Source organism: Monodelphis domestica, chromosome 4 (genome assembly GCF_027887165.1).
Source record: "Monodelphis domestica isolate mMonDom1 chromosome 4, mMonDom1.pri, whole genome shotgun sequence".
NCBI lineage: Eukaryota > Metazoa > Chordata > Mammalia > Didelphimorphia > Didelphidae > Monodelphis > Monodelphis domestica.
The window spans coordinates 416,925,757-417,196,699 of NC_077230.1; the positions used below are offsets into that span (position 1 = coordinate 416,925,757).

At 44.5% G+C, this 270,943-nt stretch overlaps 12 protein-coding genes across 29 annotated transcripts; 5 read left to right on the forward strand and 7 right to left on the reverse strand.

Annotated features, from left to right (window-relative positions):
• Positions 1–9,545: 9,545 nt before the first annotated feature.
• Positions 9,546–14,298, reverse strand: LOC100013297 (cytochrome c oxidase subunit 6B1). Of its 4 annotated transcripts, none has more exons than XM_007491848.3 (4): positions 14,133–14,298; positions 10,737–10,855; positions 10,126–10,226; positions 9,546–9,740 (listed from the first exon to the last, which is right to left on the reverse strand). In XM_007491848.3, the coding sequence occupies exons 2-4, from the start codon at positions 10,840–10,842 to the stop codon at positions 9,687–9,689; spliced, it is 261 nt and encodes an 86-aa protein (XP_007491910.1). In that variant the 5' UTR covers positions 10,843–10,855; positions 14,133–14,298; the 3' UTR covers positions 9,546–9,686. The 4 variants fall into 4 exon arrangements, with proteins under 4 accessions (XP_007491910.1, XP_007491912.1, XP_007491911.1 ...); XM_007491850.3 differs by having other exon boundaries at positions 14,149–14,288; XM_007491849.3 differs by having other exon boundaries at positions 10,737–10,850; positions 14,133–14,285.
• Positions 14,299–22,726: 8,428 nt separating this feature from the next.
• Positions 22,727–26,474, reverse strand: ETV2 (ETS variant transcription factor 2). Of its 2 annotated transcripts, none has more exons than XM_007491846.3 (7): positions 25,702–26,473; positions 25,235–25,350; positions 25,028–25,120; positions 24,566–24,628; positions 23,921–24,295; positions 23,512–23,624; positions 22,727–22,959 (listed from the first exon to the last, which is right to left on the reverse strand). In XM_007491846.3, exons 2-7 carry the CDS (start codon positions 25,314–25,316, stop codon positions 22,801–22,803), a joined length of 885 nt encoding a protein of 294 aa, XP_007491908.2. In that variant the 5' UTR covers positions 25,317–25,350; positions 25,702–26,473; the 3' UTR covers positions 22,727–22,800. The 2 variants fall into 2 exon arrangements, with proteins under 2 accessions (XP_007491908.2, XP_007491909.2); XM_007491847.2 differs by having other exon boundaries at positions 22,900–23,024; positions 25,702–26,474.
• An 839-nt stretch (positions 26,475–27,313) lies between these two features.
• RBM42 (RNA binding motif protein 42) lies at positions 27,314–31,126 on the reverse strand. 6 transcript variants are annotated; one of them, XM_016422633.2, is made up of 10 exons: positions 30,995–31,126; positions 30,211–30,325; positions 29,961–30,048; positions 29,795–29,872; positions 29,235–29,297; positions 28,966–29,117; positions 28,227–28,562; positions 27,890–28,007; positions 27,594–27,788; positions 27,314–27,508 (listed from the first exon to the last, which is right to left on the reverse strand). In XM_016422633.2, the coding sequence occupies exons 1-10, from the start codon at positions 31,120–31,122 to the stop codon at positions 27,396–27,398; spliced, it is 1,386 nt and encodes a 461-aa protein (XP_016278119.1). In that variant the 5' UTR covers positions 31,123–31,126; the 3' UTR covers positions 27,314–27,395. The 6 variants fall into 6 exon arrangements, with proteins under 6 accessions (XP_016278119.1, XP_016278118.1, XP_007491906.1 ...); XM_016422632.2 differs by having other exon boundaries at positions 28,966–29,120; XM_007491844.3 differs by having other exon boundaries at positions 29,235–29,300.
• A 2,995-nt stretch (positions 31,127–34,121) lies between these two features.
• On the reverse strand, positions 34,122–49,860 carry HAUS5 (HAUS augmin like complex subunit 5). Its single transcript, XM_056825299.1, has 19 exons — positions 49,706–49,860; positions 46,249–46,311; positions 46,113–46,145; positions 45,516–45,540; positions 45,015–45,120; positions 44,761–44,920; positions 44,572–44,641; positions 44,408–44,487; positions 44,243–44,300; positions 44,029–44,144; positions 43,894–43,954; positions 43,663–43,796; positions 43,396–43,558; positions 43,243–43,323; positions 42,900–43,045; positions 42,652–42,763; positions 42,426–42,558; positions 34,539–34,671; positions 34,122–34,357 (listed from the first exon to the last, which is right to left on the reverse strand). The coding sequence occupies exons 1-19, from the start codon at positions 49,801–49,803 to the stop codon at positions 34,246–34,248; spliced, it is 1,884 nt and encodes a 627-aa protein (XP_056681277.1). The 5' UTR covers positions 49,804–49,860; the 3' UTR covers positions 34,122–34,245.
• A 7,762-nt stretch (positions 49,861–57,622) lies between these two features.
• Positions 57,623–107,923, forward strand: ATP4A (ATPase H+/K+ transporting subunit alpha). The gene is made up of 28 exons (XM_056826209.1): positions 57,623–57,668; positions 58,273–58,491; positions 59,100–59,215; positions 59,435–59,518; positions 59,642–59,738; positions 60,110–60,271; positions 92,119–92,159; positions 94,315–94,458; positions 94,552–94,611; positions 96,179–96,382; positions 96,578–96,691; positions 98,762–99,014; positions 99,117–99,385; positions 99,626–99,824; positions 101,300–101,409; positions 101,520–101,654; positions 102,401–102,593; positions 102,830–103,005; positions 103,486–103,622; positions 104,113–104,263; positions 105,045–105,213; positions 105,303–105,457; positions 105,541–105,664; positions 106,169–106,314; positions 106,403–106,536; positions 107,362–107,463; positions 107,553–107,644; positions 107,780–107,923. Exons 1-28 carry the CDS (start codon positions 57,623–57,625, stop codon positions 107,806–107,808), a joined length of 3,861 nt encoding a protein of 1,286 aa, XP_056682187.1. The 3' UTR covers positions 107,809–107,923.
• A 6,726-nt stretch (positions 107,924–114,649) lies between these two features.
• Positions 114,650–117,733, reverse strand: TMEM147 (transmembrane protein 147). Of its 5 annotated transcripts, none has more exons than XM_056825334.1 (8): positions 117,370–117,733; positions 116,107–116,212; positions 115,954–116,023; positions 115,796–115,861; positions 115,369–115,505; positions 115,171–115,255; positions 114,956–115,077; positions 114,650–114,863 (listed from the first exon to the last, which is right to left on the reverse strand). In XM_056825334.1, exons 2-8 carry the CDS (start codon positions 116,181–116,183, stop codon positions 114,743–114,745), a joined length of 678 nt encoding a protein of 225 aa, XP_056681312.1. In that variant the 5' UTR covers positions 116,184–116,212; positions 117,370–117,733; the 3' UTR covers positions 114,650–114,742. The 5 variants fall into 5 exon arrangements, with proteins under 5 accessions (XP_056681312.1, XP_001363540.1, XP_007491904.1 ...); XM_001363503.4 differs by lacking the exon at positions 117,370–117,733 and adding an exon at positions 117,234–117,346; XM_007491842.3 differs by lacking the exon at positions 117,370–117,733 and adding an exon at positions 117,234–117,339 and having other exon boundaries at positions 116,107–116,217.
• Positions 117,734–118,055: 322 nt separating this feature from the next.
• On the reverse strand, positions 118,056–127,901 carry GAPDHS (glyceraldehyde-3-phosphate dehydrogenase, spermatogenic). The gene is made up of 11 exons (XM_007491841.3): positions 127,735–127,901; positions 123,747–123,915; positions 123,304–123,400; positions 123,050–123,156; positions 121,055–121,145; positions 120,837–120,955; positions 119,664–119,745; positions 119,329–119,480; positions 118,970–119,132; positions 118,673–118,770; positions 118,056–118,534 (listed from the first exon to the last, which is right to left on the reverse strand). The coding sequence occupies exons 1-11, from the start codon at positions 127,790–127,792 to the stop codon at positions 118,459–118,461; spliced, it is 1,212 nt and encodes a 403-aa protein (XP_007491903.1). The 5' UTR covers positions 127,793–127,901; the 3' UTR covers positions 118,056–118,458.
• A 22,427-nt stretch (positions 127,902–150,328) lies between these two features.
• Positions 150,329–155,358, forward strand: SBSN (suprabasin). Its single transcript, XM_056825305.1, is given in 5 exon segments — positions 150,329–150,589; positions 150,592–152,054; positions 153,592–153,675; positions 153,857–153,901; positions 154,918–155,358. Coding segments are annotated over 5 exon segments (1,839 nt in total). The 5' UTR covers positions 150,329–150,366; the 3' UTR covers positions 154,942–155,358.
• An 11,262-nt stretch (positions 155,359–166,620) lies between these two features.
• On the forward strand, positions 166,621–185,439 carry DMKN (dermokine). 5 transcript variants are annotated; one of them, XM_056825309.1, is made up of 23 exons: positions 166,621–167,191; positions 167,458–167,643; positions 167,777–167,833; positions 168,129–168,173; positions 168,342–168,389; positions 169,451–169,492; positions 169,880–169,942; positions 170,210–170,236; positions 171,055–171,117; positions 171,281–171,343; positions 171,507–171,566; positions 171,730–171,789; positions 173,189–173,248; positions 177,097–177,165; positions 177,407–177,454; positions 177,651–177,701; positions 179,876–179,932; positions 180,297–180,344; positions 181,858–181,905; positions 182,336–182,389; positions 184,359–184,391; positions 184,506–184,553; positions 185,088–185,439. In XM_056825309.1, the coding sequence occupies exons 1-22, from the start codon at positions 166,823–166,825 to the stop codon at positions 184,551–184,553; spliced, it is 1,599 nt and encodes a 532-aa protein (XP_056681287.1). In that variant the 5' UTR covers positions 166,621–166,822; the 3' UTR covers positions 185,088–185,439. The 5 variants fall into 5 exon arrangements, with proteins under 5 accessions (XP_056681287.1, XP_056681286.1, XP_056681288.1 ...); XM_056825308.1 differs by lacking the exon at positions 171,730–171,789 and adding an exon at positions 172,176–172,235; XM_056825310.1 differs by lacking the exon at positions 171,730–171,789.
• Positions 185,440–208,908: 23,469 nt separating this feature from the next.
• KRTDAP (keratinocyte differentiation associated protein) lies at positions 208,909–212,117 on the forward strand. Its single transcript, XM_007491840.3, has 6 exons — positions 208,909–209,042; positions 210,320–210,358; positions 210,444–210,485; positions 210,736–210,780; positions 211,574–211,621; positions 211,922–212,117. Exons 1-6 carry the CDS (start codon positions 208,956–208,958, stop codon positions 211,958–211,960), a joined length of 300 nt encoding a protein of 99 aa, XP_007491902.2. The 5' UTR covers positions 208,909–208,955; the 3' UTR covers positions 211,961–212,117.
• Positions 212,118–221,270: 9,153 nt separating this feature from the next.
• LOC100013044 (60S ribosomal protein L10-like) lies at positions 221,271–222,015 on the forward strand. Its single transcript, XM_016422638.2, has one exon. It carries the CDS (start codon positions 221,292–221,294, stop codon positions 221,934–221,936), a length of 645 nt encoding a protein of 214 aa, XP_016278124.2. The 5' UTR covers positions 221,271–221,291; the 3' UTR covers positions 221,937–222,015.
• Positions 222,016–264,452: 42,437 nt separating this feature from the next.
• FFAR2 (free fatty acid receptor 2) lies at positions 264,453–266,673 on the reverse strand. Its single transcript, XM_056825322.1, has one exon. The coding sequence runs from the start codon at positions 266,662–266,664 to the stop codon at positions 265,678–265,680; it is 987 nt and encodes a 328-aa protein (XP_056681300.1). The 5' UTR covers positions 266,665–266,673; the 3' UTR covers positions 264,453–265,677.
• Positions 266,674–270,943: the final 4,270 nt, after the last annotated feature.

Sequence of the window (270,943 nt, forward strand, 5' to 3'; positions counted from 1 at the left end):
GGGGAGGGTCAAAGGCAATATAATATATGTTATTGGGCTGTGCAAACTGTTGTTTGATCCAATTTTTCATTTTACAGATGGGGAAACTGAGGCCCTCAGAGTCTCCGGCTTTAGAGTCAGAGGATTTCAGTTCAAATCCTGATTCTGCCACCATCTCTGAGACTCTGAGAGCTATTTTGCACTCCGAGGCCTCCATGTCCCTCTACGTAAAACGATGGAATCAGACTCCCAAAGGACTCCCTTCCTGCTCTAAGTCTGTGGTCCCAGACATCTTCCTTGAGGACTCTTTCTGTCTTCTGGAGCCCACGGAAGCCCAGCTCTCCCCAGAAGACGCCGGGTCTCTCGGGCCCCTTTCCATGGCTGGCTGCTCCTTCTCTCAACAGAGGAGGAGGAGAAGGCTGTAAATATTTCTCCTTTCCGCCCTTCCTCTTGTCTCTGTCTCTCTGTCACTCGGTGGCCCAGGCTCCTCCTTAAAGTTTATTCTGCCCTGGCCAGATCCTCTGTGGCCCTCATTCTCCCTCCTCCACAATGAAGGAATGAAGGCAAAAGCATTTTATTCTTGTTTAGTCGTGTCAGACGTGACCCCATTTTAGGTTTTCTTGGCAGATACTAGAGTGGTTTTCCATTTCCTTCCTTCATTTTACAGGTAAGGAAACTGAGGCCAACAGAGTGAAACAATTTGTCCAAGATCACACATCTACGAAGTGTCTGAGGCTGGCTTTGAACTCAGGTCCTCGTGACTCCAGGATCTACTTCACCATCTAATTGGCCCTTCTTAAACATTTACCAAGAGCTTATCGGAAGCCAAACATGGAGCTAAGCACTGAGGATAGGAACACAAAAGTGCAGGAAGTTCTTACCCTGAAAAAGCTTAGATTCTAAAGAAGTAGACCACCCCCACGGGGCAGTTAGGGGGCCCAGTCAGGAAGACCTGAGATGAAATCTAGCCTCAGACACCAGCTGTGTGACCCTGGGAAAGTCAATTAACTGTGTGCCTCAGTTTCCCCATCTGTAAGATGAGCTGGAGAAAGAAATGGCAAACCAGTCTAGTATCTCTGCCAGGAAAACCTCAAATGGGGTCATGAAGAGTTGGATACAACTGAATGACATCAACAAAGACCATCCCTCAAGCTTGGGAGATATGGAAGTTGGGAAAGGGGTAATTTAGATCTAGCTCTTGCTTTCCAAGGCCTTGCTTCCTTCAAATGCCTTTGGCCGCCACGAACTGTTTTCAGGCTACCTCAACCACCCTTAAACATGGAGAGAAAGCCTCCCTCCACCTGGGACCCTTTGTTTCATTTTTTAAAAATCTCTTCCCTTTCCTACCCAATGGGGTGACTTTATCAGAAGGTGACGTAGGCCTAGGAGGAGAGGAGTTCATCTGGTGGAAGCCCCCACAGGGACCGGTAAGAGTCAAGTAAGCCCCAGAGAGCAAAGGAGCTCCTTTCAGGGGTGACACGCCAGCCAGCCCTAGTAGATAGAGTGGGGGAATTCTGAAGTTAGTGTGTGATCTGGCCCAAGTCAGTAGGCCTACCTTGGCCTCATATTCCTCATCTATAAAGTGGTGGGACTGGATTAGACTGTCCGAGGTCTCTTCCAGCTCTAAATCTGGGATCCCCATTCTAAATCCCTCCCCACCAAGTCTGGAGGTGAAAAGAGTGGACGTTCCCAATAGCTTTTCATCAAGGAGAGGTTGTAGGAAAGGCTGGGACGGTGTGGGGAGTTCTCAGAACCAGGGAAGAAAGAATGGCACCTGGCTTTAGAGTCAGAAGATTTGGGTTCAAATCCTATCTCTGATGCTTGGCAATTTGCCTCTGGTCAAGCCCTAGTGTAAGGTTAAAATTAATATCCAATAACTCCAAGTATTATGTTTTATAAGACGTATTCATAATCACTTAAAGTAGAAGAAATAAAAGAACAAAAGTAAAAGCCTGAGTAGAGACGTTTTCCCAACTGTGTTAGCAGAAGAGAGAGCGAGAGGTGGAGCTACAGAAACTTTATTTCCATAAGGTAAGGATGGAATGTGAGGACGAAAGTGGGATTCTGGGAAATAGAGTCCTGGGGTACAAAATTCTAATTACACAGGAGCGATAGGATCCCATAAACATAGGTTGGGAAGGCAGCATGTATAAGAGTAGAAGCATTATATCTTTAAAGATGGGAAGGTAGGTGGCTCAGTGCATGGACAGAATGCTGAGTCTGGAGTCAGGGAGATCTGAGTTCAAATCCAGCCCTAGACATCTACTAGTAGTATGACTTTCTGAGGTACATTACTTAGCCCTGTTTGCCTCAGTGTCCTCATCTGTCAAATGAGCTGGAGAAGGAAAGGGCAAACCACTCCAGTATTTTCACCAAGAAAAGTGCCGACGGAGTCACAAAAAATCAGGCACAACTGAAACTACTGAACAACAAAGATGAGAAGGATCCAATGGTGGATGGGGCAGGGAGTGACAAGATTTCAATATGAAAGGTTGGAGCAAGGATGTACCTTCCCTCCAGTCCGTGATGCAAAGTCTCCCTGGGAGAGCTTGAGCCTTCCCAGACTTCCACCCCTGGCATGGCTAGGATCTCCAGAGGTAGATGTGCCCTCTTACCCTCTCCAGACAGACCTGGATATTACACCTGGGGAGGAGGGAGGGCTGGCTCGGGGTTCTCTGTCCCTTTTTCCATGTCTGGTGTTGTTACTTTCAAGGAGGGGGTGTAGCTGCAGCCCTGGCTAACTGCCCATCCAGGCTTTTCCTCCATGTGCCCAATGGATTCCTACCCCCAGAACCAGGAAGTCACAGGATTACAGGAAGTCCAAAATGAGGCCCAGCCAGATTTTGCATCTATTCTATTAAATCAACAAGCAACCTCCAGGACACCCAAATGAAGAAGGGCAGGATTAGGACAGACCAATCCATCAAGCCACAAAAATGCTTTTCTGTTCCCCAGATGAAGCCCTGGAGCAGAGACAGGAAGATGTTTATTCATGCACAGGTGTGTTTTGGGGGAGTTCCCCAGGTGTTCTCAGAACCACCATTTCCATAATGTATTGGAAGCAGGGTTGAAAGGAAATGGAATGCAGGAGATTTATATATATTTTTATTTAAATTTTATTTAATTAATTTAGAATATTTTCCCATGGTTACATGATTCAGGTTCTTTCCCTCCCTTCCTCCCATCCCCCTTCCTTCCGTAGTCAATGAGCAATTCCACTGGGTTTTACATGTGTCATTGACCAAGAACTATTTCCATATTATTGATATTTGCACCAGGGTGATCGCTTACAGTCTGCATCCCCAATCCTATCCCCCTGACCCATGTGATCAAGCAGTTGTTTTTCTTCTGTGTTTCCGCTCCCACAGTTCTTTCTCTGAATGTGGATAGTGTTCTTTCTCATAAGTCCCTCAGAATTGTCCTGGATCATTGCATTGCTGTTAGTAGAGAAGTCCATTACATTCGATTGTGCCATAATGTATCTACCTCTGTATAAGGTTCTCCAATGCAGATTTATTGATGATCAAAGATGCACAGCCCTTTAGAGACTGGAGGCAGTATAACAAGTAGTGGACAGTGTTTTGGAGTACCAAGACCTGTGTTCAAATCATCTATCTTGGCTGTGCAACCAAGGCTGAACCACTCTGAGTCACCAGTTTCTCACCTATAAAACGCCCAGGGTATTTACCTCATGTGTTGCCTGTGGGGCCCAGATAAGAACATGCTTTACAAAAGGGAAAAAGACCTCTTTGTACAAAAACATTTATAGTAGCTCTTTTTGTGGTGGCAAAGAATTGGAAACTGAGATGATGTCCACCAACTAGGGAATGGCTGAACCAATTGTGGTTCACGTTGGTGATGAAATACTATCGTGCTGTGTAAGGAAGGATGAACAGGATGATTTCAGAAAGAGCTGGAAAGACCTCCATGAACTGATGCAGAGTGACATAAGCAGATCCTGAGACTGTTGCCCCTAAGGTTAGAGCTCAAACAGTCTCGGGATCTGTTTCATGATCAGTGCTAGGCAGGATAATAACATGGTGGGAAATGGACAAATCCACTGAGGGGAAGTGGGTCAGGTTAGCGTAGATGTGTGTGCAGAGGTTAAACCGCTTTGTCTAGCAATAGCCCAAGAGCGGCGGAGATGGGGAAGGGAAGGAGACTGGCGCAGGGAGGAGCACACCCAAATGATCCAGAATTCTGAGGCTCCCCAGCCCCAACAAGCCCCTGCTCATCTCTGCCCTCTCCATCCATGCGCCTAGCTTTAGTTATCATTCACTGATTACCATATACCCCCTAGTGGCAAAAGAGGGGTAATCTCAGGCTAGTCGGGCGGCTCCCTTTCAGCTAGACGCCTGGGAAAGTTCCCAACAAGCATGGATTGATTAAGGACCTACTATGCGCAGGGCACTGCTAGATGCTGGGATTCCCAGGACAAAATAAAAATAGTGTCTGGTGTCCTCCTCCTTACAATGTAAGTGTGCTGAGGGAAGGGGCTGCTTAGTTTTGCCTTCAGAACCCCAACAAGGAGCACGGTGTCGGAATCAATCCACAAGCGTTTAATGTTACGCCAGGCATGGGGGAATCAAAGGCAAAGAATGAAATAATCCCTACTCAAAAGGAAATGAATTCTAACAGGGAGATATGTATTTACCTAAGTATACACCGTATAAATTAAAAGAAAATAAATAGAAATTAGCCAAATGTAAGAGATTTAGGAAGGGAGATTGGGAAAGGCTTCATGTAGAAGGGGAAGATTTGAGGTAGCTAAGTGGGTAGAGAGCCAGGCCTAGAGATGGGAGGTCCTGGGTTCAAATCTGTTCTCAGACACTTCCTTGCTGTATGAGCCTGGGCAAGTCACTTCACCCCCATTGCCTAGCCCATACCACTCTTCTTCCTTGGAGCCAATACACAGTATTGACTCTAAGATGGAAGGTGAGGGTTTAAAAAAAAAAAAAAGAATAAATCATGGGGTTAGCTGGGTGACTCAGTGGATTGAGAGCCAGGTCTAGAAATGGAAGGTCCTGGGTTCAAATTTGACCTCAGATAACTTCCTAGCTGTATGACCTTGGACAAGCCACTTAACCCCCACTGTCTAGCCTTTACTGCTCTTTTGCCTTAGAAAAGGTACTTAGTATTGATTCTAAGATGGAAAGTAAGGGTTTTAAAAGAGAAAAAAAAACAACCCTTTTTTGTGGCTTCAAACAATTCCCAGCTGTGTGACCCTGGGCAAGTCACTTAGCCCCCATTGCCTAGCCCTTACCACTCTTCTGCCTTGGAGCCAATACACAGTATTGACTCCAAAATGGAAGATAAGGGTTTAAAAAAAAAAGTGAAATAGTTTAGTTTCCTCATCTATAAAATGAGATGATTGAACTTAGTAGACTCTAACGTTCTTTCCAATAATAAATTTGAAAACCCAGTGGAACTGCTCATTGGCTACAGGAGGAGGTTGGGAGGAGGGGAGAGAAAGACATGAATCATGGAACCATGGAAAAATGTTCTAAATTAACTAATTGAATAAAAAATTTCAAATAAAAAAAATAAATTTGTAACTGAGCTTATCCCAGGAACGACAGGGAGTCACTGATTTTTACTGAGTGGGAGAATAACGGTCAGGGCTATATAGAAGGAAAATCATTTTTGGCAATTATTTGGAGGATGGATTGGAGAGAAGAGTCTTGAATCAGGAAGACCAGTTAGGAAGCTATTGCAATAGTCTAGCCAACCTAGAGAGAGGAGGTCCTGGGTTCAAATGTGACCTCAGACACTTCTCAGCTGTATGACCTTGGACAAGTTACTTAACCGCAATTGCTAAGTGCTTGCTGCTCTTTTGTGTTAGAACTAAAATATAGTTTAGATTCTAAGAGGGAAGGTAAAGGTTAAAAAGAAAAGAAAAATAATAATACAGCCAGGAAAGATGTGATGAAGACCTAAGATGGTACCTGTGTGAGTACAGAGAAGGGCTCAGATGGTAGAAATGTAGTGGTACAAAATAGCTAATGTAGAAATATATTTTACATGATTTCATATTTATAGCGGGTATCATAGTTCTTGCTTAAACCCTCACCTTCTGTCTTGGAGTCAATACTGTGTATTGGTTCCTAGGCAGAAGAGTGGTAAGGGCTAGGCAATGGGGGTGAAGTGACTTGCCCAGGGTCACACAGCTGGGAAGTGGCTGAGGCCAAATTTGAATCTAGGACTTCCCGTCTCCGGGCCTGACTCTCAATCCACTGTGCCACCCAGCTGCCCCCAGTTCTTGCCTTTTCAATGGGAGTGAGAGAGAATTAGGAACTGAAAATAAAAATTTAAATTAAAAAGTCACTTTCAATTGCTAAAAAAATAAATAAAAAATAAAAACGAGTGGTAAAAATGCCAAGATTTGGCAATTAGTTGGATGTGCAATATTTAATAAAGGCTTGTTGATCAAAGGAGACAGTTGTAAAGCACTCAGCACAGTGCCTGGCATACAGTAAGTGCTATGTAATTGTTGGTTTTTATTAAACTGTGCATGCCCTTTGACTCAAGGATACCACTACTTGGCTCCTAAAGAGATCACAGGAAGAGGAAAAGATCTTCTCTATACAAAAATATTTCTAGCAGCTGTTTAAGATGGCAAAGAATTGGAAACGGAGGGAATGTCCATCAGTTGGGGAATGCCTGGACAAGTTATGTCCAGTGAATATGATGGAACATATGGTGCTGTCAGAAAACAAGAAGTTTCAGCGACCCTGGTAAGAGGAACTGAAGCAGAGTGAAGGGATGCTGTAAAAACAGTCTGAAAGACTTAAAAACTTTGATCAGTATTAAATGGGAAGGAGTCGTGAGCTGGGGAGAGACGGAGGATTACAGAGGTTTTTGTTGTCGTCATTTCACTCGTGACTGGTTCTTCATTTGGGGTTTTCGTGGCAAAGACTGGTTTGTCATCTCTGCCTCTAGCTCATTTGACAAATGAGGAAACCAAGGCAAACAGGGTTAAGTGACTTGCCCAGCGTGACACACCTAGAGTCTGAGGTTGGATTTGAACTCGGGTCTTCCTTCCTGACTTCAGGCCCACCACTCTATGTACTATGGCCATAATTGACTATTCTTGGGAAAGCTGAAACTGATGCTGAAATGAAGTACTGTGTATTCTGGTGCCACCTAAAGGCCGTTGGGAGTTTTAGGATTTACAGAACCTTCCATGTCATTTGTTTCTCACAACCACTCTTAAAAGTAGGTGATATTGTTCCCACTTTACAGATGAGGAAACGGAGGCTAAGAAGGTGAAATGGCTTGCTAAGAGCACACAGCTAGTAAGTGCCTGAGGGAAGATTTGAACTCAGGTCTTCCTGATTCCAAATCTATCACTTTTTTTCTTTTTTCCTTATCTGTTCTAACAACATGGCCAAGCCTCCTAAACCAGATCCGTTCTAGAGCTCAATCTAACCATCCACACAGACTAAAACAGAATCACTTCCTTTTGAATTGTCTTGGGAAGATCCTGAAGGTACAGGCAAGATAGGCACCAGACACTGAGGTCTTTTCTTAGCCTGAACTGCCAGGCTTCACTCTCCTGCAGCGGACCCAACTTGGACGGGCTGGCCATGTTGTCTGAATGCCAACTGTTCGTTTGCCCAAAAGGCTATTTGATAGAGAGCTCACACAAGGCAAGTGCACAGAGGTCAGAAGAGCTACAAGGACCCTCTCAAGGTGTCTCTGAAGAACTTTGGGGTCGATTGACATGGGAGACACTGGCACAGGACCGATGAGCTCTGTAAACCTTAAAATTTATTAGACTTCTAAATGTTGGAAATTTCACCATTGGGAAATTTCATACCTGAAAAATTTCTTACTGATAGTCTATTGGAATGTGAACCCCATTGGCATGGGAGGTTCCTTCTCTTCCCTACTTAAGATTACTTTAGGACAGAAACCTTTTGCTGAACAATGGAAAGGGCTTTGACCTATGCTTAAGCATAGAACAGGAAGTTCTTTGAGTCATGATTGATTTTAGAATTGATACAATAGAGATACTTGGAATGACAGAACCAGGTCTTCCAATCTCCACCCTGCTCAGGGTAACAGGATTTAGGAAGGGCTGCAGCAAGGGATCAAGATTTAATTATTTGAGAATATGACCTTCAACAGACATGTGCAAAGCCACAGACCTCTGGGGGGTCCTGGGTTAAGCTAGAGCCACCATTGACACAGGGAAGACATGGACAGTGATTGGTAGATGTGAGAACTGAGGGGAGGGAACTTGGATGGTTTCCTTAAAGATAGCAGGGTCTGAAGACTGAGGGGTGGTTGGAGAGGTTTTGCTCTGAGAAGTGGTGCTCTGAGAAGGCTGACTCTGAAGGAAGCTGGAGGTGGAGGCCCCTGAGACTGTTTCTCCATTTTGGTCACGTGAGTGATAGGGACTGATCTCTTTCCTTTGCCTCAGCTATCTAAGGGCTTGGGCCTTTTGGCCCAGCCTAGACAGAGGGGGTATTTAAGCCCTATTCCCTTCTCTCTCTCTCTCTCACATACTTTTCTTCCTCCTGTTTGTAATTAAACTCCATAAAAGGTTGACTGCTGACTTGAGTTTTCATTAAGGAATTACATAGCTGAATTCCTTGGCGACCTTAAATTAATATATATCAGTCTTTTAAAAGTGATTTCCTTGTCACAGCACGGAGGGCCCACCTCAAAGGGGATAGCCGTGCTCTATGAGCAAAGCAGAACTGCAGTAGCTCAGAAGTGAGATGCACAAATTCTCCATCCCAAACGTTCACAGGCTCTTTGTGCCTGGCTGGTGTGAGAGCCATCCCAGCTCATACTGGTTTGATCGGCCCTAGTCAGAGTCACTGTACATTGACCCTAAGACAGTGAGGCCCTTTTGGTCCTCCTCCAGTACCAAGGGCCAAGCACTGGCTTAAATGATTGGTAAAACACTTCATGCTAAATGAGCCATCTTATCTGATTTTCTAACATCTTGAACTCAACTCCAAACTAACCTTGTTCCCACACAAAAAACACTTTATCTGCGTGGCTAAGTTTCCACTATAGCCAGAACAATCCTGTGCATAATGGCAGGAAAGGCTGGTATAGGAAGTCCAACTTGGTCATTTTACAGTTTTAGGTTTTGATTTGGAATTAAAATAAACATGGACCAATGCACGAAAGGCACAAGCCTTCATCTCCCAGAAAATCTAACCCGATAAGACACTCAACAAAGAGCCGGTGGGGTGAGGGATTGGCCCATCCCATCCTTGTCTCCCCAGGGCAAAACACAGGGTCCCCTGCAGAGGAGAGGCCTAGTCCTTGATGGTGAACACTCTCCAATCCCCCCAAACCCATTTCAGTCTCCAGAGTGACGAAAACTCTGCCCACTGGTCAGCTCACAGTGGTACCTGAGACATGCTGTTCTGGAGACGTGCTCTGAGATCTTGGCGATGCCCATCTGGGAAGGGGCCCATGAGACACCTACGAGCAAAGAGAGCTAACTCCAGGTTCATGAGTGCCAGAAGTCTAGGTTTTAAAAAGAGGTCAGGTGGGTAATGTTTCCCCTCTCCTTCCCTCCCACAAGGACACTCAACACTTGCTTGATTCCAACAGTTTATTTTAACATGATTCAGGCCCCTCAGGGCAGGGGTAGCCACAGATCACATTCCCCCCACGCTGAGGGAAGAAGGGATCCAGCCCCAGACATTGGGGTCGGGGAGAAGGGAGGAAAAGGAAGTCGCTCAGATCTTTCCAGGGAAGGTTTCTTCTGCTCTGCGATCATCCCAATTACTGACCTACAGATGATAGAAAAATACCAACCTCCTTCAGGCCTTATTCTATGTATTTCATGTGACCCACATCATTCCTTTATCTCAGCACTCCCACCCCAAAAGCTTATTCCTTCCTCCTCAGAGAGGAGGTCACACACAGGTCAAGGCTAGTGCCCAGGCTTCCTGGCTCTAGGACACAATTAGCTCCTGCACTGTGGGGAGCTAACCCTAAGCAGGGGCAAAAGGCAGGCAAGTTTCAGGACAGAAAAGGCAGGTCCTGTAAGCTGAAGAGAGCCTGGCCCTCTTGGTCAGGAGAGTCACTAAAGGCAGGCAGATAGAAATGGAAGGATGGACCCAGTTCTCCCCCGCTCCCTTCCCAACAAAAACAAAGGCTCCCACAGCCACATACCCAGGACAAGGGACAGAGGGACTTGTAGACACGTTTGTACCACTGGCAGACAGACACATCACCGCCTCTCTCAGTCATGGCCTTCTCACAACGGTGAAAGTCTAGGAGGTAAAAGTTGATGGCTTTAGTAGCTGGCCTGGAGGGGATGGGAGAAGGCCCTGGGGTCTGGGGGAATGAAACTGAATCTCAAGTCTGCGATCCCAAGGAGGGCCAGACACCTGCGAATCAACAGGCATTTCTTGTCTACTCTGTGCTAGGCACAGTACTAGAGACACAAAGACAGTCTCTTCCCTCCATGGGCTGACATCCTTTTGAATTGGAGAAGTACTTTTGGAGTCGGGGAGGAAGGATTCCTATAACAGGACAGGGATTCTGAACCTTCCCTCTGGAAGTCTGGGAATCTTGTGGGCTTTTTCTCAGAATATTTTAAATGCACAGAAATAAAACAGAGGATTATGAAGACCAATCATATGGAAATAGTTTGTTTTGTATCGTTTGTGTTGGATTTGTATTGTTGTCTAGTTAAAGCAACCCCCACCACAACCACCCACGGTCAGACTCATGCTGGGAGGAGAGGCTGAAAGCATGTCCTGGGAGGGCCCTCTGCATACCCAGGTAGTTCTGCCAGCAGTTGCGGGTCTGGTTCTGATTGGGGAAGCGGCTGTCAAAGGGCGCAGTGCGGTAGTTTCGGATCTTGGCCTTGATATCATCAGACATGGTGGCTCCTGGACTGGAGAGACAGCAGAGGGTCACTCAGGGACCCTGAGACCAATGGAATGCCCCTCCGCACCCCACTATGGTCTGCTCCATCCAGGCAGGCAGGGCCAAAGGAGCAGCAGGCAGAGACAGAGGATTCTGGGGCCCAGGCCTGCTCAGTGTGGAAGAATGAGGGAGGGGGTGGTATCTGGCAGGGCTACAGGCCGTATATATCAGGCTGGTCTATGTGGAGGTGGAGACAGATGGGCTGCTATGTGATATATCCAGGCACAACCACGGGGCTGGGGGCTAAAGGAGAGTGCTTGGTGTGGGGGGGATTGGGGACAAGGGAATCTGGAAGATCTAGAAGGCCGGGGTGAGTGGAGGGCAGGGACCTGGCACACGGTCCTGTGCAGAAGGCCAGGTAAACGGTACTTAAACAAGTAGAAACGGACAGCTATGTGGCTCAGTGCACAGAGCCCAGTCTAGAGATGGGAGGTCCTGGGTTCTAATGTGCCTTCAGATACTTCTTAGCTGTGTGACCCTGGGCAAGTCACTTAACCCCCACTGCCCAGCCCTACCTTGGAACCAATATTCTAAAACAGAAGGGAAGGGTTTAAATAAAATAAAATAAACAAGTGGAGAGAGTAGGGTATGGAGCAGTATGTGTGAGTGGATGAGGGGGTGCACTGTCTATAGGCAGGTGTAGAGGGTGAGATACTCTACATGTGTATATATTCTAGAGGTAGGGGGCGTGGTACTGTTACAAGGGAATCACTTTAAAAGACTGATATATATTAATTTAAGGTTGCCAAGGAATTCAGCTATGTAATTCCTAAATGAAAACTTAAGTCAGCCGTTAATCTTTTATGGAGTTTAATTACAATAGGAGGAAGTAATTAGAGATAGAGAGAGAGAAAAGGGAGAGAAGGAAATAGGGCTTAAATACCCCCTCTGTTTAGGCTGGGCCAAAAGGCCCAAGCCCTTAGATAGCTGGGGCAAAGAAAAGAGATCAGTCCCTTTCACTCACGTGACCAAAATGGAGAAACAGTCTCAGAGGCCCCCACCTTCAGCTTCCTTCAGAGCAAGCCTTCTCAGAGCCCACACGAACCACACCGACCAACTACTCAACCCTCCTCTGGAGTCTTCAGATCCCCTATCTTTAAGGAAACCCTCCAAGTTGCCTCCCCTCAGTCCTCACATCTACCAATCCCTGTCCATCAATTTCCCTGTGCCAATGGAGGCTCTCGCTTAACCCAGGACCGCCCAGAGGCTTTGCACATGTCTGTTGAAGGTCATATTTTCAAATGATTAAATCTTTGCTCCTTTGCTACAGCCCTTTCTAAATCCTGTTAACCTGAGTAGGGTAGAGATTGGAATAATTAAATTTTGATCTAGGCTGATTGATTCCAAGTATCTCCATTGTATCAATTCTAAAATCAATCATGATTCAAAGAAATTCCTGTTCTATGCTCAAGCATAGGTCAAAGTCCTTTCCATTGTTCAGCAAAAGGTTTCTGTCCTAAAGTAATCTTAAGAAGGGAAGAGAAGGAACCTCCCATGCCAATGGGGTTCCCATTCCAATAGACTATCAGTAAGAAATTTTCCAAGTATGAAATATCCCAATGGTGAAATTTCCAACATTTATAAGTCTAAGGAAATTTGAGGTTTACAGTACATACAGGGGTACATTGTTAATAGGTAGAAGTAGAGGTTGGGGGTACTGAGGCAAATATGGAGATATTAGGGTGGGGGTCCCTGAGGAGGGGATGGGAAGCCAAAAGGTGAGGTGTCTGCTCTATAACAGGGTGCTAAAGCTGTAGAATGTAGAGTGTGTGCAGCACTCAGATCAGTGCAGAAGGTGGGGTGCAGGAATACAGGGGAGTGCCAGGGGTTGTAATTAATGGCATAGACAAGTGTAGGAGGCAGGTCTGTGGTATATATGAAGGCGTGCAGAATGTGGGCTACAGATGAGGGATGCAAAGCATATAGCTGTGATGGTGGGGTGCAGATTATCTATTAACCACAATTAGTATAAAGGTGAGAATACAAGATGGGCTGCCCAGGATCTATGGAAGTGCAGGGGCTGAGCTACAGGGGGAGAAGGGGGGACTGTAGAAGGGAGGGTGCAGAATACAGACAAGTATCAGAGGTGGAAATGGAGGGCATGGGGGTGCCAGGACTGTAACAGATGGGAGGGGCTGCACAGCCAGTGTGGAAAATGGGGTAAGAAAGGGTTCAGAGTATGTATAAGACCTCTGTTTGGGAAGGGTGCATAGCATAGAGAATACAGAAGGTGGGGTGCACAGTGCATGAGGATACTGGTTATGATATATACATTCAGGGGAGTGTAGAAGATGGGGCGCAGGGCAAATATGGGGAGCACAGGGTTCAGAAGGTGGGGTACAGGGTATGTATCGGGGGATACTGAAGGTGGGGTACATTAAAAAGAGGTTGCAGCTGTGATATATAGGAGGGATATGCAGCATTTGGGTAATGTATCAGGTGGAGTATATGGTACAAACTGGGGTGCAATGGGCTGTGATACATGGGAAGGGTGCAAGGCATACAGGCAGGGTGGGGTGCAAGGTGTATATGGGGTGGAAGATGAGGTACATAGCAGATATCGGGGTGCAGAGGGCTCTGATACACAGGAGGAGAGCACAGCCTTCAGGCAGTGAAGATGAGGTACATATAGTGGTGCAGAGGGCTGTGATATATGGGAAGAGTGCAAAGCATACAGGCCGAGTGCAGAGAGTGGGGTGCAGGGTGTATATCTGGGTGCAGAGTGCTACAATTTATAAGAAGGGTGCACAGCCTTTCATTAGTGCAGAAGGTGGGGTGGAGGGTATACATCGGGGTACAAAAGCTAGAATATTTAGGAAGGATGCACAGCCTTCTGACAGATGAGGTACAAAGTATATATCGGGGTGCGGGGAGAGCAACGTTCAGGCAGTGCAGAAGATGGGGTGCAGGACATGTATGGGGGTGCAAAGGCTACGATGAGGGAAGTTCGGCTTTCAATCAGTGTAGAAAATGAGATGCAGGGCATATATTGGGGTACAGGGGGTGCGCAGGCCCCTGGCAGTGCAGGTGAGGTAGTTCGTATATATCGGGGTGCAAGAGTGCGCAGCCGTCAGGTAGTGCAGAAGATGGGGTGTATGGCATATATCGGTGTACAGAGGGGTGCGTAGCCCACAGGCAGGGCGGAGGCCCGGGAGCGCAGCAAAGGACAAGTGCAGAAAGAGGGATAAGGGGTATTCAAGGGGCTGGGGGGGGGGGTCCCGCACACCCGGGAAGGGGGAGGTCACCTGAGGCCGCTCCTACCGCTGTCACTGTAGTTGTCTCCGCTGCTAATCCCGCGGGCACCGCAGATTCAATGTGACCCTCAGCACTAAGGGTCCGAGACCGGAAGCGGAAGCGTAGGCCTGGAACGCAGAGCTAGCAGGAAGGGGGCGAGGCTAAGACTTCCGGAAGAAGCTAGAGCGGCTGCGGATGGGAGAGCGCTGCGCACCCCTATTGGGCCATATGGCAGCCCGTTACATCCCGAAGAGCCAATCCGCACCAAGACCGCCGCCCACCCCCCCTTGTTCCTCCTCCCCCCGTAAATTTATTTATTTATTTTTTTATTTTAATACCAGATTTCTACATAAGTTTTCCAAAGTTATATTATCCATGTTGGCTCCCTCCTTTCTTCCTCCCCCGCTTCAGGACTCCCGCGACCTCTTCCAAGAGCCCCAATTTTTTCCTTTTTAAAAGCATTAATAATTCTTTTTTTTTAGTCTCAAATTCTCTCTTTCCCTTCTGCCCAACTTCCCATTGAGAAGATACGCAGCATATCTATTATACATGTAAATCATGCCAAACATTTCCATATTATCCATGCTGCAAAAGATAAACAAATGGACAAAGACACAAAACAAGATAGAGAAAGTGCAGTCTTTGTTAATGTGCACCCGTGGGTTCTCTCTCTGGAGGCGAATGGCATGTTTCATCATGGGTCCTTCAGAATTGTTTGGGATCACTGTATTGCTGAGAACAGTGAAGACATTCATAAAGTGTTCATGGAATGACACTGATCCGTTCTGTTCACTTCACTCTGCTTTGGTTCATAGAAATCTTCCCAGGATTTTCTGAAATTGTCCTACTCGTCATTTCTTATAACACAGTAGTTTTCCATTACAGTCATTTGCCACAGTTTGTTCAGCCATTCCCCAACTGATGCTCATCTCCTCAATTTCCAATTCTTTGCCCACAGCAAAAAGAGTTGCTAAAAATATTCTGGTACCAACAAGTCCTTTTCCCTACAACAACAACAACAACAACAACACTCTTTGGAGGTACAGACCTAGTGGTGGTATTGCTGGGTCAAAGGGAATGCAGTTTTATAGCCCTTTGGGCTTAGTTGCAAATTGTTCTCTAAAATGGTAAGACCAATTCTCAACTTCACCAACAATGCATGAGTATCCCTGCTTTTCCACATCCTCTCCAATATATTTCATTTTCCTTTTCTGTCATGTTAACCTACTATCTGCCTGCACTGTGCTAAGTTCTAGAGCAAAGAAAGGTAAAAGACAGATACTGACCTACTGCAACTCAGTCCAGTTGGAGGGACAACATACAAATACATTCAAACAAGCTAGATACAGAATAAACAGGAAGTAATTAACAGAGGGAACACTAGAATTAAGGAGATCAGGAAAGGCTTCCAGTAGAAGTGGGGTTTTAGCTGGGACTTGAAGGAGACAGGAGAGAAAGCAGGAAGTGGAGATGAGGTTCAGCATTCCAGGTATGAGGGAGAAATGCCTGAAGTTAGATCTCTCATATATATATTTCTATTTATATATAAATTACATTATATTTTATTTTATTATATTTATATTTGTTTGTGCATAGATATTAACATGTTTTCTCTCCCATTAAATTGTGAGATCCTTGAGGACAGGCACTATTTCTAGTCTTCCATGTGTAAACCTCAAAATTTCTTAGACTTATAAATGTTGGAAATTTCACCATTGGGAAATTTCATACTTGAAAAATTTCCTATTGATAGTGGGTCTTGACTATTGGAATGTGAACCCCATTGGCATGGGAGGTTCCTTCTCTTCCCTTCTTAAGATTACTTTAGGACAGAAACCTTTTGCTGAACAATGGAAAGGACTTTGACCTATGCTTAAGCATAGAACAGGAATTTCTTTGAATCATGATTGATTTTAGAATTGATACAATGGAGATACTTGGAATCAATCTCCACCCTATTCAGTCCTAACAGGATTGAGTAAGGGCTGCAGCCTAGATCAAAATTTAATTATTCCAATCTCTACCCTACTCAGGTTAACAGGATTTAGAAAGGGCTGTAGCAAAGGATCAAAGATTTAATTATTTGAAAATATGACCTTCAACAGACATGTGCAAAAGCCAGAGACCTCTGGGCGGTCCTGGGTTAAGCTAGAGCCTCCATTGGCACAGGGAAATTGATGGACAGGTGATTGGTAGATGTGAGGACTGAGGGGAGGCAACTTGGATGGTTTCCTTAAGGATAGGGGGTCTGAAGACTCGGGGTGGTGGTTGAGAAGCTGGTCGGAGTGGTTGCGTTGTGCTCTGAGAAGCTTGTTCTGAAGGAAGCTGAAGGTGGGGGCCTCTGAGACTGTTTCTCCATTTTGGTCACGTGAGTAATAGGGACTGATCTCTTCTTTGCCCCAGCTATCTAAGGGCTTGGGCCTTTTGGCCCAGCCTAAACAGAAGGGGTATTTAAGCCCTATTCCCTTCTCTCCCTTTTTCTCTCTCTCTATCTCTAATTCCTTTCTTCCTCCCATTGTAATTAAACTCTATAAAAGGTTGACGGCTGACTTGAGTTTTCATTTAGGAATTACATAGCTGAATTCCTTGGCGACCTTAAATTAATATATATCAGTCTTTTAAAGTGATTTCCTTGTCACACATGAAACCCTAGGGTTTAGCATGGTGCTTCCGGACTTAGCTACCTCACACCTCTCACACAGCTTGGGTGGACACTTACTTATTCTTACTCTTTGAGTCAGATCCATTGCTCCATCCCACCCTGACATTGCCAAGTCTAGATTCACAGAGGAGGGCCATTACCTTCTTACTATGGGCTTACACTCGTATTTATTCAAGATTCTAGGAATAAACAGCTTTATTGTGAAGAAGTCCACACCCCCTTTCAACACACCTGGAGCTTTTGAGCCGCTAGGTGGCACCATAGTGCATAGAATTGCAAGTCTGGAGGCAGGGAGACTTCCTCCTGAGTTCAAATTTGTCCTTAGACATGTACTAGCTGTGTGACCCTGGGCAAGTCACTTACCCCCCATTGCCTAGCCCTCACCACTCTTCTGCTTTGGAATCAATACACAGTATTGATTCTAAGATGGAAGATAAGGGTTTAAAAAAAAAAAGAGGGGGTAGCTGGGTAGCTCAGTGAATTGAGAGTCAGACCTAGAGATGGGAGGTCCTGGGTTCAAATGTGACCTCAGACACTTCCTAGCTGTGTGACCTTGGGCAAGTCACTTAAACCCCCATTACCTAGCCCTTACCACTCTTCTGGAAGGCAAGCAAGCAAGCAAGCAAGCAAGAAAATATCATCTTGAGCACTCCAGATGGGCTCAACCTGAAAGTGAAGGGAGTCATCTGAAATCTAGATCCTCTTCAGTCTGTACCATTGAGAGGGGGTATACAGTCTGGCAAAATAGACACATGACAACAATTGGTTCCAAGGTGACTGAAGCAGGTGCTGGGGAGCTCTGGGAGCTTGGTCAAAGAAGACACCAGGGTCATCCACTCCATCCCCCGTCATTGCCAGTCAAGTCAGCTTGACTTTTGTCCTGCCACTGGACTTTGATGACTCTGGAAGAGAGAGTGAGGCCATGCAGGGGGCAGCATGAAGTCTCTGTTGCTGAAGTATTAGGCAGATTAAGGAGCTAATTATGGATTCAGTTGTGTTTCCTCATCTGAATTGATTACTGGAGCACAGTATTAACTTCTTCATTTGTTCTAATCAGATAGTCTACATCACTGATAGGAAAACTCTCTTTTTAAACCCTCACCTTCTGTCTTGGAATTAATACTAAGTATTGATTCCAAGGCAGAAAAGTGGTAAGGGCTGGGCAAGGTAAGCCATTTCCCAATTGACACACGGTCAAAGGATATGAAAAAAACAATTTTCAGATAAAATAATCAAAGCTATCAATAATCATATAAAAATGTTCTAAATCACTCATGATTAGGATGTGTCAGGGGCAGAACTTGCATTGTTCTGACATCTCTCTATTCACTATGACATGTTGCCTTTAAAATTTTGCCAGTGACTTCTCTACTAGCAACAATGCAATAAGCCAGGACAATTCTGAGGGACTTGTGAGAAAGATGCTCTCCACATCCAGAGGAAGAACCGTGGGAGCGGAAACACAGCAGAAAAACAACTGCTTGAATACATGGGTCGATGGGGATATGATTGGGGATGCAGACTCTAAACAATCACCCTAAAAATATTAATAATATGGAAATAGGTCTTGATCAATGACACATGTAAAACCCAGTGGAATTGGAAGGGGGATGGGAGGAGAGGAGGGAGAGAACAGTAATCATAGAACCATGGGAAAATATTCTAAATTAATTAAATAAAATTTTCCAAATTAAAATAAAATTGCCCATGTATCAGATTCTGATGCTTGTCAAGAAAAATACTTGCAAATGTTCATGTATTCCTCTAGTGACTCTATAGGCATCATAATCTTTTTGCTTTATTATCTTGGTCTTTCTGGATTTACAAAGGATCTGGGAGAGGACAGAAGAGAGGAAAGCAAGGCAAGGTAGATTCTGGGGGCATTTCTACTGGGAAGGATTGGTTAATGTTGCTAATCCTTCCTATGAAGGATGATATTGTAAAAGGCAGAAATTGTGATTTAGGAAGGGGATTTCCAGAAGAGTTGAAAGAGCAATTATTGAGAACCAGAAGAGGAGGTGATGACAGTCCCCACTTCAGCTGAACCCACCCTTAAGTTTAAAATGTCTATTGCTAGAAGCAGCTAGGTGGCTAAGATTGAGATTGAGGAGCCTGAGAGCTAGATTTAGAGACCTGAGGACCCCAGTTCAAATTTGGCCTCAGATACTTCCTGCCTAGGTGACCCTGGGTGAGTCACTTAACTCCCATGGCTTAGACTTTACTGGGCTTCTACCTTGGAACCAACACACAGTATTGATTCTAAGATGGAAAAAAGTCTATTGGTGTCCAGATCTAAGAATCAGTAATGGATGTGATGTGTCCTGCCTAGCTATTGGCTAGGATTAGAATCAATGAGTCATGAGAGTCTTGAGTTCCTTTGCTTGTCAGCCCTCATTGTCCTTTCAGGGTATTGATCCTTTCATGAACAGAGGAAGTTAAATAGAAGTCACCATCACCATTCACCATCATGGAAGGAGGGGAAAGGACTGGAAGTCAGAAGATGCCTGGGCAATTATAGACAACTCCATTTGTTGGCCAGCAGGGATACTAGAGTCTCTGCATACCCAGAGAGAAGGAGACAAGGTCTTTGGGCTTATATTTCAAATAGAACTAGACCTGGTGAGCCACTCAGCGATCGCACTGTCTTGTATTATTAAAATAATGCCATGATGCTTTCTAGTAGACTAAAGCAATCAGTGCTGGACTGGAAACAAGAGTCTTAAGTGTGACATATGAATTATCTTATTTGATTCCTTTCCCAACACTTTCAACTGAGGCCCTTGCTTCATATTTTACTGAAAAACAATTGAAGTGATTTGTTGAGAATTCCATCTTTTCCCAATCTCCTGGGCTTACCCTCCCCAATTTGATAACCTCCATATTCATTTTTCATCCTTTCCTCATTTATTCTGCTCTATTGAAGAGTTTACCTTCTTTATTTTTATTTTAAACTTATTATTAAATTTCAAGAGTTTGCTTTCTTATTTAGTTATTATTATTAATGTTAAGAGTTCACCTTCTTGCTTATTTATTATTAGTTAGTATTATTTTAAGAGTTCTTCTTATTTATTATTAGTTATTATTATTATTTTAAGAGTTCCTCTTCTTGCTTATTTATTAATTGTTAGTATTATTTTAAGAGTTCACCTTCTTGTTTATTTATTATTATTAATTATTATTATTATTTTAAGAGTTCACTAAGTACACCCTTGATTCCACCTCCTCTCTCCTCCAGCAGCTTGCTCCCAGCATCATCTCCTTTATCTAATCACCCAATCCCTTCCAATCTTTTTTCCCCTACTGAATATAAACAACACATAATCCCATTATCCAGATAGCTATTGTTCCACTATACCTCCTTTTTTGAGTTTTAACTCTTGAAAAAAGCTACCTCCAGTCAGTACCTCAATTTCTTTCTCTCTTTTATTTATTCATTCTCTGAAATCTGGATTCTGATCTCATCACTTGCTTTTTTCCAAGTTACTGGAGACCTCTCTTCTCAGTCCTCTTCCTTCTCTTCCTCTCCTCTAGTTGACATGGTCAGTTACCCTTTCTCCAATACTCCAATACTCTTCTCTCCTCCTCTTTGGGTCTGGCTGACCTTCCTACTCCATCTCCTTTGCTGATCCATCATTAGTGCCCCCTAAAGTTCTGTCCTGGGCCTTTCCCCCTTTTTTTCTCTACTTTCTCTTTTCATAACCTCATCAGCTTACATGATTTTCAATGATCTTCATGTAGATAATTCCCAGATCTATGCAGCCCTAGTTTCTCTCTTAGGACAGCTGGGTGGCTCAATAGATAGAGCTGATAGACCTAGAGTCAGAAAGATCTGAGTTCAAATACAGCCTCAGCTTTTTACTAGTTGTATGCCTCCCCCCTACCTCAGTTTCCTCATCTGTAAAAACGAGCTGGTGGAAAGGAAATGGCACGTCACTCCAGTATCTTTGTTAAGAACCCCAAATGGGGTCATGAAGAGTCATCAGACGTAACAACAACAACAAAAATTTCTCTTGTGCTTTTTAGCTTATCACCAACTGCCTGTTGGACTTTTTAAAGTAAACATCCTGTAGCATCTCCAACTCAACACGTCCAAAAGAGAACTCTTATCTCTCCCCCCATTTCTTTTTCCAAACTTCCTTAGTTCTGAAGGTACCAAGAGTATTCCAGTCCCCCAGGTTCAAAACCTGTCATCTGTCATCATTCAAAAAGTGTCATCCAGCAACTCCTCCCTCCTACTGCACAGAGTTGCTAAATCTTCTCTGTTGTTTCAGAGGTAGATTGAGGGACCAGTCAGAGTGCTGGAGTTGGAGTCAGAAAAGCCTGAGTTCGAATCCTGCCTTTTATACAGCCTGTGCCCTCATCTATAAAATGGGGATAATAGTATCTACTTTCCAGGGTGCTGTGAAGCTAAAGAAGGATGTTTATTTTTTTAACCCTCACCTTCCATCTTGGAATTAATATTGGTTCCAAGGCAGAAGAGCAGTAAGGGCTAGACAATGGGGGTGAAGTGACTTGCCCAGGGTCACACAGCTGGGAAGTGTCTGAATCCAGATTTGAACCTAGGACCTCTCCTCTCTAGGTCTGACTCTCAGACAACTGAGCTACTCAGCTGCCCCTTAAAGAGGGATATTTATAAAAGTGCTTTGCAAACCTTGGTGCTATCCAAATGTCATCTAATATTAATCTCTTCCTAAACCCACCCTTAGGCATGTTGCACCTCATTGACTTGTACCTGTCTTACTAAAGTAGCCCATTTGGTCTCTCTGTCTCCTCTCTTCCCCCTCTCCAGTCTTCTCTCTTCAGAACCACCTCTGATTTTCCCAAGAGGCTGATGGATGTCACTGCTCTGCCCAACAAACTCGAGTGGCTCCCTCTTGACTCCAGGATCACATAGAAACTCCTTTGTTTTGGCTCTCTCTCTCTCTCTCTCTCTCTCTCTCCCTCTCTCTCTGTCTTTCATGCTTTCTTTCTGCCTTCCTACAGGGTATTCGCATCTCCTTTCCCTCAGTCTCTTTATAATCCCTGTCCTTTTTCTTTTCCTTTTTTACACAAACCCCCACCTTCCATCTTGGAATCCATACCGTGTATTGGCTCCAAGGCAGAAGAGTGGTCAGGGCTAGGCAATGGGGGTGAAGTGACTTGCCAAGGGTCACACAACTGGGAAGTATCTGAGGTCACATTTGAACCCAGAACCTCCCATCTCCGAGCTTGGCTCTCTATCCACCAAGCCTCCTGGGTGCCCACAATCCCTGGTTTCCTTCAAGACTCATCTCAAGCCCGACCTGCAAGAAAGATCCTTCTCCCGGCTAGGACACTCCCCCTAAGGAATTCTAGAAAGAGGCTCCTGGGCAGGCCAGTCCCCCGTTACTCCTGTCTTTTTTATTAGAAGGCTGCTCGAGAACAGAAGGGGGAATTTTGCTTTTGTCTTTGCTCCCCCGTTTGGTGCAAAGGAAGCCATTGCTTAAGGAATGCTTGTCAATTGATGGAGAAAGGCGCTAGTGCCAGGGTTCCTGTCGTTTGCACGGAGGGAAGCCGAGGCGGAGGGGTTTAGAGCCTGATTCCTAGGGAGGATGCTGAAGCCCCAGTGCCTCCAGGAGCTCCCAGACTGGCTGGCTTTGCAAAGGCAGCCGAGGGCATCGCTTTTCTTGCCTTTGCACATCTCGCTCCTAATTTCAGCTCTCCACCCTGGCGAACACCCGGTATTCAGAGCTGAACAGGATCTCGGGAGGTGGGCCAGTCTCCCCCACCCCTCGCCCATGGGGTGCAGTCACACCAGTGGGCCAGCCCTGGAGGGAGGGAGGGCTCCGATTTCTCAGTGCCTAGAGCTGGCAGGAGGAGGGGAGGTCCAGAAGGCTAGGGTTAAAGGCGCGGAGGCTGGACGTAGGGGGAGCCTTGGGGTCCGGCTCGCTTCCCTTGGGACAGAAAAACTCGTAGAATCGCGCGTGGAGTCCGAGATTTTTATTCCGCCCAAGCACCAGCACCCCCAGCCCCTCCGCACATAGTTCTCTCCCGCAGGGTCAGGGCAGGTCGGGGACGCGGCCCCCAAAGCGGTAAGTGTACTTTCGGCCGCCGCTCTTGTGAACGATGTCCCGGCGGTAATAGTAACGCAGCCCTCGACTCAGTTTCTCGTAGTTCATCCCCGGCTTCTTTTTGCGCTCCCCCCACAGACGGGCCACCTGCGCCGAGGGAAGGCAGACCGGGGACTGAGCGCCGGGTCCGCCGCACCGGAGGCTCAGGGGAGCTGGGAGGGAGGAGGAGCAGGGAAAGGGGGAAGTTTGGGGAGGAGAAGAAGGGGCGGGGAGCTCGGAAAAGGAACTAATGATTTCCGATACGGTTCCGAAGAATCCGATGTGCTTTGCCCTCTCTTTTGAGCGCCGAGCTGAGCTTCAGCTGCATAGCAGCCACTGTCGCTAGGATGCCCCACAAGCATCTCGAATCCCGTTCCAAACTGAACGCTATTACCTCCCCGCACCTTTTTTCTACCGCCCCCCCCCCATCTTCTTCTCCTCTCCCTTCTCTCCACTAGCATCACTATTCCCTGTGGGACCCCACAGGACTTCCTTTGCCTCTTCCTTCCCTCTCCTGGATTTCCTGTATCTCCAATCTTGGGGGATTCTCTTGCTAACGTCCCTCGCATGTACCTTCTCTATTCCTATTAGCCACCCTTTGCCGCACATGCTTGGAAACTTTCAATAGCCTTAAAACTAGGGGCCAGAAGGGCGCCCTACCTCCTTCGGGTCACATAGCTGGAACTCGCGGCTATTCCCGGTCCAACGGATGCAGCCCTGGCCGGCTCGGTCCCGGAGGAGTTCCAGTAGGAATTGCCACAACTGGATGGGACCTGAGGAGTGGCGCAGCAGGTGAGAACACCGGCGTACTTACCTGCTCCCAGCTCCTCCGCCCGCCCCTTTTCCTCAAAGCCGCCTCATCTCTCCTCTCCCCCCACCCAAGGGTCCCCAGTAGAGGTGCCGCCTTCATACAACCGGAGAACTTCCCCTTGGGGATCTTGGTATTCCATTTCCCCCTTCATCGAGGACCCAGGCACCCTAGCCCTCGCCCTCTTACTCAAGGACTACAGAGTTCCATTTCTCCAGAGCTGATCCCCGCCCCCCCCCCCCTTATTGGGGACTCACTCACCACGGTGTCCAGTCCTGGGGCCGCGGACGGCGATGGTACGGTCCGAGCGTGGTGTTGAGTCCGACGAGACTGGGCACCCGCTGGAGGGAGCTGAACATCCCGAAGGCTGGCTGAACTCCCAGGAGGTGGGATATTCCATGCCGGTGGCGCTGCCACCCTCCCAGCAAGGACGGTTGGGGCAGTCCCAGAGGGTGGGACCGCTGGGCACGGGGGTGGTAGTCCATGAGGTGAAGCTTGCCTGGCTGGTGGTAAGATCCGCGATTCCCGTGCTTTCAGAGTAGGTAAAAGGGGTAGGACAGTAGGGTTGGGAGACTGGGTTGAACCATGTAGAGTCCGTCCAGTCGCCGGAACATGGGAGATTCAAGGAGGACGAGTCTAGGAAGAGACACCCATTGCGGGTGGGAGGTGTCAGGAGCTCTGTCTCCTTCCCCATCCCAGCTGCGGGCACCCAGGTGCACTGGACTCCCTCCTCCCTCACTCCAGGACCGTAGGCTTTCTCCTGTCAGTCCCCTCGAACACTGGAATTCGAATCCCCCATCCAGGTCTAGAATTCACTTTGGAGACCTTTGGGATGACCCCCGCGCTTCCCAGAAACCCTGGCTCTTCCCTCATCTTGGGATCTAAAAGCAGGTCTCCAGTACTCACCAGTAGTCCCCCAGGGAAATTCAGGAAACGGGAAATCCGAGCCGCATTCGTTAGCTGGGAGCCCTGGAAGGTGTCAAAGGGATGCTGAGTTTGGGGAGGAGGGAGTGAGTAACCACTGCTACCTCCCAGGACTTCTGGGTATCTGGCCTCTAGCACCCCCAGCCCTCTTCTCCGTTCCGGGCTGTCTCCTCCGTAAATCCCATCTGCACTCTCGGTCCCACCTTCCCCTCAACACTCCTCCCTCCCATTAGGGCTTTCGGGCCTCCACCAGCTACTAATGGTGCCCTCTAAAAATTACCCCGTCCCGACCGAATAACTTCGCGTTTCTCTCTATAGACTGTAAGCTCTTGGAGGGCGCAACAGTAGTCGCCAGCTTAGAAACACTGACTTCATCAGGACCCAGGCGTCCGGCACCTGCTCTCTCAGGGCCCTCCCTCCCCGCAGCTCTGGTCCTCTCGTTACCTTTCCACCCGACTCCAGGGGTCCGGGGGTCCAAGCCTCTGGGGTCGGACAGGGTGGAAGCCTTTGAGCTGTAAAAATCTGCTTCTCCTGAGGCTGGAAAGGGGGAGACAAGGGACTGGGGTCAGGGCATCCCGAGAGAGCTCGGGGCCACGAACCCCCTTCTCCAGCAGTAGCGCCCTCCTCTCCCCCGGCCCAATAGCTTCGTACCCAGGCCAGGGTGCTCCAAGACGGATCCCAGGGGCACTTCCTGCAGCGCCAGCTCATCCCAGCAAAGCCAGTTCAGGTCCATGGTCTTTCCCGATGTTCTTGGCAACTGCAAGATGCTAGGAGAGGAAAGACGTTCGTTTGACGGGGTCCTCGAGGGACGGGACCCCGGCGTCCCGGCGCAGCCCTTAGAGACTCGGCCTCCCGGGCTCGAAGACCGAAAGTAGTCCCGAGTCTGGGGCACCCACCCTGCCCCGTCTCCTCTGAAACACCCAGGGGTTTTGGTCCATTCTTCTCCCTCCCTAGGCATGTGGCTCCCCAAACTAGCGAGGCTGGAAAGACCCTTAGGCGCAAAACTTCGCGGACCCAATCCGTCTGGTGCCCCCCAACCTCGGGGGCTGCGGGCTCTCTGCCCCCGTCCCCTCCAGCCCCCGCTCCCTCCAGGAGTCCCAAAGGCCCGTGGCGCTCACCTCTCGGTGTTGCCTCTGTTCCTCACCCCAGGGCCCTCAGCCCCATTTTCATACAGACCCCTCCTCTCTGCGGAGTCTGGGGAGGGGGGATATTTTCCGACACGTCAGAGTCTTTTGGAATACGAAAGGGGTCAGGTTGCAATCGAAGTAGGGGGCGGGGTTGGACCGGACATCGACTCTGAGCAGGGGGCTCATCATCTCGAAAGCTAGCCCTCTCTTGAGGCGGCCCGGGGCGCCCCCCTTCTTGTTGCTTTCCCTAGAGTAATCGACCCCAAGTTTGGACCGGATTTTAATGGAAGCAGAAACAGGGTGTGGGGGCGGGGTGGAGGTCCGATCCCCCCAGCACCAGCCCGTCACTCTCGGGGGCCAGGAGTCGGGATGGGAGGGGGGTGCGTTTTTGGGGAGTGGTGGGATCAACCGAGCTAGCGACCCCCAGCCCCTGGCTACCCCCAGCCCCGCCCTCAGGGACTTGGGAGCCTGGGACTGTCGCAGTAGCTGGGCGAATCCCGCGGCACGAGGGATTTGCGGTGGGTGGCTCTGGAAGGTTTTGGGGACAGGAGGTAGGGTGTGACGGGGGCCACTGGAGCTTCTCTCGGTGCCTTTGGTAGGCTTGAGCTTGGGAAATGGGACTCCGCGCCAGGTCGGTTAGACATGGGGACCTGGGGTCTCTGGACAGGGTTAAAGGTCTCTGCGCGGGGAGGGGGTTGCGGGCCGACGGTCTGGCGGCGACTGCTGCGAGGAGGGCTCGAACTCTTATCTCCGGAAGTGGAAGATTTCCGGCTGGACCCCCCAGGGACTGACGTCACAATCGGCGAGTGTGACGCTTGGGGAGGGGTGCTGGGGCCCGCGCAGGCCGCCTAGGATCCGTATCCCTGCCATTGCCCTTTGGGGTTCCGTTCCCCAGCTCCCAGTGAAGGTGAGGGAGACGCGCCTTGGGGCTCGCGCCCTGGGTTGTCTCCCAGCTCCCCTGCCGGCCATCCTGCAGATGACTCAGTAAGCACCGGATCCGGTGACTACAAACACTGCCGCTTTCCTCCTGGCTCTGCCACCCCACCTCCAAGGGGCCCTCTCCCTCTCCCCACTCCGTATGCCTCTGGGACTCAGTTTCCTCGTCTGTAACATCAGGTCGGTAGGTCCAAGACTGTAAATCTAAGACCTTGCCAAAGAACGGGCAGCTCCAGTTGTTTCCGAAGCCCTCCTGGGCTGAATCTCTATCTCTTTTTCCATCTGACTCTTCCTGTTTCTGGTCCCATCACTCATGTGTGTTTACAATGATCAGAGTTGGGCTCCAACCCCGCCCCCCCCTGAATTGGGGCTGGGGGTGGTTGAGCCCAGGAGAGGAGGGGGCCCCCCAGGTTGTTTCCTGTGGGAGGATGGGCCCCATCCTGACCCCAGGACTCCCTACAGCATAACGGAAAATATGACATCAGAGAACCCAAGGGAGGAAAGGCACACTCAGACCCCTCCCCTCGGCAGCTCTCCTCTGCTATTCTCTTCCACAATGGGGGGATCTCTCGGGAAGGGGCTCTGCATCTCATCTTCCCAAACCTCAGCCCCCACACCACTCCTGAAGCTGGTAGGCCTGGATGACAAAATGCTCCATAGAGTCGGGTGGAAAGAATTCAAATTTATTCTGAGTGGGGCCAGGGACAAGGTCAACATAGGGGTTAAGGGGGAATCTTGGGGGTTCTGGGCTATCTAAGGCCCAGCTTCTTCTTCTCCTTCTGCTTCTTCCGTACCACATCCAGGTTCCGGTCCTTCCACATGCTCTTTCGTAGCTTGATAGGCCGTGAGCCCACATACTTCCCTGGGGGGAGAGAGCCAGGTAAGTGGGGCAGCTGGGCTCCAGGCTGGGGTGACTCAGGCCTCAGGGGACTCCGGATCTGACTTACCGTTCATCTCCCTCATGGCCCGCACATAGTCACTGGGGTCCTTGAAACTGACAAAACCATAGCCCTTGGTCTTGCCCGTGCGCTTATCCCGGATGACTTTGGCCTTGAGGAAGGAGGGGAATCTGCTGAAGGCTCGGGCCAAGATGTCATCATTCACTTCATTGCCCAGGTCCCCACAGAAGATCCGGAAGTCATCTAGGCCATGAAGGGAGAGGGAGAAGATGGTCTCTTTACAGCCCAACCTTCCCATCTCGACTTTTCCCCTGGGATCAAGAGCCCCTAAAGAGGGCCCTTACCTGCATCCCACTCCAGGAGGCTGGGGTCTTCCCAACTGCTCCCCGCCGCTGTTCGGATGCAACGTTTTAGTTTCTCTGGCTTCCCTTTCTTCTTGTCCTCACCCAATGGCTCTGGGACCTGGGGAAGGAGGCTGGGGTGAGGACTGGAGTCTTTGGGGAACAGGAGTGTCCTCAGACCTCTGCCCCTCCCCAGCCAACTTTCTCTAATTCAAATCAGAAAGTACTTACTAAATGCCTACTGTTGGGAAAGATTCCCCTGATATCCTCCAAATCATCCTTAACCTCCCTAGACCCACCCCCATGCCATTCTTTAACTGAGGGCCTGGCCCATACTGACCTCCAGGGCCATGAGTCCTGGGGGCGGCTGGGGCTCAGGCCGGGGCCGGGGCCTGGGGCGGAGGGACAGGAGCTCAGGGATTCGTAGGGGTGGGAGCAGGCCCCGAACGACTTCCAGGGGTAGAGGCAGGGGCTCAGGCTCAGGCAAGGGCATGGCCAAAGGCAGGGGGAGGCTGGGCCCAATGACTGCAGCAGCTCCTGGGCCCCCCACAGCTGCACCCGCTTCTTCCAGCCCTGCAGCTGCAGCAGCTGCCACAGCCACAGCAGCAGCCTCCTCTTTCTCTTTCAGCCCCAGGCCCAGGCCCAGACCTAGTTCCCGAGGGGCTGGAGGCTCCTCCTGCCAGAAACACAAGGAGATGAGGTGTCAAGATAAACAGTTGGGAACAAGGGGCCCTGGAGCCAGGGCTGGGGAAGTCACGGACATTGGCCATGTGATGTCCAGAGCAAGCCCATTACCCCTACCTCCAAGACTAGGCACTTATAGCTTAGAATATATAGTACTTGAGTGTGTTCAGAGCTTGAGTGGAAGGAGGCAGAGGAAAAAAAGACAGATACAGACCATGCAGAATGAGAAAGGAAAACAGAGAAGGATGCAGAGAAACCAGAGACATAAACATCTAAGAGAATCCCCAAACAGACACAGATGACACCCTCAAAGTTAGGGGCATGAATTCTGGGGTTTATAATAGGGATGTATGTATCCCTGACACATTCCCTTCTCACATGCCCCACAAACTCACTGGGGGAGGCCTCAGGGTTGCCATTGTGCCAAGTGGGGGTCCTGGTGCCCGGGCCATAGGTGGTAACATCATGGGGGGTCCAGGGGGACCAGGAAGGGGAGGCCCAACCAGGGCTTGATGTGGTGGCCGAAGAGCCATGGGCCGTGGGCCACCTGCTAAAGAGAATGAAAAAGTGTGTAGTGAAGAAGGTCCTAGGGTCTCTGAAGTGCCGGGGACGCCAAAGAGGGGATGGGGCCGGGCCAGGAAGAATCCCTGAGCCCTTCTCTCACCCGCTCTCTGCAGCACATGGGGGACGAAGGCTGGGCGCAGGATTGGGGGACGCTGCGGGGGCACTGCTGAGAGACAGAGATGGAGACAGCGTGAAGGGCCATGCCTCACGGTCTTTGAAGGAAGTCCCCGAGGGTCCAAGGGTTCTGAGCTCGCCCTAGGATCACTTCAGACATTTCTCATGAGGTGTTTGGGTCACTGCTGGCACCTCTGAGTCAGCCTGAATCTTAGGGAATCCTGGAAACATTGGGATGGCTACATGTGGGAGGAGGGAATGGATATCTAGGGGTTAGATGATTTGGGGATGGTTTTGATAATATCTCTGGGGGTTCCTTGAAGTTAGAGGGCTCTGAAGAGGTACTGGGCTTGGGAGAATTGTCTCTGAGGAGGTAGTGTGCAATTTTTTGGGAATTCTAAGGGCTTGGGAAAAATTCTGGGGGAGCTTTGGAAATTGGTGATTGTCATAGAAGAGATTTCCTAGGTAAGTTATTTATTGGGGAACGAGTGGGGAGGGTTCAGGGTCAGTGTGTTGGATCCTAGGCTTTTGGTCCTGGGCACTGACCCGCCCGGCGAAGGAACATGGCATCTCGGGCCTCAGGGCTGTCAAGACGACCTCTGTCTCCTCCAGGGCCGAAGCCAACTGTGGGGGTAAGAAATTTACATTGGTGGGGGGGACCTTCTGGAATCCTCCTTCTTGACCCTCCCCTTATAGCTCTTCCCCAACTCACCAGGACCCACAAAGGGGCCAGGGGGACCTACAATAGGAGCAATTACTGTGGCTGCTGCTGCTGCCCGGGCTTCCAGGCTCTGCTGGACCTGACAGGGGGGAGGACAAGAGAAGGTGATCAGTGAGAGTGTTCAGATTCCCTTTTTCTTAGGAGCCTGAGCTGAGACAAGTGGGATAAAGAATAAAAGCAAGTTTGGAATTAATAAACTAGTTGAAAGGTATAGTCTCCAAGGCACACCACACCCTCCTACCTGCTGGTAGGTGTTGGTGGCAATGATTGGGCGGATCACAGGGGCAGGCTCCACAGCTGGTACAACTGGGGTTGGAATCCCAGATATTGGAGCCCCCAAGACTTCCTGCTCAAACCTGTAAGGCAGAAATAGGAAATGATTCATATACAGAAAAGTAGCACTGGGTTTGATATCAGAGAGACCATCTGGATCTACCCTATCTCTTTGCAAATTCGGAGAAAGAGAAAAATAAAGACAAAGGGCACCTTGATGCCAAGACAACTGAGGAGAGACAGAAGCTCAGAGACGAAAGGAGGAGTTTAAGAGACACAGAGAAAGATGGAAATAATGGGACAAAGACACGAATGGAGAGAAAATAGCTGGCATGGGGATAATTTCAGACAAAGACCAGAACTTGGGCAGGGGGAGAAGACAAGGAGATAAAGAATGCTCCGAGCCCTAGACCCTACACTAGAGAGCCTGGAGACTAAACTATCAGGAAGAGGCAGAGACATGCAGAAAGACGTGTGGAGACAAAACAACACCCTGCAGGGGCAGAGACATTCCGAGACAGACACCTCGACAGGAGGATAAGAGATTTTCGGAGACAGACCCAGGGTGGAGGAGGGAAACCCGGGGTCGGACACAATAGGGTGGGTGGGAGACTGGCAGCTCCCCTTTCCTATCCCGCCCTCGCGGGGGCGCCCTTCCCCGCTCCCCGCTCCCCAGCTTCTCGGCACGGAGGCAGGGGGACGGCCGCCCTGGCCTCTGCGCGGCGGGCGGGGAGAGGAAGGGAGGGGCTCACAGCGCCATCTCCGCCTCCATCTCTTTCAGTCGCTCCTCGCCGCTCTTCCCGGGGACGCCAGGACCCGGGCCCGAGGGCACGGCCCCTGCCGCGCCAGGGAGTCCCGGGGGCGGCCCAGTCCCAGCCATCGTCGTCGCCACAGCTGCTTCCGCCGCGGCCACCGTCAGGCCGTCTATGAGGCGCACGTCGATGACGCAAGACGCACGTGTGCAACGAGAGCCAACCAGCCTCCCTTCGTGAGGGCCCGGTGGACGCGCAGGCGCAGATAACACCTCGTCTCTGGAGCCAATGAAAACTCGATGAATCAAGGCCACGCCCCCAGCCCGAAACTTTTGTTTCCTTCTTGCTACACACTGGTGGAGTTCGCCTGTGACTTCCCTGCACAACCTCAAATTTCACCCTCTGACTTTTCCATTTGGAAAATGCAGACTACGGTCTGGGAGCCCTGGAAGCCTGCGGAGAGCGGAGGCTAAGGGTCACACCCCCCAGTAGGGGGGCAGTAAGGAAAAGGAGACAATTTTAAAAGATCCAGGTCTGGAGGCCGGAGGTCCTAGGTTCAAACTTGACCTCTGACATGTCCTAGCTGTGTGACCCTGGGCAAGTCATTGGCCTTTGCCTAGCCCTTGCCACTCTTCAGCCTTGGAACCAATACTTTTCGATTCTAAAGCAAGAAAAAAAGTTTAAAAAACGTAGGTTGAATGAAGATTGGGGAGATTCAAAATGTGGGCAGATGGGAAAAGGGCCAAGGAGCAGGAGTAATACTTATCATAAAATCTGCCTTGGTTCCCCCAAATGTAAAATAAATATACCTGCCTCCCGGGATTCTTGAGGATCACATGAGATATGTGTAATGTGTTTTCTAAACTTTAAAGAGAGAAGACGCTATTATAATTGAAAACAGAAGGACTAATGGGGATGGGTTGGAGGTCACCATTATGGAGTAAGGGAGGGGTACCCCTTTTCTGGGAGGAAAATTCCCCTTTCCAAGAGACTATCCAACCAGAAGCCAAGATGAATGAGCCTTTTCTATGGGGGTAAGGGAAGACGTTGACCATACAGATAATAGAAAGAGGCAATTGCTGAGGTTGGAGAGGTCTCAGAAAACTTTCCCTGATCCTTGGATGATGAGGGCTGACCTAACTCCCTGACTTTTCCCTAGACTGGGCTGTGTACAACTGACCTGCTTTTACTTGGGTGTAGTGGAGTGGGAAAGGGAGAAGAGAGGATATACAGGCTTATTGGTTCTATATAACTAGACTTTTCTTTTTTAAACCTAGGACAAATAACATGAACGATACTCTCTCTTTGGGAAAGGGAGGCAGCTCACCAGGCATTTGAGGAAGATAGTCTTTCCCCTTCCCCAGGAGAACCTGCTAACAGGTTGCAAACTCTTCCAATAGAATAAATACAGACACTGTATTTAGTTAGGCCTTGTATTTCTAGGACCTCAGAGTAAGCACTTAAGAAAAGGCTCCTTTTAAGCTCTTAAGAACTGGCTTCTTTATACTTGAAACAGAAGAGTCCTGATGGCTGAGGGGAGATAAAGAGGTTGGAAGAAAGCTTGAAGCCAGCCTCTGCTTCCACCTCCCCATAACCCTCCAAATTTAAGGAAGCACTACCAGAGATCTTCACGGATCATCTTGCAAAGTCCCTATCCATGGATTTTTGAGGCCCCAGAAGGGAGGTGATTTGTTTAAGGCCACATTCAACTAATATTAATATGAACTGAAGAAATGACCAGAGCCTGAATCTCAGACTCAGAAGGTTAAAGGGACCTTGCAGACACCTTGTCCTGCCTTAGAAAGAAAATCACCATTGCCTCAGATCTGGTGTCATACCTGAAATGGGAGTCAGAACTAGATTCCCATCCCTGATTTTTCAGCCAGGTTGTTGGAATTCATGTTTCTTTGGAGATTAGGGAAACCAAACCTTCCACAGCAGAGGTTCCTGGCCATATGACTGGGGGCCTGGGGGGTTGGCAGCCCTTTAGTGTTTCCAGCTGCATCCTATCCCTAAGCTTGGATCGATGGGGAAGTTTTAATTAGTTTAGGAGGGCAAAGCCTTGACAGATGGCAAAAAGCTGCAGTTGGAGGGGTAGCAGTGTCATCTCCTAGAAGGTCTGCAGGATCTGGCTTCTATCCCTGCCGTATCTCTACTCCTTTCTTCCCACTCCCCATTAAATACATTGCTACTCTCCTAGGAAAGATCTTAAGAAAATGGTGGTTGAGTGGCCCAAGGACTGGGGAAGCATTTCCCTCTTTCTGGGGAAGTCTGACCTTGGTAGGGATCCTGGATGACTGAAGTGCCCCTCCCATGATGTGTTTAACATGTCACACACCTTTAAGCTGGAAACATTTGAGAAGCTTGGAAGGGGACAGCTGGGTGACTCAGTGGATTGAGAACCAGACCCAGAGATGGGAGGTCCTGGGTTCAAACTTGACCTTAGATACTTCCTAGCAATATGACCCAGGGCAAGTCATTTAACCCCCATTACCCAGCCCGTACTGGTTTTATGCCTTGGAACTAGTACACAATAGGGTTAAAAAAAAAAAAGGCTTGGAAGGCTCTGAGAAAGATGGTCCCAAGAAAGATATGGACCCCCACCAGGCACAGATACTACTGTATCCTCTCTAGTGAAGGGCACCTCACTTCTCTCTAGCCAAACCAAGGTAGGGTGAGGTGTCCTTCCCAGTCTGCCCTCTTCCCATGTGTAACATTATCAGGAAGGAGCCAAGGGCACACTGAGGGTGACATTGTGGAGAATGGCTCTTGGATCTGGGTCAATTTGCTTTTAGGCCTGATCCTGGGCCCTTAGGCCAGCCCTGAGCTCAGGTTTTACCACCTCTACAGTGGGAGCTCATTTCCAGTCCTGCCACAGATTTGTCCTCCCCCTTACACACCTCTTCTTCCTTAGAATCATACCTTCATCCTTTAATTTTTTATCCTTAGAGAAATATCCCCTCAGGGGGGAACAATATCCCCTAGAGAAAGTCCTGGTTGTTCTCTAGTTCTGGCTGAGGGGTATGTGGAATTGGGGGCTTTAGGAACAGGCCCTATAGGTCAAGGGCAGTGAAGGATTAGAGAAGTTGGAGCATCAGGGGTTAAAGGCACAGAGGAGTAGCCCTGATCCCCAAATCTTCAGGCACTTTACTGAGAGGAGTTTGCCATTTTATCACTGAGAGGATTTATCCAATTCTATTCATGTCCACATTTACGTCTGGCTAGGTGCTTCCATGTCCAAGCCCCAACATTCAGGCTCTTCTCCCCTGGGCCCGGGCCCAGCGAAGCTTCCATTGCTGTAGGGAGAGGCCCTCCTGGTCCTGAAGCTCTTCAGGGAGTGCATTCTGGCCTGGCTGGTCCCACCTAGAGGGCAAAACAGGGTGAATGGCAGTAGAGAGGGCCTGGGTCACCTGTGGTTCCTGGATTTTCCTTACAGCCTAGACCGTGGTATACCCCTTCTCAGTTCTCTATGCTAGATCCTTTTCTCAGTCCTTCCTCAGTTCCCAGCCAAGGTCCCTCCAGCCCTAGGGATGGCCCCCCTCACCAGTCCCCCACAGCCTGCAAAAGCTGGGGGATGCGATTCAGTCCCTGATCCATCAGCTCCTCCAAGCGGTGCAGGATCGGGCCCAGGTGCTCTCGTTGTTTCTTCTCCTCAGACTTCTGGATCTGAAGCAATTCTGGGATTGGAGGGGAAACAATTTATTGTGATTTAATGAGTATTCCTTAAACACAGAGTAGGACCATGAGTTTGGTGAGGGGATTTTAAACATGATCCCTGTCCTCAAGGATTTCTCTTTTTCTTTTAACTCTTACCTTCTATCTTAGAATTGATCTAAGTATCAGTTCCAAGGTATAAGGGCAGTAAGGACTAGGCAAATAGGATTAAGTGACTTGCTTAGGATCACATAGCTAGGAAGTATCTGAGATCAGAGTTCATGTACAGAAACACATATGATGATAAAGGAGAGTGAGAAGGGCAGAAAACAATAAGATGCGATGTTTTAGGGAAGTCTGAGGTAGAAGCCAACTTTCATCTTGGGAAAACAAGGTTTGACAAGAGAGATGAAAGGGAGCTGAGCTTTGGAAAAGAGACAGATTTTACAATGCAAAGATGAAGAGGGCCAGTCTTCTCTCCAGGCAGATGGGCACAAGAGAGAGTAAGATGAGGCTAAGAGAAGAAAGGTGAGTAAGGCTGGTTGGCCAATATCCTCAAATGAAACCTTCCATTGAGCTCTAGCCCTGAGGAAGGCTGGGAAGTCCAACAGGTCTTCTGGGGGCTGGCATTTTCCAGTTCACCGTTTCCAGGGTAAATACTGTCTAGGGCCCATGTAGAGGGGACTGAACAGGCCATTTTCCCCATAAGCCTTTAGGCTTTCTTTGACTCCTCTCTTCATTTCACATGCCCCTCCTGTGGAGTTGGCCTCTATACATGCATTCTGCTGGCATGGGTGAAATTGGGATTTCGGGCTAAGATGGCTGTTGGCTTGGAGGCCACCCAACTCCCTGACACCTATTCCAGCAAAAAACTGAAATCCATACCAGATTTAATCATGACCAAGAAATCAATTGAGAAACTATGATAAAAGTGACTTCTACTCTAGAAATACACAAAAAATCATCAGGCCACAGGAAATCGGACACCAGCAAAGCAGCCAGACCTATCCAGCATAACCAGAAAAGGGCCAGGGATAAGAGTAGTTTGTAGGGGCAGCAAGAATGAAGAGACCCCCTTAAAAATCCTAGGGGAGGTATAAACTCCAGATAGCAAGGACTCTGACTAGAGTGAGTGGTTCAGACCAAGGCACCACCCCAGGCTCTGAGGTCCCTAGCATCCTGTCTTGACTTGAAGATCCAGAACTCTGGACCTTGGAAGAAAGAGGTTCAAGGGGAGCCAGAAGCACAAAGGAAAACTAGGTAGGCCCAAACACCTTGCCCAAAAGAGCAAAGTTGCCAGGGGGAGTATCTTGGTCACCCCAGAACCTCAATTCAGGAGCTAAAGCTGGAGAGATGAGAAAAAGAAAACATTAACTAATGACATAAATTACTACAAACCTAGAGATTCATACAGAAGAAAGAGATAATCACTCTGTTAACAAATACAGGTGGTAGAGGCAGCTACTTGTGGCTCCTAGTAGCTGCTAGCATGTGGCAGCGGCCACACCCCGGGCAACGGCTTCGACAAGCCAGCTAAACCTTGTGAGGGTAGCCATCGGGTCGTCATTGACCCCTGGTGAATTAGGGCTTTGCTCACCCAGCATGTGAAGACTGTTTCGGCGGAACAGTCGGAAGAAACCAACAAGAAGGTTCAACGGCTGAGATGGCGATACAGCAAGGCACTGTGGAGTGCTTAGGGCGTGTTGGAGCACAAAAGACAACACGGCCATCCAATGCAGCTGAGGAAGTTTCCAGGTATAATGACTTTTCATGCCACTGGACCCAGGCTTCCAACTCCGAGAGAGTGGGACTGTCTCTGTGCATCGACTTTTCCACTTAAATCTTCATGCACAAGTGTCTTTGTGCACAAAAACACACAAAGATTGAGAGTCAGATCTAGAGGTTGGAGGTCCTGGGTTCAAGACTGGTCCCAGACACTTCCCAGCTGTGCGACCCTGGCAAGTCACAACCCCCATTGCTTAGCCCTTGGAAAAAATACACAATATTGATTTTAGATGGAAGGTAAGGGTTTAAAAACAACAATAAAAAACTGCAGGTAGAGACAAAGGGAAACTGGATTTCCTACAAGGACTATTTGAATAACTAAGAAAAATGACAAAAAATAAAAAGGACTAGAAATTGAATAGCTTAGAAGAGAAAGTAGTAAAACTTCCCTGAAGATGACAAGAGTTCAAACAAATTAATGACTCCATGAGGCAGTGAGAAGTATCAGAATAAAAATTTTAAAAATAAAAAATTAGAATATAAGGGCAGCTAGATAGCTGTAAATCTTGAAATCTCTCAGACTTGTGAATGTTAAAAATTTCCCCATCAGGAAATTCTTAACTGGAACAAATTCCCTACTGAGAAACATTCCCCATTTTGATGTGAGAACTCGCCAGGATCAGAAATGGGAGGACCTCTACTCCACCCATACTTAAGACTGCTTTGGGGGAGAAAACTCCTTGCTAAACAAAAGAAAGTACTTGGATCCATGCTTAAGGAGTTCTTTGAGCCAGGCCTGTTTTTAGAATTGATACAATGAGATGCTAGGTACCTAAAAAGGTCGGGCAAGTTTTGTCTTAATATTAGTTGACTCGGCTGTGTTTTCTCTCCTTCAGACTTACTGAGGATCTTGGTCGATTTAGCAGGAATTTAGATGGGCAGTCCTTTGGAAAGCGTCTACAGTGATTGGTAGATGTAGGGACTTAGGGGAGGTGACATGGGAGGAAAAACCCCTATATAAGAAAAAGCAGAATCTCTTGAGGAGAGATCCTTTTGGAGGAATTCCTTTTGGAGGATCTCTGATGAGGACCGCTTGGGAAGAATCTCTTGAGAGAGGCTCTGGAGAAGGGAAACTCTTGGAGGACAATCTTTAAGGAGGTCTCCCTGGAGCTCTTCTAAGGGGACTCTGTACCTCTGGAGGCTCTGGAGAGAGGCCCTTTGGAACAGTCTCTGGCTGGAAGGCTCTCTGGTGAAGTCAGCTGATATGGAACTGGCCTGGTGTTACTAGAATCCTTGTTTAGTCAGACCTTGTGGTGAGTGTTAAAAAACTGACTGATTTCTCTCTTAAGACTCAGGTCTAGGCCATATTGGCTTGAGGCCTTTCATACTTATTCCTTTCTTTCTCTCTCTTTCTTTGATTACTCATTGTATTGTTAATTAAAAATCTCTATAAAACCCAGTTGACTTGGGTTTTTGAATAATTGGGAATATTTCCCTGGCGACCACCTTATATTTGATTTAAAACCAAGACACTGTAGTGAAACATATTTCTGTGGTCAAATTTACTCACCCTCTCTTATATCTATCACAATTTATATCTTCCACTATTTTAATCACTACAGTTTAAGACCTCAACCATTTTAAATCTCACATAGCACAGTGGACAGAAAAACAGACCTGCAGTCAGGAGGACCTGGGTTTGAATTTGACCTCAGATACTTCCTATCTCAGTGACCCTGGAAAAGTCACTTAACCCTCATTGCCTAGTCATTCCTCTGCCTTAGAAAGTTTAAAATATATAGCTATATAATATCAGATGTCAAAAATAACTGACTTGAAGAACAACAGATCAAGACACTTTAAGCATCATTATAATCCCTTAAACACCTTAAAGAGAGATTAAAAAAAAAAAAGAGAGATGAGGATGAACCAGATCTGCTCTGAAGAGAAAGTGAAGGAAGAGTACAAGGAAGAAGACACTAGTCTAGACAGTATGAGAAAAGAGTGGGGCCTGCTGCTTCTCATAATGGGGGTAGATGAAAAGTTTGTAAATATGGTGGAAGGGTTGGACCTCACTCTTACCAGCAGTGGCAGAGGAGGGATGAACAGGCCCAGGATTTGGTATAGAAAAACATCAGATCAAAAAGGGAACATATGGGGATGGGGGAAGGGGGAATGGGATAAGAGGGAGCATGATGGGGGAAGGAAGTTCTCCCACCTCTGAAGGAGAACAACAAACAGGGAGAAAGAAAGGTAATGAAGAGGAGGCCCACTCACTGGTGCACAGCTTGACAGACTGTGGCATGTCAATATAAGGAGAGATTATTGTGCTGGAAGGGAGGATCAAAGGGAATACTGGGCACTATGACCTGGGCATAATCAGAGAACAATTTACCTGAGGTTTGTCAAAGCAACAACTGGCTAACTTGTGGGGTGTGTGTGTGTGTGTGTGTGAGGTTACTGTCAAGATATAATAAAAACAACAGGGATAAAAAGGTTAAAAAAAAACCCCAAAACAAAGGGAGTTGTGAAAAGCTCAACAGACTGAAAGGGAAAGATGAGGTTCTCAATCTTTGAGAGCTTGGAAGAAGCTGCTGTGGCCCATACTGTGCCTGCAGCATTTGTACTTTTGAAAGGGGCAAGTTCTAGGTTCCAACTGCAGGCTGATCTATCTCTCTTCTAGAATTACAGAAAGGGAAGGTGAAAGTCAAGGAATTCCTCTAGCTCTCACTTCTTGATAAGGGTTTGGCAAACTGGCCAAACTGTCATACTGCCTCTATTTCTGGAAGGCTCTGGAGTGCCAAGAACTAGGTTATACTTGTAAATAAAGTTTGATTGTATTTTCAAATGGAAGAACCTGTTCTTGGCTACAGGTAGGGTAGCTGGCCAGCTCCTGCTCTAGGTCATTAGGAAGACTGCATGTCCTAAACAGCCAATCCTAATGTTCTTGGCTGTGGACATGATGGGCCATTTTCTTTTTTCTTCTTCTTTCATAGTCTTGGTACTCAATCAGTTTCCATGAACAGAGACTGAGACTTAATCTAGCCAGTCCCAGTCTTTCCCTGAAATTTCAATCTCACATCATCTCAAACTGGACCTTCTGGAGGCACCTCAAACTTAATGAGTCCAAAACAGAATTCATCTCTTTCTTCACTAACCTACCCCTCTTCCAAAATTCCCTGTTTCTGTCAATGGCACATTATTCTCCTAGTCTATGATGTCTGCATTATTCTCTTCCTTCCTATAGCCTAGAAGCTGTCAAACCCTGCCCTTTCTACTTCCACAACAACTTTTGCATTCATCCCTTCTCACATGAAATCACCATAATCCAGATCATCACCATCTCTCACCTCCAGTCTCCCCACTCCAACTCTCTCTCACAAAGTAATTTCCCTTTGCCACCTAAGAGCAGATCTGATTATGTTGCTTTCCTTCTCAAATATCAGTGGTTCCCAAATGCCTCCAGGATCAAATAAAAAAACCCTAGAAGATCTTGTACAAACAAAACCAATGTAGCCAAAATTAGAAGAAAAGCAGAAACCTGGGGGGGAAATTAAAACAAGTTTCTCTGATAAAACAGATTTCTCAAAAACATAGGGAACTGGCCAAATTTCTAAAATAAGAGTAATTTTGTAATTGATAATGGTCAAAGGATATGACAGGCAGTTTTCAGAAGAAATCAAAGCTATAGTTACAAGAAAAAAGTTCTAAACCACTATTAGAGAAATCTAATCAAAAGGGCTTTAAACTGAAAAGCAAAGAAGAAAACTCTTTTGTACTCATTGAGCTGATGTCAGAGAGGGTAGCTATGATAAAGAGTAGCAACTGAAACAGTGAGAAGCCCCCTGGGGATGAAACTCCAGAAAGGAGCCATGAGTAGAAATCCCAGTTCTGACACCTAGACACAAACATGCAAAATCTAGGCAGTGATCCAGACATGGCAGATTCCTTGCCACAGGTCATTCTGATGCCTGACATGATTGCCCAAGGCATGTTCTCAGGTCATGGTAACTGTAACAATTAAAGAGTCTGTTGCCTTAAATTGTGACTGCGGAAATATGGTTTCAAGATATTGTCTTGAGTTAAATCAAATATAAAGTGGTTGCCAGGGAAAAATTTCCAAATATGAAATATAACCAAATCAGCTGGGTTTTATGGAGATTTTAATTAATACAAATGAAGGAATTAAAGAAAAGGAGAGAATAAGAGGAAACAATGAAAAAAGGGCTAGGCCAGCCCAGGCCAGACTAGGCCCAAGCCCTAAGAGAGAGATCAGTCAGTCTTTTATCAACTCACCACAAGATTTGTCCAAGCAAGATTCTAGTGTTCAGAGACACCAGTTCAGCTTTGGCCAGCTCAATCTTATTCAGCCTCTTTCTCTCACAGTCCTCCTTTTAAAGAGAATTTTCTCCTATGTCACCTCCCCTAAGTTCTCACATCTACCAATCACAGTAGACGTTTTCCAAAGAACAGACCATTCTTAATTCACACCTGAATAGACTAAACATTTGAGTAATTCACACTTGAGTAGATTAAAACCTCTGAGTAAGTTCTCACCTCTTTGCCACTTGCAAATTTACAAGTTGCCTGACCTTTATAGGTACTTAGTACCCTTTTGTATTAGATCTAAAAATAGGCAGAGCTTAAGAGCTTTTGCCTTACTATAAGTATGGGTTAAGTATTTTTCATTGTTCAGCAAGGAGTTTACAACTTTATCTTCCCCTAAGGCATGCTTAAGTATGGGTGAAGTAGAGTTCCCACATTCCTGATCAAGTACCTTCATTGTTTAAATGGGGAGTGGTCTTAACCAAATCTTATGTAGGGTCTGAGAATTTTTGAGATTCACATAATTGGATTTGGGCCCAGTCTTTGGTCGTCTTCTCAGCTCAAGACTCACCAATGGAAGTCCGAGCATGGAGGACTTTGAGCAACAGGTTGGGAGCTTCTGTGGCATCCTGACCATGCGGAAGTTGCCTCTCCCTTAGCATGTTGCCTAGGGTTGATTCTATCTCCATACTCTCTTGGTACTATCCTTCCTTTCCTCTCTTCTCTTCTCCATCCCTATAAGTGCAATTCAGGCTCTTACCCCTTTCACCCATTCTGTGAATAATTTCTGCACTGGCCTGGCTTGGTTCTGCATCTGGTTTCTCCCCACTCTGCTGGATGTCATCCTCCTAATGCCACTGGGGGGCCACATCCTTTCTTCCTTCACTCTCAGGACACTTCTCTGGCATTCATTCCCAGCTTGTTTTCTGATTCTACCCCCTCCCATGGCTTTATTTCACATTGGATTTTCTATAGCAGAATGAATGTAATGTCACAACAAACAGCATCAATAACAAGTTTAAAAACACTATCTGATTTCCATTTGAACATGACTCAGAATCATAGACCATCTGCAGGGGAACTTAGCGGTCTAGTGCCAACCTTACATTTTATGTAAGAAGAAATTAAGACTGGCAGCTAGTACCTGGTGGAGCCAGTCCACCCCCAAGGGCTCCTTTGGCTCTCTCCCTGCTCTAGGCTTTCACCCATCCTATTCTTTCATCCACATTACTCCTAACACTTCTCCATTGCTGCTTTCAAGGCCTAACTCCAGTGTGGCCTCCATGAGGCTTCCTTTGACCTCCCACCCCCTGCCCATGTCTCCTGGCTTCTCCTCTGCCTATGCATCCTTGTTATCTCTATCATGCTCTTTGGACCCATTAACAGGAAGCTTCTTGAGAGCAGAATCCATGCTCTATCTAGCCTTCATGCCTAATGTGCCTTATGCATAAAGGGGACTCGATGAATGTTTACTGAATGGATTGAATTACTGTGGTTTCTGAGCAGGGGAAGGGCCAGGCAAGAACTGTGCCCTTGGACAATAAGTAGAAGATGGACTGGAGAAGGGTGGAGCTCTGATCAGGCAGACATGGTTGTCCAAGTGGAAAGGAAAGTGACTCAAGGACTGAGCTCTGCTTTTCCTTCACCCTTGACCTGTGCCCTGGCTACAGGAATTCTTCATAATGCTCAATGACTAGCAGCCATCCCCAGTGCTGGGGCCTCTCACCTTGGGTTGATGGTCCCAGGGGCAGATCCCCCTGTAGCCGCATCAGTATCCCACGTCTGTGACTCAGCTGGTCCTGGAGAAACAGCCATTCCTGACGAAGGGAGGCTGCCTGGTGGAGAAGGAATTCTGGGGCCTGGGGAGGAGAGAGCTCAGTGAGGTTGGGAGGGTACCAGGGGGAATATGGGCAGTCACCAGATGGGGGGAAGGGGAGTAGAGTCAGTCTCACTTTGCTTGAGGGCAGTCCCAGGTCCTGGCTCAGATGGATGAGGTTCTGGGATCCAGGACATGCTGGATGCAGAGCGTGGACAGATGGGAGGATGGCTGGAAGAGGCTGTGGCCTGGAGGATGGAAAGGGTGGGATGGTTTACAGAGGTAAGGTCACAGGCAATGGGGAAGGGAGGGGTCTCTGATCTCAGGGAGTAGCAATTGGGAGGGAAGAAGAAAAGAAGGAAATCTTCCAAGACATGTTCTTACCCTCCAGGATGGCGCCGAAGCAGGGGATTGAGCTCCAGTGCCAGGAGCCATTGGGACTCGTCATCTAGTTTTTCTAGTAGATTCTGGGCCTGTAGCCCCACTGCTCCTGTAGCTGGAACTACCTTCCTTTGGACTAAGGTCTGTATCTAGAGAAGTAGAGGATAAAGCATTAGAAAGGCACCCTCCCCTCTCACCAGGGATTCTTCAATCCCCAAGGACCATAAGCCCAGTCCTTCATCACCTGCCTCCTTCAGACCCTCAAGTTCTAGAGGCTGCCCTTCCACCATGCCACCATCCTAGCCTTTCTATTAGATTCCAAGGCCCAGGTCTGAAGGCCCCTCACCTCTCCTGGGCTTTTCTGAAGGTGACTCTTGCTGACAGAATTCCCTTTGATCAGAACCCGGATCCGCTCCTGTGTCTCCTCCTGGGAATACAACCAGACTTAGGGTAGAGTGGGTAGGCCCTGCCACTGCCCAGGCTGGTGGCAGCTACTCACCACTTGTTGTCGCCAGCTCAGGATTCGCTGCCGTTTGGCCTGGAGTTCCCAAAGCTCTTGCTGCCTCCGCTCGGTCCCCTCCTTCAGGCTCTGGCCCTGAGCTCTCAGAGAGTTACGGGTGGCCCGGAGTGCAGCCACCTGGAGCCCCAAGGACAAGGCTTGGCTGAAAGAGGGAGGGAGGGAGCACATAGGATTAGTGGCATACACTTGAGAGCAAGAACTGAGACAGACACACACACACAGCTACACACAAGGCTGTCATCTCACCAAACCTCCTGGGGCCCTGCCACTCTCTGCTCTACTTCCTTCATTAGGCATTGGAATCTTTTAGCCAGGGCTTGACCTTGCTGCAGGAGAGGGCCTCTCTTTGAAGTCAAGGCCCCTACAGCCTGCCAACCCTCCTAGAGATAGAGAGAAAGGAAGAAAATATAGCAGTTATGGAAGTCCTGGGGCCTCCACTAGAAGGATGGGGGCAGGGGAACAAAGCCTCCCCTTTACCTGGATGAGGTGGGTCAGGGAGGGCAGGCCTGGGGACTCTGACACACCTTCCAATTGTAACCTATCAAGGAAACAGGAGGATGAGAGATCCTGATGGAAACCTTGACCCTTCCCCTCTCCCCCAGTGCCTCTTACCTATGTGCCTCCTCATCCCACTGATCGGTGAGCATCTGCAGTTCAGCCGTCTGCCTTGAAGCCAGGTGCTCCAGAGCCCCCAGGATGTGGGCAGGAGGATAGGAAGTCATCAGGGCCTGGTGGGAGGAGGGAGTCTGAGACCTGATACTTCCCTGGGTCAGCTGGGAACACTCCCAAGGCTTGGCTCCTCAGGTCCTCCCAAGGCCTTACTCACCTCAGTTTCACTGAACCATTGCCTGTGGGTTGTGGCAAACAAGTCTTCCTGGGTGGTCCTGATGGGGAAATGGTGTTTAGAGGAAGGGGGGGATGAGGCCTCACAAAGACCATCCCTAGCACCTGGGAGGCAGTGGTTGTGGGGGAAAGGTAGGGGCTAACTCACAAAGTCCTTGGGTCAGAATGAGAGCTCAGCAGGGCCTGCAGGAAGTGGGAGCACAGGGTACAGACCCTCGTGACCTCTTGCTGGAAAGAGAGAGCAGGAGTAAGAGGAAGCTATTGCTTGGTAGCTTAGGCCACTGATCCTCAGGGGGTGTCCTGGACACTCACCAGGACATCTGGCTCCAGGCCCAAAGGCATGGGTGTTGGAGGCCCAAAGGCTACATCTGCTTTGGCCTTCCTGGGGAAGAAAGGTTTCTGTTACTTCGTTTTGTTTTGTGGAAGCAAGGAAGATTTGGGGCTTTAGACCCCTGGATCCCTAGGGTTGGAGGGACAGGGATCATTCATACCAGGGCCTACCTTTCTATCTCCTGCAGATGGCTGAGCTGGCCTCGGAGCCGCTGGGTCTGGTCCCTGAGGCCTCGGTGCTGCCGTCGAGCAGCTGCTGCTCGTGCCCGGAGGAGCAGAGCCTTGCCCTGAGCATCCCGGATCTGCTTCAGCATGAGCTCCTGGGCCATGTCTGTAGGAAGAAATGGGACCCAAGGCAGTGTTCAGAAATCTGAAAGACCCTCTTCTATTCCCAGGCCTTCCCTAGTTGCCAGATGGTCACTCACCCTGAGCTACAGCCTCTCGTTCAGTCAGCTCCAGGCTCAGGTCAATTTCTTTAATCTCGGCCTGAACCCTCCCCAGAGCCGTCTCCAGCTCTCGCCTCCTGACAGCCTACCAAGCAACAGAGATCAGATGCTGCCCCCTCTCCCTTGGGGTCCTCCCCACAATGCCCCTGCCCTCAATGAGCTAACTCTCCCCAGCCTCCTGTGTGAACTTCCCACTCTGGTCCTCAGTTTTCTCCAGGGTCAGGGTGCTGCTGCTTCTAGGGAAAAGTAATGCTGTGCTATCCCCAAAGGCTTCTGTAGAGCTCTGTATAGACGCTCTTCTTATTCACTTGTGCTCACTTTGTGGGCAGGGACTTTTTTTAGTCTCTGTCTCTAGTGCCTGGCCCATGGTAGGTACTCAATCAATGCCTGAATGGTCCCTGCCAAGGAAGGGGAAGGCAGAGGACTTATTCTCTATCCCCATATTCCCCAGGGGCAACAGAGACTGGACTCTGATCTCACCTCTGGGCTTTCCTGGTGGCTGTACCTGTAAGGAATCAAAGGGTTAAGGCATTGAAAAACAGGGTCATAGAAGGATGAATTAGAAGGGCAACCACAAGGGGGCAAGCAGAGAGACACAAACGCTTTCCAGGGAAAGACCAACCCAGAGGAGCCTAATCAGAAAACTACAGGCAATTCAAAAGCTGGGAGAGGGCCCCTGCTTAGCAAGTTCATCTGGGAGAGGCAAATAGGTGACTCCGTAGATAGAGCACCAGGCCTGGAGTCTGAAGGGCCTGGATTCAAAGTTGGTCTCAGCCACTTCCTAGCTGTGTGACCCCAAGCAAATCACCTAACCCCAAATGTGCAGCCCTGGCCCTTCTGTCTTAGAGTTGTTACTAAGACAGAAAGTAAGAGTTAAAGAAAAAGAAAGAAAAAAGAGTTCATCTAAGGGACCATCTGAGGCCCACCAGCCTTGATTTTCATGCCCTTTCCCCATTCCACTGGAGAGGCTGCCCCTTGATGCTTTGACTCAAAGAGTCCCCTCTAGACTCTAGGTGTTCCAGACAGGGCTGAAAGGCAAAGAGCAGGGCCAGGTGAGAAGTCAGGGCTGGAATATACCACAAGAGGTTCCCACGAATCTTCTTTACAGTCCTGGAGGAGAGCAAAGAATATAAAGGGCAGGCTTAGCATTAGACTTTTCTCTCCCAGAGAAGGAACCCTCTCCACCCCACCATTCTACCTGTGTTTCTCTCACCTCTGGCTATGGATCCTCTGGGTCAGAAAGGTCCAGATATCAGCCATGGGGCCTATACACATCCTGAGGAAGTGGGATGAAAGAGAAGTCATAAAGTCAGAAGGGAAGAGGATCTGGGGAGGCTAAGGGGGTGATGGCAGGAGACTAAGGGGACTGTAAAAGTATGAGTGACAAGTTAAGGCCAAATAGCAATCCTAGGTTGAAGAGACAAATTCGATCTCAAGTGTATTACGGAGAAGAGATGGGGCCAGTGATTGGAATATGGCTTATTCAAAAAGATCAGATGAGAGAAAGGGCTCAGGCTGGAAATAGGATTGTATAATGCAATACACTTCTGGGAGAAAACCTAGGATCCAGAGGGGGTGGTGGGGAACAGACCATCAGAATCAAAAGTGCTATAACCACAGAAGCATCCTACAGGGCATCCAGCACTTAGCACAGAGCCTGGCACAGAGTGGGTGCTTAATAAATACTAGCTGATCTAGATAGGAAGAAGAGAAAAAGACTTTGGGAAACAGACATGAGTCTGGCACAGAACCCTGATGTAGTTAAAAGGGGCAGGTTTGCCTTCGTGACAAATTTATCCTTCAAAAAAAGTAGGGGAAGCTGCAAAGGAAACTTAATTCTGGATCTAATTATCCTTATCAAGGAAGAAATTATGGGGGGGATAAATGACTACTCTCTCTTGCATTGTGCCTGACCTTCTTCTCGATCAGAAAAAATCTAATAGACACTCGGATTTGGGGAGAACAGATTTCAGAGTGCCAAGAAATATAAGTTGTTGGGTTATGTAGCTTGGAATTCTATCAGAAAAGTACACCAGACAGAAGAAATATAAGGATGACAAGACTGTTTTTTCTTTCTTTCTTTCTCAAACATTATATTGGAGAAAGGAAGAATAAGTAGAAAGAAAGAATGGAGCCATTGTTCAGGGTGAGCGGTAATAAATGTGGGCAATAGAGAGAAGGTGGGATTCTTTTTTCTGTTTAACAGTTTATTTGCTTGTTTGTTTGTTTTTTGCTTGCCAAAGAGAAAAGACTAATAAAAAACTAACTCCTAAGATAGGCAAGGAGCCAATGAGAAAGCCTGGACTGAAACTGCCAGGTTCAGCTCCCTGCTGTTGGCAAATGGGATAGCTGAACGGGGGTGAGTGATTTGGGAAGACTGTGGAGGCCAGGAAAGGTGCTATCAGTTTGGAAAAGGGAAAATGACTTGATTTTCATAAGAGATAAGAATGAGAGGCAACTAGGTGGCTTGGAGGATAGAGAGCCAAGCCTGGAGATGGGAAGTCCTGGGTTCAAATTTGACCTCAGATACTTCCTAGCTGGGTGACCCTGGGCAAGTCATGTAACCCCCATTGCCTAGCCCTTGCCACTCTTCTGCCTTGGAACCAACACACAGTACTGATTCTAAGATGAAAGAGAAGTGTTAAAAAACAAAGGGAAGGAAATGAAGTTTGAAAATTCCAGAACATAATATTAAAAGGAAGGATTGTCAACATCAAGAATGGGAAGGCACTAGGACATATAGAAAACCAATATGGCTCTATCCAGAATAGGTAAGTCTGGAATGACTGCTTACTCTTCCTACAAGGTTACTGGGTTCTACCATCAGGAGGGTTGCAGTATATTTTACCTTGATTTCAGTAAAGTATTGAATAAAACCTCTGGTGCTGTTCTTGTAACAAGGCCAATAAATGGGGGCTGGACAACACTATTTTGGTGGATTTCAAACTAGTTGAATGAAAACTAAAGAATTATTAATGGTCTGATGCCATTTGTCTATCTGAAAGAGGAAGGGCTTGGCCTGGATGACATATAAGTTCCATTCTGATGAACTTGGAAGGAAGTCTCTTAGGAAATGCTCCTTCAAGCCTTCCTTGAGATTAGATAAATAACCTTACTTATCAAGATGACACAAAGTTGGTAGGGATAACCAACAGGTTAGATGACAAAATCAGGATCCAAAAATCCTGATCAGTTCAAAGAGGTTTATAAAATAAGAGGAGGGGAAGGGGATTAGACTAGATGGCTTCTAAGGTCCCTTGCTGCTCAATGATCTATTACTTGCCCATGTTAGAGCTTTTTTGGTTCCAAAAACCCAACAGCAAGGTTAACAAGAGATGAGCTGGCTAGAGAGCAATTTTTCTGAAAGAGTGCTGGAGGTTTTAGTGACTGCAAGTCAATGAAGCAATAATTTAACAGCAAAAAAAAAAAACAACCAATTTCAACCTTACACTGAATCAAGAAAGAGAAATGTTTCTAAGAAGGGAAGTATCCAACCCACTCTGCTCCACCCTTCCTGGTCAGACCACAAATGGAATATTATTAAGCTTCATTTTAAGGATATGGGGAAAAGGGAGTACTTCCAGAATGGTAAAGGGCTATTCATTTGTTGCTGGTGCCCCCACTCTCCACCCCAAATTATTTTGCATTTTGTATTTACTTGCACTCTCCCCTTCAACCCTCAATAGAATTCAATTCACAAAAATTTGAGAGCAGGGATCATTTTTCTTTATTGTCTTTGCACCCTATTACTGAGTATAATAATGAATCTAAACTGAATTATTCATATTTACATAGCTCTCTATTTTTTCAATCATTCAATAAATCATTTATTAAGAAGCTGCTCTATGACTGTATTAGGTATAAGGACACAGACGAAAAATTAACAGCTCCTGTCCTCAAGAAGCTTGTGTTCTGTTCGGAAGACAACAATCCATGTATTAGCAGGTATTAAGTATACATGAGGGAGGGCAGGAGAACCAGGGAGGGGAGATGGTATTTGAATCGAAGTATCAGTTAAAGGAAATAAGAATCTTAATCCCAGAGAAATAGACTCAAAGGGCACAAGACAGCTATCCTCAGCACTTAAAGGTCTGCCAGGCGGTTGAAGGATTATAGTCACTAGAATGGCTCTGAAGGGCAGGACCAGGATGGAGGGGTGGAAGCTGCAGAGACTCAGGCTTGAGATCAGATAAAATCTCCCAGACAAACAGTTTGGCCAAAGGGGGAGTGAGCTCCCCCATCAAATCAAAGTGTCCTAAATCAAGGCTACTAGTCAGGTCCGAAGTAGAAGGGGTTCCCGTCGGGGCTTAGACCCCATTAAAGGGCAGAGATTCGGCGAGGACCGCGGCAGGGGGGCGGGCTGCTGGCTGGGGGTGTGTGTGTGGGTGAACATCTGAACAGAGGGGGATGCGGGGGCCCGTTTGAAGCCCCGGGAAAGGAGGCGCGTAAGAGGGCCCACAATGCGGGGGGTGGGGTGGGTGCGGTCCAATCAGTCCAAGGGTTCAAGTAGCAGGGATGGGGTGTGTGCTGTAGTAGGGGGCAAGCTAGGGGTCAATCCAATGAGGGGTGGGATCCAGTAGGGGTGGGAAGAGGGTTAATGCCCGGGAATTGGGAGTCGTCCGGGTCGGCGCAGGGGCGGGGGCACACTGCTGGGGGAGGGGCGCTCTCACCTGCGCAAAGCAGGCTCGGGGGGCAACAGGGCAACCGGGTATCCCATCTCTTGGGACGCCCAACGCCCCACTTCCAGCGCCAGGCTCCCGAGGTCCATAGCTGCGTCGCTCCCGCTCCCGTACTCGAATCCCAGGCGCCGACGAATGACGTCACGCGGGAGGGGAGAGTCCCAGTTAGAGGTTCTCATGATTGGCCCAGACGCGTTGCTTACGTCAACGGTCGCTGGGCAGCGCTTCCTCCTGGATAGAATGTAACCAGGGGAAATCGCTGCTGTAGAGCTAGAGCGGGAAGGTTCCCGCTTGTAGTTTGATCCCCCCTTTCCCGAGAAGAGGTGGGGAAGGGGGACCAGGGAAGGAGGTTTAGAGGGGGAAGGGAAGGGGTTGAGGGTCAGGGTGGGGAGGAATAGGATTAGAGGAAGGGGAAGGGAGACGAGGGTCAGAGGGAGGAGGAGGGGGAGGAAAGGGAGAGACTGAAGAGCAGCATCTACAGAGGAGCCCCTCCCGTTTTTTCTCTTCCTCCTCCCTGCTACCTCCCAAGCAGTACTCCCCCACCCCCATTCCATCCCTTCACCCTTAAATGCCAGCCTCAATCTCCAGACCGTCCTCCCAGATAATGCGGGGACTGACGGGGTCACCCCCTATTCTGTCAGCGCCTATGGCTCCCTATTACGTTCTTTTCCAGCCCAAAAGAAAATGAGAAACAAGTATATATTAATAATAAATATCTTACAGAAAATCACAGAGGTTGTAAATGACTGTATATGTGTGTGTGTGTGTGTGTGTGTGTAAACATTATTTACTCATTTTTTTTAAACCCTCACCTTCCATCTTGGAGTCAATATTTACTCATTTTTAACCCCACCCGAAACACTATAAGACAGTCTTCCTGTCTCTAGGTTAGGCACTATCTACTTCATCACTGACTACCCACAAAAATAGTTACACTATTGACTGCCCAGACATCATCCATGTTCCACATTCACAAACTCTGAAATTATTTTATCTGATCCTAACCTGTCTTTAAGAACCCCCCTGGGGGAAGGGGAGGGGAGGAAAAGAAAACGATCTTTGTTTCCAGTGAAAATGACCAAATAAAATAATATTTTAAAAAAAAAGAACCCCCCTGGGGGGCAGCTGGGTAGCTCAGTGGATTGAGCTAGTCAGGCCAAGAGACAGGTGGTCTTAGGTTAAAATCTGGCCTCAGACACTTCCCAGCTATGTGACCCTGGACAAGTCACTTAGCCCCCATTGCCTAGCCCTTACCACTCTTCTGCCTTGGAGCCAATACACAGTATTGACTCCAAGATGGAAGGTGAGGGTTTAAAAAAAAAAAGAAAGAAACCCCCTGACAGACCCTTGTCCCAGATTGATCAATAAACTTTGAAGTCCCCCTTGATAGGATTAGTAGATAGAATAAAACCTTAAATACTTCTTTTCTCCCTTTGCATCTAGGCTGCTCCCAGGGACCCTAGTTTCTGCCTATTGCTTCTAGGCCTTTCCCTGCCATTTTAGACTGTGTCTAGGGCCTATTCCCAAGTGCATAATGGCAGGGCATATGCCCTTCCTCCTCTCCAAAAAGCTATATAAGCACATTGTACTCCGTAGTTCAGTGGAAGTCCCAGGACTGAGGTTTTGTTGGACGTCCCAGATTAATCTTCCTACCCCAATTAAAGACCCTTGTTAAAACCACTTTGGTAGATTTGTGTTTTTTTTTTTTTGTATTGACAGCATGGAATAGTAGATAGAGGTAATTCCCTTTTAAACACTGCAGTTCAGCAACGTTTGCCTGCTTTCCCTTCTTTGTGCAAGACCTCCAGCTCCTGTCTGAATACGCCCATGGTTGTTCCTCATAATTGGAACGCTTTCCCATCACAGCTTCCTTCAGGACAAACCCCTTTTTGGCAGGAATCCTCTCCCATCCCCCCAGCTGCTAGAACCTTATCCACTGCAATCACCTCCATCCATTCTAAATATCTTCTAGGTATCTAGTGTGAATGTTGTCTTTCCCCTTAGACCGTGAGCTCAATGAGGCTGGGGATTATTTTTTGCCCTTCTTTTTGATTCCAGGGCATGCAGAGAGAATGTAATAGGTGTTGGTTGACTGACTTAATCTCAGTGTTCTAGGCAACTCTAAGGCTAGAAGTCGCTGACCTGCCTTGGTGGAGGGAGTTTCCTCACCTGGGAGTGCCCAATACTATTGAGATCACAGGCATGTCTCTTTCCCTTAAAGTTTTCAGAGCCCTCCACATCCATCCATCCGTTTGTCGTGTTTGCTTTGGTTAGCTCCAATTCCTACAAATAGACAAGAAGCCACTGTTAAATAAAATTTAATCATTAGACTAAATAGTTTTTCCTTTTTCTTTTTTAAATTTAGACTATTTCCCCATGGTTACATGATTCACCCCCCCCCTCCTTCCCCCCTCCTGGAACTGACAAGCAATTCCATTGGGTTATGCATGTATCTTTGTTCAAAATCTATTTCCATGATATTCATATTTGTAACAGAGTGATCTTTTAACATCAATTAGGTTAAATATTTTTAATAAAAATAAAATGTTACTGATGTATTTGGCCTTACCTTTCCTTCTGTACCCCTCCCTATCCCCCTTCCTAAGGGAGATCTTACCAGGGAGCAACTTAGGTCCAAATCTGAGTGAGCCGCTAGGTGGCGCTGCGCCCTTCCCTTCTTTCATGGAAACGGGTTGGGTTTTTTGCCTTTTGGTGCAGTTACTTACACCCCCCCCCCCACCTCCGGGGTTCCCTAGTTAATGGACTAGGGTTGACTGTGAAAATATTAAAATGTAGAATTTTTTGCATTTATCTTGCTTCTGCCCCTATCCCTCAATTTCTCTTTTCTCTGTATTCGTTGATTCAGACACTACATATGGATTTATGCTGTTTTAACATATGTAAAATTATTGTCATTATGAAATAGATCTACTCTTCTACTTCCCCAAAGAGACAGCCATCGCCATATCTTTCTTATCTTCCCAGTGTCCGCCCTCCTTCCTTCCTCTTCTAGGCTGAGCACATCTGTCCATGATGGGTGGGGCTGGACGGAGGGATTCTCAAAACCTTCAAGGACAAAGCAAGGGTGAGGGAGGAGAGGTCTCCATGGTTCACCAGGGACCATCATTGAGAAGGATTTGCAACAGCTTGAGACCCGCAGTAGATTCTGGGAAACCCTGCTGCAGGCATGGTATCTCCACCCTCTGAGCCCTGCATGGTCCTGGTATCACCGTGTGGTCCTTCCCTCCCTCCCTCTCTTTCCCTTCCTCCCTCTCTCCTCTCCCTCCCTCCTTCCCTTCTCCCTTCCTCCCTGTCCCTTCTTCCCTCTCCTTCCCTCCTTCCCTTCTCCCTTCCTCCCTGTCCCTTCTTCCCTCTCCCTCCCTCCTTCTCCCTCTCCCCCTCCCTCCCTTCTTCCTTTCTCCCTCCCTCCCTGTCCCTCCCTCCCTTCTTCCCTCTTCCCTCCCTCCCTCTCACTCCCTCCCTCTCTTCCCTCTTCCCCCTCTCTTTGTCCCCCCCTTCTTTCTTTTAGGCAAACAGGGTTAAATGACTTGCCCAGGGTCACAAACCTAATAAGTATCTGAGGCCAGATCTGAACCCAGGAAGATGATTTTTTCCTGACTACTGGCCTGGCACTCCTATTCACTACACCACCTAGGTGCCCTCAGTGTTCTCTCAAATCCCTCTTTGAAATTCCAAAATGTGATCGTAAATTACAGCCATCTGCTTTTAAAAAATTGTTCTCTGTTGCAAAGTGAATTCATAAGATCCATAAATAGTTCCTTCATAGCAGAAAGGTGCCAGAGTCTGCTCTTACTTGCCTTCAGAATGCTGAGAAGTTTATAAAGCAAAGTCAGTGAAGCCAAATTCTCCTAGGGCTATGTCTCCTTTGAACTTCAAAAGAAACTCTATCTCCAGAAAAAGAATAGTTGGAATAGAAATGCAGAAGAAAACATATAACTTATCTCTTGTTTATATTGGTATGGGTTTGATTTGGGGTTTTGATTATTCACTTACAAAAATGAATAATATGGAAATAGGTTTTGAGTGATAATACACGTATAACTCAGTGGAATTGCTTGTCAGGTCTGGGAAGTGGGGAGGAAAGAAGGAGGGGAGACAACATGGATCATATAACTTTGGAAAACTTATGTGGAAATTTGTTATTAAAATAAAATGAAGTTAAAAATAAAAATGAATTTCACAAGAACCTACAAGTATGATTTTATAGATGAGGGAAATAAGACTCAGGGAGTAAGAAGGCTTTCCCATTGTTAAAAAGCTGGTATCAGAGGCAAGATTTGAACCCAGGTCTTTCTAACTCATCCAAGCTGCTTCTCTCTAACCTTCCATCCCCATGTTAGCCTCATCACATCCTTCTTTAATCAGATATTACATGACATGGGGAGCAGGTATTTTTTTTTGTCACTTATGTAAATATCCAATTAGAGGTTGAGTTAACCATCAGGCTGTGTTCTACCTGAGTTGTTCCCTCCTGGCCTGAACTGTGTGGGGCCACTGATTTTTTTTCAGGCCCCCAAATATATTCCCTTTGGCCTCTCTAATGTTGATCTGCTCTCTTATAATAGTCCTGATTTCTCTAAGACTCATTATGAGCTTCTCTCTAAATAAGACTTCATTATGGACTCTCTGAGGTTTAATCTGGACGATGAAACATAATATTAAAATAGAAATTGTTGCAATTATCTGGGTATGGCCCTTCTCCCCCCGAGGGTCTCCCTTTCACTTCTCTTCCTTCTGTTTGGGCATTGATTCTAATGGCAACATCATCGTCTTTGCAACTTTAATGGATGAAAAGGAACATATGATGTGCAAATTCATGTCGCCCATGAAGATCATCATTGCCAACTGTCTCTCCCTTTGATTTCCCTTTCTCCTTGACCTCCAAGGTGGACAGGAAAGTCTTTGAGTGTCCGTCTCCAAGGCTCATAAAGAATGGAGACAGAGAAGGTGTTAACTCTGGCTCTGGCTCAACAGTTTGGTCCTGTATGCCAGGATTTATGCCCGACTGGAGGTGGTCATGGCCAGGTGTTTCCTCCTCACTCAGTTCAGACTGATCCTAGTTGCACCAGCAATCCTACTCCATCATGCTACTCCAGATGGGCACTCCTTTTTTCTCTACCCCAAAAGTCCTAATCAGAGGAAGGGTGCAAACTAAGCTAGTGATTTTATCATTTGTTTTTTGACTTGGGATTAGGGACAATTTTAGGGGCAATCTCTTTCTGATAGAGGGGTCTTAGAATCTCTTCAGTTTATGCCCCCCCCCAATTATTCCAGGACTCATGGAAAAATTCACACAGGCAATGGAAAATGAAAATCCCTCCTTTGGCCATTTTCATACAGATCTACAAAAATGCAAACTAGTGCATGCATGCACCCCCTTTCCCTGTAAAGACCCATAATTATACATATAACATAAAATCCTCTACTTAGAAATTGTAGAGTTGGAGAAAGCTATAAAATTTGTTGAGATAAAATGGAAAAGTTGGGGATGGGGAGAGGAGAGGCCTCACCCACATTCTAGGTGAGTCTGGGAAGGAAGAAGAGGGTTAGGGTCAGTGACTATGCAGGAGTGAAGGGTGAGATAATTGGGAGAGGAATTCTCTACCCCCTAGCTCCAGGTAAGGCAGCAGAAGAGACTTGGGGGGATTGGCTATGATACAGGGTACCAATTTGGAGTGAAGGGACAAGGGGGAGGAGGTCAGATGTTCTTCAGCCATAACTGAGATGAGTAAACCTTCAATAAGGAGCCCTGGAAGAAGGATAAGATGGACAGATAGAGAGGGAGATGGGAGGAGAACTGGGCACTGGCTATGTCTTTTTTGCTTGTAGGAACATCTGGCCTAGGGAGAGCAGAGGCAATGTGTAAAGGGAGGCTGTGTGTTTGGGGCAGAGACCAAGCCAGGGACAGCACTTCAGTGAAGGTCCTGCCAACCTCAGAGGGAGGACTTGGGGGGTGGAGAACATGAAGGCTTACTTCGAAAAATCTGAGAATATGAGAAAGGAAAGAGAGGGGGAAGGGACTCCATCTGGAATAGAGGGTCAGGACCCTTGGGGAGGTGGGGGGGGGAAGATGGGGAGGGTCACAATTCCCTGATGTTCAAAAGGAGGGGACAGTGGTAGCATGGTGGGAAGGGCTGGGTCAAACAGTATTTCTCTTAAGGCAAAGGGGAATCATGGAGGTGAGGAACACCAGGTTTCTGGTAGGAGGAGAGTTTCTATATAGGAAAAATTATCATTATTATTTTTAAACCCTTACCTTCTATCTAGGAATCAGTACCAAGTATTGGTTCCAAGGCAGAAGAGAGATAAAGGCTAGGCATAGAGCTAGGAAATGTCTGAGGCTAGGTTTGACTTAGGAGAAGTTATAAGCAAGTTCACTGAATGCTGAAAGAATCTTAGAATGAATGAATTAAGGAAGGAATTGTAGAGGAAAATGGTCCATATATGTTTGTGGGGAACAGAGATGGGGCAGGTCAATGCTAGGAGCAAGCTAAATGAGGTTTAGGGATGAGTGGAGAGCTAGGGAGATTTAGAATGGGGAAGGAGGGAGCTAGGAGCTTTAGGAATGTTGAGTACCTACTATGTGTCAGGTACCATGTTAGTCTGGGAAACAAAACCAAACCCAAACAGACCTTCCATTCCATTGGAAGTCGGAAATTGTGATATTAGTAGAGATCGTTTAGTCCAGGGTTCTAGTAAGAAGTAGGAAGACGTAGTCTAGAGGATTTCAGATCTCTATAACTGCCTCCTCTCTTCCTCCCTAACTATAATTTCTCCCCATAACCCCTTCCAATGCTCTTTATAATCCCATCTCCTTATAATCTCTTCTCTCTTTGTAGTTTCCATCCCTTCCTCTAATTTCTTCTGTCTCTCTTCTAGCTACTCTCAGTAGCCTCCTGCATCCCTCCCTATCGAGCTCTTACTAGTCTCCCAATAACACCCATTTGGCGTCCCTATTACCAAGCCTTCCCTGGCCTCCGCTCCTACTCTCAGGCCCCGCCCTCCGACTCTTCCCCGCTTCCACCCAAAAAGCTGTCCTGACCCTCCCGGTCAGGGGCTTGGAGGTTCTCGACTTTGTCCTCGGATGGGCTACACCAATAAAACTTGCGGGGCCTAAAAGTCTTGAGCGGCCCCTAGTCTCGATTTCCAATTCTGATTGGCTACTGGAAGGAGTGGGCGGGACTTGGGGTTTCTCTCCTCTTTAGCCTTCAATCTCCTCTCACTTTTCGATTGGCTGAAAGGTCGTAGAGCGAACCCTGGTAGAGTCTCCAGTCTTTTTCACTCTCACCCGGATCTCCCCATGCCCACCCTTTTCTTCCAGCCGAAGAAAAGACCTTCCTGACCCGTCCTATTTGAATTGGGGAGGGGCAGTTAACTACCCTAACTCTGGGTCCCGCCTATTAAGCGATCCCACCTTCTGGGATGGTGCTAGTGGACAGAGCCTAGAACTATTCACGCATTCCCCCTCCCCCCCCCCCCCCAAACTAGCCTGCTGGAGTTCGTAAAGGGACTTGGGAAGCTGGGTGGGTGGGGATGTGCGTCACTAGTACCTGGATGGGGGGCGCAAGAACCCCTACTAGGTCCCGGGCAGGCCTCTCCGGGAAGTCCCCCTTGATGTCTGACCACCATCCTTCAAGCTCCAGCGTGGCCTCACATCGCTGGACGGAAATCCTGGGGCGAGGGACACAGGCGACTGCTTCTCAGGGTCTATTTTTAGTCTTAGCCTAGTGACCACCGCCCTAGGACCCCCGCACCAGGAGCCATCCTTCCGGCTAGTCTGTCAGCCCGAGGAAAGGATAAATGGATGCCCCCACCCACTCCCTGGGACCCCAGGCCTGCGCAACTGCCCCTCCAGAGAGAACCCAGGCGCCCGAAGTCCCGGTCACTATGACCCCTGCTATTGCGCGGCTTCTGTTTCTGGCTGCAGCGGCAGGTGAGTGGGGACGAGATTTTGGATTTGGATTTCCGAGGGGTCCTTGGGGGGCTGAGGCTGAGATGGCTCTTCGCTGGGTCCCCACGGGGGCTGCGGGTGTCAGAGGCTGGGAGGCCGGATGTCCGAGGGGTAGTGGTGTCTAGGTCTGGGTGGTCTGGCAACCTCAGGAACCGAGAGTGCTCAGCCCTGGGAAGCTGGGCGTCTGGTACCCTGAAGGACTGGAGATGAATGGACAGAATCAGAATCCTGCGTCCTTGAGAGCCCGGGAGCTGCTTGGGTGGTTCCACGAAGGGTCTGGGGGTGACTGCAGTTGAATGACTAAACTAACCCCCCCCCCCCCCGCTGGGCGGGTTCACGACACCCTCCTGTCTTGCAGCCACGGTTTAGGGCAGGTCACGGTTCCTGACCATCGTTCCAGCCCATGGAGACATTTACCTGGGCACGTCCTATTACTTCATTTGCAAAGGTGAGGGGAGTGGGGAGGCTCTCAGCCCTCCCAACCCATATCTCTTGAGTCTGTGCTCTCCTTCCCTGACATCCCTTACTGCCCATCTGCCTCTGCGGGGCTCCACTTCATTCTGCTGGGCTTTTTCGTTATTTGTAGTGTCTGGAGAAGTCGAGGCACGCCTTCGATGGCTGGGATCTGATGGGGAGGAGGTGACTCTTGGAGGGTCTCCCTTCTCAGCCGAGCCCATCGACGAGGCTTCAGTGGGGTTGCGAGTGACCCTGAGTGAGCCAGGTCAAGGCGGGCCCCTAAAGTGCGCCGCAGAGATGGGGGACACTGGAGAGGAGGAGACGCGTGAGATCCAACTCCGGGCCATCGGTGTGTGTTTGGGGTGTGGGGTGTGTGTGGAATGGGTGGGGGCAGGAGGAGGAACGTGGAGCACCAAAGAGGTAGAGACAGGACTTGGGAGGCCACTGGGGACCCCAAGAGAATGGGAAAGGTATAGAGCACTCCTGACTTGGGAAATGGGTAATACCTCGGGGAAGAATAAATAAGGGGAAGATGGGAAACACCAGAGATACCAGAGAAACATGGGCGGATGGAGAATGGGGAGGCTTCCTATGGAGAAGTCCAAAAGACGCCCCTCCCCCGACCTCCCACTTTTCTTGACGCCCAGACAGACCCTGTATTCTCAGCCTTAACGTCAGCCCCACGGGTGGGCAGGAGGGGTCTGTCGCCGAGCTGCAGTGCAAGGTCTCGGGGATCCCGCAGCCCAACGTTACCTGGGAGCATCAGGGCTTGATCCTGGGAGATAAGGATGAGTGAGGGGCTGTCCCTGATTCTCTAGGGGAGCAGGAGCTGACGGTCGGGATGCTTAGATAGCTGAGCTGGGAGAGGGACCGAAACCTGGACATCTAACTCCGTGAGGGGGCGGGGCCCGGAGACGGGGAATTTAGGGCCCCTCTGAATCTCTTTTGTACCCTTAGGGCGGGTGTCAGTGCAGGGTGGGATTCTGACCATCCGGGAGCTGGAGCCCTCGGACGCCGGGGTTTACACTTGCGAGGCGTCCATCGCGGAGCGCGGAGAGAGCACGAGGGAGAACGTGACTTTGAGAGTGACTTGTGAGCACAGGACTGGGATCGGGGTGGGGGGAGATCTCTGTTTCGGCTTCTTTGCCTTTTTGCCTCTACCTTTTGGGGCCCAGCTCAGCCTCTCAAGTCCTCCTTTCCTTTCCATCTCATAGCCCGCCCGAGGCTAGAGGGACCCACGGGGGACGCCTTAAGGACGTCTAACCACACTGACCCTATTGGTGCACGGGGAGCCATCCCCAGAACACAGCCTCTTTTGGAGGGGCAGCCGCCTCCAGGAAGTTCGCCCCGGGGAGCCACACGTCCGAACCTTTCAGGTGAGTGTACTGCAGGGTGAAAGAGCCCAATATCCGGGTCTCTAAAGATCCCTGAGAGTCTGGGGCTTAAGTCCAAGGTCTCAGACACTGGAAGTCCCCCTCCCATTTCTGTCCTGCTGTCAGTTCACCCCAAAGGAGAAGGCAGATTTCACACCAATGAAGCTCTTGGCCTCCAATCCCTTTGGCACCTCAGAGCTGGAGATCCAGGTGCTGGAAGAAGGTGAGCCCGAGGCCGCGGGTCCGAACCCGTAAAGGGAGAGGGGTCCGGGAGGCGGGAGCCCGAATTTCAGACACAGCTAATTTGGAGCCGGGGTCGGATCTCCTGAAACTTCGTGGCCTTTTCTTTTGACATCAGTATCAGCGACTTTAAAAGGTGTGGCTGGGAGCCCAGAAACCTGGGTGTCTGAAGGCGCTGGAGCTTTGACTACGGGGTTGGGGTGGGACCCCTCATTCGCTGAAGGTGTGGGAATCCAGGATACCGAGTCCCGGAAAGGGGTGAGGACAGGAGGTCCAGGTCAAAGAACGTCTCCCCCTGCTCCCCAAAAATGCTTAGTGCAATTTTTGCCCCTCTTTCTGTCCCCGTGCCCCCAGAACCCCCTCCCCCAACAGCGCTGGGTCCTGGGACCATTTCGGGCCTCGTCTTGGCCCTTCTCATTCTGGCGGCAGGAGAAGATGCCCTGTGCTGCTACTCCCGTCGTGTGGGGCTCTTTGCCCGGTTTTCCCGATGTGGTAAAAGAGAGCAGGAGGAGAGCTGTGAGCCAGGCTGAGAGGAGCAGGGCCAGGAAGAGGGTAGGGAATGGGGCTGGGGAAGGAGTGGCCCCAGAACTCACTCCTGTCCTTTCTCGCTTCAGCATTTTCCAAGGAGCCTTCCCAAGAGAAGCATCCCCTCTAGTGGCTCAGGGCTTGATGCCGGGATACCTGTAGTCTGGCCATTGTTGGGCAACTTGGAAGGGGCATGGTTCCAACTCAGAATAAAGTTGATTTAGTGTCTTTTCCTGGTCATTTCTGAGCCATCCTGGGAGGGAAGTGGGTGTGGAGGAAAAAAGAGAGAGAGAACCCCTGAGGCCACCCTAAAAGAGCTTCCTTTAATGCCTGGTTTGCCCAAGACAAGAATTCACCTAAGACCTCAAATGCCTGGTGGCTTGAGAGGAGTGGTGGCAGCCAGGCTTCTGGGTCTCAGAGTGGTTGGGGTGGGAAACTGGCATTAGAGGGGGAAAGGAAGAGGTTGGTGTGTTGAAGACCAGCCCCTGGCACAGTTAGGAGGGAAGTGGATAGAGCCCAGGCCTGAAATCAGGAGGCACTTACTAGCTGTGACCCTGGGCAAGTCATTTCACTCTGTTTACCTCATCTAGAAAGTAATCTGTAGAAGGAAATAGCAAACCATTCTAGTATATTTGCCAAGAAAACCCCAAATGGAGTCACAAAGAGTGGGAACCACTGAAACAACAGCCCTGTACTGGGAAGGTGTGGCCAAGGAGATGCTGGAAGTTGAAGCTGAGCATGAGATGAGAAGGGGGAGGGGGTTCAAGGGTCACATTCTGCACTAGGAGGGTATAATCAGTGAGGAACTCACCTCTGATTGATTGATTGGTTTAAGGATCTCCCTGTAAGGACATTCCCTCTTCTAATCAGCACCCGATTTGGTATAGGGTTCTTAGAGCCACTAAGAAATAAAGGGACTGGTCCTTGGTCACAGAGCCAACACAACCATTTATAAAGTGATTACTATGTGTCAAGCTCTGGGGTACAAATATAAAAGAAAAGAGTCCTTTACTTCCTGGAGCTCACATTGTAATGGCAAAGAATCAACACAGTGGCTTCAGAGGAGCACTTTGGACTAAATAAAAGATTCCAGAGATGTTGAATGGGGATTTAGAGAAATAGGTTGACACATCCCAACCATGAACAGTATTGGAATTGATTTGTTCATTCATCTCCATTACTAGAAAAAGGGAGGAAAAGAAAGGATTAAAAGGAGGTTGAGCTGGGGAGGAAATACTGTGCTGAGAGAAGTAGCTACCCATCAGAAGTGTGTCTTAGATAGTGCTTGAACTCAGGTCTTTTTGATACCAAGGTTCTATCGTCATTTCTGTCCTCCTCTGTCTCCAGGACTATTGAACCTAAATCTGAGGCAGCTGTTACTCCTCTTTGGGGTCTTCCTTATTGGTATTGTCCAGGCTCATACTGGTTGATGTCCTATCTAAAACATGGCTCCTAGAAAGGAATGGATCAAATAATTAATGATGTCAGGAGATTCTGAATTGAATTATCAGCTTTGTCATGATAGGATCTTGGGCCAGTCTTGCCCTTTCCTGTCTACACTTCTGTTTGCTCCTCTGTACAATGAGAGGGAGGGAAGGACTGTTCTTGATGCTTCTTTCTATCTCTGACAGTTTTCTTTTTTTTCTTGGTACAGAATCCATTTTTCTTTTTGAAAAATTAATTAATTTTATATTTTATGAATTACATATAATAAATTTCCACATAAGTTTTCCCAATCTCTGACAGTTCTAATGGCACATTACTGATGATTCACTCCTGATTCAGGGAAGTGGATAAGGGTAGGAAAGCAATTCCTTAAGAGAGGGGGGAGGGCATGATGAGAAAACAACAAAAACTCAGGGCAGCAAGAATGTATAGCATGAGAGGATTATAACTTTAGAAGCTAAAGAGAAATCAAGGGAGATGAGGACTAAGGGGAAAAAAACCCATGTATTTAATAGTTAAAAGATAGAGCAATTTTAGGTAAGTGATAGAAGTGTCAATGAAGGAAATAAGACTAGGATCCATTTCTTGTGGCTTGAGCACTGCCTTCCATAAGCATATAGAAAGGCAGTATGTAACTGTACTAAATATCCAGCAAGATATGCAGCATCTGAATTACCGACAAGGTGGTACTCTACTAGAGCATCCCTCACCAAAATCAAAATAAAAAATAGATGTGTTACAGATGTTTGAAGACAAACTGGGTGTGGGGAGATTTCATAGAATTTTAGATTTAGAGTTGGAAATGACCTCTAAGATCATTTAAATCTAGCCCCACCCTTCAAAACTTATAAAAGTGATAAATGACAGAGCTGAATTTGAACCCAGATCTTCCAATTCCTATATGGGAATTGCTAGGGTTAAGGATTCCAAAAATTAAGGGTGACTGGGGAGATCCCCAAAGGAATATAAAATCTACGGACTCACTTCTGGATCCTGAAATTATGGCCTTTGATGCCTACTGTTATGGGAAATGGGGAGTTCTCCCAGTCCCTCTTGATGCATGCTTCTAAGGAGACAAACTGAGGCCTAGTAAAAACAGAGTAGAATCTGAGGTCCAGGAAGAAGTAGATGGTTGAAATAACACTCTGTAGTCAAAGGATCCAAGTTTGAATTTCTGAATTTTACTCCTTTGGGCAAATCACTTCCATTATTTGGGCCTCACTTTCATTTTTGGTAAAATGAGGAGTTTGTACAGTTGACCTCTGGAGGCCCTTTGTAGTCCTGTGATTCTGTCATTCACTATCAAAGAAGCTGGCGCAGTATGCCTTGAGTGAGAAAGAACTGAGTTCAAATCTTACCTCAGACACATATTGTATCACCCTTGGCAAATCACTTTAGTTTTTCTGCTTTCTGCCTCAGTTCCTCATCATGTACAATGGGGACAATAATAATACCTCCTTCTCAGGGTTGTTTTAAGGATAAAATGAGAAAAAATTTTGTAAAGTATTTGCTATGCAAAATGTATGGTACTAAGCTAGCTGTGATTGTTATTCTCTACACCCGTAACGATATATGAATTAGTAGGTACGTATGTCCACAAATGTTTAAGGATTACATTGTGATGTTCCCATCATGATTCTTTTAATGCTAGCCTGACCACAGGCTAAGTAAGACCAGAGGCAGACAGGAATGGATCAGAGGAAAAAGAGCCAGACCCCTCATGGCTCAGGATGGGGATGAAATAGGAGACAGGAGGGGCAGAGGGGGAATAACTGAATTTCACAATGGCAAGGGGTGGTCAGTGAGGGCTGAGGACCAGAGTACGAGGTTGCTGGAGAAGACGAGGAATCCTCTGCTACTAGCACCAACACTGGCCAGTTGCCTCCCATCCTCTGGGCATTGGATGTGTTCGCCGAAGTTTTGGGTCAGTTGGAGCAAAGACACAGGGAGAAAGGGGTACAGAGAGGTGGGTGACAAGGCTGGAAGGTGGCAATCCTAAATGCTGGTCATTGTCAGGATAGGGCATAGATCTAGCTCTGAATGCAGCCGCCTCTATTCACTGAGGGGTTGGCCAGATGTCAAGAGCATCTGCCTCTATAGATGGGGGCTTGGGAGCATCTCCCCTTCCTCTGACTGGGGCTGCCTAGAAACAATAAGGTTAATTGAATGCTCTCAAGGCTCAGATATGGGGAATCATCACCTCAATTCCTTTCCACGGGATGGAGGAAAACCAAGCCTTACCATCACTGTCTCCTAAAATCCTCCAGGCTTTACCTATCACCTGCCCTGCTGGGACATCCTCAATTGTACATACCTGATCTACTGACATAATCTATGGACCGAGGACCTTGCCATCTTCCCCGCTGCTGCACCCTTAGCAGCTGAATTTTCTTTCTTATGTTATGTTCCCCAATTAAAATGTGAACTCTCTGCCTCGATTTTTCTATTTGTATAACTGCTCTTATTGGTCCATATTGTTTGCTGTTCATTCTTTTTCGGTTATATATGACTTTGTGACCCCTCCAGGATTTTCTTGGCAAAGATCTGGGAGTGGTTTGCCATTTCCTTCTCCAGCTCATTTTATAGATGAAGAATCTGAGGCAAACAGGGTTAAGTGACTTGCTCAGGGTCACACAGCTACTGTTTGAGACTGGATTTGAATTCAAATCTTCCAGACTCCAAGCTCAGTGCTCTAACCATTGCGCTACCTAGGTGTTTATACTTGGCAAACCATAAGTGCTAAAGATATGCTTTCTCATTCATTTGTTCATTAATTTATTCACTTTAAGAGTCAGAGACCATAGCTCCCTTAAATTATAGGGGTGAAGGTTCTAGTCTCAGTCAATGTTCAACTTTTTTTTTTTTTGGGTCCTACCCAGAAATACTGGTCAATCAGCAAACATTTTTTTAGCACCTATTATGTGTCAGGTTGTGCTAAGTGATGGAATTACAAAAGAGAAAAACAAAATATATCTTGCTTTCCTGGATCCTACATTCTAGTGGGGAGATAATATCTACATATATACAAAATCCATTGAGTAATTAGTAGCTCAGGAGTCAAGAAAGACCAGCTGGGAGGTCCTGGGTTCAATCTGGCTTCAGATGCTTCCCAGCTGTGTGACCCTGGGCAAGTCACTTAACCCCCCTTGCCTAGCCCTTATTGCTCTTCTGCCTTGGAACCAATACACAGTATTGACTCTAAGATGGAAAGTAAGGGTTTAAAAAAACAATTATGTAACAGCTTATAATATTCTCTTGGTTCTATTGTTCAGCCATTCCCCAATGGATGGGCATCTCCTCAATTTCCAGTCCTTTGCCACCACAAAGAGAGCTGATATACATATTTTAGAACATTCTTTATACCATTTCTTGCCTTATTTCCTCCATGAGTCTTTTCTTATGTGTGATTCATGTCTTTTTTCATGACATGAGGAATATGAAAATATGTATTGCATGATAACACTGGAATATCATCAGCTTGTTTACCATCTGGGAAGGGTAAGAGGGAGAGAATTTGGATTGCAAAAGATCAGAAAACAATTGTTAAAAAATTGTTTCTTGGCCTCAGACACTTCCTAACTGTGTGACCCTGGGCAAGTCACTTACAACCCATTGCCTAGCTCTTACTGCTCTTCTGCCTTAGAACCAGTACACAATACTGATTCTAAGATGGATGGTAAGGGTTTTAAAAAAACTGTTTCTACTTGTAATTGAAAAAAAGGAATGGAAAAAAAAAATTTTTTAAGAACATATAGATTCTTTTCCTTTTTCCTTGATCACTCTGGGAAATAGACCCAATAGTGGTTTTGCTGGGTCTAAGGGTATACACTGTTTTATAACTCTCTGGGCATAATTCCAGACTTTTCTCCAAAATGGTTGGATCAGATCCCAGTTCCACCAACAGTGTATTAGTGTCCCCATTTTTTACATTTTTTTATTGTCATGCAAAACCCACTTCCACATTGGTCGTTGTTGTAAGAGCAAACTCATACAAAACCAAAACCCCCAAAATAAAACCAAAGATACACTTATGGGAAAGACGACTCCAACAGGTCTTTCTCTGGAGGTGGATACCATTCCCGTGATGAGTCTTTCAGGACTTCCCAGATTAGTACATTGTTTCGAGGAGCCAAGTTTTCACAGATAATCATCCTCCAATATTGCTGTTATTGTGTACAATGTTCTCCCGGTTCTGCTTATTTTGCTCTGTATCATTTTCTGTAGATCTTTCCAGCTTTTTCTGAAATCATCCTACTTATCATTTCTTGTACCCATTTTTCCACATCCCCTCCAGCATTTGTCATGTTGTCCTTTGATCATTTTAGCTAATCTGATAGGTATGAAGTGATACCACAGGAATTTTTTTTTTAACCCTCCACCTTCTGTTTTGGAATCAATACTGTGTATTGGTTCCAAGGCTTAAGAGTGGTAAGGGCTAGGCAATGGGGGTCAAGAGGAATTGTTTTGATTTGCATTTCTCTAATCAGTAATTATTTAGAGCATTTTTCATATGACTACATATGGCTTTTATTTCTTTATCCAAAAACTGTGTGTTTTTATTTTTTGACCATTTATCAGTTAGGGAATGGCTCATATTCATGTAATTTCATGATGTTCTCTTTATATTTTGGATATGACCTTTTCCTTTTTTAACTCTTACCTTCCATCTTAGAATTAATACTGTGTACTGGTTCCAAGGCAGATGAGCAGGAAGGACTAGGCAATAGGGGTTAAGTGATTTGCCCAGGGTCACACAGCTGGGAAGTGTCTAAGGCCAGATTTGAACCCAGGACCTTGCATCTCTAGGCCTGACTCTCAATCTACTGAGCTAACCAGCTGCCCCCATTCTAACTTCTTAATTACTGTCAATGGCCCCACCCTTCTCCCAGTCCCCCAGGATTACAGCTTAGGTTTGTGATGGCAAATCTGGCACACAGAGACCTCTCTATGGGCACTCATACCATCACCTGCCAGAGTTAGTTACTAGAAAGGCAGAGATCTGGGCAGAGCTGCTCCATTCCCCTTCTCCATCCCCCCTCTGCCCAGCAGCCCAATGGAAGCATTTACTCCCTCCTCTGGGGTAAGGTAGGGGGTGGTGGAGGTGGCTCAGCACCCAGTCTGGGGGAGGGGGCAGAGCAGGACACACAGTGTCTAAAAGGTTCCCCATCACCGACTTCTGTGATCTCCTTTTATTCTCTCTTACTACACCTCCTTTCCCTGCAGTTGCCAAGTCTTGTCCATTCTACTTTCATAACATCTCATGATGTCATTTTGGTCCTCTTTGAGTAGGAGGGGCAACAACCAACCAAGCCCTCTTCTCTCTTCTAAGCTTGTCAATACCCAGGTGCAGACCCTTGGCATGCGATCCCTGGATTTTTGCAACAGCCTGTTGGTGGGTCTGCCTGTCTCCAGTCTCTCTCCTTTCCAGGCCATCCTCCATTCCATTGCCAAGGTAATCTTCCTTAATTACAGATCTGACCATCCAATAAAATCCAGTGACTTCTTATCACTTTCAGGGTAAAATACAGAATCAGGCTTTAAAAAAAATGAAGCTTTAGTCACATGTCACAACATCCCCAACTGATGAGCATCCCCTTGATTTCCAATTCTTGGCCACCACAAAAAAGCTACGCTTGATATTTTTGTACCTACCAATTCTTTTCCTTTTTCTTTGCTCTCTTTGGAATATGGATACGAATACTAGTGGTATTGTTGGGTCAAAGAATGTGTACAATTTTATAGTCCTTTAGGCATAGTTCCAAATTGTTCTCTAAAATGGTTGGGCCAGTTCACTACACCATCTATTAATTCATTAATTATTCATTATTTATTAATGTACTTATTTCCCCCCTCTTCCCCTCCAGCATTTGTCATTTTTGATAGGTTTAACCTCTGAATTGTTTTAATTTGCCTTTTTCTAATCAATAGTGATTTAGAACATTTTTTTTTTCATATGACCATAAGAGCTTCGATTTCATATGAAAACTGCCTATTTATATCCTTTGACCACTTGTCAGTTGGGGAATGGCTCTTCTTTTTATAAATTTGACTCAGTTCTATACTCAGTATATAGCTGAGGAATGAGGCCTTTATTAGAGAAACTTGCTATAAAGTTTTTATATTACTTCCTTGTCTATAATAGTTAGTATAAAGTCATTTCCCTGATTATCCCTTTTAATTAGTTTTTTTTTTTTTGCTTTGTGGGAGATCATGATTGGCAATCTTGTCTTTTTTTAAAGTTTGGCTAAAGCATATTAAAATTCGACTCTAGTCCTTTATTTTAACTCTATGTAAGCTTTTCTATTTCAAAGTGTCTCTTTTAAACAACACATTGTTGGATTCTGGTTTTTAATCCACTCTATCTGTTTCCATTTTATGATTGAGTTCAGTCTATTCATATTCACAGTTATGATGATTGAGTTTTCCCCCTCAATCCCATTTTTTCCTGTTTCTTATCTTTCTCTTTTTATCCTGTCCCTGCTCAAAAGTCTATTTTGTTTCTAACTACTCCCTCCTGTTATCTGTTCTCCCTTTTATCATCCTTCCCTTTTTCTTATCCCCCTCCCTTCCTATTTCCTCTTCGGTTGCATTTCTGTACACAACCCACACAGTTTATATATATAAACAATATATATTCTTTCTTCTTTGAATTATTCTAGTGGAAGTGAGGTTCAAGCCACCCTCACCATTTCCACTTTAAAAGCTCTTCTTTGTGCACCTCTTTTTTTTAATTAAAATTTTTTTCTTTTCTTTTACTTTTTTTCTTTAGAATATTTTACCATGGTTCCGTGATTCATGATCCCCCACCCCCAGGTCGACAAGCAGTTCCACTGGGTTATATTTATATATAATTGTTCAAAGCCCATTTCCATGTTATTCATGTTTGTAGTAGAGTGATCTTTTAACATAAAAACCCTAATCATATCCTTATTGAACCATATAATCTATTATATATTTTTCTTCTGTGTTTCCGCTCCCACAGTTCTTCCTCTGGATGTGGATAGCGCTCTATCTCACAAGTCCCTCAGAATTGTCCTGGATCATTGCATTGCTGCTAGTAGCAGAGTCAATCCCACAATAGTTCAGTTATCGTGTATAATGTTCTTTTGGTTCTGCTCATTTAACTCCGAATCAGTTCATGTAGGTCGTTCCAGTTCTTATAGAAATCCATCAATTCATCATTCCTTACAGCACAACAATATTCCATCACCATCATAGACCACGATTTGTTCAGCTATTCCCTAATAGAGAGACACCCCTCATTTTCCATTTTTTTTGCCACCACAAAAAGCACAGCCATGTTTTTGTACAAAAAGAACTTTTTCCATTAAAAAAAAATCTCTTTAGTATACAAACCTAGAAGCAGTATTGCTGGATCAAAGGTCATGCTTTTTTAAAAAGCCCTTTGGGCATAATTCCAAATTTGAGGTGTATCGGGAGAATTCAGCTGTATGATAGCTCCTAATGCACTACTTTGGCTCTTCCTTCTCCAAGGAAAAAAATCAAGAGATCACTTTCTTTTCTTTTTTAAAGTTTATTTAATTAATTAATTAATTTAGAATATTTTTCCGTGGTTCCATGATTCATGTTCTTTCCCTCCCTCTCTCCCTCCCCCCTCACTTAGTCAACGAGAAGTTCAACTGGGTTTTACATGTATCATTGAAGGCAATCACTTTCTAATGAGGGAGAAAAGATCTCTCCTCCCTCTGTCTTCCTCCCTCCCTCTCTCTCTCTCTCCCTCCCTCCCTCCCTCCCCCCTCTCCCTGTCTCTGTCTGTTTCTCTCTTCCTATAATGGCCTCTCAGGCTCCCTTATTGCCCTTTTACTCTAATATCTATACGCTTTTCCCTTTCTCCCATAATCTTTGCCCAGGCTTCCCTATAGCCTTCTTGCTATCCATCTGCAAATCACTCCCTTTGTCTTAAAAAAAAAAAAAACTACAAACCCCACTTTCTCTGAAGGCCCCTTTGCCCTAAGGCGCTCCCTTTCCCCCCTTAAAAACCGAGCCCTGTCTCACATGGCCCTCTTTTCTTTTGGTCTCCTCTCAGACCGTCCCAGTTTTGTTCTCTTCCCTTTCTCCTACAATGTCCTCCTTACGCACACTCTAAGCCCCTCCCTCTGCCTCCGCTGTGTCTCCTGCCCTCTCCCTTCAGTCACTCTTTCCTCTTATTGATGGCACAGAGTTCCTCTCTAGGGATGCGTCTCCTCTTTGAATGCGCACTGGAAGAGGAAAGAGATGGGGGCGATAATTGATGCCTCTGTGATTCCCGACAGTTTTAGTCTGGGCCATAAGGTGGCGCTCGTAGGTCAGGCTACCAGGACCAGGTCTCTTCCACGCTAAGGTTTCCAACCAGAATCTTTGGCTATGAGGAACCTCCCAATGGCTGCTGGAGCGCCTCTATCTAAAATTCACAGAGCCCATTAGGGTTCAGTATTTCAGAACCGACTGACCTCTGCCTCATTTCCCATTTTTTTTTTAACCCTTACCTTCCACCTTAGAATCAATACCGTGTATTGGTTCCAAGGCAGAAGATTGGTAAGGGCTAGGCAATGGGGGTTAAGTGACTTGCCCAAGGTCACACAGCTAGGAAGTGTCTGAGACCAGATTTGAACCTATAAATAAACCCCAATAAACCCAAGTTATGCCTTTGGGAAAGTCCATTCCCTTCCCCGTCACTCAAATGGCAACAAGGTGGGAGAAATCCTTTCACCAGGATCTTCAGGGAATGCCACCAGGAATCTTCCTTGATTCTCTGCTTAGCATTTTGCTGCCCTCTCTCTGACTTCTAATACTGGAAAAGCTTGGAAGATGGCCGGCTCTGAAGAAGTGTTGAGCTGCTATGAAGGAACTAATGAAGAAAACGTGAAGGAAGGAGGCCCAGCAGCACCAGATCTCCAACTGGACTCTAAGCAGCAATCATCAGAACAGTCTGGGACTGGCTAAGAAACAGAATGGTGGATCAGTGGAGTAGATTAGATATACAATATACAGGGGGCAAATGACCTTAGCAACCGAGAGTTTGATGAAACCAAAGATCCAGGTGTTCAGAATAAGAGCTCCATCTTTACCAAAAACTGCTGGGGATGGGATGGGGCAGGCAGCTGGGTGGCTCAGTGGATTAAGAGCCGGGTCTAGAGATGGTAGGACCTGGGTTCAAATCTGGCCTCAGACACTTCCTAGCTGTGTGACCCTGGGCAAGTCACCTAACCCCCATTGTCTAGCCCATACCACTCTTCTGCCCTAGAACCAATACACGTATTGATTCTAAGAGGGAAGGTGAGGGTTTAAAAAAAAAAACTGCTGGGAAAGCCAAGATAGGGTCAAAATGGATATATGATTTTGATATTAAGAGTGATGGCATAACTAAATGAGGGGGACACCAAATAGTTTGCCTGGCAGATATCTGAAGAAGGGAAGAATTTATGACCAAACAAGAGATGTAAAATAAGAAATTTTGATTATATTAAATAAAAGAGCTCTAGTACAAATAAAACTAATGTAACCAAGATTAGAAGGGAAACAATAAACTGGGAAATTTTTTTTATAACAAATATTTCTGATAAGAATCCAATTTCTCAAATGTATAGAGAACTAAGTAAAATTTATAATTTATAAGAATACATGCCATTCTTTTGACAAAAGGTCAAAGAATATAAACAGTTTTCAGATGAAAAAAATCAAAGCTACCAATAATCATATGAAAACGTATTCTAAATCCCTCTTAATTAGAGAAATGCAAATTAAAATAATCACCTCACACCTTTCAGATAGGTCAATATGGCAATAAAGGAAAGTGGTAAATGTCGTAGAGAATGTGACAAAATTGGGACACTGAGGCATTGTTGGTGGAGTTGTGAACTGATCCAACCATTCTGGAGAACAATTTGGAACTATACCCAAAGGGCTAGAAAACTGGGCATACCCTTTGATCCTGTAATGTGACTATTGGGTCTGTATACCAAAGAGATCATAAAAAATGGGAAAGGACCTACATGTACAAAGATATTTATAGCTGCTCTTTTTGTGGTAGCAAAGAATTAGAAATTGAGAGGAGTTCATCATTTGGGGAATGGCCAAATAAATTGTGGTACATGTTGGTGATGGAATACTGTTGTGCTATAAGAAATGATAAACAAGATGATTTCAGAAAAAGCTGGAAAGATCTGCAGGAACTGATGCAGAGCAAAATAAGCAGAACTGGGAGAACACTGTACACAATAACAGCAATATTGGACAATGATTATCTGGGACAACGTGGCTTCTCTCAGCAACGCAGTGATCAGGGACAATCCTGAAAGACATGACCAGGAATTCTCTCCACCTCTGGAGAAAGACCTGTTGGAGTCGTCTTTCCCATCAATGTATCTTTGGTTTCATGTTGGGGTTTTGGTTATGTATGAGTTTGCTCTTGCGACAATGACCAATATGGAAGTGGGTTTTGCATGACAATAAAAAAATAAGTGCTCATTTACTTCTCCCTCTGGAAGGAGAAGGCCTTTCTGGTGTTTTTAACATTCAGGTGACCATGACCTCTTTGGGAGTTCAGGGGCTGCTTTTCTTTACTCAACCTCCCTGGACCTCAGTTTCCTCATTTGTGAAATAAGTGGTTTGGACTCGGGGACTTTAAAGTAAGTTATTGGTCCTAAGTCACAGAACCTCCTGGGTCTTCATTTCTTCAGTTATAAAATGAGAGGATTGGACCAAGTGCCTTTTGATATGCCTTCTTTCCTCCACTAGAATGTGAGAGCCAGAGTTGTGTCATTTGTGTGTTTATAACTCCAATCAGCCAAAAACATTATGTTAGCCTACTATGTGCTGGGTTCTGTAGTAAGCTCCGGGGGCATAGAGAAACAGGGTAAAGCTGGCATTGTCTAGAATGCTCTCCCTCCTCTGTGCTGACTACTAACCACACTGGCTTCCTTGAAATCTCAATTATAACCCCATTTGACTGAAAACCTTTCACAACCTCTCTGAGTTCCAATGATTTCCCTCATTCATTATTTCTTATTTAACTGTATATAACTTGCCTTTATTATATATTTGTTTGAACGTTATCTCCTCCATCAGAATGTAAGCTCCTGGTGGGCAGGGACTGACTTTTACCTTTTTTTGGTATGCCCAGAGCTTAACACAGTGCCTGGCACATAGTAGGCACTTAATATCTATTGATTGATAACGGGGGAAATGACATACCAACAACTGTGTGCTTATAAGCTGTTGTTCAGTTGTGTTGGACTCTTCAAGACCCCATGGACCATATTTATATCATGCCAATGCTGTCCAAGGGGTTTTCTTGGCAAAGATACTAGTTTGCTATTTTCTTCTAAACAGAGTTTAGATGACTTGTCCAGGGTCACATAACTAGAAATTGCTTGAGGCTGGATTTGAACACAGGTCTTCCAGATTTCAGGTCCAGCACTCTATTCACTGAGCCATCTTGTTGCCTCCATTTATAAGCTGATTACATTTTAACCAGCACTCACAAGGGAAAGGGAAGAGATTGGGAAAGATCTCTTGCAGAAGGTAGGACTTTTTGAGTTGTCTTTTTTTAAAACCCTTACCTTCCATCTTAGAGTCAATATTGTGTAGTGGTTCCAAGGCAGAAGAGTGGTCAGGGCTAGGCAATGGAATCAAGTGACTTGCCCAGGTCACACAGCTAGGAAGTATCTGAGGCCAGATTTGAACCCAGGACCTCCCATCTCTGAGTCTGGCTCTCCATCCACTGAGCCACCCAGCTGCCTTTTGAGTTGAGTCTCTTCTTCTTCTTCTTCTTCTTCTTCTTCTTCTTCTTCTTCTTCTTCTTCTTCTTCTTCTTCTTCTTCTTCTTCTTCTTCTTCTTCTTCTTCTTCTTCTTCTTCTTCTTCTTCTTCTTCTTCTTCTTCTTCTTCTTCTTCTTCTTCTTCTTCTTCTTCTTCTTCTTCTTCTTCTTCTTCTTCTTCTTCTTCTTCCTTATTATTCTTTTTTGAGTTGAGTCTTGAAGGAAGCCATGAGGTAGAGATGAGAAGGGAGAGTCTTCCAGGAATGAGGGACAGCCAAGTAAAAAGCGTGGAAATGGGAGATGGAGGGTTGTGTTTGAGGCAGCCAGCGAGGTAGAGGGTGGATTGGAATAGAGAGACATGATGCAGGGGGACTATAACAAGATTTTCCCAGTAGTTTGGACAAGATGGACAAGGACCAAGAGTGTGGGAGTCGGGTGAGTAGAGAGAAAGGCACATAGACAAGAGATGTTGTGAAAATAGAAACCAACATATTGACTAAATGGAGGCAGTTGTGAAAGAGGAGTCTAGGAGGAGACCTAGCTTGAGAGCCTGAGAACCATTAAGCCCTCAACAGTCACAGGGTGCCTGGTTTGGGGTGGAAAGGTAATGAGTTCTGTTTGGTATGTATTGAGTTCGCTGGGGGACATTGAGGGGTCCAAAAGGCAGTTGGTGATGTGGGAACGGAGGGGAGGACAGAAACTGGGACTGTATACACACACCTGGAAATCACTTACATGGAGATAAGAGATGCAGAAAGGAAAGATCTTGCCACCAAAATCCTTGACACTCTCAAACAAATCCACACCAGGTGTCCCAGATTTGAACTTGAATGAGGAGGCAATCCCTGGAGGCAACAGGAACGCTCCTATCTCTGATCTTCAGAGCATGAGAAGCAGCTCTAGCCTGTCATCCAGTCATCAGCCTCATTCTGTGACGTACCCAAATTCAGATTAATCATGGAAGCCCAAGACACTCGCCCAGGGCTGTTGGCTCTGGGTGTGCTTCCACAAATCTGAAGGCTGCCACTTGATGGGATCAACTCCCTCTTCCTTGATTGACCGAGGGCAAGTCATTTTCAGTTAATTCAATGAAAATATACCCATTTCTCCAGCTACTGCTTTGGACAAGGCATTTTGCTAGTCATGAAGGATATAAGAATGTAACAATGCCTGCTGTTAATAGGGCATCTGTCCTCTGAGGGAATGCGATATTTAGAAATATGTGACACTTTTTAACTGCGTAACTCTGTGTGAGTATACTCTGTATCACTTGGGTTGAGGCAATCCTCGCGTTCTCTTCTGCTCTCTTCTTTGGTTCATTTGTTTCAGTCGTGTCCAACTCTTTGTGATCCCATTTGGGGTTTTCTTGGCAAAGATACTGGAGTGATTGGCCATTTCCTTCTCTGGCTTATTTTACAGATGAGGAAACTGAGGCAGGATTAGGTTTCTTGCTCACGATCACATAGCTAGGAAGTGTCTGGGGCTAGGGTTGAAGTCAGGAAGCTGAGTTTTTCTGATTCCAGGGCCAGCACTCTATTCGGTGTGCCACTTAGCTGCCCAAGCTATCTTTCTTAGATCTATAAAAAAAAAGAGGTAGCAGTATCCCTATATTAATTATCCATGTAGGGAGCAAAATAACTGAGTTGTTCCCCAAATAATGCTCACCTTATACTACTGGTCTAGTGGCCTTTTCAGTTCCTTTCTGATTTATACATGCAGCTTTCCAAGAGTGTTGTATCCTGCACAAATTCCCTTTCCCCTCCCTTCCCATAAAGTAACTCAGGGGGCAGCTGGGTAGCTCAGTGGATTGAGAGCCAGGCCTACAGATGGGAGGTCCTGGGTTCAAATCTGGACCCAGATACTTCCCAGCTGTGTGACCCTGGGCAAGTCACTTAACCCCCATTGCCTAGCCCTTACCACTCTTCTGCCTTGGAGCCAATACACAGTCTTAATTCTAAGACAGAAGGTGAGGGTTTAAAAAAAATCCCAACTAAAAGCCCACCTTCTACAGGTAGACTTCTCCAATCCCTTTTCCTTCAAGTGTATCCCCTCTGTTAATTATTTCCTATTTAAGGGGCAGCAAGGTGGCTCCATGGAAGGAGAGCTAAGTCTAGAGATGTGAGGTCCTGGGTTCAAATCTTGCCTCAGACACTTCCCAGCTGTGTGACCCTGGGCAAGTCACTTAACCCTCATTGCCTAGCCCTGACTGCTCTTCTGCCTTGGAGCCAATACACAGTATTGATTCTAAGGGAAGATAAAGAATTTAAGATAATCACTTAAGATCAATTCATTTAAAGGAAACAGTACAACATTAGGAAATCTGCTTTCTAATTGGAGGAAAGATTAGGGACTTTCCAAGTTGAGAGGAAGAGTGAACAAGTGCAAGTCCCGGCATCCCCCCACAGGTCTGCAAACCAGTGAAGGAACATGGAAACAGTAACTGGTTAATCAACCGAGGGCCAGTTTTCAGATAAGATGTATGGATCGTTGAGATGTTCTGGGGTGAGAAAAGTCATCCCATCAGCATTTGGCTGGGACTCCATTTCTGGTCAGCATCACTGAGGTCCTTGGTTAAAGGTCTCTGAACAGGTGGTTCTGTTTCCCAGCTACACAGGGCTGGGTTCAAACCACGAGCTGAGGCTTTCTCTCAGTTCCTGTAATTGAGTCAAGTTATCTCACAGGACAGGATTTTGACAAGACACATAATTGACTAGAAAGGGAACTGAGTGTGGTCCACTGAATTCCTGTATTTAACTGCTTGCTGGCCTAATCCCTCAATTCCTTCATTTTTTTTTCCTGGGCAGGAGGGAGAAGAGTAGGAAGGAATATGTCTCTGCCCCAGCTCCCATCTACACTGGCACTCGCTAATGCTTTCAGTTTGGGGTAGCTGGGATCTTTTTTTCTTCTAGTCCCTATTTTTTCTTTAGTCTCAGACACTAACTCCTTCTGTGACCCTGGGTGAGTCATTTGCCTTCTGCCTACCTCAGTTTTCTTATCTTTAAAGTGGGGATGATAACAGCAGCCCACCCCAGAGGATTATTGTGGGGGTCCATTTTGCAAACTTTATAGGATTATGTATAAATGTTAGCAGGCTATTGTGGCAGTCAGGAAATAAAAAGGGAACTCTGGACCTGTTTGATTTCACAGATGTCTCATTACTTCCCGGTCCTCCGGGAGCTTCGTACCTATTCTGAAAACACTTTCCTCAGAGGGTGCTGGTGATAGGAGAGGGGGAGGGCTAGGTTTTGATTCTCCTGATCTCTGCCCTTAGCTAAATAATAACTTGGAAGAGATAAGAGGATGTGGAATGGGCATACATCACACAAATAAGAAACATAATACAATTTGAGGAGCTATCCACTTAGAAAAGCCTTTAAAGAAACTAAGAATTCAAAGAGGCAAAGATCAGGAAGAAGTGCATTCTAGGCTTGAGGGACAGCTTTGGCAAAAGCATGGAGGTGGGAAATGGAACGCCCAGTTTGGGGAGGATCAGGTAGGACAATTTGCCAGGAAATGAAGGTGTGTGATACATGGTAAGTCTGAAAAGGTGATCCCAAGGTAGACTTTAAATCACAAGCTGAGGTGTTTGTATTTTGTTGTAGAAGCAATTGGGAACCATTGAGAATTCTTGAGCAAGATGGCCACTTCCCCCTCTCATTTCCTCTCTTATTAGTTCCCTTATTTGTAAATTTGAAAAAATGTCTTTTTACGTTCCTTTGGGTTGTTCTATGATGGCATGATGGGGAAGTATTTCCCCACCTTTCCAGTCACTGGTGTCCTTCCAAATTCCCTTACAACCGACTTATGTGCCCTTCCTCCCTAACATTAAGTCTGCTGATGGAGGGAACACGGCACTTTGACCCTAGATGAGGGAGGAATACAAGGGAAAGCAATGAAGATAGTGAGAGGTGCCGAGTCAATGCCAAATGAAGGTTAGTTGAAGAAATGGGTCATATTTAGCTGGAAAAGAGAATGTTTAGGGTTGGGATATACAATGACTTTTTTCAGATACTTGAAGGGCCGTCCATAGACGAATTAGACTTGTTCTGCTTCTCCCCAAATGACAAAACTAGGATAATGAGTGTAAGTGACACAAGGGTGAATTGGGGCTTGCCATAAGGAGAACTTGTCTGCCAGTTGGAGCTATTTCAAAGTGGAATGTGCGGGCTAAAGCAAAGCAGAGGGACTCTGTGGGGATGATGGAGAAGGAAATCCTGTTCAGGTATGACCGAGATAGTCTTAGGAGTTCTTAAGTCTATGAACTTGGATTGAAAAGTATCACTTCTAATTAAAATTAAAATATTTAAAATTAATTATAATTTTAAATGCAAAAGATTCTAAATTAAAATATTAATTTTTACAAACCTCTAATGGAAATGTAGCATTTCCTTCAATTAGGCTTTAAAAAAGCAACATGATTCTGAAAAGGCATCCATAGGCTTTACCAAACTGCTGAGGTGGATTTTAGAAGCTGGGCTGGATAACTCCTAAGGCCCCATACAGCTCTGAAATTTGGGGGCTCTGTTATTGTATTTTGGGATCTGCCTGAGGTTTTTTTTTTGCCCAATTATGTCTGACTCTTGAGACCCCATTTACCTTCCACCTTAGAATCAATACTATGTATTGGTTCTAAGACAGAAGAGTGGTAAGGGCTAGGCAATGGGGGTCAAGTGACTTGCCCAGGGTCACACAGCTGGGAAATGTCTGAGGTAAGATTTGAATCCAGGACCTCCTGTCTCTAGGCCTGGCTCTCAATCCACTGAGCCACCCAGCTTCCCCCTGGGATTTTCTTGACAAAGATACTGAAGTGGCTTGCCATGTCCTTTTCAGTTCATTTTACAGAGAGGAAACTGAAGCAGAGTTGAGTGACTTAACCTAGGGTCTCATAGCTAGTAAGTGTCTGAGGCTGGATTTGAACTTAGGTCTTCCTGATTCCAGGCCCAGCACTCTATACACTGTAGCATGAGTCTTAAATGTTGCCTTGTTTAACTAGTCAATGGGCTATAGGATGGCTGGAGAATGAGAGGAAAGGGGATAATACCAAAGTTTCTCTTCTTCCTCAATGATCATTCAGACAATCCAGAAGCAGCCTAATGGACAGAGTAGATGGTGAAGGAAGAGAAGGAGGGAAAGGAGAAAACTGACAAAATCATTCATGCTTCCTCTGGTCATCTAGTCAATAAATAATTGAAGCTGGCAGCCAAGGCCTTAGAAGAAGAGACCTGGTCTAGCCTGTTGACATCAAGAACACCAAGTTCTGCTTTTGGGTGATGATGGTTGGATTGGAAGTGAATGGAGCCCTTAGGGATTTACTGGGAAAGACACTAGGGGGAAAGCAAAGAGGAGATACTAGAGAGCTATAGGGGAGTAGTGAGCTTCTATGGGGACAGGGATAGAGTTTTAGGGAGAAGGGGAGGAGATCCTAGAGAAGATGGGTTACAGGAAGAGGCATGTAGTTTTAGTGAAGGAGAAGGAAGTATAGGAAGACAGGGAAAGAGAGATAGAGAGACAGAGGAGGCAGAGACAAAGAGGAGGTCGTGGGGAAATAGGTATGAGATGAAGGATGAAGCAGAGGTTGAAATGCAAGATGCTCCTGGGGAGTTGACCTATAGGGATCATTCAAGGAAACCTGGACCCAGAACTCCCTCTGGAAACTTCTGGGAACTCCTAGGACATGTGTGAGTCAGGCTGAAAGGAGTCAACTCTTTGGTATGATGCTCCAAAACCTGGGAGGCACCTTGGTCCTCCACCCACTGTGATAACTTTGGGGGGTTGGATGCTCTGACACTTCTAAAAGGGGAGACAGCTACCTAGCTGTCTTCTTTAACTCATTATGTGTCAAGCAGTGCCCTCAGTCAGTAACCCATCCTGGAGAAAATGGGCAAATGGGTAATGCTTTTTCTCCTACCTTGGGCATGGTAGCCACTGTCTGGATGGTTCTCTGCCCCCAAAGAGCTAGATATCCACTGAAGCCTCTTTCCCTGTCTCCAGGCAGCTCTATAGGATGTGCAGATCTTTCTAGAGATCCTAGAGGACCTCATAAGGCCACCCCCCAAGCTTGGACCTGATCAGCCATCTCAAGATGGGTGCTGGGTCACCTCCTCAGGCAAAAGAGGTAGCAACAGCCCAGGGGCAAAGTTCTGAACTTGGCTTTTCCTGTTCTACCTGCCACAAGGAAGTGGCCACTATGGGGAGACTAGTGGGACTGGGGATCGGAGAGAAGAATGCCACCTATACCACACAGGAAGTTTGAGAACAGAGAGAGCCAGTAAGAAGCTATCTTTTCAATTGATGCTGCATCCTCTCCTGCTGCTGTGGGAGGGTGGGGAAGAGGGGACAGGGTCCAGATCAAGGGACCATTCAGAGTTTGCTGTATCATGTTGTTGTTCAGTAGTTTCAGTCATGTCACTATTTTGGGATTTTCTTGGCAGAAATACTGGAATGCTTTGCCATTTCCTTCTCTAGATCATTTGATAGATGAGGAAACTGAGGCAAAGAAAGTAAATGACTTCTCCACAGTCACACAGTAAGTGTCTGAGGGCAGATTTGAATCCAGGTCTTTTGGACTCCAGGCTTGGCACTCTAACTATTGTGCTACCAAGATGTCCTTTACTATATCATGTTAGAGCCCCAACTCCATCATGTGTCTTGAAGTCCCCAGACATTTCCAGGGGAGCTCTAAACTGAAGCATCCTGGGATTGCCTCAAGGCCAATTCCACAGCTGTTGCTCAAAGTTATCCTCTGATTGAACCTTTCCTCTATCCTTATTTAATAATAATTCATAAGAATAACATCTGACATTTCTATGGCTCCTATTTTGTGGCAGGCAGCATGTTAATACTTTCTAAATATTGTCCCACATGATCCTCACAACAGCCCTATGAGGTAGAAGCCAAGATCATCCTCATTTTATTGCCTGACTGAGTTGTATTTAGTGCATTTGCTCCTATCTCTGATTGGGGAAAGTTTTCTAAGATTCCAGAGAGGCTCAGGCATTGTCTTAAGCTCCTCCCCTTCTGCCTCCCACCAAAGGGTCTCAACCAGTCCATTTAGCCCAGCTCTTAATGGTGCTCTAAATGTCATATAATGAGTCCTAGACAGTCTCAAACTAAATAATCTGTATGTGAATAATCTCCATCCGCAGCTGGTGGATCACCTGGAGATCACAATCTTCCGCCTTCCCCCACCATGCAAAGTTATGCCCAATTCAGCCAACAAGCCACATTTTACCAAGCTTCTCTGAATCTGCTGTCTAATAAATACTGTACAGTGGATAGAGCACCAGGCTTCAACTCAAAAAGATTCATCTTCATGAGTTCAAATCCAGCTTCAGACACTTACTAGCTGTGTGACTCTGGACCCTATAGGCCTCAGTTTCCTCATCTGTAAAATGGGCTGGAGAAGGAAATGGCAAACCACTCTAGTATCTCTGCCAAGAGAACCCCAGATGGGGCCATGGAGAGTCAGATATGACAGAAATGGCAGAACAACAACAACAGTACTTTAAAAGGACCTCCAGAGGAGTGACCACACAGTTAATTTCCATGTAAGTGTGTGGGATGAGATTCAGCAAGTAATTCTCAGAGTACTATTTGGCTTGTAACCCCAATTTTCAAGAGCCCTTAGTATTACTAGTCCTTAGAATAAAACTGTTCTCCACCTCATACAATTTTTAGTTTTCCTGACCTATTTTAAAAACCTTGAGGAGAGTTTATCTGGAGCCTGAGAAAGATGCCCACTCTAGGAAGAGGGACAAGATAAGCTGAAGGAGGAAAGAACGGGGTGTCCCTCTCCTTGTTCAAGACTAAAATCTGACTGTGGATAAATAATTAGGGTTCCCTTACTGGGATCTCCATGGACCAATAAAATTACTCAACACGCATTATTATATGATTATATTTCAGTCACTCAATCTCCATCAGGAATTTTTATTCATTCATTGTCATTACTTTTCCTCACATGATAGTCACATACATCCTTTTCTTCTAGCCAGGTGATGCAGTAGGGAGAGAGTTGAGCCTGGATTTAGGAAGACTTGAGTTCAAATTCATACTCAGACATTTACTAGCTGCGTATCCCAAGGCAAGTCACTTTACCTCTGTCTGCCTCATTTTTTTCATCTGCAAAATAGGGATCATGATAGCACTTATCTTCCAGGGTTGTTGTGAGAATCACGAGTAAGGCACTTAGTGGATGCCCGCTTGGTACATCTTTATTATTTTCCTTCTTCCTTCTGTCTTTTCCCCTTGCATCATTTCATAAAGATCTTTCCAGATTTACTTGTATTCATCATTCTTGGGAGGCTTAGTTACATCGTCATGTTCCATTGCACGTGACCCACAATTTATTTAATGATCACTCTATCGTTGGATAGTTAGGTTGTTTCCACTTTTGGCAAGTACTTAAAATTGTTGCTATGAACATCTTGGAACAGATGCTTTTTTGGAGGCGGAAAGCTCATTTATTTATTTAATAACCCTTACTTTCTGTGTTAGTAACACCTCTATGACAGAAGGGCAAGGGCTAGACCAACAGGGTGGTGATTTACCCAGTGACACACAGCTAGAAAGGATCTGGGTTTTTATTTTTGAAAATACTTTCAAGTATATTTCTTTTTAAAAATTATTTTGTTTTATTTTAAAAAAATTTCCATGGTTACATGATTCATGTTGTCTCCTTCCCCTCATCCTGCCCCCCTCCTGGAGTTGACAAGCAGTTCCATTGGGTTATACACGTATTATCACTCAAAACCTATTGCCATATTATTCATTTTTGTAAGAGAGCCATCTTTTAAAACCAAAACCCCAAATCACATACCCATATAAGTGACAAAGCATATGATTTTCTTCTGTGTTTCTTCTCCCACAGTTCTTTCTCTAGATATGGATAGCATTCTCTCTCTTAATTCCTTGGGATTGTCCTTTCAGGTAGATTTCTTTTTTTTTTTAAACCCTTACCTTCTGTCTTGGAATCAATATCATGTATTGGTTCCAAGGCAGAAGAGTGGTAAGGGCTTGGCAATGGGGGGTTTAAGTGACTTGTCCAGGGTCACCCAGCTAGGAAGTATCTGAGGCCAGATTTGAACCTAGGACTTTCTGTCTCTAGGCCTGGCTCTCAATCCACTAAGCTACCCGACTTCCCCCTCAGGTATATTTCTAACAATGGAATCATTGGGCCAAAGGCTATAATAAATTTTTTACTTTTATGAGGTCCCAGATTGCTGTCCAGAGAAATAATTTTGTAATCATATCAGTAGCAGCTGATCAGTAAGTATTTATTTATTTATTTTTGGAAATTTTTATTTAATTAGTTAATTTCACATTTTTTTCATGGTTACAAGATTCATGTTCTTTCCCTCTCCTCTCTCCAACCCTCTCCCATAGCTGATGTGCAATTCCACTGGGTTTTACACGTATCATGGATCAGTAAGTATTTAAAAACATTTCTTTAAATTTATTTTTTTTTCAATCCCTCCTTCTCCATACTACAGAAGGCACCATCCAACAATACAAAATGTCTTTTGTGTTCCCACTTCTCAATTCATTCTCTGAAGGTGAACATTCATAAGTTATTCTTCAATTATCAAATCTGTAATTGTATATAATATTCTCTTGGTTCTATTTGTTTTACTCTTCACTATCTCATGTAGTGCTTGCCAAAATTTAAACAAATTAATCTGCTCATTGTTTCTTAAGCTTAAGTTTCTTAAGTTTCTTTAATTTCTTAAATTAAGTATTAAGTATTTTAAGTATTTAAGTATTAAGTATATAGTATTAAGCAATAAGTATTTATTGAATGCCTACTATGTACCAGGCAACAGGGATAAAAGTTTATCTGTGCCTGTTTCTCCACAACCCTGCCAGCATTGGCTAAAAGAAATTGCATTAGCTCCTTCTTCCAAAGGATAGGATATCTGTTGCCAGGAAGTCCTTTTTTAGGGCCACCTGCTTGGTCTCCTAAGTTCTCACATTATGATGATTACCTGGCATTCTCTGCTTTCTCTCGAGGATATTTTTTCTCTTGGAGCTACTCTTGCCTTCTCTCAGGAAAAGAGGGCTTCTTGGGAGGAACATAAGAGTTTCTCTGGCCAACCCCACTTTAGTCTCCAATGCAGGGCCTTTCACTCCATACTACCTCAGTTCTCTGTCTACTACTGGCTGCTCTTTGTGCACATCAAAGTGACACAAAACCAAATATATGGAAGGAAGAGAGGAAGGAGAGAATGTGAAGCGTGTAACCATGGAAAAATATTTAAAAATTAATAAATTAGATAAAAAACCCAAATATACAGAATACGGAAATGAGATAGAACCTGCCTCAGATGCCTCCCACTTGAATTCATGATCATATTGTAGGGGAATCAGAAATAAAGAATTATAGAACTTCAGAGCTGGAAGGGGTCTTAGTGGTCCCTTAGTTCAACCTGAGAAAGAATTCACTAAAACAGCTGAAAAGTGGCAGTCATGTCTTTGCATCCTACCTTGGACAGTTCTAATGTTTTGGAACCTTTTCTTAACTGCTTCCTTCTTCATAGCATCAGCCCACTGTTCCTAGATCTATCTGCTGAGACCAAGAAAAAGTAGGCTCATTGGGAATCCAAATCACAAGCCCTTCAGAAGCTTGAAGACAGCTATCATGTCCCTCTGAAGTCTTTTCTTCTTGGGACTAAACATCTCCAGGCCCTTCAAGAATTGTCGTACAGAATGAACTTGAGACCCCTTAATGTCCTAGCTGACTTCTGTGGCCATTTTTCAGTTTATCAGTGTCTTTCTGGGTGGTATCTAGATATAAAGATATAATACTCCTGACATGGTCTTCAGGGCAGAGGACAGAGGAATTATCATTCCTGGACAAGAGCCTTTTCTGAATCTAGCCCAAGATCAGATTGGCTTTCTTGACTGATCAAATCAAGTAGGTAGCATTAGTGAAGCTCCTTCCTAACCGGAAAGAACTCTATCAATGCTAACTATTATCATTATTCTGTATGCTAACTATTATGATCATTATCATATTATTATATATTATTATCATTATATATAATCAGATTTCATTGTTGGTTTATGCAGATACCCAAAGCCTATAAAGCCTTCTCAGACATTATTTAACCAAGCCTTTCCTCCTCCATCTTGTATTTGGGCAATTGTTTTTTTAACCCAAAGGTAAAACTTTACATTAAGTTTTATTTTTATCAGCTATGGCCCAATGTATGGTGCAGTCAGTCAAATCTTTTCGTATTTACCTCTCCTCCAGGGTGTTAGCTACTCCTCCCTGCAGTGGACTTTGTGAATCCCATTAGAGATTGCACTGATGATGAAATAATTAATGATGATTCTTTGGGTCTGGCCATTCAACCAGTTCTGAATCCATTGAATTGTGCTGACCTCACTATCTTTTCCAGAAACATAGTCAATTGCTTTGCTAAAATCTGTTTAGCAATTCTGCCCAAAATGGAAATAAAGTTAGCCTAGCATGACCCATTCTTAAGGAAATCATACTGGTTTTTTATGAGCGTTTTTCTTTTCTACGTGTTTCTAAGCCATCCATTTAACAGAATGTTCTAAAATGTAGTCTTCTCTGCTTTTACTCTGAACCTTTTGACATCTATTTCCCCCAGATCTATGTGTCAGAACATCATATACTCAGTTCTTTAGTGTTTGTTTCTATCTTATTTCCCTACTATTATTCCCTCTGATGTGGTAGATGAATGGAGAAATACATCTGCCAGTGAATTTAGGTATCTCCTCTTTCTTCTCAGCCCCAATCTTAGTCCTAAAGTTTTTCTTCAGGGTGCTGTAAGCCCTGAGCACTGACCACCTTCCCCTGTGAGACACAGGATTCTGCTTCTCTCACTCTTAATTTGAACACCTCCCTTCTCTTTTCTTTTCCTCCCTTTCTTTCCGGATGCCCACAATTCCAAGGCAATGACTTCTTGAAGAAATCCCCCTAGGCTTTTGACCCAATAAATCTGGGGTGTGTGCATGCACGTGGGTGGTTTCCAGTTTTAGAACTAAGGATTTTGTGGGGGTGTTTGGGTGCTCGTGTTTGTGTATGTGTATGAGGAGAGACTTCCTCTCTTGGCAATAGCGATCATTCTGTATGAAGGGTTGGTATGAGGGAGATGCAAAACAAAACCTCAGAATGGGTAAAGGCATTTATTCCTTCCCAGCCTTGTGGTCCCATCTTCTTCTCTGAATTATATTCTGTTCACTTACCTCAGTTTAAAGCCTACCCTAGCTACTTCTAATTTGTGTGACTTTGCCTTCTCTCCTTGGTGGGTCTCAGTTTCTTCATCTGGAAAATATGGGGGTGGGATTCAGTGAGGTATTTGAAAGCACATATTAATGGGAACAAAGGTAAATGGGGGAGCAGGAAGAATTTTCTATAGGAATCACAGAAAGTTAGAGAAGAAATAGCTAGATGAGGTAGGGGCTGCAGGGGCTAGGTATGGGTGGAAGAAATTTGTGTTCTGTGCCAGCCTTGCCATTGGCTATATGACTTTGAGAAAATAAAAAAAAAATTGGGGCAGCCAGGTGGCTCAGTGGTTTGACAGGCAGGTCTAGAGACAGGAAATCTTTGGTTCAAATCTGGCCTCACCTAGCTGGGTGACCCTGGGCAAGTCACTTAACCCCTACTGCCTAGCTCTTATCATTCTTCTGCCTTGGAACCAATACACAGTATTAATTCCAAGACAGAAGGATTAAAAAAAAAGAAAATCAAGAAATGATGGAATGCCAGAAAAAGAAGGGAACTTGGGGGGGGGGTGTCAAACCTATCATTTACCTGTAAGTTTTTTTTTTTATGTTACTTCAATTTCCAAAGATATCCCCCCTCCCTTCTCCTATTCCTGCCCATAACTCACTTAGGGATCTCCCCCATCACAAAAAGAAGAAAAAGGAATTCAGAAAAACTGACTAAAACCACAGAAGAATTTTCAGTATATGGGACACTTCACACTTATGACCCTCTTTCTTTGTAAAAAAAAGGAGGAAGATATATTTTGCCATGTTTCATCTCTTCCTTGAAAAAGGAGATCTTTTCTCCTTTCATTCAACCCTTTGCAATCCAGCTTCCAACTTTAACAAATAAGTGAAACCTCTCCCTCCAAAGTCCTTACAATATCTCAATGGTCAAATAGGATAGTCTTTCCCTCTTAGCTTTCATCCTTGATAACCTGTCTCCCTCTCTTCCCAGATACTCTCTCATTGCAGGGTTTTTGTCATGCCACTCACTCTCTCTTGGTTCTCTGGCTACCTGTCTGATCATTTTCTCTGCTATCTTTTCACCCACTCCTCCCTGTGGGAGTTCCTCCAGATTCTGTCCTGGGCCCTCTTTCCTTCTTTCTCCACATTCTCTTCTCAGGAAACTCATTCAATACCATGGATAGAATTAAAATTCCCATGCTGATGACTCACAGATCTATAGATCATACTCGAAAGCTCTACTCTAATGCTACCAATTACCTCTTGGACATCTCAAACTGGATGGCCTGGAGACATCTTAAATTCAACATATCCGAAGACTGAATTCATGATTTCTCCCCTCAAATCCTCCTCTCTTCCAGATTTTTCTATTCTTCTTGAGAATACCACCAATCTCCTAATCCTCTAAGTTCACAGCCTAGGTACCACTCTAGCATTCCCAGCCTTTCTCACCTCACATATCCATGCCAATCTGCCATTTTTTTTAAACTCTTACCTTCTGTTTTAGAATCAATACTGTGTTGGTTTTAAGGCAGAAGAGTGGTAAGGACTAGGCAAAGGAGGTTAAGTGACTTGCCCAGGGTCACACAGATAGGGAAGTGTAGGCCACATTTGAACTCAGGACTTCCTGTGTCTATGGCTGGCTCTCTATCCACTGAACCACCTATCTGCCCCGAATCATCTCCTTCTACAGGAAACCTTTCCCAGACTCTGGTCTTCCCTTCCTAAATCCCTTGCATTTGGTTAATTTCTATTTATTTTCTTTTAATTTATACTGTATATACTTATATATGTGTACCACCTAGCTGCCCCGAAATTTGACATTTCTACCCCCACAACATGGTTCCTCTCTGACACTTCTCCATTCACACAGTTACCACTTGAGTTCATTACACTATAACATCAGCCTTAGATCTCCTGCCTCAAGTGTCTCCCCTTTCAAATTCATCCTCCATGTGGCTGTCAAAATGATTTTCCTAAAGAGTTGATCTGACCATGTGAGTTCTCTACTCAGGAACATTTGTTGGCTCTCTACTATTTCTAGGATTAAATATAAGCTCCTCTTATTAGTTTGTAAAATCCCTCACAATCTGACCTCAAGCTATCTTTCCAGCCTTTTTTGGACATTACTTCTCTTTCAGCACTCTGCAATCCAGTCCAACTGGCCTTTTTCATGTTCCTTAAACAATGTGCTCCATTCCTGGTCTTTGCACTGGACATCCTCCACACATTTTCTCTTTATCTCTGTTTCTCTTTCTTTAAGATGTAGTTAGTCATTATCTCCCCATGAAGTTTTTCCTGATCCTATCACCTGCCTGTGCCCTCTCTCTGAGTCTACCTTATATTTAACTTATATTTATTATTTATACCCTTATACATGTACTCATTGCCTTCCCCATTACAACGTAAGATACTTGAGAGTAGAATTGTATCATTCTTTGCTCTTGTATCAGCTCCAGGATCCATAACAATACCTGATCTTGTCCCATAAATGCTTGTTGATTGATTGATAATTTCTTTTCTAGAATAAAATTAGGTTATTAGAATTATATGACAGTTTCCCAACTACCTTATTTAACAGAGGAAGAAACTGAAGTTGAAGGTGACATGCCTATAGTCACATTGAGCCACTGAAAGTAGAAAATGTTTTTAAACCCTTACCTTCTGTCTTAGAATCAGTACTATGCCAGATGTGAACCTAGGCCCTCCCATCTCTAGGCCTGGCTCTCGATCCATTGAACTACCCAGCTGCTCCCAGAAAAATTTAAAGGTAAAATCTCATAAGGAGTTAGAGCTGAAAAGGGCCTGAAAATAGATAAACTGGAGACCAGGAAGAGGCAAGGACCTCCCCAAGTTTACAGATGGCATAAGCAGAAGAGTGAAGAAGTCCCTTGCCTTCTCTGGCTCTATTTTTCTATTTGTATAGTGGACCTGATGGGCATCTAAGGTCCTGCCTCACTCTGGCTTTTTGTGTGGTATGGTGAAAAGACTACTGGGCCTGAAGTCAGGAGGACCTGAATTCAGATCTGTCTTCAGACATTACCTGTGTGACTCTGGGAAAGTCATTTAACCCCTATTTACCTCAGTTTCCTCATCTGTAAAATGAGCGGGAGATGGAAATGGCAAACCAGTCTAGTATCTTTGCCAAGAAAACCCCAAAAGGGTTCAAAGAGTCAGACAAGTCTGAAAATGACTAAACAACATGATTTCTTTTCCTGGTTCTAAAGTACCTGTTCACGGCTGGGACTTAATTATAGTGGATGATAAAGTCTCTGAGTCCTGACTATCTCTCCTGAGATTCTTTCCTACATCTACCTCCGCCCACCCCCCATCTTCCCTTTCTGATTTCTAGGATAGAGGAGAGAAACTGGGGACGGGAGGTCAGTTCTGGCTCTTTCCCCTAATTTTTCCCATTTCATTTCTTTTCCTTTCACTCACCCAGAGCACAGAAAACAGGGATCATGGGATATGGAGCTGGAAGGGACGTTAGAGGTCACCCATTCATCTCCTTGCCTTACCGACAGGGAAAACTAGCCCTGGAGAGGCTGTGACTTCCCTAAGGTCACACAGTGATGGAGGAGGGACCCAGGACTCTGGCTTCTACACATTTCCCCACCCTGAGCCCCACAAGGGCAGGAATGTACAGCGTTGACCTTGTTTGGGTTGGGGGGAGGAGAGGAGGGTGACACTTCCAAGCAGAGAAAGGCATTACGGGAAGGTTATCTTATCAGAGAGAGAGAAGCAAACAAGGAGACCCAGTCCCAGTGTGTGACACACACAGTCTCAGACTCTCACACTCGTCATCATGACACACGCAGGCTGGCATATGGTTCCACCCTTGCAGGTCACACATGTTACACTGACAAGCATGATGTCTCATCTCATCCCTCACCTGTGGCATAATCCTCTCTCCAACTCTGCCCCACACCTTCTTTCCATTCAGCTTCAGCTTTCTTCTCCAAGGGGAGATAACCCTCTGGCCTCCCTGGGAAAGGAGGAGGCAGGCCCCAGTGGAGGTGCCTCTGTGTCTGGGGTACAGGCAGCCTTGATAATAGACCTCTGGGGGCCTCCCTCTGCCTGAAGGGCACATACCCTGCCATCACCTTTGGTCCACCAGGCTTCACAGGTGGGAGGGACTGCCAGCTTCTGCTTCCTCCCTCAGGAGGGCCTTTGGGGGCAGACACAGGGGCAGAACCTGGAGACTCCTAAAGAGGAAATTTGGGGAAGTTCCTTCAAGCTTCTCTCTTCAACCCATCCTTCACTCAAGTGCTGAAGGGATTTTCCTGAAGCTCAGGCCAGCCCACCAACGACACATGAATCATTCAATTCCAGAGTCTCCCTCCTGCCTCTGGGCCCAAAGACAGCCCTCAGTCTCCACGCCTTTGCCCAGAGCATTCACCATGTCAGAAGTGCTCTCCCTCTTTCCTTCTCTCTCTTAGACCCTCTAGTTTCTTCCAAAGCTCCCATCAATTTGTTAGCTAACCCCAGTTCTGAGACAATGTCCTCTTCTACGGGAGCTTTTTCTTCTTCCCACTCTTGAGCTTATTGATATTTTTCTTACACACTTTGCTTGAGCTTATTTATATTTTTCTTACACACTTTTCTTGAACTTATTTATATTTTCCTTACATACTTTTCTTGAACTTATTTATATTTTCTTTACACTTTTCTTGAACTTATTTATATTTTCCTTACACACTTTGCTTGGGCTTATTTATACTTTCCTTACACACTTTGCTTGGGCTTATTTATATTGTCCTCACACACTTTGCTTGAGCTTATTTATATTTTCTTTACACACTTTGCTTGGGCTTATTCATATTTTCTTACACACTTTGCTTGAGCTTATTTATATTTTCCTTACACACTTTGCTTGAGCTTATTTATATTTTCCTTACACACTTTGCTTGAGCTTATTTATATTTTCCTTACACACTTTGCTTGAGCTTATTTATATTTTCCTTACACACTTTGCTTGGGCTTATTTATATTTTCTTACACACTTTGCTTGGGCTTATTTATATTGTCCTCACACACTTTGCTTGAGCTTATTTATATTTTCTTTACACACTTTGCTTGGGCTTATTCATATTTTCTTACACACTTTGCTTGAGCTTATTTATATTTTCCTTACACACTTTGCTTGAGCTTATTTATATTTTCCTTACACACTTTGCTTGAGCTTATTTATATTTTCCTTACACACTTTGCTTGAGCTTATTTATATTTTCCTTACACACTTTGCTTGGGCTTATTTATATTTTCTTACACACTTTGCTTGAGCTTATTTATATTTTCTTTACACACTTTGCTTGAGCTTATTTATATTTTCTTACACACTTTGCTTGAGCTTATTTATATTTTCCTTACACACTTTGCTTGAGCCTATTTATATTTTCCTCACACACTTTGCTTGAGCTTATTTATCTTTTCCTTACACACTTTGCTTGAGCCTATTTATATTTTCCTCACACACTTTGCTTGAGCTTATTTATCTTTTCCTTACACACTTTGCTTGAGCTTATTTATATTTTCCTTACATACTTTGCTTGAGCTTATTTATATTTTCTTTACACACTTTGTTTGAGCTTATTTATATTTTCCTTACATACTTTGCTTGAGCTTATTTATATTTTCTTTACACACTTTGCTTGAGCTTATTTATATTTTTCTTACATACTTTGCTTGAGCTTATTTATATTTTCTTTACACACTTTGCTTGAGCTTATTTATATTTTCCTTACATACTTTGCTTGAGCTTATTTATATTTTTCGTACACACTTTGCAGATACTTCTATATCTTCTTAGAAGATAGTTTCCTGAGTACAAAAGTGATTTCTCTTTGGCCTACGTTCCTTACCACTTAAATACAGAAGGGGCAAGAGAAAGGAACAAGCCTGGTGATTCCCATGTGCCAGGCACTGTGCTATGTAAGCACTTCTCCAACTATCATCTCATCTGAGCATGTAGTCAGCCCAGTAGGTGACTGGGGTGATTGATGTCTCCCAAGTAGGATTGAGTGGATAAGAGGACATAGTGGTTGGCCATTTCTTCATTAGCAATTCCAAGAAATGAGTTTTCTAGGCAGTGGGTGATGCTCTCTGCTGGGTCCCTCATCCACTGAGTTTTCTTGAGAACCACAGAATCTCAGACCCGGAAGGGACCATAGTAAGGTCTCATGTTTCAAGTCATCCTTGAATTGCATTCGGTCTTTGCTTGAAGACATTAAGGACCTACTACCTCCCAAGGACGTCAAGTCCACTTTTGGACAATCCCCAGTGTTAGGAAGTTGGTTCTTCCCTCTGAAACTTCTCCCCACTGCTCCTAGCTCCGCTCTCTGGAGCCGATCAGGACAAGTCTAATCTTTCGTTCCACACACCATCTCTTCAAGTACTCCACCGCAACTACCATCCCCTGCTCTCCTTGCCCCAGTCTTCTCGGTTTTCAACCTCCATATCTGGTCATGTCTCCAGGTATGTTTTTTTTTTTTAATCTGCCTTGTTGTTCTTCAAGCATGGCACCCAGAAATGGGTACAGGACTCTCGATGTGGTCTGAGGGCAGGTAATGAGGAATATCACCTCTTTGTTAGAAACTGTAGCTCTCCTAATGCAGCCCAAGAATGATGATAATATCTAGTATTTACGTAGCATGCTAAGTTTGCCAACCACCTCGTAAATGTTATCTCACTGGATGTGAGCTAGAGAGAGATGATCTAAATTGGAGATGACCAGCATTAAGAAGAATTGAGAAGATGCAGAAGGGAAAAGGAAGCATTTATACAGCGTCTACTGTGTGTCAGGCATGTGCTAAGTTTACAAATATTATCTCATCTGATTCTCATAACAACCCTGGGAGGGAGGTGCTATTATTATCCTCATTTTATAAGGGAGGAAACTGAGTCACCAAGAGGTTAAATGGCTTGCTCAGAGTCACACAGTTAGTTAAGGATCTGAATCCAGATTTGAACTCAGGTCTTTCTAAGTCCAGATCAGATGCTTTGTATCATTTAGCTGCTACATACGAGCTGCCAGATGACATTAGGAGATATTTTGGCCTTTTGTTTGCTTTGGTTGTGATACAATAAATACTCTTGATACTGGGTTGCACTGCACTATGTGCTGTGTGTTCTCACTTTGTGAACCATTGGTCCATTTATTGGTGGTCCCACTTGCTAAGTTAGTATCTTGCATGTTGATGGTGCCAGGCACTGTGTCCTGTGCGCTGGGGACCTATCTGCTGGCTGCCCCATGGGCTAAGCATCCCAGATGGTGGTGGTGCCATCCCCCGGATGCCCTGTGTGATGGCTGCCCTTGGCACTGGGAGCCCGCTGAATCTATCTTAGGGTCAGAGCTGATGACTCTGCCATTCCTGTGCTTCTGTGAGTGTCAGCACATTTCTTTGAACTTGCCTTGGTTTAAAAGAGAATCCCTTTTACAGAACTTCTGGGCGGTCTCAGCTTAGCTCAAAGAGAAAAGACTCGGCCCAAAGGGGGCTGCAGAGAATAGATGTCAGGGCATGGTAAAGGTCAGGGGGGTGGCAACAACTGCCCCAGTTCTGGTGATCAGAGGAAGTGGGGACATCGTGGGGGGCTGGATGAAGAGGAGGATGGTGGGAGAGGGGAAGAGAGTCACAGTGTGATCCTGCACCCTCCCTCTCTGTGGCTGTCCTGGCTTCCTCTCCTCTAAGCCTATAGCAGCTCCTGGCTGTTGTCCAAGGGGCCTGCAGTCAGCGTCAGTTCTTAGGTCCTTATCTCCAGGATCTGTAGGGGCTGGTCTTGTTCTCCAAGAACCCTCCCCACCCCACCTATATCAGGAGCTGCCAAGGTCGAAGGTACATTTGTCTGCCTAGTTCAGCCCCCAAAAGAACATCCAGGAGTAGCCATGGGGAAATCGGTGAGAGCTGGGTGTGGAAAACCTTGGAACTGGAGTTCCCACTGGCTATACAAGGAAGCAAGACAGGGGCTCTTGTCCTGGGTCCAGGGGCCAGGGTGGCTGAGGGTCCCATTTTGGGTCCTAGGGAAAGAAGGGGAAATCCAAGGTTTTGTTCTAGACCCAGAAGAAGCTGTGTTTCTATTCTGGTTCTGAGAGCATAGAGGAGGGGGCAGCTAGGTGGCTCAGCAACTCAGGAGGTCCTGGGTTCAAATGTTGCCTCACACACTCCCTACCTATGTGACTCTGGGCAAGTCACTTAACCCCATTGCCTAGCCTTTACTGCTCTTTTGCTTTGGAACCAATATACAATATGGTTGATTCTAAGGCAGAAAGTAAGGGTTGTTTTGTTTTGAGAGAAAGAGAGAAAAAGACTGGAGGTCTTATTCCAGTTCTAGGGGAAGGGCTAGCTGATATCTTGTCACTGTTCAGGGTGGGAAGGACAACACTGGGGATCTTGTTTTAGGTCCAGGATAGGGAGTAGCTGAGGGTCCCATCCTGGCTCCAGGGAAGGGAGGAGGAGCCAGGGAGCCTTGTTTTGGGCCCCAGGAAGAGGTAGGCAAGTCCTGGGTCAAGGGGGAGACAGCAAGTAAGGCCCTATTGGGGATCCAAGGGGTTCTGTGGCCATGTTCTGGATCTTGACTGGGGATGAGGGGAGGCTTCTGATCCCTCTCTTCTCTATTGTTTTCCTTCTACCAGGACAATTATGAAATGTACTCAGTGGAACTGGACCGAAAGGGTCCTGGGGGGGACATGGAGGCCAAGCTGCAGAAGAAGAAGAAGAAAGGTGGCGGTGGGGGGAAGAAGGAGCGGCTGGAGAACATGAAGAAGGAGATAGAGATTGTGAGCTGGAGATGGGAAGCGGGAGGGCAGGAAGGTGTAGCTGGGGTTGGCGGGGATGGTTGGGGTTCACCAAGCTCTTCTCTTTGGTTACAGAATGATCACCAGCTGTCAGTGGAAGAACTGGAGAAGAAATACCAGACAAACGCAAGCAAGGTGAGGGGAAGAGACACGAGGAAAGACAGGGAGAGACAAGAGACAGAGACACAGGGAGATAGACTGAAGAGGGAGAGATAAAAACAAAGAGACAGACAGAGAAAGAGAAAGACTGAATGAAAGATAGAAGAGAAAGAGATAAAGACAGAGAAGCAGAGAAAGAGACATAGAGGGACACAGAGACAGACAGACAGAGAGAGAGAGAGAGAGAGAGAGAGAGAGAGAGAGAGAGAGAAAGAGAAAGACTGAATGAAAGATAGAGGAGAAAGAGATAAAGACAGAGAAGCAGAGAAAGAGACAGAGGGACACAGAGACAGACAGAGAGAGAGAGAGAGAGAGAGAGAGAGAGAGAGAGAGAGAGAGAGAGAGAGAGAGAGAGAGAGAGAGAGAGAGAAAGAGACAGAGAAAGAGAGAGAGAGAGAAAGAGACAGAGAAAGAGAAAGAGAAAGACTGAATGAAAGATAGAGGAGAAAGAGATAAAGACAGAGAAGCAGAGAAAGAGACATAGAGGGACAGAGAGAGAGAGAGAGAGAGAGAGAGAGAGAGAGAGAGAGAGAGAGAGAGAGAGAGAGAGGAAGAAGAAGGAGGAGAGGGAGAGAGCAGATGGACATACAAGGAAGAAAGAGGCAGAAAGAGAGAGCTATCCAGAGACAGAGAGACACAGAAGAGAGGTACAAAGACCAGGGAGACAAGGAGAGAGACAATTCATACAACAGACAGTGAAAGTGAGAGTGTAAATGAGCCACAGAGACAGAGACAGAGTGGCAAAAGAGATACAAAGACTAGAGAGGCAGAAGAAAGTAGCCATACAAAAGACAGACAGAGAGACAGAGAGATGGAGAGAGACAGAGATGAGAGAGACATGAACACAGAATCTCAGAACATTAGCCCTGGAAGAGTCTCTCACTACTGTTTAATCCCACCCTTCCCAAGCACAAATCTCTCTTTTAGCATCCTTCCCCAACAAGGCACTGTCCAGCCTCTGTTTGAAGATCTAGGCCAGGTTGCTCACTACCTTCAGAAGTGCCCCCCCTGCCCCCCCCCATTGCCCTTCAGGACAGCTCCTTCATTGTTGGGATACTTTTTTCTCCTGACAATCATCAGCCTAGTTAATTTGTCTTTTTGAAACTCCTCCTTGTTGCTCCTGGTTCTTCCCTCTGGGACCAAACTGAACAAGGCTAACCTTCCTCATGTCAGCCTTTAGATCCTCGAAAACAGAGCTCATGCTCCCTTGCGTCTTCTCTTTTCCTTCAACCAGTCCCCCTGTGGCATGAAATTGAGGCCCTCACTCATCTGGGCTGGTCAATGCCCTTTCTAAAATGGGGGACCCTTTTGGAACTGACCATAGCAAGCAAGACATGATCCAAGGAGGAGAAAGAGGCAGGGAGAGCCAGAGCCAGACCCACAAGAGACAAGCTTTAGATAAGGGCCAGGGAACTAGAAAACAAAGGGAGACCTGGGAACCTGGGGACAGAGACTGTGACAGTCCCCCTTCAAGAGCTACTTTGGGAGGAGGTTCTGGGCGAGGTTGTCCAGCTTTGACCCTTCTCTCCTTGCTTTCCCCCAGGGTCTGTCCACCCGATTGGCAGCCGAGATTCTGCTCCGAGATGGGCCGAATGCCTTGCGCCCACCCAAAGGCACCCCTGAGTATGTGAAGTTTGCCAGGCAGTTGGCAGGGGGGCTACAGTGCCTCATGTGGGTGGCCGCAGCCATCTGCCTCATCGCCTTTGGTATCCAGGCTGGAGAGGGGGACCTCACCACTGATGATAATGTGAGCCCACTCAGGAATTTCCAAGCAATGGATGTCCAGGAAGGGACGGGGAGGCTAGAACATCATATGTCCAGCATGGTCTAGACTGGAATGTGTTCTGAGCAGGGGAGGAGGTGCTAGTGGTCTGCGTTCCCTTTTCCTCTAAAGTCCTCCTCCTCCCTCTAAATGCAATTACCCCCTCTCTGTCCTCCACAGCTCTACCTAGCCCTTGCCCTCATTGCTGTTGTTGTGGTTACTGGCTGTTTTGGTTACTACCAGGAGTTTAAAAGCACGAACATCATCGCCAGCTTCAAAAACCTTGTGCCACAGGTCTGAGATGCCCCAAGATGGGATGGGATTGGAGGTGGGAAGGATATAGTAGGCAAGAGGGCAAGAGTCCTGGACTCAGCAGTCTGGAGAGGCTGGATGAGGCTAAATGAATGAAAAAAAAAAACATTTATTAAAGACCTACTATGTGCCCAGCACTGTCTGCCCTAGGTGCTGGAGGTACAAAAGGTCCTCAAGGAGCTTGCATACTAATAGGGGAAACAATACACTGTAAGGGAGTGGGGGCCAGGGAAGGAGTTTTGGTCTGGGGAGTCACAAGGTTGATGGATGGAGCCATAGATCCAGAGCAAGAGGTGGAAGGGAGGGGAGAAAAAGTATTAAGTGCCTACTGTGTGCCAGGCACTGTGCTAACTAAGCACTTTCAAATATGATTTCATTTGAGGCTCACAACAATTCTGTGAGGTAGGTGCTGTTATGGTCTCCATTTTACAAATGAGGAAACTGAGGCAAACAGGTTCAGTAACTTGCCTAAACATTACACAGCTCAGTTAATATCTGAGGCTGAATACAAACTCAGATTTTCTGACTCCAGATCCAAAGCTCTGTGCACTGTGCCCACCTAGCTGTTTCAGCTGGAAGTCGGGATGGTAGAAGGTGGGATGTATAGATGTTCTGGTGGGTGGCTAGATTGGATGGGGCTGTGGGAGGCTCACTATACAGAGTGGTCCAGATAAGACTTGGTGCTCATTCACCGTCCAATCCGGACAGCAGAGGGTGGAGCCAAAGATGAGTAGATGAATTTCTCCTAAGGCTTGGCCCAGGTTGGTCCTGGGGTCACTATTGGAGGGAAGATGGGTTCAGTAGCCAGACATGGCTCAGACAAGACTGGAACTCTCACTGAGAACCGCATGACCGTATCCCATCTGTGGTACTCCTGGATGAGGTCCTGCCATCTTTGCCAATTCCTAACCAGGAGCTCTGATCTTGAGACAAGTGATTTTTCTAGCTGTCAAATGGGGATCGTACCAGCATCTTCTACTTTCTAAGTCTTAGTGGCTGCAGAAATGGGAGCTTTTATTCACATAGTCCCAGCTATTCACACACTCTCCCTATATTTCCTTCTATGTGAATTTGTATCCCTTAATAATTGCTCTGTATATGTTCTCAGTAATGGTGGTAGGAGAGGGGACAGAACCGAGCATTTCTCCAAGAATGGCAACTCCTTCCAGGGTGTTAGTCAGCAACTCTCTCCTGTTGTCTCAAGGGTCCCTGTTGCTTGGGGCTTTCAGAGATGAAGTGACTGGCCTGGGCTCATATATCTCACATGTACTAGAGGTAGGATTTGAATCTGAGTCTTCATAGGAGCATAGGATCATAGATCCAGGGCTAGAAAGGACCAGGGAGACCATCTTAGTCTAATCCTCTTATTTGATGAATGGAGAAACCGAGGCCAAGTGACTTGGTCACATAAGTAGTAAGGGTTAAAGGTCTTATAGTCAGTAAGAATTCAATCGTTTTCAGTCATGTCTGACTCTTCGGGAGCCCAGTTGGGCTTTTCTTGGCAAAGCTTCTAGGGGGGTTTGTCATTTTCTTCTCCAGTCTATTTTACAGATGAGGAACTGAGGCAAACAAGCCTAAGTGACTTGGTCAAGGTCACACAGCAAGTAAGTGTGTGAGACCAGATTTGAACTTAGGAAGAGAAGTCTTCCTGATTCAAGCCTGGAACTCTGTGTACTATAGAGCCACCTAGCTGCCTCTCAGTAACAATAGTTCATGTTTTCATAATATCTGAAGGTTGACAAAGCACTTTTCCTAGCAGGGAAACATCACAGAGAGGGAAACAGAGCCACAGTTTGGGGGAGTTGTCCACGGTCATACAGATTGGGGATTTCAGACTTGAATGTTGGGCAGTCACTTAAACTTCCCAGGGCCTCAGTTTTCCCATCTGTGAAATGAGGAATTTGGATAAGAAGGCCACCGAGGTCCTTTCCAGCTCTACGTTTAGGATCTAAGAACCCAGATTCCCTGCCTCGTGTCAGAGGTCTTCCAGCTAAGCTGTGGCTACCCTCTCCACGTTTCCCTACTCCCTTCTCTCATCCCTCTTCCTCCCAGCAAGCCACTGTGATCCGCGAGGGAGACAAGTTCCAGATCAACGCTGACCAGTTGGTGGTAGGTGACCTGGTAGAGATCAAGGGAGGTGACCGTGTGCCAGCCGACATCCGCATTCTGGCTGCACAGGGCTGCAAAGTAGACAACTCCTCCCTGACTGGAGAGTCGGAACCACAGACCCGTTCCCCAGAGTGCACACATGAGAGCCCCCTGGAAACACGCAACATCGCCTTCTTCTCCACCATGTGCCTGGAAGGTCAGCATCCTCGGCCCAGGAGTCCCCAGCCCCCTTTCTGACTGACCCCTGAATCCCTCCCCATCCCCAGGTCACCACGTTGCCCTCTGTTCCCTCTGCCAGGCACAGCACAAGGATTGGTAGTCAACACTGGGGACAGGACCATCATTGGGCGCATCGCTTCGCTGGCCTCCGGTGTGGAGAATGAGAAGACACCAATTGCCATAGAAATCGAACACTTTGTGGATATCATTGCAGGCCTAGCCATCCTCTTTGGGGCCACCTTCTTCATTGTGGCCATGTGCATTGGCTACACCTTCCTTCGGGCTATGGTCTTCTTTATGGCCATTGTGGTAGCTTACGTGCCTGAAGGCCTGCTGGCTACTGTTACGGTGAGCCTGGAATAGGGCTCTCCAGAGATTGTGGTGTACCTGGGACACAGGCCACTGTTTGTTGGCCAAGGCAATCATTATTAGCCAAAAGTGGCTCCTGAAAGGCTACCAGGCAGCCATATTGGTTCAGCTGGAGTACAGAGGGAGCAAGTGGAGGGTCCTGGGTGTCTGTGTCCTGGGCAGGAAGAAGAGGGACAGGGTTGGCAGCTGGAAACCTGGGTCTTCCTCCTTGCTCCCAAGGTTTGTCTATCCTTAACGGCCAAGCGTTTAGCTCGGAAGAACTGTGTGGTCAAGAACTTGGAGGCTGTGGAGACACTGGGATCTACTTCTGTGATTTGCTCAGACAAGACTGGAACTCTCACTCAGAACCGCATGACCGTATCCCATCTGTGGTTTGATAACCATGTGCACACAGCGGACACAACTGAAGACCAGTCAGGTAAGGGAGAAGAAGGGAGCCAGTTATCTGGCATAGATATATACATACACACCAAGACACATAGGCAGATGGATAGATGGGTAGATAGATACACACAAAGATAGAGAGATGGATGGATACATGAGTAGATGGGTAAATGGATGGGTACATACGTACAAAGATAGATGGATAGGTGGATGGAGGGATGGATGGATGGATGGATGGATGAGTAGATGTATGAATGATTAGGTAAGTAGGTGGATAGATAGATACACACAAGGAGAGATGGATAGGTGGATGGATGGATGAGTAGATAGATAAATTGGGGATAGATAGATACATTTATATACATACAAAGACGGATGGATGGATGGATAGATAGATGAGTAGATGGATGGATACATACATAAAAAGATAGATGGGCAAATAGATGGGTACCTACCTACAAAGATAGATGAATAGGTGGATGGATGGATGGATGGATAGATGGATGGATAGATAGGGAAGTAGGTGGATAGATAGCTACATACATACATACATACAAAGACGGATGGATGGATAGATACATACACACAAAGATAGATGAATAGGTGGATGGATGGATGGATGGATGAATGGATGAATGGATAGGTAGAAAGGTAAACTGGTGGATAGATAGATACATTTACATAATACAAAGATGGATGGATGAATGGATGGGTGAATGGGTTGATATAGATAAAACATGTATTAAGTGCTTGCTATGTGCCACTGTGTGAATTACTGGGATACAAATATAAGCATAACAACAGTGGATGCTAGTTGCAAACATTTAGAAGGGTCTTGAAGGTTTGCAAAGTGCTTTACAAATATTATCCCATTTGATCCTCACAACCCTGAGAGGTAGGTGCAATTATCACTGCATTTTATAGACAGGAACTAAGGGAGAGAGGAGTTAAGTGACTTGTTCAGGATCAAACAATTGGTGTCTGCTTGAGACGGAATTTGAATTCAGGTCTTTCTGTTTCATTATACCACATGAGACACCCCATCTTCTCTACTCCAGCAAGGACTCTCTCTGTCCTCTAGGAGCTTATATTCTAATGGAACTGGGAAAGGGGAGAGTGTGGCTACCAGCTCAGCTACACAGATTAGAGCTGCAAGTCTGGCTCTTGTCAAAATAAAATCAGATAAATAAAGTTAATAATAAAAAAGTAATAAATGATGAACCAAAGAAAATGTCCTGAGTTCCAGGGACAGAACCCACCCCTGTGGGGAAGAGGTGGGGGGATGCCCAGAGGGGAGGTGGCATGCTTTGGTACTGGTAATCAGGATGTACAAATTCTTCCAAATGAAAAGGTTAGTCCTTTCTGGCCCCAAATCCTACAATCCTGTTATTTAATCCTTAGTTTCCTCGCTTACAAATGTGTTTGGGTGGCCTTGGGGCCAGGGGAATTAGGGTGCCTTTCCCAGGCACCAACCTGTTTCCCTCCTGTCCGGCTATGCTCTCCCACCAGGTCAGACCTTCGACCAGTCTTCAGAGACATGGCGGGCACTGTGCCAGGTACTGACCCTCTGTAACCGTGCAGCCTTCAAGTCCGGCCAGGATGCAGTGCCAGTGCCAAAGGTGGGAGCTGAGGAAGGTTGAGGAGGAAGGGAGTGACACTCCCAGGGGTGGGAGGCAGGCTGGAGGGTCCCTGGCTTGTAACACTCCCTTTGCCTGTCCTCTGGCCCCAGCGCATTGTGATAGGAGATGCCTCGGAGACTGCCCTGCTCAAATTCTCCGAGCTAACCCTGGGCAATGCCATGGGCTACCGGGATCGCTTCTCCAAGGTCTGTGAGATTCCCTTCAACTCCACCAACAAGTTCCAGGTGAGGCTCTGAAACATCAGCCTGGCTGCCCCCGTCCTTCCCCAAAGCTTGCCGCTCTGTGCCACCCTTCCCAGATGGGGCTTTGGAGTGGAGGAAGGGCCCTGAACCGTCCTGGGAGTTGGGAGAGAATTAAGCTAGTAGCTGTGTGACCCCTGGTAAGGCACTTCCCTTCTCGGGCCTCAACTTTGCCATCTGGAAAATGGAGACCACATTTGTCTCGTTGTTGTTGGGAGAAAAGCACTTTATAAACTTCAAAACAATTATAGTGATAGGAATTAGGAGTCTTACGAGCTCATTCCCTGAAATGGCCAAACCAGAGCTTCTTCTGGGCACCCCCCCCCCTTTCATTGGGGCAGTGTGGCATAATGGTTAGAGTGACTAGTGTGGGATCAAGGAAACGGAGGCAAACTTACCCATAGCCAGCTAAGTGTTTGAGGTGGAACCTTTGGCCCAGCCCCTGCCTCACCTGGATCCCTCCTTGCCCTGTGTGGCCAAACATTTTGCTGCTTGTCCATTTTGCCCAGCATTTGCTCAGTGCCTGTTGGACCCACCAGCCCGCCCTGCCCTCTCCCTCCAAGCGGTCCTTAAAAAGCAAATGCCCGGGCTTTGGAGGCCGAGTTCCCAGACCCAAATCTCACCTTCCTCTTTGAGACTTCCGTGACTGTGGTCAAGTCATTTCCCCTCTCCACCTCTGTAAATGGAGAGTCGGATTGCATGAGCTCTGAGCCTCTGCTCTGCCCCCTCAGCTGTCCATCCACGAGCTGGAGGATCCCAGGGACAGGCGCCACGTGCTGGTGATGAAGGGGGCCCCGGAACGGATTCTGGAGAGATGCAGCTCCATTCTCATCAAAGGCCAGGAGCTGCCCCTGGACGAGCAGTGGCGGGAGGCTTTCCAGACTGCCTACTTGGCCCTGGGGGGGCTGGGCGAGCGGGTCCTGGGTGAGCAGGGCTTGGCGGGGAGTGGGAAAGGAGCCTGGGGGGCTGGCACTCGTGACTTGAACATATGGCCTGGGAAAAGCGTTTCTCCCCTCTGAGCCTCAGTCTCCCCGTCTATAAAATGGGCGACCTCCAGGGGCTGAGTCACACCTAGGACCAAGGCCTCCTTAGGGGTGGCCTCGGCTCTCTCCCTCCGTCCGGCTTCCAGACAGGGCTCTGATGGACTTTGGTATCTGCAGGATTCTGCCAGCTGTACCTGAGCGAGAAGGATTTCCCTCGTGGCTTTGCCTTCAACCCCGATGAGATGAACTTCCCCAGCAGCGGTCTCTGCTTTGCCGGGCTTGTGTCCATGATTGACCCTCCGAGAGCCACCGTACCGGACGCTGTGCTCAAATGCAGGACGGCAGGCATCAGGGTACAAGGGCGGGGCTGGGGGGACCGCTTTGGGATCCGGGGACGGGAGACTGGTCAGAAGGAGAGTGGACCGGCGATTTAGGAGGCCTGGGTCTGAATTCGAACTGACTTGAGCTTTGGAGGGAATGGATGTCGGCAAGGGCTGTGGGCACATGGGAGACTAGGAAGTGAGGAAATAGCCCTCGAGCAATCAACAATTATTAAGTGTTTGCTGTATACCAGGTGCTGGGGATACACAGACAAAAACAATGAATGATAAGGAACAAGGGATTGTGGGCTTCTGGGTTCAGGTTTGGCAGGACTGAAGATCGAGAAGGGAAGCGTCCTGGGCTCAAATCCCGACTCTGCTGCTTTCTACTTATATGACTTTGGACGCCGTGTTAGCTTTATGTACCTCGGTTTCCCCATTTGTAAAAAGGAGGGTGCAGGACTCTAAGCCCCTTTTAGCTTTCCCATGATAATCTGAGCTTCTCTTCTCCAGGTGATCATGGTGACAGGGGACCACCCAATTACTGCCAAGGCCATAGCGGCCAGCGTCGGCATCATCTCCGAGGGCAGTGAGACGGTGGAGGACATTGCGGCCCGGCTCCGTGTGCCAGTGGAGCAGGTCAATCGTCGGTGAGGCTGGCCTCTCCCCTCTCCCCAGCTCTCCTTCCCATGGCTACTTGACCCTGGAGACTTCCAGAGCCCGTTCAGTCTTTTCAATAGTGTCTGACTCTTCGTGACTCCATTTGGGGTTTTCTTGCCAGTGATTTGCCATTTCCTTCTCCGGATCACTTGACAAATGAGGAAACTGAGGCCAAGCGGGTTAAGTAACTCACTCAGGGTCACTCAGCTAGTAATCTGAGGCCAGATTTGAACTCAGAAAGAGGAGTCTTTTTTTTAACCCTTACTTTTGATCTTAGAATCAATACTGTGTAAGGGCTAGGTCATTGGGGGTAAGTGACTTGCCCAGGGTCACACAGCTGGGAAGTGTCTGAGGCCACATTTGAACCCAGGACCTCCCAGCTCTAGGCCTGGCTCTCCACCCACTGAGCCACTCAACTACCCCCAAGAGGAGTCTCCTTGACTGCAAGCCCAGCCTTCTGTCCACTGTTCTCTACCCCAGGGATGCTCGGGCCTGTGTGGTGAATGGCGCCCAACTCAAAGACATGGACCCAGCCGAGCTAGTGGAGATCCTTCGGATGCATCCCGAGATGGTGTTTGCCCGGACCAGCCCCCAGCAGAAGCTTGTCATTGTGGAGAGCTGCCAGCGGCTGGTATTCAAGGCCATAAGTGTTGATTACGTGCCTGGGGGGTTCAAGGCACTGCTCTAGAACATGCTCTAGAACACGGGGATAAGCAGACTCCTTGCCAAGTTCCCCGTCTCTGTGGTTCTTGAATCATAGCCAGGACTCGGAGTCGGAAAGGGCCTTTGAGATGGGGCCAGGAATGAGGAGCCTGAGGCCCAGAGTCAGGATGTGGCTCTGCGTCCGGGATCTAAGGCCCTTTGGTGCTGGGTGTCCCAAGCCAGGGATCTTCTCCTTTTTTCCTATTGAATTTTTAGATTTCCCCCCATGATCCCTGTTTCCTCCCTCTCCGGCCTGGAGCTGACCAGCAATTCCACTGGGTTATACATTTGCGGGTCATCCCTCGAACCCATTTCCGTATTACTTATTTTTGTAAGAGAGTAGCGCAGGGAACTTCCGGAGGAACATTCGCATCTCCTGGCTTCCATCGGGGCCTGGGGTCAGTCTTGGGTTCGAGTCCCAGCTCTGAGTCTACCTGCACATGCTGGGGAGGTCCTTTGCCCTCTGTAAGCCTCTGTTTCCCCATCCAGGATTTGAAGGCTTTGTCGAGGGGGCCAGTGTCTGTGTGCTCAACCAGCCCCCTTTTGGAGGGCTCAGTTTTCCTCTCTGATAAATGGGAGGAAACCCTGCTTGTCCTCCCGTTCTCAGTCCCCGGCCTCCGAGGCTCGTGGGCGGCAATCCGGGCCGCGGGGGATCAGGGCTCCCGGTGCCGACCCTCCATGTCCCAGCGGCCTTCCCTTGGCCCCCGCAGGGCGCCATCGTGGCGGTGACGGGTGACGGCGTAAACGATTCCCCTGCCCTGAAGAAGGCGGACATCGGCGTGGCCATGGGCATCGCGGGCTCGGACGCCGCCAAGAACGCGGCCGACATGATTCTGCTGGACGACAACTTCGCCTCCATCGTTACGGGCGTGGAGCAGGGTGGGCGTCGGGGGCGGGGCCCCGTGGGATGGGGGGCGGCCCCGAGGGCGCCTCGGCCTGCCTCACGCCCCCTCCCCCTCCCCCCTTAGGGCGCCTGATTTTCGACAACCTCAAGAAGTCAATTGCCTACACGCTGACCAAGAACATCCCCGAGCTGACCCCCTACCTCATCTACATCACCGTCAGCGTCCCGCTGCCCCTCGGCTGCATCACCATCCTCTTCATCGAGCTCTGCACCGACATCGTGAGCTCCCCCCCCTCCCCTGGACCCTCCCCTCCCCCCTCCCGCGTTCCCAGGGGCCCTCACGGCTCTCTCTGTCTCTCCAGTTCCCCTCAGTGTCTCTCGCCTACGAGGCCGCAGAAAGCGACATCATGCACCTGAGGCCCCGGAACCCCCGAAGGGACCGGCTGGTGAACGAGCCGCTGGCTGCCTATTCTTACTTCCAGATAGGTGAGGGCCCAGCCGCTGCCCGCTTTCTCCCGCCTCTTCTTTACTCGGTATAACCCTTCCCTGCCCTCTCGGACTTCAAGGCAGAGGAGGTGAAGTGACTTGCCCAGGGTCACCCAGCTAGGAAGTGTCTGAGGTCATATTGGAACCCAGGACCTCGAGCTGTCCCCTCTCCTTTTCTTCTATCAGCACCAGCCATTTCCTGAATGGGCAGACTATGGAATCATGGGACCTGGAACCACAGACCTTTCACCCTCTAGCCTGGTCCCCTCCTTTTACAAATAGAGTCGGAGGCTCCCACAAGGGCAGTGACTTGGCCAAGGTTACTCAGGCAGGAGATGGCGGAGCTGGGATTCAGACCTCCCGAGCTCCGAGTCCAAATGGCGATCGGGTTCAAGCCCGACCCGGGGAAGTCTCCAGAGGGTAAAGGAGACCGAGCGGGCGCTGCGTCCCCCCGGGAGAGGATGGCCCGAGCCTCGGGCTGAGGGCCGCCTCTCCCTGCCCCAGGCGCCATCCAGTCCTTCGCAGGCTTCACCGACTACTTCACAGCCATGGCCCAGGAGGGCTGGTTCCCCCTGCTCTGCGTGGGGCTGCGGCCCCACTGGGAGAACCACCACCTACAGGACCTGCAGGACAGCTACGGCCAGGAGTGGGTGAGCTCTGGCGCCCCCGGAGCCCCGCCCGGCGGGGGAGGGAGGGGCGGCCCCTGCGGTCCGGTAACCTGCGCTCCTGCTCCCGCAGACCTTCGGCCAGCGGCTCTACCAGCAGTACACCTGTTACACCGTCTTCTTCATCAGCATTGAGATGTGTCAGATAGCGGATGTCCTCATCCGAAAGACCCGCCGGCTCTCCATCTTCCAGCAGGGCTTCTTCCGGTGACCGCCCCTGGCCCCGCCCACCTGCCCCTTTGATTCCGGGTACTCTGTAGAACGCGGGATCTGGAGGTCTTAGCTTGTACGGGCTGTGCCTGTGATCGTGCCCAGTCGCTCCTTCCCTTCCCCCCTCTACAAAATGAAGGGAGCGGATTTCTTCCTGCTCTCGGCTCAAGGGCCCGCCATCACTGGCTCCCCAGGGGAAGGCTTTATGGTGTACAGGGTCATAGTCTCCTGGAGCCCCAGAGCAGCCCCAGGTGGGAGTCAGGAAGGCTCAAGCCCTACCTCTCTGCCTCTCCCTCCATCCTTTAGGCCATACTCCCTTTCCCTTCTTTTCCTGTGCTGGATTCAGTGGCCTCTTATGTTCCTATGAGTCAAGAAGTCTGCTTTCCCCGAGGTCAAATCCAGCCCTAGGCACTTCCTTGCTCTGTGACCCTGGCCAAGTCACTTCACCCTGCTGGTCTCCAGTTTCCTCAGCTGTCAAATGAGCTGGAGAAGGAAATGGCCAACCAGTCCTGGATCTCTGCTAAGAAAACCCCAAATAAAGTCCCGAAAAGTGACATGATTAACAGTGTTTGTAGGGTGGCTCTTAAGTTTTAAAGGGTTCTATAAACATGAGCTACTAAAGGAGAGGAAGCCAAGGGTCAGGGAGGGGAAGGGACTTGACTGGCTGGGGCCTCCCAGGGAAATGCTGGCAGAACAGGGAGCAGAGCCCAAGGTTCCAAACTGCAGGACCAGGGTTCCTCCAACCACCACCACCTGCCATTCCCCCGATGCCCCCAAGTCCTGCTCCATCTGCCTGATGCTGAGCCCCTGATGTCCCCCCAGGAACAGGATTTTGGTGATTGCCATCGTCTTCCAAATCTGCATCGGCTGCTTCCTTTGCTATTGCCCGGGAATGCCCAACATCTTCAACTTCATGCCCATCCGGTATGGGAACAGGGGCACGTAGGGGACTACCAGGGGATCCAGGAGGTGCCCAGGCCTTCCTTGTGATCCTCTCCCTCCCATCCAACCAGGTATCAGTGGTGGCTGGTCCCGATGCCTTTTGGCCTTCTCATTTTCACCTATGACGAGATCCGGAAGCTTGGCGTGCGCTGCTGCCCAGGGAGTGAGTTTAGCTGCAGACGCCTAACCCCACCGCTGGCCTGGACTGAGGTTGCTGAGGGTGTTTAGGCCCTCGTCTTCACCTTTCTTTCTGTCCCTTTTCCTCATTTGTCTCTTCTTGTCTCCATCTCTCCCTCAGGCTGGTGGGACAAGGAGCTGTATTATTAACGGAGAAGCCAGAAGGACCTGGAGCAGATGTCAGACTGGAAGGGAAGGAAGCTGGGAGTCCCGGATGCTTGGGTTCTTCACAGGGGAAGGAGGGGTCATTAAAGAGTCATGGAAGCTGGGAGCTAGGAGTCTTGGTCTTCTTCCATCTCTACTCCTCTGACACACCCACACGGCCTCTTCAGGAAGAATGAATGGCTTTTTCTGCCCATCACAAAAATCACAGTAGCAGGACAGGGAAACGTTTGCACTTGCTTTGTCATAACCGGGTCACAATATTGTAAGACTTAGAAGAGTCTCGTCTGTCCACCCCCCCACCCCCCCCAAGCAATCCCTGCTTTAACTGTAACAGAGCTAACAAGTAGTCTTTGAAGAATTTCCGGTAAGAGAGAACCTCACTGTCTCCTCCCCATATAGCCCACCCCAGTTTGGGATAGTCTTATTAGGACAGCTGGATGGCACAGTGGACTTCTTGGAGTCAGGAAGACTCATCTTCCTGAGTTCAAACCTGGTCTCAGACACTTCCTCACTGGGTGACCCTGGGCAAGTCACTGAACTGTTTGTCTTGGTTTCCTCCCATGCAAAATGAGCCAGAGAAGGAAATGGCAAACCACTGCAGTACCTTTGCCAAGAAAACCCCAAACGGGGTCACCAAGGACTGAACAAAAAATTATTAGGAAGCATTTCCTAACATTGAGTCCAAGTTGATCTTTATCCCATGACTCCTGGTCTTGCTCCCGGAGGTCAAACAGACCAGGTCCCACCCCTGTTTCACATGACAGCCTTGATCGTATCACCTGGAGTCTTCTTGAGTCTAAACATTCCGAGCTCCTTGAACCATTCATTCCTCATACTAGACTCAAGCTTTTTTCCATCCTGGTCCCTCTCCAGTGTTACCTGTATCCTCACAGTGTGGCACCCAGAGCTGAAGCAATACTCCAAGCTTAGACTGAAAGAACAGAGGACAGTGGGACTCACCTCCGAATTGGAAGCTCAGCTTCTCTTAATGCAGTTCAACATTTCATTAGCTAATTCCTATTAAGCTTTCAATCAATTAAAACCCTTTTTTAAACCATAAGTAGGGCCTCGGGTTACAAATCAGTCATTGCCACAAAAACTATTTTTACAAGTTGGACCTCATGCCTTGCAAATCTTAAACAAGAGACATTTATTAATCATCATCATGACCCGAGAACATGTAAACTGTAGCTACAAGACTCACATGGCAACTCCCTTTCTTACAAGCCAACGACAGCTGTACTTATGAGCTGAGCAAGTACACAGGGTATACAGGATATAGAGAATCTGTCATAATTTAAACATTTTTTGGTTATATTTTAAGTTCTGAACTGTCTCTTCCCCTCTTACCTAGAATTAGAGAAGGGACTATTTTGCGCACACACACACACACACACACAATGTAAAACCATACTCTACACTATAAGTTCTCTTTCTGGAGGCAGATAGCATAGGCCTTTTGCCATTTTCTTCTCCAGTTCATTTTAGAGATAAGGAAGCTAAGGCAAACAGGGTTAAGTGACTTGACCAGGGTCACGAGGTTAATGTCTGAGGCCAAATTGGTACCCAGGAAATCCACTGCACCTAGCTTCCCCTGGAAATGAGGTCACCCAGCTCCAAATCCAACCCTCTTTTCAATTACAGAGATTTACCATGTAACTTAGTGCTTCACAGTTAGTCTTTGCCATAACTGTATACAACATTTACTTTGATCTGCTTGTTTCACAATTTATAATTTCATATGGGTCTTTCCCATGTATTCCTAAAATCAACCTGCTCATCATTTTTTTTTAAACCCATACCTTCTTAGAATTGAAACTAAGTATCAGTTCCAAGGCAGAAGAGTGGTAAGCCTAAGCAAGTTAAGTGACTTGTTTAGGGTCACACAGCTAGGATGTGTTTGAGGCCAAATTTGAACCCTTGTCTCGAGGTCTGACTCTATCCACTGAGTCATCTAGTTGCCCCTGATGATCATTTCTTATAGCACAGCAATATTTCATCAACATCATATATCTCAAATTGTTCAGCCAGACCCCAGTCAATAGGTATCTGCTCAATTTCTAGTTCCTTGACACCACAGAGTTGCTATAAATATATATATTTAAGGACCCTTAGCTTTTGTCTTAAAATTAATATAAAGTATTGGTTCTAAGGCAGAAGAGCAGTGTTAAGGGCTAGGCAATGGTGGTTAAGTGACCTGAGCAGGATCACACAGCTAGGAGGTATCTGAGGTCATATTTGAATCCAGGATCTCCTGTCTTAAGGCCTGGCTCTCTATCCACTGAGCCACCTTGCTGCCCCTCCCTGGTCATTTTCTAATGGCCAAGTCTTAGGTTTCTTATCTGTAAATGGGGAAGATGACAGCAAGCCTGGTTTAGATTTGTAGGAGCAGACATGTAGGGGTGGAAAGGAAGGAAGGACAGAGGCCATATGGTCTAATTCCCTTCTTTTAGAGATGGAAGGACTGAGGCCCAGAGAGGTTCATAGGCACGTAGGTTTAGAGCTGAATAGGACTTTAGGGAGCATCTAGTACAGAAGGGATGTGAGCAGGATTAAAGCCCAAAGTCGTTGACTAAATCTAGTAGGGTTTTTTTTTTATTGTCTCATTTGCAAAGTTAGGAAGATGTGTTTTCCCACCTCAGTCAGCTGGTCAACAAACATTCATTAAGCTGATATTGTGTCAGGGACTGTGCTAAGTGCTGGGGATACAAAGATGAGACACGTACAAGATGGTAGCCCTTAAGGAACTCTGACTGTAATGGAAGAGTCTATGTGGAAACACCCAAGTACCAACAAGACACTGGGAAAGGATTCTTGCCAAATATGAGGTTTGACCTTAGTACTGAAACCAGAGAAGTCAGGAGGCAGAGGAGGGGAGAAAGATCATTCCAGGCTTGGATGATGATGGCCATTGAACAGGCACCAAGCCTGGAGGTGGAGTGTTTTGTGGGAGGAAGAGCCAGGAGGACCAGGTGTGTCTGGCCTAGAGTGTGCATGGCAGGAGGCTGGAAAGGGGAGAAGGGCAAAGCCCAGATGGGACTGAAAAGCTAAACTAAGGATTTACACTAATCCTTCAGGGCTCCAGGCAGTCCTCTTAGACTGACAACTGCAGAGAAAGGAGGGTTTTTCTCATCAAGAAGGAAACTGAAGGAGGAGGAGTGGCAGGGATGTCCAACTTGTTGTAGGCAGTAACAGACAGCTAGGCAGTTAGTTGATCAAAGGGTTACCTTAGAACAGATGGGCATGGGAAAGTAGAATTTGGGTTAAGGACTAAAGAAGCTTGGAGTTCTAAAGGGGAGATTGGGCTCCTCAGTCAAAGTGCTTTCTGGGGAAAATCTGACCTTGTCATAGGTGGAAGGGACAGAGCATGAGCATCGATTCTGCTATGACTGATAGAGGGGATGGGGTAGCCCAGTGGAATACTTGACAGTGGGGAGGAAGCTTCCATTTCCCACTAAAGTGGGTAGGAGGGCACAGAGTGATGTTTTAACTACCCAGGATCCCAGGAATAGCAGCCACTGGCAGGACGGTGTGCCTCAAAATACATATACTAATATGGCAGAATTATTGCTGACAAGAGGCAACTTCAAAATCTGTCAACATTGTCATGTGATTTCACTGGACGATAATGTACTGTGCCCTCACAACGCACAGAGCATTGGACCTGAAGTCAAGAAGACTGGTGATGGAGCCAAGATGGTGGCTTAGAAGCAGCAAAAGTTGAAACCTCTCTGACTGTTCTTCCAAACTGATTTTTGGATGGCACCTCAAAAGGGCAGGAGTCAAAGCAGGATGAATGAGGGGGCTCTCCCACTGAATAGAACTTGAAAGATAGGCAGAGAGTTGCATTTAAAGAGATAAAGGGAACCAGAAGCAAAACCCCCAAATAGAAGAGAGCTGGCTGACCACTCCCTCATCTACTGCACCAGAGGCAGAACCTGAGTTCTGGCCAACTTCAGGAACCTGAGATGGGGGCTGAACCAGCAAGGGAACACCTCAGACTCACTTCTTGAGGTTTTGGGCCCTGGCACCAGCACAACCCACAGAGGTCACATAGTACATCTGGCTAGGCCTTTTTACACCTCCCTAGCAAGCTGCACTGAAGACTTGGCCTCATGGCAAAACTCAGCAGAGGAGAAAGAATCAGCAAGAAGCTTTCAGAGTTCCCAGTCCAAAGGCCAAAAAAAAAAAGGGTGGGAAGATGAGCCAACAGCAAAAGAAATATCTGATCCTCGAAAATTTCTACAGGAAAAAAGATCAAAGAACAGAACCAACAGGAGATGCATAAGATCCAAGTAACCACATGTAAAACTATAAAAAAACCTGGAAACTGGTTGTAAGCTTTGGAAGAACTAAAAAAGGAATTAAAAAAATCAAATAAGACAGGTTAAAGAAAAACGAGAAAAAGAAATGAAAGCAATGCAAAAAGAAAATAACAGTGTAAAAAGAAAAATTGGTCAAATGGAAAAAAGGAACAAAAATCCAATGAAGAAATAAGTGGCATAAAAATCAGAATTGACTTGCTGTAGAAAGAAGCAAAAGAATTTAATGAAGAAAAGAAGGTTAAGAAAAAGTAGAATGGACCAAATGGAAAAGGAGGTTTTTGGTCATGGAAGAAAGTTGGTCTTTTAAAAATTAGAATCAGGCAAATAGAAACTAATGATTTTCAAGACATCAATATACAATAAAAGAAAATCAAAAGAATGAAAAAATAGAAGAAAACATGAAATATCTCATTTAAAAAATAACAGACCTGGAAAATAGATCCAGGAGGGACAATTTGAGGATTATTGGACTATCTGAAAGCCATGACCAAAAAAAGCCTAGACATCATATTACAAGAAATTATCCATGAAAACTGCCCTGATATTTTTGAACAAGCAGGTAAAATAGATATTGAAAGAATCCACAGATCACCTCCTGCAATAAATCCCTAAATGACAATTCCCAGGAATGTTATAGCCAAGTTCAAGAGTTCCCAGGCCAAGCAGAAAATATTGCAAATAGCCAGAAAGAAACAATTCAGATATCATGGAGCCCAAATTAGGATTATACTGGATCTGACAATTTCCACATTGAAGGACCGCAAGGCTTGGAATATGATATTCCAGAAGGCAAGAGAACTGGATTTACAGACCAAGAATCACCTACCCATCAAAATTGGCCATATATTTTCAGGGGAAAGTATGGTCATTTAATAAAATAGAAGATTTCCAAACATTTCTGAAGACCAGACTTAAATAGAAAATTTGATGTCCAAACATAAAATTCAAGAGAACCATCAAAAGGTAAATAAGAGAAAAAGTTTAAAGACTTCAACAAGGTCAAATGGTTTATCATTATCAATGGAGTTGTACACAAACAGAGGGTATGGTACCAAGCTGTTTAGGATAATATGTAAAAAAAAAGAACTAGGGTTAAAAAAAAGAGGATTATACTAAGAGAAATGGGAAGGAAAAAGTAAAATGAGGTAAATTATATCACATAAAGAGGTGCGTGGGGAGGGGAGAACACTATTACAAGAAGGGGAGGATGAAGGTGGTAATGAGTAATACTTAAACCTTACTCTCAGTGGAATTGGTTCTGAGAAGGAAGAATAGCCAGATATATTGGGGTAGAGAATCCTATCTTATCCTATAGAGAAGAAGGATAATAAGGAAGCAGGATATGGGGAGGGCAGTAATATAAGGGATGGAAAAGTTGGGAGGAGGGGGTGATTAAAAGACCATATAGAGGAGTAGTAGGGGAATAAGAAGAGAGGTGGTGGGAAGGGGAAGAAAGGAGTGATTAAGCAAAATACTGATATGGAGGGAAAGAGTGAAAGGAGAAAGGGCAGAATTAAAAGAGGAAATCAAGATGGGGGAATACATAGATGGCAATAACTGTGAATGTGAATGGGATGACCTCATCCATAAAATGGAAGTGGATAGCAGAGTGGATTAAAAACCAAAATCCTACCATGTTATTTACAAGAAATACATTTAAGGCAGTTAGACACATACAGAGTAAAAGGTAAGAGGTTGGAGTGGTCAAGAAGACTGGAGAACAAATGCTGCCTCTAATGGTTATTAGCTGTGACCCTGAGTAAGTCATTGAGCCTATTTCCCATTTTGTAAAATGAGTTTAGATTCAGTGGTCCTTTCCATCTTTTTGTCGTTCAGTCATTTCAGTCATGAAATTTGGAGTTTTCTTGGCAAGATACTGGAGCAGTTTGCCATTTCTTTCTCTTGTTCATTTTACTTATGAAGAAACAGAGGCCAAGAGGATTAAGTGACTTGTCCAGTGTCATATAGCTAGGAAGTGTTTGAGGCTGGATTTGAATTCAGGAAGATGAGTCTTCTTGATTCCAAGTCCAGAGCTCTATGCACCTAGCTGCCCATCCTATCTCTAAATCTATCACCCCACCTGTTCTGGTCCCATTGAGTCAAGCCCCAGTGACCACCATATACCCAATAAGCTATAAACCAGAGAAGCAGTGAGTTATAGGGGGTGAGAACGAGTCTTGTAGTCAGGAAGAATTCAAGGGTGTCTCTCTATGACACATCCTGGCTAAGTGACTCTTGGGCATATCACACCACCACTTACGTGTCCCAGGAAACTCTCTAAGTCCAACTTTCAGAACAGTTATGAAATCTGAGGAGATGGAGAGACTTTCCATATATGGGAGCTCCCCCTACACCAATGAAATTGAAGGCCAAGATGGAGAAATAAAAGCTATAAAACTGACCAGGAAAGGTCCATGCAGGAGGTAGGGGAGGTGTATGTATGTGTGTGTATATATATATATATGGAGAGAGAGAGAGAGAGAAAGAGTGTGTAACACAAGTGAAAAAAAACATAAGAACTCTTTTAATTCTAAACAGAGGGACTAAGCCCAGGAGTTGGAGTTGGGGTCCCTGGAAGAGGTTGGGGAAGGGGGTTAGTTGCCATGCACGAGAGTGACGAAGAGACTGAGGGAGCTCAGGGCAAGGACCCCAGTCATCACTGCTCGGACCAGCAGCGCCGTCCAGCTGCCCAGGGAGAAGAGGTGGACAAAAGCCCTGGGAGGAAGAAGAGCAAAGTAGAATGAAGTCCCCTCTTTGAACATAGAGCCCACTTGGTCTCCCTCCAAAGGGCTAAGCCCCTCACTCACTCCAAGATAAACGCTTTGTAAACGCTGATTCCCAGAAGCAGAGTCAATGGCGGGCGGAAGTTGCGAGGTAGATCATACCGAGTAAACATCCACACTAGGGCAGAGACTGCGATGTAATGGACCTAGGGGTCAGGGATTGAGGGTCAGCCAAGAAATCGAGACCACCAGGGCAAGTTGGATCAACAAGATTGGGGAAAGGTGGTGGTCCCAATTACCAGGCTGATGTTGGAATCAATGCTCATCTGGATGTATTTCCAATCAAACTCGATGCCCCGTGCCCCGACCCAGAGAGGGATACAACTGGAGAGGAAGAGACAGAGGGCTGGTAACTCAGGCCATTGTGGGAAACTGGGAGTCTGCCCTCATCCTCCCCATCCCCAGTGGCCCAGAGATAGGCTATGGATGCTACCCACCGGGACATGATGAGCTCTGCTGTGGCCCAGCCAAGGGCCGCCACCATGACCTTGTACTCGCCCTTCCCGGCATTACGAGACATGACCAGGTGTAGACCCACCAGGTCACCCAGGTCCACCGTTGCCTTCATGAATTCCTGGTATATGGGAAAATTCCTAGAATTTAGACCTGGAAGGACCTTAAGAGAGCACATACCTGAAATCCTGCATTTTTCAAAGGTAGAACCTGAGGGCTACAGGAGTAGGGACCAGTTGAAGATCAAAGAGTCACATAGATCGAGAATTTGAACCCAGGTCCGGTATAGTGTTCTTTTCCCACTGTTCCACATGGTTTTTTCAAGTTCCCCTTAGGAATCCCTGCCCTTTTCCCACATCCACCTCCTTCGAATGTCTTGCCTTGCCTACCCATTTCCCAAGAGCCACTCACCCCTATGAAATCATAGACACCAACTCCACCTTCCCACGTGGGGAAGAAAGTCGCTAGAAACAGCATCTGGAGGACAGAAAGAGAGCTTAGAGGGGCACAAAGGAGGGTATGGGGAAATGTCAGCCTTCTGATTTCTTCCCGTTTCCCTCTTCCCTTACCTTGCATAGCTGCACGAAGAGATAGGTGGCTCCTGCCTGGACGCATTTCCAGAAAGCATTATATTCTGACCTGAGTGTGGGAGGAATTAAACAAAGGTGAGGGTCAAGGTCCCAACTGGTCTCTCCCTGCAATGCTGGACCCCTAGTACTCACAGGCCACTGCACTTGTATGTGATGAAGTAGGGGAAATAGGCCAGGGCAAAGCAATTTCCAAAGTGGAATAGAGTCATGGTAGGCCTTTAGCTGGCCCTCTTGGCACCTGAGCTGGCAAAAAAAGGTACAAAGCTGGAGGTTAAGTGGCTCCCTCTGCCCTTGTTTTCTCCTCAGTGCCTTTCCCCTACCCCTTTGGGCAGGCTACTACTGGCTTTCCCCAACCCCCACATTCTCAAGGAGCCAAATTAATAGCTTTGAGTCTTTCTTTTAGGGTTCTCTGGAAGGTGGGCCCTCAGACCTTTGATGACTAAGTGCCCTGCTCCTAGTCACCACTCTTTAGTTCCCTTGAAAACTCAGTGGGATTTTGGAATCCCCGAGTCCAGCCTCCAAAGGGCCTAGGTGTCTAGCCCCTAGCCTCTATTCTCCAAAGCGACCCAGGTGGCCTGTTCCCAACCTCCACACCCCCACCAAGGGACATAGGTGTGGTGCCCTCAGGCTCTACTCTCTCCTTAAAGGGTCATAGGTAGGTGTCCTGCTCCTAAACTCTTCCCTTCAAGAGACCCAGGTGCCCTATCGCCCCACCTTTTAGCCTCCAAGGGGTTGCATTCTGTCTTGTCCCAACCTCCAACCCCCAAGTGGACTCAACTGTCCTGTCCCGACCCCTACCTCCCAAGAAGAGCTGGGTGTCCAGTCTTGCCCCCAGCCTCCACCCCGCCTCCAAGAAGGGCCAGGGGTCCTTCCCCCAGCATCTGCCTCCCTCCTCCCCCTCCCCAGGTGTCCTGTCCCCAGCCTTCACCCCCAAGAAGAGCCAAATGTCTGGCCCTGTCTCCTGTCTTTGTCTCCACCAAGGAGACCCAGGTGTTCAGCCTCCATCCCCCAAGGGGACCCAGTTGTGTAGTTCTTTCCCCAGCCACCGCCCCCCACGGGCACCCAAGTATGTTCTGTCCCCAGCCTCCGCCCCGCCAAAGGGACCCAGGTGTCCGATCCTGTCCCCAATCTCTATGCCTCCCCAAGAAGATCCAGGTGTCCGGTCCTGTCCCCAGCCTCCAGCCCCCCCGTAACCCAGCCAGAAGACCAGAATAGCGGCGTCCCGGGCCGGGGCCGGTCTCCCCGAGTCCCCCACGCACCACGAGCGGCCCTGATTCACTGGGGCTCTTCGCTAAGACTCCTAGCGCATGCGCCAACTTCCCTAGTCCCTTCCCATTCCGAGCACTGCAGGCTGGGAATAGTAGTTCCCCGTGCAAACCCCATGGTGCATGTGACCTCGGCGTCTGCGTCTGAGGGCGGAGTCATCCTGTGTAGCCCCGGCTCTGGAAGTGAGTCCGTTCAGAAGCTGCTCCACGTGGCTGGACTCCGGGCATCTCCGGGACCTCCTCCGAGACCGAGAGCAGGGCTCTCCTCCTCCTTCGCCTCTTGAAGCCGGTCCCCCCTACCCCCAAAAGACCTGTAGACTCGCAGAGCCACGTGCACAGGCAGACCAGACAGAGAGAGGCAGGACACACGGACACTGGGTAACACAGGTGCCCACACAGGCAGGATGCCCACACCCCCATGCACGGGTTGACAAGACACAGAGACTGAGCCAGACGACCCAGATCTTCAGAGAAATGGGGAGATATTGATGCTAGTTACGGAGACAGGAAGTCACACAAAACACAGACCCCCCCCCCCCTTCCCCCCGTGCCTTCCTCCCCCCTTAGTTAGGCAAGAGACTGGGACACAAGGAGGACACAGAGAGCTGCCCAGACAGACAGACCTCACACAGTAAATCCAGCAACGCACATAGACACACATGCCCGGGCATGCCAGGTAGGGACACGCAAAACACAGCCACATGCAGAGCCAGGCAGATGAGAGCCAGAAAGACACCTGCACGTACAGACAGGAAAGACACCCCAACATCCAGAGGCGGGGCGGCAGACCACACACATTGCGCCACACCCGGGCAGTTGCAGGCGGGGACTTAGATATTTATTTATTGGACATGCTGGCACTGTCGTTCTGGGACTCTTGTGTGGAGTAGCCCCCAGGGGAGAGGATCGGGGAGGCACGGGGCTAGAGGGAGGGGAAGGGAGGAGGTCTGGAGAGTATATACACACAGAGAACACATTCACAAACACACACACACATACACACGAGGACCCTTCCTGCCCCCCAAGCTGGGCCCGGGGAGAGGAGGGGTGTGGGTGAGGGTTGGCAGAAAAGAGACGGTTAATGGAGATGCTGGCATTGGAGGTGGAGAGAAGGGGGCGACGCCTTGAGGACCAGACCAGATCGAGGTTCTGGTGGTGAGGGGAAGGAACACGCAGTGCCCAGCCAGGGTGGACTCAGAAGCAGGGGCTCCCCTCCCTCTCATTTTTCCTCTTTGCAGAACATAAGACGCAAGAGATCGGCCACCCGGTTACTGTAGCCATATTCGTTGTCATACCTGGGCGGGGTGGGGTTGGGGGGGTCCGCTTAGGATCGGCGGGGAGGGATCCGGGATTCCCTCCGCCTCCGCCTCCGCCTCCGCCTCCGCGTCCTCAAAGACCCACCCCGACCTCCCGGTCCTCTCCCGCTAGCTTACCAAGAGATAAGTTTCACAAAGTTATCATTGAGAGATATGCTAGCCCTTGAATCAAATATAGATGAATGGGGGTTTCCGATGATGTCAGAAGAGACCACCTAGTGAAGAGGAAGTCAGTCGCGGCGGCCCAGAGTAAGGAAAAGGGATGCACCCATCCCTCACCCCGAATGGATCTTTCTTTCTGGGAGAGAGCGGCCAGATCTTACTCAGCTACCGGCCCTTCCCTCCAAGTTCCTCCGGTCTCCAGGATGCCCATCCCCACCCCCACCATAAACCGCCACCCTCCCAGGCCCCCACCTCGTCCTCGGTGTAGCTGAGGATACCAGCCATGGGCCCTTTAGCTGCTTTCTTCACAGCATCTAGAATGCATGTTAAGTGGGCTGGATTTTTTATTCGGCATGTGAGGTCCACCACTGAGACGTCAGGAACTGGGACTCGGAAGGCCATCCCTGTCAGTTTCCTGAACGCATCATAGCCAGGAGGGAGGATCAGGGCAACTCAGCGATTCAAGATAGCCTCCCTCTACCCCTGCTCTCCCTCCCCTCCCCTCTTTCAGGGTCCTCAGTGCCATTCGGTTCCCCCTGCTCCAGCTCCCCTACGCTTCCCCTTTTGGCTATCCCCAGGGTCAAAGAAAGACCTGACCCGAGCCTTCCTACCCTTCCAGTTCGGGGATGACTTTCGTTACAGCCTGGGCAGCACCGGTGGCCGCTGGGATGATGTTCTGGTGGGCTCCTCGACCATCCCGCCAGTTCTTGCCGGAGGGTCCATCCACAGTCTTCTGGGTTGCTGTGTAAGCATGGATGGTGGTCTGGCGGGAGAGGAGGGAAGATTAAACCTTACCATTCATCCCACTTTAGCACAGCCTGGGGCTCCTCCCTTCCTGCTATGAGAGGGGAGAGAGACAGAGACAGAGTGACCCAGAGAGAGCTCCCCTCCATTCTTCCCTCCCACTCCACTCAGCCCCACGTTATCCTCCCCACCTCATGCTCACCATAAGTCCCTCCACTATCCCAAAAGACTCATGGATGACCTTGGCTAGGGGGGCCAGGCAATTGGTGGTGCAGGAGGCATTGCTAGAACAGAGAAGGAGGAAGTAGGGGAAAGATGTCAGACTTTGGCAGAACTAGATGTGGGTGGACAATGGCCAACCAAGTCATAGCATGTAACTGTAAGAGGGTATTATCCCCTTCCTGAGAACTGATGAATAGGAAGGCTTCTGAGAAGCCTGGGAGGATTTATACAAACGGATGCAAAGTGAGTACAATAAGCAGAACCAGAGCAATGTCAAGGGAAAGAGCCCCTCTTGGACAAGTGAAATTTAACATTCATTATAATGACCTTGGAAGAAGAGAGGTGAAAATGTTCTCTCTCTTTTTTTTTCAGAGGTGAGGAACTAAAGGTGTGAAACATCTAAGTTGTTTCATGGTTAGTTTTGCTGAACTTTTTCTTTTTTCCTCTTAAAATTTTTTTTTGGTTGGGGGCAGCTGGGTAGCTCAGTGGATGGAGAGCCAGGCCTAGAAATGGGAGGTCCTAGGTTCAAATCTGGTCTCAGCCACTTCCTAGCTGTGTGACCCTGGGCAAGTCACTTCACCCCCATTGCCTAGCCCTTGCCACTCTTCTGCCTTGGAGCCAATATACAGTATTGACTCCAAGATGGAAGGTAAGGGTTTATTTAAAAAAAAAAAAATATATATATATATTTATGTATATGTATATATTTGTTATTAGAAATGGATCAATTATTGGGAGGGGAATGGAAATATATTTTCAGAAATGAAGATGATGTTGAAACAAAATTTATCAATAGAAATAAAACCTTAAAAAGCAACAAAGGTATGTCTTGCATGACTGCATATGTATAACCTTTAACAAAGTGCTTTCTTTCTCAATGACTATGGAGGGAATGTGTGGGAGAGAATTTGGAACTCATATTGAAAAAAAAAACAAAGGTTAAAAATTGTTTTTACATGAAATCGAAAAAACAAAATATGAAAGTTTAAACAAGAACATTGCAAAAAAAAAGGAATAGTATATTTTTACCTTGAAATTGAAAAAAAAAAGCAATGAAAGGTGAGAGATTTAGAGGATGGCTTAAGAAGCCAGGGTCAGAGAGAGCTGGTGAAGATTGGCCACTGTAGGAGCCCCACCCAGATCATTTTATTACCTGACTATAACCATGTTGCAAGGGTTATAGCTGCAATCATTAACACCCATGACAATTGTGTGAGCATCCGGAGAGGGAGCAGTGATCACCACTCGACGAGCTCCAGCCTTGATATGGTCCTAGTGGAGAGACAAGAATAACTCACATTCCAGAGACCTCCCAAACCTCAGCAGCTGGTTCTGTGTCCCCTCACGCATTCCATCTGCCCTTTCTCTTACTGAGGCTTTTTCTTTTGTGAGGTTTATTCCAGTGGCTTCTACCACGTACAGGGCTCCCGCAGTCTTCCAAGGTATATCTTCAGCTTTTAGGCTGGGGAAGGGGAGGAGAACAGGAGAATATTCTATGACTCCCTGATTCTACCCTTCCCCTCCAATACCATTAATTCTCCTTCTGTTACCCCATTACTTCCCTAGTCCAGTTTCCTTGGTTGGAGCCATCAAGGACCAATCAAATCTCCCACCCAAAGACCCTTCATTTTAAACACTATCTTGAGATGAGACCCTTCCTTCAAAAATCTAGCTCAATTCATCTGTAGTTAATTGTTCAAGAGCCAGTAAAATAATTACTACTAGACTTGGAATCAGAAAAACCCGAGTTTCAAATTCTGCCTGAGACACTTTACTACCCACTTAACTGGGGAGATCCCTGGGGCAAGTTACTTAACCTGAGTCTAAAACTGGGATAATTATAGCCAATGCTTTCCCCTCTGCACGCATCTTGTATGTACCTGTTTTTTCTCACAGGCAATTAGGGGGCACAGTGGTTAGAAGTGCTGGGACTGGAATCAGGAAGACACATTCTCCTGAGTTCAAATCTGGCCTCAGACACTAACTGTGTGACCCTGGGTAAGTCACTTAAACTGATGGCTTCAGTTTCCTCATCAGTAAAATGAGCTGGAGAAGAGAATGGTCAACCACCCTAGTATCTTTGCAAGGAAACCTCAAATGGGGTCATGAAAAATCAGACATTACTGACATGACTCAATGACATTTCTGCCCATGTTGTTTCCTCTACTAGAAATGTAAGTTCACTGAGGACAGGGACTGATTCTGATATTTTTTCTTTGTATCCTCAGCACTTAACAGATAATCAGTGATTAATAAAGCCTTGTTGATTGACAGCATATCCTCAGGGTTATTGGGAAGTTCAAAAGAGAGAATTCATGCAAAAGCACATGGCAAATTTTCAAGTGCTAGATAAAAGTGAGCTCTAATTATTGAGCTGGTCTGTAAGCTCCCCAAGGACAAGACTTATTTTTTATCTTTGTGTCACCAACATCTAGTGGCACATAGCAAATGCTTAGTAAAAATAATTGTTGATTTTTTAGCCTGTGTTCCATTGGCAGTACAGGGATATGATCAATTATAGGCTGTTAGAATTGAAAAGGCACTTAAGGCTCAGCTAAGATATCTAAGATCTTTGAGTTGGCTAAGAATAGATTCAACAAGCGCAACAGATTCTTCTAGAGCAGCGGTTCTCAACCTCTCAATCTGTAGCAATGAGAATACAGAATGCATAGCAGGTATTTACATTCCGAATCATAACTGTAGCAAAACGACAGTTTGGAAGTAGCTACCAAAATCATTTTTTGGTTTGGGGTCACTGCAACATGAGGAACTGTATTGCGGGGTCACGGCATTAGAAAGGGTGAGAACCACTGCTCTAGAGGGTCAGATTTTTGGCTCATGTAAGAAAAAATCTAGGAACAATGTTGTTCAGTCATCAGAACAATGAAGGATGTCCAAAAGTGAAACAGATTGCTTTGAGAGAGAGTATATTCCCCTTTTGCTCAATGACTCCATGTTGGAGATACTGTATAAAGAATCTCAGGTAGATATGACTTGGTCTAGATGGCCACGTAGGTCCCCTTTTACCCTTAAATCCCATGAGTTATAGGTTTGATCCCTTCATTTTACTAGGCAGGAATTTAAGAGGCTCAGAGATTCAATGGCTTGCCAAAGATCAATAAACTGGGATTAGAACCTCATTCTCCAGCTTCCTTCATGGTCCAGTGCTCATAAATGTCTAAAAGCTGATTGGAATTTCTACTAAATTATAAATCCCTTGATGCTGTGTCTTTCTTTTAGTTATCCCTTGTTTTCCATTCCAGGAAAGCTCTTCAGATGGTGACTAATAAACAGGCTCCCCTACCCCAACTTTACTCCCATTCAAATTCTTCCTGTAGCTAACGTTTCCAGAGAAAAGTGTGTTACCTCTGGTAGACAGTGATCTCTTGTTTGTTTATCACCAACTTTCCATCTTTGGCATCAACACAGCCAAGGAATTGACCGTGAGTGGAGTCATACTTGAACATGTATACCTGAGGGAAAGAGAAAGACAATGTATGTTGGTGGGAGGTGGGGATATTGAGGGCAGGGAGAACCATTCCCAGAGAGCCCACTCTCACACATGGGCAGGTGAGACTAGGGCCTTCTACCTCTTTCCTGTCCCTAGGACCCTTCCTCACCATGTAGTTAACATCGATGAATGGATCATTTACTGCAACAACCTTTATTCCTTTTTCAATGCAGACTCTCAACACCAAACGACCAATTCGACCGAATCTGATGCAGAATAGAAGAGCCAAATTGGTCAGAAGTCCTTCTCCTTCCCATCCCCAATCCCTATTCAAAATTAACAAGGTGTGTGTGTGAGGAAGGGAGGGAGAGAGAGAGGGAGGGGAAGAGAGAGGGAGAGGGAGAGTGGTTGGGGGTTGGAGGAACCTGGGTATGGTACTCTTGGCTTTAGGAATAAGGAATTTCAGAGAGATTTTTTCAGGTTATGGAATGGTGGTGGTGGGGCTGTTGGGGAAAAGAGGAAGATAGATCTCTATAGAGCACAATTTCCCTTTAATATTCAAATTGAAAAGGAAACTTGTGAGCAAAACAGGAGCAAAAACAGAATCCTCACCCATTGATGCCTACTGTTAGCCCACAACTACTACCACCACTACTACCCCGGATTGCTCGAGGAGAAGAGTGGGGTCCTGCACTTCCTGCACACTTTTCTTGTTTGCATGGATCCTTGTCCCTGGGTGTTTGACATACTACTGTGGTGGTTTCTTCAGTTTGCTGTCTCCCTGTTCATTGGTAATGAGAAACACACACATACACACAGAAAGAAGACAGAAGCCTTCATTAGGGCACTCTTTATGGACAGAATTCAAGTCTAAGTTCTGAGAAGGGATACAATAAACAAATTATTTCAGCTTTGGAAGAATAAGCCGATTGAAACGACTGAAGTTAAAGAATAAGTGTGAAGTCACTTCAGACTTGTAGGTGCCATTCTTGATGACATACTCATGTCCTTTTCACTCTCATTATCACCAAATACAAAGTTACATAGTAAAGTTCGAAGAGCACATAAAGAATGGACGACATAGAATTGAGAACTATATTCTGGAGGAGAAGATATTGTGGGCAACAATACAAACAAACAAAGAAAGTGTTTATTGAAGTTTTTTTTTTGCATTACCATGGTTTCTCCCAGGATCTCTCACCTTCCCAGAGAGTCATTCATCCTCTACAAAAATAGTATTTTTAAAGATGAAAAAGGAGGGAAAATTAATGTAATTTATCAATATACCAAAAAACTCTAAAAATATGTGCAATGTGCAATACTTGTGAGCTTCTCGTCTCTGCCAAGGGGTGAGATGGGTGTATTTTCTCAAATTTCCTCTTTTGAGCCATGCTTGTTCTTTATAATTTTGCAATATTCAATTGGGGTGGTTATGATGAGGTTATGAGGTTCCCCCCCATTTCCATTGTTGTAGTCATTCAATAGATTGTTTTCTTGGCTCTGCTCGCTTCACTCTGCATCAGTTCACATAGATCTTTCCATGCTTCTGTTTTCATCAGCAGGCACATTATTCTCCTACATTGTTATTATTTCAGTCATGTTTAACTCTTTGTGACCCAATTTGGGCTTTTCTTGGCAAAGATACTTAGAGTTATTGGCATTTCCTTCTCCAGCTCATTTTACAGAGGAGGAAATGAAAGCAAATAGGGTGTGTCTGGGTCCAGATTTGAATTCAAAGAAAGGTCTTTCTGATGCCAGGCCCAGCACTGTATCCACTGAACCACCCTTTAATTACATTAAAGCACCACATTGGTTTTGTTTAGCCTTTTCCCAATCAAAGAACGTTACTTTGTTTCCAATTATTTGCTATTACAAAAAATGCTGCTAGAAATATTTTGGTGTATATGAGTATATATGTATAATCTTATCACTGGCCTCCTTGCTACATAAGCTACATCCCTCCCTCCCTCCCTTCCTTCCTTCCTTCCTTCCTTCCTTCCTTCCTTCCTTCCTTCCTTCCTTCCTTCCTTCCTTCCTTCCTTCCCTCCCCTCCTTCCCTCCCTTCCTCTCTCTCTCTCTCCCCCTCCCTCCCTCTTTCTCTCCCCCTCCCTCCCTCTCTCTCTCTCTTCTTTCTTTCTTCTTTTTCTTTCTCTCTTTCTTTCTCTCTTTCTCTTTCTCTTTTTCTCTCTTTCTTTCTCCTTTCTTTCTCCTTTCTTTCTCCTTTCTTTCTTTCTTTCTTTCTTTCTTTCTTTCTTTCTTTCTTTCTTTCTTTCTTTCTTTCTTTCTTTCTTTCTTTCTTTCTTTCTTTCTTTCTTTCTTTCTTTCTTTCTTTCTTTCTTTCTTTCTTTCTTTCTTTCTTTCTCTCTATCCTAGTGTTCTCTATCCACAGTGCTATCTAGCTACCCCTAGGCATCTCCTTTCAAGGGTTGGTGAAAAGGAGGCAGAAAAGGAATTATTATGGTGGGGGAGGGGAAACAAAATCCTGTGAAGGAAATGTGAGTAGATTAGCTGGGTTTTTAACAGGGGGTAGACCATGTGGAAGAAACTGAAGTCTCTAATATATGACTGCTGGAGTAACAGAGTTTTGGAAGAGTAGAGAATAATATGAGGACTCAAGATCCTGGAGGGCTTTGTGCATGCGTGACAAATTAGAGATGTCAAGTCCTGCAAATCCTAGTTTAAGAGAATCATTTCTTGTTGCAGCAACAAGAGCAATGGATGTGAGGTCAGAAGGTGGGTGCAAATTCTGGAGCTGGTGGTTGATTTCTCAGTTTGTGAAACAAGGCGTCTAGATGATATTTAAGATTCCATTCTCACCATTCCTTTAAGTTTTAAATTCTTATGATCCCAATGAACCCAAGGTCCTGGCAAGAGGATAGTACTGAAGAGGAAAGATAGAGATTGGGGCTAGAACTCAGGAATATTGATGCAGGATTCTATCTCTGCTATTCTTTTTTTTTTTTAATCTTCTGTAACTCTTAACTTCCATTTTAGAAGCACTACTTCCAAGGCAGAAGAGTGGTAAGGGGTAGAAAAAGGGGATTAAGTGATTACCCAGAGTCACACAGCTAGGAAATGTCTTAGGTCACATTTGAACCCAGGGTCTCTGGAACTGGCTCTCAATCCGCTGAGCTACCTAGCTGCCTCATCTGCTATTCTTAATCTGAAACATCTGCTAGGTATAGCCTAAGGTCCTAATACATATGAATAAGCAATGATTATCATTTACTAGTGATGATAATTCAATGACGATTAGTGACATGAGAAGTGTCTTTGGATTTTTCAGAACAGGTTAATGGCCTATCTCTCTTGAGCTTTCTTTCTCCCTGAAATAGGGACAATAATGATCCTTCTCCTCTATCTCCTGGGTTTAGGAGTGGGGCTTTGTGGGATAAATTAAGAAGCCACTTGGCAGGAAGAACTCCTGAAGTCCAGAAAAGACACTTCTCCTCACCTCCCCCAGGCCTTTAGGTCACGGAGGAAAACAGCACTACCATAGGGCCTGGAAGACTACTTAGTACCATGGACAGCAGAGGAAGAGCAAAGGGAAGAGCAATTGCTTGGGATGAGCCCAATCCCAGCCTTAGCTTGGTGGAGGATCAGTGTGTTCCATTATGACTGTCCTAAGAAAGGGAAGGGTTTTATTCAACTCCAGCTATCAACTTTAGTGCCTTCAAAATCTCTCCTCATTACAAGCCTAGGTCATCCAACTCCCATTACTGGCAACATGTTGCTGATGCCCTCTTCTCCTTACCCCTTTTCCCCAATTTTCTCAATAGCTCTTCTGACAGAAGGGAAAGAGAGTCAGAAGTCATCCCAACCCCTTCATTTGACAGACGGGGAAACTAAAGCCTAGGGAAGAGGTTAAGTGATTTTACCTTAGGTCAGCATCAGAGGTAGGATGTGTACTCCAGTTCTGTGACTCCAGTCAGAGTGTTCTGCCTAAAGTATCTGTATAGCGCTCTCTCTCAATTTTTCTCCCTCTCTCTCTCCCTCCTTCCCTTCCTCCCTCTCCCTCCTTCTCTCTCTCTCTCTCTCTCTCTCTCTCTCTCTCTCTCTCTCTCTCTCTCTCTCTCTCTCTCTCTCTCTCTCTCTCTTCTCTCTCTCTCTCTCCCTCTCCCTCCTTCCCTTCCTCCCTCTCCCTCCTTCTCTCTCTCTCTCTCTCTTTCTCTCTCTCTCTCACACACACACACACACACTTCCATCCATCCCAACCTACTTTCCGTACACACATCCATTCCTCCAATTTTCAGATCTTCCGCACTCAGTTCTCATTATGAGAGCCTATGGTGTACTCCGCCTTCCTTCCAGGCTTTGTGGTGTGGGAAGAGGTGCACCTCTCTTCCAGAGACTTGCCCACCTCAATCTCAGTCCCTCGTTTACCCCCCTGTAAGGAGCAGAGGGAGCAGGGAAGGAGTGTTTAGCCAAGCCGTGGGGAGGAGGCATACGGACGGCCAGAGCCATCTTTGATCTCTCTGGGCCCAGGAGGCTCACTCAGAGACATTTTATAAGACCTTTCCTCGAGGCAGCGGGGCGGGGGAGCAGCAACCCCTCAGGTGACTCCGGTCCACGCCCTCTCGCCTCCGGCCGGGTGGCTCACCTTGTCGGCGCAGCTGCACCACGGTGACATTGGTGAGGATGACGTCTCGTTTCGGCATGGCCTCAGCCTCTCATGTTCCCTTTAACTACTCATGGCTCACGTCTACCCTGCATCCCCGCAGTGATGTTACTGAGGCTTCCCCCTGCCCAGGTCTCCGAGTTCTTGGGGTTCCAGCTATGTCGTCACAGTGCCTCCTCTCGCTGAGCGGCACACTGACCTCACAGAGGAGGGTTCTCACTGGGACAAAAGAGCCCTAGGTCAGCGTCCTTCTTTTGCCTAGCCCTCCATTCCTTCCCCTAAAAGTCCAGGCAGAACCTGCCGTATACACTAAGCACATGCCAGACCCACTCGGAAGCAGGCTGAGGCTTGTCTCCACCTTCCCCGCCAAGAATATGGTGAGGGGGAAGGGTCTCAGGCCAGGCACAAAAAGTACCTTCTGGTTCTAACTGCCTTCTGAGGTTGGCAATAATGTCCATAGGAGGAGCTCCGTCCCTTTCCTGCCTGGAATTGGAAGGGAATAAGCATTTATTAAGCACCTGCGCTAAACCCTCGACAAATATCATCTCCTTTGATAAGGGCTGGATATTAGCAATTGTTTAACAGAGACCGGAGAGAAATGGTAAAAGGGAAGAGATGTTCCTGATTGGGATAATATAAGCCTAGGATACTATCCAAGGCAAAGTGGAAAGCGTACTGCCTCCCAAACCAGAGGATCTGGGGTTCAAATCCCAGCTCTGATACTTTTATCCCACTCTTGACACTCATGGACCCTCACTTGTAGTGGAGGTTGGACTCCATCATCAATCCCTAAGAAGGTCCCTTCCTTCTTTGAATTTTGGATCATAAACTAGGTTCTGTCTCTGCTTAAGTTCCCAAACCATTCCAAAACAACACTTGCAGAATTGCCAAGTTCTACCAGAGAGATGGGGAAATTAATAAAATGGTCTCTCTTCCTCCAGCTGCTACTGTCTTCCCTTCTGAGGTTATCTTTCATTTACTCTCTTCAGACATCTTTTTTAGATCCTATTATCTACCAGTTATCTCCTCCATTAAAATGTGATCCCCTTGGGGGTAGCTGAGTGGCTCAATGGATGGAAAGCCAAAAGTACAGAGGAGAGGTTCTAGGTTCAAATTTGACCTCAGACACTTCCTAGCTGTGTGACCCTGGGCAAGTCACTTGACCCCCATTACCTAGCCCTTACCACTCTTCTGCCTTGGAATTAATACACAGTATTGATTCTAAGGTGGGAAGTAAGGATTTAAAAACAAAAGTGTGAGCTTCTTGTGCATAGGTACTTTTTTTAATTAATAGAATTTATTTGCACCTCCTTCCCCTCCCTGAATCATATTATCTGGGATATATATAAATATATATATATATATATATATGAATTATGTCTTTCATTTTTCAGTTTTTCAGTTCATTCTTTAGAGGTAACATTCCCAATTTTATTCTTTAAGTATCAAGTCTGTAGTTATGTATGTTGTTCTCTTAATTCCTCTCATTTTATTGTTCATTATCCCATGTAGCTCTTTCCAGGTTTAAAAAAAAAAAATCAGCCTGTTCATCCTTTCTTGTGGCTTGGTGTTATCACACTCATATGCCACAATTTGTTTAGCAATTCCCCAAATAATGGGCATCCCCTCCATTTCCAGTTCTTTGTCACCACAAAGAGAGTCGCTATAAGTATTTTGGAACATATGGATTCTTTTCCTTTTCCCCTGATCTCCTTGGGAAACAGTGAAATGAGAACATCAAAAACAGCTACAGACAATACTTAAAGATGCTCTTTTAACTTATCCTTTCTCCTTTTGCCCCCATTTCAGAGGGAAAAGGTAGCTTTTTTCTTTGCCAAAGTTAATCTTAACCTTTGTGCCTTTGACCTTATCTTTTCCTGGACCTTATATTACCATAATTCAATTCTGTTAGATGCTTATGTAAGTATAGAATGTGCCTTGAATATTCATTAATTGAATACTATGTTCCAAATGATTTTGCCACCTCATTCTTTCTCCTCTCCCCTAATAGGATTATAAATACAGAACAGGAAGGTATCTGAGAGACTATTGAGAACAATCCCTAGTTTTTACAAATAAGGAAACTGAGGCACAGAGAGGGAGATTGGTACTTACTCAGGATCTTCACAGTAATAAGTGGATTTGAACCCCAGTCAGTGTGGCTCTAAACGCTGCATTTTTTTGCTGGACTCTATGATACTTTTCTTTCTTTTTTCCTTCCTTCCTTCCTTCCTGGCAACATTTGAACCCAGGACCTCTCATTTCTAGGTCTGATTCTCAGTCCATAGAGCCACTTAGCTGCCCCCTGCTACTCTAATTTCCAATCTTTCCCCCTCTACTGGTTCTCTCCACTTTGTCTTTGTCTATAAACATAGTTTGGTCTTTTCCCATCCAAAGAATAGCAACTTCCTTCTTTCCTTTCCTCTTGCTACTCTCTAAAGCTATTCTATAGATCTCTTTTTGGGCCCATGGGACCTAAGAGTTGGCCTGGACCTCAGTAGTCTAGTCTGCCCTATTAAGCACAGTGCAATCCTGGTGAGTAAAATTGTAATTGCCAGGTGTGTGTGTTACATGAAGGTGAAATTTCTCTCTTTGTAGCTTCTACCTCTTGGTTTTGGATCTGTCCTTGAGGGCAAAGCAGATCCAGGCTAATCTCTCTTTAGAGAGAGCCTATCACATATTTTCAGACATCTCTCCCACATGTTCCCTTCCCCTCCTCTAACCCAGCCCCAAATTTCTCTTCTTCAGGCAAATATCTGCATCCTCTCAGCTGGTTTATGATTTCTCTAGGATAGGGGTTCTTAACTCTTTTTGTATCACAGATTCCTTTGGAAGTCTGGTGAAGCCTATTTATCCATGCTTGAATTGAAATAATGTTTCATAAAACTAATCACAATAAATAATGAAGAAAGCCAATGATATTGAAATATAGTTATAAAAAATGTCCTCTACATGCTATCTTAGCATTGATACGAAGTATAAGTTCAAAGGCAGAAGAGTGATAAGAGCTAGGCAATAGGAGTCAAGTGACTTGCCCAGGATCCCACCTAGGAAGTACCTGAGATCAGATTTGAACCCAAGACCTCCCATCTCTAGGCCTGATGCTCTATCCCCTGAGTCATCTATCTGCCCCCATCAAAATATTTTTAAAAGTTCACAGACCAGGGGGTAGTTGGGTAGCTTAGTAGAGAGAGCCAGGCCTAAAGACGGGAGATCCTGGGTTCAAATTTGACCTCAGACATGTCCCAGCTGTGTGACCCTGGGCAAGTCACTTAACCCCCATTGCCTAGCCCTTACTGCTCTTCTGCTTTGGAGCCAATATACAGTATTAATTCTAAGGTGGAAGGTGAGAGTTAAAAAAAGTTCACAGAACACATGTTAAGAACCCTTTCACCATTTATCAGTCTTCCAAATTATATCACCACCATCAAATACTGAAGTAATGCCTCCACTACTAGAGCTTGGTTACAGGGTCTGGTACACAGTACACAGTCACAGTGATCTCGTAGCTACATCACCTGTGAAAATGTAGCTGCTTTGACTCTCAACAGTTCCAAAGGACTGATGAGGGAAAATACTATCTACCACCAGAGAGTGAACTGAGTACTCTTACACACAGAATGAAGGAGAATTTTTTTCATTTTTCTTGTTTTCATTTTCCTTTTTAAACAATGGTCTAATAGGGAAATATGTTTTATATGATTTAATATGTATAATGGGTATCATATTTCTTGCCTTCTAAAGGGTACAGGAGGGAGTAGAAGGAAGCAGAGAATTTAGAACTCAAAGATAAAATAAAATAAATGCTTTTGGGGGCAGCTAGGTGGCTTGATGGAGAATCAGGCACAGCAATGTGAGGTCCTGGGTTCAAATCTGACCTCAGATACTTCCCAGCTGTGTGACCCTGGGCAAGTCCCTTAACCCCCATTGCCTAGCCCTTAGCACTCTTCTGCCTTGGAGCCAATATACAGTATTGACTCCAAGATGGAAGGTAAGGGTTAAAAAAAATTTTTTTTTTAATGCTTTTGCCTAATTTGTTTTTTAACTCTTACTTTCTGTCTGAGTATCAATTCTAAGGCAGAAATGTGGCAAGGACTAGGCAATCAGGGATAAGTGACTTGTCTAGGGTCACAGAGCTAGGAAGTATCTGAAGCAAGATTTGAACACAGGTTCTCTCAACTTCAGGCCTGGCACACTCCATCCACCAAACTACCAAGTTTCCCCTTGACTGACTTACAACTACAGGAAGCTAATTTGCTATGAATTAAATAAATAAACTCATTTAAAATTTTTTATTTAATTAGATGATTTAGAATAATTTTCCATGGTCACAAGACTCATGTTCCTTCCCTCCCCTCCCCCTATCCCCCTCCTGTATCTGATGCATAATTCCACTGGTTTTAACATGTGCCATTGATCAAGACCCATTTCCTTATTATTAATATTTGCACCAGGGTGATTTTCTAGAGTCTGCTTTCCCAGTCATAGCCCCACCGGCCCATGTGATCAAGCAGTTGTTTTTCTTCTGTGTTTCTTTTCACACAGTTCTTTCTCTGGATATGGATAGCTTCTTTCTCATAAATCCCTCAGAATTGTCCTGGGTCATTGCACTGCTGCTAGTAGAGAAGTTCATTACATTTGATTGTACCATAGTGTATCAGTCTCTGTGTATAATGTTCTCCTGGTTCTGCTCCTTTTGCTCTGCATCACTTTCTGGAGGTTCTTCCAGTTCACATGGAATCCCTCCAGTTCATTATTCCTGAGCACAATAGTATTCCATCACCAACAGATGCCACAATTTGTTCAGTCATTCCCCAATTAGAAGGCATCCTCTTATTTTCCAATTTTTTTTTTTTTGCCACCACATAGAGCACAGCTATGAATATTCTTGTACAAGTCTTTTCCCTTATTATCTCTTTGGGGTACAAACCCAGCAGTGCTATGGCTGGATCAAAGGCCAGACAGTCTTTTATTGCCCTTTGGGCATAGTTCCAAATTGCCCTCCAGAATGGTTGGATCAGTTCACAACTCCACCAGCAATGAATTAGTGTCCCTACTTTGCCACATCCCCTCCAGCATTCATTACTTTCCTTTGCTGTCATGTTAGTCAATCTGCAAGTATGAGGTGGTACTTCAGAGTTGTTTTGATTTGCATTTCTTTGATTATAAGAGATTTGGAACATTTTTTCATGTGCTTATTCATAGTTTTGATTTCTTTAGCTGAAAATTGCCTATTCCTGTCCCTTACCCATTTATCAACTGGGTGATTTTTTGTACAATTGGTTTAGCTCTTTATAAATTTGAGTAATTAGACTTTTGTCAGAGGTTTTTGTTATAAAGATTGTTTCCCAATTTGTTGCTTCCCTTCTAATTTTGATTGCATTGGTTTTATTTGTACAAAACCTTTTTAATTTAATGTAATAAAAATTATTTATTTTGCATTTTGTAATTTTTCTAAGTCTTGCTTGGTTTTAAAATCTTTCCTTTCCCAAAGGTCTGACATGTATACTATTATTCTGTGTTCACATAATTTACTTATTGTTTCCTTCTTTATGTTCAAGTCATTCACCCATTCTGAGTTTATCTTGGTGTAGGGTGTGACATGTTGATCCAGACCTAATCTCTCCCACACTGTCTTCCAGTTTTCCCAGCAGTTTTGTGAAATAGTGGATTTTTGTCCCAAAAGCTGGGATCTTTGGGTTTGTCATATACTGTCTTGCTGAGGTTGCTTGCCCCCAGTCTATTCCACTGATCCTCCCTTCTGTCTCTTAGCCAGTACCATATGGTTTTGATGACCACTGCTTTATAGTACAGAATAAACTCCTTCTAAGAGGTCTCCCTTCAAGGAGGACTAGTATCTCTGGTACGAGTACTTGCTGAGCCCTTTTCAGGGCTGCTCATTCACTTTGGTGTCCATCTGCCACCCAGCTCTCACCTGTGGCTCCAAGAAGCTGTAACTTGAATAATGGTCACATGCTGGTGAAACCATCTCAGCCAATGGGTTAGACCAGATTGAAGGTAACCAGTGAGTCTCAAACCCAAAGCTGAGTTAGGGGGATATCTACCCCAGGGTTAGTGGAAGGGACAGGTGAGAATAATTTGTTTCAATGGCCATGAAAGTGGTCAAAGCAGGTGCTATGGAGGGGCTCAGAGCTTGATCTAAGACTCCAAGGTCAACCATTGTCTCCCAGGCCATCACTAGCTGACCTGACTTTTCTCTTCTCACTGGACTTAGATGACTCTGGAAGAGAGAGTTAGGCTGAGGACTGTTCAACTCTGCCTCCCTTAAGTCCAATGCATGATCAAGCCATGACATCATCCTGATGTCTCTGGTCTCCTTTGAAAATGAAGAATGAACATGACTCCTACCCTTAATTCAGACCATGTCTGAACTTTGCACCTGTATTTTAAAGTTTGTGTTATGTTCACTTATATTCACTGATTTGTAAATTGAGTGTATTTGTGGGGTACAAAGACAGGAGCATGCCTGGTTTTGTGGGGGAGGCACCCTTTTCTGTTTCTTTCCTAGCAACTAGTATAGTGTTCCAATCTATGGGAAGCTAATATATTTGGACAGATCACTACTAAACTTCTAAAAATACTTTCACCCCTATTTCGCCACCTACTCATTCCTCAGCTATCTGAATTCCAGTTTCCCCATCATTCTCCTGACCTTGCTCTGTCCAAGGTCACTAGGACTCTCTTCATTCCTAAGTCTGATAGACTTCCTATTCTCATTGAGCTTTCTGTAGCACTCAAACACAAATGACCCCAACCTTTGAGAGCATTTCTCCTCTGGTTTCCATGACACTGCTGTCTCCTAGTTCTTCCATCAGTTTGGGATCCCTCATTGAAGTATCTTCCTTCCCTGCTCCTAGATGTGGGTGACTCCAAGGCTCTCACCTAAGCCCTTTTCCTTTCTCTCTCTACACTTCCTTCTGTAAAAAGGAATTCTTTATTTTTTTTAATTTAATGGGGGACCTAGAGGTCCTCTTACCATAGAGATGTGTAGGGATTAACCAGTCCACAGTGACAGGAAGTAGAAACCATAGATACAGGAAGGGGGAATCATAGAGATGGGAGGAGGGAAGTGAGGTAGTAAAAGGGAATGAAAGGGGTTAGTTGCTGTTAGTTAGGGCTGGCGGTTGTAGGGAAGTTGGCTGTTGAACACGAGTTGGTCATTGGCTTTTGGTTGCTAGTGGTGTGGGTTGCTGATTAGTTGGTGGTTGGGAGATATATTGATTCTGCCTTGTGAGTTAAGCTGAAGGATGATCAGCTGGACTTTCTCTAAGGGCATTTATAGTTATAGGTAGATATAAGCATTTTTAGGTAGTAAACTAAATTGTTAATTGTTAAAAGCTGCTAGAAGTTTTCTTTTCTCTGGCTTAAAGGGATAATGTTAATTTACAACTTCACTATATTCTCATTAAAAATTAAATTATTAAAATCTGCTCTTTTATTTTGTCAAAACCCCTAATTTAAACCTTAGATTTAATTGACGACCATGAAGAGACCTCAAACTCATAACCTTCTGATCATTTCTCTTACTTTGAGTTTTATTATTTCTCTCTTTTTTGTATTTCAAGCACATTTCAACAGTATTGAGATTTTCTTTAACTTTTTTTATTTTGCAGTAATATAAGCTTAAAATACATTTGCCCTAATGTCAATGCATACCCCAAAAGCTTTAAACTCTAAAAATAATGCCATTGATTGTTTAAAAATCGTGGAATTTTACTTAATGATTCTGTCTGATTCCAAGAGAAAGGAATACAAAAAGAGCCACTGTACGTTGCTAAAGAAGCACAAAACAATTTGCATAGTTTCTAAAGAGCACAAAGTCCCAGTAGGATTGATGTAGTTTTGAGCCAAGACAAGAGGACTTGAACTTGTTTAGGGTTCGAGGTTGTGGCTGTTTTGACATATGTCAGATTTCCTCTGAGCCACATTCTATCCAGTATCTCATTTTGGCTTCTACCTGGCTCCTGTAAAAATTAAAATTAAATCTAAAATTCACACTCCCATAATCCAGTCCTTTTTCTGTCTTTCATAGTGTGGCAAACTTTCTGTAGTCCTGGATACTGATTGGGTAAGTGCATAATTTTAAAAATCATTTTAATTGGGGCCTGATTCAAGGACCTGTTATAAGTTTGTTTTTCCTTTACTTAAATTTTTTAGACATAAGACTTTGATATTTGCTATTTTATCCACAAGTTATTTTTTCTTTTTTGCTTGGATTTTTTGGATGTTTTTGATTTATTTTGACAGTTGATTTATATACCTCATAACTCAGCCCTGCATCCATGAGTGATCCCTGTGTTTGTTATTATTCTCCTCAGGGGAGGTCTTTGTTATTGTTGTGAACTTTGACTTGAATTTGAGCAATCTTAGGATTAGAAACTTGCTACCTCCCAGAATCCAAAAGGCACCATGAAGATGCCTGCAGAGACTACATGCTGCACCAGAAGATCCAGAGTGAACTTTGGGATGTGAATTGAATGGGGGGGGGGTGTTGAAATGCTTTTGTTTTGAATGTATACTCTTATGCCAAAGGGGACTGTCCCCAAGTTGGCTTTTTGTCAACCTAGTAATCATTGGTTTTGTTCTGTTCCTTTTATCCACAAATTATTGCAATTTTAAAGTTGATTATGTTTTTATGATCCATTGGAAAGACTGGTCTCCCAAAGGATCACAGGCAGATATGTAAATGGAGATTTGGAACCTTTAGACTTCATCCCCCTGAAGTCCTTAGTATTTCCCAAAATTCCCTTTAATCTCTCCTTCACCTCCATGTTTGGGTTGTCATGTTATTGCTTTATAAATTCTGTAGCTCCTCCCTCTTTTTTCTCTTTTCTCTTCTCTCACAACCGGGCTGAGTTCAGTTAGTTCTTTTACTTTAGTTATTATTAATAAAACTTTTAAAATTTAATACTTTAGTTCTTATGTATTAATTTTAATCTTTACAAGACTTATATAAAAAACATGGTCCACCCTATGAAAGAGCAGTGTGCATTACCAAGCTCACACAGCTCACAGCTTTGGGATGTCTTTTCTTGATGCAGTTCCTGGGTGGACTTGTCTTTGCTGATAGCTTGAGTAATTTCAAACTGCAGAAGGGAGATTCTGCCTAGTCTCTGTAAGACATCCAATATAGGGTTTGTCTACACTATGCTCAGTGCGAGTATTGGAGATCCCAGAGGTGTGTGTGGGTTCGCTCCTAATGAACTACCCTGACCAGCAGGGTCCCACAAGGGAAGGGGATCACCTTTGTAATGGGACCGAGGAGAGATAGGGACCGAGAACCAGGGTGGAAATGAAAGGCACCGACAAATCAGTAGTTGGATAGGGCAGGCAACCCCTATGATTTTCCTTAAGGCGGAAAATGAGGATAATGGAATACAAGGTGGTTGAGGAGATTAAGGGGGAAGGAAAGGACTTGGAGGAGAAAGAAAGAGAGGAACGTTAATCCTATCTAGGGAAAGAACCTTCCTAAAAAGAGAAAATTCCAGGGGTTACCTTGCTTTTATTGATGAGGAGGCAAAGGGATGCCTCTAATCACGTAACAATTACATCACATATCTTAGACAATCACGATTGGGTGGTACAGTGGAGGGAACACCTTTTGGGCATGTAGGACGTAACCGCGCTTTCCCGGGCAAGTCTCCGAACATGTTAATGGACTTGTGTTGGGCAATAGGTCGCGTGATCAGGTCAAGGTTACCTTCACAAACCTTATCGGTAAAGCCTCATGCTTGGAGACACAGTAATAATACAATCATCTATATTTCATAGATGTGAATATGCTTGGGATGCTACAGTGTGACCAAAGGACTCTAGATGGATGATGGTACTTGGGAGGGGAAGGAACCTCAATGAGTCTGGAGGTGAATTTTAAGCCTTTTCTGACTCTATTTCCTTATTGATGTTAATTGTTTCAGTTTGTTCCCCCTCCAAATAGTGAAGAAATTTCTATAATGCAGCTATTAGAATTGGAGAAAAGGACTCTTGAATTCAGTCCCTGTATCCTGTCACACTTATTGTATTTGTGGATTGTTTGCTTTAAATTTTAATTTTATTTTTAAGTTTACATATTGATCTAATCTATGATATTCTGTTACACTGTCATGTTAAGCAATTGTGTTTTGGTCATTACCTCTATGTTCTGTTACATTGTCTTTATTTGTACCCTTCCCCTATGACTGGATTAGAGAAAATACCATTATAAAAGTCTATAAACAACTTGGATAATAAACCCTTTTTCCATGGAAAAACCATAGGCCCTTATGGATGCTAGGTTTGTCACCAGATCCATCAAGGTCACATGTTGCCTTAATAGCCTTTTGTTCCTTTTTGCCTCTGTTAATTGTCACATAGATAATGATGGATGGACTCCATAGAACTGGTTACAGCCTGTATACAACCTTTGGAGAATTTAATGAATTAAAAATCTCAATTGATTTTAAGTGGTCTTCAGAAGTGATCCTCAGATATCTACGAGTACCGCTGCCTCTGACTGATCATTTGCCTACCTTTACTTGTGTGTAACAAGAGGTAAGAGTGCATTTAGTAGTAGAAGTGAAGTGCAATAGCACTACTGTATTCCCCACTAATGCATTTATAAAAATGTAATGGATGAGACATCAGAAGTGATTTTCACTATTGTATTCCTTGCCTCCACATTGCAATGTATGGGACATATAAAGATATGCCTTTTATGTCTGTTACAGTCTCGCACCAGAGGAGGGAGGTTTCCCAAGGGGCTTGGTTACCCCATGATGGATTATAATCTCATTTGGGAGGTGGGAAGGTTTTCCTAGGTGGTATGGTAACCCCTGGATGGCTCCTGGAGGGAGTATTTCTCTTGGAGTCTAGTGATTCCTGTATGATTTTTATATTTGTAACTCTTTAGCTTACTCAATCCTTCCACCAGAATGATCTAGATTCTCGGCGACATTTTAGACCCAAAAGGTTTTCATCAGCAGTACGGCGGTGTTTTTTTCTGGGCTCTCCTGCTAAATTTTCGAATAATGGCAGTAACAGACTTTATTAGAAACATCTTTCCCAAGATTGAAAGATTAGATAGATCTGGAGAACTTGTGACAAGTATTCATGAGCTTCAAAGGTTTTTAAAATGTCACATAGCAAGTGGCTAAAAGAGACTCATATGAATCCTAATGATAGCAGGTTTATTTGCTATTATTATTAAATGTGCTCTTATGATTGTATAAAGATTGTAATTGTATAATTATTATGAAGTATTTGTTAGATTTAAATTGATATCTCCAGCTTCTTATTTTCTATAGAATATAATTTTCATAAATTCTAAAATTTAGTATTGTATTATTTGTAATTATAATTTGTAATTTTTTGTAATTGGGAATTGTATTTTGTAAAATCCAAGATTTGAAATCTTTTGAGAGTAATTTTAGGATTTGTTAACTCCCTGAAACAAGAAAAGTGAACTGTTTTAAGAATACACCATAAAGAAAGAAATCTATACTGCATTGGAAGATCTACAGTGAACTGTGGGAAGTATTGATTGAATGGAAGGGGGCTGAATGCATTTAATGAATGAACATTTCTTATGCCAAAGGAGATTGCCCCCTAATTGGCTACTTGTCAATGGGCCTACCTACCACTGGTTTTACTTACTTTCTCTTTTATTTCCCTCTTTTCCTCATATTATTTTAGTTTTTATTAGTTAGTGTAATATTGTAGGTACTTTTAACTACAAGATTTTTAGAAGTATAAGTTAGTTATGTTTAACTGATCCATTGGGGAGACTAGTCTCCCAAGGGATCACAGGGGGAGTGTAAAAAATAATTCTTTAATTTCTTGGCAGTTGTGGGAAGTTGGCTACTGGGTGTGAGTTGGTCATGGGGGTTGGTTGCTGGTGATGTGGGTTGGTGATTAGTTGGTGGTTGGTATTTACATATATATCTGAGTAACAGGGAACTGTCCTAAGTGGTAGGGATATAAAGATGAAGAAAACAAAACAGTCAGCCCTTGCCTGCTCTTAAGAGATTTATAGATAAATGGTGCTTAGAGCAGATACAAAAATTCACGTGGGCAACTAATTATTTACCTTCCTTGGGCCTCAGTTTCTGCACTCATAAAATGAGGGGGTTGGAATAGATGGCCTCTGAGATGCCTTCTAGCTCCAGATCTAAGATACCATAATTTTGTTAATTCAAAGTATAATAAAAGGTAGAATTATAAGGACAGAGGAATGCTCTAGGAAAACTGGAAAACACTTTCAGAAGGGTTAATCATCAGGGAAGCATTTGTGAAGGAAGGGTGGTACCTGAGCCAGTTTAAAGACATGGATATCAACAGCTAGAGATGAGAAAGGAGGGCATTACAGAAATGAAGAACTGCATTAGTAGATAAATACATAGAGGTGGGAGATCAATATTGGGGGACAGTTAGTCCAATTTGGCTGAAACATAGGTGTGAATGAATAAGCAAATATTTTTTTAAATTAGAAAAAAAGTGGGAACAGCTGGGTAGCTCAATGAATTGAGAGCCAGGCTTAGGGATGTGAAGTCCTAGGTTCAAATCTGGCCTCAGATATTTCCTAGTTGTGTGACCCTGGGCAAGTCACTTGACTTCCATGGACTAGCCCTTACCACTCTTCTGCCTTGGAACCAATGCACAGTAGTGATTCTAAGAAAGAAGGTGAGGGTTTAAAAAAATAAAATTAAAATAAATTAGAAAAAAGGTGTTTTTTTTTTTCCCAATTCCACATAGAAACAATTTTTGCCAATTGTTATCTGGCATTTCAAGATTCAGATTCTCTTCCTCCCTTCCTTCCCCCATCCACAGATGGTAAATGATCTGATACAGGTTATATCAGTGCTGTCATGCAATACACATTTCCTTATTACTCATGCCATGAAAGAAGAACTATTGCGCATATGATAAAAAAGTCATGAAGGAAATAGAGTAGAAGATGGCATGCTTTGATTTGTAGTCAGACTCCAACAGGTCCTTCTTTGGCTGTAGAGAGCATTTTCCATCAGTCCCTTGGGGCTATCTTAGAACCTTGCTTTGCTGATAATAGTTTAGTCCTTCACAGTGGATCATCATACAATATTTCTGTTGCTGTATACACTATTCTTCTGGTTCTGCTCACTTTATTTTGCAACAGTTCATATAAATCTTCCCAGGTTTTTCTAAACTCATCCTTCAACAAGTATATCTCAAGTGTTTATTATATACCAAACACAGTGATAAGTATTGGAGTTATAAATAAGAAAGGGAAACAGTTCCTACTCTGAAATCGCTCATGTTGTTACAGGAGGGGACATTACAGGAGGGGACAGCAGAGAAGGCAGGATTCAGGTGCAGGGCAGATGTTAAGGTCCTGGTGGTTTAGATGGTGGGTAATCCATTATAGAGGGGGAGACCGAGGATGTATAAATCATCTTCTCTAGATTTTATCAATCAAATATTGATTGATAAAACCTTATCTTTTTTGGATTCTGACAGTGCCAAGAACTTCAGGTTGAGGATGTTCTCTCCTGCGTCTTCAGCAGATGACAATAATAATAGCTAATATTTACATAACATTTACTATGTGCCAGACACTATGCTAGGAGCTTTAGAATTATTATCTTATTTGATCTTCATAACAACTCTGGGAGTGTTATTATGGGTGCTATCATGATCTCCATTTTACAAATGAGGAAACTGAGGCATACAGGTTAAATGATTTGCCCAAGGTCACACAGCTAGTCAGTGTCTGAGGCTAGATTTGAATTCAGGTCTTCTTGACTCCAGATCCAGTGTTCTATATACTGTACACCTAACTACCTCTGAAAGAGGAGACGAAGTTGCCAAGCTGAATCTCAATTGGAGTTTCTTTCTTGTATGATGAAGGCAGCTAGTAGTGCAGCATATAGAGTACCAGACCTGGAATCAGAAAGACTCATCTTCCTGAGTTCAAATCCACTGAGTGCCTTAGTTTTCTAATCTGTAAAATGAGTTGGAGAAGGAAATGGCAAACCACTGCAGTATCTCTGCCAAGAAAAACCCAAATGGGATCATAAAGAGTTAGACACAACTGAACAACATGATGGAGACTGGAGGCATGGTTGGTAGCCTGGGAGTGGGGGTGCTTCTACTTGTGGAATTTGCTTTCACTACTTTGGGCTATCCCTACAGGGCCAGGGAAGTAGAATACAAACATGTATAGTCAATTAAAAAAATCCACATTGGCCATTCCCCCCCAAAGATTTGTCTCATTCTGCCTTCTCAGTCCTTCATCTTTTTATGAGAAGATGGGTTGTTTGTTTCATCATTTGTGCTCTCATCATTATGCTGATAAAAGCTCCAAAGTCTTTCAAGGTTATTATTATTGTATTGTTCTCCTGGTTCTGTTCCTTCACTCTACACCAGTTCATACAAAATCATCCCAGGTTTCTCTGAAAAAAACGTCTTTTACATATTTCTTATAGAACTATCGTATTCTATCACATTTATGTATAATAACTTGCTCATTTGTTCCCAATATCTGAGCACCCCTTAGATTCCCATTCTTTGCCATGTTGCAAAGAGCTATATATTTTTAATATTCTTACTTAGAATTTATTTTGCTTAAGATTAGTCTCTCAATCTATCTTCCCTCTAATTCTCTCTTCCCTCTTCTTCCCTCCTATATCCCCAATGAGTGAAATGTATTTCTGTCCCCAGCTTTCTTCTTCTTCTTCTTCTTCTTCTTCTTCTTCTTCTTCTTCTTCTTCTTCTTCTTCTTCTTCTTCTTCTTCTTCTTCTTCTTCTTCTTCTCTTCTTCTTCTTCTTCTTCTTCTTCTTCTTCTTCTTCTTCTCTTCTTCTTCTTCTTCTTCTTCTTCTTCTTCTTCTTCTTCTTCTTCTTCTTCTTCTTCTTCTTCTTCTCTTCTTCTTCTTCTTCTTCTTCTTCTTCTTCTTCTCCTCTTCTTCTTCTTCTTCTTCTTCTTCTTCTTTCTTTTTCTTCTTCTTCTTCTCCTCCTCCTTCTTCTTTTCTGTAACCAGTTCAGGTTGAAATGCCAGTCCACTCAGTCAACAAAAATTATTAAGCACCTATTATGTGCCATGCACTGTACTAAGTTCTTAGAATCAGTACTGGGTATTGGTTCTAAGGCAGAAGAGTGGTACGGGCTAGACAATGGAGGTTAAGTGACTTGCCCAGGGTCACACAGTTGGGAAGTGTCTAGGGCAAGATTTGAACCCAGGACCTCTGGCTGTCTCTGGTCCTGACTCTCAATCCACTGAGCCACCCAGCTGCCCCCTGTACTAAGTTCTGAGGATACAAAAAGAGGCAAAAGACATTCTCCGATTTCAAGGGCTTTACAATTGAATGAAGGAGACAACAGGCAAACAAAAGCAAGCTATACTCAAGATAAATAGAAATAATTAACAGACAGATGGCAATGGAATGAAGAGGGATTGAGGGAAGCTTCCTATAGAAGATGGCATTTGAGCTGAGACTAAAAGAAAGCCAGAGAGGCCAGTAGATGGAATGGAAGAGATAGAACTTTCCAGGCATGGGGGATAGCCAGAGAGAAATGTCTGAAACCAAGAGAGGGAGTGTCTTGTTTGTGGAACAGCCAGATAACCAGTGTTAATAGATTGAAGAGTATGTTTTGGGGAGTTAGATGTAAGAAGACTGGAAGGAATGAGGCAATGAGAGCCTCTTCCCCGGGTGGGGCCAGTGTCAGGGAGAGAAGGAATTGCATTTAGGAGAGCTGAAATCATGGGCATTGGCAACAGACTGGATATTGGAGGGTGAGAGAGAATGAGGAGTCCAGCATCCCTCCTGGTTTGTGAGCTTGAGGAAAGAGGAAGATAGTGCTTCCCTCTAGTACTAGGGAAAGTGGATGGGAGGGTTTAGGGACTTATTGAGTTTAAGATGTTTACTAGGCTTCCACTTTGAGATGTCTGAAAGGTAGTTAGAGATATGAGACTAGAGGTCAACAGAGAGATGGGGACAGGAAAGGTAGATTTGAGAATCATCGGAAGAGAGATGGTAATTAAATTCATGGGATATTGATGAGATCACCAAATAAAATAGTGTAGAAGAGCCCTTATGGACACCTATAGTTTGAGATATAATCTGGAGGAGGATCCCAGAAAGGAGACAGAGAAGGCATAGTGAGATGGGTAGGAGGAAAAGCAACAATGTCAAAGGCTACAGAAGGGTTAAGGAGAATGAGGACTGAGATAAAGCCATTGGCTTTGGCAATTAAGATATTATTAATAGCTTTGGAGAAAGCCATTTTTGTGGAATGATGAGGCCAGAAATGAGGTTAAGAAGGGAGGAAAGAAAGAAGACTCACCCACTGTAGATAGCTTTTTGGGAACAGTTTAGTTACAAAGGGCGGAAAAGATATAGGATGAGAGTGCGAATGGAAGGACCAAGTGAAGATTTTTATTTTTTCAGGATGGAGGACACATGGACATATTTGTGTAGGCAGGAGAGAAGTAGCCAGTAGAAAGGGAGACTGAAAATCAAGTGAGAGGGTGGGGATGACAGAGGGGGCAATCTGTTGGAGGAGATGGAATGGAATTGGGGTTATGTGAGCAGGCAGAGTGGTCAGCCTTGGAAGAAGGAAGGCCATTTTATCATATGAAAGAGGGGAGAAGGGAGAGAGAGTAGAAAAAGGAACCTGAGTGATAGGAGATGAGAAAGAGGGGAAAAGAGGGAGCTACAGATGAATGTCCTTAATTTTTTTTTTTGTGTAAAATATGAGATGAAACTCTCTAGTGAGAAAATGGGTGATAAGGAGAGCTAGGAGGGTTGAGGAAGGCTGAGAATATTTAGAAGAGTCTCTGTGTAGAGTGGGAAGATGAGTTGATAAGGGTAGTAGAATTGCCTGGCAGCTGTGAGGGCCCAAGTGAGGTTAGGTATGATAACTTTGGCCGAGTCAGAACAGTTGTGTAATTTTCTCCACTTCATTCAGTATCACATGTAGGAGCAAAGGTAGTGATGAATGATGGAAATGATCCAAGGCTGAGACTTGGCTGGGCATAACTGACGATATTATAAGGGAGTGAGGGATTTGAGAGAGGAAGACAGTGAGTGTAGTGTTGAATTCGTTTACAAGGTGTCAAGAAGAGGAAAAAAAGAGGAAGTGGTAGTGTAGGGCCAAGGAGAGAACTGAGGGGGTCAAAGAATTGGATGGTATGGTATGGGTTCTGCAAGAGATGGCAGGAGAGGTGAAAAGCCAATAGATTATATTCAGATAAGAGGGCCCATAGAGAATAGTTACCAGGATTTTCATTGGGTGATAGATATGAAGAGCATGAACCTCAAAGGAGAAGAGGTTACTGAGTGAGGGAGGAAGAGGGAGAAGGTGGGAAGTGACAATGGGAGGAAGGAGTGTTTCAACTCTCCCTCTTGAATAGTGTGAGCCAAGAAGAATGAATGAAGGTACACATTTGTTTGTATAGATGTCTACTTGTGAGCCCTGGTTTTATAAGATAATTTTCCCTAACCTTGCTTTCTGTCACTCTATTCATCTTTCCATTTCTTTCCATTCTTCTCTTAAGAAGACATAATAAAACTGCTCTCAAGCCTCTATGATCTTGATGAGGACAGAGATCAGAGAAGACACAAGAATCCCCTCCTTATATTTGAATGTAATCAGTTTATTCTTGTTTAGCCCTTTATCATTGCCCACTCATGTTTACTTTTTTATGTTTCTGTTCACTCTTATGTTTGAACTTTAGGATTTCTCCTCAGCTCTATTTTTTTTTCCATCAGGAATGCTTGTAAGTCTTCTATTTTCATTAAAGATCCATTTTTTTTGCCTCATATACTCAATTTTGCTGGGTAAATTATCTATATTAAAAAAAAAAAGCAACACTACCTTTCCTTCAGTCTTCGAGTTGTTACTAAGTATTGGTTCCAAGACAGAAAGAATGATAAGGGCTTGGCAATTGAGATGAAGTGACTTGCCCAGGGTCACACAGCTAGGAAGTATCTGAGACAAGAGTTGAACAGAGGAGCTCCTGTCTCCAGACCTGGCTCTCTATCCACTAAGTTACCTAGCTGCCCTTGAGTAAGATATTCTTGTCTGTAAGCCTACTACCTTTGCTTTCTGGGATATCATATTCCAAGTTCTTGCAACCTTTAGAGTGATGGCCGCTAATTGTGTGATCCTCACTGTGGCTATTTTTATTAGCTGCTTGATGTATTTTTCTTTGACCTGGAAGCTCTGGGTTTGGGATCCAATGTTCCAGGGAGTTTTCATTTTGGGGTTTCTTACAGAAAGTGACTGGTGAATTCTATTTTTTTGATTCTAACAGATCCAGGTAATCTTTGAAGATTTTTTGAAATAGGATGTACTTTTTTGCTATGACATACCTTTAATTTTTTTCTTTTCTTTCTTTCTTTTTTCTTTCCCATTTCCTTCCTTCCCTCCTTCCTTCCTTCCTTCCTTCCCTCCCTTCCTCCTTCCCTTCTTTCTTTCTTTCTTTCTTTCTTTCTTTCTTTCTTTCTTTCTTTCTTTCTTTCTTCTTCTCTTTCTTTCTTTCTTTCTTTTCTCTTTCTTTCTTTCTTTCTTTCTTTCTTTCTTTTTTTCTTTCTTTCTTTCTTTCTTTCTTTCTTTCTTTCTTCTTTCTTTCTTTCTTTCTTCTTTCTTTCTTTCTTTCTTTCTTTCTTTCTTTCTTTCTTTCTCTGTCTTTCCTTCTTTCTTTCTTTCCTTCTTTCTTTCTTTCTTTCTTTCTCTTTCTTTCTTTCTCTTTCTTTCTCTTTCTTTCTTTCTTTCTTTCTTTCTTTCTTTCTTTCTTTCTTTCTTTCTTTCTTTCTTTCTTTCTTTCTTTCTTTCTTTCTTTCTTTCTTTCTTTCTTCTTTTGACTATGTTTCAACTTTTCTTGTTGCCTCATTAGGTTATTGGCTTCTATTCGGGTTCATTCTAGGTTTTAGGCAGTTTGTTGTTTGGGAAGATTTTATACCTCTTATGCCAAGCTGTTAATTCCCTTTCTAATTTCTTTTTCCATGCTCTCATTTATATTTTAATCCCCCCCTCAGGTACTCTCATGTCTTTTCTTCTCTTCATGACTTGGCAAAGAATGAGAATCTGAGGGGGTGACTATACAAAACCTTTTAAAAACTCTTCTAAAAATTCTTATTTCACCTTTTCCAGGAATTCTAGTTGAGTTACTGCCAAAATTATGGTTTTTTTTTCCTGAGGCATTTATTGTCATTCTTTTTTGCATTTATGTCTTGGGCATCCCCATCAACAAAACAGCTCATGATGAGAATTTCCCCCCCATTCTTCCAGTCTACTCCCTGACTTTGGACTTGATGTTGGGGTTGGGCTTGGGCTCTGCGCCATTTTGGAGGGAAAGTCTAGGTTGTTGCTTTTTTGGGGAATTGGGTTTTATGTAATTTCAGGACCTCAACGACAGACTGTGAACCTGCAAAATTTCAGTGCTCTCAGAGCACTGAATTATTGTCTGAGCTCTCCTGACCTGGGTTTGGGTCAGCACAACAGTAGACTGCTAGACTCTGACCCTATTGACTAGCTGGAAAGTTCTTTTTTTAAAAACTCTTACTTTCCATCTTGAAATCAATACTGTGTATTGGCTACAAGGCAGAAGAGTGGTCAGGACTAGGCAATGGGGGTTAAGTGACTTGCCCAGGGTCACACAGCTGGGAAGTGTCTGAGGCCAGATTTGAACCTAGGACCTCCCATCTTTAGGCCAGACTCTCAATCCACTGAGCTACCCAGCTGCCCCTTAGCTGGAAAGTTCTGTTGATTCAGAGTGACAAAATTGTAGGCTCCCCCTTGCTCTGGGATTCTTGCCCTGGATATTCTTCTGAAGGCTGGCATAGGTGCTGGAACCGAGACTCTCCTTAGTGTTCATAGTCTTCCCTGCCTGTTTTTTAATGCTGACCTGGGTGGACAAATGACTCACGGTGACTTTTTTTTTGGGGGGGGGCACAGTTCTCCATCTGGGTTTGGTCTCGTACATCTTCTAGGTCTGCCTTAAGAAGTTTTGTGGAGGGGAGCTCAGATGTACTGCTTGTTCCTACTCTGCCATCTTGGCCCTTTTTCTGCCTCCTTTTGGAAATCAAGTTTTATTCCTAGAAGAAAATGAGATCATTGAATCTAGAGTTGGAAGGAGCCTTGAACATCATTGTAAACAGATGTGGATTCTGAGGCTTAGAGAACCTACAGGAAGTTTACCCAAGAAGTTAGCAGAGGAGCGAGAATTCAATCTAGGTCTTCTGTCTCAATGGAAATTCTTATCATTGATCTAGATTTCATTCTCCTTCCTCATTTCTTCAGGCTCTTTTCCTGGATCCCTCATTTGTCTCCTCTCATTCTTTTATGAGTCCTTGGGTTATGTTTGTTTGGGTACATGTCTTCCCTTTGCCGCTCAGTAAAAATGTAAGCTTCTCGAGGGCAGGAACTGTGCTGTTTCTCTCCTTTGCACTGCACCCCAACCCTTTACACTGATGACGAATATTCTTGAGTTGACTGGAAAAACAGAGATAGAGTCAGGAGAGAGGGGTGAGGTAGGGCAATGAAACAGAAATGGAGGGGATAGTGATAAAGCCAGAGGAACAGAAAGATAGGGAAAGGTGCCAGAAAATGGGAAGGGACAGTGAGATGGAAATTGGAGTGGGGAAGGGGAGAGGAAGGGCAGGCTCCTCAAGGGAACTTCTCTATCTCCCTATGTTTGGGAAATTCCTGGACTTCACTCAACCCTATAGGCTTCTTACTCTGTGGTCTCTTTAGATAGAGGTCACTTGAGGTAGTGAAGGCAACTCCTAGCTCTTTCCAAACATCACTCAGGAACAGAAAAGCCACACTTGGAGCTCTCTCCTCCCATGAGATTGGCTCTAGGTCCTGGGTGATGAAATTAGGAAAATGTCTCCTTGAGAAAATTGGATCTGTGAAAAGGGTGCTTTCCCAAATGTGGAAAGTGGGAATGACAGCCTGCTTAGGTTCTAGGAGGGGAGTGTGGACCCCTAGGGAAGGGCCATGGCACAGGATGCTTGAATTCTGAGAGGGCAGTGGGTTGTGCTGGTCTTGTTTGGACATAACATACAGACACGTGAACAATAAACACACCTGCCCACCCCCACACACATAGTTGGCCTTCCTCCACCTGCTCACACCCTGTACCTCCCTTTCCCCCTGACTCACCCCCTGGCCTCCCCACCAGAAATGGAATCCCCCCCCCCCCCTTCTTGATCTCCAGTTCTAAGTCTTGCTTTTAAGATACACCTGTCAGTCCTTAGCTAGGATGCCTGTACAGCTCAGGTAACCCCTACTGAGTCTCCCCATTCATGGATAAGGCTCACTGTCTACCCAAACTCATCCTAACCACCCCCTCACTCGGTGCCTCACTCAGTGTCCCCACTTCAGGTTGTGTTCTTAGCACCTCAGTACTTTCCCATGCTCCAGATCTCTACCTTCTCCCCTTTCCCCCAGTTAATTGAAATCCTCCTCAGTTCCTAGGTCACATGGGCACCCAGCAAGAGTAGATGGGAAATGACAACACTTGAGTTCTTGGGAAGGATCTAGGGGAGGCCCTGCGATGAGGAGAGCAGGATGTTTGGGCTCACTGGCCCCCAGCCGAGCTCCAGCTCTGACATCCTCCAGCTTTCCTGGGTTTCTAGCCCCTCCCCATGGGCACCCCAACCGGATTTTCAGGAGACACTGCGTCTGCTCTCAGGTTGATGAAAATCAGCTCTCCTGCCCTTGCCCTAGGGTTGGGAGGCAGGATGCCTGGGTTCTGGCAAAGGAATGGTATTCATATTGTACTAGATGAAATCCCTCTCCCATTCCTCCCTGGTTGACCCCTGTAGACATCTGGGAACCTAAGGGTCCTACCCTCCATCTCACTTTTCATTGCCTTGACAATGCCTACTGGCATTTATCTGGATGTCTCCTAAATTTCCTTCCCCTGTACCTGTTCTGGCTCCACCCAGCCTTTGAAGACTCCACTGCCTTTCCCTAATCATTGCATTTCTTCATGTTCTCCCACTACTTGGGAATTGAATAGTTTAGTTCTGATAGGGAAGCAGGGACTGGGGATGGGGGGGGGGGATGCTCTGAAAAAATCAGGGCCTGGTGGGTCAGAATATTTGAGACTGGGAGGGAAACAAGATGCCTAAGTCCTAGGAGGAGAACAGGATGACTTTGTCATGGCAGATAATGGAAGGGTGGGGGCTGAAAGGCCAAGAATCTGGGTCCTAGGGAGGAGGCCTGAGTACTGGAGGGAGGGAGCTACCTGGATTCTAAGAGGGGAGGGAGACTGAAAGTGGGAGAAAGAATCAGGAACTGACTGGAGTGACAGGATGCTTAGGTTGTGGGAGGGAATGAGAATAGGTGGAGGTTGGAAGGTCAGACATTTGGGTCGGGGGTGGAGGGACCCTTGCTGGGCCAGGAGCTTGGATGCCTGGGTCCTCTTGCACTGTGACTCACTCCTCCCCCTCCCCCTTCCCATTGCTCAATCTGAAATCTCCCTGGGAAACACCACCCTTCCATGGGGACCAGCAACTGCCTCATGGGGTAGCTGAGTCACAGAGGAGTGGAGGAGGGAGGGGAGGAGGGAGAATAAATAGCTGGCTAGACTCATTATCTCCTCTCTGCAGTCCCCAGCGCCCAACCAACATGCATCCTGCCACCTTAATCTACTGCTGTTTCCTGCTCCTTTGGGGGGCCTTGCCTGGTGGGACAGCTGAAAATGACCCCTTTGGGAAGGCCATGGAGGGCATCAACCATGGGCTGAGCAATGCTGAAAGGGAGTTGGGCAAAGCCCTGGACAGCATAAACCATGGGATCACTCAAGCTGGCAGAGAAGTAGAAAGAGTTATCAACGGCCTTGACAACATTGGAAAGAGGCTAGCAGGGAGGTGGACAAAGGCATCCAAGGGATCAATCATGGTCTGGACAAATTGACCCATGGAGTTAATCATGCTGCTGGGCAGGCAGGGAAGGAGACAAACAAAGTGATCCAAGGCACCAACCATGGGCTCAACCAAGCCGGGAAAGACCTGGACAAGGGCATCCACGATGCGAGTCATGCTGCTGGGCAGGCTGAGAAGGAGGTAGAGAAGTTTGGCCAAGGGGTCAACCATGCTGCTGGGCAGGCTGGGAAGGAGGTGGACAGGTTTAACCAAGGGGTTAACCATGCTGCTGGGCAGATTGGAAGAGAAGTGGACAGGTTTAACCAAGGGGTCAACCATGCTGCTGGGCAGGCTGGAAGAGAAGTGGACAGGTTTAACCAAGGGGTCAATCACGCTGCTGGGCAGGCTGGGAAGGAGGTGGACAGGTTTAACCAAGGGGTCAACTATGCTGCTGGGCAGGCTGGAAGAGAAGTGGACAGGTTTAACCAAGGGGTCAATCACGCTGCTGGGCAGGCTGGGAAGGAGGTGGACAGGTTTAACCAAGGGGTCAACTATGCTGCTGGGCAGGCTGGAAGAGAAGTGGACAGGTTTAACCAAGGGGTCAATCACGCTGCTGGGCAGGCTGGGAAGGAGGTGGACAGGTTTAACCAAGGGGTCAACTATGCTGCTGGGCAGGCTGGAAGAGAAGTGGACAGGTTTAACCAAGGGTTCAACCATGCTGCTGGGCAGGCTGAGAAGGAGGTAGAGAAGTTTGGCCAAGGGGTCAACCATGCTGCTGGGCAGGCTGGAAGAGAAGTGGACAGGTTTAACCAAGGGGTCAACCATGCTGCTGGGCAGGCTGGAAGAGAAGTGGACAAGTTTAACCAAGGGGTCAACCATGCTGCTGGGCAGGCTGGAAGAGAAGTGGACAGGTTTAACCAAGGGGTCAACCATGCTGCTGGGCAGGCTGGAAGAGAAGTGGACAAGTTTAACCAAGGGGTCAACCATGCTGCTGGGCAGGCTGGGAAAGAGGTAGAAAAGTTTGGTCAAGGGGTCAACCATGCTGCTGGGCAGGCTGGGAAAGAGGTAGAAAAGTTTGGTCAAGGGGTCAACCATGCTGCTGGGCAGGCTGGGAAAGAGGTAGAAAAGTTTGGTCAAGGGGTCAACCATGCTGCTGGGCAGGCTGGAAGAGAAGTGGACAAGTTTAACCAAGGGGTCAACCATGCTGCTGGGCAGGTTGAGAAAGAGGTAGAAAAGTTTGGTCACGGGGTCAACCATGCTGCTGGGCAGGCTGGGAAAGAGGTAGAAAACTATGGCCATGGGATCAACCATGCTGCTGGGCAGGCAGAGGACAAGTTTAACCAAGGGGTCAACCATGCTGCTGGGCAAGCTGGGAAAGAACTGGAGAAAGTCAAGGAGGATGTCTACCATGGGGTCAACCAAGCCGGCAAGGAGGCCAACCAGCCGCTGAATGTAGGTGAACAAGGGTGGGGAAAATTGGGGTTTGGGGGCAACTGAGGGAAGGAGAGCTTAAACATTGAGCAGGTTGGAAGAATATTCATGAATGCTTCCTTTGGTGAATGGCAGAAAGGCTCCCCTACCCTCCTCATGGTCTCCCATGGGTTCAACCACCAAGTGGATTTTCCTCTCCCTAGTTCATTTAATTCAACAGCTATTTATTAAATGCCAACTATATACATAGCACTGGAAATAGGTTTTTTAAATTATATAACCACTTGCCTTCAAGGAGCTCACATTCTACCAGCAAGAATACAACCTAGAGAGTGATAAAGTCAAAGGAGAAATTGAGAGAGTGCTGTAAGAAGCCCAGTTGGGAGAGCTCAGAAGGAAGTGTGATCAGGTTATAGTCAGGTGGCCCCAGCCCTGAAGATTAGCCCTATCTACAAAACCTATATCGATGACTTTCCCTATTCCCCTTCTAGCTTTCTGCCTGGTGACAGAAGGGGCTATGAAGTTGGGCTAGATATTGGGGCAAGGAGGAAGGGCGAGATGTGGTCCCCGTCTTCAGGGAACTGCTGATCTAGTTAATAAGTTAACAACGTCTAATAGGAGAGCCAGAGAAAAGATGTGAGATTCAACACACAGATCACATATAATACAAACATTTTGTTAAGGAATCTGGAGTACAAGAAGGTCTGGAGCTAGAAGAGGTCAGTCAGGGAGGGCTTCCTAGGGAAAGGGAGGGAGAATGGTTGCTGGTGCAGAGGGGAAAACAGAAAAGCTTACAAGTTATTACGGACAAGGGATAGAGGAATTTGGACTGTCAAGTGAATGAGGAAAGGCTGGGGGACAGGATGCCAGCATTTCCCTTCCACCCTATTATTCTAGGGTTGTTGACAGTGCTGGGATTTAACAAGGTGGTGACGGCATCTTGGGGCGAGTACCTGGCCTCAAATTCAGAGTTGCTTCTGCCATTGGGCATGAAGCCAGAAGTAGAGGTGTGGGTAGGGCAGGGCTCTGGGTGAAAGACAGCATTGACTCAGGATTTAGCATTAAGAAAGCATAAGCCATGGACAGGGACCGTGCTGCGATTAGGAGGGATCTAGAGTTGGGTTTTGAGGTTTGGCAGCAGTGGGATTGGGGAAATTGCACCAGGGTGTCTGGGAATAGGAAGAGGGAGAAAGATAAGGCAAGGCAAGTCTCGAGATTGGGATATTTACAGCTGAGTTGGATTTGATACCAACTCTGGGGTCCTGGTATCTGGTCATTGTCTTCATTCTCTCTTCTATTTGGAATATATTTTACTAGAATGAAGTAGAAGGTGGGAAATTTGGAAGACCATCAGATGGTATGAAGGAGATTTGGGAGTCTAAGCCCACTCCCCTAACCCCCTCCAGTAATACTAGCTTGGCTTGGTTCAACTGGACCATGAAGGAAAGCCTTTCTATTTTCCTCATGCCTTCCCATGAATGGAGAGGGATATTCCAGGAAAGACTGAGGGCTCCTCCAAGGCTAAGGGAGTCTAATATGGCCTGGGTTTTACCCTCAGGGAGCTCATCATGGAGGAGGAGCTGGACAGCACGGCAGCGGAGGCAGCGGGGTCGGGGTCGGAGTCACACCCTTGAACTCTGGGGTAAGCATTCCTCACAATGCTTGACTGAATTCTTTCTGGAAGGACAGAAGGGAAAGAGAGGCAGGAGGAGGGCAAAGGGGTCCTGAGGAGATGGAGGCTACACATTTGGTTCTGAGATGATATTAGGGGATGAAATAGAAAGAAAAGTGGGGGGTTAATTCTTGCCTTCTTCAATTTCTAGGCCTCGGTCAACATGCCCTTCATCAACTTGCCAGCTCTTTGGAGAGTAAGTATGGTAATTCCTTGCCCTTTCTGTTTAAGGCTCTCCTTCAAGCAGAGGGTCTTTCTGCCTCCCCTCCTCTCCCCTCTACTAAAGATTAGCTCCCATTCTCATCTTTCCCCCTCAGTTTTGGGTTATTTCTATCTACCCTTTTATTCCCTCCTGCAGACCCAACCCCTAAAGTCAGGGTAAGAGTTGGGAGACAAGACTCCTTGGGGCCCATACCTATCAATAAGCCATAGAGAGACCAATTGGGATAGACCAGGCCATCTGCCAGTGTTTTCCCTACTTTCCTAGAATCTAATAACCTCTTTCTTTCATCCCTAGACCTAGTGTAAGTGTTCCTTTGGCACCCAGAAAGGATGGCAATTAATTAATCAATTATTAAGTTTCTACTACGGGTCAGCTACCATGCCAGACACTGGGGATATAAATCCAAAAGTTAGGCATTTCTTGCCCTCAAGAATCTTACATTCTATTAGAATTTTCTCTGACATCTTTGATCTATATATTCCCCCTGTCCCTGCTAAGCATTGTGGGACTCTGTTCTTCCCCATCTTATTCCAGAATAAAGCTCCCTGTTCTGTCCCTCTCTCACTCTGCACCCAAAGCTATACTTGGGAGTCTTTGCAGTTGATCAGAGTTCTCCTCTGTATGTCTACCATATCTGTTGCCTAAGGACAGTCCAAACAAGGCGAGGGAGATGAGCAAACCCTTCCCTCTTCATCAGCCTGTCCCTTCTCCATCCTCCTCCCAGAGGACAAAGTGCCACTGGGGTCTCCCTCCTCCTCCAACTCCTACAGTTTCCTCTTAGCCTCAAAAACCCAGTTCTCTGTTTTATCATCCAGTTTATCACCTCCCTCTGATGCTCCCGAGCCATCCTTAGCCCTGGGCGGGGAGGTCTTTCTACACCTGACTCCATTCCTCTTCTGTTTTTCCCTCTGCTTCGGAGTCTTTCCATGTCTGTCTCTGGCTCCTTTGGACCCAGGTCTTACAATTGGTTCTCTCCTTTTTCTTCCTAGAGCATCACCAACATAAACCCATGAACTGACGAGCTTTGCCTGCTGGGCTGAGCAGGCCCAGATGGATGGTCTTCAAAGAGCTTGTGGAGAACTTGGGGGGGAGGGCACTGTGTGGGTAACTTCCAGGATTTCCCGAGAGGATACAAGGAGCTGAGGGGGTTGTTAATAAACATGATATATTAGTCCTCCCCCTTTGTGTCTTTTTAACATTTTCCCTTTTTATTATGAACTTAAACACAAGCATTTCCACATGCCAAGGTATGTGTACCCTCATGGGTTTGAAAAGCTTGTCAAGCAGGTTTAGGGAATAGTTGGTAAATAATTATATTATCCTATTTAAATATTCCCAGAATAGTAGTGTTTAGTGAGGCAATTTATATAAAGAACTTTATGATGCTAAAAATGTTATGGACTCAATAAAATTTTCTTTATGAAAATTAACCCAGTTTGTTCCTTATGTATATCTGTTTGGTAACTCTAGAGTTTATTTCCTTTCATATTTCATATTGAACAGGAAGGCCTTGCAGCTAGGTGGTGCAGTGGATAGAGTGCTGGGCTTGGAGTCAGGAGGACTTGAGTTCAAGCGCCTCAGACACTTCCTACTTGTGTGACCTTGAGCAAGTCACTTAATTAACTCCATTTGCCTCAGTTTCCTCATCTGTCAAATGAGCTGGAGAAGGAAATGGCAAAGCACTCCAGTACCTTTGCCAAGAAAATCCCAAATGAGATCATGAAGAGTAGGGCAGAACTCAACAAGAACAACAAACATTTGTCAGGCACTGTGCTAATTGTCATGGCCATAATGAAAGCCAAAAGCCAGTCCCTGCTCTCCAAGAGCTCACAGTCTAAGAGGGAGCCAAAATGCAAACAGCTGTGAACAAACAAGAGCTACACAGGATAAATCCTGATGGATAGCTTTCAAGTTTCTTCTCTCAAGTCACATGGCCGCCATCTTGGGGGCAGACCCTCATTTCCTCTCTTTGGGATTCTCACGGTAGATTCCTAACTGGCTTCCATCTCTCCTCTCTCTATTCCATTTTCCATTTTTATTCAGTTGTTTCATTCATGGCTGACTCTTCATGACCCCTTTTGGGATTTTCCTGGCAAAGATCCTGGAGTGGTTGGCGATTTCCATTGTAGCTCATTTTGCAGATGAAGAAACTGAGGCAAACATAGTTCAATGACTTGAAAATGTTCATTCTCCATACAGCTGCCAAAATGATATCCGTTCATGTAACTCAAATATCTTGTTTAATAAATTCCAGTGGCTCCCTATTACTTCTAAGATCAAATATAAACACTTCTGTTTGGCATCCAAAGTCTCTTCCAAGCTGGTTCCCTGACTACTTTTCCAGGGTCCTTCATATATTACGTATCCAGACCAAATGGCCTTTCTTGTAATTTCTCAAACACACCAGAGTTTGTGCCTCATACCTGGAAGGTGTTCCCTCCTCACCCAGGCTCTTAGAATCCACAGCTTCCTTCAAAGCTCACACCCAATCCCATTTCCTACATGAGGTTTTTCACTCGATTCCCACTCACCTGGCCAGTTCTCTTTTTCCCAATGGCCTTGTATATATTGGGTTGGTACTTCTGTGTGGCTTCTCCCCAAACCACTGTAAGCTCTTCCCTGGCACTTAGTGATTCACTGATGTCTCGGTATACCTCAATTCAGTATTCCTATGTGGGGAAGTGCCTCCAAATTAAACCACCATGCCCTTTTAGGAATCTGTGTTGAAACCAGAAGGTGCCAGGACAGCAGGCAGGGAGGGAGGAAACAGAATAGATATAGGTATCTGTTAAACAGAATAAATATAGAATTCCTTTAGATAGATCTGTGAGAGATTTACAGATAGCAACCAGACCTAGAGGCTAGACACACTTCTCAGCATCCTAGCCCTCAGGGACCTCACAGAAGTGGCTCAGGAGACACATCTGGGTTCAAATCCTAGCTCTTAAATTTATTCCCTCTCCATGGGCCTCAGTTTATTCTTCTGTGAAATGAAGGAGTTGTACTAAATGGTCTCTGAGGCCCCTTCTAGCTCTAAATCTGTGATCCTATATAGGATAGTCCAACTCCTTCATTTTAATGAAGAGTAAACTGAGGCCCAGGAAGATGACTTGCTCAAGATCATGTAGGATATGAGGGATGAGAGCTGTCATTCAGATATGTCTTCTGACTTTAAGGCTTTGACTTTTTCTTTGCCCTGGGGGAGTGCTAGTAGATGTTTAACAACCAACTCCACCCCCATTTTTGTAAGATGCACTTTTGAGTTTAATCTGTATCACTGGCATTTCCTTCACTTTCTTAAGTCTAGACATCTTGTTTTGTAGTATTTGCAAATTTCCGAGACATAAATGCTCACATGGAAAATTTAACAATTGGCTTTTAGTGAGTTAGAACTAGCTCCAGCATGCCCCAGGTCTTGCACTTGCATGGGGCTCAGTGCTTCAGCCTTCTTGTAAATGAGAGATATAGCTCATTTTATTGCCTATTCCATCCCTGCTTTGTTGTTGTCTAGTCCTGTGTGACTCTCTATGGTCCCATTTGGACAGAGACACTAGAGTAGTTTTCCATTTTCTTCTCCATCTCATTTAGCAGATGAAGAAACTGAGACAAACTGGGTTCAGTGACTTGACCAAGGTCACATAGCTAGTAAGTGCCTGAGGTCAAATTTGAACTCATAAAAGAGGAGTCTTTCTGAATTCAGGACCAGTAAGTACTCTCTCCACTGTGCCTCCTAGTGGCCCATACCTGTTTAACAGTCTTCTCTATAATAATTTAAAATTTTTTATGTTTGGAATTGAATATATTAAATTTGGTTGGACTGAATATTTAATTGGTGGTCACCAGGGATTTGAATTCTAAATCCCCAAAATGAATTACTCAAGTAAATGAAATTTATTATAGTTCATTTACAACAGAGGGGAGATATTAAGGAAGAGATAAAAGGAGGGAGAGAGAGAGAGAGAGAGAGAGAAAGAGAGAGAGAGAGAGAGAGAGAGAGAGAGAGAGAGAGAGAGAGAGAGAGAGAGAGAGAGAGAGAGAGAGAGAGAGAGAGAGAGAGAGAGAGAGAGAGAGAGAGAGAGAGAGAGAGAGAGAGAGCGAGCGCTCTGGCTTCCTCTGAGCCAGGTAGAAAATCCCCCAGTCAGGGGAAAGGAGTTTCAAGATGATGGGCCTTTCTCAGAGGTTCACACCTCCAGAAAGGTAAGGAAACTAAGTCAGCCTTTCACTCACCACAGTGACCGTCTAAAAGGAAAGCAGTCTGAGGTCTCCTGCAGGAGCTTCTCCAGGGGTCCAGTTCGACAGCCAAGTGTCTTCACTCTAAGTCTGAGCGTCTGTCTTCCAGTCTCTCCTCAAGTGTCTGATTATTCTTCCAGTCTCTCCTCCAAGTGACTCTTCTTTACTCCAAGCTCAAGTGACTTAATATCTTCCAGTCCAACTCAGAGTGACTGAATGATCTTGATCCCTCCTTGTGTGCCTTTGTTTTCTCTATTTAAAGACCTTTTTCTCTTGTGTCATCTCCCCTAAATTTTTACATATACAAATCACAGCAGACACTCCTCTCCAGGACTGCCCACTCAATGTATGAAATGGGTGTTCACACCTTTTGTGGCTAGTTAACACCTTTTTGTAGTTAAAATGGGTAGATCTACTTTAAATACTGAGTTAACACTTTAGGAATTAAAATCTAAAAACAGACAGGAGATTAAAATTTTATCTTCACAATAAAGGAAGAGCTAAGTACCTTCAGTATTCAATCAGGAGATAGTCAAATTCAATTTTCACACTAACCTTTTTAGAGGCAATCTCCAGTCTTTTCCTACTGACTTTAGCTCCTCATAGCATTGTATTAAGCAACAAATGCATTAAAAACAGAGAGAGGAAGGGAGGCTAGATTGCTCAGTGGATAGAGCCAGCCCCAGAGACAGGAGGTCTTGGGTTCACATCTGGCTTCAGACACTTCCTAGCTGTGTGACCCTGGGCAAGTCACTTAACCCCCATTGCCTTGCCCTTACCACTCTTTTGCCTTGGAACCATACTTGGTATTGATTCTAAAACAGAAGGTAAGGGTTAAAAAACAAAAACAAAAAAACAAAGATAGCCCATCTCAGAGAAAAAATGAAATCTATATCTAGGCTTTGTGTATGTGTGTGTATCTGATGTATTACTGGGACACATGGGAATAGCAAGATGGCCTCTGAGGGACCAGGGAGAGTGATTATTCTGTCTAGGGTTAGGTTTCTTCTCTTGACCAGGGATTCTGAACTTTTGGGCAAGAAGGGCCGTTTCGGAGGGTTCAGGCTTCTCTGGATACCACTCATCCCTCAGGGTTTCAAATTTGCCTTACTCTCTATGCTACCCTAATCTAGGCCTCCCCACACTTTTACTCACCACTTTTGATTGTAATCCAAGGATGATGCAATGTTCCATCTAATTAGCCAGTCTGATCTTGGTGGTGGGATAGACCTACTGACAGCACAGGCAGCAAAGCAGAAAGCAAGGATGTAGGAAGACAGACCCTTGTTCCAGGGATACGAAAATGCACTTATTGTGGTGGCCAAGAACTTGAAGGAGAGTGGATGTACTGAGAATGGGAACAGCTGAATAAACTGTGGCCTCTGTATATAGTGGAATATTATGGTGCCACAAGAAATGAAGTGTAAATGGGTTTATGGGGATATGATTGGGGATGCAGCTCTAAGTGATCACTCTAGTGCAAATGTTAATAATAGGGAAATAGGTCTTGATCAATGACATGTGTAAAGCCCAGTGGAATTGTGTGTCAGCTATGGGGTGGGGAGGGGAGGGAAAGAACATAAATCATGTAACCATGAAAAAATAGTCTAAATTAATTAATTAAATAAAAATTTCAATTAAAAAAAAAAGAAATGAAGTGTGAAGAATCCAGGGGCACTGGGAAAGACTTGTATGAACCGATGCAAAGCAAAGTCATCAGAACCTGGAGAACAGTTACATACACAAAGGCCACAATAGCCTAAAGAAAAACAAACCTGGGGGGCAGCTGGGTGGCTCAGTGGATTGAGAGCCAGGCCTAGAGATGGGAGGTCCTAGGTTCAAATCTGGCCTTAGATACTTCTCAGCTGTGTGACCCTGGGCAAGTCACTTGACCCCCATTGCCCCAATACTGTGTATTGGCTCCAAGACAGAAGGTAAGGGTTTAAAAAAAAACCTGCAAGACTTCAGAACTCTGATATATTCATTGACTTGTGTGACTTCAGAGGACTTGAGGGGGCAGGCTGACTCCAACCTATTGGCAAAGAAATGTGAAATGAAGCAAACATTTCCTTTGTTCTAAAATTAAAAATTATTCATATGTTTTGTTTTCACATCACTTTTTTAAAGCATATTTCCTCTTTTCCTCCCTTCCCAGTGAAATATCACTTGAAAAAAATTAAACAAAGAAAGAAAAGAAAAAGCAGTTCAACAAAAATAATCAATCTTTTCATCATGCCCAATAGTATATGCACTGTTCTATACCCATAGTTCCCCACCCTTCAAGAGAGGAGGGCAGCTTGATGGTGCAGTGGATACAGTACTACACCTGGAGTCAGAAGACTTATCTCCAATCTCTGATGCTTCGTAGCTGTGTGACCCTGGTCAAGTCACTTAATCCTGTTTCCTTCAGTTTCTTAATCTGTTAAATGAGCTGGAGAATAAAATGGCAAACACCCCAGTATCTTTGCCAACAAAACCTCAAATGGGGTCACTGTGAGTTAGATAGGACTCAAAAATGACTCAATGACAGGAGAGGAAGAAGGGATGGCAAATATTTTCTGATGTAAATGTGTTGCTTTCCTTTACTTGACTATATTTATTTGTTATAAAGGAGAATTGTATGTAATCAAAATGACAAAATCTACTTTGTCTTTTGTGATTATACCTATCCTTTGTTTGGTTAAGAATTTTCCCCACAGTCACAACTATAAAAGGTTGATCTTGATCTTATTCTCTCTCTCTTTGCTTAGATCCTTAATTTCCCTTAGTAATAACTTTAAGGCAGAAGGGCAAGGGCTCAGTATGAAGTGATTTGCCCAAGGTCACACAGCTAGGAAAGATCTGGAGGCCAGATTGAATGCAGGTCCTCCTAACTCTAGACCTGGTACTCTATCCACTATGCTACTTTGCTATCCTTCATTGTCTTTCCATGTTTTGTGATATGGCCTTAATATTCATAACTAGTATTCCTATGAGTTTATTGTGGGATATAGTATAAGATATTGGTCTAACCCCAATTTCTGCCAGACTGCTTTCCTGTTTTTCCTTCAGTTATTGCCAAGTATGGAGTTTCCTCCTAGGTTATCTAGGTTCTTGTGATTATTGAGCACTGGGTTATTGAGTCCAATGGCTTCTGGTTATTCCTTATCTAGGTAGTCTGCTCTCTCTATTTTTAAATAATGCCAAATAGCTTGGGTGATTAATGCTTTGTGGCATAATTTGAGGCCTGGAAATATTATTCTAAGGGAGGGTTCTATAAAGGCTGGGATGTGGAGGGGAAGGCATTGGGAAGTGATCACAATGAATAGAAGGAGAAGGAAAAAAGAAAGAAGAAGAAACAGAAGAAGGAGAAGGAGAAGGAGAAGGAGAAGGAGAAGAAGAAGAAGAAGAAGAAGAAGAAGAAGAAGAAGAAGAAGAAGAAGAAGAAGAAGAAGAAGAAGAAGAAGAAGAAGAAGAAGAAGAAGAAGAAGAAGAAAAAGAAGAAGAAGAAGGAGGAGGAGGAGGAGGAGAAGAAGAAGAAGAAGAAGGAGAAGGAGAAGAAGGAGAAGAAGGAGAAGAAGGAGAAGGAGAAGGAGGAGGAGGAAGCGGAGGAGGAGGAAGAGGAGGAGAAAGAAAGGAAGAAAGGCAGGAAGGAAGGAAAGAAGGGAGGAAGGAAAGAAGGAAGAAAGAAACCATTTTAAAAAAGACAAGTTCCAGGACTCAAGATGGGAGGTCCTGGGTTCAAACCTAGCCTCAAACACATCCTAGCTGTGTGAGCCTGGGCAAGTCATTTAAATCCTATTGCCTAGCTCTTACCACTATTCTGCCTTGAATTCTAAGACAGAAGGTAAGAGTTCTTAATTTTTTAAAAAAGGTTAGGTTCTTAGACTATGTCTCTATGTTGTGATAACCCTAGCTGGGAAAAGAAAACAGGCCTTCAGCTAGATCTATGGTAGTGCATTGACATAATCAGAGTCAGAGTCGAGGTAAGAAAAAGACACTGATAGAAAGAGATGCATCCTAGCAGGGTGATATTTTTCTCGCAGTCTCCTTTTTCTGTGTTACTGTGACACCAAATTAACACTGATAGAAAGACACGCAATCTGACATGACTATGATTCTCAGCAATATTACTGAGTGCCAAGGGAAGGGCCAGGAATACTTGCAAAGGAAGGAGCAGGAAATATGAGCTATGGGAGAAAGCTAGGAGGTTAGGGGTAGGATCCAAGAGCTTAGATCTTGGGAGAGAGAGAGAAGATCGATCAGAGGGGAATTTTGTCCTTATGGCTTGAGGAACCCAAAGAGTCAAGTGGAGGACATTGACCTGACCTTGTTCCTTGGATGACCCTCCTAGCTCCCTAACAGTCTCTGTCTCCCATCACTGCTCTGCCCGTGGGGGAGACTGGAAGATGGGGGGGTTATTTGGAGCTGACCCACCCCTCACAAGGCAGTAGTAAGTTCACACCCATGCCCCCCACCTCCCATGAATGGGTAAACAGGATGCTCAGGTCCTCTCCCTTCTTCCCTCCTTTCCTCCCACTCCATCCCCAGGGTGACTGCCTCCACCCACTTACTCCTCTACTCCCTGGCCAAGAACAGCCCAAATGCCATAACAATGACACTTTATTTCCAGGGCAAAGGCTTTCCTGGACCCCAGAATTCCCCAAACAATGGAAACAACTTGAGTTGTTCCCTTCATACGCTGGAGGCTATAGCAGGAGTTGGAGAGCAGGTTATCTTGGGCTTTCTTGGGAGGTAAGACCTAGATCTAGAGAAGGTGGCTGATAAGGAAATACTTGAAAGAGAATCAACCAACAAACCAACCAATCAATTGACAAACATTCATTATATGACAGGCATTGTACTAGGCACTGGGATTAGAGCCAGGAATGATTGGTCCAGGGAGCTCCTAGGTGGAGACACTTCCATTACCAGAGCAGACTGCCATCTTTTCTATAACCTATAGCCTTAGAGGGTTGCCTTGACTCTCGAGAGGCTATGACTTGTCCAGCATCATGCAGTCAGGATAACAGAAAGAGGACTGAAAGCCAGGTCTTTCCTGGTTTTGAGAATGGCCTTTTGTACATCCTTAAAAAAAAAGTATAAGCTCCTTGGGGTAAGGCAGGGATTGTCTTTCTGCTTGCATGTGTATTTTCAGTGCTTATTACAGTGTCTCAGACACAGCAAATGCCTAATAAATGCCTGTTGACCGACTGACTCTACCAAGTGGCACTGGAGGTGAAAAACCAAGCAGTCCTGCCCTTGAGCTTATATTCTATCAAGGTACACAACATACATACATGCATGGAAGTATAAAGTAGATGCCAAATAATTTGGAGGAGGCACTAGTACCAAGGTGGGGGGTGAGAGTAAAAGTCATCTGGTTCCAGAGGTGGCACTTACTGGAGCTAGAGATTCTAAAAAGTGGAGATGAACTCTTTGTAGTGGCAAGAAATTGAAAAATGAGGGGATGCCCTTCAATTGGGGGATGGCTGAACAAATTGTGGTATATGATGGTGATGGCATACTGTTGTGCTCAAAGGCATGATGAACTGGAGGGATTCCATGTGAACTGGAATGACCTCCAGGAATTGATGCAGAGTGAAAGGAGCAGAACCAGGAGAACATTGTACACAGAGATGGATATGATGTGGCACAATTGAATATAATGAACTTCTCTGCTAGCAGCAATGCAATGATTCAGGACAATTCTGAGGGACTCATGAGAAAGATGTTATCCACATCCAGAGGAAGAACTGTGGGAGCGGAAACAGAGAAGAAAAACAACTGCTTGATCACATGGTTTGATGAGATTATGATTGGGGATGTAGACTCTAAACGATCATTCTGGTGCAAATATCAATAATATGGAAATAGGTCTTGGTCAATGATATATGTAAAACCCAGTGGAAATGCTTGTTGGCTACAGGAGGTGGGGTGGGAGGAGGGGAGGAAAAGAACATGAATCTTGTAACCATGGAAAAACATTTAATTAAATACATTTTTCAAATAAATAAATTAATTAATTAAAATGAAAATGAAAAAAAAAAGTGGAGGTGAAGAGGGAGATGAGAAACAGCAGCCTAGGTTAGCCCTTGAGAAGGTTGTTTACAACCAAGGCTTCCATTTCCTTTCATTTCCTTTTCTTCTTGACTCTACTATCTGGCCAATCTCACTACTCTCCCAAAACGGCTCTTTCCAGGGTTACCAGGAATCCCTTACTTGCCAAATACAGTGGCCTTTTCTCCATCCCTGCCCTCTCTGAAGCCTCTGACACTCTTTTTTTTAAACTATGTATTGGTTCCAAAGCAGAAGGGGTCACTCTTTTCTGGATCCTCTCTAGGTTTCTTTTTTTCTTTCTCAGTTCTCTGGGTTCTCCCCTAACCTATCAGACTGCTCCTTCTCAGTCTCTGTTGCTCAATCTTCGCCTAGGTCATGCTCACTAAAGGTGGGTGTTTCACGAGGCTCTCGGGTCTGGATTTCTTCTCTTCTCCCTCTATATAGCTTCACTTGGGGATCTCATTTTTTAAAAATTTAATTATTATTTAATTTATTTAATTATTATTTTTATTTATTTTTTATTTTTATTTATTATTTAATTAATTAATTAAATTTAATTTAATTATCATCACTCGAATGATGATTTTCAGATCTGCTTATCCTGTCCTAAGCTCTCTCCAGACCTCCAGACTCATAACTCTCATTGCGTATTAGACATCTCAAATAGAATATACTGAAGACATCCTTTTAAAAAAATTCTTACTTTCTGTCTTAGTAACAACTTTAAGAGAAAGGGCAAGGGCCAGGCAAACAGGGTTAAATGACTTGCCCAGGGTCACTTAGTTAGGAGGTGTCTCAGACCAGATTTGCCAAAGACCCCTTAAATTCAACATGTTCAAGATAACTTATCTTTCCTCCCGAACTCTCCTTTTCTGAACTTCCCTATTACTGTGAAGGCCACTATCATCCTTCTAGACCCCCAGCTTCCCAACCTGGGTGTCATCCTCAACTTCTCATTCTTTCTCATCACCCCATTCCCCCTACTCAATATCCAGTCTGCTGCTAAGTTCTGCTAATTTTGCCTTCCTGACATCTCTTGGATATGATTCCTTCTGTCCTCTGTTACTGCCAACATTCTAGTGCAGGCTCTGATCACCTCACATCTGGGCTAGAGCAACAGCCTGGTGGGTCTCCCTGCCTCAAGTATCTGCCCATTTCTGATGAACTGTCAAATTAACCATCTTAAAGTACAGATCTGTCCAGGTCACCACCTCTACTCAATAAACGCCAGTGGCTCCCTATCACTTCCAGGCATAAATGTAAAAAAGTTCTTCTGTTTGGCGATCAAAGCCCTTTCTGTCTTTCCTGTCTTTTTATAGCTTATTCCCTTCCATTTCCTGTGTAACCCTCCATTTGCAGACTTGGGACATTCTCTCTGGCTATCCTTGATGCCTAGAATTTTCTCCCTCCTCATCTCCACCTCTTAGCTTTCCTGGCTTCTTTGAAGCCCCAGCTAACACTCCATCTTTGACAAGAAGCTTTTTCTGGGCCCCCTTCATTTATTCCAGTATGTTTGTGTGACTGATTTTCTGCAATTAATACTGTCTATAGCTTATTTGTACAGTCATTTGCATGTTGTTTCCTCATCAGATGTGTGTTCTTGAGAGCAGGGACTGTCTTTTGTCTTTCTTTGAATTTCCAGAGCTCAGCATAGTGCCTGACACATAGTAAGCATTTCATAAATGCTGCTTGACTGACAGAGTTTGGGAAGAGGTATAATGTGTAATATATGAGCCTGGAAAAGTAATCTGGAGTCAGGGTGGGGAAAGGAGTTCCTGGGGCAATAGGGAGCCACTAGAGGTTTTTGAGCAGGGCAGGGACATAGTCACATTTGTGGTTTAGGGACATTACTCTGGCAGCTGGGGGGAAGGTAAATTGGAGTGGAGAGCATCCATTCAAGGCAGACATAAGTGGAGGAATACAACATGACTGAGATGAAAACACAAGGGGGGAAAGCACCCACAAATGGCCGAGGCTGAAAAAAGAGGCAGAGACTAGAGTGAGGTCTTGTTCCATTCACGTGCCTCACGGCCTCAAGGCCAACCTTCCCATTCAACCCAAGCCAGCTCAGCTGTTATTCTCCATCACCCATCCTCTGATGGGCTGTACCCTGGGCGTTCTCCCTCACGATGAGGCATTCCCCTATGCACACCTTCTAGTGAGACCAATGGTTTCTCTCCTTGAATGCCTTTCTCCCCACCCAGCGCTCTAAATTCCTAGGGTTAGGAAACTGGGATATTATTTGCACCCTGTCCCTCCCTGCCTGCTCTCTTAGCTCCCTCCCATTGCAACAGAGCCTCCCAATTACAGCTCATTACCTTATCATCGGCTTGGCCATGAATCATGGCCAAGGGAGGAGGGGACTGGGGACCTGCCCCGTTTTGTCACCTCCCTCTCTGTCAATGTATAAGGAGCAGTGGCTGGAGGAAGGATTTTTGGGGAGTCAGGGGAACCAGGGAAAGAAGAGAGGGCCACAGACACAAAGGGAACGAGGATTCGGGGAGGTTAAGGAAAGACACAGTCGGGGAGGAGGGAGAAGAAACAAGAAACGAGAAACGAGAAAGAAGGAAAATTGTGAGACAAGAAGTATAAAACCTAAAAGGAAGAAGCAGAGAGGAGGCAGAGATGAGATTGCCAGGATTACTCTTCTGCCTTATATTGTCCCTGACTCTCAGGGGCAGCTGGGAAGCTTCCCTGGGTGCTGCAGAGCCTGAGGAATTTGCTAATGGGGGACAGATTGGCGAAGGTTTAGGGGAACCTGTTGTCAATGGGCTTAAAAGATCTGTTGAAAGTGACTGGCAGAACATTCACCACCCCGGGGTAGCTGCTGTTGGGGATGATGTTGGTCGTGGGATACAGGATATAGGTAGTGCCATCAGTCATGCTGGTGGCCAGGTGGGCAAAGATATCAGCGAAGCTGGTAAAGCTATCAATCATGGAATGGATATTGTCCATCGTCCATGGCAAGGCATCCATCATCAGGGGATCGGCAATGTGAGTGGAAAGAAAGAGCGAAAGACCAGGGGGGAGGAGCTGTCAGGAGGCAGAGGGCTGTGGGTGCCAGGAAAACTGGAGCAGGGTGGGGTGCAGGTGTCAACAAGCCTTCATGGTCTGTCATGCTCTCCGTTTCCCTTCTGGCTCTCTTTTATGATGTTTCTTTCTTGGTAGTTTTTTTCTCCATCTCTTTCTCCCTGTTGTACCCTCTAATCTCCCTCACCAGTCAGTAAAGGATACCCACTCGGAGTATCCTCTCTTTGCAGGCACATGGCAAGCCTTTATTTGGAGGGCATGGAATCTCTGGAGCCAACTCCCATCATGGCCATGGGCTCCTGGGAGGTCATGAAAGCTCAAGCAGCAGTGGTGTCCATGGCCAAGGAAGCCACACTGGGAGTCACTCTCAAGGTTCATCTCAGGGTGCCTCATCCAGTCAGGGGAGCAATTCACAGGTAAATGAACCAGCCCATTGCCTTGAATCACCACTAACCAGCAGCCTTCTCCCTCAAATCTCTTTGGTCATCCCAACTCCCACCCTCTACCCTAACCCAGCCTCCTCTTCTCCACATCTCCCTCTTATTGTAGGGAAGTCATTTGGGCAACGGGAAGCTGGGGGAGAGGAGCAGCAACCAGGAATCAGGGGTAAGAGTGAAATTAGGGGAGGAGGCTTGTGGGAAGAAGGAAGGGATGGGAGGGTGATAAAATAGGATGAGGGAAAGTAGGGAAGGCTCTGAAGGGAAGAAATGAGAATTGGAAGGATGCTGGATGAGAAGGAGGCAGGAAGGAGGGATCATGGGAAGAAACTGGATGCTTGTGGGGATGGAAAGGAGGAAGAAATAGGGATGAAGATACACCTGGAGGAACAGGCCAAATTGAAAGGGATGCTGACTCTGGCTTAGGGTATCTGAACTCTAATACTATCTCCTTTTCCCCTTAGTGTACCAACCCCCCATCCTCTGGGTCAGGAGGAAGTGTCTCTGGGGTAAGGAGATATGGGGAAAGGGAACGATGTTGTGGCTATGGAGGTGTCTCCTTCACCCATTCCAGGACATGTGTCCACATGGGAGAGGAGAGGGAGGGGAAGGGACAGAAGACATACTTGGGCAATAATCTTGGTCTCTCTGATTCTGTATCACTTCCTTTCCCTTAGGGAGACTCCAGTAGCAGTGTCAGCAGTACTCCAAGCTCCTATGCAAGGGTGAGTCTTGGGTCAGAAGCAGAAGGCTCCAAATCTCACTTGGGTTTCAGTGCCTTTTGCAAACACCTCTGTATTTCACAAAGAGCTAGGGCTGCGGCCTTTGGCCTGTCTCCAATGTCTTGGGGTGCATCAGTGGTGGTAGTGGGGAGTCATCGACTAGATAAGATGTAAAAACTCTAAGACACTGGCAGATATACCTTCTGGGACAAATAAATCCAGTGAAAAAGAAGCTCCCAGGTTATCAAAGGGCAGAAGGGAAAGTGGGTAGTTTAAGAAGGAGTTTTAAGGGAGAGCCAATGGAGAGGAGAGGAGAGGAAGGGGGTAATGGTCCATGAATAATAGGATCCTGATTTCAGAGAACTGGGAGAAACTTTAGAAGCTTAGTTCAACTACATAATTTTGCAGATGAGAAAACTGAGGTCCAGAGGGGGAAGTGACTTATTCAAAGTCACATAAATTCAAGGGGCAGAGTCAGCATCTGAACCCAGGTCCTCTGCCTCTAAGCCCTTTCTCTTCCTAGTCTCATGCTAGATTTCTCAGCAATGCAGGTCAATGAACTAATCAACAGGCATTCAATAATCTCTGTTAAGGATTTAATTATATTAAATTAATTAAACAATTAATAAGTTAAGGATTCAATAATATCTCTGCCCTCAAGGAACTTACAAACTAACCACATCCAAACAACTATGTCTGAATAAGACAGATGGGGGATAAAGTCGGGGCAGTCTCAGAGGGAAGACACTTGCATTAGAGAGGAACAGGAAGGGAAACCAGGAGGTAGAGATGAAGAGGGGAGTTTTCTTGGAGGAAGGTCCTGCCTGGCAGAGGGAGAGCTGACCAAGCCTTCCTGCAGAAGATGGGACTGTGGAGGAGGAGAGTGGGTATGGAGGGATCACAACCCACCAAAGGGCAGTGAGAGGAGGAAAGGGAGACAGGCAGCCTCTGAGATGGGCAGAGACTACCTGCTCTGGTCCAGGATGAATGATTCTAACTGGATTCACTTGCTTCTGCATTCATTCCCTTTTCCTCCAATAACCTTATTCTAAATCTTGGCCCAGGCAACAACCCCAGAAGCAACCACTAGTGGAAACAGAAACCAGGTGAGCGCTGGGAAGAGCCATCCGACTTAGTGGGCTCTAGGAGGACAAGAATCCGAGGCTGTCCCTTAAGCATCCCTGGCTTGGCTGGGCTGTTGCCTCGGGACCAAGATCTAGCTCAACCTCAAAGCAGCTTGCTCTCCAGTGAGCTCCCTGCCTTATTAATAGGCACAGAAGGGAGGCTACACTTTTGCTTTCCAAATGTGTTTGCATTCCTTAAGCAACCCACTAGTTGAGAAGGTGGGGAAGGTGTGGGATGGGTGGTTGGGTACCTACCGGAGGAGAGAAGCAATTGGAGGTGGAGTTGGTTGCTAACCTACAAAGCCTGTGTGGGCTATCACATTTCCAGGTCCTCTTTTGTAAACCTCTAAATCCATCCCATTATTTCAGGCATCTACATCATCATCATCATCATCCTCTGGCAGTGGTGGAAATAATGGTGGCGTCCAAGGGGTGAGTGAGTGAGTGAGTGTGTGTGTGTGTGTGTGTGTGTGTGTGTTGGGAAGGGCAGTTCAGGCTATCTGGGTGTTGGAATTAAAGACTAGGGGCTGGAACTAGATTAAGGTTTAAGATTGGGGTTCAAGATCTGATGCAGAGGACTCAGCCCCCATTTGGCATTCAGATGGCTTGGGGTTGTGCCTGAATTCCTGGGATTTTATGGCCTTGGTTTATAGTGTCCACATCCCACCGCTAAAACTTTGTTCTCTTTTCTCTTCCCAGTGCGAGAACCCAAGCGGTGGACAACAGGTGAGAGCAGATGCTGTTAACTATCAGATCTAGTCCTCATGCTTATAAGTAACACTACTCTAAGGAACCAATTACTTTAGCCCTATCCTTATCATTACGGCTAACCCCAATCTTATCTCTCATCTCAACCCAACCTCCACTGCACTTTTGGTCCTCACAGGAATGATGATCTTCCTCTTAGCAGTTGTAATCTAATGGGACATAAGATTATTTGAGGGTATCGAAATAAGTTGAAAATGAACAAAACAGTAGTCAGGTACAATTCTACAAGTGCCAGCTTTTACAAAGAGATGAGTCTGTGCCAAGGTACTCAGATACCAAGATGAATTTTAAATGTATACTAGAGGGACAGCTAGGTGGCTCAGTGGACAGAGAGCCAGGCCTGGCAATGGAAGGTCTTGGGTTCAAAGGTGGCTTCAAATACTTCCTAGCTATGTGACCCCAGGCAAGTCACTTGACCCCAATTGCCTAGACCTTCCTGCTCTTCTGTCTTGGAATCAGTATTTATTCTAAGACAGAAGGTAAGATTTTTTTTTTTTAATGTACACCAGGGACATGGCTGGTGAATAGTAGGGTGAAGTCCTTGGCAAAGTTAAGAATATTTTTCTACAGTAAATAACTGTCTCTCCATTTCATATTGGTTTTGCCTAAAGTAAGGCACACCAGCAGTGCAGGTAGTCTATATGGGAGGCTCAGGGGGTGAGGAAGGGAGAATTCTATCTTTAATGGGGTTAACAAGGGACAGTTTTCTTGGAGATGAATTTACTACCATTGGGAAAGTAATCCCCATCCTTGGTCTCTCTCTTCTCCTTCCTCAGGGAGGTAGCTCTCCCAGCAATGGGCAGCCTGGATCTGGCTCTTCAAGTGGATCTAACAACTGGGTAAGAAGCCTGGAAACTGGAGATTCTTCTTAGAAGGAATAAGTGAGGTCAAGCCAAAGAGAATGAGGAAGAGCTCTCAGTTATCTATGCTAATAATGGAGGAAAGTTTGCCACCATTGGGAAAGTAATCCCCATCCTTGGTCTCTCTCTTCTCCTTCCTCAGGGAGGCAGCTCTCCCAACAGTGGGCAGCCTGGATCAGGCTCTTCAAGTGGATCTAACAACTGGGTAAGAAGCCTGGAAACTGGAGATCCTTCTTAGAAGGAATAAGTGAGGTCAAGCCAAAGAGAATGAGGAAGAGCTCTCAGTTATCTATGCTAATAATGGAGAGAAGTTTGTCACCATTGGGAAAGTAATCCCCATCCTTGGTCTCTCTCTTCTCCTTCCTCAGGGAGGCAGCTCTTCCAGCAATGGGCAGCTTGGATCTGGCTCTGCAAATGGATATAACTGGGTAAGAAACCTGGAAACTGGAGATCCTTCTTAGAAGGAATAAGTGAGGTCAAGCCAAAGAGAATGAGGAAGAGCTCTCAGTTATCTATGCTAATAATGGAGAGAAGTTTGCCACCATTGGGAAAGTAATCCCCATCCTTGGTATCTCTCTTCTCCTTCCTCAGGGAGGCAACTCTCCCAACAGTGGGCAGCCTGGATCTGGCTCTGCAAATGGATATAACTGGGTAAGAAACCTGGAAACTGGAGATCCTTCTTAGAAGGAATAAGTGAGGTCAAGCCAAAGAGAATGAGGAAGAGCTCTCAGTTATCTATGCTAATAATGGAGAGAAGTTTGCCACCATTGGGAAAGTAATCCCCATCCTTGGTATCTCTCTTCTCCTTCCTCAGGGAGGCAACTCTCCCAACAGTGGGCAGCCTGGATCTGGCTCTGCAAATGGATATAACTGGGTAAGAAACCTGGAAACTGGAGATCCTTCTTAGAAGGAATAAGTGAGGTCAAGCCAAAGAGAATGAGGAAGAGCTCTCAGTTATCTATGCTAATAATGGAGAGAAGTTTGCCCCCATTGGGAAAGTAATCCCCATCCTTAGTTTCTCTCTTCTCCTTCCTCAGGGAGGCAACTCTCCCAACAGTGGGCAGCCTGGATCTGGCTCTGCAAATGGATATAACTGGGTAAGAAACCTGGAAACTGGAGATCCTTCTTAGAAGGAATAAGTGAGGTCAAGCCAAAGAGAATGAGGAAGAGCTCTCAGTTATCTATGCTAATAATGGAGGGAAGCGGAGGGGCACACAGTCCTCAAATCTTCTGTTTAGTTTTGGATTATATTTTGGTCCTTTCATGGAACATGTATGCACTTGATGCACTTGGTGATCTGGGCCTCCTAAGGTCTCAAATAAATAATGAAATTGCCCCATGAAGATCTTACTCAGAAGTTGCTAGAGAGCCAACTGGTTTCCCCAATCTCAATTACTCTTTTCTCCTCATTCTCAGACTGAGACAAAAGCATCAGCCTAAATTGAGCCTTTCCTTCTCTTTCCTACCCATTCTTCCCCCTTTCAAAATTGGATCTCCTTGATGGGCTCACATCTCTGGAGGATGGTTAAGAAAATGAAGGGCTTGAATTTCAAAGGCTTACCCTCCCAAACTCGGTTGGGCAGTAGGGTGCTTGAAGGAATGAATATGAGTTGATAATATCAAGAAAGAGCTTAAGTAAGCATGGGAGGTGATACTGTCAACAACTAAAAAGTGAAACAAGATTTTCATGCTCTATGTAGAGATAGGGATCAGGTTTTGTTGAGGGAGGGAGGTTACCTGCCTATTTCATAGAATTTGAGAGAGTCCTTCATGTCCCTGACTCTACTTTTAAAAGTCCACTGCCCTACTGGAGGAGAGTCCAAAAGAATCCAAGAAGACCTCAACTTCTCTAAAATTGTAGAGCATCTATCTACTCCCAATTTCCTTCCCTTGCCTCCATCCTTCTCATCTTCTAACTTTCTGTCCCATCTTCCCATAGGAAGGTGAGGATGAAATGAAGAATGGGTCCAGGAGGAAATGGAGTCCATGGATAGGATGCCAGGTTCCCTGGTTTCTGGAGGCTTAGAATGTCTCTCTCTCTTCTTTTCAGGGGACTAATTCAGGGTTACCTTCAGCAGGAGGGAATGGCGGTTCTGGAATTAATGGTGTGGTGAGTCTGGAGTTCTTTTCCTACTTTATGTTTCAGTCAGAGTTGTTTCTGATGAAGAAAAGTCAGACAAGACTAGCTGGGACACCACTGGGTGTGCCCAATTCCTTAGGTCCTGAGGGCTTTGTCAAGCCATCATCAAATACGGGTCACCTACAGGGTACATGATCTTCTCCTATGTGCTGGGAGAAAAGGCAGACTTAGAAAAATTCTGCCCCTAGAAAACTAAGTTGGGGCAAAAAGGACTCACACACACCCAGAGAGAGAGAGCTATGAAATGCATTAAGAATATTCAAGTGGCAATTTAATAATAATAATAATAATCAGGAGGGCCTTCTATGGGGAAAACTTCTTAGAGGCCAGGATGAAAAAAACATTTTTAAACCCTTACCTTACTGTTCTAAGGCAAAGAATGATAAGGACTAAGCGATGGGGGGTCAAGTGACTTGTCCAGGGTCACACAGCTGGGAAGTGTCTGAGACCAGATTTGAACCCAGGACCTCCCATCTCTGGACCTCACTCTCAATCTATTGAGCCACCCAGCTGCTCCCCTGAAGATGTTTTAAAGGCTGGACAAATCTGCCCTTAGACACTTCCTAGCTGAGTTACTTAACCCCAATTGCCTGGACCTTACCACTTTTCTGCCTCGGAACCCGGGTTTAGTATCAATTCTAAGATAGAAGGGTAAGGTAAAGAAGGGTAAAAGAAAATAAATAAATAAAGGATGGCCAAAAGAGACATGACTGGAAGGGGTGAGACATGAAGAGGAGAGCATTCTGGTTGGGTCGGTGGGTGGGGAGCATACTTGTCATTTGAAGGGACAAGAAAGAAAATCAGGCCAGCATGAAGGTGGGGAAAGGGAAACCAGCCAGAGATGCCTTACAGAAGCTAGGTAGGTCCAGTTCTACCAGCCTTGATAACGTTTTGGCTGTTAGATAAGAGAACTTCCATAAGTGAGGGAGGGGAGAAACAGCACAGACTCTGGAGCTAGGAAGCTACTAGCTTCTCAAAAGACAAGTAGAGTTAGAGTTAAATGACTTGAGATTTGGGGGGAGGGAAATATTTAGAAATCTCCAGGTGCAAATGCAAATGAAAGAGAAGGGGCAGAGGTTTGGGAGCTCTTGGCAGTGTGAATATTAGTCTGGATACCTTGTTCACCACTGTGGTGACAGAGTGTAGCAATCAAGGCTGAGGGAGATCCTAGCTGAAGGTGGATGAACAGACCAATAAATCAAACAAGAAATATTCTATCCTACTATTAGAAAGGGTCAGTTATTATTATGACTCTGTCTACATTAATCCATGAATAGACAAAGAGGAATTTCTACCATACAGAGTGACCCTCCCTCCTCGCTCTCAAAACCAGAGCATTTGGCTGGTGCCCAGCACAGGGGGCTCAGAGCAGTCATTCCTCAGGATGGGTCTCACTTCCTCCAGGCTAGGAAGGAGCCAGGGCTCAGCTCCACAGAATGCAGAGGCTCAGGCAGGAGAGTCCCAGCAAGGGCCATCAAGGGGGCTGCTTCCTGCCTGTAGACTCCCAGGGCTCCCTCCCAAGGCAGCTCATGGCAGTATGATTAAGCAGCAATCAATCAATCAGGACTGACCCCATCCATTTTTTCTTTCTGTGTTTCTCCCTTTCTCTCTTCCCCTCCCTCTCTTCCCCCCCTCCTTTTCTTCCTTCCTTCCTTCCTTCCTTCCTTCCTTCCTTCCTTCCTTCCTTCCTTCCTTCCTTCCTTCCTTCCTTCCTTCCTTCCTTCCTCTCTCTCTCTCTTTCTTTCTTTCTCTCTCTCTCTCTCTCTTTCTTTCTTTCTTTCTTTCTTTCTTTCTTTCTTTCTTTCTTTCTTTCTTTCTTTCTTTCTTTCTTTCTTTCTTTCTTTCTTTCTTTCTTTCTTTCTTTCTTTCTTTCTTTCTTTCTTTCTCCCTCCTTCCCTTCTTTATCTTCTATCTTTGAATCAGTACCAAGTACCTTCCTCCTTACCCTCTCACAGCAAGAGGTGTCTGAGGCCAGCTTTGAACTTAGGACTTCCTGTCTCCAGAAATTCATTCATTGTGGTGGTGGTTCAGTCATTTTCAGTTGTGTCTGACTCTTCATGACCCCACCTGGGGTTTTCTCGGCAGAGATAATGGAGTGGTTTGCCATTTTCTTCTTTACCTCATTTTACAGATGAGGGGACTGAGACCTTCAGAGTTAAGTGACTTACCCAGGATCACACACCTCTAAGTGTCTGAGGTCAGCTTTTAACTCAGGTCTTCCTGACTCCAGGTGGTGCTCGCGCATTGTAGGGCTATCTAGTGGCCCATTTAAAAATTTTTCCATGGTACCTTGTATGGCCCCATCATCCTTTGTATTTATTTTCTATTTTGTAAAGTTATTTGTTGCCATGTCTTTTTCCACTGTCACATTTTCCATTTGATTTAGAGCAACAAGAATTTAGCAAGGCTGTGTGACAACACTGGGGATGAGGAGGAAAAGATCCCAACGTCCCTGTCCTTGAGAAGCTTACAGTCTCTCAGAACAGATAACATGTCCAGAGATCATAGGACCATGGATCTGGGAGGTGGAAGGGACCTCAGGGGCCATTTATTCTAACCCTCTCAATTTATAGTTGAGGAAACTGAGGCCCAGGCAGGTTAAATGGGATTCCATGGTGAGGGAGATCAGAGGCAGGGTTTAAACCAAACCCTCTGATTCCAGAGTCAATATTCTTTTTTACATGTAAGTAAATGCTGTGCAACTAAATAATGCCATAATGGATAGAGCGCCAGGCCTGGAGTCAGGAATACTCATTATTCTGAGTTCAAATTTAGCCTCAGGCACTTTCTAGCTGTGTGAACCTGGGCAAGTCACTTCATACTGTTTGCCTCATCTGTCCGATGAACTGGAGAAGGAAGTGGCAAGCCACCCCCGTATCTCTATACCTGAGTTTCTTTCTCTGCCAAGAAAACCCCACATAGGGTCATATAGAGTCAGACACAACTGAAACGATTCGATAACAAAAATACAGAGTAACCAGAGAGGGCAGAGAACACCAATAGCTGGGTTTGGGAAGGACTCTGAAGTGATACCCCAGAATCTGGAGTGCTGGAGTTGAGCCCACAAAGGAAGACAAAGATTCCCAGGCCCTATAAGCTCTTCCAGCGGAGTGGAAGAGCCCTGGACTTGGTGTTACAGGACCTGAGTTCAAGTTCTGTTTCTCCCCATTTAAAAGCTATGCAACCTTGTTCCCATCACCTCTCTTGAGTCCCATTCCTTCCTTGTAGAGGGAGAAAGATAATACATATTTTATAGGGCTACCACAAACGTTCTCTTTCTCAGCACCTAGGACAGTGCGGGGTCCCTGTTGGTTATTTCATTAATGGTTTCATACACTGGCCAAGGATGGTGAATCCCTGGGGCAGGTGCCAGTCAGAGTGAGTGAGAGAGGAGAAGCCAAAATAGTTTCTTTTTCTTTTTTAAATCTCTGGCTTAGAATTGATACTAAGTATTGGTTCCAAGACAGAAGAGCAGTTAGGTTTAAGTGGCTTGTCCAGGGTCATACAGCTGGGAAGTACCCGAGGCCAGATTTGAACCCAGGATGTCCCATCTCTCAATCCACTGAGCTAACTAGCTGCCTCCCCCCAAAACAGTTTCTTAATGGTCACTCCAAAGAAGCTCCCTGGAGGTAGATTTTAGATGCTGACATAAAGAGAAGGAGAGAGAAGCCTTCACATGATGATGTTAAGGTCGTACTAGGAGAAGGCAGCATAGGACAGAGAAGATGTGATGCCTGAAATGAGTGGAGTGGATGGCTTGGAAGAATCCCAGGGCATGCAGAGCTTGAGCATTTACTTTTCTTTGATCCCTTATACAGGACTCTGGGTCCAACATGGCTGGAGGAGAAATTGGAGGAGCAGAAATCAACGGTGGAAACGGAGCTCTTGTAAGTGCTGTCACACCTGGCCCGTTGCATTTCTGTGGGGAGGGGGAATGGGGGGGAGATGGGGCCAGCTTGGAGTCACAGGACTTGTGGGTCCTCTATTGCCTTGGAATGTGGCCTTGGCCCCCAGCTATTCTTGCCCTGATTAAAGTCCTCTCTGGGGACTCAGATGTCCTGCCTCCAAATCTCCCCCTCAGTGTCACGGCACGATGCCTTCACCCTTTTTCTCATTCCTCTTCCTCAGAACTCTCCCTCCTCTCAAGGCTTCTTCAACTTTGACACGTTCTGGAAGGTAAGTCTGGTGAAAACCTTTTCTCCCCACTCGCTTCCCTCCCGAGGTGGCTGTTCTAACCACCTGTTTTTCCAGCTGACTCTGTAGGTGTACAAGACACCTCGGGGTGTCCTGTATGACTGGGTTGTATTGTGAGGGCATCTCCCGTTCCCAGGCTCCATACTCTGTTCTAATTCTTCTTCCCTTTTCTTTGCAGAACTTTAAATCCAAGCTGGGCTTCATTAACTGGGATGCCATAAACGGCAAGGTAAGGGTCGGACTGGGAGGTCAGGGTACCCGGAGGGAAAGAGCTAGTCAAGCTCGGGCCCAGAATGGCATCTCTGAGCTAGGGGGATACATGCCTCTGAGAAGGTTAGAACTGCAAGGCGGGAGCTTGGAGATCACGGAGTGAATCCCCTTATGTTACTGAGGGACCCAGAGAGCTGACTAGGTAACCGTCTCCTGACTGAGCCCTGAGCTCATCCCAGAAGCCCTTGCGCCTGGGTTCTTGTGGAGGTGGGAGGCAGAGGGGGGAGAGTATTCTGTGGGAAGAAACCTAAAAGGGGGACAGGATGCCTTACTGCCTTCTCCACACAATCCTTGGTGGGTGAAGGTCCTTGTGTCTTAGTTTCCCTTTCAGGATCTTCTCCCTAAAGAAAGCTAACCAGTCCAGTTCTTATGGATCTGGAATGGGAGGGCGGACAAGTATAGTACAAAGAAAAGAGAAGGAAGTTTGGAGTGAAAGGATCTGGGTTCAAATTGCCATACTTGCTATGATCTGTTGACTTTGCATAAGCCACCTCTCTGGGCCTCTGTTTTCTGCCAGAAAATGAGGGGAATGGGCCCTTCCAGTCCCAGATCTATGATGCTCTGTACAGAGTGCATAGCGTTGCTGCTGGGGATGGGGGGGGGACAGCCAGGAAGCCGAGCTTGGGGCTCGGCATCCACGAGAGGGAGCGTACAATCCCCAAACCCGGGCACCTGACACCATGCTCTCTTACCTTAAGTAGCCCTACTGGTTTGGGCGTCCTGTCGTCATCCTGAGCTGACTGATACCCTTGAGAGGTGATTGCCTCCTCACCACTCAAGGGAGTAGACTGGATTGACAGGATTTCCCAAAGGGTGAAGGCCCCAAGGCGAATTCCAAGTAAGAGAGAGTACTGAGGCCCTGTGGTCCCACCCTCACAGAGGGCCTGGTTTGATAGAGAAGACACAGGATCCTCTTTCAGGGAACTTCTGATCTAACTGGGGCACATTGGACTAGGAGAGTGTGTGCTCCGATTGGGGAGAGAGCACACACACACACATGCACACATATAACATACGCCCATGAGATAGATGGATATTGACAGAATATCACGTCCAGTGTAAATGAATATAATGAAAATAACTCCCAGGATGCAAGTGAAAGAGAGTCAGAATAAGCATTGAGAGAGGCTTTCTACAGGGCAGACCCTGTGGAGGAAAAGGGGGGACATTCTTGAGGAGGAAACCAGCTGAGTGAAGCTTCCAAAATGGGAATGAGGGGTTGGGATAAAGGCTCTTTGAAGCAGACCAGGTCAGGGGACAGCTTTTGTGAAGAGGCCTTCCAGGCTAGAAATATTGCCTTGGACACGAGGGACAGCAGGGCACCACCGGGGAGGTTCTAGATCACAACCCTACCCCCTCCACAGTCCATCCTTCCTAGAATTCCCACCTCACCCCATCCCCACCCTCACCCCTGAGCTCTCTCTTAGAGCTTATTTTTTCGCCCAGGACCAGAGGAGTTTTCGCATCCCGTGATTTCCAGACGAGGAGTTGCCAGACGGATGGGACCTTCAGGCCCCACTCCCAAATTCCCTAAAATGAGAACACCCCCTTCTCCTTTAAATAAACCACAGCTCCCCTAGAATCCCTGTCTCCGCTCTTTCTTGCCGCCTCATCTATGTTTAAAGGGGAGAGGGTTGGAGGGAAAGAGTGAGGTGTTAAAGCTTGGGAGGGGGAGCTGGATCCAGTAATGGAGGGAAGCTCTGGGCAGAGATGTCTCACCACTGACATCTCCCTCCAGGTCTTATTCTTTTTACACGTGGGTCAAAGAAAGCCTGGGATAATAGTGCTCTTCACCCTGGGCTCTCCCATCTATTTTTCCACTTCATTCCTCAGAATTGAGGTTTCCTACACTCAATCTCCCATCCCCCTTTGAGGCTCCAAGATGTCTGTGTGTCCAACTCCTCCTGAGTTCTTAGTCACTGAGAAAGACCAAAAGACTGTTGGCTTGGATGGGGTTGGGGAATGGGGTGTGTGTCTGTGTGGGGTGTGTGTGTATGTTTGTTGGGTGGTGGGTAGAGAAATCTCAGAGGGATTTTTTAGACACAAATTCTTTTAGATACAAATACTTGGGTCTAAAGTAGCCAGGAGGGAGTGAGGCTCCCTGTTAATTTGCTTCCCCCATTTCCTCCACAGAATCAGATCCCATCATCCAATGTCCGGGCCCTACTTTACTTCCGAAGGCTCTGGGAGGTAGGAGAAACCCTGAGGCACTCCTGGCCCTTTCAGTCAATCCTTTCTCCCCTCCCCTCTCCAAACGTGGCTGGCCAATAACCTCTGTTGATTCCCCATTTCTCCTGATCACCATCTCATTTCCTTTCTAAGACCCAACCCAATGTCAAATTCCCACATTGCCTGGCAATCTGACAGTCATGTTCATTGCCAATTTCCATGCTTTATCCCCGACTTCCCCTTGTACCCAAGCTGCACCTGGTCCCTACCACTCCACTCCAAGGCTATGCCCAACTCGGTTTCTCCCCCTGGACCCTTGGTCCTTCCCCCACAGCAAGCACCTTGGCTCCCTATGAAACTTCTCTTTCTCTCCCTCTCTCTGTAGGATTTCAAACACAACACACCTTACATCAACTGGAAATTTATCACTGAGGTAAGGGATCTGGGACCCTAGCTTTGGGGATGGGCGATGCGGGTCCAGGAATCGGGAAGGCCCTGCCAAGCAACCTGCTGACTCAGCCCCCTACCTCAGTTACCTACTTTGCTGGTTTATGCAACCATGGGTGGAGGTGAGAGTTGGGATGAGAGGGAAAGCTGTGAGTCATAGGGGAGGGAGGTCCTCGCCAGCCTTCCCTGATATAAAAGCTGAGGGCCCACAGGTTGGGACAGTCGCTCCTAAGCTGCGGGAACATGAAATCGTCTACGGTCTCTGCTCTGCTGCTGCTGCTGATTAGTTTGACTTGGCTTGGGGGGACCCATGGCAGGGTGGGTAATGGAAAGAGAGGAGGGGAGAGCAAGTGGAGGGAGGCCAGTAAAGGGATATCCTGAGCCCTTGGGCCTGTCCCCCCACTGGAAGGGGTTTGGAAGTCCAGGGCTGGGCTGGGCTGATGAATGGGGCTTTAGAGATCCTTCTGGGGTGGGAAAGAGAATAAGACTATTATTAAGGGTCAGCATGTGAAGAAGGGCCTCGGCCTATTGAAATGGGTGGGGGATGGCAGGCCACTTGGGTCTTGGGAGATCTCTGTTTCAAGTGCAGGATAATGAAGCCCTAGAAGAGGTCAGTGCTTAGGAGACGGATACCAAGGTCTTGGGAAGAGGATTTGGTCTTTGTGTCGGGGGTCTTGAGGAGAGATGGGGGGAGAAGGCAATGGATTTAGGTTAGGAGCAAGAAGGCTCTAGTTGGAAGTCTGGTTTAGGATGTCAGCCTACTTTTTCTGGAAGGGTAAAGGTGAAGATTAGGCGGGGTGTGGGCATCGCCGAGCTTATCTCTTCTTCTGGGCTGAGGTCAAGGGAGGTATTTTGCAATAGGATTGAAGTCAAGAGTTGGAGTTATGCCTGTTTATTTTCCTTATTTCTTTCTCTTTCCCTTGAAACAAACAAACAAACTTAGGATCCTTTCTCTGTCACAGTGAAAAGCTCTTCAGGCTAGACACCTTCTATACAGACTTGGAGTCTAGAGGGGGGAAGCAGGCTGGGGCTTGGGCTGATTGATGGGGGATAGATAGGTCCTGGGAAGGAGCAGGAGCTGGGATGGGGGGGGAGTGAGAGAGGGCGGAGGCTGGGTTACTTGGGCTCCCACCCAAGCAGTTGGCGGGGCTGAGATTTCTCCACCTGTTGCTCAAATGCCTTCAGACTCAGGAGGCACAATTCCCCAGGTGTCTGGGTTGGGGGTGAGGTAGGTAGAGTTGCCAAGACCAGTTCTCTGCCCCCGCTTCCCCACCCCGAGAGTGTTGAAACCCCAGCTCTATCTGGGGCAGTGCCACCCCACTCCCGGCCAGGCCTTCTGCCTCCTGTGTGGGCAGCTTCTGTTTCCCAGGAGCTGGTAGGACAAGATGCTCTGGTTCTAGGGGGCGCTGAGCGGCTGGGCAGCTGGGCTCCAGGGCCTGGGTAGGACTGAGGACTGCATGGCCAGACGGAACATTATGAACCCTTCCTCCCTTTTCTAGGATGCTGATGAGCCTTCTCTTCAGAAGAGGTCGGGGGGCTCCGATCAGGTACGTCTGCTGGGTTCGGAGTCTGAGGACTTGGGTGCCAATCTCGTGAGGGATCCGAAACAAACAATCCTTGCTCTCAAGGAGCCTCCTGTATGCCAGGAGAAGACGCACTCAGCAAGGGCCGTGAGAGCCCAGGCCAATTTATATCTGGGGCGCTCTTGTTAAAGGGTGGGTGAGTGATCCGAGGGGTGCACTAAGGCTTCCTGGGGCTAGAAGGAGCCTTCTCAGCCCAATTTGGATCAAGGCTATCAGGAAGGAGAGGGGGGTGGGGAAGGGTTCCGTGCCTGATCTCAGAGCCCAGGATCAGCGAGGAACTTCCGGGGCCTGGGGAGTACAGGAGCTCGGAGGGGAAGAGAGTAGGCGAGATGGGGGCCCTTGAGCAGGAAGGCTGCGGCTCTCTAGCTTTCTCCCCCACTCCCCTGTCTCACAGAGCTACAACCAGCAGTCGTACCCCTCTGGTTATGGAGGACAATACCCGGCTAAGGTAAGGCCTGCTTATGACTTGATCTGCCTTTATAAGGAGTCCTGCCTAAGCGAATGGGGTGGGGATGGTGGGAGACTTCACCCTGGGTGTTGGGATCACCCATCTCTGGTTAGGTGATGCAGGGGATAGAAAGCTGGGCCAGGAGTCAGGAAGAGCTGAGTTCAAATCCTACCTCATACACTCACTGTGTGATACTGGACAAATCATATAATCTCTCTTGGCCTCAGTTTCCTCAATTGTAAAGTAGGAACAATACCTTTCTTTGATTCCCCAGGGCTTGTAGCACAGTGCCTGGCACCTAGGAAATGCTTCCTTAAAGTGTATTGACTGACTAGAGCACTGATGGAGGTTAAGGGACTGGTACAGGGACACACAGCCAGGAGGTGTCAGAAGCTGGACCTGCAGCCCAGCTGGGGACCCCTGGGAAGCCATGCCCACTGATGCTAAAACCAGTCACAGAGCATGCGGGCAAGACAAACAAATGCTTTGGGGCTTCGGCTCTTTTTTGAATCTGGTCTCTGCTCTATATTTTAATAACTGAGTTAACTTTGGCCAGGGAACAAGGAGTGAGCCCAGGAAACTGGCTGAGGGTACGACCAACCAATGAGGAGAAGGACCAGGGTTGGCCGCAGGAACTCCCAGAGAAGCAGGCTCCTTCTAGCAAAGCAGGCCCCATCTAGCTTTAGACAACTGCCAAGGCACTGACTTGCCCAGGGTCACCCGTGCTGGATTTGAAGGCCCAGGGCTCTCTCTGACACCACAGGGCTGCTCAAGGAAAAACTTAAACACTCCCACATGCTTGACAGAAGCTTGCTTTGTTCTAGAACTTCTAGAGATGGCCTTTTAAACGACAAAGGATGTAATTAGAAAGCTAAGCAATATGAGAAATAATAAGAAAACTGCTACCAAGTGAAGACAACTGAGGAGGCTTTTCTGGAGGGTGGCATGGGTCTCTGCTCTGTGGGGAAGGAAGGAGGCAGGAGAATGGGAGGGATGACCTTTCCCACATTCTCTGAAAGGTGGGAAACCATAGGTCTGGAAAACTGAAACTGAGATGCCCCCAACTTGCACTATAGAAACAGGGATACTAATTGCTTTGTGAAATATACTGTGGCAAATGTTCCGATGCCTGGGAATCTCTGGGGTCATGTCCTTCTCCCTCCTTTCTCCCTCTGTCCTTCTTCCTCTCTCTCCCTCCCTCTCTCTCCCCCTCCTTCCCTTCCTTCTGTCCTTTCCTCCTTCCTTCCCTTTCTTCCTTCCTTCTTTCAGGGCTTCCTCTTTCCTTCCCTCCCTTTCTCCCCTTCTTCCTTCCTTCTCCCTTCCTCTGTCCTTTCCTCCTTTCCTTCCTTCATCCCTTCCTACCTTCCTCTTTGCTTCTCTCCCTCTCCCCATAGTCATCCCATCTCTCTCTATCTTCCTCCCTCCTATTCCATCTCTCCAAGGCCTTCTGGGGCTAAATAGATACTCCTATGGTCCATTTGAATAAACCAGAATTAGGAAAGTAAATCTGCTCGCTCACTATTTCAAGAGTGGAATGAATTCCCAAGCCAAAGAGAAATGCTTTTAAGGTTTCTCCCACTGCTTTGGGTTCATCTTAAATTCCACTTCTAACCCAAGTTAATAATCGAGGGAAGCCCAGGCTGGGGGGGGGGGGTGGAACTCCTGGGTCCTGAACCACTGGCCAAACAACAGGATTGGACAGAAGAGGCCAGCCCTGGTAGTTTGATCCTCTGAGCAAAGAAGGCTGGGGGGGGGGGGCTGTTAAGGTAGTCCTGAAGCCCTATATAGGAGAGGTGGTTGGGAGTGCTAAGGATAGGAGGACGGAGAGCCCTTTCTGGGTCTCAGTTTCCTCCCCCACAGATGACCCCTAAGGCTTCCCCCAAGTCTAAACCTATGACCCTGTGATTAGAACTGATTGGTGAAAAGGGAGCTCCTTTCTCAAACCACCAACTTGATCTTGTCTCCACAGGGAGGACAGGGTGGACAAGTGACTACTTCCTCGGTGAGTGATGGGGAAGCCAGGATCCCTAGGGCTGGAGGGATGGGATGAAGGGCCTGAAGAAGGGCCAGGGGACATGTGCTGTGTGCCCTCTCATGTCTACTCTGTTCTGTTTAGGCTGCTCAGGCCATGCCAGACCTGCTCCAGTGGATGAGGTTTTGGTAGGTGAGTTTCAGAGACGGCGGAGAGGAAATTGGACAAACTTGCAAGTCACAGCCTCAAAGAAATGAGGGACTCCGGGGGTGTCCTGAGGACAAACAATCAGGCCCATGCCTTGGGGAAGCTGCTGGGAGCTAGGGACAGATTCAAGGGGAGGAAGACCAGGGTAGAGCTGAAGGAAGGCACTGGCTTCCTGACTGACCTGAGTCTGATGGGCCCGGAGCCAGTGTGGGCGGTCGAGGGGCTTGAGCTGACCAGTGGATCTGGGAGAAGGCAAAGGGCATGAGTCAGTGGAACAGAGAGGAAGAAGGCTATGCAAGGAGGGACCTCGGCCTGCGTCAAGGCCCAAAGGCAGAAACATACATCCTGGGTGGGAGAAATGAGCTTAGCTGCAATGAACTTAATTTGGATGAACTAAACTATAATTAATTAGCTAAAGTTAGATGAGTCTAATTAGCCTATATTCAGGAAGGGGTTGGGGAGGCTGGAAATAGTATGCCTGGAAAGCTTTTCATATTTGAGTTCTCTTCTCTCTTCCAGAGCTCATGACTTCCAGTCATGATGGGGCCCCTGCACACAGCAGACTTGGAGGAGTACAGACTACCCTGCCCTTGCCCTCCACAGCTCCCTTCCCAGCACCTTGGACCCTCAGCTCGTCTTCTCGCTGGATTGGAGAATCTATTTGTCTGGTCCTTGTTTGCTTGCATGTCTCCTGCCCTGGCATGTGACAATAGCCAGGTGGCTGGTACCCTGAGAGAGGAGCACAGTTTCCTCTCTCTAATTGCCTGGTTACCATGACAACTGTATAGGAGTTATTGCTGCTTTCAGGGCCTTCTCAGTGGAAATAAAACAAAAATGTTGTTACCTCCAAATCATTCTGGTGGTCTCATTCTTCCACGTTAAAGGAAAGCAAGGAATACGGTGGATGAGGATGAAGGAGGAAATTTGGGGCAGAGCCTCTTCCCATCTCCTTACCATTTATTTATTCGCTCTTTAAAGCGTGGTTTCTCCATCTGCTCACAGGCCTAAGCCCACTATCAATCATCAGGTCTGCCCAGGTGGGCCATGTCCCCTCTAGCTCAGAGCTCCCAGCCCTGAGAGACCTTCCAGACTTGGCCTCCTACGGAGCTGGGATTACAGGATTTCACTTTCGTGTCCACCACGCTTCGGGCCTTCTGAGCAATGGTAGTGGGCCTGCCACGAGGAAACCCAGGGCTCAACCCTACGTCTTTCACAAGCCAGTCATTTGACTTGTCCACTCCTCCGTGTCTTCCATTCGTAAAATCTGGTCATTATTACCCAGCCTACCCACCTCCAACACTTTGGTGAGAATAGGGCTCCTCAGGGGCAAACAGTGAAGTTGGATCCTAGGGGCCAGAATGGCCTTGGCCCAAATGAATACTTGTGATCAGGGAATGAGAGAGAGACAGACAGACAGACAGACAGACAGACAGAAAGACAGGGAGAGAGAGAGATAGAGACAGAGACAGAGGCAGAGAGAAACAGAGGCAGACAAAGAGAGAGACAGAGACAGAGAGAGAGAGAAACAAAAAGAAAGGGGGAGTCAGAGACAGAGAGAAAGATAAAGAGACAGAAAGTAATAGAGAGACAGACTCAGAAAGAAGCAGACTGAGGAAGACAGAGAGAATTAGAGAGACAGAGAGAAACAGAAAGGGATAGGAGGAGAGTGACAGAGAGGGAAACAGAATTATCCCAAAGGATGTGCCTCATGGAAGAAGATAGACCACTCCCAGAAACAGGGTGTTATCTGGTTCTCAAAGAGCAGATTTCAGCGAGAGACCATCCCAAAGGAAAATGGGTGGGTGGGTGGGCAGCAGCTAGGTGGCTTGAGAGCTAGCTAGGCCTTGAGAGAAGAGGACTCGGGTTCAAATCTGACCTTAGACACTTCATTGCTGTGTCACCCTGGGGAAGTCATTGAACCCGCATTGTCTAGCACTTACTGTGCTTCTGACTTAGAACTGATATTTAGTAATGATTTTAAGAGAGAAGATGAGTTTTTTTCAAAGGGAGGGAAAATAGGAATAATCTCTTCCCCCCCAAAGTCAGAACTTCTCAAGTAATGGGAGTTAGAAACAGAAACCCCACAGTATCCCTGGAGGCAGACACTGGCATCCCCAAAGGATTCTTCTCTCTATTATTCTCTTGGTGATCTTCAGGGTCTCTAGTAGGGGAGGTCTAGAGACATTGCCTGCCTCCTCCTCTTCTCCTCATGTTGAGGGGAAAAGGGTCTTGGGCTCCCTTTCTCACCCCTTCCAGCACATATACCTGCTTCTAGTTTGGTGTGTCTGTATGCTGGGTTAGAATTCTTAGGGGGCTGGGGGTCTAGGCCCACTCTGTGCCCTCTCCATGGATTATTCCAGAGGCTCTCCAGGGTACCCCCAAGAAGGAAAAGAACTGGCAAGCAGAGGTTGGGGAGGCAGGGATGAGGGGAGCCTTTGGCCAGAACTTTGGTGCATTTTATATATATATCAGGCTCTGGGATTTCTGAACTCCCATTGAGGGATCATAAGCTCGGCTCTCATCCTGAAGATGCTGCCCATCTCCCACAGAGGGTGGCAACCAAGGGCTTTGACTGAGGGCTCTTGGATGATCACATGGCGTAATTAGTGCCGATAGCACTGGTTTTAGAGTCAGAAGAGACTGGGGACAAGTCACTACCTTGGTTTCCTTATCTGTAAAATGGGAAAAATAATAATAATGTTATTTCTGTAGTATTTAAAGCCTGCCATTCTTTTATCTGTATTGTCTTGTTTGATCCTTAACGAAATCTGTGAAGTAGGTAGGTACTAAAGTGTTTTAATAGATAATTATAACAGATAATTTAATTTAATAGATAATTATAACAGAAATGGAGGCTCAGAGAGGTTAGGAGATTTGCCTGTGAATACACAGGTTTTTCAGTCACCAAGATTGCTATCTCTGAGTCACACTCAATTTCTCATTCCACCCCAATTTGTCTCCAAATCCAGCATATTTGGTTGCAAATTGATCCCCTTCTCTTATACCCATTCTAGCTCAAGCCCTTATCCAGCCTCTCATCTGGACTATTGCAAGAGCAATACTGGCGGGTCTGGTCCTAGCCATCTATCTTCTGCTCTACTTTGTTCCTAAATCTCTAGGGTGCTCCCAATAATCTTTGGGATCCAATCTAGATCCTCTGGTTGGCACACACAGCCTGTCTCTGGCCCTTCTTTCCAAGCTGACTCCACCTTCCTTCCCCTCACATCTGTTCTATTCCAGGCAGCCTTCCTCCCTGCATTCAATCCCCAACTGCATACACCTGTGCTCTTTTCCCTTCCTTGAAGTTCTTGGGCTCCCTCTAAGGCTCTTCCCAGGGGTCTCCTCCCACAGGCAGGCCTCAAGAGGGCTAGGCTACAGGAGGATTATCTCACCTCTGGCTCTGTTTTTGAGGGATTCAGCTGCTTGGGACTTGTACATTCAAACCTTGTGAACTGAGGCAAGGACAGTTAAAAGAAATTCTTCATATGGTAAAACTCTGGGTTGGCCCATATCTTGTATTTACTTACCTGCATACATGTTGTATCTCTCCAATAGAATGTGAGCTCCTTGAGGGCAAGGATTATTTCTCTTTTGTCTGTGTGTATGTAGTCCTGGCCACAGTACCTGAAACAGAATAAGAATAATAACTTAAGGGGGTAGAGCCGAGATGGCAGCGTAGCAGAATGGAAAGCTTGAACCACTGTGAGAATCCTCTCCAACCAACTTGAAAATAATGCTTCAAAATGACTATTGGAGTGAGAGAACCAACGAGGGAGAGTGAGGCAACTTTCGTGCGGAAACAATTTGAAACATAGGCATTAAAGGTCTGGGTCACTGAGGTGAGAGGGGAGAGTTGCCTACAGTAAGACTCCACCTAGGAGTACTGGAAGCAGGCCATCAGCAAGCCTCCCCACCCCACATCTATGATTCTAGGTTCTGAACCTGGACCCAAGCCAATGTCGACACCCTGAGACCCTGCCTAAGCCAATAACAGTACAACCCTTCATGCCCCCTTTAAAGTCCCAGCCTGTAGTGAAGCCTCAAGCCATAGTACAGGGAAGTTTATGAAGTACCTGACTGATGCAGACCAAGAAGGAGGCTCTGAACCCTTGTCAAACCCAAACCAATACTTTAAATTGGCAATTACCATATTATTTATAATTTTCATATATTTTAGTCAAACCATTCAAAGTAATTCCTACAAATGTGCCTCACTGGTACAAGCTCAAGGGACGGCTCAGAGACCTGGCTCAGGCTTATAGTGAGGTCCTAAATTCCAGTGCAAGGCAGTCTACGTGATACCTCTGGTCTGTGTAAGCCCAGAGTAAGGCTGGGAACTCCAGAGCAAGATAGTCCACAGTATGGCTGGACTGTATAAACCCAGAGGAAGTCCAGAGTCCCTACTTAAGCTGAAGGAGAGGTTACAAGCCCAGAACAAAGAAGTCCACAGTGTGCCTGATCTGATCAAAGTATAGAGTGAGGCCCAAAGCCCTTGCCCAAGGCTAAGGCTAGATTCTGAGCCCCAACACAGAATAGCTCACAGTGCCCTAAGTTCTGTAAGCCATCAACAGTCCTAGAAAGTGACTGAATCAGTAGCTGGAGGTGGTTTTCAGGGCTCCTAGCCCATAGATCATCATGCCATCTTGAAAGAACTGCAACTGGAAGAAACCCAGAAATAGAGCTAAGGATAGAAGCAAGGAAAAACTGAAGTTTAAGAGAGTGTCTTCTCTACCCTAAGAACAGATCCTATCTTTAATATAAAAGTAAAAGTCAAGAAAAAGGCTGGGAAAATGAGCAAACACAAAAAAATCCACCTAACCATAGAAAATTTTTATGGAGACAAAGAAGAGCAAGGTACAGACTCAGAAGGGAACATTGAAAACAAAACAAAACAAAAAAGCCACATGCAAAACAACAAAGAAAAATATGAATTGGTATTAGGCTCTGGAAGAGCTCAAAAAGGATTTCAAAAATCAAGAGAGGCAGAGGAAAAATGGAGAAGAGAAATGAAAACAACACAAGAAGAAATTAACATCTTAAAAAGCAGAATTGGCCAAATGGAAAAGGAGGTTCAAAAGTTCATTGAAGAAAATTAGTTCTTAAGAATTAGAACTGGACAAATAAAAGTTAATGACTTCACAAAGACATCAAGAAACAATAAAACAAAATCAAAAGGATGGAAAAAAACCCAGAATAAAACATGAAATATCTCATTGAAAAAACAACTGACGTGGAAAATAGAACCAGGAGGGACAATTTAAGAATTATTGGACTACTTAAAAGTCATGATAAAAAAACCTGGACATCATAATACAAAAAAAATTATCAAAGAAAACTGATGATATTCTTTTTTAAATATATATAAACCCTTACCTTCCATCTTAGAATCAATACTGTGTATTGGTTCCAAGGCAGAAGAGTGGTAAGGGCTAGGCAATGGGGGTTAAGTGACTTGCCCAGGGTCACATAGCTTGGAAGTGTCTGAGGCCAGATTTGAACTTAGGACTTTCCATCTCTAGGCAGGGCTCTCAATCCACTGAACTACCCAGCTGCCCCCAACTGATGTTATTCTTGAACAAGAGGGTAAAATAGAAATTGAAAGACTCCACAGATCACTTAATAAACCTACAAATGACAACTGTCAGAAATATAGCTAAATTTAAGAGCCCCTAAGTCAAGGAGAAAATACTACAAATAGCCAGAAAGAAACTATTCAAATATCATGGCACTATAGCCAAGATTGCACAGTACTTAGGAGCCTCCACATTAAAGGATCAAAAGGCTTGAACTATGATACTCCAGAAGGCAAAAGAACGAGGTTTACAACTCAGAATCACTACCCTGCAAACCTAAGTATATTCTTTCAGGGGGAAAATGTTCATTTACTAAAATAGAAGATTTCCAAGTACTGCTGATGAAAAGACCAAATCTAAGTAGAAAATTTGATGTCCAAATAGAAGAAGAGAAACATAAAAAGGTAAATAAGAAAGAGAAAACTTAAGGAATTCAATAAGGTCAACTACTTCTATTCTTACATGGAAATATAATATTTGTAATTCTTAAAATTTTATCAGTATTAGAACAGTTAGAATGAGTATACATAGACAGGGAGTATGGGTATAAGCAGATTTAGGATAATATTATATGCAAAAAAAATCAAGGAGTAAGAAAGAGGATTGCACTGAGAGAAAAGGGAAAGGAGAAATGGAATAGAATAAATTACCTTGCCTAAAGAGGCATAAAAATTGTTACAGTGGAGGGGAGGATGAGGGTGGTACAGGTAATGTTTAAACTTTACTTTCAATGAAATCTTTGGGATATGAAAAAATGTTAAAGACTATCTATTTTGACAGTATGGGAAACTGAAGAATTTTTGTTTATAATATTTTAAATAAAAACTTTTGTTTACAAAAAAACCCTTTACTTTCATTGGAATTGGTTCAGAGAGGAAATAACAACCATACTCACTTTGTTATGGAATTATACCTTACCCTATAGAGAAGTAGAAAGGGGGAAAGACAAAGTGTGTGTGTGTGTGTGTGTGTGTGTGTGTGAATAGAAAAAAAAGAAGAATTAATGAATGAAATTTTAGAAAAATGAGAACTAATAGATCTCTGGAAAAAATTGAATGGGAATAGAAAGGAATATAGCTTCTTTTCAGCAGTACATGGCACATAAAAAACCCCTAGCCATATATTAGGGAATTTAAAACTTCACAAACAAGTGCTGAAAGGCAGAAATAATAAATACATCCCTTTCAGATCATAGTACAATAAAAATTATAATCAATAAGTGTCCATGATAAGACAAATAAAAAATTAATTGGAAACTAAATAATCTAGTTCTAAAAAGGGAATAGGTAAAAGAACAAATTATAGAAACAATCAATTATTTCATTAATGAGGAGAAAACATATAAAAATTTATGGGATATAGCAAAAGCAGTACTTAGAGAAAATTTATATATCTAATTTATATATCTAAACACATCAATAAAACAGAGAAAAAGCACAAATTCCCAATGAATTGGGAATGCAACTAAAAAAACTAGAAAAAGAACAAATTAAAAATCCCCAATTAAAGAGTAAATTGGAAATCCTAAAAATCAAAGGAGAAATTAGTAAAATTTAAAGAGAACCATAGAACTAATAAATAAGACTAGCAGTTGGTTTTATGGGAAAAAAGAGAAAAGAGTACTTGTTAATTTGATTTTAAAAAGGAAAGAAAAAAATAAACAGTATCAAAAATGAAAAGGGTGAATTCACCACCAATGAAGAAGAAATTAAAGCAAGCATTAGGAGCTATTTTGCCCTATATATATGCCAATAAATCTGACAATCTAAGTGAAATGTATGAATATTTACAAAAATTTAAATTGCCCAGATTAACAAAAGAGGAAATAGAATATTTAAGTAATTCCATCTTGGAAAAAGAAATTGAGGCATCAATGAACCCCCTAAGAAAAAATCCCCAAAGTCCAAAGGATTCATAAGTGAATTCTATCAAACATTTAAAGAACAATTAATCCCAATCCTATTTAGACTATTTGAGAAAATAGAGCAGGCATCCTATCAAATTCTTTTTATGACACAAATGTAGTCCTGTTCCCTAAGCAGAGAAGAGCTAAAACAGAATAAGAAAATTATAGGCCAATTTTATTAATGAACATAGATGCAAAAATTTTAAATAAAATACAACCAAGAAGACTACGGCAATATATCATAAGAACCATTCTCTATAACCAGGTAGAATTTAAACCAGGAATGCAGGGTTGATTTAATTTTAGGAAAACTATCAGCATAATTGGCCATATAAATATCTTAATAGGTGCATAAAAAGCCTTCAACAAAATATAATAACCATTAAAAACACCTGAAAGCATAGGAATAAATGGGCCATTCCTTAAAATGACAAGTACTATCTACCTAATATTATCAGCAAGTATCATCTACAATGGGGATAAGTTAGAAGCCTTCCCCAAAAGATCTGGAGTAAAGCAAGGATGCCAATTATCACCACTATTATTTAATATTGTGCGATAAATGCTAGCTTTAACAATAAGAGAAAAAATAAATGGTAGATATTAAAGTAGGCATTGAGGAAACTAAACTTACTTTTTGCAAATGATATGATGAAGTATAGAGAATCCTATAAAGTCAACTAAAAACTAGTTGAAATAATTAATAACTAGTAAAGTTTCAAGACACAAAATAAACACACATAAATCATCAGTTTTTCTATATATTACCAACAAAATTCAGCAGCAAGAGATAGAGAAATTCCATTTAAAATAACGCAACAATATAAAATACCTGAGAATCTACTTGCCAAGACAAACACAGGAATTATATGAACACAATTACAAAACACTTCACACAAATACAGTCAGATCTAAACTAGAAAAATATTAATTGCTCAAGGATAGACTAAGCTAATATAATAAAATGACAATTCTACCTAAATTAATTTTACTTATTTAGTGCCATAACAACCAAACTACAAAATTATTTAATAGAATTAGAAAAAATAATAACAAACTTCCTCTGGAAGAACAAAAGGTTAAGAATAACTAGGAACTTAATGAAAAAATTTGAAGGAAGGTGGCCTAGCAATATCAGATCTCAAACGATACTATAAAGCAGTAATGATGCAAAATAGTTTGGTACTGGCTAAGAAATAGAATAGTGAATCAATGGAATAAATTAGATATACAATATGCAGAGGAAAGTGATCTTAACCCAGTGTTTGATAAACCCAAAGACCCCAGTTTGGAGATAAGAATTCACTATTTAACAAAAAGCTATTGGAAAAACTGGAAAACATAATAGCAGAAACTAGATACAGATCAATATCTCACACCCTAGACCAAGATAAGGTCAAAATAGTTATATGAATTAGATATAAAGAGCGATACCATAAGTAAATTAGGGAAACACAGAATAGTTTTACCTGTCAGAAATGGAGAGGGGAAGAATTTATGACCAAATAACAGATAGGGAGCATTATAAGATGTAAAATGAATACCTTTGATTATATTAAATTAAAATGTTTTTTATTTATTAAATTATTAAATTTATTTATTGAATTATTTTTATTATTATTAAATTATTATATATGTGATATAATTTTATATAAAATAAAATTATTAAATTAAATGATTATTTATTAAATTAAAATTGTTTTTTACAAAGAAAGCCAAAGTAACCAAGTTTAAAAGGGAAATAACAAACTGGTGGGGGGGGGTTATAACAAATCTCTTTGGTAAAAATCTAACTTCTTGGGGGCAGCTTGGTGGCTCAGTGGATTGAGAGCCAGGCCTAGAGATGGGATTCAAATCTGGCCATAGATACATCCTAGCTATGTGACCTTGGGCAAGTCATTTAACCCCCATTGCCTAGCCCTTACCACTCTTCTGCCCTAGAACCAATACACAGTATTGATTCTAAGACTGAAGATAAGAGTTTATTTTTTTCAAATTTATAAAGAACTAAGTCAAATTTATAAGAATACAAGTCTTTCTTCAATTGAAAAATGGTCAAAGGATATTACAAGCAATTTTTTGATGAAGAAAACAATGCTATTAATAATCATATGAAAAAATATCCCAAATCACTCTTGACTAGAGAAATGCAAATTAAAACAACTGTAAGGTACAGCCTCATACCTATCAGATTAGCCAATATGACAGTAAAGGAAAGTGATAAATATTGAAGGAGATGTGACAAAATTGGGACACTAATGCATTGCTGGTGGAATTGTAAACTGATCCAACCATTCTGGAGGGTAATTTGGAACTATGCTCAAAGGGCTATAAAACAATGCATACCCTTTGATCTGGTAATGCCACTACTGTGTCTGAATCCCAAAGACATAATAAAAAAGGGAAAGGACTTACATGTAAAAAAATATTTAGAACTGCTCTTTTTGTGGTGGCAAAGAATTGAAGTTAAGGGGATGCCCATCAATTGGGGAATGGCTGAACAAATTGTGATATATGATAGTGATGGCATACTATTTTTTTTATAACAAATGATAAGCGGGATGATTTCAGAAAAGCTGGAAAGATCTGTATAACCTGGTGCAGAGTGAAATAAGCAAAACCAGGAGGACACTATACACGATAACAGCAATATTGTATGATGATCAACTGTGAAAGACTTAGCTACCCTCAGCAGTACAATGATCTGGGATAATTTGAAGGATTTATGACAAAGAATGCCATCCACAAAGAACTGTCAGAATCTGATGCAGATCAAAGCACACTATCTTTCATCTTAGTTTATACACGATTTTATTTTGGGGTTTTGGTTTTATATGAGTATCCCCTTACAAGAATGACCAATATGGAAGTATGTTTTGCAAGATAATACATGCATAATCCAGACCAAATTGCTTGTCATCTCCAAGAGAAAGGAAAAAAGGAAGGAGGGAGACAGTTTGGATCTTATCATTTCAGAAAATGCATGTTGAAAATTGTTATTACATGCAATTGGGAAAACGAAACATCTTTGAATAAAAAAAAAAGAAGAATAGCTTAATAAAACACCGAGTTTGAAGATTTACAGATATTATATCACTAGGTTCTTGCACTAATCCTAAAAGAGTTAATACTAATAGATTAATATTGTTTCCCCTGTTTTAGATGGAGAAACTAAGGCTGAGGAAGAGTATATGATTTGCCAAGGGTTGTACAGATAGGAAATATCTAAGGCAGAGATTTGAACTCAGAGGACTGAAAGAGCTGAAGGATGGGGAAGAAGGGGTATATCTGAGAAGCTGAGGGTTTGGGGTTTGCTCTGGTATCTTTCGTATAACACTGAATTCTCCAGGATAGCAAAAACAGATAATTTAAAAAATTCTGAGTCACATTTGTGGCAATAAAATAGGCAAAAGTTCATTGTATAGCTTCAGAACAGATCCAACCAGGATAATAACAATATTGAACATTTACATAGTACTTTAATGTTTACAAAACACTCTCAGAACAACCCTGGGAGGTAAGTGTTATCATTCCCATTTGATGGATGAGAAAACCAGGGCTGAGAGACACTGGAGCCAATCCCCCTGGGTCACCCAGCTGGTCTCTGATGCAACCTTAGATTGCATATCTTAACTCTAAGCACAGGGCTCTATTGGCCAAGATTTGGGGTTAAGAACAGCCAGTCCAGACTGGGGCTCAATGAATGAAAAAATCATATCAGTCTCCCCTGCACCCAGGTGGATGCAGGTTTCATATAACCCTTCAGTCCCATTAGAGAAAAGGAAGCTGGATCCAGGCTCTCTCCTTCTCTTCCTACCAAATCTGGCTCAAAATTCCTTTCTTCCTTCTCTAGGAAACTTGGCAAGTTTAATGCCAGTAGCATCTGATCACTCCTTTATATAGCAGCCTCCTTTCCCTTCCTCCTCCCCATTAATTATGTTCTCTGTTTGTACAGTATCCATTTTTGTATACTTTCCAATTGCCTGGGGAGAGAGGGGAAAAGAGCCAACTATGTCCAAAATGGAACTTGTCTTCCCTCTAAAACCTGCCCCTTCTCTTAACTTGCCCATTTCTAATTTTTTTCCATAGTTACATGATTCATGTTGTCTCCTGCCCCTCTTCCATCCCCTCTCCTGGAGTTGACAAGCAGTTCCACTGGGTTATACATGTATTATCATTCAAAACCTATTTCCATATTAATCATTTTTGTAATAGATAAAATTTTTTAAGACCAACCCCCCCCAATCCTATATCCATATAAACAAGTGATAAATCCCATGTTTTCTTCTGCATTTCTACTTCAACCGTTCTTTTTCTAGCTGTGGATAGCATTCTTTCTCATAAAACTTTCAAAATGTCCTAGAAAAATGCATTATCAGTAGCAAAGTCTATTATATTTGATCATCCCATGATATTTCAGTTACTGTTTATAATATTCTCCTGGTTCTGCTTATTTCACTCCACATCAGTTTGTGTAGGTCCTTCCAGTTCTTTCAGAAATCAAGCAATTCACCATCCTTACAGCACAATAGTATTCTACCCCCATCATATACCACACTTGTTCAGCCATTCCCTAATTGAGGGACAACCCTTTTTCCATTATTTTTTCCAATTTTTTCCAATTTTTTTCCACCACAAAAAGTACAGCTATAAATATTTTTGTACCAACATGTCTATCTCTACTTTTTTTATCTCTTTGGAGTATAAACCTAGTAGTGGTATTGCTGGATCAAAGAACTTGCTATTTAAGCTGATGCCATCACCATCCTTCCAGGTGCCAGACTTAACCCTCCGCCATTTTTAATACTTTCCTCTCCTTTTGAACCTACATTCAATGGAATACATTCAATTCTGTCACTTCTCCTTTTGAAATATCTTGAATTTATTCCGTTCATCTCCTGGATTTCACCACTGACTTCCAAACACCCAAATTTAGAGCCCTATCCTATCTCAGTTCTCTTAAACCATTAAAATTGTTTGCAAACTTTTCTAGTTGCCTCTGGTTGCTCCAACAGCCCATCAATCAATCAACAAACATTTATTAAGCACTGACTATGTGCCAGGGACACAAAGTTAAAAAAGAGGATAGTCTTTGCCCTCAAGGAGTTTGTACATTTCTCTCTCCAACAAATCCTTTGTATGTTGCCAACTTAATCTTCCCATGGCACAGACCTGCTCACATCCCATTTCTGCTTAAGACTTCATGATTAACTGAATAAAATAAAAATTCCTAAGCCTGGCATTCCAAGTTATCCTCAGTCAACCCCTACCTGATTTTCCTGCCTGTCTTCATAGTTCTAGCCAAATGGAATGATTTATTGCTCTCCAAATTCATGTGGCCCTCTCCTGCTTTTTTGCCCAGTAGCCCAGGCCATCCTCCTGTACTTGGAATGGACTTACCCGCCTACTGATCACCTTCCTCTTCTTCAAGGTCCCATTCAGTGGCCACTTCTTCCATGACGGTCCCCATCTGGATTCTCTCAGGCCACTGTGACGTCTTTAATCAAACAACTCACATTCATTGGGTACCTTCTTACTAGGTACATTTCAGGTGCAAAGACTAAAATGAGACAGTTCCTACCCTCAAGAATCTTATATTCTAACATGTTAGGAGGAAACAAGCACATAGAACTATCTATGGAATACAGTCAGCAGATACAAGGGAAGTTTAGAGAGGAAGGCATTGAGCTAGGAACTGAGAAGGGCCACATGAAAATGTGGAGCCTAAGGTGAGCCTTGAAGGGGTCCAGGGACTCCAAGGGGGCAGAAACGGGGGAGGGAGGGATACTTTGCAGATATGGGAGAGCCAGTGAAAAGGATAGAGATTGGAGATGGAGAGCAAACGACCAGCATGCCTAGATGGTAGGACCCATGGAGGGGAATCATGGGTGAGAAAGCTAGAAGGGCCAGATAGAATCAGGTCATGAAGGGCTTTAAATAGAGGAGTATGTACATGCTTAACCACCTTCTAATTTGTGCTATAGATAGTTGCATCTGTCTCATTCCCATCCTAGCTTATAAACTCCTTGCGGGCAGAGATGCTATCTTTTCCATCTTTGTATCCCCAGGTCCAAGCATCTAGCACTTGGAATTTTTGCTGAATCAGATAACTGATTTCTTTAGGCCAGTGATGGGCAACCTTTTGAGCTTGGTGTGTCAAAATTCACCAAAAAACTGAGCATAACTTGGGTGGTATGCCAATTTGAGAAAAAAAAACACAATTTTGCGATATTTATAGTTTAAATAAAAATGCATAAATGTGGGGAAAGCTGGGTAGCTCAGTGGATTGGGAGCCAGGCCTAAAGATGGGAGGTCTTGGGTTCAAATTTTTTCTCAGACACGTTCCAGCTGTGAGACCCTGGGTAAGTCACTTAACCCCCATTGCCTAGCCCTGAGCACTCTTCTGACTTGGAGCCACTACACAGTATTGACTCCAAGATGGAAGGTAAAGGGTTAAAAAATTTGTAATTGTAATATATAACTGTTTTTAATAAACTAAAAACTATTTAACTTACCTGATTAGTGACTTCTTCATTCATCTGTCAGTCAGTTTCTTTTGTTGGTTTTGATATTATTTAACTGCCTGGGCACTCGTCCTCCCCACCCCCTGCAGGAGCCCCATGCACCCCAGCAGCCTGGCTCGCCACACCCCCAGCCCCTGCAGCCAGCACATGGAACAGCCTTCCCCAGCCAGGCTGGGGCCCAAGGCATGCGACCCTGTGCCATCAAAAATGGCTATGTGTGTCAGTGCTGACACGTGTGTCATAGGTTCACCATCATGGCTTTAGACTGTATTTTGTCCCCTGTCTTTGCTATTCCAGTGACACTTCACAGAATGAGTGTCCACTCTTTGCTGTTAGCCGATTTCCTAAGATATGGAAGGGCTGCAGGATCAAGAAGGTAGGACATGAGCATGCTGGAAACAATCCATCAAAACCATTAAATCAGTGCTCATGCCACGGACACAAGCCCTTGAGCTCCATGCGTCTTGTGTGCGTGAGACTGCAGAGGACAGTAACAAGATCCTTGCCTTTGGAGAGCTCCAGTTTAAAGGGGGGAAAAGACTATTTAAGGTGACTTACAACTCTCCACCTCCTGACTGGCCATTCTCACCATTGTCTCTGGTATGTGGAAGGCTCTTCCTCCTCATGCTCATCTCCTGACTTCCTCCAAGGCTTAGCTAAAGACCTGCCTTGGACAAGTTTTCCTTCTCCTTAATCTTAATACCTTCCTTCTGAAATTATCCACAATTTATCCTGCCTAAAACTTGCATGTACGTAATTATTTGCATGTTATCTTCCCCATCGACTGTGAGCTCCTTGTGAACAGGGACCAAGCTTATTGTCTTTGTTTGTTTCTGCATTTCTCCATATCTCCTGCAATCAGGGCAGGATCTGACACTCAGAAAGCTTTTACTAAATGTCTGTGGATGCAACTTGACTTACAGGCAACAGAAGTTACCCTCATACAAACTGAGCAGTGTGCTTAACTGCTCTGGATCCAAAGGCCTCCTATCAAATAAAAGAGAGATCTTGCCCCAAGAAGGGAAGTGTTCATCAGGAAGATATTTCTGGAATACGAAAGTTTTAGCAACAGCACGAAATGGTAACAACTACCAAGAAAGGGCTGGGTGACAGGGAAGAAGTCAAACCTGTTGCATGTCATTGACTGTTTACCTTAATAAATTAGTAAGTCTAGGGCGGAGATGAACATGTCCCAAGCATCTTGTTTCCCATTACCTGCAGGCTCCCTCCCTCCCCAGGTGTATTCTTCCAAGGAGTCTGCCATCTTCTTCCCCTGAAAGTCTCAGTTCTCTCTCTGCTTCCCATTGACCACCCCCCTTGCAACTGTGTCTATCAAACTGCAAGTCACTCACCCCACAATCCCCTTTCAAAGTCCAAGCTTCCTGATCCCTAGTCCTAGGTGTGTCTGGGCTGAAGCAATCAGGGTTGTGACTCTTTTCCTATCTAGGATCATGTCCTAGCAGATCTAGGGTGGGGTGGGGGAAGTTGTGGGAGAAGGGGTTCTCTAGGATCCTCAGAAAAAGAGTTAAATTCTGAGGCACCATCTCACACCAATCAGACTGGTTAATATGATGAAAAAGGAAAATGATAAATGTTGGAGGGGTTGTGAGACAATTGGGACAATAACACACTGCTGGTGGAACTGTGAACTGATATAACCATTCTGGAGAACAATTTGGGGCCACCCTCAAAAGGTATAAAACTGTACCTAGTGTACCTACCCTTTGACCCAGCAATACCAGTCCTGGGTCTGTATCCCAAAGAGATCAAAGATAGAGAAAAAGGACCCATTTGTACAAAAATATTTATTGCAGCTCTTTTTGTGGTGGCACAGAACAGGAAACTGAAGAGTTGTCCATCAGTTGGGCAATGGCTGAACAGATTATGGTATATAATTACAATGGGATACTTTTGTGCCATAAGAAATGACAAAGTAATTTCAGAAAAACCTGTAAAGACTTGTATGAACTAATCAAGTGGGCAGAACCAGGAGAATAGTGTACAGAGTAATAACAATATTGTATGATGATCAAGTGTTAATGACAACTATCATGATGAAAATGCCATAGGAAGAACTGATGGAGTCTAAATGCCATTAAAGCATGCCATTTTTCACTTTCTATATTTCATGAGTTTTTCTTGTATGTGCAAGATGAGTCTTCCTTCATCACAAAACAAATATGGAAATACGTATTTCATGAGAGCACTTGTATAACCTATATCAGATTGCTTGCCATCTTGGGGAGGAGACAGGGAGGGGAGGGGAAGGGATAATTTGGATCACAAAATGTCAGAAAATAAATGTTAAAAATTGTTTTTATATGTAATGAGAGGGGAATACAATAAAGTATTACTGGAGAAAAGAAAGAAAGGTGGAGGGAGAAAGAGAAGTAGAGACAGAGGAAGGAAGGGAGGGAAGAAGGCAGGGAAGAGAGGAAAGGAGGGGAAAAGAAGGAAGAAGGGGAGGTAGTTAAATCAATGGAGTCACAATGTTTTTCAACTGGTAACTCCAGAGCATCCACGTGCAAACACTGTTCTTCACAGATTATCCAGCCACCAATTCTTGTTCATTTGAACTCCAGATTATCTCTCACCAACAAGTCTCTTTTCCATTCTCATTGCTGCTATTCTAAGTCAGGCAGTCATTACTTTTGCCAGAAATACTTCAACTTCCTTTCTAGTTTGTCCACCACCCCAGGGTAATCTGCACAGGAAATCAGATGAACCATTCCAATGCACAGCCCTCATCAATCTGCTTTCCTACTCAAAAGTTTTCCATAGTTTCCCATTACCTATGGAATAAAAATGTCTCTTTAGATTGCCATTCCAAGTCTTCTATAAGATGGCTCTATACCACCTCACACCAATCAGATTGACTAATATGGCAGTAAAGGACAGTGGTAAATGTTGGAGGGAATATGGCAAGATTGGGACACTCATGTATTGCTGGTGGAGTTGTAAACTGATCCAACCATTATGGAGGGTAATTTGGAATTGTGTCCAAAGGGCTACAAAAGAATGTATACCTTTTGATCTAGTAATACCACTACTAGGTCTATCTATATCCCAAAGAGATTTTTAAAAGTGGGAAAGGACTTGTTTGTACAAAAATATTTATAGTTGCTCTTTTTGTGGTAGCAAAGAATTAGAAACTAAAGGCATGTCCCTGAATTGGGGAATGGCTGAACAAATTGTGGTATATGAAGGTGATGAAATATTATTGTGTTATAAGGAATGATGAACAGGATGGTTTCAGAAAAAGCTGCAAAGATTTATGTGAACTGATGCAGAGTGAAATAAGCAGAACCAGGAGGACATTACACAGTAACTCCAATATTGTGGAATGACCAAGTGTGATAGACTTTTCTACAGCAATACAATGACCTCAGATAATTCTGAGAGACTTATGAGAAAGAATGCTATCCACAGCTAGAGAAAGAACTGTGGGAGTAGAAATGAAGATGAAAACATATGATTTATTATTTGTTTATTTGGGTGTATGTTATGAGGTTTTGTAAGATTATTTATATTCACTTACAAAAATGAATAATATGGAAATATTTTTTGTGTGATAATATATGTATAACTCAGACTGAATTGTTTGTCAGCTCTGGGATGGGGAGGGAAGAAGGGAGGATATATATATACACATATATATATATAATCAATAACCTTGGAAAACTTATGTAGAAATTTGTTATTAAAATAAAATAATCCAAATGGAAGAAAGAGAGATAAAGAGTAATACTATAACTAAATTAGGGGAACACAGAATAGTTTATCTGTCAGATCTTTGGAGACGATCTTTTGGAGAAGGGAAGAATTTATGACAAAACAAGAGATAGAGAGTATTATAAGGTGTAAAACGAATAATTTTGATTATATTAAACTAAAAAGCTTTTGTAAAACAAAACTAATGTAACCAAAATTAGAAGGGAAACAACAAACTGGGAAAAAATTTATAACAAATGTCTCAGATAGAGGTCTAATTCCTCAAATTTATGAAGAACTGAGTTAAATTTATAAGAATATAAACCATTCCTCAGTTGACAAATGGTCAAAGGATATGAAAAAGCAATTTTTAGAGGAAGAAATCAAAGCCATCAATAATCATATGAAAAAATGTTCTAAATCCTTCTTGATTAGAGAAATGCAATAAAAACAATGCTGAGGTACCACCTTTCACTTATCAGATTGGCCAATATGGCAGTAAAGGAAAGTGGTAAATGTTAGAGGGGATGTGACAAAATTGGGACACTGATGCATTGTTGGTAGAGTTGCGAACTGATCCAACCATTTTGGAAGGTAATTCGGAACTATACCCAAAGGGCTATAAAACAATGCATACCCTTTGATCCTGTAAATGCCACTACTGTGTCTGTATCCCAAAGAGATAATAAAAAAGGGGGAAAGAACCTACTTGTACAAAAATATTTATAGTTGCTCTTTTTGTGGTGGCAAAGAATTGGAAATTGAGGGTATGCCTTATTAACTGGGGAATGGCTGAACAAATTATGGTACATGCTGGCAATGGAATACAATAGTGCTATAAGAATTGATAAGCAAGATGGTTTTGGAAAAAGCTAGAAAGATCTGCAGGAACTGATGCAGAATGACATAAGCAGAACTGGGAGAATATTGTATACAATAACAGTGATATTGAATGATGATTATCTGTGAAAACTTGGCTACTTTTAGCAATGCACTGATCTGGGACAAACCTGAAAGACTCATCGCGGGAATGGTATCCGCCTCCAGAGAAAGACCTGTTGGAGTCGTCTTTCCCATCAGTATATCTTTGGTTTTATTTGTGGGTTTTGGTTATGTATGAGTTTGTTCTTACAACAATGACCAATATGAACGTGTGTTTTGCATGACAATAAGAAGGCTCCAACGCATCTTTCCAGCCTAACCTCACACTTCTCACCTCCACACTCAGTCACTCTGTTCTTCATTGTTCCTCCAGACCCATCCCAAGTATTCTAGACTGGGTGCCTTTGGCTGCAAGGTTCTCTTTCTATGTGGAACGCGCTCCTCAACTATCCCATTTTGCAAATATCTCATTGGATCCCCACAACTACCCTGGAAAGTAGGTGCTATTATTATCCTAATTTACAGGTGAGGAAACTGAGGCACACTTGCCCAGGTTCATATAGTTTTAATGTCTGCAAAACATTTGATAAATAATTTCTCAATGGATCTTCACAATTACTCTGGGAAGTAGGTGCTATTATTATTCCCATCTCACAGGAGAGGAAACTGAGGCTGATTCAGGTTAAGTAACTTGTCCAGGGCCACACAGTCTCCGAGACAGGATTTGAATTCATGAGTGTCTTGACTCTGAGGAAAGAACTAGTGCCCTGCCTCTACCTGCCTAGCCCGCCTAGGATCTGTTCTGTGCACTTGCCTTGTCTCACAAACTAGACTGCACACACTCTTTGAGGGCCGGGACTGCATCCCGTCCTTCTCTGTCCTCCAGTGTAAGAGCATGTAACTAAGTGCTAAGTGAGTCCACACTCTTCCAGGACTTCCCAAGTGCCAGATGAATGGCTAGGGGCTTCCTCTCAGCCTGATTTCCTCTCCTCTGGTTCTCTGCTTTCCCCAACCTATTCCTACACCACTCCAACTGGCTGCTAATCACAAAACCAGAAAAGACATGAACTCCAAAATGCAAATGAAATCGCTTGGGAATGATCTTAAGGGATTGTCCAAATCGCCGCTCTCTGTTTTGGCTAATTAAGGGGACCATGGAGAAACCTTTAGCTTTGCTCCATCTCTTCCTCCACTCTTCAACTCTTAAAAAAAAAAAACACCCTACCTCCTGTCTTAGTATTCATTCTAAGATAGAAGAGTGGCAAGGTCTAGGCAATGGGAATTAAGTGACTGATCCAGGGTCATACAACTCACTCCTTAACTCTTGGAGCTGACCCCAATATTAACAAACTGACATCCACAAGCCCCCGTGTTAATAAACAACAATTCACTACTCATTAGAACCTACTCCTCCAGAAAGTCTTCCTAGATTAACCTCACCCTCCACAATCACTCCTCCACAGTATTTCCTTTCATAACATGCACTGAGGTATACTAATTTGAACTTGTTGCTATATGATTTGGTTGGTATGGTGTATGTGTATGTGTGTGTGTGTGTGTGTGTCTGCGCGCGCATGCGAGAGAGAGAGAGAGAGAGAGAGAGAGAGAGAGAGAGAGAGAGAGAGAGAGACAGAGAGAGAGAGAGAGAGAGAGAGAGAGACAGAGAGAGAGAGAGAGAGAGACAGAGAGAGAGAGAGAGAAAGACAGAGAGAGAGAGAGACAGAGACAGACAGAGAGACAGAGACAGACAGACAGAGAAACAGAGACAGAGAGACAGAGAGAGAGAGAGACAAAGAGAAAGAGACAGACAGAGACAGAGGGGGGGAGGGAGACAGAGACAGACAGACAGACAGAGACAGAGAGAGAGAGAGAGGGAGACAGAGACAGACAGACAGAGAAACAGAGACAGAGAGAGAGAGAGAGAGAGAGAGAGAGAGACAAAGAGAAAGAGACAGACAGAGACAGAGGGGGGGAGGGAGACAGAGACAGACAGACAGACAGAGACAGAAAGAGAGAGAGAGGGAGACAGAGACAGACAGACAGACAGAGACAGAGAGAAAAGTCAAGAGACTTCAAGTCTTGGGGGGAACTAGAGATTGCTGAGTAAGCAAGTGGGGCCCTCAAGATGCTAATATAGAAAATGAAATTATCCGTCTTCTTAAGAGGTTTGCATTCTAATGAGGAAGAAGAGGATGAAGAGAAACAAAATAATCCTGCCTCTGATTGTGTGATTCTGGGCAAGTCTCTCATCTGGCCAACTCTTTAGGATGGGAGTCCTCAACCTTTTTGGTGTCCTGGACTCTTTTATCAGTCTGGTGAAGCCTAGAGATCCTTCTCAGAATCATATTTTTAAATACACAAAAACTCCCAGGATGACACAGGAAGCCAAAGGAAATATAGTCGAAGATGACGTGCTTTGATTTTCATTCGGATTTCAACAGTTCCTTCTTTGGCTGTGGAGAATATTTTTCATCGAGTTCCTTGGAACCTTGTTTTGCTGATAATAGTTGAATCCTTCATTATGGTACAATATTTCTATTACTGTACACAGTGTTCTCCTGGTCCTTCTCACTTCACTTTGAATCACTTCATAGAAGTCTTTCGAAGTTTTTCTGAACTCATCCTGTTCATCATTTCTTATAGCACAATAGTTTCCATTATAACCCTATGCCATGGCTTGTTCAGACAGACAGACTCTCCCTCGGTTTCCAATTCTTTGCCACAATTCTTTAGCAACAAAAATTGCTGCTAAAAATATTTTCATACAAGTAGATCCTTTTCCTTGATCTCTGATCATTTTAGGATACAGACCCAATCATGGTATTGCTGAACAATTTTATGGCCCTTCAGGCACGGTTCCATATCGCTCTCTAGAATTTTCATCAGTTCACAGTTCCATCAACAATGCATTAATGTCTCAATTTCCCCACATCCCCAGCCAACATTTATCATTTTCTTTTTTTTGGTCACGTTAGTCAATGTGGTAGGTGTGAGCTGGGTATTTCAGAGCTTTTTTAAATTAGCATTTCTCTAATCAATAGTGATTTGTAGCATTTCCTCATATGACTATACTTTAATGTCTTCATCAGAGAATTGTCTATTCATATTCTTTGACCATTTAGGTGAGGCATAGTTATTAAAATATTTTGTATAAAAACAAGACCAAGGACTATAGATGAAGAAACCCTGCCTAAAACTATAAATTTCAGGGAAGGTGGAGACCTGCACAGGGAGAGGGAGTTTCCCTATCTGGAAGTTCCTTATAGCAATGAAATCATTTATTCCTATCATTACAGTATAAATAGAAATCCAAACAGAATGGTCCAATGTAAGGTGGTTTAGGAAGGAGGTCACGGGGTTAGGTGGCGGAGGAAAAGCTGCAAACAGGAGGTCTTTGAATTGTGAATTGAAGGAGGACAGGGACTCTGGGGCAGAGGTGATGAGGTCCCAATTCCAGCTGTTGTGTGAAGAAGAGAAGAAGGCCAGTTCTGCTGGATCTCAAAGTGTGGGATGAGGAGTAATATCTCTTGAATTACAGCTGAGGTTCAACCAAAAAACTCAAAGCTTCCCCCACCTTATCAGTATTCGTATGGGGTGCATAGTTGCATCAGACCTCAGGCCGAAGAGCAGGTTTCACAGATAAGGTCTTGCCTTGCCTGGGAAGCTGATTGGCTGCAATGCTAGTAACCAGTTATGCCAGCCAACCTTCTTGTGGAGGCGGCTGTTTGATTAGGAATGATGTTTTATCCCCTCCTAAGGACTGACCTCAGCTGGGGGTGGGGAAGGAATAAACCCTCAGTGGAGCAGGTCACTAGTTTAAGGTGCCTGGCTCCTCACATCTAGTTTCCCCAAGTCTGGTGCTTCTTTCTTCCTGCACTTTGTTTCCCGTTCTTATCTTAGAGCCCAATGAGGATGGATGGGCTACTCAGGTCAGAGAGGATCCCAGGGGGAAAGGCATCCTGGGAAAGAAAGGATCGTCGGTTTCATAGAGGCTGAGTCCAATCTTGGTGATCCGGCTTATCAGCTCCCATGATCATCTGGATGCAAATGACTCTCAGATGGACTTGGCTGGCCTCAACCTCTCTTCTGACCTTCAAACTCACATCTCCGACGACCTACTGGGCATTTTGAACTGGATGCCCCATAGACATCTCAAACTCGGCGTGTTTAAGAGCCTCATGTCAAACCCTCTGTCAAGGATGCTACCACCTTCCCTGACCCCAAGGCTTGCAAACTACGCATCGCCCTTGACTCCTCACTCGTTTACTTCTTCCCCATAGCCAATCCATTGCCAAATCCTGTTAGTTCTGCCATGTCTGGTATATGCTCCCTTCTCTCTGACACTGCTCCCGCTCCAGTGTCCTCATAATCTCACATCTGAATTATTGCAAGAGCTGCTGCTGCCTCAAGTCTCTCCCCAACTTCAATCCATTGTCAACTCATCTGTCTTAGCTTTTCTAAAGCTCAGGTCAGATCCTGTCACTTCTCTACACAGTCAACTCCATTGGCTCCCCACTGGATCAAATAGAAAATCCTCTAACTTTCAAAGCTCTTTCTAATCTGGCCCCTTCCTACTTTTCCTTTGTTCTCCTAATATTGTTCTATTATTACAATCATTGTCTGACTCTTGATGACCCCCTTTTGGGGGCATTCTGGGCAGAGACATTGGAGAGGTTGCCATTTCCTTCTCTAGCTCATTTTACAGATAGGGAAAGGGAGGCAAACAGGGTGAAGTGAGTGACTTGTGTATGGGTAGTTAGTATCTCAGGTCAAATTTGAACTCAGGTCTTCCTGACTCCAGGTCCATCTGGCCACCCCTCTTATATCTCGTCCCTTCCATATAATCTGCGACTTAGGGACACTGGCCTCCTTGCTGTTCCTCATAGAAGAGGCTTCATCTGCCGACTCAAAGGGTTTCCTCTGGCTGTCCTCAATGCCTAGAACTCTCTCCATTTTCATTTCTGCCTCCTGGCTTCCTTCAGGTCTCAGTTGAAGTCCCACCTTTTGCAAGAAGCTTTCTCCAGGTCTCCTTAATCTCTGAGATGACCATATTCATCCTAATTTCGTATCTTATTTGTACAAAGTGGTTGGCATACTGTCTTTTCCAGTAGACTGGGAGCTCCTTGAGAGTCAGGCCTGGATCCTCAGGGCTTAGCACAGTGCCTGCTTTATAGTAACAGCTTATGAAATGCTAGTCGATAAATGGACAGTCCTGCTGTTTTACAGATGAGGTGCCAGAAGTCCAGGGAGGTCATGAGTTACTCAAAGTCATGAAGGCAGTAAGGGGCAGAGATGGAACAATTTACCTAGATTCTCTGATCTCCATTTAGCTTCAGATGCTAAGATAGAATGACTTGGGACTTGGGCCAAAGATGCCTGAATGTTAATTAGGAGGGAAGTGTGCAAGCACTTGGGGGGACAGGACATTTACATGGTGGGAAGGAAATGAGAGACTTGGGTGGAGGAAGTCAAGGACTAGGGGGCTGGATAATTGGGTCCTAATACCAATCCTTGTGAGTAACAGGTTTGCCCTGTCTCTACTCCATCTCCAAGTCTGTGAACAGCTCTATTGATGCCCTACCTTCCCTGTGCCTGGGGCAGAGCTGGAATTGTGAAATCATTTGCAAATGGGGAACAGCATAGTGCCCCCTCCCTCAGCCCAAGGGATGGGTGGTGGGATCCAGGGGTGAGTCAGTGGGGTGGGAGCCCTATCCCTCTACACATTCACCTCCTGGTGGATATAAAGGACAAGAGCTGGGGCCACGCCTCAGAGCACCCCAAACCAGTCATCATGAAGGTCCCTGTCCTTTCTATCGCTGTTCTGCTCTCTCTCCTTGCTCTCCATTCTGCCCAGGGGGCTGCCTTAGGAGACTCTTGGGTAAGCACATGATGATTTTTTCTTATCCCCTCTATGAGCCTCAGTGCTTTCTCTTCCTTGGGATGGGGGAAAGAGGAGATGGCATCCTTGGACTCCTACTTCCTTTCTCACAATGCTAAGGCAGAGGCTAAATTAGAACTAGTGGCTAGACAAACTTGGGGATAAGGTAGGTGAGGGGAACTGAGTATTGGATCTCAGTTGGGGAAGATGCCTATATTCTTGGGAGGGAGACCTGGATGTCTGTATCCTGGGAAGGCTAGAAACAGAGTGCTTGAACTCCAAAGCCCTCCCTGCTTCAATTTTCATCCCTGGAGCCCTTCATTTTGAAGTGCAGATGACATGGAAAGACTAAGATTTGGAAAATCTTAAGGCCTTCATAGATACAGGGGTGTGTATGTATGTGGGTCTGCATGTCCACATACACAGATACCACACACATAATATACACAAATATATAGTGTTTTATCTTGACATTATCCTGTCTCAAGGGCAGACGTCACTAGGTCATGGAAATCTAAAGTGTTGTTGCACGATCGGAAAGGGGAGAGCTGAAACTCAAGGCAGACAGGACAGGGTACACGGAGGCAGGTGGCAAAGCAAGGGTGAAGGAGTAGAAGCTAGATGAGGAATAAGGTCATAGAGTTAGCACTGGAAGGGCTGGACCTCAGAGGCCATTGAGTCCAACCATCTCCATTTTTCATAGGATGAGAAAAGTTGAGTGATTTGTTCATGGTCAGACAGTCAGTGATTGGGACAGGATTTGAACTCAGGTCATCCAGACTCTAAGCCTACTGGACCATCCTGTGAAAGTTATAACCACAACAGTTCTAGTTTGGGAAATTAGGCATCCTGACTCTTAGTTCTAAAGATTATCTGCTGAAAAATATGAATTTGCTTCTTATGTGAAGATTTCTCTTTTCCCTTTATTCAGTATTCCTATCCTGTGTAGATTATGCCTACCAATGACTGGAGTGAAGAACTGAAAACTCAGGAAGGCTCAGCCCCTAAATCCCCTTCTGCTCCTATTCTTGCTAATCACCAACTCCCATTATCCTCTATCCCTATCCACCCTACCCCCACCCCTCCCTCCAGGCCTAGCCACTAGAAGAAGAAAAACTGAGCCTCAGCTCTGGAGAAATGGCTAGAGAATGGCTTACCCTCAGTGGTAAAAATAAAACATTACTCAGGTGTTTCTCCTAAGTTCTAAAGAGAAAGAATAGGGTAGCAGAGACAATGATGATAATTCATCTTTTTTCTTTACCCTCTCCACTTCCTAGGGAATGACCACTGAGTCTAATTATGCAGAGGAATCCAAGGTAGGCACCCTCATTTCTTCTCTTGCCCTTCCTATACCTACAAACCCCCTTCCAACACTCACAATACCTCCCTTTCTTTACCTAGAGCCCTGATACCCAGTTCCTGAATGTGGATAGATGGCGATCTGTAAGTATCCAGTTTTTGTCTCTGTTCTTTCCTGAATATGCAAGATTCTACATCCATGTTAATTAACAAGCTCATGTTCTAGGCTCAAAAGTTTGATAACTTAGCTGTGGGTTCATAATGCTTTGGTGAAATGATTCCGACTCCCTTTGAAAAACATTTTCTTCTTCTTACCGGGAGGTACCAGGGTAGAGGATGAACTCCATTCCTTCTTTCCTTCCTCACCTGCTCCTACTCCTCTCTCTCTATACAGGCCTTTCAGTCTAAGGAGTTCCTAAACTGGCATGCTTTCTTTGAGGTAAGTGCTTGCTTTCTTTGATTCCTCTCAAGATGGGGACATAAGATTGCAGCTCCCAGAGCTACCTCCACGTTTTGGGGTGGGTAATGGGGAAGATTTTTTAAAAATTCTACAACCTTGTCCCACCAAGATCCTGTCCAACAGATTCTACAAAGCGACTACCAAATTCAGGGGCAAGGGCAGGAAAGTTATAGAGCTATAGGAAGAGGCAGAAAAGTTTTACTCACTCACAGAATCACAGAATTCTAGAGCTAACCCATCAGAAATCCTCTCATCTACCTTCCTTACTTGATGAGACAAGTGAAGTTCCTAGCTGAAATGATTTGGTGAAGCCCGAGGTCACACAAGTTCATAACAGCTTGGATTTGGACTTAGAAGTGATCATAGTGGTTATCTATTTAAGTAGTCTCCTAATTAAAGAAACTGAAGCCCAGGGAGGCTACATACCTTGCTTAAAGTCCCACAAATAGGAAGCTCTTGGGGCAATATTTGAACTCAGGTGCTCTGATGCCAGAGCCACTGATCGTTCCTTGGTTTCATCTTGCCTCAATTGGCAGTAGTTGGAACTAGAACCCAGGTCTCCTATGTTCTTTCCCCTATACCACCACTACCACTCCTTCAATATAATGATCATTTGTATAAAACATTCAGTAAATCCTAAAGCATGATATAAATGTCCACTTTTAAATAGTTAGGGAACACCAATGTTTCTGAGTCATGATCATGCTTCCTCCCTTCCCTCTCCCACAATATCATCTGCTTCTTAGACCGTACTCTTATTCTCTCCTTTTAGGCTCTTAAAGAAAAACTCCCCTTCCTCAACTGGGAAGTCTTACCTAAGGTAAGAAGTTGGGGGACATTTTGGGGGTCCAAAAGGTGTGGAGGAGATGAGGAGTAAGGGAGGCAGTGGGGATAGCCAAAGGGGAAGGGTCAGGAATGATTGCCTTTTGTTATCAAATGGGAGCAAGTCAGAACTCAAGTAATGAAGAAGGGTGGGAGCTTGGACTCCTAGTCTTGAAACTCTTGTAAAGTGTCCAGTCTCACTGATCCCCTCTCTAGGTCTTCAGAGGCCTCCACTTCCCTGGGGCACCTGGATCATCATTTGATCATCTTTCTCCCTCTCTTTCCTCCCTCTTTCTAGTTGAAAGGAATGAGGAGTATAATTCCTGATGGACAGTGAACCCCAAACACACAGGATCCTATACCAACACTCCCATAATGAAGTCAATTTTCAACACCTAAACTACCCTGGGGAACTTCGGGGATGGATCTGTTTCATTCCAAAGAAATCTCTCCCTGCCCTTGTAGGTCTAATAAAGATAATTCCACCTGTGAAATCTTCCTGTGCCTCTCTGTCCTTTCACTGTTTCCCAAGAATGGAGCCATGTGGGAGGCTAAGGGGTTATGGAGAGCCATCGGGTAAGGGAGCAGGAATCTTGAGTCCTGAGGGCCAGGGAAAGAATGAACACAGGCAGGAGAGAAAGAACTGGGGGCCAGATGAAGAGTGTGTGATGTTGGCAACTATATCTGGACAAGGCACCTTTCAGACATCATTCAAGAGAGAAGAGGATGACTCATACCTGCACCTGCAAAAATGGCCCCAAAGGGACTTGAAGTACTGATAGAGCCTATGCTACATTTCCTTACGCTAAGTAAAGCAGCCCATTCATTCAAAAAATATTTACTGAGTCTCCACAAAATTGGTCTGCAATATACTGGAAGTAGCGGTGGAATAAGGAGACAATAGGGTGAGCTCAGGTTGTGTCCAGTGGCTTATTTTTTTAAATTGAAAGATATTTTATTTTTCCAATCAAATGTAATGATTTTCAACATACATTTTCTGAAATATAAGCTCCAAATTGTCTCCCCCTCCTTCCCCCCTTGGAGATTGTAAACAATTTGATCTGGGTTATACATGTATTAGCATACAAAATATACTTCAAGGTTGTAAGAGAATACTCTTATAGAACCCAAATCCCAAAATAAAACCACAAATAAACTAACGTGAAAAATCGTATGCTTTGATCTGCATCTGACTCCAACACAGTTCTTTCTCTGGAGGTGGATGACATTCTTTGTCATAAGACCCTCCGATTTGTCCTGGATCATTGTATTGCTGAAAGTAGCTAGGTCTTTCCCAGCTGATCATCATACAACATTGCTGTTAACTGTGTATAATGTTCTCCTGGTTCTGTTCATTTCACTCTGCTTCAGTTCATGTAGATCTTTCTAGCTTTTCTGAAATCATCCTGCTCATCCCTCCTTATAGCACAATAGTATTCCATCACCAACATGTACCACAATCTGTTCTGCCATTCACCAACTGATGGACATCTTCTCAATTTCCAATTCTTTGCCAAGGGCTTATTTTTTAAAAATAGATTTTGTCGGTGTTTTTGTTTTACATTGCTTACATTGCATCCTATATAGTCTTCTCCGTCCCCATTCCTAAAGAGTCATCAGCCTCTATAAAAATTGTAGGAAAAAAAAGATCATTAAGAGGCAGAAATGCTAAGAACACTTAAAAAAAATCTTCTATGTAATGTACCACACATCTGAACCCCTTCCTCCGCAAAGGAATGGGAGAGATAGCTTCTCCTGTCTCTTCTTTGGAACCAAACAAGCCAAGAACTTATTAGAAAGAAGAGCATAGTCATCTCCATCCAATAGGTACAAAGGAAATGAGAAACTTAAGTACAGAAAAGTCATGTTCATCAAAAGAAAGGTGCAGAAGCTAGAAAATGAGCAAGAGCTCTATCTGAGTGAGCGGTATAGAAGAGAAAGTATAGAAAAAGGAAAGAGAACAATGGATTTTAAATAGTCATTATGAACTGAATAATCACCATCTGTAAGACTTAAGACACTAAGGAATTTAGTTGATATTTATATTTATTAAATGTCTAGGCATTGGGAAGAGAACAGGAAGAGGTGTACTGTTTGTGTACACTCTGGTGGGGGAAATGTATCTATGACCCATATATAATTTTAATCTGCATTTTAACAGTTTCTTCATCACTTTCTTAGATCTAGAGAATCAACAAAACAACAAAGCAAGCCTTGACTTGTAGTGTTTGCCAATTTCCAAGGGGGTAAATGCTCACACTGAAGATTTAACAATTGTCTTTCTCTCAAGCTATGGAGCTGGTAGCTTCAGCACAACTCTGAGAACAGAATATATACATAATACAAAGACTTTTCTCTTAAATAGAATAATAAAATTATATAATTTTTAGAGTTAGAAGGGACTTAGGAGTTATCTTGTCCAACCTCTTCGTTCTATGTACAGTTGAACTTATCCCAGGTAATCTGATTCTGATCAGGGAAGATTCTATAGAGGAGACAACTTTCTGATCTGGAATTTGGCAGGACAGGAACTGGTGTAGAGTCATGTAGAAAGCCAGATCAAATCCACAAATATTTATTGAAATATATACTACTCTAGCTGTCAGGCATTATGAGTACAAAGGCTATAGGATATGTTGGGGAGTGGGAGATAAGGTCTTTGTCTGTAGGGTTAGCCTAGGCAGAGATTTGAAAATAGTGACCAAAGGAAAGAAATGAGCAAGAAACTGCTCACAATTTGGCTACCATGCTTACTTTCTAAGGATGGGGACCCCACCCCAGGGAAGGAATGAGCAAGAAACTGTCCACAGTTTGCCTATAGAGCTTACTTTTCAAGAATTGCATTGTGGGTAGTTGGAGAATCCTCCAGGGTCATACTTTATTTTTATTTATTTATTTTCAAAATAGTTTTACATGTTTACATGATTCATTTTCCTTCCCTTCTTCCTCCCAGAACCCACAAGTAATTCCACTGGGTTGTACAAATGTTATCACTTTAGACCTATGTCCATATTATTCATTTTTTCTACAGAGCAGTCTTTTAAAGTCAAAACCCCAAATCACATACCCATATATACATGCAATAAGTGATGTAATATGTTTTTCTTTTGTGTTTCTGCTCCCACAGTTCTTTCTCTCAATGTGGATGGCATTTTTTCCCATAAGACCTTCAGGAGTGTCCTGGATTATTGTATTGCTGCTAGTAGTAAAGTTCATTACATTGGATAGTTCCACAATGTTTCACTTTCTGTGTACAATGTTCTCTTGGTTCTGTTCATTTCACTCTGCATCAATTCATTGAGGTTCTTCCAGTTATTATAGAAATCTTCCAGATCATCCTTCCTTACAGCACAATAGTATTCCATCACCATCATATACCACAATTTGTTCAGCTATTCCCCAATCGAAGGGCAGCCCCTCATTTTCCAATTTTTTGCCACTACATAGAGTGCAGGTATGAATATTTTTGTACAAAATATTTTTCATTATTATGTCTTTGGGGTACAAACAGATTGTCAGCCCATGATGATAAGCTGCCCCTCTATCAGAAAGAACTCCATCACATTTTGCAAAAGGCTAACAGGGAAGTAGATTCATTCAGTCAAAAGGCAAGAGATCACCCCATGATGTCAGTGGTCTTCTAGAACAATAAAGGACTAACAACAACAACTCTTAGTTTGAACCTATGAATACCCTGACACTTGGTTACCTGACATCTGAGACCCCCCCCCCCCTTTCCTCTCTCCCTCCTTCTTTCTTTCTTTTGCATTATAAACAAGGCTGAGGGGAAACCACTCCTCTCCCAAATAAATGAGTATTATCACATTAAGGGATTCCAAAACTAGACTGAGAGGAGACAGATGGGTCAGCTCAGGGACAAAGGCAGCTTGATCAGCTGGGAATCAGCACTAGAGAATAAAAGGATTGTCCTTAGTCTCCTGAAAAAGACTAGTCCATAGAGCTAATAACTTACCACATGAAAATGTTTCTGTGAGCTGTGACCACATGACTGTTGTTCTTTATTTTTGCTGATTGTTATGAGGCTATAACTGAAAATGATAAGCTTTTAAGACCTTTTCATTGTTATAGTTATTCCTGATCTTTTAAGTTTTATGATTATAAATTTGCATCAGAGATTGCTTTAACCAGAGTTCTTTGGCCAGCAGCAGAAAGAGTGTCAGCCAGGGCATCTCTTTGCAATTGTTTGTGCAGCACAGACTCTGGGATTACTATCCAAAAAGGCACCAGCTCTTACAGCCCGGGTCCTTAGAGGGTGACTGGCTACTTCTCCTTTCAAAGTTCTAAGCATAATCTGGAGGGGTTGGGGTGGTGGTCTTTTTAATGTTATTGGTCTTGAGACCCTGACAGGATTATTTCCCTCCCACAGCTCTGCTTAGTTTAGCCTCCACCATTATCATGCTTCACTTCCATCCCACCTCCCTCCCATCTCCAATAACTTTATCATCATCAAGGATACCAAAGCTTCAGCTTCGACTCTGAACAGTACTCTCTGCTGCCTCTGACTGAAGGGCTAGAGAAGGGAACAAAGAACTTCTTCCCAAAGTCTTCCTTTAAAAGAGTTCAGAAGCTCAGCCAACTCTTCATTTCCCTCCAGCTGCCCTGCTTGGTTTTGATCCCAGCACCATCATTTCCCCATAAATGCTACCCTCTGACCCTCCTCCCTCACTTTTGAGTTTCTTTTTGTGTGTGATCTTCCCCCACTTGTTTATAAGCTCCTTGAGGGTAAGAGTTGTCTTTATTCTTATTCTTTGTATCCCCAGAGCTCAGCACATTGCCTGGCACATATTAGGCACATAATAACAGTTTATTGTATTATACTGTATTGTATTATCATGGTGTCCTTCCTCAATTAGTCAATTAGCCAGCCAGACTTGATTAGCTTTTTAGAAAACAGTATTTAGAGGGCATCTGCATGGCTCCATGGATTGAGAGCCAGACCTAGAGATAGAAGGTCTTGAGTAGAAACCTGGCCTCAGATATTTCCTAGCTGTGTGACCCTGGACAAGTCACTTAACCCCTATTCTCTAGTCCTTACTGCTCTTCTGCCTTGGAACCAATACACCTTATTGATTCTAAGATGTAAGGTGAGGGTTTAAAAAAAAAAGAAAAAGGACACTATTTACTGAGATGGTATATCAAGAAGAGTTGGTATATAACACACCCTCAAAAGCCTAGGACACACCCCACAAGGCCATACAAAGTGAAGGGAAGAGAGTAGAATGTGAGTGTGTGTGTGTGTGTGTGTGTGTGTGTGTGTGACAGAGAGAGAGAGAGAAAGAGAGAGAGATAGAAGAGAGAGAGAGAGAGAGAGAGAGAGAGAGAGAGAGAGAGAGAGAGAGATAGAAAGAGAGAGAGAGAGAGAGAGAGAGAGAGAGAGAGAGAGAGAGAGAGAGAGAGAGAGAGAAAATTAGGTCACCCCATAACTTCTTCCCATGGGAATAGAAAAAGGGGGAGGTAGTTTCTTAACCACATTTGAAAAGAGTATATTAAAGGCTTATATATCTCCTAGTGGAGGGCACCCAACTTCACTATTTTTCTATAGGAAGTTGCCAATCTATGATTATTAATACTAATCAATGCATATTGGGGAATAATGCACAATTTCATCCCACACACTACACCAATCGTATTTTACTTATGATGTCATGTCTCACCCTTCCTGTTTGTGGTTTTTAGTTTTAAAAGCCCCTATGCTGTAATGGGTATTGGGCACTTGCATTTTGGTACTTGTGGTGTCTTGACATGCACATCTCCTGATTATATCCAATTAAAGACACAATTTATAGGCCCTGAATCTGGTTTACTTCTTCTGAGTAATGGACTGACAATCTAAAACCAAGAGCAATCGTTATCTATAACGGGAAGAAGTTTTCCCAATACGATCAGGATGAAGTAAGGATATCCATTATCACCACCACTATTCAATATCATACTAGAAATACTAACTAAAGCAATAAGACAAGAAAAAGAAATTGAAGAAATAAACATGGGCAAGGAGAAGCAAAATTATCACTTTTTACAAGATGATAACATAGTTTACTAAGAGAACTCTAGAGTCAAATAAGGAACTAACCAAAATAATTAACAACTTCCGCAAAGTTGCAAGTTATAAAACAAACCCATAAATCATTAGCATTGATGTATATTACCAAGAAAATCCATCAGGAAGATTCAGAAAAAGAAATTCTTTTGAAAATGGCTACAGATCCTCCTGATTAGAGAAATGCAAATCAAAACAACTCTGAGGTACCACCTTACACCTAGCAGAGTGCCCAATAAAGGAAAATAATAAATGTTGGAGGAGATTTGGCAAAATTGGGACACTAATGCAAAGGCAATTTGGAATTCTGCATAAAGGGATTTAAAAGAATGCATGTCCTTTGATCCAGCAATATCACTACTAGGTTTGTATCCTAAAGAGATTTTTTAAAATGGGAAAGGTTTTGTTCGTACAAAAATATTTATAGGTGTACTTTTTGTGGTGGCAAAAAATTGGAAAATGAGGGGATGTCCCTCAATTGGGGAATGGCTAAACAAATTGTGGCATATGATGGTGATAGAATACTATTGTGTTATAAGGAATAATGAATCAATGGATTTCTATAAGAACTGGACTTACATGAACTGATGCAGAATGAAATAAGCAGAACCAGGAGAAGATTATACACAGTAACTGAAACACTGTGGGACCATCAAATGTAATTGATTTTGCTACTACAATCAATGCAATGATCCAGGACAATTATGAGAGACTTATGAGAAAAAATGCTCTCCACATCTAGAGAAAGAACTGTGGAAATAGAGATCCAGAAGAAAACATATGATTTATCATTTGTTTATATGTATATATGATTTGGGGTTTTGGTTTTAAAAGATTACTTTATTACAAAAATGAATAATACAAAAATAGATTTTAAGTGATAATATGTGTATAACCCAGTGAAATTGCTTGTCAAATCTGGGAGGGGGGAGGGAAGAGAGGAGGGAGACACCAGAAATCATATACCCATGGAAAACTTTTAAAAATTATCCACCAAGACACATACAGAACTATATCACAACTACTCTTCAATAGCAGATCTAAATAATTAGAGAAATAGTAGTTGATCTTATGTAGGCTATGAAGATTGGATTTAGCTATTTCCTGATTTTAACAATGAAGATACTTAGTCTAACAAAATCAGGGGGAGATTGTGAATGTTAAATTACTCCACCCTACTTAGACCATACTTTAGGGGAAGATAAAAGTTGTAATCTCCTGATTAAACAATGAAGGTACTTAACTCTTACCTTATAGTGAAACTAGAAGTTTAATTAAGTCTATTTTAAGATCTTAATACAAAAAGGTGTTAAGTAACTATAACGGTTAAATTAATCACAAAAAGGTTAAGTAACTCACAAAAGGTGAACTTAACAAAAAAGTGTTAAGTAACTCTAAAGATATAATCTAATCAAAGAAGATGAGAACTCTAAAAGATATGGACATTTAGAGGAGGAGACACAAGAGTGAAAGGTCTATATATTTGGCTCACTTCCTTTCTCGATCACCTTTTTGGTGGTGGAGAGTTGGCTGGTGGCAGCGTGCTGGGCCTTTCGTCATCTTAGCGTGGCTACAAGCTACTGTCCAGTTCAGTGGTGAGTTTCTGACTGAGTTTTCCTCCTTTACTTTCCAACTTTATCCTCTTAGAAGCCTCTAATCTTCTTCAGAGACCTAGAGGCAGGGATTTTAAACTCCCCCTGGGACTGGCCAGGAAGGAGAAATCCTATATCATCTTCTCTCCTCTTTAATTCCTTCCCTCTATATTAATTAAATTACCATAAATTTCCAGACTGACTTGGGTATTTTACTTGAGATTTCCCTTGATGACCAATTAAATCTAGATTTTAAGTCACAACCCTAAAATTATCTTTACAAGGCCAAGTCAATATAATAAAAATAATACTACTATCTAAATTAATTTACTTTTTCAGTGACATGCCAATCAAACTACCAAAGAATTGGAAAAAGTAATAAAATATATCTGGAGGAACAAAAGGTCAAGAATATTAAGGGAATCAAATGAAAAAAATGGGAAGGAAGGAAGTCTTCCAAGTACCCAATCTCAAACTATCCTACAAAGCTATTCTCATCAAAACAATTTGGAACTATGTAGGAATAAAGATGTTAAGTATAATAAACATGAGGGGAACAGATTATGAACACAATACACTGAAACAAATGAGCACAATAACCTAGTATTTGATAAACCCAAAGATTCCAGCTATTGGGATAAGAAATTACTATTTAACAAGCACTGTTGATGGAAAGTGCTGTGGCAGAATCTAGGTTGACATATCACAACATATCACACTGTACACCAAGAGAAGCACAAAATGGGTACAAGATTTTGACATAAAGGATGATGTCATCAGTAGATTAGATGAACATGAAAGCCATTATCTGTCAGATCTCTGGAAAGCAGATGAGTTCATGACAAAATGAGAGATTCACCAGAGGTAAAATGAATAATTTTGATTACACAAAATTTTAAGTTTTTTTTTAAACAAATAAAACCAATGTAGCTAAAATTAAAAGAATAGGAGGAAACTGGAATGGGAAGGATCTCTGCAGCAAGTTTCTCTGATTTTTAAGATATATAAGGAAGTCAGTCACATTTACAAGAATCAGTCATTCTCCAACAAATAAATTGTCAAGGGACAGAGTTTTCAGAGGAAGAAACCCAAGCTTTCAATAGCTATGAAAAAAGTGCTCCAAATCACTAATAATTAGAGAAAAGCAAATTAAAACAACTCTGAGGTATTACCTGACACTCATCAGACTGGCTAAGGAACAAACAAGGAAAAAGAAATGCTGGAGGTGCTGTGGGCGAACAGGTACACTGGAAAGCAGTTTGGAATTATTACCCCCCTCCCCCCACAAATCTATTAAACTGTACATACTCTTTGACCCAGCAAAGCAGTATAAGGACACTCTCAGGGTATCTCTAAAGAATTTTAGTATTGAATGTGAGACATGGCATAGGACCATCATGCCTCCATCAAAGAAGGGGCAGTACTCCATAAACAAGGCAGAATTATAGAAACAGAAAGGGAATGTGAGCCACTCAAATCCAGAGCCTTCTACACCCTAAATGTTTTAACAGATCACTTGTGCCCATTCTGTGGTAAAGCCTTCCATGCTCATGTTGGATTGATCAGCCACAGACAAATACACCTTACTTACCCTGATCCCAATACTCTGATGTCACTGATCTTTTTTTTAAAATAAAGGATGAACAACCAGTTGTTGTTACAACCTCAACTAGGTCTATACTCCAAAGAGATCAAAGAAGGAGGAAAAGGACTCATATGTACAAAAATATTTATAGGAGCTTTTTTTTTTTGGTGGTGGCAAAGAATTTGAGGGGATGCCTATCAATTGTAGAATGAATGGATAAGTTATGGTATATGAACACAATGTAATACTATCGTGCTATAAGAAATGATGAAGAAGATGGCTTCAGAAAAACCTGGAAAGACTTATATGAACTAAGCAATATGAAGTAATCAGAACCAGGAGAACAATTTCTATAATAACAGCAATATTGTAAAGATAATCAATTTGCCTTTCCCTGTGGCGAGACACATTCCCCAGTGGCACCGGCGCCATGGGCCGTCGTCCCGCCCACTGTTATGGGTACTGTAAAAACAAGCTGTACCCCAACTCCCGTTTCTGCAGGGGAGTTCCCGATGCCAAAATCCGAATCTTTGATCTTGGGAGGAAGAAAGCAAAAGTGGACGAGTTTCCACTGTGTGGCCACATGGTGTCTGATGAGTACGAACAGCTGTCATCTGAAGTCTTGGAAGCAGCTTGCATCTGTGCCAACAAGTACATGGTGAAGAGCTGTGGCAAGGATGGCTTCCATATTCGCATGTGCCTCCACCCTTTTCATGTCATCTGCATCAATAAGATGCTATCATGTGCTGGGGCTGATAGACTCCAGACTGACATGTGGGGGGCCGCTGGGAAGCCCCAGGGCACCGTAGCCCGTGTCCACATTGGCCAGGTTATCATGTCCATTCGGACCAAGGCCCAGAACAAAGAACATGTGATTGAAGCTTTGTGGAGGGCTAAGTTCAAGTTCCCTGGCCGCCAAAAGATCCATATCTCCAAGAAATGGGGTTTCACCAAGTTCAATGCCAATCAGTTTGAGGATATGATCTCTGAGAAGCGGCTCATTCCTGATGGCTGTGGGGTCAAATACATCCCTAACCGAGGCCCCTTGGACAAGTGGCGCTCGCTCTACTCCTGAGGGCTGGGCTGTGACCACCTGTCTTATTGCCTTTCTGCAGGCACAAATAAATAGATATCTGCTTTCTGGTTAAAAAAAATGATAATCAATTAAAAAGATTTAGTAATTATTGTTCTGTATATTACTTTGTATATATTTTTGGCATGTCGTTCCCATTAGATTTTAAGTTCCTTGAGGGCAAAGTGTCTTTTGTCTCTTTTTTGTATGCCCAGCATGTATCACAGTACCTGGCACATAGTGGTGCTTAATAAATGTTGATTGATTGACTGATCAGCAGTGGCCAACCACAAATCCAAAGGTATCATGATGCTGCCTCCAGAAAAGGAGCTGATGGACACAGAGTGAAAACTAAATTTCCTTCCATCCATCCATCCTTCCTTTCTTCTTTCCTTCTGGTTTTGTTTTGCATGACCATGTTTATTTGTAATGGTTTTGTTTTTCTAGCTTTCTCAAAAGGTAGAGGAGAGGAAAGCAGGAGAGAATTCAGAACTGAAAAATAAAGTAAAATTTAAAAATTTAATGCATTTTCAAATTTGGGCAAGGCATATTGGTGGATGAACCAGCCAAACTTTTTTGAATGATTACAGATATCTTCCAGGATCTGCAGTGTCTTGGGGTTTGATAAAACATGATGTCATATACAAACGGGAACACCTGAAGGACCTCATTATCCACAGGGAATCCATTTTCACTCCAGACTCAGTGGATCAGGCTCATCAGGCTGATGAATGTTTCTAGTGAGGATACGTTTTTCTGTTTTATTGTTCTCCTGATGTTTATTATCAGCAGTATTTCTGTTGTGGCATCTTCAGAGGAATTCTGAATAATCTGGATAGATGGATGGTATATGGGACAAAATTGTGCATTATCCACCACATTAATTAGTATTAGCGATCATAGATTGGCAACTTCCTATAGAAAACTAGTGAAAGTTAGGTGCCCTTCAGAAGGGAGATACCAATCTCTCCTTATGAAGAGTAGAGAAATCCCCCTCCCCAAGCAGCTTTATAGATTATGAATAAATATACAACTTTCATACACTCTTTTCTAATGTGACTAAAAGACCTCCCCCTCTTTTGTACCCATGGGAAGAATATTAGTGTCCTCCTTCCCATGGAAATGTCTTAAAACTTATAAATTATAATCTTGACTACATGTCCTGAATGTTTCAGCCTGAAAGGCTTTGGACATATCTAAATTCTGCAATTGCAAACTTAAGGAAAATTCCCATGGGCTTGGAAGTGCTGGGAAAATTTAAGGAGAATAGAACAAGATAAAAAAATATAATATACAAATGCATTATATTACACACAGGTGGTGGGAAACAAGAAAAGTATTGTGTTAAATTCCTATAAATTCTGAATTCGCATGAACACCTTTGGAAACTTTTCTGAGAGAATACTCCAGACAGTGCCTCCATTCTCTCTCTCTCTCTCCCCAACCCTTCCTAAATAAAGTTGCATTTTCTCTGCCATCATCTAAGTCTATCTGATCATTAGAGTGATTTCTGGGGGTGCAAGCTACCCCCCCCAAAGATTCCACTCCACATAATGGAAACACCTTGCTGTAAAAGAAACTATAAGCAGATTTTGTTCTACTAAATTAAATGTTTTTCTCAAGCAACAAACAATAGCACAATGAAATCTCGTATTTTCTATATCTTTCATTCAATAATGAGAGGGTAAACCTGTTTGCTTCTTACTACTGCCCTCTTTGATGATGTCTTGAATTTGTATACAGATGATCCTCATAAAGATTTTAAATAGATGGAGAAGGGCAAAATAGGTCAGTAGTTCACGTAGTTATCTTTTTATTTTTTGTTTGTTTGTTTTAATGAGTTTTTTACCCTATACCTTTGGGATCTTCTCCTTCTGATAGTGTTCTGAGAAATTATATCATCCCCAGCATGTAACTCCTCTATAAATACTTTCCTTAATCTGGCTGCTTAACTCACTTTTCTACTCTCTACATTCTACTCTCCTATAAGCACTTCAGATGACTGTGATGTTTGGGGTATGGTGGTTCCACTATGTCCTATGGAGAGAACTTCTGAAATGGTTTCTGCAAATCTTTTCTATATTCAATTGTCCCATCTACATCTTGGAGTTAGGGGTCAATGCCCCTGTGATCCAGAAAATTTGCATGAAGATTTTTGGCCCTTTCTTCATACCAGAGAAGAAATCTGAATTTTTTTCTTGGGGTATTTACAGTACTTTATTGTAAATTTTGGGCTAAGTATGCATTTCTGAGTTTCTAAACTTTTTCTGTATTGTCTACTAGTGTTCTTGCATTTTCTGTGGCTTCTGCAAAACTCCCCCCCCCAAAATTCCTACTTAATTTCTTATGTCAATTCATGATATATTGAAACTGTGACATATTGAGATATGGAAGGGGTAAGTATATTGCTAAAAATAGTTAAGTGATGCACAATTATTCATTTTATAATATTGCTATTACTATGTACAATGTTCTCCTGGTTCTGCTCATGCCACTCCACATCAGTTCATGCAGGTCTTTCCAAGTTTTTTCTGAAATCATCCTGTTCATCATTGCTTATGGCACAATAGAATTCTATTACAATTATATACCACAACGTGTTTAGCCTTCCCCCAATTGATGGACATCCTCTCAATTTCCAATTCTTTGCTACCACAAAAAAGCTATTATAAATATTTTTGTACAAATAGACCCTTTTAATTTTATGTCTTTGGGGTACAGACCTAATAGTGGTATTGCCAAGTCAAAAGGTAGGCATAATTTTAAAACATAATTCCAAATCGCAAGCTTGTATTTTAACAAAGTATTGCCTTTTGCAGTCATCCCTCGATGTTTATCAAGAAAGTGAAGTGGTTGCTGAGTTAGTGTCCTTGAATGTGGCAATTAATTTATGTTAGTTTTTAATTATCTTAAGTAATAATTTCTGGGTTAAATAATTAAATTTGTTGTCTTCTACTAATAGTCTTCTCTATTTCCCATTTGCTATGTTTGATTTTCAATAATATGTTTAAATATTCTTTTTTATTATAAATACTGACTTTACACAAACAGCTGACTCAGGAATAACTCCCATGTCAATAAGTCTTTTCCTATCTGTCAAAATGTAGTTAATTTCATCCTTTTTGATATCTTTTGGTGCTTGTCATCTCCCGTAAACCAATTTTTTTGATGTGTTCATAATAAAGAGGTGTGAGTCTATGTGAAGGGAACCCTCTCCCAGGATCATGCATGGAGTCTGACTCGCATCCCTGTGATCCTAGTAATGTCATCTAGTGCAGGTTATGTGACTGAGTTTGAACCAAATGTGATTGAAGTGGACCCAGAAGGGAGAGAAAGGAAAAAAGGTTCAAGACAAGAAAGTAGGACTTCTTTCTGGAGGAAGCAGGCAAGCAGAAGATGGCTAAGGGAGTCATGTTGAGAGCATCCACATGGCTAAAAGGCTTTTCTCTCTAATTCTCTGCCTTTACCTATCAAAGTAAATTCTAATAAAAGTTACAAAAAATAAGGATCATAGTCCTAATTTTATATTCTACAAGGTTTTTTTATAACTTAAAAGTGTTTGGCCTTTCTTAATTCTTTCTTCTGAATCATACCTTGCCCTCACATTTCTCCCTATATATACTTCTTCCCATCTTTGCATTGAAGTCACCAAGTATTAGCTAGCCTGTTGATGGGATTTGGGGAGAGGGACCTCTGCAAATAAATTTCTAAGATACTTTGTCCCCAGCACCTGACATTATTTTCAGTCTTTTGGGTGATGTTTACAGTCAGTACTGCACTATGTGATGAATAAATATTGCATTAAGAAATGTTTCCTACAGCTTTGAGGAATATGATACAATCTATTCCATCAACTCGTTTCCTCATCTCTCTTGTAAACCACCCTTCTATTTTACTGCAACTGCCTTCTTTCTTCTGGTTTCATTGATGGCAATGATATCACCATTGAGCAGACTCAGCTTCTCTAGCAATACAGTTCCGTCATGTTCATTGGACAAAGAGCTCAAATTCAAAGTACAAATAGTCAAACTGAAATTTGCTGAGTCCATTTATAAACAGGGATCTTGGCACCCTTTGCCTTCCTCCCCACAAGTATATAGATCATATCTGTAAAGAGCTTGGCACAGTGCCTGGAACATAGTAGGAGTTTAATAAATGCTTACTTCTCCCCACCCCCACCCCCCTTTGGGAGCCACCCCAATGTGGCCATTGCTGCAGAATTGGAAAGGGGTCGCCATCATCAAAAGAATTTCCCCATCAGGTGGCCAGTCTCCTAGCAATGTGTCTCTTTGGAATCTGCCTGCCTTGGTCCTTAGAAAACAGGTTGATTTTGTTAACAGAGCCATATGTAAAACCTGTCCAGCATGCAGAGGTCTCTGTTCTACTGGCAGCCTTCAAAAACTCAAGGTCACCTCCATATCACACTAGGGCACCAGAGGAGGACTTTGTGGATAGTTAGATTAAAAGTTGTTTTAAAAAGTTTATCATGGGGGCAGCTAGGTGACTCAGTGGATTGAGAGCCAGGCCGAGAGATGGGAGGTTCAAATCTGGCCTCAGACACTTCCCAGCTGTATGACCCTGGGCAAGTCACTTAACCCCTATTGCCTAGCCCTTACCACTCTTCTGCCTTGGAACTAAAACACAGTATTGATCCCGAGGAGGAAGGTGAGGGTTTAAAAAAAAAGTTTATCATCATTTGCCTCCAGGGGTGGAGTGGGGAGGGAGAGAATCTAAATCACAAAATACAAGAAAATAATTGTAAAAAATTGTTTCTACATGTAATTGGAAAAAATATATAAATGAAAGTTTAAAAAAGCATTTTAATCTTTATTTCACCCATTTTTACATTTCTGTGTTTTATAATGAACATAATCTGTCCAGCAGTACAGATTTATGATTTATAAGTGTACACATACTGGAGATGGTTCGATGTGTTCATAGAACTTCAAGATGAAACACTGATATAGGGGATAGATTTGTTTTATTTAATTTTTTCCCATGGTTACATGATTCTTGTCTCCCTCCCAGAGTTGACAAGCAATTCCATTGGGTTATCCACATATTGTCACTCAAATCCTATTTCCATCTTATTCATTTTTGAGTGATAATCTAGAGAAAGAACTAATTGAAACCCCAAATCATATACCCAGATAAACCAGTGATAAATTGTGTTTTCTTCTGGATTTCTACTTCCATAGTTCTTTCTCTAGATATGGAGGGAATTCTTTCTTATAAGTCATAGGGGATAGATTTTAAAGGGAGACTCTGGAAGCAGGTAAATCAGTTAGTAATCTATTGTACTGATCTAAGTGAGAGGTGATGAAGGTCTGAATTAACATGGACCATGTGGGCCTGAAGAGAAAGGAATGATTGTGAGAGAGACTTTGAAGGTAAGAGCCTGGAGACTTATTGGATAGAAGGTTGGAATGGGAGGGAAGAAGATCTCCAAGACTGGGCAACTTAAATGACTATGGTGGCCCTCAATAGAGATGAATAAGTTTTGCAAGGAATGGATTTGAGGGAAAATATGAGTTGTGTTTTAAAAGATGTTGAATTAGAGATGTGATAAGATTAAAATTCTCTGGAGACTGTGTATTAATTTATAATCATTAATTAGAGAGAGAGAGAGAGAGAGAGAGAGATCCCATGATCACTGGGCTGCCCTAATTACTAGCCACTTCACATGCTACACTACCTCTGTCCCACAAGTGGCCAGTGCATGCCAAGAGTTAAACACTTTAGAGAAGGGAGAAAAACTAGTATCCAGCAAGAGAGAGAGTCCTTCTTGTGTCCCCTCTCTTATAAAACCATTTTTCACCACTCCTCCCAGAACTCTATGGTTGGAAAGGCTTAACCTCAGTCTCAGTTTGAACTCTGACTTTTTTGTCACATTACCTATCCCTTGGGGACTTCTGCCAACCCCCTTGAATACACCAGGATGCTGTACTTGGTGGCCATACAGTTCCAAGTCAAAGGGTGAGGCTGATACTGATCAAAAATGGTTTTTCAACTGGAGTAAGGGGGTATAATTTATATGAAATTCACAATATGCCTATAGAACATTGGGGAGACACCTACCAGTAATATGGTGATATGAGTTTGGATTCAGGAGCAAGTTAAGATTACATATAAATTAGGGAGTTCGTTGCAGAAATACAATAATAATAACTCCATGGGAGCTAATGAGATTATCAAGGAAGAGAACAGAGAAGAAAGAAAAGGGTCCTGGATATAGCCTTTGGAGATACCCCTATTTAGGAGGCAAGGAACCAAAAGAGACTGAGAGATAGCAATGAGCCAAATGAGAACAATATACAGCAGTCGAGAGAAGAGAATGCATCTATGATAAGGGAATGGTTAAAATATAAAAAACTGAGAATAGCTCTTGGTGCTATAAATCTATATTAATTCCTTAGATTTTTGGCTAATGGATTTTTATTGGTGTCACAATGTGAATATTATTTCTCTTTTAAAAAATTAATTGTATTCATGCAAAAGCTTTTAATATTTTTTACCTTTTATAATCTTCACTATCATTTCCTTAATTAAAACTTCTTCCTCTCATTATGCCTGTGAAAGGCATTTGATCTCATTGATTTCTAATTATTTTTTATAGGACCTCTCATATTCAGATCCTGTAATCATAGGAAGCTGATAGGAGTTCAAGATTTATGAGACTGGTTGAAACCTGTTTTTTACAAACTACCTTTTAATTTTGCCTGAAGTTTTGATAAAAAGTAAACTATTCCTTCCCTCGGTAAATTATATGTTAGGGTTTATCCAATCTGCAGTCACAGCCTGTTGAATTTAGTTTTGTAATATCTCCTGCATATATTCCCTCCTCTCCTATGATATTGCTAACACCCTGGTACAGGTCCTTATAATAAAGCCTTACACCAGAGCCTGTTAGTTGCTCTCCATGCCACAAGTCTCTCCACTCTAATATATCCTCTACTTGCTGTCAAAGAGATTTTCCTATAGCAGGTCTGATGTGAACTTCCATGGTACCTTATGTGACAAGGAAATCACTTTAAAAGACTGATATATATTAATTTAAGGTCGCCAAGGAATTCAGCTATGTAATTCCTTAATGAAAACTCAAGTCAGCAGTCAACCTTTTATGGAGTTTTTAATTACAAACAGGAGGAAGAAAGGTATTAGAGATAAAGAGAGAGAGAGAGAGAAAGAGAGAGAGAGAGAGAGAGAGAGAGAGAGAGAGAGAGAGAGAGAGAGAGAGAGAGAGAGAAAGAGAGAGAGAGAGAGAGAGAAAGCGAGAGAGAGAGAGAGAGAGAGAGAGAGAGAGAGAGAGAGAGAGAGAGAGAGAGAGAGAGAGAGAGAGAGAGAGAAAGGGGAGAGAAGGGAATAGGGCTTAAATACCCCCTCTGTTTAGGCTGGGCCAAAAGGCCCAAGCCCTTAGATAGCTGAGGCAAAGAAAGAGATCAGTCCCTATCACTCACGTGACCAAAATGGAGAAACAGTCTCAGGGGCCTCCACCTCCAGCTTCCTTCAGAGCAAGCTTCTCAGAGCACAACCTCTCAGAGCAAAACCTCTCCAACCAACTTCAGTCCTCAGACCCCGCTATCTTTAAGGAAACCATCCAAGTTCCCTCCTCTCAGTTCTCACATCTACCAATCACTGTCCATGTCTTCCCTGTGCCAATGGTGGCTCTAGCTTAACCCAGGACCGCCCAGAGGTCTGTGGCTTTGCACATGTCTGTTGAAGGTCATATTCTCAAATAATTAAATCTTGATCCTTTGCTGCAGCCCTTCCTAAATCCTGTTACCCTGAGCAGGGTGGAGACTGGAAGTTCCAAGACCTGGTTCTGTCATTCCAAGTATCTCTATTGTATCAATTCTAAAATCAATCATGACTCAAAGAACTTCCTGTTCTATGCTTAAGCATAAGTCAAAGCCCTTTCCATTGTTCAGCAAAAGGTTTCTGTCCTAAAGTAATCTTAAGTAGGGAGGAGAAAGACCCTCCCATGTCAAGGGGGTTAACATTCCAATAGACTATCAGTAGGAAAATTTTCAAGTATGAAATTTCCCAATGGTGAAATTTCCAACATTTATAAGTCTAAGAAATTTTAAGGTTTACACTTATTACCTCCAGGATCAAATATAAAATCCTCTGCTTGGCATTCCTGGCCCTACTCTTACTTTTCTAGTCTTCTTACACCACACAATGACCTCTCCCATAAGACTGTGAGCAACTTGAGAACAGAGACTGACCAATTTGACCTTTCTTCATATCCTCAGAGCTTAGTTGTGTCTGACACATGGGAGGGGTTTAATGAATGTTTACTGATTAATCAAATATTGGAAATTGAGTTTAATAGATCTTGATTATCTTCATCTGTTCCAGTGACCTATTTTCCTCTTTTAAACCAATACTAGCTTTAATGATTATTGCTTTAAAAGATAATTTGGGGCCTGGAAGTGCTAACCTTCTTTCTTCCAATTATTATATGTCATTTCCCTTGAGAGTCTATACCTTTTGTTTTTCCAAATGAATTCTGTTATTATTTTGCCTAGCACCTCTGAGCAGTGTGACAGGTATTACATTACATCTCTAAAGTTAATTTGAATGGGGTTATTTTTACAATATATTTTTACAATTTTGGCCAATCATATGTAAACCTTAATATTTCTCAGACTTATGAATGTTGGAAATTTCCCCATTGGGGAATCTTCTACTTTAAAAAATTCCCTAGCAGATAGTGAGAATTCTACTTGAATGTGAAAACTCCTTGCCTTGGAAATATCCCTACTCCACCCTACTTAAGACTGCTTTAGGCCTTGCTGAACAATGAAAGTGCTTTGACCCATGCTTATGGAAAGGACAGGAAGTTCTTTGAGTCATGCCTGTTTTTAAAATTGATACAATGGGATGCTAGGTACCCATATAGGTGGGGCAACTTGTAAACTACTTAAACCTAAAAGGGTGATAACTTATTCAGAGGTTTTTTCTTAATGAAATTTGTCGACACAGCAGCATTTTTTTCTGACTTACTAAAGAGATTAAAACTACTCAGCTGTGAATTCAAAATGGGTGGTCCTTTAGAAACATCTACAGTGATTGGTAGATGTAAGGACTTAGGGGAGGTGACAGAGGAAATTTTGCCCTTAAAAATAAGAGCTTGGATCTCATTCAGAAGCTCGACTTCTGAGTCTCATTCTGAAGAAGAGCTCCTTGAGGAACTCCTCTGAGGGGCTCTGTCCCTCTGGGGTAGGAGCTCTGGAGGCTCTTGAGAGAGGCCCTTTGAAACAATCTCTGGCTGGAAGACTCTTTGAGGAAGGACGCTGGCTTGGTGTCACTAGTATCCTTGTTTAGTCAGACCTTGTGGTGAGTGTTAAAAAACTGACTGATTTCTCTTTTAAGACTCAGGTCTAGGCCATATTGGCTTGAGGCCCTTCATACTTATTCCTTTCTTACTCTCTCTCTCTCTTTCTTTGATTACTCATTTGTATTGTTAATTAAAATCTCTATAAAACCCAATTGACTTGGGTATTTGAATAATTGGGAATATTTCCCTGGCGACCACCTTATATTTGATTTTAAACCCAAGACACTGTAGTGAAACATATTTCTGCGGTCAAATTTACTCACCCTCTCTTATTATCAATCACAATTTATATCTTTCACTATTTTAATCACTACAGTTTAAGACCTCAACCATTTTAAATCTCACAATAAGTAAATTTTTACAATATTGGCCAATCATAAGTAATGACTATTCTCCCCATTATTTGTCTACCTTTATTTTGTAATTCATAAAGAATTATTTTGTTATTTATTATTATATTAAGTGTATTTATTAAACTATAAATATTATTTATTTCTAAAGACTATATTAATTTATAATGAATATACAAATCTTGATAGATTGATTGCAGATATCAAACATACTTTGCAGATATTTTTGCATTTGGAAATTCTCTACCATTTGCTCTTGAGTTTTGTTGCTGGCCTCAGATATTGGCTATGTGACTCTGGGCATGTCATTTAACCCCTGCCTCAGTTTCTTCATCTGCAAAATGAGCTGGAGAAAGAAATGGCAAGCCTCTCTAGCACTCCTGCAAAGAAAACCCTAAAACAGGTTACAAAGAGTTGGACATGAATGAAACAACTGAATGACACTTTACTTGGGCTAATAATTATCTCAGTCAAAACAGCATCACTTTAGTCACTATATCTCCTTGGACCCTTAGTAAGCACTTAGCAAAAGCTTGCTGACTCATCCTGAGGGTGGCAACTCAAGACAATGGGCTCAAAAGCCTTGGGATAACATTACCACCATGATCAATTGCCATCAATGGGAAAATAAGCAAGAGAGCCCTGAGAGTGGCAGCATCCCCCTTTCCCACTGATTTTACTTCCAGCTTGAGCCTCACATTTCTACCAATGGTCAATCATCTGCCATTCACTGGACCAATGGGCAAGCCTAGCAAAATATTATTTGAAACAGCCAAGCATTCTAGAGAGAGGAGGCAACACGTGTTAGAAATAAACAACCAACCACCTTGCCCTGATGAAGAAAATCCAGGACCATGAACTCAAACTTTTGAGATAGTAGTACTTTCAAGCCAATGCCTATAGCCATCACCCTGGGGGATTCAGCCTGGCCACTGCTCCTGCAGGGAGCTACTGAAGACCCAGAAAATTATGTTCTTGCCACCAGGGTCCTTGGCTCTGTCAAACAGTTCAACATCAAAAACTGATAACATTTTATATAAGTGGAAATGGCATTAAACTATAGATATCCCATCTGCTTTGGTTTGTACACTAAGGTCCATGAGATCTTTCCATTTGTTTTGAAGCTCAAAGTCCCCAAATATATTGTTTCCTCCATAGGAATACAAGCTCCTTGAGGGCAGGGACTGTCTTTTTCTATCTGTATCTCCAACACACAACATAGTGCTTTATCACAATAAAATGTTTAAGTTAGTCATTTATTTGTCATTCTTTGTTGATTCTGTGGGGTTTCCTAAGTAGTCAATAATGTCATCTGCAAAAAAAAGAGAGTTTCACCTCCTTTTTGCCAATATTTAAATATCTCACTTCTTTCTCTTCTCTTATTGCTATTGCTAGCATTTCTAGAATGGGAGTCAAATTGTAGTGAGCAGATATTTTCCTTGTTTTACTCCTACACTGACTGAGAAAGCTTCAAGCATTGTTCCATTGCAATAATGCCATTTTTTTTATTTTTAGAACTCTACTTTTTATTATATTAAAAATGACTCTTCTATGCCTATGTTTTTAGGGGCTTTCAGCTTAACACTAAAAGCAGGAACTTCAATAGAAAGAAAATTCAATTTTGCTTTAAAATAAAAAATTTCAATTTCCTAGCTCTATTTTCTTTGGCTTAGGGATAAAAAAAAAATGTAGTCAATTAACCTAGCTTGGTGTTTTTAACATCTGGGTCCAGGTCAAATTTTTTCTGCATCTTGCTGATGTAAAAATATGATATTATTTTTAATAGGCTGTTTCCTTGACACTGTATTCCTTGAATACAGTTTTAACAGAATGGATCCTTTATGGGACAGACCAGGTCTTCACTTCCCAAATCTTCCTTTTCCCCAAACTGGTATTCAATCAATGGCGGGAGAGGGGCGGGGCCTCGGCAAAGGGCGGGGCCATACCGCCATCAAAAGGCTCACACTTGTGAGGAGCAGGCTATGTGTTACCCTCAGAATATACTTCTCAAAACCCCTTGGCTGGGCAACGTGCTATTTCCAAGCATGCTGACAAGCGTGTTATCCCCCAAAACCCTTAACCACGAATCCCACCTCCCCTTTTGCTAGGCTATGCCCCTGAGTATGCCCCTTTAGACTACAGGTGTTTTAAGTTGAGGTTGTCCTGTTTTCTGATTGGGTAGAACCTTTCGCTTGTAAATTTGGGCTCTCCAGCTTCCGGAGGGCAGACAAGGAAAGGGGGGCTTGTGGTTAAAGGTCTATAAAAAGTTGGCTTCAGCCATAAGAACCCTTTTTTCATGAAAAAGGGAAAAAAAAAACTTGTCTTTTCTGCTCATAACTTCTGACTCCGAATTTTCACTGTGAGGAGGTGATCTCTGTGAGGGATGATCTACCTTACGCAGACCGGCAACAATAATAAGGGAAGAGAACCCTCAAACTTGAACCCTCCTTCCTCACCAGACAAGGGCTGGGCTCCTCCTCGCATGGATCCGGGCGGGGGCTTTGCCCCTCCTCGGCTAAGTTCTCCAGGTCCTGCTCTGTCAGAAAACTTTTCCTGCCATGCGCCTTGAGACAAGCCGGAGGAGAACGCTCCAGGCGTTCTTGGGATCAGCACGTGTCTTCTCTAGTCCAAGCTTGGGGTTGACTGCTCATGTGCAAGGCTGTCAGCTGACAACTGCGCCTGCGTCTAGAGACCAAGCACTTAAGGGAGATGCAGTAGCGCTTTCTTCGGACTCTTCCGGTCGAGGCTAGAGTCAGCTGGTAACAGACCTTGAACTTTCTGTCCCTGTGCCTGTCAGAAAAGGCGGGAAGAGTCCAGCTGGGCAGCCCAGAGTGAGGAGAGAGTGGAAAGGCGAGGAGCCGACTGTGATGGGCACAAAGCCAATATAGGTGAGTGAGCTGACCAGATTTTCAGCTTCTTTTTTCTGGACGTTCGAGTGTAGGAGGTCTGTCAGGAAGGTGATGTGGGGGCAGATTGTTTCTGGGGCTCCCCTAGAAGGTTGAGACAGGCCAAGGAAGGAGAATGCGACTAGGGGTGTTGCCTAGGGCTGGGGAAGATTAGAGGAGGAAAGGAGACACTCTGCCTCCCAGCCTTTGTATTGGCCATGTCCCCATGCCTGGAAGGCCTTCTCAGCTGGGCCTCTTAGCATCCTTGATTTCCTTCCAGGCCCTCCCTGTCAAGTATTGCCCTTCTAGCCCCTATTGCAATACCGTCCTCCTACAGTTCCTTTGCATATATTTTGTCTATTTGACTTATAGAGTCTCAAGTTTTTCCCTGCTTGGAAATGTGATCTTGAAACCTGAGGCAGTTGTTTTATTTATTTTTGTTTGTTTGTTCATTTTAGCAATCTCGTTTGTGTTCCCCCAATGCTTCTCTTTAAACCCTTATCTTCTGTCTTAGAATCAATATTGGTGGTGGTGATGGGGGTGGGTGGGCAGGTGCAGCACTCCACTGGGTGGAGCATGGGCCTGGCACTCCATCCCTAAAAAGTTTGCCATCACTGCCCTAAGCAGTAAGCTTCAGGTAATAAAGAGATAAGCATAATTTCATGAGGAGGCCCTTCAAGTCATTTTGGGGTCATGTGGCTGGCATAGTTCTAGCATAGTGCCACATGGAGAAGGTCCATAAGTTACTAGGTATTCTTTGGTTTTTCCATGGGAGTCATGGGCCTTTAGTCATTATTGAATTGGTAGCTCATGAGGTGTAGGGTGCCATTAATAATTGGGTAGATAACTTCAAGGGTATAAGGTTCGCCAAGTTTTCATGGTTTTACTCCATGGGGAATGGGAAAATCAACTTATGTTGAGTTGTCCCTGAAATCTAAGAGGCTAGTAGCTTTTGTGGGATTGTCCCATGGTGTCTGGACTATTCCTTGTGGCGTCAGTCCCAGGGCGTATGAAGGATACTCTGTCATTATGGGATGGCCTCACATAAGGGAGCCATGTTATTGTAGGATTGCCTTTTAAAGAGAGTGGATGGTGGCCTCCAACACTTCCTAGTTCTGTGACACTGATGTAATATTTATAGGGAAATGTAGGGGATTGAAGAAGAACAGGGGATAACTGAAGGTTTTGTAACAGGGAATGGAAGAGTTGAAGAGAGAGAGGGAATATGGCTGCTGGTGAGATAAAAGGAGAGAGATGCCCCCTAATGAGTGGCTATTTTTGAAAAATGGGGTTCCCAAGAAATGAGCCAACTAAGATAGCCTAAGGGGACATCTTCTCTATTGATTGATGTTGAAGATACCCCAAGCAGGTAAGCATGGATCCTCCTGAGGAACAAACCTCTCCCCAGACCAAGGTCACCCAGCAGGGTTCCAATAAGGACCATTTATGGTTGAATGTCTGTCCTGAGGTACTCCCTCTATGTCCACCTGAAGTGATAGTCCTCTTATCTGACTGCAGTTATTTAAATAAAGATGAATTTAATAACAAGTTGGATTGGGAGATATCAGGGAAGAGGGAATTGGGATTTCCCTAGATTGGGTTTGAGTCTCTCTCAGCTTCTGAGCTGAGGCCAGGCCTCGCAGGCTGATGGAGGGTTTCTTTTATTCCTGTCTATGCTAATCTATGCTAATTTTCTTAAGTTCAAAGTTTTTAGCAATAGACAGCAAGAGGAAGAAAAGGCTCTGACTTTCAGACCTGGTTGGGCCTGTCTCTTTGGGCTGATGCCCCTAAAGACCAGCCTTACAGTTCAAACTGCTTCCCTTAAGTCCTTTTGTTCTGTGTCCCCTCAGTAACTTTACCTGTCTATCAAACATTCCTGACATACCACAGTTGTACCAGGGTTGTAGTTCTGTACGTCAATAAAAGTTAAAGTTTGTGGCAGACCGGGGGAGATTGACGAGAAGACCATGAGAGAACCATGAGGAGGAGAGAGAGCAGGAGGTGAGAGGGAATGAGAAAGATACATGCAGGCTAGGCACCACGTGGCCAGGTTACTTAGAAATGATTGTCTACCTTTCTTAATAAACTTTATAAAATATATATCTGGGTGGAGAATATTATTATTATTATTAATTATTACAGTTTGATGACACGATCACAGGAATCCAAGTAGAGCACACAGTTAGGGAAATAAGGAATAGAGGCACTTCTATCCAGACACAGGGAGAGAGGCTCCTTCCAGTCCAAGGGTCAGGAAGAGAGAGAGTCATGAGACCCACTGCCACTCCCAGTTGCCTCTCCCCCCACCAACTGTCATTCTTGTCAGTATCTTCTCTCTAACATTCCAACTGTTGTTTGTTCCACTTGATTGGCAGAAAGTCCCAAACTTGCTTCAGTTTTCCTTTCTACGCTGAGCAAGTCCCTTAACTCCTCATGCCTAATCCTTACTGTTCTTCTACCTGGGAACTAATACATAGTATTGATTATATGATGGAAGGTAAGTGTTTAAAAAAAAAAGGAGGGTAAATGGACCACAGTTAATTTTAGTCACCCCACTAGAAAGAGGGAGTAAAGAGATTATGATTCAGGGTTACCTCAAGTAGGATAGCAGTAGAATGAGTTGTAATAACCCCTTATTACAGTGAAGAAGGCCAAAACATTATGGGATTACTACACAGGATTGGCGGTAGGGTTTGTTGGGGCCCAGGCAGCCAGCTTGCTGTAGGACATTCCTAAGGGAGCAAGTGTGGGGTCGGCAAAGGCCAGTCCCTAGATTGTCAGGACCACAAGTTGCTTTTAAAGTAACTTGCTTTTACAGAATTTGAGAGTTAGAAGGGCCTTTAGCAGTCAAACCCAAATCTAGAAGGAATCATCATCATAATATAGCTGACACATGGTTGTTTAGCCTTTGCTTGAACACTTTTCAGGAAGGGGGAAACTTGGAATCCTTTAAGTATTGAAGATAGCAGCTATTTGGGGGTCATCTTGTTGAGGATGAGGCATAAATCTTTGTGAAGTTGCCTTTAGGTTGTATGGGATTCACAAGTGTGGCCCACTAGGGCTCTGGATGGACCACATCTCATTTGTGTTTGAAAACTTGTTCTAGTTGGACCTATTGGGAAAATGGGTAGAAGTTGAAAAGAGAAAAATTTAGCTTTGATAGAAAGGAAAGCTTATCCAAAATGGGAATGGGACACCTTTGAGAGCCAAGCCAGTGGTCTCTCAGAGGGGAGAGTCCTTCTGTCTAAGTGTGACAATTCAGTCAAATACAAATAATGGACGAGAGGCAATGTATCCCCTGTCAGGCATCACACAGTGCTCTGCCATGGCACAAGGTTGGTGTATTTTATAGGTTCAGTGAGTACATATTTTCTTGGCACACAGTCATTTCTCAACATACATATTTCCATAGAACCTAACAACAGACGCAAAACCTAAGGAGATAGTCAAGAGACATTGTTGCTACAACAGAGATAGATGAATGACATAAACAGGGTGATCTGGAGATTAGTTCTCCCTGACCTATGGGGTGACCAGTTAGGAGAATCATTGTTACTTTTGATCAGCTTTCACAATCAATCACAATTACTTAGGAGATGGATAACAAAACCTTTCAGAGCTAGGTACAGGGTTAGAGGGTAATTTAAGACAGACCAGAATTGGGATTTTCCTCAATTTCCAAGTTGTATATTTCTCGTGTTTGACTCAGACACCTGACAAGGTTGCTTGGTTGTTATGTAACCAGTCAGTGGAGTAGACCTGGGCTTGAAGGTGATTGATGTTTTTGGCTTGCCTGGCTTGTAATGGGAGTGAATATAACTCTGTGTAGAGGGAAAGGAGGGGGGTAATGGGTAATAATCTTTAGGTTTTAATTCTGTGAATGTAATCTTTTAGGATAATACTCTGGGGAGACTAAGGTGGGATATATGTGTGTTAACCCTATAAGTATTTGTTCTCATATTATTTTTCCTGTATTGGGGAGAGAACAATGATCATAACAACTCCATTAGTAGGGGAAGTTAGAGGGAGAAGTCACACAGAAGGAGGTTCAGTGGGTGCCTTATTTTCTGGGGGTCGCTTTGCAGTCTCCATTTCTCCAGATTGTGACTCTGTCAGATAGCAGGGGTATAATGGCTCTCCCCAGGTCACCTCAGGAGGTAGGGACTTATCCTCTCACTGGAAATCTTCAAGCAAATGCTAGATATTATTTGCTTGGTATGTAATAGAGGAGATTCTCATTTAGGCTTGGCTTTTAGGCTAGATGGCTCTGACAGCATTAATATATAGTAATAGAAAATTCAAGTTAAAGGTTGTACATCTGAGTGACTGGCAGGATGGTGATTCAGTAATAAGAACAGTTTCCTTAACAGTAATAGGAAAGTGAGGTAGCCAGTAACACAATGGATAGAGAGCCAGGCCTGGAGTCAGGAGGACCTGAGTTCAAATCTGGTCTCAGAAACTTCCTAGCTGTGTGACCCTGGGCAAGTCACTTAACTCCAGATATGTAACTCTTTTTCTTCTGTCTTAGAATTAATACTGAGACAGAAGGTAAAGGTTTTAAAAAAAGGAATTGGAAAGTTCAGAAAAAGAAGGAGGAAGATTTTGAGGGAAAGCATAATGAGTTCAGTTTGGGACATGTTGAGTTTGAGATGTCTCTGGGACATCGAGTTTGAAAAGTCTAGAAGGCAATAAGTGATGCAAGACTGAAGCTCAGGGGAAAGGTATTCAGATCTTTTGAGTCAAATTCATAGTTTCATTGGTTGTTCGGTCATATCTGACCCTTGATGATTCAGAGATCCTGGAGTGGGTTGCCATTTCCTTCTGTTCCAGTTTGTTTTACAGATGGGAAAACTGAGGCAAACAGGATGAAGTGACTTGCCCAGGGTCACACAGTGTTTTTAAGGATCTAAGGCCAGATTTGAACTCAGGAAGATGAGTCTTCCAACTCTAACTCTATCCATTTTACCCCATCTTTACCCAGGGCGAGTGGTAAACAGTGTCAAATGCCTCAGATAGGTCAATAAGAATGAGAACTGAAAAGAAAAAAAAATGAGAACTGAAAAATGAGTCTGTTTTGGACATGATGAGTTTGAGATGCCTACGGGACATTGAAGTAGACTTCAATGTCTAACTGGTAGTTGGTCAGTCAACAAATCTTTATTAAATGTTTATTTAAAAGGTGTCAGGCACTCACTAAGGGCTGGAGATATAAATTTAAGTGAAAAGAAAGACAGTTCTTGCCCTTTAAGAGTTTCTGATTTAATGGGGGGAAGAGAGCAACCAGACTAGGCAGATTTAATCTTGCAAAATAATGAGATTGACCAATGATGAATTTCCTGGGGAAGGAAGGCATGATGGAGAAATTTTATTAAGTCCAAAAGCAGGATGGGAAATGGGGAGAAGACTGTGTGGGCCCCCTCTTTCTGTGGAGGCCCTGGAGCACGTGTGGTGTTAGCTACTTTTGTCTAACAAGCAAGGTTTTCTAATGTTTTTAAATTGATTAAGACTCTTCACACCTCCTTAAGAAATAAGGAAGTATAAGCACTTCTTTACATTGGCTAATAAACATCCGAAAAGGGCACCCCTTTTAGAAGATATGAAGGGCTACTTCAGAGTCCCAAAAGGGCAGCCCTTGTCTCCACCCTCAGAGCCTGTAATTTCATCAAGTGGATTGGAGGGAGTCAATTGATGAGAGGGTCTCCTGAACCCCTTCCCCTGCTCCTCTCCCTGGAGGAATATCCTAGCAGAAGTGTGTTTCAGGCAAAATGGCAGGGTGGTTTGGATATTCCAAAGCAAAGAGACCCCAGGTAGTGAGGGAAGTTTCAGGAGGAGAGAGTAGCTGAGGCATGGTTCTGAAGACCAGAAAGTTAGGAGCAAAGCTGGAAGACTCTTAGTAATACAATATTTTCTCATAGATCTCCCACTTGTCTAACCTCTTCTTAGTCTCCTTTGCTGGTTCATCATGCATATATTGTTCAGTCATTTTTCAGTCACATTTGACTCTCCATGACTTCATTGGGGGTTTTCTTGACAATTATGCTATAGCAGTCTGCCATTTCCCCCTCCAGAGTATTTAACAGAGGAGGAAACTGAGGCACAGGGTTACGTGACTTGCCCATCATCACACACGTGGTAAGTTTCTGAGGCAGAATTTGAACCCAGGAAGATGAATCTTCCTGCCTCTAGGCCCAGCACTTTTCTGAACTATGGTGTCACCTAGCTGCCCTGGGAGAGCCTCTAATACTAGATGTTCTCCAAGGTTCTGTCTTGGACCTTCTTAACTTCTCTTTCTATATTCTTTTGGCAAGCTTAATCAGCTTCCACAGATCTCCATACCCATATCCAACCTCACCCCTGATAGCCTTCCAGTTTTGCATCCCTAATTGTTTATTGAATTTCAAACTGGAAGTCTTAGAGACCCCTCAGGCTCAACATTGTCTCCCCCTACACCAAACCTCTTCCAGCTCTCCTGTTTCTGTCAAAGGCAATACCATTCTTTCAACCTTCCATGCTTGTTCCTTTCTTGTATTTATCTCCAGCACCTAGCACAGGACCTGGCACGGTTGTACTCACCTATAGGTTCATTGGTTCCTTCTTTCTGGCTAGCTCCTGGCTGAGACCTGATCTAAACTGCTGAACCGAGTGAGCATTTTAAGGTTATACTCCTTCCTTGCTCTGGCCCCATTGTTCCTCTACCATTTCTAATTAACTCAGGAGACTTGTACCTCATAAAGAGGTCTCCCTGGAGATTTCTCAGGTAGTTTAATACTTCATTTTGTGCTTTTTCTGTGATAAAATCCTTGGCTTTCAGAAACCAACTCCCATACATTTCTTTAAGTACATAATCTAGATAGTTATATAGATATATAGAGGCAGAAAGAGAGGTAGAGATAAAGATGGAGAGATAGATGTGTAGAGTGCTAAGATAGATAGGGAGGGAGATGGCTAAAATGGATAGATAGAAAGATGATAGATAGGTAGGTAGATAGGTAAATGGGTAGGTAGACAAGTAGGTAGCTAAGATAGATATATAGGTAGAAATGCATGGATGGATGGATGAATAGATCAAAAAGATCAGTAGATGGAAAGAAAGAAGGGAGGAAGGAGTAGAGAGAGGAGATGAGATGTAGGTAGGAATAGAAGTCTTGAGTGAGGGCTAGCCTTATCTGTAATATGTGCTAGGCTTTGGTGCTGAGTGTGGGTTAAGTGGGTTAAGTGGGTTAAGAGGAATCCCACAGCCATGATAAGCTGGAGGGGAAATAGTTCAGTAGGAGGAACAATGCATCCACCAGTATCTACAAGTAGAAACCCCACAAAGGAGCACAGTGATTCAGCCTCTGCCCTAGGCTCAGGCTTCTGTTCCACTTAGGAGCTTTAGATTCCCGCTTGGGTAGTTAGTCCTTCTCTGCTGACCATCCCTTCTGCTTATCACTTGAGCTGGCTTAGGTACACCCTGTGGTGGAGTGACACCCAAATGTTTGTGATTGGAGGGAGCTGTGGGGGTTGAGGTGGAGGGATTCATTATTACGATGCTTTCTTGTGCCTCCTTCTTAGTCTGGACATCTTCTGCTTTTCTCAGACTGCCCATTCATCACCGTCTCTGTTGGTATCATGCTACAAGAATGACTGGCTGCTATTTTCTCTATATATCAGTGGGAATGAGTGACAGCAAAGGAGAAAGAGGAAATAAAGGAGGGATAGGAAAAGAACTCTCTTTACTGTCTCCCCAGAGCTGCCAGCAGGAGCTGTACTAGTACTGCAGTATGCACCCTGTTCCCAGCAAGCAGTCCAGCACCCGCTGTCTCAGTGTGGGGTAGGAATGGGATTGTGGAAATTGGGAACAAAACATCAGTGCCCAGTTGCAAGTTCCTAAGTAGGAGAACAACTCCGAACCCTTGCTATTACCTTGGCTTCTCCCCTTCTACTATCTATCTCCTAGATCTTCCACAAGGCTGGCCCAGAAATGCTAATTCCACATCAATGACTGATAGACTCTGGTGTGGCATTATTTCTTATCTCCATGGTGAGAGCGACAGACATGTCTGTCCCAAAAGAAAATAAGTTTCTTGAGGGCCATGTGACTTTCATTTTTGCATTTGTGTTCTCAGTGCCCAGCAGAGTTCCTGTCACATAGCAGATGCTTAATAAAGACATGGTGAAATGGTCAAGGGATATGGATAGGCAGTTTTCAGATGAAGAAATCAAAACTATCAATAATCACATGAAGGGGGCAACTGGGTAGCTCAGAGGATTGAGAGCCAGGCCTAGAGATGGGAGGTCCTAGGTTCAAATCTGGCCTCAGACACTTCCTACCTATGTAACCCTGGGAAAGTCACTTAACCCTCATTGTCTAGCCCTTACTACTCTTCTGCCTTGGAACCAATATACAGTATTGATTCTAAGATGGAAGGTAAGGGCTGTAAAAAAAAAATCATATAAAAAGTATTCTAAATTCCTCCTGATTAGAGAAATGCAAATCAAAACACCCCGAGGTACCACCTCACCCCTAGAAAACTGGCCAATATGACAGTAAAGGAAAATAATAAATGTTGGAGGGGATATGGCAAAATTGGGACCCTAATGAATTGCTGGTGGAGTTGTGAATTGATCCAACCATTCTGGAAGGCAATTTGGAATTATACATAAAGGGCTTTAAAAGAATGCCTGACCTTTGATCCAGCCATACCACCACTGGGTTTGTACCCCAAATAGATAATAAAGAAAAATGCTTGTACAAAAATATTTATAGCCTTACTCTTTGTGGTGACAAGAAATTGGAAAACAAGGGGTGTCCATTGATTGGGGAATGGCTGAGCAAATTGTGGTACATGATGATGATGATGGAATACTATTGCGCTATAAGGAATGATGAATTGATGGATTTCTATATGAAAAGGAAAGACCTCCATGAAGTGATGCAGAGTGAAATGAGTAGAACCAGAAGAACACTGTACACAGAAAGTGAAACATTGTGGGATGATCAAATGTAATAGACTGTTACTAATAGCAGCGCAATGATCAGGAACAATCCTGAGGAATTTATGAGAAAGAACTGTGGGAGTAGAAAGCAGAAGAAAAACATGATTGATCATGTTGTTCTAGGGGTATATTACTGTGGGGTTGGGTTTTAAACGATCACTCTAAGAAACACAAAAGAAAAACAACTGCTTGACTACATGGGCTGAGGGGGATATGATTGGGGATATACACTTTAAATGAACATCCTAGTGCAAACATCAACAAAATGAAAATAGGTTCTGATCAAGGACACAGGTAATACCCAGTGGAATTGTGTGTGGGCTATGGGAAGGGTGGGGGTAGGGGAGGAAGGAATAGAATATGATTCTTGTAACCAAGGAATAATGTTCTAAATTGACTAAATAAAATTTTAAAAATAAATAAAAAGATCACTATTACAATTATGAATAATATGGAAATAGGTTTTGAACAGTTACTTGTCAGGAGGGAAGAGGGGAAGGAAAGAACATGAATCATGTAACTATGGGAAAATATTCTAAATAAATAAACTAAAATAACTCTAGACAAAAAATAAACTGCCTCATAGACATAAGACAGACATGTCTATTGATGAATTCCCCACACCAATTTTACCTCACCAAGCAATTAAAGGGATGATTCCCTGACTCCGATTTTTGTTCCTAAGTCCCTGCCACAACCCAGGTGGCATCCTGATTGTCAGATTATTTGGCAAGAAGATTCCCTACACCCTACTCTCATTTCAGTCCGTTCCTGACACCCAGCTGCCCCATGGACATCTGGGCATTCAGATGTTCTGTCATTGAGGAGTTGATTTTCTCACCACCTATCATCATTTCTTTTTTTTTACTTTTTAAACATTATTTTATTTGGTTATTTACAAACATTATTCATTGGAAACAATGATCATTATCTTTTCCTCCCCCCGCCCCCCTCCCACCACTTCTCCCATAGCCGGCGCACAATTCCACTGGGTTTCACATGTGTTCTTGGTTCGAACCCATTTCCATGTTGTTGGTATTTGCATTAGAGTGTTCATTTAGAGTCACTCCTCAGTCATTTCCTCTCAGCCCCTGTAGTCAAGCAGTTGCTTTTCATTGGTGTTTTTTCTTCCACAGTTTATCCTCTGCTTGTGGATAGTGTTTTTTAGATCCCTGCAGATTGTTCAGAGACATTGCATTGTCCCTAGTGGAGGAGTCCATTACCTTCGATTGTACCACAGTGTATCAGTCTCTGTGTACAATGTTTTCCTGGTTCTACCTACTATCATTTCTAACTGGTCCAAGAACTCAGGCATCCTGGCCCTCCCATCCTTTCACTTGTTTGCTCTAGGTCTAGATACCCTTTTATGTATCTCAGGCTCCCACATTGTAGGGTAATCAGCCTGGCCTCACGGGTCACTTATTAGGAGGAGTGATGAGACTCTAGACTCTTTGGAGCAAAGGAGGGCCAAAGTGAGTAAGGCAAGCAGCCAAGGGATGTCTTTGGAGTCTACAGTTAAAAATAAAACTCATCCTATCTCCAGCTACTACTCTTGGCCTGTGAAAATCATGGGAGTGTGTGCGCACGTGCTCTAGGGAGGGTGGCAGTTTAAGGAATCCATTGGCAATTTTTAAAAAACTCTTACCTTCTATCTTAGAATCGGCACTGTGTGCTGACTCCAAGAAAGAAGAGAGGTAAGGGATAGACAGTTGTGTTTAAGTCACTTGCCCAGGGTTATACAACTAGGAAGTGTCTGAGACCGGATTTGAACTCAGGACCTCCCATCTCCAGGCTTGGCTCCCTATCCACTGAGCCACCTCACTGCCCCTCCATTGGTATCTTTATTTTTATTTTTATTTTTAAATATTTTTCCCTGGTTACAAGATTCATGTTGTCTCCCTCCACTCTTCCCTCCCCTGGGAAGACCTGGAGCTGACAAGCAATATGTATATTATCACTCAGACCCTATTCCCATATTACTCATTTTTGTAATAGAGAAATCTTTTAAAACCAAAAACCTCAAGTCCTATACCCACATAAATAAGTGGTAAATAATATATTTTTCTTCTGTATTTCTACTCCCAGAGTTCTTTCTCTTGATGTGGATAGCATTCTTTCTCATAAATCCCTCAGGATTGTTCTGGATCATTGCATTGCTACTTCTCTTATAAACTTAGGAGCTTTTGCCCTCAGAGCTCCTCTGTGCAAACCATATGCCACATGAATCATATTTCCCATCCTCTTCTAACTCCTCAGTCAAAAGGGAGAGACTAGCTGATCATTAGAAGTAGATGATATTTATATGTGAGATCACATAGTATGATGGATAAAACTTTCTTGTCCTCCATGCTGTCTACTCCTCAAAATTTCTCACTAGCTGGTCCCTTTTTCCCCTTTTTCCTCTGGTTGAAAAACAGGCATCACTACAATCATTCTACTGGTACCATCAGTCCCATTTCCTTCTGTCATCTCTAGGACTCTGCTCTAGCAAGCATCCTTTCTCCAGTCTTTCCCAACTGCCTACCAATATGGTCAGGACTCTCCAGGTCTAAGAAATCCTTCCTTCAACCTTTCTGAATTATCTAGCTCCAGCCCTCCCCCACATTACCACATTTCTTTTAAAAATTTTCTCTGTCCTATTTCATCACTTCCTCAACTACTTGCAATCTACCTTCCTCCTCATCCCTCTACTAAAACTTCTCTCTTAAAGGTAACTGAAAACCTGCTGATTTTTTTGACTTAAAAAAAAAAAGGCTTCGACATTCTAGATCTTCTGGTAGCATTTGACACAACAGGTTGACCACCCTCCTTCCCATTTGCTGTGGAGGTGCTATGTGGCATTGATTCTCCTTCCTGAGTTATCACTTCTTTGTCCACTTCACTGGCTCCCAGTTTTCTCACAATAGTCTCTTAAGAGATTTCCCTGCTTCTGGTATCTCCCTACTCTAGTTCATGTTCCAGATAGCTTCCTGTCAAAAGGATGCTTCTGAAACTCAGATATGATCATATCACCTCTCCCCTTTTCTTCTCACCCATCCCTCTCATACACACAACTCAGAAATCTTCACTGGCCTTTTACTGCTTCTCATATATATAATCTATAGCTCAGAGCCTACCTAAGACTAGGAACCCACATTAACTCATATCTAATCTTGGATACCAACCTCAAAAGGTCATTGTCTCACTAAGTTTATTCTGAGAAAATCTCCAAGTATATTTCATATCTGGGTTTCCACAAGTGTAAACAATAGGAGTCTTAGCTCCTGCAATAAGCACTCTGGATAATAAATGTATATTGAATATAAGACAGTCTTTATTTTACAGAAAGTGCAGGAGATGAAAAAGGCTTTCTGGAGCTCCAAAATAATTTAGATGATATATAATCAAAAGACAATGAGTCCATAGGCAAATCCTAAAAGCACAGAAAGCTCTCACATTAGTTTTCCCCATGAAAAAAACACTTGGGTTTGCATTAGGGCTGTGTTGGCAAACCTATGACATATGTGCCAGAGGGGGCTGCTCCCCTGTCCTTCTTCACCAAGTCTGAGGTCATTTTTCACTTCACCCACATCTCTGCCCAGCAGCCCAATGGGAGTGCTTCCTCCCTCCCCTTTTTGGGGAATGGCGACTCACATGTGGTGTGAGAGTGCAGTTTGGGCACTCAGTCTCTAAATGGTTTGCCATCACTGCATAAGGGCATTCCTATCATATTCTTGTAGATTCCCCTGTTCTTTCACAGCATCTGATATCATTCTTCCCAGAGTTGGTGTGCCACTTTTTGAATTCCCCTTTAGAACATCTTTGGGTCTACTGAGTAGATGGGCAACTCTTTTCCTGCATAAATCATCATTGTTAAGATAATTCACTGTATTTGGGGATGGGAGAGTCACCAGATCCCTTGCTTCTCCAAGACCTAGTTTTAAATTCTTATCACTCCTTTAACTTCAGAGATAACATAGATGATGCTTTTCTTTTTCTAAGAGGCACGTTGCTGAGGAAATCCCCTTTTTTCTCTATAAGATCTGGTCCCAACTTACCAAATTTAGGGTTATTGTTGAGACAGATCCTCTAGGTTTGGAGCTACTGAAGAAATCTCTCTTCTCTGTCTAAAAGGCTAGATTTGGGGGCCATTTTCTTTCTCTGACTAGAAAATTGACTTCTAGAGTACATGACTTTGATTACTCACAAGACAAATCTCCTCCCAAAGACTGATGTTTTGGCTTTTTTTTTTAAACCCTTACCTTCTGTCTTGGAATAAAGATTGTGTATTGGTTCCAAGGCAGAAGAGTAGTAAGGGCTAGGCAATGGGGGTCAAGTGACTTGCTCAGGGTCACACAGCGGGGAAGTGTCTGAGGCCAGATTGAACCTAGGTCTTCTTGTCTCCAAGCCTGGTTCTCAATCCACAGAGCCACCCAGCTGCCCCCCCCCCAACTGATGTTTTAAAGGAAATCTCCTTTTTTTTGCCTAAAAGACTGGATTCTGATATCATGTGAACAAAAAAATAGAAATCCTCCTTTACACAAGAGATTGGGTTTAGAGACATTGTGAGTTCCTTCACTGAACTGAGTAGGCAAGTTCATTTCTTGATGAACTCTCCCATTGACCCTGCTGTGCCATCTCTGAAGCTGGGAAAATCCATTGCCAGGTCACCAGGCTCTGACCTGTGCCCTGAAATCTGGGGGTGAGTACTTGTCATTTTTGTCTCCCCTTCCCAGGTCCTCATCAGTCCCCCTACTCGTGGGCCTGGTTTTTCATAAATGTGATGCTTGCACTTGCTGGAAAGGAGTCAGTGCCCGTAAATACAGATTGGCTTTGCTGTCCTTTGAATAGGGAAGGCAGCAAAAACAGCATTAAAGCAACCCAGCTTGGCTGTTGGCAAAGATGCCTCTTGGAGGCAGGAATCCCACTCTCTGCTGGTGTATACAAGATGCTGGCTGTGGCTCCTTCTCTCATCTAGTGTTCCAGCATGTATTCATTTACATGCTGAGCCAGAAAGATTTGGACTTGGCCTGCTGGTATAGGACAAGAGTCTGGCCATAGAGTCAGGAAGGCTCGGTTTCAAATCCCATCTCAGACACTTACTAGCTATACGAACCTAAGCACATCAGGTAGCTTCTCTGGGCCACAGTTTCCTCATCTATAAAATGAAGGGTCTGGGCTCAATGACCTCCAAAATTCCTTGTAGCTCTCATTCTATTAAGCTCTATCATTCTGTGATCCTAATATTCAACCCTAAGATAGTTATCTCCTCAAAGATATAGGTGACATGGGGGCAGCTGGGTTGCTCAATGGATTGAGAGTCAGGCTTAGAGATGGGAGGTCCTGGGTTCAAATGTGGCCTCAGACACTTCCCAGCTGTGTGACCCTGGCCAAGTCACTTAACCCCCATTGCCTAGCCCTTACTGCTCTTCTGCCTTGGAGCCAATACGCAGTATTGAGTCTAAGACGGAAGATCAGGGTTTAAAAAAAAATTATATAGGTGACATAATCTTAACCTGAGAACTCAGTACAGCTTTTATTAGCTAGGCTCAATAGCTATGACTAGGGAGCTGTCCATCTACCTGTCTTGGAGAATGTCTAGCCTCTATACCCTAACTGATTGGAGTTGAATTGGCCTGAAGGTAGCCCTAAAGAAAAAAGCCTGGAAGCTAGGAGCAAGGAACCATGCCCATCAGCCATTCATGGGACCATCAGAATAGCCTCCCTATCGGAGAGAGCCTACCCAGCCAGGAGAGAGTGGGCCCCATGAGAGTTTCCTGATGCTCTTCCAAGAGCTGGTGGTCCTTCAGCTTCAGAGGTGTGAGGCATGCCTCCAGAGGTTTTCGCTGCCACACATTTTCTCAAACTTGCCCCTTGATCGGATCTCTAGTTAAGCCTGCTCTCCCCACTCATTGTAGGCATGTTTGTGGGAGTGTGTGCCCTGGGTTCAGCACGCAAGGGGAGGAGGGAGATGCTCTATCACAGCTTTTCTTACTGTATCATTTCCTTAAATGCTTTTGCTTTGAAGTACTTGAGTTATCCGAATGACTAAAGGAAAAGTAAACATATCATAGGGGACTTATAGATGAGCCATGGTTTTAAGTGAATTCAGGCTCTCAGAGTACCTTAAACCTGAGGTAGTGAATGTTTTGGGGCCCCCACAGTTGAATGAAGGGTAAGGGAAGGAGGTATAAGTGAGCAGGCCTGGCCAGTGTAGGCGGGGAGGGGGGAATTCCTCCCCAAAGCATTCACTCTCCCCACAGACCCAGCCTATAAATCCCAGTCCAGAGTCACTCCGTATCTTCTAAATCTTTTTTTTAAACCCTTACCTTCCATCTTAGAGTCTGTGTATTGGCTCTAAGGCAGAAGAATGGTAAGGGCTAGGCAATGGGGGTCAAGTGACTTGCCCAGGGTCACACAGCTGGGAAGTGTCTAAGGTCAGATTTGAACCTAGGACCTCCTGTCTCTAGGCCTGGCTCTCAATCCACTGAGCTACCCAGGTGCCCCCAGTGCCCTCTAAATCTTGCACGTATAATATAACATTCTCAGCCTGGGGTTTCAGGGTCTTCCCATTCAGGGCTCCTGGATACCTTTCTAATCTTGTTCCACATTAGTCTATGTTTCACACTCCATTTCAGTCAGACTGCCTCCCCATTTCCTTCTTCTGCCTAGCTAGTTTGTCCACATAGGATAAGATCTCTTGACCTTTGCCTCTCAGAATCCCTGGCTTCCTTTAAGACAAAGCTTGGGTACAAACTCCACAGAAGAGGTACCTTGGGAGGCAGCTGAATGGCTTAGTGGATAGAGAGCCAGGTTCAGAGACAGGAGGTCCTGGGTTCAAATATAACCTCAGATACTGCCTAGCTCTATGACCCTGGGCAAGTCACTTAACCCCCATTGCCCAGCCCTTACCGATCTTCTGCTTTGGAACCATCATACATTATTTATTCTAAGACAGATGATAAGGGTTATTAGAAGAAGAAAAAAGAAGGCACATCTTGTTCTCTCCCTTCAAAAATGACTTTGTGTGGTTTTGTATACTTTGCATTTAGTGTCCTTTGTCCCTGTTATGGGCTCCCAATAGAAGTTTCTGGAAGACAGATTTTTCTTTAGGTCTCTATGGCACATTATACATCATATAACACATAGTTTTTGCATCAAACTGAGTGTTGTTCCCCAAGCTTCTGCCCTTAGATTCCATTGCTTGTTGCCATGGCTGTAGCTATTGCATTCACATCAGTGGCCTCTAAGACTTGGCGACTTGGCCATGGAATGCACCTCAAGCACCTTGAACTCAATGTGTACAAAATCAAGCTTGTTGCCTTCCCCCTCAATGCTGCTGCTTCTCTTTCTGAAGTCATCGTCCCTGGGTATAGAACCTGCATTCACAAAGTTTCACACGTTCAAAATCTTGATACTTTATTTTTATGTCCTCCTTTCCTCCCACATATATCCTTCCTAAGTCCTGATGGTTTTACTTCCATCTTTTCTTCTCCATTACCACCCACTCAAAAATGATTAAATCAGAATGCCCACAACATATGTATTCCCTCTCTCCTCCCCCTCGTTCTGTCTCTCCTCTTTCTCTTTTTCTCTTTCTGCTGTCTGTCTCTTTCCCTCTTTCTCTCTTTCATAGATACACACACACACCTACATATCTATGATAATGAATGTGGAAGATTTTTGCAAACTTGCAAGTACCATATAAAGAACTGACTGAATTTGAAAATCTAAATGTATCTCTACATGCATATGTCCATTTTTATTTATCTTTAGGACTGTTTTCAGGCCAACATTAGCCCAAAATAACAGGGGCCACAAACAGTGGCCTCAGAGTCAGGAAGACTTGAGTTTAGATTCTTCCTCTAACATTTCTGAGACATGACGTCTCTGCACCTCAGTTTCCTCATTTGTAAACTAGAGATAATGTTTGTATCCACCTCACATGATTGTTATAAGGCTCAAAAGAGATAATATAACCAGAACATTTTAGAAGCTTTAAAGGCCTATATAAATGGCAATCATTTATAATAATAATAATGTATCTCAGAGTATGCTGGGTGTTCAAAGAAAGTAAGTCTGAAATTTAGGGTATGGTATGGCTAAACCCCTAAAGAGATAGACTATCTTGGGGTAATTGGACCATGAATCTCAGATCGTAAACTCCACCCCTGTCACCTGACCCCATGGACAGCCAACCTACAGCATGAATAAATGGGTTACTGGGGTGCTGCGTCTGAGGGCTTAGTGATCCTTGGCCTAATTTCCTGGACAAGATTGCAATTTGGATATGAGAAATGTTCTCATTTCCTGTGACTAGAGGAAAAAACAGACAAGGCAAGATAGAGTAATTAACCACAAGCACTGGGGAGAGGGAGAGAGAAAGCAGAGGCATAAGCAGACTAAAGAAGACAGGAGGGATCCTTCAATAAAGTGACAGGATCTCTAAAGTCTAATTGGCCTGGAAACAAGGCTTTCAGGCACCCACCCCATGGTCACCACGCAACCACAGCTCTGTGAGCTTTGCCCATGTGGTCGGATGGGGATTTCTGAGAATGGGACAAAACTCTCTCTTGATAGGGGAAGTGACACAGGCTGTGTTGCTCAGCCCAGGTAGTTTCTATTTTTTCCCCTTTTAGTTCCCAGGAACCCTCTCTTACCATTATCCATTAACTAGACTCACATCTGGTTACCCATATGTCTTCCTAGGACCAAAACCTTAGAGAGAGAGGAAAGGAGGGAGGAAGGGGAGGGGGCAGGGCAGAGAGGAGGGAGAGATTCAATCCTTTGCCTTAGAATCAATACTAAATATAAGTTCCAAGGTAGAAGAAGGGTAAGGACTAGCTAATAAGGCTTAAGTAACTTGTCCAGGGTTATACAACTAGGAACTATCTGAGGCCATATTTGAGCCCAGTTCCTCCCATCTCTAGGCCTGACTCCCTATCCACTGAGCTACCTGGCTGCCCCAGCCCTTTTGTTTTCATCTTAATAGGGAGGACTGTTAACATGACCCAAAGAATCTATCGAGGGGCTCTGCTCTCCTGTCAGGGTGATCCATATGAAGAAGCTGCCCTTCCTTAGTGGAAGTGGAGCCTTCTAACTTAGCTGGACTTGGAGTGGGGAGGGTGTGTGTGGAGGGGATAGAGACAAAGACACAGACTCACATTCTGAGGGATCCCAATCTAATTCAGGAAAGATGGTGCCCACCTTTGGGTGCTACCATCTTGTTACTGAGAATAATACTAGTACCTTCTATCCATGGCATGCTTTGGAGTCCTTTATAACATTTGCACATATATTTTCTTTAATATTCATCTTCACTCTGTGAAGTAGGCAAGAGAGATTCTGGGACCCTGAGGGAGCCCTTGTAGGGAGGCCCATCCCAGGAGCAAGGCAAGGAGAAGCGCGCTTGTGTGCCTGTGGTGGAGTGCAGCTGGAGTCTCCCTGCTTGCCATCTGTTAGTTTCTTGTTTTAATTAATTATTCCTACTAACAATGTGTATATGTGTAGTTATTTCAGTATTGAAGAAGTGCAAATGTTGTTGCAGGACTCTCTTAGGTTTTGGTGTCTTGGAGTGACCCTTCGGTAACCTCCCCCTAGTTATAGCAATGACAATATTTGTAATACTTCATAGGGCTGTTGTGAGTGTACTTTGTATTTTATTATTATCCCCTTTTGCAGATGAGGAAATGGATGGGGTTTAACTAGGTCAGAATTACACAGGAAGTTCTGGGCAGAGACTGTGGCAGTGGGGCCTTATGCCTCCAAGTCCACTGTTCTTTCCATTATACCCTAATGAGGTATGGGTATGAGACACACTCAAATGAGAACAAGTCTCAATAAATCAGCAAGTCTATCTGAACTGCCCAGGATGAGCCTTGAAACATGCCTAGCACCAGAAACCCTAGGATCTGGGGCCAAGACTTAGGGCCACCCTGGGGTCTGGCCTCTCCTGGGTGTTACGGTTAGAGCCAGAAAGCTACCCCAGGGACTAGACTGAACCCCAGCAGAAGTCAAACTGTCTGTAGCAGGCCTGATCCAGAGCAGAAGACATGTCCTGCACATGGGTTGGCTTCTGGAGGTCCATTATCTTCCTTTATCACAGAACCCTGGAAGTCTCAGGTCCCACTAGTTTGTATTTCTGGCCAACAGACTACTCCTACTCCCATTGGATCAGTCTGTACTTGCTGCTTCGTTTAAAAAACCCTTACCTTCTGTCTTGGCTTCAGTTCTAAGAAAGAAGAGTGGTAAGGGTTGAGCATTGGGGGTTAAGTGATTTATCCAAGGGCACACAGTTAGGAAGATCAGAGGTCAGATTTGAACACAGGACCTCTTGACTCCAGGCCTGGTGCTCTAACTACTGTGATATCCAGCATCCTTTGTACTCGCTTCTTGACTACCTCTTTCTATCCTCTTGTCCTCATCCTGCTCAACCATACTGTTCCTTATCACTTTTCTTCCTAGTTGCCCAACTAGGTATAAGTACTCCCAGGATCTGTTCTGAGCCTTCTTTCAGTTTAAACTTGTGTTTTCTCAGTTAGTGAATTCAGCTTCCCATGGGTTTAATTATCATCTCTAGGTAAATGACCCTCAGATTTATGTATTCAGCCCTTTGCTTCCTTCTCAGCTCCAGACCTGCATCACCAAATGCCTGTTGGGCATCTCAGACTGGATGGTCCCTGGACATCTTAATTTCATCCTGCTTAAACCAGAACTTATGAGCCTTCCTTCCAAACCCACCTCTCTTCCAAACTTCCTGATTTCTTGACTGAACAAATTGTGGTCTATGATGGTGATGGAATACTGTTGTGCTATAAGGAAGGATGAATTGATGGGTTTCTATAAGAACTGGAAAGACCTCCATGAACTGATGCAGAGTGAAATAAGCAGACCCAGGAGAACATTGTACACAGAAAGTAAAACATTATGGAACAATCGAATGTAATAGACTTTGCTACTAATAGCAATGCAGTGATCCAGGACAATTCTGAGGGACTTATGAGAAAGATGCTATCCACATCTAGAAAAAGAACAGTGGGAGTAGAAGCGCAGAACAAAATATATGATTTGTCATTTGTTTATATGGGTATAGGATTTGGGGTTTTGGCTTTATAAGATTACTCTTATTGCAAAAATGAATAATATGGAAATAGGATTTGAGTGATAATACATGTATAACCCAATAGAATTGCTTGTTAGCTCTGGGAGGGGGGAGGGAGAGAACATGAATCATGTAACCATGGGGGGAAAAAAACAACTTCCCGATTTCTATCAAAGGCATTACCATCCTTTGGGCCCTGAGGCTCACCACCTCATAATCATCCTCCCTTCCTCACTCTCACTCACCTCATGTATCCAGTCAGCTGACAGATAATGTGACTTTTATCTCCACATCCAATATCTTCTCTCCACTAACACTATAGCCACACTGGTCCAAACCCAAACCTTCCTGACTTCTCTCCACTATAGCAGAGGTGTCAAACTCCAGTACAGACAGGGCCCACTAACCCTTACATGAGGATCCTTGCAGACTACTCATTGACTTAGAAAACCACAAATTAATATAATCTCTGTTTTATTGTATTTTACATGTTCTATATTTCCCAATTACATTGTACAAGTATTCCTTCCGCATCGTGACTTCCTATCACAGTTTCAATAGATTGTGGGTCAGCATAAGAAATTAAAGGGGATTTTTGGCAGAAGATGCGTGCTACATGCAAAGGCCAGCAGACAACATAAACTCAGAAATGCATAAAATATATGTGTAGTACTATATAATATCAATATATTGATAGCATACATTTATGTATCAATCATTCACTTAAATATACACAATTTCTTTCTTAAAATAAGTAAAAAGTTAAAGTTTGTGAAAAGAACGTGAAAGCCAACAGGTGACACACAAAGGCTAGAAATGTAAACATTGACCTAAACATATCCTGTGACCAAATACTTAACCCATATATTTTTTTACATTATTTAATTTGGTCATTTTCATACATTGTTCATTGGAAACAGATCATTTTCTTTTCCTTCCCCCCCCCCCCCTTCCCTAGCCGATTCATCTGGGTATCACATGTGTCCTTGCTCTGAACCCATTTCCTTGTTGTTGGTATTTGCATTAGGGCGCTCATTTAGCGTCTCTCCTCGATCATGTCCCCTCAACCTTTGTAGTCAAGCAGTTGCTTTTCCTCGGTGTTTTTATTCCCCTCAGTTTGTCCTCTGCTTGAGGAGAGTTTGTTTTTTTTGTTTTTTTTTTTTCTCATAGATCGCTGCAGGTTGTTCAGGGACATTGTAAAGCCATTACTGGAGAAGTCCATTACGTTCTCTTGTACCACAATGTGTCAGTCTCTGTGTACAATGTTCTCTTGGTTCTGCTCCTCTCACTCTGCATCACTTTCTGGAGGTTGTTCCAGTCTCCATGGAATTCCTCCACTTTATTATTCCTTTTAGCACAATAGTATTCCATCACCAACATATACCACAATTTGTTCAGCCATTCTCCAATTGAAGGGCATCCCCTCATTTTCCAATTTTTGGCCACCACAAAGAGCGCAGCTATGAATATTCTTGTACAAGTCTTTTCCCTTATTATCTCTTTGTGGTGCAAACCCAGCAGTGCTATGGCTGGATCAAAGGGCAGACAGTCTTTTATTGCCCTTTGGGCATAGTTCCAAATTGCCCTCCACAATGGTTGGATCAATTCACAACTCCACCAGCAATGCATTAATGTCCCTACTTTGCCACATCCCCTCCAGCATTCATTACTTTCCTTTGCTGTCATGTTGAACAATCTGCTAGGTGTGAGGTGATACCTCAGAGTTGTTTTGATTTGCATCTCTCTGATTATAAGAGATCTAGAACACTTTTTCATGTGCTTATTAATAGTCTTGATTTCTTTAATGGAAAATTGCCTATTCATGTCCCTTGCCCATTTTTCAACTGGAGATTGGCTTGATTTTTTTGTACAACTGGTTTAGCTCTTTATAGATTTGAGTAATTAGACCTTTGTCAGAGGTTTTTGTTATGAAGATTGTTTCCCAATTTGTTGCTTTCCTTCTAATTTTAGTTACATTGGTTTTGTTTGTAGAAAACCTTTTTAATTTGATGTAGTCAAAATTATTTATTTTGCATTTTGTGACTCTAAGTCTTGCTTGGTTTTAAAATCTTTCCCTTCCCAAAGGTCTGACATGTATAGTATTCTGTGTTCACCTAATTTACTTATAGTTTCCTTCTTTATATTCAAGTCATTCGCCCATTCTGAGTTTATCTTGGTGTAGGGTGTGAGGTGTTGATCCAAACCTAATCTCTCCCACATTGTCTTCCAATTTCCCAGCAGTTTTTATCAAATACTGGATTTTTGTCCCAAAAGCTGGGGTCTTTGGGTTTGTCAAAGACTGTCTTACTGAGGTCATTTACCCCAAGTCTATTCCACTGATCCTCCTTTCTGTCTCTTAGCCAGTACCAAATTGTTTTGATGACCACTGCTTTATAGTATAGTTTGAGATCTAGGACTGCAAGGCCACCTTCCTTTGTATTTTTTTTCATTATTTCCCTGGATATCCTTGATCCTTTATTCTTCCAAATGAACTTTGTTATGGTTTTCTCTAATTCAGTAAAATAGTTTTTTGGTAGTTCAATAGGTATGGCACTAAATAGATAGATAAGTTTGGGTAGGATGGTCATTTTTATTACTTAACCCTTATTTTACAATAACGTACACCCTATAAAAGAAAAAGAAATAATTCAGACTTCTCTGGTACAAAGGGAAGGCAAAAAATTTTTACATGGATTTTCCAGCTTACAGGGGCACCAGGCCCTTAACTCCCTCAGTGTGGAAGAGAGAGCATAATTTGGTTCAGGCCATGCTCAGGAGTGTCATGAGCCATCTCCACACTATGGTACCTGGCCATGCCAGTGGTACAGTGGCTAGAGCCTTGAGCATAGAGTCAGGAAGACCTGAGTGCAAATCATGCCTTAGACACATCTCAGCTATGTGACCTTGGATAGTCACTTTACTTCTGCCTGCCTCAATCTCTTCATCTGTAAAATGGGGGTTACAGCAGTACTCACTTCCCAGAGTTGTAAGGGTCAAATGACATATTGTTTGTAAAGCTCTTAGCACATAGTGAAGTACTTAATAAATGTTAGTTCCTTCTTCCCTCTTGTTTCTCCTTGGAGTTATTCTTTACTCTTCCCTCTCCTTCCCCTTCCATAGTGAATCTTTTGGCAAGCCTTGCTAATTCTACATCCATGAGATCTCAGAAGGCAGTTTCTTGCCTTATACATGAACCCACTAGTTCAACCACTCATTATCTCTCCCCTATGTAACAAAAATAGGCCCCACATGGATAGTGAGGCCTGTCCTTATGTGGCTCTGAGGGAGGCAGGAGAGACATCTCTAGCCTCTTCTTCTCATCTCCATCTCCAAGGGAAACTTTCATTCCTGCCATGAGGGGAAGCAGGAGGTTGGGGCCCGAGGCCATTCTGCTCTCCTCAAAGAGGAGACACCGGACTAGAAATCTGCTCCCCTAAATTCTGTTCATCTAAGAATATTCTTGAGTTCTAACTTCTGATCATTTTGTCATTGTTATTGGAAGAATGGGAGACCTCAAGCTCTTTATGCAAGACTTGACCCTTTTCTATTATAGTAAACACATGTAGTAAATAACAAAGAAAACTCATTTATCCAAATTGGTAACAAAACAGAAATTGGTGAAGGTATATGCGGGAGAACATATACCAGACAATACAGTGGAAAGGAATTCTCTCATTGTGAGCAAGAAAATGCCACTCACTCAAGAGAAATCGGCTTTGATCCTACCCAAGGAGAAGCTCACTGCTGCCTTTAGTATATAGCCAGAGAGGGCAAAGGGCACCACAGAGACTGCCTGTTAGTTAGCCTTTTCCATCTTTTAAATCTGGAAGCCAGGAATCCCTGAAGTGGCTTGCCATTTGAGGAATCTGGAAGAGGACGGATGAAGGCTGGGATTCTCCTGCTCTCACAACTCTGCCTGCCCCCAATGGCAGTGCCAGGCCCTCATCTCTACAGCCAATTAGCTTAGGGGCAGGGGTTACACCTGTAATAACTTCAATGGGTTTTCCTGCTTCTAGTGTTTCTCCGTCCAAACCACAGCCCATATAGCTATCAAAATGACTTTCCTTAGTCACAGGTCTGACCTTATCTCTCCCATTGCCTCCCTGTTACTTGTCAGACAGGGGTTCTTAATTTTGTGTGTGTCACGAGTCCCTTGGCCTCCAGCCCCTTCTGAGAATAATCCTTTTAATTGCATAACATATATAGAAAAGAAACCCATTATAATGATGTAAAGATGTAGTCTTTTTCATCCAAGTTCACAAACCACCTGAAATCTATTCATGGTCTCTGAGGGTCTGTGAATTCCTGACTATGAGCCCCTGCCCTAAGATGAAATGCAAACTCCACTAAGCATTTAAAACTCTCCACAAATTGGCTGCCACCTCTATTTACAGGCTTCCCCCTTATTCCCCTTCATTATAGGACACCCATTTCCTTCACCACCAACAGTTCATAAGCATGTACTAACAAATACTGGGACATAAAACAATGACTTGTCACCTTTATTAAAATCTCCCTCAAAGGGCAGCTGGATGGCTCAGTGGATGGAGAGCCAGGCCTAGAGACAGGAGGATCTAGGTTCCAATCTGACCTCAGACACTTCCCAGCTGTGTGACCCTGGGCAAGTCACTTAACTCCCATTGTCCAGCCCTTACCACTCTTTTGCCTTGGAACCAATACATAGATTTTAAGGTGGAAGGTAAGGGTTTAAAAAAAATCTCCCCGGAAAGTAAAGACATTTTGTGGCATGATTAAACAAATGGTTTAGTTTTACTGCTCTCCTACGCCATCTCTGTACCCCCCCCAAGTTTGGATCTCTCGGACATCAGGGCATGGTTTTCAATCAGTTAATCAATAACAGTTACTAAGTGCCACCTATATGCCAGGCATTGGCTTGGCCTTTCTTAATCCTTTCAGCTGCAACATCATCCCTGGGGATAGCATGTCTTCTCTGAAAAGTCTTTCCAGCTTTGCTTCCATACTCCTGCTTTCTGCAAATCCTTTGGGTAAGCCAAGCTGTGCTATTAGCACTCCCACCAGTGGATGCCCTATTTCTCACTTCTGTGCATTCACAAACCCCATGCTTGGAAGGTCCTCCATCTTTTTTTCCAGTTCTCAGAAACTCAACTCAGCTGCTGCCTTCTCCATGAAACCTTTCCTGGTCCTCACATTTGTTAGTGATTTCTCTCTTCTAAATTTTCCTCTTAATACAATTATTTGTTGTGTATCCCTATAGTAGTTCCATGAGGCAAGGAACTGTCTCTTCTTCCTCCTCCTCCTCCTCCTTCTCCTCACCTAGGGTATAGAGGTGCTTAATAAATATTTGTTAAATTGAATTATGAATGTACAGAGAGAGGGCCTCTTTGTAAGTTAGTGGATTTCAAAAAGATCATAGGTAGGAAAATGAGTGGCACACTTAAAAACTAAGACAGGGGGCAGCTGGGTAGCTCAGTGGATTGAGAGCCAGGCCTGGAGATGGGAGGTCCTAGGTTCAAATTTGGCCTTAGATACTTCTCAGCTGTGTGACCCTGGACAAGTCATTTAACCCCCATTGCCTAGCCCTTACCACTCTTCTGCCTTGGAACCAATACACAGTATTGATTCCAAGACAAAAGGTGAGGGTTTTTAAGAAAAAAAAACGAAGATAGATTTCTTAGTTAAAATAATTTTTCACAATTACAATCATATTTTATTCAGAAAATTCATATTGTCTTTAAATGCTTGTCCTGTAGATATCTAACTCTGGTTTTCTATCAACTATATCTGGACACAAAATTGCAAAATAGGGGAGATTTGTTTTGTAGTGCCCTCCTTCTTCTTGTTTCTTTGTCTTTAGTGTTCATTTGTTCTGACATCATGGACACTTTCCATATCCTTCTCACTCTTCCTTTCGGAGAGCCACCCTTTATAACCAGTTCAGAAAAACTAACCTATGCCGTGCAAGTCCAATATCATGTGTAATGTCCCACATTCATAGTCTCTTACCCCTTCAAAGAAGAGGGTTGAGGAAAAGATGTATCCTTATATCTCTTCTTTGGGGCCAAGCTGAATCATTTTAATTACACAGTGTTCCATTTCCATTTACTGTATAGTTATGGTCATTGTGTTTGCCATTTTCCTGAGTCTACTGACTTCATGTTGCCCGAGTACCTATATATCAGCCATGCTTTTCTGTTCTCATCATATTTGCTTCTTATTCTGTAGTAATATTCCAATATGTTCCCTAACTAAAATAGTAACAACAGTGAACCTGGTTATTCAGGTCCTGGATGTGAATCAGCTGGGTTGTCGTAAGGCTGTGGCAGGAAGCTCACCTGGATTACATGGGGAAATATGTGTTCCCTTTAGCAGTTTTGTTAGGTCAGGAAAATGGGGCTACTGGAGCTTTTTATGGTAGTGAAGAACTGGGAACAAAGCAAGTGCCCACTAATGGAATTAGAAGCAGTTAGATAAAGTAGTGGCCAGAGGCTGGAATCTGAGACAGAAGACATGAGTTCAAATTTGGCCTCAAATACTTGCTAGCTGTGTGACTTTGGGCAAGTCACTTCACCTCTGCCTCAGTTTCCTCACCTATAAAAATGGGGATCATAATAGCACCTCCTCCCAGGGTTGTTGTAAAGAACAAATGAGATAATATTTGTAAAGTGCTTTGCAAACCTTGAAGCACTATGGGAATACTAACTATTATGATTATTGGAAAAGTTGCAAAATGGTAGCATATGAATATAATGGAATGTTAAAATACTTATGTTAACAAAGAAGAATTCAGAGAAACTTGGGGAAGATCTGTGCCAATGGATAGCAGAGCCAAGGAAGCATAAACAGAAGAATAATTTCTACAACACTAATATCAATAAAAAGCAATATGGCAAGACATTAGTACAGTGACCGACTGTGACTTCAGAGGACTGATGGGGAAATCTCCTTTCTCTAGGAAGAGGTGGTAGATTCTTAGATGCAGGATGAACCATAGCTTCACAGGGATGGACAGTGTTTGTTTTGGGAACTGTGCTTTGTTGGAAGGAAAGGTTTTGATAGTCTTTTTTATTTTTTTAACTACCAATAAAGAAAAGAAGATGGGGCTGCTGAATAGCCTCAAGGTGATGCTCAAAATGAAGATATGCTGCTGAATCCAAAAGTATCACAGTTGAAACAGGGGTGTCTCATAAGAGCAAGAGGCTGACTGGCCTGGTACTAGATAAGTAATTTCTATTTCAAGTAAAAATTTCAAATAAATTGTATTTCAAAATTATTACAGAATTCTCATAATCTTAGAATTTCAGAGTTGAAAGGGTCTCCAGCAGCTCCCAAAAGAAATCCCCATCTGAACGTCCTCAACAAATCTGAACCTTCTATAAAAAGATTTCCAGAGGGGGAGGAACCCACCAACTATTGCCAAGACAATCCATTCCATTTGGGGGCAGTTCAGATCTGTTCCAGATCTAGACAGTTCTAGATCTTGAATGTGGAGGTATCTAGAAGGCATCTAGACCTACCTTTTCATTTTATAGAGAAGGAAACTGAGGCCCCAGGAAGAAATGATTGGTCTAAGCTCACAGACAAGTGTCTGAGGCAGGATTGGACCTGAGATTCTTGGACTCTTCTTCCAATACTGGATTGCTTAACTTTTATTTTCCTACATCAAGCCTAAATTTAACACCCTCTAGGGCCAAACAGAATCTAGTTCTTCCCCATGTGACAGGATAAACATTCCCATTAAACACTGGTTCTTTCAACCAATCCCTGTAGAACATGGATCACCATTATGACTGGCCTCCTGTGGATATTGCGCTGGTTTAGCATCCAGGACTGAATAGAAGACTTCTGATGTGTTGAAGACAGCACGATAACTGCACTGATTCCTGGGAGCTCTGCATTTTAATGCAGCCCAAGATCATATGCTGTTTTCTTCCCTTTACTGAAGAAGTCCTGCTTGTAAGCTTCCTAAGGATGTGGAGGTGACCCTGGGATCTTAGCTGGCTCTCCAAACTGTTACTAAGTTTTGAAGACAGCATTGGCCTAGGATGGACTTTAGGTCTCACTTGTCTGAGAACAAACATTTCAGCCACAACAGCTCACAGAGGTCCTGGGAGTGGTGTGGCTTGTAAGGAAGTATATCTGTCAGGGAAATCCAGGGCCCTGGAAGGACTAAGAGTGTTTCTTTAAAACGAACAAACAAACAAACAAAAATTAGAATAAAATAAAATAAATAAAAAATAAAACAAACAAACCCTTACCTTCTATCTCAGAATCAGTATTGATACTAAGGCAAAAGAACAGTAAGGGCTAGGCAATGGGGGTTAAGTGGCTTGTGCAGGGTCACACAGCTAGGAAGTATTTGAGGGCAGATTTGAACCCAGGACCTCCCTCCTCCCTTCCCTACACCTGGCTCTCAATCCACTGAGCCATCTGCCCGAAAGAATGTTTCTTTCTGAGGGAAACTCACCTGTACTTCCCATATCCATGTCATGATGTTAAAAGGTCGTGGAGTAAGTGAGCTGTTAGACTGTTCAGTGAGGGACAGAGAGGGTGGGAAGTGCATCCCAGAGACAAAGAGTGCAAAGACATAGCAAGATGAAGGGCGGGCAGGGGTGTAACGCAGTCAGTCCTTGTGCCTGGAGTGAAGGTTTCCTTGGGGAAGCTACTGAAGTAAAACTGGGGACATGGAACAGGGGCACAGGGAAGTGAATGGAGTGGTATTGAAGGTCTGACTGGAACATCGTTGGCATTTGGGAGCTATGGCAGGTTCTATAGCATGTTCTCTGCTATAGATGGACCTCCTTTAGATGCTGTTCCTTCCAATATTTTCTTCTGCCACATCTTCCTTTTCTAAGCCTCTTTCCTCATTTGTCCAACCCTGTCAAGGGACTAGTCACTAGGTTCTCCCTCACATTTCAGTCCCATTTGTAAATTTAAATGGTTCGACTTGGGTGAGTCTACTTTTCTATTTCACATTCTGTGAAGCTCTGTACTTCTTATTCAGAATCGCAGAATATCAGTGTTGGATGCTCAGAATTCTCTCCTACCACCTCGTTAGCACTGAAGTTTCTCCATCTTGTTACCTATCAATTCCATTTTAAAAGCATTTATTAATCACCCACTAGGTGCCTGCCATAGTGTTATGGGCTTGGGATCTGCAGACAGAAAAGAAGTAGCCCCTGCACTAGAGGAGTTTATACTCTGCTCATGGGCATATCAACAAAGAATTCCAAAGTAGATTCAGCAGGATGTTGGGAGAGAGCAGTGACACTTGGGGAAGAGGTGGGGGGAAATGGAGGAGGTGCTTGAACTGAGCCTTAAAGGTCATCAAAGATTCCAAAAGATGGAAGTGAGGAGGGAGGGCATTTCAGGCATGGGGAACAGCCTGTGCAAAGGCACTGAGGCAGGAGCTGAAATATTGTCTGCCAGGAAAAGCAAGAGACCTTCCTGTTATCCTAGAACCTCAGCCCTGAAGGAAAATCAGAAATATTCCTTTCTCTGTAAGAATTAGAAAGACCGACAGAAAACTGATACAGAGTGAAATGATCAAAACCAGGAGAACATTATACACGGCAACTGAAACACTGTGGGATTGACATTGCTACTGGTAGCAATGCAATGATCCAGGACATTCTGAGACTTCGGAGGAAGAATGTGATCCACAGCTAGAGAAAGAACGGTTAGAGAAGAAATGCAGAAGAAAACAAATGATTTATCCCTTGTTTATATGGGTATAGGATTTGGGGTTTGGGTTTTAAAAGATTTCTCTGTTACAGAAATGAATGATCTGGAAATTGGTTTTGAGTGATAATACATGGATAACCCAGTGGAATTGCTTGACAGCTGCAAGAGCAGAGGGAGGGAAGGGGGAGGGAGGCAACATGAATCAAAACCACAGAAAAATATTTTTTCAAAAATAAAAATTATATTAAAAATAAAAACAAAGCACTTGAAAAAAATAAAGAAAAGAAAAGACATGTTCCTTTCTTACCCACCAAGGTTTTAAGCACTGTGGTATATATAGCAGAAAGAGCACTGGACTTGAAGTCAAAAGACCTGCATTCCAATCTTGGCTCCATATTGTCTGGCTATGGAGTAGCCCTAGACAAAGTATTAATTTCCTCAATTTCCTCCTTTGTACAATGGTGCTTCCTACCTCACCGGGCAATTGTGGGGAGAGTGCTCTGCACACCTAAAGGGCCTCTGAAACTGTGGCTATTATGAGTTATTTCCAACTAACCTTTCTCCACCCATTACCGTGAGCAGGCTGAATGCTCTCTGCATGCCAAGCTGTGGCCTGGACGTTATGGGAACTGTAGAGGAAGAAGACACAGTTCTCGCCTTTAGGAAGTTCCCAGTTTAATAGGAGAGACAGGGTATATGCTGTGGGGGGACTAAGTATATACAAAAGGAAAAGAGAACAGCCTCAGTTTGCTAATGGCGTAGGTGCCCCGTCTCCTTCCCCCATCTTTCCCTGTGCTCCATCTTGCATTCGTCCTCTTTCTCCTTCCCCTTGGCCTTTGTGGAACTCCGACAGTGCCTCTGTGGCAGCTGTCTGTTCTTCAGAACTTAGTGCCTCCAGCTTGCTTGGCTCCTGCGTGAGCATTCTGCAGTGCAGCTGGGCCAACTTGGGGTCATTTTCACACCAGTGGGCAGCTTAGCTTGGTGGAGAAAGCACTGGGTTTGGAGTCAGAAAGGCCCCAGATTAAAATCTAACCTATACTGGGTAACTCTGTACCTCTGGTGCCTTCTACAAAGCCTGAGAAGGGTCATGGCTACATTGGGAGGAAGCTCAGAATTTTCTTGTATGTTCATACTAGGGGTAGGGGAAGGTGTGTGTAAGGGCAGGGGGTGGCGCTTTTCTCAAATTCTCCTCCTTTCCATTTCTTGTTTGTATTATCAAAGTCATGTTCCTCTTCAAAAAGAAATTCAGTCAGGAAGGTCTAGGAAGATACGGAGCGGTTTCTTCAAAAAGAAGCGTTCCTACATGTCCCTGACCCACTATGCTTGAGCCCATGGTTGGACCATTCCTGAGACTGTGGCAGGATTGAATTCTTTTGTGTCCCACCTCCCCTAACCTCCCCAACCCTGGCCCATACCTCACCAGGAACGCGTTACCCTGGGAGACTTAGTCCGTGGTAAAGTCAGAACTTGCCACACCATCCCCTTGGCTCAAACCATTGTCTCCTGTGTCTGTCTCCAAAGTTCCTCTACCCCAGCGACCCAGAAGGGAGGCCCCTTGATTCTTCAGGGCCATCAGTCCATCTCCAAAGGTTCGGCGGACAGCGGAGGAGGAGAAGTAGAAAAGGAGGGGATCGAGGCCAGCATTGAAGGAGCTGAACAGCACGGCATACTTTCGCCAGCTTGGGCTTTTGCCTTCAAAAAACCCTACCACGTGGGAGACGTTGTAAGGTGCAAAGCAGAGAAGGAAGTTGAGAAGAGTCACGATGGCCAGTCCCACGGCTCTTCGCTGTCGCTGGACCCCCACCTGTGGCTGGCTGAGCATGAGACACACGAAGCGCCAGTAACAGAAGACAGTCACGGCCATGGGCAGGCAGAAGAGGACGAGGCAGAGCTCCAGCCGCACGGGGAGAACCACATCCAGCTGGTCTTGGCTAAAATCGTCGTAGCATTCAAAGGTCGTCTGGTTCTTCTCTGTCGTGTTTCTCGGTCCCAAGTACTCCACTATGATCACGATGCTGCAGTGTCCGAAGGACAGGATCCAGGAGACCAGAGCTGCAGCGAGCCCATAGACGGGCCGCCGGGAGAGCTTGTACTGGACAGGGAAGGCCACCCCCAGGTAACGCTCGATGCTGATTCCAGCCAGCAGCCAGGTGCTGCAGTAAATGCTGCTGTAGAAGCTAAAGCCAGTGAGGGCGCAGACTACCTTGTCCAGGGGCCACAAGAAGTTACTGGCAACCTCCAGGATCTTGAAGGGCAGCATCAACAGGAGGAGGAGATCTGCCAGGGTGAGGCTGAGCAGAAGGATGTGGATCGGGGCAGGGTGGGGCTGCCGCACGCGCCGGACGAAGGCACGAAGGGCCAGGAGGTTGGTGGGGAGGCCGATGAGCAAGGTCATGGCGTAGAGAATAAGGAGCAGATATCTTTCTGTCATTTGGTCTGTTGAGCTGGGGTGAAAAGGGCAAAGTTAGGAGAAACCCTCCACAGTCTCCCATATGATCTCCCTTCCCAGGTATCTTTCTGTCAGCACTGCCTGCGCACTCCACCTGTCAGCGCCCCACAGAGTAATTATTGACTTTGCCTTGGGCGGGATATTAAGCTGCAGTTATTACATTTGCCATCATGGACCTCAGGGGGGGAGACCGATCTATGGCTTTTAAAGGGCATCCTCTCTTTGCCTCCCACAATCTTCCCCATCCCATCTGATGATGCAGGAAGTGGCTCTTGTTACTCTCCTCTTAGAGAAATGGCAGTGTGGAGAACCATGCCTCATTATGGAGACTGAGTCTCTTTCCTGGGGTTGTACAGTTATTATGAGAAGCCAGAAATTCCATAGCCAGTCTCTGACTTTTCTTTCCAGACCCTGCTTCATTCCTAGGCCTCGGGCAGGGGGACCTGGGCTTTGCCCCAAGATGTCTGATTTTGAGGGCCCTGGTAGCACTTCTGATCTTTACTATTCTAAAAATAACAGAATTTAGCTCCTGCTTAACAAGAATAATTAGCAGGCTGGGATGAGCTATTTCCCTCTCCCACTGTTCCAAAGCACTGCCCCCTCAATTAGGGGCCTATTTCATGACCCTTACCCTGAGTATGGTCTGTGGCACTTGCTCCAGGTCTCCAAATTCCTAGTTTTGGTTCTGGATCAAGAGTATCCAGCCCTCCCATTTCTCCACCTCATTCCCTGCCTTTTACAGAAAGCAGATTTTCTTTCTCTGGTGTCATTTCCAGCTTCTCTTATCTGTGTGTTTAAACTTAGTAAAGGGGAAGCTGGTCACAAGCTGGTGGGAGGGAGTAAAGAAAGCAGGCAGGAGCAAGGTAGGACTAATTCTCACTCTTGGCTTTGCCCCTGGCCATTTCATCAAACAAGTGCACACATACCATCACTGAGATAGGACAGTTTTCATTATTGCCTCCAAACCTCTTCGCTTCTATTTAGGAACCACTAGGCTTTTTTGGTACCCAAACTAATTGCTAACTCCAGCATCTTCTTTAATCTCTCCCCAGTTGTAGGTATCTCTTCTGTAGGCCCAGTCTCTAGTTCTATGGGTTTCTCCCCTACACCAACTCCTGCCTCCAAGCTTCATCCCCGTATCTCAGCTTCAGCATGGTCCCCTGACAGGACCACCCCCTTGGCTATAATCCCAGCATCCCATTCCAAGTGCACAAGCAATTCAGACCTGATTGCCTTGCCTTAGTCTGTTGTCTGATGGATGGCTTCTGGAATCAGCCTCAAGTAGAAGTCTTCAGTGTTCCGGGTAAAGGTACAGAGTTTTAGCTGCTTCTTTCATCTATTTCATGCAGAAGTAAAAGCAGGGAAGCTAGCTGTTTGAGGGCTTTTATACCAAGATAAGTCACATGGTCATAGAGAGGAAGGTCAGTAGTTGAGCTGTCTCCTCTAAGAACCCTAAACCAAGTTCTCAGGAGTATTGTCACTTCTAGTGAGGTAGACATTATTATCCTCATTTTATGGATGATGAAACTGAGGTTAACAGATGTTAACTGAATTATACAGGGCCACACAGCTAGTAAGTGTTCAAGGAATAATTTGAATTCAGGTCTTCCTGACTCCCAAGGCTTATCATGGAACATTTTCTCAAGATGTCCCATGTGCATGTAGTATTATCCTCTTAAAAATACAGCTCTCCTCTCCTTTTCCCCTTCCCCTGGTGGTTACGATTTACTGTGTCCCTACCTATGCTATCTTATCATGATTCCTTTCCAAGAATTTTAGGAGTCACTTATTCCTAACCACCCAAAAGTTCTTGAAAATTATGGAATTATAGCTGTTGAGCACTGGGCCATGGAAGTCATCTGCCCTATGAAACAGAGCGAAAGAAAAAATAGACAGATAGGCTTTCTCTCTTGCCAGAGGATGGTCAATGCCTGCAGGAACCCTGACAAGCCATGCTTCATAATTCATTTCAGTATCTTATAATGTAATCCATGGCCTAGATTTTGACTCCTAGATTTTGACCTCACATGACTGGGTTTGATCTCAGGGATTAACCCAAAACTTTATCCCTCTTTATTCATTATGCCCCCTTACTTTTTTATCATTTACTCTGGGAAATCTCTGACTATAATTCATGTCTTTAGTTTTCTAAATGTGTATAACAGGGTCCCTTGCTCCTGTATAAGCACTCAAGGTAATAAATGCATACATAGCAGGTAGAGGACAACCTTCAATTGTTCAGTCATATCTAACTCTTTGTGACCTCGTGAACTATAGCTATCCATTGAATTCTCTTGGCAACAATACTGGAGAAGTTTGTCATCTCTTTCTCCAATGGATCCTTTTGTTAAGCAACCAGAAGTTAAGTGATTTGCCCAGGGTCACCTAGCTAGGAAGTGTCTGAGGTCATATTTGAACTCAGAGCATCTTGATTCCAGGCCCATCACTCTATCCACTGAGCCACCTAGCTGCCTTGAATCAGCACAGATACCTATGAATAGATAAAAAAAAAATATAAACACTTAGAGTAGTTCATAAGCAATAAATACAATTATCTTTCCATTGTGGTAATCTTAGTTTTTCCACAAGAGCTCTAGAAACCATTCCATGATCACTGACACCAAAACATGGAATTGAACTTGAGGTTGCCAGTGGGACAGCAGCCACCGGCCCTACAGAATCTCTCCCAGACTTGTAGTGCCCCCCTGTGGTTTAAATTTCCCCAGAAGACAAAACTACTTAGGGACTGCTATAAGCCTGTACTGTCTTAAAAACTGAGTCTGGCCTCAGACACTTCCTAGCTGGGAGACCCTAGGCAAGTCACTTCATCCCTGTTGCCTAGCCCTTACCACTCTTCTGCCTTGGAACCAATACACAGTATTGATTCTAAGATGGAAGGTAAGGGTTAAAAAATAAAAACAAACTAATGAGAGTAGTATGAAGTAAAGTGGATGGCTTCTACTTACCTTGTTGTAGAATCAGCTTCTTATTGATTGCTGAGCTGTGGTGCCAGTGGACAATACATAGCACAGTAAATAGAGTGATGGGCCGGAAGTCAGAAGGACCTATGTTCAAATCTGGCTTCAAATACTTCCCAGCTATGTGACCCTGGGCAAGTCATTTAACCCCCCATTGCCTGGCCCTTACCACTCTTCTGCCTTGGAATTAATATCTAATGTTGGTTCTAAGGCAGAAGGTAAGGATTTAAAAAGATTTAACTTGGTAGCTCATGGGACAATATGAAGGAATGACAAGTGGCCAACACAGTCATCTTGGGGACAATCACTGAAGCCCATCTTCCAGAAGGTGCTGAAGGATTACTCCAAAATAACAAAATAACCATGTCCTTTGGGGGTAGCCACAGGCACCAGGACTCATTCAGGAGTTGTCTTTTGTCCTCAGTAGTGTCACCCTGTTGGGGGGGAGAGCATGGCCATCAGAGACTCTAAGCAAAGACTCAGTAGCCAATAGGCTCATCAGATTGTCAGGGAATGGCCCCTGACCCCACAATAACTGAGAAGTGGCGATTGATGTAGAACACTTTATAAGTTTCAAAGCATCTGATGTATCTTAAAGGATGGAGGATCTCCTTCAGTTGGTTGCTCCATTCATTATATCCATCCATGCCTGTCCATCTTGTGCCACCCTTGGTCTGTGACCTCCCCCCAAACCGTCCCTCATTTCCCCCTCCCATCCAAAATAGGGCTCCCGGAGCATTCTGGTTGAGAAAGATTAGGGGGCACCACTGGTCACCCAGTTAGGAAGGGTCAGAGGCAGGATGGGAGGTATAAGCCCAGCACTCTGCCCCTGCTGCTTGGCCAGAGCAAATGCTACCCTCCCCCCATCTTGGTAGGTCTTTCAGGGGTCCAGGCATCTTCTTTTCTAGCCCTTCATTCTCTTCAGCTGCTCTGGAGCTAGAGAACCTGGGTTTGTTCAGCAGGGACCCAGCTCTGCTGTTTACTCCCTCTGGCGCATGTCACTTAGCTTCAATGCTTCCAGTCTAATGAGGTTCTTGGACCAAATCGACCTCTGGGAACCCCTCCCATTCCAAATCTGTGATTCAGAACCTAGTGTACTCTTCTAGCCTCCTTCCCCAATATTGAAACCTGGTGGGCAAATGGGGATTCATTTGTCATCAACAAGCATTTCAGTTGGGAACTGTGCGCTAGGCATGGGGATGCAAGAAGAGACCATGTTCAAGCTTATGCAATCACTTAGCTTTAAGGAGCTCTATATAAGCGCTAATGAGGATCAAGATTTA

Bases quoted from the DNA above. Each gene is read 5' to 3' on its own strand.
- LOC100013297 (XM_007491848.3), bottom strand. From the start codon at position 10,842: ATGTCTGATGATATCAAGGCCAAGATCCGAAACTACCGCACTGCGCCC. The intron at 10,227-10,736 runs GTATGCAGAGGG...TTTACCTCCTAG, and splicing joins CTGCTGGCAGAACTACCTGG to ACTTTCACCGTTGTGAGAAG. The intron at 9,741-10,125 runs GTATGTGGCTGT...TATCATCTGTAG, and splicing joins CCCTCTGTCCCTTGTCCTGG to GTCAGTAATTGGGATGATCG.
- ETV2 (XM_007491846.3), bottom strand. From the start codon at position 25,316: ATGGACCTGAACTGGCTTTGCTGGGATGAGCTGGCGCTGCAGGAAGTG. The intron at 24,296-24,565 runs GTGAGTACTGGA...GTCTCTTCCTAG, and splicing joins ATTTCCCTGGGGGACTACTG to ACTCGTCCTCCTTGAATCTC. The intron at 22,960-23,511 runs GTAGGGCGCCCT...CCCTCGGCGCAG, and splicing joins AGCTATGTGACCCGAAGGAG to GTGGCCCGTCTGTGGGGGGA.
- RBM42 (XM_007491845.3), bottom strand. From the start codon at position 31,122: ATGGCTGGGACTGGGCCGCCCCCGGGACTCCCTGGCGCGGCAGGGGCC. The intron at 29,873-29,960 runs GTGAGTTGGGGA...TTACCCCCACAG, and splicing joins TGGCCCCTTTGTGGGTCCTG to TTGGCTTCGGCCCTGGAGGA. The intron at 28,008-28,226 runs GTCAGTATGGGC...CTCCTTCCCCAG, and splicing joins CAGGACTCATGGCCCTGGAG to GTCCCAGAGCCATTGGGTGA.
- HAUS5 (XM_056825299.1), bottom strand. From the start codon at position 49,803: ATGGACCTCGGGAGCCTGGCGCTGGAAGTGGGGCGTTGGGCGTCCCAA. The intron at 44,301-44,407 runs GTGAGTTAGCCC...TTTCCCCATCAG, and splicing joins CATTCTGACCCAAGGACTTT to GACCACCCAGGAAGACTTGT. The intron at 34,672-42,425 runs GTGAGAGGCCCC...CTCCAATCCCAG, and splicing joins CCTGGGACCATCAACCCAAG to AATTGCTTCAGATCCAGAAG.
- ATP4A (XM_056826209.1), top strand. From the start codon at position 57,623: ATGACCCCTGCTATTGCGCGGCTTCTGTTTCTGGCTGCAGCGGCAG. The intron at 102,594-102,829 runs GTGAGCAGGGCT...TGGTATCTGCAG, and splicing joins GCTGGGCGAGCGGGTCCTGG to GATTCTGCCAGCTGTACCTG. The intron at 104,264-105,044 runs GTATTCAAGGCC...TGGCCCCCGCAG, and splicing joins TGGAGAGCTGCCAGCGGCTG to GGCGCCATCGTGGCGGTGAC.
- TMEM147 (XM_056825334.1), bottom strand. From the start codon at position 116,183: ATGACTCTATTCCACTTTGGAAATTGCTTTGCCCTGGCCTATTTCCCC. The intron at 115,078-115,170 runs GTAATTGGGACC...CCTGACCCCTAG, and splicing joins TTGATTCCAACATCAGCCTG to GTCCATTACATCGCAGTCTC. The intron at 114,864-114,955 runs GTGAGTGAGGGG...TCTTCCTCCCAG, and splicing joins TACAAAGCGTTTATCTTGGA to GGCTTTTGTCCACCTCTTCT.
- GAPDHS (XM_007491841.3), bottom strand. From the start codon at position 127,792: ATGCCGAAACGAGACGTCATCCTCACCAATGTCACCGTGGTGCAGCTG. The intron at 120,956-121,054 runs GTAAGAGAAAGG...TCTCTCCACTAG, and splicing joins TCACAAAAGAAAAAGCCTCA to GACCATATCAAGGCTGGAGC. The intron at 118,771-118,969 runs GTGGGGGCCTGG...CCTCTTCACTAG, and splicing joins TCAGCTACACCGAGGACGAG to GTGGTCTCTTCTGACATCAT.
- DMKN (XM_056825309.1), top strand. From the start codon at position 166,823: ATGAGATTGCCAGGATTACTCTTCTGCCTTATATTGTCCCTGACTCTC. The intron at 167,644-167,776 runs GTAAATGAACCA...CTCTTATTGTAG, and splicing joins GTCAGGGGAGCAATTCACAG to GGAAGTCATTTGGGCAACGG. The intron at 170,237-171,054 runs GTGAGAGCAGAT...CTCCTTCCTCAG, and splicing joins ACCCAAGCGGTGGACAACAG to GGAGGTAGCTCTCCCAGCAA.
- KRTDAP (XM_007491840.3), top strand. From the start codon at position 208,956: ATGAAGGTCCCTGTCCTTTCTATCGCTGTTCTGCTCTCTCTCCTTGCT. The intron at 209,043-210,319 runs GTAAGCACATGA...TCCACTTCCTAG, and splicing joins CTGCCTTAGGAGACTCTTGG to GGAATGACCACTGAGTCTAA. The intron at 210,486-210,735 runs GTAAGTATCCAG...CTCTCTATACAG, and splicing joins ATGTGGATAGATGGCGATCT to GCCTTTCAGTCTAAGGAGTT.
- LOC100013044 (XM_016422638.2), top strand. From the start codon at position 221,292: ATGGGCCGTCGTCCCGCCCACTGTTATGGGTACTGTAAAAACAAGCTG.
- FFAR2 (XM_056825322.1), bottom strand. From the start codon at position 266,664: ATGACAGAAAGATATCTGCTCCTTATTCTCTACGCCATGACCTTGCTC.